The sequence below is a fragment of the Trachurus trachurus genome, assembly GCF_905171665.1.
Source record: "Trachurus trachurus genome assembly, chromosome: 2".
Taxonomy (NCBI): Eukaryota; Metazoa; Chordata; class Actinopteri; order Carangiformes; family Carangidae; genus Trachurus; species Trachurus trachurus.
The window spans coordinates 10000934-10250280 of NC_139914.1; the positions used below are offsets into that span (position 1 = coordinate 10000934).

The window sequence follows — 249347 nt, forward strand, 5'->3', positions numbered from 1 at the left end:
TTGTTTACTTATCGCCGAACAAAGTGCTCCGGCAACCAGGCTTTTCCACTTCCTGCAGTTGTAGATGGTCGCAGATCTTGGAGCAGCAGCTTGGAGAGAAACAGGAACGACTTGGAAGTGAGTCACAGTTGTAGTTCAAGATCAAAATAACAGAGGGTGTGAGAAATATCAAAAACCAACAGAGTGCATTCCTGTTGATGCTTCCAGACTTTGCAATCTCTGGGATAAAGAGCATTTCTTGCTTCATATGCATTGTTCATGGCAATTTTTGGATTCTCTACCTATCAATCAAGTCACGCTTTTCCCTTGCAACCTGTTGGGCCTCAGGCTTTGAAAGTGCTCCATTGTTTTACAGCTGTTAACAGTCTGAGGCAGATCTGAAAATCCAGGCACATGCTTAATTTCTATTTTGAGAAGATCTAAAACTCCTTTGTCATACAAAAGAAAATCCCGGGGATATTATTGCTGCGAGCGGACCGAGATGGTCTCCTTTAATCTCTAGTGGCCCCAAATCCCTGTCTGTCAGCCGGAGCTCACTTTTTACTTACATAACACAAACACAGATGTGAAAGAGACAGCTAAGCATTTTGGAGACAGAGAGGAAGCGTTGTCAGGACGATCGGGCCTGCACCTGTAACAGCATACTGCTTTTACTCGGCCTTAAAGCTATAGTTTGTTTGTCTCTGAGTCCATTCATGCACATTCCAAACTCCGCTAAGCCGGACGGCCCCTCGTGTGGTCCAGTATTTCAAGGTCAAGTGTTTGTAGGTTTAGGTTTTAATCCTGGCGTCCTAACATTTTAATCCACTGCCTAACATCTGTGGATGTGTGAAAACTGGAAGAAGCCTTTAATTAGACCTTAGGCAAATGACATGCTCTATAAAATGCAACCTAGAAGTTCTTTAATGTTACAAGCGGCACGGGTGCAACCCCATTTTATCACATACTGTAAAACTTAGACTATTTATGTAACTCTGTCTAACGTGATCAGTACGTGCAATTTTAGTTGCCAAATTTACTTTTTCCTGACCAGGCTTTTTTTTTTTTTTAAACGGTGTTGTAGAGGTCTTTTTTTTCCTTCTAAGGTTCTACTTTTTGTCTGCTTTATCTTCCAAAAGGAGAAAGTGCATGGAGCAAAACCAAAAACACAGCAAGACGTGCTTAGAAGCAGGGGATGAGGAGCGTTCAAGAATGTTGGCATGGAAAAGAAAGGAGCCATCCAAACATGAAAGTGAGAAAGATAGAGCAAGAGGTAGAGGGAGAGAGAAAATGATGGGACACACACACACACATACACACACAGGGAGAGCCAAGCCTCCTCATTCCTCAGCAGCCCTTCACAGAGGCAAGTCTGTTTCCCCGACGCAAACACGTCACATCAAAGAGCCGTCACAGCGTGTCTCCATAGCGACGCCCTTCAGCGGTATAGATGCGGCGCGGGAGACGGGAGAGATAGCGCCGGCAGACAAACTAAACTATACAGACGACCTAATAACCGGGTGCTAGCAGATGACTGATGGCCCAATTTACCCCCGGTAGCTGGTCTGGAGGTCAAGAGCTAAGTTCACCCCCGAGTTCCCAAAACTCAACAGGAGGCTTGCAAATATAGTATAGGGGGTTATGCATTGGGTTTTAACAACATACGGCAGTGCAACAAGGAAGTAAAGTCATCATTAGGATTCATCACTGACAAAATGTAAGCAGGAGATTCTTTGCAATGCCAAAACAAGAACAGCAACTCTCTCTTCTCTCTCAGTTTCCCTCTCCCTCTCTCTGTCAAGCATGTGTCAACAGCTACAGAGAAGTCTGAGGAAAAGGAGGCAGAGGGAAGAGAGAGAGAGAGAGAGGGAGAGAGCAGAGGGAGGGATACAGAGGGATACAGTTACTGTCTGCCCCCGGATGGCTTTTGCTCTCTCGTTTTGGGTACCGGAATCGTAAGGAGCCCCAAGCCACTTTCTTGGCCTTATATAGCGTGTTTCAAAAACTTCTTGGCAGTTGACGGAGGGAAGCGAAGCCAGCGAGCAGAGAAAAGACTTTTGCATCCCATCCACCGGTCCCACCGTCCGTGAGGCTGCACGCTCGCTCACTCACAGACATCCACACACACACACACACACGCGCACACATTCACACAGAATCGAGTTCAGTAGCTCTCTGGCACGCGTTCGGGATTACTGCTGTTGTTTTGGAGTGAGAGGGGTGGAGGTGGAGGAGGAGGAGGAGGAAGAGGAGGAGGAGAGAGTCTGTATTTGGTATAGGCCTACTCCCTCTCTTGCCCTGCTTCTCTCCCGGAGGGGGGTCTGACTGAGGGCTGGGAGAATGAAGAGGTAGAAACAAGGCAGAGGGGGAAGAGAGTGTGAGAAAAAAGTGGCACCGGTGTGCAGGTAAGAGTAGATTTTCAGATTCCTAGTGTTTTATTGAAGGGGGTTGGAGTGTGTAACTGGAAATGTTGGATCAGTTTTTATTTATTTATTTTGATTTCCAATTCTTTGCATTCTTGCATGGCTTCAAAAGTTGAATTGTAGTGTTTGTAGCTTGTAAAAATGCAGTGTAAGCACGAGTTGTTCAGCGACATAAAAGCATGTTTTTGGACCAGCTGCAAATACTTCTCCCTGCATGTTTTGGATGTAAGCTTCGCCACCACGCACTCATGGGAGCGTTTGCTTCCCGTGGGAGCGAGACAGACAAGAGTTCATCTGAGTTGCCGTTTGAGGCCCCCGGGAGCCTTTTCATGACCCGACGAGTCGTGATTTGTGGCGGCAGAGTCAGAGAGAGAGAGAGAGAGGGAGAGAGATGCAGGGCAACTGGGCAAACACGTGTTTTCTCTCTCAGCGTAACCTGCATCTGTTTTGGCATCAGTGCAGCAGTTGACGAGGAAGAGCGTTTCCTTTTTTCTCACCTTTCCTTTGCGCTGTTCATGCCACTTTTCTCACACTTTTCCTTTCTGACACCTTTTGAGAGAGGATGCAGACTGACTGATGATGGCAATGATTCACCTCTGACCTTGGGCTAACACAAGGATGGCAGTCAAACATGAATGGTCAAGAGGTCACAAGGCTTCTCCCTCCAAACAGCCAAAACAACAGAAAGGAATGCAGTTTCATTACCGACCCCCAAAATTAAACACTTTTTTCACCTCACCACGGCACTTTCTGAATTTCATTAGAAGACATTACATAACTTTGAACCTGGTGCTCTGGTTCTGGCATCACACTTTTCAAAACTGGTCATGAATCTCAAGGGAAAATGCTCAACCACTTTCTCTACCTTGTCCAAGAAGTCTCTCTAACTGCCAGAGGAGCCCTAACTCATTCCTCCCTCGTGTCTCATAACATGAAGATGTTCTCAAAGAGTGATGCCTTTGAGCGGCTGCTTTCCCTCTAGATCTATCCCTCTTGAACTATTTGTCTCTTCCATCTGTCCTTCCCGTTCCTTAATAACATACCAAGTCTCCCTCTGGGCACTTTATCTTTTGACACATCAGAGAAGTGAAACCTTGGCAGCCTGAAGAGAGATGTTGAGGGAAAAGAAATACTATAAATCGCACAAAATCGTCTTGAAATCTTTCAATAGAATAGAAATTCCTCTCACAAGTTTGTGCAGATAAGATGTTTGTTTTCCTATGTCTCTTTTGTCCTTTCAGATTTAGATGGTTTACCACAGAGCTCACAAACAGGGACTGGTAAACTGTGAAAAGTGCAACATCTCCCAGCTGCATCAGCCCTAAAGTGTGTAGCTACCAGGAAGTGTCATAAAAGCAGTAGTAACCAGGGAGGATGGCATTTAACTTGCAACCACACAAGAATCAGTAGAGACTGGGCCTACATGCTAACTCATTTCTATCAATAAGTGACTGGCTGTCGCTGACGAGGAAAAATAAAGAGCAAGTTTAGATTGCAAGATTAAGAGAATTCCAATTCAAGCCAAGGCAAATACTCTTGTTTCCAGATTCACACTTGTAAGAAAAATGCAGACAAAAGCAAAAATTGAGGCGTTTAGGGAAGTAATTGCAGCAAAGGAACGTGCGCAAATCCTTTTGAACATCGAGTAAACCTATATTTTATTGCACTTTTTGGTGTGTATACCATTGATTTTGGCTTGGCGTTGTTTCTTTATTCTCACTTAACTGTGTTATTAGTGGTCAAATGAGAGTAAGCATCCTGCAGCCACCCCTAATTAAACAGGAACTGATCTGCAAACGCAGCCCGGAACAGACCCATCAGCACCGTCCACTGTCGACTCCATCCAGTAATGATGAAAACATGCTTGTTTTTAACTTCCATAGAGGCCAGGCCCTTTGAAGTGTTACAAAATTGCTCACTCTTTTTGTGTGTGTATAAATGCAACTATTTCCCACAAGTGGAAACCGAAGACCTTGCAAATCAGGTGAGCTTTGGTTTTTAAACCCGTGCCAAATGTTCGACTTCTTCCACAACTAAAACCACAGTTAAATGACCTAACATTTATGATATGTAGTCATGCCCTTCTCGCATAAAACTCCGAGGCAGCCTTCCAGATTTGGAGGTTTTCAACCTGTGTCCAGAGCGAGCCACAATTGCACATCTGATATTCATCATTTCTTTGTTTAATGGGGTATTTTGTCGTCTGTAGCTCGCAGCGATTTGGTTGTAACCAAAGCAGCCAAGCCAGAGCCCACTTACCACTCAATGTGGCTTGACCATGATCAAATAGCTGCTTCCTCAGTGATCCATGGTCTTTGGGCTCTTGCACCTCCACTCAATGAAGCTCCTTTGGGCCTCAAACCCCAACATCGGCATGTCGGTTTTCGAGGTGAAACAACGTCAGTGCCTTTGTTGGACGCGAATCTCAACTCGCTGCCAATCAGAACTGTTAAAATAAGAAGGCCCGTCCACGATGATGAATCTCACTGTAAATACCCTCCTGTATGTTGTGGTGTATTTTGTCTGAACCATTTATGGCAGAAGCAAACACTGCCAGTTTTTTATGCTTCTTTATGGCGTGTTAACCATGTGGAAGCAATTTTGCTCTCGTGTGAAAAATATACCCCCGTCTTTTGTGATTCCACAACATTTAAATGGTGAATTCCTCGCGAAGGGGACGAGGAACGCGTTGCTTGGTAGAAAACCATGTCACTGGAAAAGCATCCTGAAGAGCTTCAAGGAGAGTTTTTCTGCCCAGTAGCAGTCTAATCATTTGTCCAACCATCACAGGATGGTTTCATGCTGTGGGGAAGCTCTTGTTTGTGTTGCGATAGCCGGTGTTGATGGATGCCAGTGGAAACAGCTGGCGGGCAGCGTGTTCTACTTTACGAAAACAATTATTTAGACTTTTTGTGTATACACCAGCCCTTTTCCATCCTGTTTGGGTCCAACAGAATCTAAAAAAGGGTTTGGTTCTAGAAATCCACCAAGTAGCTGAGAGACCCTTGACAGAATAAGATGTTTATAAAGCATAATCTTTTGAATAACTGACTCTTTTATAAGTGATAGATCACATTTTAGCGGTAAAACCTTCCCACGCAGTTTTTTATTGTTGGCAGCATCGAGCAGGGGCCATTTATTTTGCAGTTATCTTACGACTTCTTGATTTAACCCTCCTTATAAATTTGTCAGATATTATTTAACAACTGACAGCATCAGTCAACGTTGCGCTCCTGCCAGCGACACAATGCCACCCAGTCGAACATGGCGCGCTACATACTTGACATTATGTCAAAATGTCAAAGCGGGAAAAGGAACACACTCCTCGCCATCGCAGCGCTGAGCGGATTTATTAGCCCTCCAAGTAAAACAGAAACCCAGCCGATGTATGAGTCCCTCCAAAGGGGCTGTTTGAGCTTCAGTCCTTATTTGGCCCCCGTTTGGAAAGTGAAGAATTTACTTTCTCAGGCAGACTGCCATCAGCGCGGCAGTGGCTCTTGTGTGGGCAGGAGGAGTGCTTGAGGAATTTTGAGTGTGGTTGGACCAATGGCAGGCTTATTTATTGGAGCCAGGGAGATGATTTATGCACAGTGGCAAACAGGCTTTCTCCCATCAGTTAGGCTGAAGTAGACGAATCAAGATCAGAGTGATTACTGCTACGTTAAAGGGGCAAAAGGGCAGAAATCTTCTCAAATGGAAGAAAAAATAAACTTTAATGGGTACGCCGTGCTGGATTTCCAACATAATGCTTATCTGCGAAAATATTAAATTTCATAGCTTTTTATGTTTCAAATGGTGCAGAACTAAAACAATAAAGGCACTGAAAATGCCCTCATTGTCTGAAAGAATGCAAACCGAGCGTAGAGAGATTGCTGAACAAGCCAGTCATACTCCTCCTTGCTTATCAGAAGGATGCTTGTTGGAGCCTGTTTGAAGTGCAAGAGTGAAGAGAAAATGGTTCATCACTGCCCTGGTTGAACTGCAGCGCGTTAACTCATTATACACATGATTCAACTCAATGGACCAGGCCCCCCCCCCAAGAACCGTGCTTTGATATTCTGCGCTCTCCATCTCCATATAAACCCACTTGAGCAGCACAGAAAAGACGAGGGGCAGCTCGGTGAAACTGTTCGGACTCACCTGACACATTTGACCCTAATTCAACCTCCGTTTGCCCCCCTAATGAGGCCTCTCGGCTGGGTTGAGATTGCGGAGGGGGCCCCCCCCTGGTGACTCGCTTGACTTCTTGTTCTAGTTCAGTGGGCTCCCAGACGCCCCTCGTGACTGGATGAGATTATAAGCTGTCTGTTTTAAAAGCTTAAATCCACTATGACTCTGTTTCTGTCGCTGGAGAGTTTTCTTGGTGGTTTGGCTGGTCACTTTGCTGGGATGTGATTAAGGGAGAATCATGCAGAGCAGAGGTCAAAGAAAAGGTCCACAGACCCTTAATATTTGGGATTAAATCATTCCTAAGCATCGGATGATACACGTAGTCCCAATTTAAGGGCTTTCGTGCAGATTTTGAGATGGCACAGACTGAAATGCGCAATTACACTGAAGGATGAAGTTCAGGTGTTAGTCTGTGGCCGGGCCTCTTGCAGATTCCTGCATTTTTATCCGTCTGAGCGGGTAAAAAGCATGTGAAGCCTGTGTTAGTCTGGCTTTCAGCTGCACCATATATGGATGAAGTCGGGGTAGCTGTTTTTCTCTTGCTTTGTTGCACAGTGATGTGATGAGGATTTATGTCACACGACTGAGACACAGTGTTTGAAGGAATGTGAGATTGCAGGAGCCGGCGTGATTTCTCTCCTGCCTCGACAACAACAACAACTGTATTTGCGTAAAATATTCATGCACAAACAGTGTATGTTCTTAAAGGAATATGTTGTGATTCTGGTTTCTGAGGATGGAAGTGTACAGTAGCCACTCAGTGAGACTCAAAGTCATCACCGTACCCCTCTGACCTTTAGATCAATACTAGAGGGAGTCATCATCAGGACATTTGCAGGCGTATGCTCCACTACAGTGCACGGAACAGCACTTCCTGTCAGCTGTGATAATAAAGGCAGATGCTCCGGCTACGAGGCCCCGGGGGCCAACAGGGACCCGCAACACTGATATATGAATGTCAGTGTCGGCCCCCAGGTATAGTGCAGGAACAGTAAAGAGCAAGCATGAGCTAACTCGCTCCTGGCTCCATGTACTGTCGGCCTCTCAAGCTCCGGTTCAGTCGTTGGGTTTTAGCCGCGTTGCCAAAGGGCACTCCAGCTGCAGCAGCTGAGGAAGATGTTTCATTCATGAAAATAAAGTAAAAATCATAATAGGTTTGTGGTATTTTTTTGTTTTTGTGTCTTTTTCCATGATGGAGATGGAACTAAATTGATACTGCCAAACAAAGACTGTCTTGTTGATGGTGTGAGTGATAGAAAATGAAAGCAAAAATAGAAATGGAAAACTAAAATAACAAAATAATTCTAAACAGCAACATTCATTAAAGTAGGATTTCCTGCAGGACATTAGTTTATGATTGGTATAACCAATAAATTGCGAACATGCATCATCAACACTGCATTTTCTCCTCCTGACTCCATCTCCCTGCAGCACCTGCAGCCGCAGCAACAGTGTAACTCAGTTGCATTCATGCATTCTCCTGCATCTGTATATGCACTCAACAAGAATAAGGTTGGACTGGCCTTTTATTGAATACTGGCCACTGGAGGTTTGAGCCACATAAATTTGGTCTGTAAAATTTCAAGTGGCTGTTTTTTTTGTTTTTTTCTGCACGCTGCCTCGAGGGCGATTTCTGACTGTAAATTTTTAGCTTATACAGTCTGATTTTATGGGATAAAAAATGGCACTTAATATCAACTACTGGATGATTTTACGATCCAGTATTCATATGCATTCAGAACACAGACATTTGCACAACTTGTATAGGCTGTCTTAAAATATCTCACTGTGCACTTCTGGTTCTGGTTCCTTGTATTTTTCATGGTAGAATAAAACCGTATCAGCAGTGAACCGATGCCATCACATTGCATATCATCGTGCACCAGGTGGGATCTGTTCTGCTGCTGCTGTATTCTGATACACTTGATGATAGCATTACAAAGTCAATGAGTCTTTTGTTTTCCCAGAGCAAACTAATTACAGCGGCTTCCTTCCTCGCCCTCGTCTGTTGCATGCTGATAGCGCCACGCTCTCATCCCACCGCTCGTAAACATCCATCAGCTGACAACTCGCTGCTTACTGGCCGCTGCACACACACATACTCCTTTAACCTCCACACGTATGAATGCATGTTTGTGTGTACACACTAAAATAAATACAGTCAAATGGAAGTCGCTCGGATTTGCCGGAGTGACTGTTTATGCATGGTAATGAGTGATTTGTTTTGCAGAGGGCACTGCAGACTATTAGGAGCCACTCTTTGCCTGCAATGGATACTATGAGCAAACTGTTTTGAAAGCTAAATCGTCCTGTGACACTCTAACTGCTATTTAAAGATGCTACATGCAGGACTGAAACATCAGGAAATCCATACCACTCTAATTTTGAGGTGATATTATAATTAGGGGACAAGTGATACTGTTGCTGGGAGGTCTGGCAACAGGTACCGCATTTCATAGAACTGCTGTGCCACCCAGCTGCATGTGGAAACCTAACTGTTGTTTTACTGAACAACTGATTGTTGCTGTAATGCACATAGTGGGGGGGGGGGGGGGGGGGGGGCAGACAAGCTGTGATTGGCTTCTGTCCAATCTGTCATGTCTATTTATTATTTATTCATTGGTTTATTTAACAGGGACAATGTAACACTAATCATCAGTATTTATAAGAAACTGTGATAACACTTTATTTGATGCCTATCTCTATAACTCATTATACCAATACGTATTATGAGTTATAACAGCAGTTATAGCACTGTATAGTTATAAACACTCATAAATTATCATAATTCAGTTCAGTTCAGTTCAAGTTTATTTATAAAGCACGTTTCAAAACAACCATTGTTGACCAAAGTGCTGATAATAATAATGCTTTATAACAATTATCATAACACACTATAAACCATTTTATCATGACTTATAAGGTCAGGCATTATAATAGAGTTATAATGCTCTATAATGTGTTATGTTATGTTATGCTTAATTGTTATAAAGCCTTATGCTAATTTGTGAGTGTTTATAAGGATAGTTATACACGTTCATAAGCCAATTATAACACATTATAACTATATTCATAATGCATTATGGATGTGGGCATTGTCAGCGAGTTACTAACAATTATAACGTATTATAATACCTGACCTTATAAGTCATAATAAAATGCTTTATAGTGTTTTTGATTATTGTTATATTATGATCATTTATGAGTGTTTGTAACTACAGTTATACAGTGCTATAACTGCATTATAACTCATTATAAGTATGGTTATATATATATATATATATATATATATATATATATATATATATATATATATATATATATATATATATATATATATATATATATATATATATATATATATATATATAAAATGGCATGATGACAGCTCATGATGGCAGGTGACACATAGCAGCACTGGCATGCAGAGATAACATTCAGACAAAAACAATTGCAGCTAAAAACACCTGCACTGTAAATAGCACATAAAGCTGTGACATTAGCACAAACAATAGCAAGCATTGAAAAAAACCAGCACAAACAATTGAACTGATGACTCAATGAGCACCTCAAAGCATCTCAAAGGGCTGCATACATTTATGGGTCTGATATCACAGCGTGGTCCCAGTTCCCCTCTTGTGCAAAAAACAAAACCCCATGAATGGGAGTGTTAGATGCGGCGCTGTTTGTCGTGTTTTGCCTGGATTCTCTCACACAGACTGATTTGCAAAAACCATCATGAGTTACAGTCACAGTCTGATGCTTCAACCCATGAGTGAACCAATACTATGAACTGTGGTGAATTGTTTCTGACTTTTACAGGAACTATTGTGTTTCAGTATGAATCCGCTGCCAAATGTGATTTTGCCTGAAATGGCCCTGACATGTTTCCCACACAGAGGAACTGTCCAAAGAGCCTCTGTGTTTTTGAGGCAGTTATTTCTGTACTGCTGAGGGTGATTTTGGGAATACTCAGGCATTCAGGAGGAACGATTCAGAGTCTCTCCCTCCCTTTTAAAACGCAGCATCAACTGAGAATATACTGGAGTTTTACATCTCTCTGCGCCTCTTTTATTTCAATGTAACAGTCGCTTTAATGTGTTTCTTCTCCTTTTCCTCCCTCCACAGGTCACCACGTCATGTCAAACAACTACCAACTATGAGGTGGTGAGTACGCCGAGTGCATGTCCACGTGTTTGTGTCGTATGTGTGCGACTTTGTGGCGCGAATGAGACCATAAAGGAAACTCTTAAAGACCCCGGTTGACCTCTGAAATCCCCGTCGTAACGCTGCGAGCCTTCCCGTCGCTGTGGCAGAAACAACACGCTCAGGGAGCTTTTTGAGGTTGTCGCTGGAGGTCAGAGGTCAGAGGCTATAACCACAAGAGCTTCCTCCATTTTTCTCCAAGGGAAAATCCAGTCAGTGCAGCTCAAACACACGACTCTCTGGGTGCCGTTTCCAGCCAGAGGGGACAAGAAGTTGATGATGATGATGATGGAGATGTTGCGCGGGAGGTCATTTCAGGTCAAGATTTTGCTGACTGCGAGTCAGAATATAGGAATCCACTATGTGAAGTTTCCACGGAAACAAAGATGAATTTGTTATTTACATCCACGTTTGCTCTCTAGTCTCCTTCTTTACTGCCACTGTCACATTCTTGGCGTGTTACGGCTTCCTGTAGATCAATGGAGAGGCAACCAGTCATAAAAACGCTGCGACCTTTAGGTGCCTTTACTCTGTAATATTTAGGTCCATAGTTACATACATTTCCCTTTTTCATCACTAGTTTGACTTCTTTTATAAACATTTGAGGTGGGAACGCTGCAATTAAGTGACACGACTCCCTCTCACCCCCATGCTGTAAAGTGTGCATTTGGTAGAAACTAAAAGTGTTCTGTCTTTAATGTATACAGTTGATGCATTTACAGTAAATGGTAGAGGAGGATAATCAAAGCCTTTCCTCTAGAGGACAGAATGTGATTCATCAGTCTTGACTCGTTTTCACTTTATTGAGCTTTTAAATAGGAGTTTTCTTTCACTTCTGTAAATCCTGCACAATCAGCAGAAGGTGGGCTAGGGTGGGGAGCGCGTGTTTAAGAAATCAGCCAGTGACAGTTTGATCAATCTCTTGATTTCAAGTCAATATCCAATAATATCAAATAAAAGGCAGTGCAGCTGGTGCTGTTTCACATTTGAAGGATAAAACAGCAATGATATGACCAAGTTAGGAACATTCCATGCTACTTTTCACTTATTTACTTTGGATGCCGGCCTTTTTTTAAAATGACGGCTGCAGCTTGTTAAACAGCCCCCGGTTTTGTTTATAGAGCTCACATCAGGCTAAGACGCTGCACTTAACTCAGTTAAGAGATTTTCCTTAACACATGGATCCCTGTCAGTCTATGCATGAATGTGTGTGTGTGTGTGTGTGTGGATGCATTTCTGTCTTACTCACATACTTTCTTACATACTGTCTGAAAAGGATTTACAGTGCAGTACATATGCGCATATAAATAAAACGTGATGTTAATGAAGAATAATATATAATAATGTATTTTTGTGTATGTGTGAGAAAGGCAGGGAGAATCAGACGTTGTGTTTTCCTCAAGGTTAACAGAGTGACACCGAGCAGGCAGACGGAGAGCAAGAAAGAGACAGAGAGAGAGAGGTCTATAAAACAAATAGGCTGTCCCTCCCCCTCCCTCTCTCTTTCTCTCCTTCTCTCCTTCTCTCATCCTTTCACTCACCATGTTGTTTCTTCCGCGGTGTGAGAGAAACAATGACTAACCCACTGACTGTCTGGCTTCTCTCTCTGCAGCCTCCCACTCCTCAGCTGCCGTTAAAGCATGTAGAAACACCGGTAAGTAACGCCTCTTCCTTCTAAGTGTTAACGCCAAACACACATGCTTTAAAAACTCTTTTCATTCATAAACACCGTCATTGTTATTGCAACACAGAGCTGGAATAACAATACTTATATATACTGTCTGACATGGCTAAATGGACACTCTTCACATACATTTGCAGACTTTGGGTCGATAATTCACCTTTGCACAAAGCTGGGTCCCATCCGACACCTTTGGGGAACACTGGCCATAAAACTTATACATCTTATCCCCAAATGTCACAGATCCATTCCTGCGGCTGTGTGTACAGCAGCAGATTAGTATAATGTTGAGTGTCCACATACTTCAGTGCAGTGGTTCCCAACCTTTATTGGCTCGTGACCCCATTTTGACATCACAAATTTCTGGTGACCCGGTGATCACGGTCGTCAATCAAGATGCGCCAGCTCAGATATTTTTATTATGCTGCATTTTATTTGAACTCAATTTATAGTGTAAGTGAAAGTGAAAAGTGAAAGTATAGAATACAGTTGTTTAAGATTGTGTGTGGTGTTTTTAATCATGATATTTTTATTTTTATTTTTATTTTTTTTCAATTGCTAGACATTTCAGGCGACCCCATTTGAATTCCAGGCGACCCCACATGGGGTCCCGACCCCAAGGTTGAAAACCACTGCTTTAGTGAAATTAGCTCCCTTAGAACAACTGGTCCCCTCTCTTTTGATACCTGTCCAAGGAAATGATTGGTATTAAATTATCCAGCAACTGGCAATAGAGCCACAAAACAGAGCAGCCACTGTATTTTCTTCTTGTGATGAAAACAGTGCAGTTTTGTTTAAACAAAAAAATCAAAACTGTACCGACAAATTACCACCATCCTGTGATACATATTTATTTCCTTCATGAGAAATTAGTGTCTGTTTATCTCTGACCCTCAAACAAGTACCAGGCTCATGCCTGTTCCTGCAAACTGCAGAAGGTGGCAGCACCACGCAAAACATGACATGCTGCTTGTAAGCTGACCAATCAGAGCTGCTGCTGCTGCTCTGTGCTGTGATATGCATTTGTCAAATTATCCAATTTATCTAATTCATCACCCCATTAATTGATTCTGAATTAAACAATGAACAATGATCTTATTATTCTAGTGGCAAACTCCAGAGTCGGTACAACCAGGTGGCCTGAGCGAACCGATTTAACCCTCTCTGTCCTGTGCCAGTCGAAAGAAATATTTGGTACATACCTAACAAAATGAGAAAAGCTGCCCCGACATCTGTTTTTGTTAGCTCGTTGCAAATTACGCCTCGTCTGTGCCAGGAGTCGCTGCCAAGGCCTGGCCTGAAAACGAAGCATGCATGTTTAGCTTGACATTGCTAAACCATGAAGGGTGCAGGCAGGGTGGGTTTCCAAAAAGGCACGATTCCAAAAAAATAAGAGAGGAGAGAACCACCGCTAATGCAAAAAGAAAACAGTTTATTCAAGCCAGCAGTCACAAAGGGAAAATTTGTTCGCTTGTTTATCATGTTTTAAGGATGCAAGGCTCCCATCTCTTTATTTTCTTTTCCAAGAGACTAGAAGCTACATATTTTCAAAAGATGAAAGCAGCACTGATGTCTTGAATCCCTGTTTGTTCTCCTGTGTCTTTCAAGAGCCTCAACAATGAGAAATGAGTGTGCGCTTCACTCGTTGTCTGAATGTTTACTTCCGCGATGACTCAGAGTCAGATTATAAACACAGATCGGTCTGTGTACACCAGCTTGTTTGGAGATTAATTCACGTTCGGTGGGTTCGCACAGAGAAAAAATAAAACAGAGGATGGAATATGGAGGGCTACATGATGAGTTAGAGGAGAGTGGGACAGGGATGATGTCTTCATTAATACAGAAGAGAGGGGGTTAAATAAGACTAAATTATGCTGCATATGCATGTGCAAGCAACAGGGTTTGTGGGAAACACTAGCTCTAAATATAGCAAGAAAGAGGCTACTAATTGTCTCAACCACAGCTTTAATTTTCAAAAGTTGTCACAAACTTGTGTGTGGGAGTAAATACACATACATGTGATCCCTCAGTTGAGGTTGTGGTCCTCATCTTTCATCCAAATGCTTTGTTTAACCAAAGAAGCTTTGTTGTGTGGCTGTTACCTTTTATCAAAGCATTCCTTGCACTATCCCATCATATGTTGTGGCTTTGATTTCACATGTAATGGAGATCTTGTCTTCTTAAGCTCTGTACATTTTGGCTGGATTTAAAGGAAGTCATTTGTCTTCTTATTGTCTTATCCTGCCATCCTCTGCTTTCATGCTTAAACTGAAGAATCATCATCACATGAAGTTTCTCATACATGTGGCTGTGTGTATGAGGGGGGAAAGTTTAGTGGATTAGACCATATAGGATTCATCCATGATGATTTTACATGGAAACATCCAGCTGAGTCGGTGCAGTCAGTCATCCAAGTGCACTATGGGGATTTTGGGGAATCAGTTCATCACTCAAGGGAGGATAGAGAGTGACTGTATGTGTAATTTCACATGACTAACATGATATTGCTTAAGCCAATAGGGAGACATTAAAACAGTGTTTTTGTTCTTATTTTATTTCACTTCTGTCACGCTTCAGGAAAACTGAAGTGCACAGCAAACAAGAACACATACTGTATCTGTATATCCACATAGGAACCACACAGCAAACAAACACATGGCTTGGGAAAAAAGAAAAAGCAGGAGGGGAGTCAGAAATAATGAGAGATAATGAGACCGAGGGAGGAGTAGTTCCAGAAAGAACAAAGTGGGTGGGAGGGAGAGGACAAGAGAAAGAAGGGAGAAGGCAGAAGGGAAGCGAGAGAGGGAAGATGCATCATGATAAATTACATAATGAAGCATCTTTTCTGTCACGATGGTGCAGGAAAAGTTCTGGCTGTAGCGTTTATAGGCGATGAAGGTCGTGATTACCTGGATGATGATGATGCCCCGTCATTTAAAAACATGAAATTGGTTTAATTGGAGTGATTGTGCTAAAACATGCCCCTGGGCAGCTCCATCCGAAGGCGTTTTGCCCACCTGCGTTCATCATGGAGGTGGAGCACTGGCTACCTGTTCAACAAGGTAGGATACTGCTGCACAGGAAGTCCAAGATACAACAGTCTTTTTCTCTGCGTAAGTCTTTAACATCGGAACTGTTATTGACATCTGCTTCTTTAAATTTGTAATTTTTTTAGTTGAAACCCATTCACAAGGTCCATTAGTAGTCGTTGTTGTGGAGCCTTCTCTCTTATTACATGATCTTTGTGATTTAATGCTAAGATTTGCACCAAATTCCAATTCCAATTTCAATTTTATGCGATGTTTTCAGTCTAATTAACCTTCACTGTGGCACCAGAGCCATGCTCATGTCATACTTGATTAATGGTAGAGAAAGCTGTCAAAATATATTGTATGTCATTAGATCATTTAAGCTGGTTTAATTGCAGATCTGTTCATGTGAGGGATAAATATTTGACAATATAGCTCTATAACTATTCAATTTGGATTGAATTGTCATCAAAAAACTTGATTTTCTTTTTATAAATGTAATTAAACTACAATTCACAATTTGGGAACTGTTGATTTCAGCTTATTAGCTCCAAGTCTATTTATTCATAATGAGGATGAAAATCGTGAAGAACAGCGTGGCAGTGTGGTTTATAGCAAATTAAAGTAAATACCAAATTTGTCAGGGACTTTTTTTTTTCAGCCTCTTATCGATGCACTCGTGAGTTGTTTCATGATGTGGAGTGTGTGTGATTGACTTAAAACAACTGCAGTGCCCATGTCCATGGTAATAAAGGAACATGTCACTCAGTGCAATGATGTGGTTCAGTGATGTGACTTTAATAGTTCTTGGACAACAATGGAGCCTGTGGCACAAAGGAATAAACTGCATCATGCTTTGGCAGGAAACATGTCAGAAGGGTACATTTATTGTTGGTTTTGGCCTTTTTTTTTCATTTGGATTTCTTTTTCCTGACAATGAGAACCAGCCTTTCATTGTGAAATCCAGCAAAACAAGTACATTTAAATGTGTAGACACTGTGGCTATACTCCGCATTACATGCTGCATTGATTTTCACGAGGCGTTCATGCACCCATGTCGCTACAAGACAGCAGATTGTCCCCGCGATGTGAAACGTAGCAGCATAACACCCCCTCCCCAAAACCAACCCCCCCCCCCACGCGAACAGGCTGTTTCATTTTGCAAACACCAACGTCCGCGGTCCGCCTGGCATCTGGTTCCTGTCAAATCACAGAGAATTATGCTTCCCATTTTGGCTCTTGGGGGTGGGATTAGCCTCATCTGGGAGAAGCCGTTCGGCAGCAATAAGGAGAGAGAGCTCTGGGCTGTGTGTTTAACCTTCTGCCATGATTAGAGACCCCTCTTGCCAACGTCTCTGTTTAACCACTTGACCGGTAAAACTCGCCCCTTTTATGACGTTGTGGGGGGAAAAAAAGTCTAAAATGTCACAGATGATGCCTGTGGAGATAAATTCTATCTTCTCTGAGGCCTTCATCTGACTTCATACAGGCGCGTTTCCCCCCGGGGATGCAAACAGTCAGACGAAGAGCCAGCTCGACTATCTATTATGCAGCGATTCCTCGACAGTACATATTTAGTAACGTTTTCCCTCCACAGGCCTGTCACAGTAAAACAACCTGACTTCACCTCTTTCCCCAGTAAATAACTAGATTCACGACAAGATAATTAAAGTGTGCTGAAGTCCTGACAAGACCTGTGTCAGGATCTCCCGGAACACCCTGATGTATTGTGATTTTTTTTTTAACCTTCTTCCCCTCCTTTTTCTTCTTAACTCCTTTTCTTCTCTTCCTTTTCTTCATTTCTCCCTTTCCTCTCTAACTCCTTCCCTCCTCTTTGTTTTATCTTGCGCTTCCTCTGTCTTTCTCCCTCTCCAAAACACTTCCTTAACAGGTTATGTCAGACTGCAATTCTGTAAAATCATCATCATAACCAGATGGGGTCTGCTTATGAATCATTTTCTGCTCCCTCTCTCTTCCTCCCTCCCTCACCCTTTCTCTTTCTGTGTGTATGTGTGTGTGTTCTCCAGGGATCTGCGAGGTCCTGCAAGAGTGTGGAGATAAGGCGAAAGCAGTCACGGTAAGACTTGTGTTCTATGCAGGTGCACAGATGTCGACACTTGCGCACCAGAAACATGTCGATAGAATAGAAGTTAAGAATAGATTATTTTCCCTCCTGCATAACCATCATGGATGTTTAAAAGTCCTTTGAAATCAATTCTGCGACACACGATCCCAGCTCAACTTTATTTTGTGATTAACATCAAATAACAGTTATTTGGCCTCTTTTTTAGGAATGTAAATTCTGGTCTGTTATTCTTCAAGCATGCTTATTCCTCATGCGGGGCTTTACTGTATGCTCACCGGCCAATAAACCCGATCGCTGGTTGGCCGCTGTAAGAGATTGCATAATGTCAGCAGAGGTCATGTCAACAGTCAGTGAAGGATTGTAAACCTTTTTCTCTCCAAGAAATATAAGTGAGTGAGCTGCAGGAGTTTACATTTGATCAAGTGGGTGTTTGTGGTGAACTGAGTTTTAGAAGTGTTCTCACAGCTGCTGTAAAAATGTACTTTGCGAAGATGATAATATTTGAAAATTGGAAAGCAGTGTGAAGCAGACAAATCCAATCATCGCAACCTTTATGCGGGAAGACCGTCGTGTGTTTAGAAGGTCAAAAGGTCAAAGCCCTCCTCTCTCTGCTTGACCAGGAGTCAGAGTGTGGTTCAGGCCATGGAGGAGAGCTATGAGGTGGACCTGGTCTACATCACGGAGAGGATCATCTCTGTCTCCTTCCCCGGTGGCGCCGAGGAGCACAGCTACACCACCCACCTCAAGGAGGTGGCCACCATGCTGCGGTCCAAACACGGCGAACACTACCTGGTGAGATACCCCCCCCCCAAACCGCTGGATCCAACACTGTCCACTCATATCAGTTCATTTGTTTCCTGTTTATGCATCTTTGATTTGTGTTATTTTCTGTTTCCAGATGCTCAACCTGAGCGAGCAGAGGAACGACATATCAAAGCTAAACCACAAGGTACACACACACACAGGCATCTATCAGCAGGGCCGTTGTATAGGGGAGAAAGGTGATGATAATTCTAGGGGCCCAGCGCCCAGTAGGGCCCATAAAAAACCCCAGTAGTCTAATCTTTGTATGACTGCTTTATTCTGCATAAGACCCTGACTAATACACTGTAAAAACTCAACATCCTTCCAAGAATATTTGTCTTAAATCTTGTCCAAATGTCTCATTTCTAGTCAAAACTAATCTCTTTCCACTTAAAATAAGACTCATTACCTAAAAATTAACTTGTTTTTAGATCATTTTCACTTAAATTCACAATAAATAGAAACATCTGCCAGTGAAAGTAAGTTTTTTGTGCTTGTAATAAGGAAGAAAAACTTGCTCCACTATCAGATTTTTTCTACTTATTCCAAGTGAGAATATGCTTGAAAGAAGTAAAAAGTGTCTAAAAACAAGCTACTTTTAATATGATGTGTCTTATTTTAAGTAGAATGAGATTTGTTTTGACTAGAAATTACATTTTGACTAGAAATAAGACAAATATTCTTGCTAAGATAATTGAGTTTTTGCAGTGTAATGCTGCATTAGCATCAAAACAAAGAAGGCTAAATAAAAAACGATAATACAAACGTAGTCTAAGAAAAAAAAAGGAAAAGTTAGGGGGAGGGGCCCACTTTAGTATTTTTTAAGGGGGCCCAGAATTCCTAGCAACGGCCCTGTCTATCAGATAAACCTAATGTTTGAGAAGGAGTAAAAGAGCAAAGCTGAAAAATGAACCCCCACCTCCCCCTCCTCCTCCTCCAGGTCTTGGAGTTTGGCTGGCCGGACCATCATGCACCAGCTCTGGACAAAATCTGCAGCATGTGCAAGGCCATCGACACGTGGCTCAACGGAGACCCACGCAACGTTGTTGTACTGCACAACAAGGTAACACCACAACTGATGTTTATGTTCTCATGAACTCAACATGTTGTTCGATTCTTATTGTGATACAATCAACTCTCCTTTGTTAAATGTACATAAATATACAGTGTTTGCAGATGCTATCCAGATGAAGCAGAAGTGAAAACCTTCTCCCAGCTCTCCTGCTTGTCTCTGCAATAGATTTGTTTCTTTTAAGAGCCTGACCAGTCACTCCAAACACGCGGAATGATCAAACATTATTCCATGTGATTTATGTTTCTTCCAGCTTTTGGGGTTTTCAAATATAAATCAAGCAGCTTACTGACCAGTCCATTTCCTTTTGTTTCTTTATATTTATGTCAAAAAATCTTTGATCTTTCCCGTGTCAAATAAACCATTTAATCAACCACAGTCCGGTTGCTGACAAGGTTTTCCCTCCGCTCTGTTTCTGTGTCACAGGGGAACCGAGGTCGGACGGGGGTGGTGGTGGCTGCGTACATGCACTACAGCAACATATCCGCAAGGTATCATCACACATGTCACGTTAAGTAGACACGGCGAAGATTTGCAGCTGTCAATTTTTTTTGAAAAAGTGGAATTTAAACTCACTTTAAATCTCCTCCTCGCGAGGTTTTGTGAGGACAGGAGTTCCAATCCATCACCTCAAGGTCTGGGGGCTTGAGCCGTCTTGAAAATTAAATACTGATGTGATTATTATGACAAAACACAGAGTCCTGGTCAGCTTATTTTTCTGGCTCTGTTAGACGAAGCGCTCCAACAATGTCATCATTCTTTAATGCAACCAGATGTTAATGCTGGGAGGATTTAAAGCTGCTTTATTGATGAAGGTCGAGGAGGTTATTTCCAGATTTCCAGTGTGCAAAGAGTTGTTGATATGTTTTAATCTATCTTATCTGACTTTGTGCCATGCAGCGCTGACCAGGCGTTGGACCGGTTTGCCATGAGGCGCTTTTACGAGGACAAAGCACTTCCCGTGGGTCAGCCATCGCAGAAAAGGTGAGCCATTCCCTCACGCCTCCATCGTTTCCTTATATTTGTGCTCTTGTAAAGAAAGACAGAAAACGACAAACTGTTTATGTGTAGAGTATCGCTCTGACTGCCACGGTCAGCTCGAACAATCACAATCACAAACACAACAAACTGATGGATCAGTGTCGTGGCCCGACTCCATCTTTCTCCTTCTAGCTTTAGAAACATTTCGCAGAGGAAATACTTTCCCTTCTTTTTTTTTCTTTCTGTTTATCTCCAATTTAGTTTTAATTGGGATAATTGTGAGTAAATGTCACGGCATGGAGAGGACTAATCTGTCTTGTCTGTCTGAAGGATTCCTCTGGTGTCTCTGGGGAGACTGCGGGGCTTAGTGGCACTTCATTCCTCTCTCTTTTAAGCATATCAGAGCATATTTCCCTCCAGTTCTTGTCCACATTTCTCAGTGACTGTTTGGAGATAATGTCCTTTCCATGAATAGAGGGCAGAACAGCAGAGTAAATTCCAAACCAGAGCAAGTCGGACCAATGAAGAGCGGTTTAAAGCTATTTAAAAGACTGCATATTATTCCAAATGCTGCTCACTCGTGGGAGACGGCCTGTGCTATATTATTAACCCCTTGGCGTCGGCTTCTTAGATTTGATCCCTCACATCTACCTTGTTCACCTGTGATGAGGGGGCTCTGGAGCTGAGCTTCTCAGAAAGGATGAGTGAGGAAAAAGGTGAGGGAACATTAACAAAGAAACACATAGGAAACACCACGGGGACGTAACACCACTTCATTTCAACGAGTGAATTAGGCAGCCAGCCATTCTCTAACAGGTCTATAGGCTCGCCCTCTGCCCAGCTGCTATTTCCTGCTTCGGATATAATTATCTGTGCCCCAAGAGTCTGCCAGTATTATGGTCTGGAATGTGTGACATTAACATCAGGAGTAAAAGATGAGTTCAGTGTTCTGCTGTAAAGGCTGTAATGGTTTGGATTGAAGGTGTTAGGTGTTAGGTGTTAGGTGTAGTATTTAAAGGGAGTTCAACATTATGGCAAATTGGCCCATTGCCATAATCCCTTTAGTTTTAGGAGTAGGTTCGTTAGCTTTAATTGTCGGTGCAAGCTATTTTAGAACGTCAGAGCAGAGCCGCAAGCTGCTCGGAACTACGCATATTGGTTTCCCTCATCAAACTCATCAAATACACAATCCAACAACTCCAAAACGCTCTGGTGGACAAGTTGTGACCTGCACATTCACCACGCTATGAGATAATAACAGAATGTTACGAGACAGAGTTGTTTTCGAGGTAAATTCATGCAAAACCGGTTATGCGCATTCCCGTCGGGGGCAGTTTTCAGCAAGCAGTCTCTGCATTTGCCTCTAAAACAACTCTGTCTCATAATGTTCCATTATTATCTCGTAGCGTGGTGAATGTGCAGGTCACAACTTGTCCACCAGAGCGTTTTGGAGTTTGATTAGTTTGATGAGGGAAACCAAGAAATCCCATTTGTCTCCATAGCGTAGCTCTGAGCAGCTCGCGGCTCTGCTCTGCCGTTCTAAAAATAGCTTGCACCGACTAGTTTACTCCTAAAACTATAGGGATTATGGCAATGGGCCAATTTGCCAAAATGTTGAACTATCCCTTTAAATATCATTAAATCATTACTATCATTGTTATACATTCACATGCATGTTCCTCCTCCGATTACACACAAACAGCTCCTCAGCGCGGCTCCTCCTCTCCTCTCTGCCTCGGCGGCGTCCCCGGCTCGCTCTAATTGAATTTCAGAAAGGCTAAACCATCTGGCCACTGACAGCAGAGCAAGGGGAGAGTCTGCATGCGGCAACCCCACGGTCAAGGTCACGTTCGGTACCATCATCATTATCATCATTTACAACCAGACCACACTAACTCAACAGACCCCCAACTGGCCTCTGCACACACCAGTTCACTCTGACGCTTCCCGTGGTGTGGATAAAGCCTGTTTTACAGTCAGCGTGGGATTCGGTTGTGGCTGTGCTGTCGGAGCTGCAAAGGTGAACCACACAGGAAAGGGTTTATTTACAGTAGCGTGGATGTGGTGTGTAATCTTGCCAGAAGAACCTGACACGCTAATAACAGTTTAGAGATTCTGTAACACTGTAAGGATTCAACTTAAATTTGGTGTCGGTGATCCTCTGACCTTTATCCTGACATTCATCACTATCAGCAGGCAGAAATCATGCTTGAAGAAAGGTAATAAAGAGTTATAATGTCCAGTTTGCTTTGAAATTTACTGGGCACAATCTATCCCTAAATGCACCACTTTCAATTTTGCATCTGAGTTATCTCATAAATTATTTGGCAAAGTGACCTGAAATTTCTGGCACAAGCGATGCATCCAAGGGGACAAAGTCCTGAAAGTAAAAGAGGATTCGACATCTTAGAGTCTCTGCTTCCCGTCCTTTGTCTGCAGGTATGTGCGGTACTTCAACGGCCTTCTGTCTGGACACATCAAAATCAACAACAAGCCTCTGTTCCTGCATCACGTTATCATGCACGGCATACCCAACTTTGAGTCTAAAGGAGGTGAGCGTTGTCCTCTGCCGAACTCTGCAGAAAGAGGTTTTGCTGGTTTGCCGGAAAATGTTTCAAGCGATGTTGTTTGTTTCCCCCTCGCAGGCTGCCGCCCTTTCCTGAAGATCTACCAGGCAATGCAACCAGTCTATACATCAGGAATATAGTATGAAAACTCTTATTCCAGTTCAATATGGCAAAGATAACCATGTGAAAGGGAGATTGCATTTTAACAGATTGTCTTTTTTACCACAGCAATGTGCAAGGAGACAGCAACACCAGTATTTGCATCACTATCGAACCGGGCCTGCTTCTGAAGGGAGACATCTTGGTAAGACTTAAAAAAAACAGCTTTATTTCACCTCATTTATAGATATATTGATCTTTCACAACCTTTCTCTATCTCTCACAGCTGAAGTGTTACCACAAGAGGTACAGAAACCCGACCAGAGATGTGATTTTCAGGGTGCAGTTCCACACCTGCGCCATCCACGACCTCGGGGTGGTTTTTGGAAAGAACGAGTTGGACGAGTCCTTCAAAGGTAACGGCTCTCCGGGTGGGTGTGTTTTTACAGTATTCTGTTTATGTCTGCGTTTGTGTGTTTGACAATGCTTCGTTATCATTCTGTAAACTGAAGGAAAAAAATACAGTAATTGTGTATGTGAGCTAAGCGTTAGGGAACGTGACAAGTTTATTAACAGTCGTGACAAATGGAGATAACTGTGTGAGACAACAGGCAGAGATATTTAACAGCACCGGTCCGCCGTACGCACTCACACTGCTGTCGGCCAAGTGTGCATTTTTAACTCCTTCAAGTAACACTAGGATTGTTTCATTGTTATTGTTTCAGCTGTTGCCCAAATTTGTCTGAAAGATATGGTCTGGTATTTGTTTATTTCTTGCTTCAACATTCTTGAGCTGTGCTGCATGGGAACACCGGTCCTCACTTTCCTAGTAAACAGGGTCCTCTGGTGGCGGAGGAGGCTCAGTATTTATTTATTTATTTTATTCAGTATCAGTCAAAGAAAATGAAGGAAACAATGGCAGAAAATGCACAACAGCAGCAAATTGTAATAAAGATGTTATGGGATGTATAGGATTTAGAGCTCTCAGCTTTTTAACTTTCAAAGTGAACACAAATATTGTCTTATACTCATAGATTGTCTATGATTTTTTGATACTGTTGTATATTTCACTATAATGCTCATTTTACATTTAAATAAAATCATATTTGTGCATGTATTGTGATTATAGTGTGTGTGTGTGTCCATCCTGTAATTATCTACATTGTCTCTGTCTATACAGATGAGAGGTTTCCAGAGTATGGGAAAGTGGAGTTCGTCTTCTCATATGGACCAGAAAAAATCCGGGGTAATTTCCCCATTGAAAATGATAAAATGTCTTTATGAATAATAGAAAATAAGATTTTAAAATTTTAGCAAAGATACTTTATCAGGTTTAATGTGTTAGTGAAAAGGAATTTGCAGGCATAAATTGCCTTGCTCTGTGTGAGCACCCATCATGCCTTGTGTTCCTCAGGTCTGGGGCACCTGGAGAACGGGCCGAGCGTCTCCGTGGACTACAACACCGGGGACCCTCTGATCCGCTGGGATTCATATGATAACTTCACCCATCGCTGTGAGGAGAACCCAGATGGAGAGCACGGTATGTCCATACACACACACACACAGATTGATGCACTGCACAGTTACCAATCGAGACTTTCAGACTGAGGTTTCTGCTCAGTGGCTTTCATGGTGAGGACACAGTAAGACGTCGTAGTGCTGATTGAACTACACTTGCCAATTTCAAATAAACAAAAACACACTCACTCTCCTCAGTTCAGATGCCAAACAGTCAAATTCCTCCGTCACCAGGGATCAACATTTTTGGCTTTCAGCTCCTCACCCACTTTTACTGCTTTCTCTGAGCTCCCCATGCAGCCCCCTCCTCCTCCTCCTCCTCCCCCAACCTGTCAATTAGGCCTTTAAATAGCTGCTGCAGAAATAGGGGGGCGTCAGTCGCCCTGCTACTGGCGCTGCCCCCTCCCTCTCTGGGGACGGGGGGGGGGTGTAACCTGAAACACCCACCGACCATCGAGTCTCACAACTGCCCAAACCCACCTCATTCCACTGGTTGGCTTTAACCTCTGTGCCAGAAGTTTGTCCATTTGAAATTAAATTTGAAGAAGTGAGATTTCTTCCAATTACACACTCAGAGGCAGAAATGCTTCGTTTTCACCATCGATGACATCACAAACTGAACAAACTGGTAAAGCTCAATGAGATTTGCAGCCCATGGCAACAGCAGCCTGTTTGTAATATATCTTTCTCATCATCACAGTGTACACATCATTTTTTATGTAGTCTTTTTTTAATTTGACAGTCATGGCACACTGCAGCACATTCTGACTTTCTTAATGCTCTGCCATTATTATTATTATTATTATTATCATTATACTTCTATTACCTCCGTGCATGTAGTTTGTCCCAAGTACATGAATGAGTAATGGAAAGTGTCTCGGTGGGATCAGCGAACAGCAGACTGTAACACATCATTACAAGATCATTTCTGGCGTAAACCGAACATCGCGCATTGATAACATCATAAAATATCCTGTCTTGGCGTTTTTAAGACAGAGTGCGGCCACTGAAGCCAACCGACAGTCTTGAAGAGTCCCTTGGATCCTCTCGGCGATGATGAGATCCATCATTACCGCTGTTAATCTGTGAAGTTTGCACAAACAGGAGGATGCACTTGCCCTCGGTTGAGTCAGGACTTGGCAGCCATTGTGGTACTGCGTTCACTTTTATATATGGGATTTTTTTTTTTTCCTTTTTTCTTTTTTATGGCTTTGCAAAGACCCATTTCATTTTTATGAACATCACCAGAGAGCCGTTGCGGTAATTGCTGTGTTGCAAGAAGGTCAGTGAGAATCGCCAGGATTGCAAGTTTGATCCTAATTGAATGGGCAGCGGTGTTCTGAGCACTCAGCAGAAAAACCTCTCGGCCAGTTTATTCATTCCTCTAATTGCAGCCTTCGCTCTTCCACTTGGACGTGACGATCTGACTGTGCACAAGCAGCTGATGCGTGAACGCGGCGTCTGTTCACACACACGGGGGGATGAAGCAGGTCTTTTCTTGTTTTGGAGGATGCAACAATGAGATGATGGGCATTTCAGGAGACATTTTTGGAGAGGTTCAGTTTGTAGCATTTAAATTATGACAAATAAGTGCTTGCGTTTCTATTTTGGTGTCATAAAAAGTCACTGGGGGGGAAAAGGGATTATTAATAGGTGGTGAGGGAATGTTAATCAGGTGTAAAATACATATTTGAGGTGGTAAATCCAGGTGACCTCATGCACTGATAGGCTCCATGACAGAACGGCCTATTTTTACAACAGTGGGCACTGATCACTCATCAGGTATCATTAAAGGAATCCAGACTTGTTTATTCGCCCGGGTGTTAAACGAATGTTTCATCCTCACTCGTTGACGTCTGAATGCGTCCGGGGCTCGTCTGACTCTTTCTGACGCCATTTTTAACACAGCGCCAGCGACCTTGGAAATCCAGTTGAGAGGACTCAACGAGAGACGGGCGTCTTAAATGGGTCCGTGGGATTAGGCAGCTTTAGAGTTGTGTGTGTGTGTGTGTTTCATACTGACAGCCTCGCTGGGGGGGCGAACGTGAGGAGAGGAGTCTTCAGCTTTCTTTAACAGAAGGAATTTGCGATGTGTGTTACACCTAAGCACTTATGTGAAGTGTGTATGGTGTGTGTTTTAATAGTTCGTTATACAATTAATTAAAGGGATAGTTCAACATTTTGGCAAATCGGCCCATTGCCATAATCCCTATAGTTTTAGGAGGATTGCAGTTTTTCGGCAAGCAGTTTCTGCATTTGCCTCGAAAACAACTCTGTCTCGTAACGTTCTGTTATTATCTCATAGCGTGGTGAATGTGCAGGTCACAACTTGTCCACCAGAGCATTTTGGAGTTGTTGGATTGTGTATTTGATGAGTTTGATGAGAGAAACCAAGAAATCCCATGAGCCTCCGTAGCGTAGCCCTGAGCAGCTCATGGCTCTGCTCCGCCGTTCTAAAAGGCTTGCACCAACAATTAAAGGTAACGAACCTACTCCTAAAACTATAGAGATTATGGCAATGGGCCAATTTGCCAAAATGTTGAACTATCCCTTTAAGTTATAGACAGTATTTTTGCGCTATATGGGGATGCATACCTGTCTATGTCAATGTCTGTACATTTTTGTACATTCCTATTGGTCTCTTTACACGTTGTGCATGTGTGTGTGTCTGTGTGAGGTGCACCTTGTGTTTGTCGGCTTGCCTTTGCTCCACTAATAGCCCCGGGGTTCGGTGGCAGCTGTTGACCCGGGGGTCAGACCAGTCAAAAGGCCACAGTTTGGACCAGTGAGTAGGCATACAGCTACAGTACAGCAACTCGGCTTTACAAACATGACACATTTACCGTTACAGTGTCAGGAAATTATTGAATTCCAGTTGTTAGTGTGATCACAAGGTCTGAATTTGCAGGATATCAGACAGTGCTGTTGCTCCAGTGCAGAAACTACATTACAGTGGGAAATAGTGTGCAAGGATGATAGATAATATCCCTTCCATAACGGTTTATAGAAAGATGAGATGCAAGGAAATAATGTGTAATCTGAACAGTGGCTCTTAAGACTTTAAATGAGCATTTAAACCTAGATAATGTATATATAATACACTTTTATTATTAAACCGTTAAGTAGGTAAGATTTAAAGTTACTGACTTGACTGTTCTGACAGTGGATGCAGTTTGTGTTGTGGGAATAAAAATGATCCCTTGAGTTCTGAAAAATGAGAATAACCACTGAACATAATGTCTTGCCACAGGAGAATAAGTGTATGTGTGTGTGTGTGTGTGTGTGTGTGTGTGGTGTACAGTAGGGCAGCGGGCCCAGCGACAGCGGAGGCCGTCTTCCTTGTTTACCGCACTCCTCCCATATTTGGCTGGGGCCGAGCCCTGAAACATGTCTGGAATAGCTGGATAGAGACAGACAGAGAGACAGAGACGGTGAGACAGGCACAGAGAGGCTCAGAGGAACAGGCTTCTGCAAAGATTTAACCAAACTCTAAGCGAGGGAGGGGCTTTTTTTTGTTTTTGTTTTTTTTTGGTTGGTTTGTTTTTCTGAATAAAGACGAACGGAGAAAAAAGGAGAGAGTAAGAAATGAAGAGAGGAGCGCAGATGAACAGCTCTGACTGGTGAGTAGCTCTGTGAGGCCTTGGGGATTGTAGTAATCAAAGATTAGAAACTTCTGTTGACTTCAAATGACTCAAAAAAAAACAGTGAATCCAAATTTGATCAAATTTGTGAATGTGCAAAAATATAAACTGTGTTTTTTGCAACCAAACTGTTGCGCATGTTCCCTCTGAAGCACCAGCTCCTGGCGGTTTCAGCCAGATGAACATGACAAGAACACAACCTCTGGTCTGCAGACATGAAGCGTCTGTTTGTCTGTTTGTTTGCGTTTCCATGCCGACATGGTTGCATCCTGTGTGTTTGGCACCTACAGAGTATGGTATAAAAAAAATGAGTCATGGAGCGAGCAATTTGTGTGTGGAACATTTTATGAGCAGGCTGCAATTTGGGTTCACCAAAACTATGAGGGACTTTGGTTGGTAGCTTCATGTGATTTCCAGAGAGCTTGGACGGGGGGATGCAGTGCGTGTGGAGGATTTTGTTTTACAATCTGTCGTTTCGTTGCTTTTGCCAGTGGTTCAGGCACAAATGACCAATGTTCAGTGGAGCGTGGAGTCGAAAATGAAGGACTCTTTATGGTTTTTGTTCATTTGTTGCTGTGTATTTAAACGGTGCAAGTGCAAAGTGGGTGATACAAAGTGCAAAGTAAAGACGGGATTTGTTTTAATCAAAATTTTATTTGCAACCAGCCCTCTTTGCAGAAAAGACATAAACACAAATACAACTTTTATCATATATGGCATCAGACTTTATAAAGTGTAGTGTTTTAAGTAGAGCAGTATGCATGGATGTAACCAAAAGAAAGTGTAACCTTCAGCAATGGATTTCAGGTATTTCCAAAGCCGCCTGTGTGTGTCTTGCACGAGCAGATAATGCCTCTAGTTAGGCCTCTTGCTGACAGCACGGTGAGCTGTAGCAGCAGGTTCAAATCCCAGCCCTGGAAACCCAGCTGAGCCAGCCCTCATCTCTTAATGCCTCTTTTCTCCTACTGTCTGTCTAGATGTCTCCATACGGCTTTCTCACTGTCCCACTCTGATTTTGCCTTTTTCTATTTGCATATCATTACCTTAACTCAGCTCAGCTTTACTTTTAATTTCTAAAAGTCAAGTCTGCTTTTGTCAAATCACTTTAGAAGAAAATATAGAGTTATTCTGAGGTTTTGTGATAAAAAAAAAACAGTTTTGCTTGATAAATGTATTCATAAAAAACCCATATTTAGTATTACAGTAGTAACACAAACCCTAATGCTTTAATTTGTTGCAGTGCAGCAGAAATAAACTTTTCTCTCTGAAAGTTAAACATGCCATTCCAAAGCCAAAGCCCTCAAAGAGCCAGAGATGACAGACCAACATCTAGGTTGACAGCAGGCGCTTTTACGACGGCTACTGATCCTCGTAAGTGAAAGACAGATGGACGGACAGATGCACAGAAAACCAACCCACCGACCCGCCGAGGCAGACATGCAGAACCGACGTCTCGACTGAGGCAACGTCTCGACACACTGGCGGTTTTAATTTTGCTCTCGTTCATATGCGAGGATGCGAAGCCGACCTCTCTGGTTTTGAAACCGATGTCAAAGTAATATTTCGGGGCTGAATATTTCCTCGGCGGTAATAATTTGAGTTTGTTGTTTCTGGTGTGGCCCAACCAAAGAAATCTCCTTCCAAACTCAGCCCCAATAAAAATCCCAATCTGCAACTTGAGCTGACGTTTCCTCTCCCACAAAGAGAAGACATGACGGAGGAGCTGGGCTCAGATACACAGATGGACATACAGTAGAGACAGTCAGACAGGTAGCTTTTTGTGACAGCAGACAGGCGGCTGGATGACATCACCCTGAGAGTAATCTTGGAGACAGACACTGATACAGTCACGTTACCTTAAACTGTGACAGCTGGACACTGAGTGATAGATGGGCCGAGAGGCAGACATGGCAAATATAAAACTGCGACAGTTTTCCTTGTGCCAGTCACTGATACACCAACCATGACACCTTTTTCACCGATGGACTGTCACATCATCCCTTATGACTCTGTCTCTGTTTCTCTCTCAGTCGATGCAGCAAGAAAATTACAGCCGGAACTTGTTTTCTTACAGTATACAACATGTAAAATAGTTCTTTTTTTATGTTTACTAGAAACTAATTTCCTTTTAGTTAAAAAAAAAATCCAAAAAGTAAATGAATATATGACAAAAACTATGTTTTAAAAGAATTTAAGATCAAACGTCTACCTAAACACACACACACAGAGGTCTTTAAGACAAGCCAGTTGTCAGTCAAACTCTGTCACCCACCGTTGGCATGCAGACTGGCCGTCGTCACGGTGATATGAAAGCTGTGAAAGTGAATGTCACATCCTGCTGTGAGATACCCGATGGCTCAATGACATCACCGTGTGTGTGTGTGTGTGTGTGTGTGTGTGTGTGGATGTTTGTGCATGTACATAGCTGCCCCTGCATATGTAAGGGAGTCACAGTTGATACACTAAACTATCAGAAAACTAATCCAATAATCTGACTAAGTTAATTAAAACAGTTTCCACAGTAGTTTGGAAGATTAAATCAAATTTTTTAATGAGTTTTGGAAAACAAGTGGCTCAGCCTGATTGTTCCACTTTCCCCAACCTCCCAGTTTTACTGCTCCCACACATGCACACCCAGTTTCCTTCTGACCTATACACCACCAAAGCTCTTACTGTCAATGCATGTGAGTTCATATTATGCATAGGTATATATAAACCTACATGAAATCATACACCATATCTAATAAAACTATTACTACAGACGTCCTTCCTGACAGACACACCTCAGGGCCCTTTAATCAACCGTGTAACCGTTAGGTGCGTTTCTATATTTATAAGCGGCAGCATTTTGTAAAATTGGGTTTGGCCCTTTTTATGAGGTCATCATGTCCCATATAAGAGTGTCAAGCCCATCTTTAACTTTCCTCCACCCCTGGAAACTTCAGGAGTGGGCGATAAGAGAATCTGAAGGAAAATATCCGCCTGAAAACACATTTAAAAGATATTTGTGTCTGTGATTTATTGTACTATATAACGCACATGATTTTCATTGCATCTCAAGTGCCAGGATGAGTTACAATATATATTAAGCTAAGAAAAAAAAAGCTTAGAATATTTTAATGGTGAGAAATATTAATAGGGAAATGAGGTGGTCCTAGAACAGAGCCCAGAGGAACTCCAGCCCTTTGACTAATATTTTAAAAACAGTATTCATGTTTTATCCACATGGGGGTGATTATTTTTGACCTCTCAACATGAAGAGTCATTTCTGAGCTATTAGTACAACATTCAGAAATAGTGTCCAGTACTAAAGTGATATATAGCAGCCATGTTCTCATCCCTGCTGACAAATTGGCCTCCTCAATCACTGTTTATTCATCTCAAACATACTAACTACAGGATGTATAATAATCCACATCTCAGCCGGTCCATGTGATACAGCAGTGGCAGTGGTTGTGTAGCACATTGTCTATTTATAATAAACCATTGGCCACAGGTGTTTAAATGGCTTTTTAATGGTCTCCAAGGCCGCGATGTGAGACACTCAAGCAAACACTTAAAAGAATACAGCCAAGAAGCAGGTGCTGTGTGTTTGTGTGTGTGTGTATGAGCAATAACTTTGGTACTTTCACAAGAGACGCAAACACCTGTCACATGACAGAATACAGAGACTAGACAGGTGTGGGTTTGTGAGTGAGTGTATGTGTGTGGCTGTAAAAGAGGCCGACATTAGTGCTAAATTCATCAGAGGGACAGTTTATTTAGATGCATAAATATATTTTCTATAGTTTGGATGTTGAAAGATGTTTTTTCTTTGCACAAATTCTTCCCGAAGCTCATTTGTATTTTATTGAATACATAAATGAGCAGCAGTAAACGTGGGTTTTGTCCTTTGAAGCAGGGAGAATGGCGTGTTTCACTGGTTTACCGCAGTAGGACACAAGTTGTTAGCTATTTGTGGTAGCCGAGCCTCGGTGACTCAACTGATCTAATTTGAGGTCTGCTGCAGCTACAGTATTTATTGACACCAGAAGAAAGCTATTTGTTCCGTTTAGACGTCGAGCTGCTTGTTGGGGCCATATGGTCACTGTTCACATCCCAAGCTCCTGGAATTGATGCTCGTGTGCAGGAGCAGACAAGCAGAGATACTTTCTGAGTGTCATCATAGCTGGATGATCAATGTTTAAATGCAAAACGAATGAATCTTATCTTTTACTTATCTTTTTATATGGAATAACTGGTAATTCAACTTTCCACTTCAGCTATGAGATGCATTGGGTTACAGTTGAGTGAATGAGTTGGCTCCTAGAGTAACACACCAGTCTGATCTTTCTTTTTTCTAAAAGCCATAACTTGTTGGGCTGACTTCCTCCTTCCCGGCAGTAATTACACCATTATACCATTATACCATAACAGCCTTATAATATTACACTGTTGCTAAGACCGGTATGATGATGATTGTTGCTGAAGGAGGTTCTTTTGACATCCAGGACTTGAGAGCACAAAACTGAAGTTTAAAACCTGCTGTAGGTCTGTTTGAGATATTTATAGTAAATGTGATGAAAAGAGCAGACAAGACCAGACAAGACGAGGTGTTATGGAGAAGTGTCTGGCTCAAGGGCACATCAGCAGCTCCGATCGTAGCAGACAAGTTCCTCATGTCAAGGTCAGCCGGGTTTCAACACCGGTGGCCTCTGTTGCCTTCGTCCATGCACGGACTACTGTATATGTATATGTAGCTGCGACGATGTGTGTTTGTTTCCCAGCTTACGCACATACCGGGGTGTGTGGCAAATGTAGAGGTTGTGACCTCGCGACACTAGTTCAGTGAGTTCCTCTCGTGCCCGGCGTTGTTTGTCACTTCCGTACAGACCAGCTCTTCTTCAACTCCCTGAGAGAAAATAGCAGAAGGTGTGCTTCACTGTGGAAAGAGTCATACTCCAGCTGTGAGTCAGTCGCCCCTGTGACTTCTGCATCTCAGCTAGTAAACATCACACAGAGCCATTTTCGGATAATTAGCCAATCTTAAATAGAGTGATTGTTTGAGTTTTGGTAAATTTACAATCACTTTATTCAAGATATACCAACTGACTTTGATTTAGAAGAGCATCTAAATTTGGTTTTTGTGGGTCTGTGGTGATGGAAACTTTTAAGGCAGCATCCACAGAAACAAGCACCAAATTGAGAAACTAAAAATCAAAAATAAATCAGCCCCAAAAGTTATTGCTCCTTGCTCCTTCCATGTGTGCAGCTTGCCTATACTTTTCTTTCCTCAATGAGCTGCGACATGTCAAACGGCACTGTCTGCTCTCCCCATTTAACCTCAGGATGGAGTTTAACCAGCAGCTGGAAAAAGTGTCACCCTGGCAATGTCGAGGCGGTTTTGCCACACAGCAGTGAAAAATCATCTTTGTAAACTAGATAGAACAAGGGAATTCCCTGTTCTGTTAAAGGTCAGCGAGGGAACTCAGTGGGTGGAAACTGTTGACCACTGTTCCCTGAAAAGTTTTGACATTAAAGCTTTAAAAACTAATGAAATCAAGTTATTATGGATTCATGTTGTGCAGTGCAAGATGTCTCTGCAAACTATATTGAACTTGGCTTTGTAAGACCTTCAGGTACTCAGGGTGAGGGTGACCCTGAGTGAGGGGATCCCCTCTAATGATGTCACCAGACAGGGGTGCTGCAGTGGCGGGCAGACAGATGGCGTGGGAGCTGGAGTTTATTTGAAATGACATCTCTTCCCCAGGCAGCAGGGTGGGGGTTGGGGGTGGAGGTGGTGGCAGCGGTGGGAGTCCCTCCCCCGCTGCCGGGAACAGTCCAGAGAATCGTCCCAGAGTGCCAGCTCACCCCTTTCGGCAGCTTCAGTGGTACGGCCCCGCCTCGCTCCACTAGAGCACATGTTGGATGATAGGAGGACATGAATCAGAGAGGGAAGAAAGAGTGAGAGAAGAAGCCCAGAGGCAGAAAGTTCAGTCTCACTGAAGGACTCCGATGTATGGACTGAAATGCGGCTTTTTGATTTAACTGGTTAAAGAAGAGGAAATATTTCATCTTCTCTGGATTTTTTTTTCATTTTTAAGAAGACAAACTAAAAGAAAAAAAGGGGTAGACCGACAGGTAAGGAGGATGCTTTCACTCAGCTGTGAGAATATAAAGTGCGACATATGTATATAAAAAAGTTTATTATTATATAGGATGGTTTTTAAACATAACTAATTTTATATTCAAGTATAAACAACAAAATATTCTGAAAAACTGAAAATCTGGTGCTTACTGCTTTCATCAGAGTTTGAACCGTTCTCTTTAAATAGCCCTACCATTATACTCCTATTATGTTAATTTTGTATGTCATCATTTAACACAACCACAGGACCAAACTGTGTTTACAGCTTCCTCGCCTGCCCGCTCGCTCTTGTTCCTACTGTGGCCAGTGAGTTGTTGTTGACATGGGTTTTGAAATAGCTGCGGTCCGAGTGATCCACCATCTGTCCCCGGGGGTCGCTCAATTTGGAACACCCCCACGTATGCTGCCATGTATATGTTTGAATGTGTGTCGCTGTGCAAAAAAAGTATCGGTGTATTACTTTCTTCCTGTAAGCGTACGTGTGACCACAAGAATGAGCTGGTGCACGTGTGATTGTTGTGTTTCACTGGAAGCCAGTATAGTGTTTGAAAAGTTGCCCAGGCCTCTAATTGTAGCACATTATTTCTCAACTGTGTGAATTACACAACTGCACACACCCATGATTATGTGCTCACAAGCCACAAATGAGTTGTTGTGTATTTTCTTTCTCTCGTGTCTTAAGAATAGCTCATTATATGACATAAAATGTTGATCCTAAATCAAATGTGATGACATGAGGTGGGCTATGAGAGTCCCAAGAATTGTCAAATGAGTTTCCTACACACTTCTGATGATGATTTATTATAAACAGAAGAGTTTTAACTGAGGAAAAAATAGCTTTTGTGTAAAGGTTTTGTAACTTCTCTCTTTCGCAGACATGGCTGCACGACAGTCAGTCGGTGTTTTTGTGGAAGTCTAAAGACTGTTTTCGAAGTTTTCACAGCTAAAGTTACATTCAGTTCCTTCATCTGAAGTGTAGCCAGGCCAAAGGAATTTGGTTCAGTTGATCGGTTCCTGACCTGCCCAATTTGCTACAAGCTACGCGCAACAGAGAACAGATAACACAAATTCCGCCGCACTTATTGTCATATTCAGATTCTTGTGAAAAAATATTTTTAGATTCATGAGATTGTGGGACATGTTTGCAGTGAGTGACTCAGGCTTCATAGACAGACTCATGATTCAGCAGCCAGAAATCAATTTATTTGACTTCTCCAAGTCTCCCAGTCCAGATCTGAGCCTGGCACTGCTGCTCCTCTCTTTGGCTCACTCAGACCAGCTGTTTCCGTGTGTTGGGCAGGACCCGCCCCCGGTTCACGTCAGACCATGTGGGCCTGCACTGACGCAACGTGACAGGGGCTTTGGCCCTGCAAATTGGCTATTAATAGAGCCCGAGGGGCTGTGTTGCTGGTGGCCACGCTACGCGCTCAACCTCAGGTCAGATTGAATGGGTGCAGAGGGGGGTCACTGTGCTTGCGGTGGGAGTGATCTTGTCCCATTCACAAATGACTTGATGATTGGAGCCAGTGGCATGGAATGAAACCAGATGATTTAAATCCCCTAAAGCAGCTTTTGTACTTTGAACCCATCCACAGAAAGAAAAAAGGCAAATATGTGTCTCACTTTGTTCTGTCTTTTGATTCTGCACATGGATGTAGTTGAATAATTTCCATATACATCTCTTTATGTCTCTTCCAGATGTGGTTCATACCCAAGGTCCACTTGATGGAAGCCTTTATGCCCGGGTCCGCAAGAAAGACTCCCTGGAGGGAGTTGTCACCATCAACGGCCTCCCAGTCCATGAAAACCCCTTGACCAGCGCCAAGAACCCTCTGCAGCACGCCACCCACCCCCTCCAAACCGCCGACCAGACACTTCCCGTGACAGGCCACGCCTCCCTCCCCGCCGTCGACCACACCCTCTCGGTGAGCAGCGACTCGGGGAACTCCACCGCGTCCATCAAGACCGATCGCACCGACGAGCACAGCCAGTCGGTGCTGAACGCCGCCAACCACAACAACCCGGCTGCGACCCACCCGCCGCTCAGCCCCCAGGAGAAGAGAGAGCTCGATCAGCTCCTGAGCGGCCTCGAGGCGCCGACCCATCAGCGGCAAGCCTACCTGTCCACCTCCACCAGTCCGGGTGGGGGAGTACGGCACCTGGTCCCGGCGCAGGTGCATGTGAACGGCGGCCACACCAGACTCGTCGCCGCCCCTTCGGCAGAGGAACGGGAGACGGATATCCTTGACGACGAACTGCCCCACAGCCAAGAGGGCAACAGCGTGGACAGCTTAGGGACAATTTCTTCCCTAGACGGCCAGGCCACACCGGGCGACCTCTACTACCCATCGCAGACGCCCGTCAGCGGACAGAACGACGGGCCGTACCTGGAGAAGTTGACCGAGATGCCGGTGCATGGAGTACGAACTCCCACGGCGATGCAAGAGAGATCCGCGGACTCGGCATCGCCACAGGGATACAGCAACTACCAGAACGGAGGGGGGATGTACCGCTCGCAGTCATTCGGGAATCCACCGCCCAGCAGCCCCGAGACCAACCCTAAGCTGATGCCCAGGGCCCCCGAGAGGAGCACCAGCAGCCGGGAGGCGGTTCAAAGAGGTCTCAACACTTGGCACCAGTACAGCCTCCCGGATGACCCATTCGGCCCGCCCCTGCAGTCGACCCACAGTTTGCCCCACTTCCCCACCCCGGCCTCGCAGCGGGACATCGAGCAGTCCATCGAGGCCCTCAACATGCTCATGCTGGACCTGGACCCGATCAACTCCCACATGTCCAAGTCCCACAGCGCACCCCCCGGGGAGAACAACCTGAATTCGTCACAAGCGCCCTTCTCCCAGACCCTGGCCCGGCCCTCGTACCAAGCGGACTCTGCCATCCACGGCTACAACAACTCCGGGCCGGCCCCCAACGCCTACCATCAGCCCGCCGCGCGACCCGCCGGGAGGGTGCCCAACCAGAGCCCAGTCATGGAGTCGTACGCTCCCCAAAGGCCCAACGCCAACTACCAACACCAGAACACCACCCCGACACACACCCCCGAGCCCTACCTCCACTCGCGCCAACAGCCCCACCACTACCCCGCCGACCCGTCCTCCAATTTGAACCAGCAGGCCGCCGTGAAGCCTGTGAACTCGTACCCGGTTTCCCACTCCCCCGACCTGCAGGGTTCGTCCCCTTACCCAGGCTACAGCGCCTCCTCTTCCCCGCTGCCCGCTCTCACCCCCCAGCCCAAGGACACCTCCTCTACCTCCTTGGCCCGGGAACAAGACGCAGAGGAGGAGACGCTAAACTTGGAAGGCCTGGTGGCTCACCGCATCGCTGGTAAGACGTTCCCCCCTACATCCGAGCTTGAATATTACATGATATAACATTATAAACAATAACTCTTAAAGGAGAGAATTAAAGAAAACGTTTTGAAACCCTTTCAAAATAATCTGACATTAGAGGCATCATATGTGAATCTAAAATACTGACAAGGCTTACTGGAACAAACACAGGCTTAATTTAGAGCTTTACTTAATAATATTACAACTTCAGCAAGAATCATCTTTAGTCTTCCTCACCAAACTGCACGTGAGCAGCAGCTTTCGGCAGTTCCTGTTACAGAGTCATCATGGGGTGCCGTACCGCAGGAGTGACCTGTGCTCATAAAATTAGCTCTGCAGCATGAAATACAGCAGAGCTGCCGAGAGGGGAGATAGGATGAGAGTAAGAATAGCCGAGCGTTCAGAGGCTTCTGCTTCCAGGCATTGTCTGCATTCATGTTTACCTCCATGTGAAACCATGTGGAAGCTCTCCAGCGCCTCCCTGTGGAGCAAAGTTGTATATTCTTCATCTTTAGGTTTGTTAGAGAGCCTGATCATGCAGATGTTTCCTCTGTGTAAGAATTTTGTTTCACATAATTTAACTATGAAAAAGATATTATCTCATTTGATAGATTTCATTTCATATTTTTATTTAATTTTCATTAGATTCATTTCTGTTTTGATTTATCTTTTCCTTTTCTGCACAATCCATCTTTTCCACTCTATGGACAACCCTCCCCACTATTTCCTTCCTGTTCTGCACCTTTCTCCTCTCACCCTCCTCCTCCTCCACCTCCTGCCTCCCATCCACCTCCCTCCCCTGGGCACAGAGTACAACGCTCGCATCCGGGGCATCAATGCAAGCATTACACCTCAATCTGACCGCCATCGCTCCTATTCCTTCTCTGGTTTGTCCACTTTCCCTCGCTTTTTAATTTCCTGCATTTGTTGAATCATTCTCTGATTCCTGGCATTTTTTCAAAAACGTTTGAATGATTATTTGCTTCATCACTTCCTATTTGTGCTCTACTTTCCCTCTCCACTGCTGTTTTACTCCCTCTTCATCACTTCTTTACACTTTGAGCCTCTTCTGTGGGGAATTTGTGTGATGCAATGACTTGAGTGAGTTGTCACTTCCGCACAGTGAATATTTTGGGGTGTTGCAGGAGTTCGTTCCAGAGGGATGACACCTGAAGTGACGCAAGAGACGGGCCGGCGTCGGACCACCAGTGAGGGACAGTATCAGAGCGGCCTTGACAACCCACCGGCGGCTCCTTCACCAGATTTTGCCAACAACCTGGCCCTCAACCCTGGAGGAAGACCCAGAGAGGTGCGGTATCTGGTCGAGTCTTATGCTCGGGCCCTGTGTTTTGCTGATTTATTAGAATCAACACGTTTTCTTTTTTTCTCCATCCTCCCAGGGCCCCATGCATAGCTACCGGGAGGCGTTCGAGGACAACAAGGCAGACGCGTTTGGCAACAGTCCCACGTTCGGAGGCGGTGGTGAGAATTCTCCACTGACTCCCAGCTTCCCCGTGTCGCCACAGACTCCTTACTTCAACATGTGTAGGTGGACTCTGCCTGCAGACAGGGGGCGCTCTCTAAATCCTCTGAGCACTGACTCTTTCCTCTCTTTTCTCTGTCTTTACTTGTTAAAAAAGGCTTACTCCAGGCAAGAAAATCAAGACAGCAGGTTTTATTTCTTTATCAGAGTTTATTATTCACTTTTAATTTATGAGAATTTTTAGTTATCTTTATTCTAATGACAGTTTGTCACATTGCAAATAGGAATAGAAATAATTGGATTATACATATACACCTGTTCACACCTAAATTAGCATAAAAGTCCTAAAGATTAATAACTGTCAGTGACTGTGGCAGCAAACTACTTCACAAAAACTATTGAACTATGACAAATGATCTTAGTAGAATACATTTTTGCAAGGTGAACTCTCAGTAGCAGATGAAATGGAGTCTCTCCTCACAGTCACGAGCCTCCCATGCATGATTTACACCTGCAGCTGCCACACTCCCTCCAGCAATATTCAGTCCATCATCACAGTTTTTTGCAGAGTCCAGAGTTCCTTCATCACAGGCGTTAGGCGTCCGTCCCCTCACCTGTAAGGCAGCACATGCCCGTTTAATGTGAGGGCACGCAGGCTTCTCCTCTTGAGCCCAGGCTTCATAACGCAGAGGCTGCTTGTCCACCCACAGCCATTCTCCGGAGAAGAAGCGCAGACCGATCCAGACGCGCTCGGTGCTGACATTTTTGTTCAGCTCTCTCTGGATCAGCAGCATCTCTGCCTCCGAGCCCACGCTGGCCAGGTCGCTGTGATGCGTCCTGCAGTAATCCAAAGCTCCCTCCCACGTCTTCCTCTCTCTCACCACAAACACGCTGTAGCAAAAGGCAGGGTCTTCAAAGTCTGCGGTTGAGTCGTGCACCATGTAGTTGTGAATCACGCCGTAGTCTTCATTCCGTCGGTTGTTGGGCTGCGTCGGGGCCCAGAAAAACATGGACACCTCTCCACCACCAGCCCACATCCATTTCTCAGGGTCTGTGGAGTGTCTTTTCATCCCGATCCAGATGAACTTCTGGCTGTCACCGACAAGCCTCTGAAGCAGGGTGATGTCATATGTGTTGCTGACAGGAGCCAGGTCTGTATAAAACATCTGACAGTGGTTTCGAGCTTCATGCCAGTTCTTTTTCTCCTCGATGTAAACGTACTTGCCGAAGGCTGCGGAGAAGCTCAGCAGGAGCAGGGCGCACGTGAAGCTCTGATCCATCACTGTCTTCAGAGTCCTGCAGGACACTGAGTATGCAAACAGATTGTGGAACAGTACATCCTGTAGGTTTGTGAGGATTTGCATAGGGTGGGCCTTCTTGTCCACTGCCCCTCAACCTATTAAAGGTCCCCCTTTAGGTTTCAGTTGAATATTACAATCTTCCTTCCTTGAGTTTATTTTTTTGTTTTGTTTTTTTAAATAGATGCAGTGGATTTGATTAGATCAATTCAAATTACCATTAACCGCGAGTGCCCTAATTAACTCCTAAGTCCAAGTGAGTGATGTCTGGGAGAAACCTCATCACTGTGGTTCAATCTTTGTGCCTTTAATCTGCATCTCGGTCAAATCAGTTTTATTTTTCAGTCCAAAACCACCAATTAAATCAAATCAAATCAAATCACTGAGACAAAAGACTGAAAGGAAACAGAAAAATAGGAGGATTCTCTGTTCCAGGACAGAACAAAAACTAAACAAATTGTGAATTTGCCTCAGGCCAAACAAAAGTCTTGCATGACATGGCAGCAAAGAACAGCGCAGATCAGGTGTGTGCAAATCATGTTTTTGAATGGGAGGAGGAAATAGTTTGTCCAAGTGTCATGTTTTTCTTTGGGAAACAAATTTAGAAAAAAAAAAATGCAAATGAGAAAGACAATCAGGAATTCACAGTTTTGCTTTCTCTCCTTTTCTCGTTTTCATCCTCTTTTTCTCCTGTTTTATTCATTGCTTCAGCCTGAGAGACATACTGTATGCTCTTTTTTTCCATGATTATTTGAAAGAAAGGAAGGAGAGGACACACACACACATATACATATTCAAATCAAATGTATGCAGTAGTTCCACCGACCCCCCTCCTGCAGTCAGTCCTGAACTCACAGCTGTTGCGGTAACGATCTGCTATGTTTACCATCCTCACCCTCTCCACACCGCCTTCACTGGAACCTCACTGTTAGAATAAAGTGTTTAGATCCATGCTGCATTTTCAGTTTTGGAAATGACTCTTCAGTTTTCATGCGTCTCCTTCACTGCACTTTACTGTTGTGCTCATCCATCTGTGAGAACAACTAGAAGTCATCACTTGGAATAAAAATACAAAAGTCCACCTCCAACATCGTAAAACCCACCATCTCATACATTTCCATGTGTCCTCTCATCTCTCTCTTCATCCTCATGTTATGTAATTATGCGGCACATGTTGTGTTTTATATTTCACACGTTTCGTTTTGCTTGTGTCTGCCTGTAGCGCGCTCCCCAGCAGGTTTGGCCAAGACTCCTCTGTCGACGCTGGGACTGAAGCCACATCAGCACGGCGGCTCAGGTCAGTTCACACACATCAGATGTGGTTTTCCTTTTCTCACCTTTGTTAGAAGTTGAAACATCGGATTTCAGGAGTAAATGGGCTGTTTGTTTTCTGCTGAGTGTGAGAACAAGCAGTTTTTTTCTCGTGTTGGAGATCCCAGAGCTTCTAAAGACATTGTGATTTGAACATAATGATCTAAATTAGATCGTTTTAACGACCTCAGAGGAAAAGCAGTCAGCTGCTGCCAGTGCAGTGCAGCAACACTGCATTATGTCATACTGGAGCTGTGGAGCTGAGTGAGCAGAAAGTGGCTCTAACTGTGAGTCTCTGCTGCCCCCTGCTGCTCTCATCTGCTCTTACTCCTACACGCAGTGCTTTAAGCTGACACACACACTCGCTTTCCCTTCTCCACTCAAGTTTATCTTCCCTGTCTTCTCCTCTTCCACACATTTCCTCTCCTCCCTCCTCTTCTTCCCTCGCTTTCTGTCTCTTCTCGATGTTAGACTCTGATTCTAATGATGGAGAACAAGGTAAGGGCTTTTCTGTGGAATTCCGCCATAAGCCCCTCTGCACCCAAAGCCAGCACAGTCTCCTGACCGCCACACACATTTTTGTTTTTTTTTATGTCTATTTGTGTGTTTCACTGCAACCAAGTGTTTTCCTTTTCAGTTCTGCATCAGATTTCCACAGAATGTTTGTTTTATTAAGACTGACCCTTGGATCATTTTCTATTTCTGTTTCTACGTCTCTGACGCCTGATAACTGCATCCCATTAAAAACCTTTCAGGTTGTATGAAGTTGAGACTGATTTTATTTGTGTTTCGATGCTTTCTGACCCTCAGATAATCGGGGTTTCGTGGACTCCAGAGCACAAGCGTTCAATGCTCCTCTCTCCTCCTGCAGTCCAGTTCACAGCACTGATGGGTGAGAGCGTTTGTCCCTTTTTTCAGTTTCCATTAGTTTTTATTTTTATTTAGTTTTCCAGTTTGCTTTTTTTATTTCAGTGTAGTTTTAGTTAGTTCAACAAGCTTTTCTTTAGTTTTAGTTTTTCAGGTTTTAGGAGAAAGCCTCCGTGAGACCTCCTAAGATGAACTTCCAAATTTGTGGGATATTTCCCTTTTAGTTACATCCCATACATGTTTCCATCAGTCCTCATCACATTACATTCACTCTAATCTACCTGGGGGTTGTACTCGAAGTCGTTCCATATTGAGCTTCCTGCAACTTTAGCATCTCTAAGAAAACTTAGAAAACTAAGCTGATGTTATCTGCCATTCAGTTTAGTTTTAGTTTTGCAGTGTTCACTGTAGTTTTTATTCAGTTCTCATTTTTGGAAAAACAGAGATTTTTATTTTTGTTTCAGTTTATTAAATTTTTTTTTTTTTTTATTCACTGCCAGTTTTTTTATAACCCTGCTGCAAATCACATTTGTTTTATTTGGTAGGATCCCCATTACTGTAGCTGCACTCTAGTCTTCCTGGGGTCCACATTTAAAACCAGTAATTAACATACATACATTTACAATCACAACACGAAAAAGAGAAGACAAGTAACTTATATTAAATCTGTTCAATCGGATTGTCATCTACATCAAAGAACGTATTTAAGATACACCAATGCACAGTGGTTATAAAATAAAAGGTTTATAGGACGGATGAATAAACACAGCCAGGGAACAGATGTAAAATGATACTGTCTGCTTTTCTTTCTCCGTAGAAGGAGGATGGGATCTTCAGACGGCCCCTGTCACAGCCCCGTCCTCTCCCACCCTCTCAGACCCGCGTCCCCCGAGGGCTCCCAGGTCAACATCATGGGCGTCCACACCGTCCCCGGCAGCCCCAACACCCTGCACCGCACGGTGGCCACCAACACGCCCCCGAGCCCCGCCCTGCAGAGACGCCTGGGCCAGGCCAGCAGCCCCTCGCTGGGCCGACACGCTCCTCCGTCCGCCGTCCCCTCCAGTCCCCTGATCGGCCGAAGCGCTAAAATCGCGTCGGCCGGCGTGCCCCCCAGCCCCCTGATGGGCCGGCGCGTGGCGGCCAGCGGCCACAGCACGCCCGACGAGCTGGGCGCCGCCTCCCGCCAGGGGAGCGCCCAGCCGCCCTCCACGCCCGCCTTCCCCGTCTCCCCGCAGCTGCCGGAGAAGAGACACATGTCCAGCGGGGACGCGGAGAGGATGGACAACAACAACCTGACACCGACTCCAGCCGGCGGAGGCAGCACGCCAAACCTGACTGGCACTCACATGCTCCCGGACATCTCCAAGTCCATATATGGTGAGGAAGACACGGAGAGGAGGACGCGGCTTTTTTTTCCAGCCTGCAGAAGGTTTGTGTCCTCTCCTGTAACCACTGTCTCCTCTCATCCAAACAGATGGTTATCCAGACATTAAGATGAATGTCAAGTTTGTCCAGGACACCTCCAAGTACTGGTACAAACCAGACATCTCCAGAGAGCAAGGTGAGGTGTCTTCTTTTCATCTTCCTTCTCCCTTTTGTCTATTCTCTTTTGTTTCTTCTTCTCCTCATCTACATCTGTGCTCTCTCCCTCTCTCCACCTCTCAGCCATCAACCTGTTAAAGGACAGGGAGCCTGGGGCCTTCATCATCAGGGACAGCCATTCCTTCCGCGGGGCCTATGGTCTGGCCATGAAGGTGGCCTGTCCTCCACCGACTGTCCAGCAGAACAAAAAAGGTTAAAAGAAAAACTCTTTTGGCTTTATTACAACAAAATATCAGAATTTGCCCCAACTGGACAAATTTAACATTGATCCAAATGGTTTTTTTTCCAGTCGGTGACTTGACTAACGAGCTGGTGAGGCACTTCCTGATTGAGACGAGCCCTAAAGGCGTCCGTCTGAAGGGTTGCCCCAACGAGCCCTACTTTGGTGAGTGTCGCACGCATGAGCGTTTCACCTGCCGCCAAAGCGACGCAGTCTAACGGAGAGATCACTTTGTGTGCGCAGGTTGTCTCTCTGCCCTGGTGTACCAACACTCTATGACTCCTCTGGCTCTGCCCTGTAAGCTGATGATCCCCGCCAAAGGTCAGTGCAGCCCTGCTCCTCACAACCACTCACATATTCCCTTTAAACATCCATCTGTGGTCTAGTTTATTATTTTGCACGAACATATCATTTAAAATTGTATGAACAATTATTATGATTGGGATGTGCAAAGGGGAGAAAAAGGGCTTACAGTATATGAAAAACCTCACCCATGAAGAATAATAATCAAAAACCAAATTTGTTACAAGTAAAGACAAGAAAATACAGAACAATTAAATGATAACAAAAAGTAAGTAGAAAAAAGTAACAATCAACTTTCTAAACCCACAGACCCAAATGAAGAGGCGCTGGAACTGGCCACGCCCACTGATCCAGTCGTTGAACTCCTCAAGCAGGGAGCAGGTGAGCATGGAAAGCTTTCTCACATTATCGGCCGTCCACCAGCCGGCAGGCGGCATCGCTGAACCCTTAGATGCACAAGTGGGTCAAAAATGACCCGCTGAGGTCGTTTTTGTGCAGTATCTTCATAATGAAAAGTTGTTATCGTTTCATATTCCAGGTATTCCTCAAAAAAACATGGTATTGATATTATACCATTTAAATATTTATCTTACCTTTTATACATTTTAAGAAATTTTAGTTTTTATATTACTACACCATTCTTCCAGAAGTGGGTCAAAAATGACCTGCATTCATTTCCTATGGAATATCACAGAAACCTTTGATTCTTATCAACTGTGACTGTCAAGAATATAGTTAGCTTGCCATTTAAAAAAGTTTTTTAAAAATATTCAGTATTTCAAACATTAAATATTTCTTGTGTGGACCAAAATATAATGCAAGATATAATACAGATGATTCTTTTTAACCAAAATGACAAATGCAGCATAAAAACATATTGATTAATTTTTGACCCATTCATGGAAGAGTGTAGGGTCCAGTCACTCATGCATCTAAGGGTTAATATTCTTTCTATAGGAAAAAATAAACAATAGATAGAAGATTACATTTACACATTTAACAAGAGAATTATAATTCAAAACACAATGATATCAAATCTCTCATAAACCAGTTCCCTTGCTCACACACTGTCGCCCTTACCTTACAGTCCAGAAGGTCCCTGAGGAAGCCCATGGTAAATAACAACTGCTCTGCCCTCTCATGCACTCTGACCGAATGAGAATGTGGTGACGCCTGATCTCACAGAAACCTGCAACCAACTTAGAGTTTGTCTGAAAGGAAAAAGCCCATACACAAGTGTAACATACATATGTGCATATATTTAATTTACATATATGGGTAACACTTTATAATAAATACACACTATTGAGCATTAGTTAAGCATTAGATACTGAATTCATCATTTATAACACATGAATACTCAGAATTCAGTATTTATTAATGCTTAACTAATGCTTAAAGTGTGTACTTTTTATAAAGTGTTACCCATGTATGAAATACATGTACACATGGGTATGCGAGCAACATATAAAAATTCATCATATTCTTAGGATTTCATTCTTATATCTGGAGAGAATGAGTTCATGTGACAACAATAATCTCCTTACAGGTGAGATATATGGCCACATCATTCCTAATATAGGGCCATATATGGGATATGTTACATTTCTGTATGGGATGACTTGTTATTTGTAGGAGAGCATGTGTATATTGCAGTGGGAGGATCTTAGTGTATTGGCTCCCAGCTGTTCAGAGCATGAGAACCACTGTAACCTCACTGCAGCCTCCATCGTCTCACTCACGCCTGCATGCGCGCGTCTCCCTCCCCCCGCATCTGTTTTTTTCCGTTAAACAGCGACTCTGTGTCACTTGTAGCCTGCAACGTCCTCTACATCAACTCGGTCGACATGGAGTCCCTCACGGGGCCTCAGGCCGTCGCCAAGGCCATCAGCCAGACGCTGGCGACCAACCCGCTGCCGGCCGCCACCACCGTCCACTTCAAGGCGTCCACGCAGGGCATCACGCTCACCGACAGTCAGAGGAAGTGAGTCGACTATAGTGATACTCAGAACCTGTCTCTGTCAGTTATTTTATTGGATTTTAATTGATTTTAATATGATTTCTCCTGCTGCAGACTTTTCTTCAGGCGACATTATCCCATCAACACAATAACCTACTGTGACATCGACCCCCAGGACAGAAAGTAAGAACCTTCAAGGCCCTTTTTTTAACAGGAATATATATTTTTTTGTTATTTATTGATCATATTTATTGTGTTTTCTTTCCATAGATGGGGCAAAGAAGGAGGTGGCTCAGTGAAGTAAGTTCAAATGCTCCTGTGTTGACATGTTTTACCACTGTGGTGCAAAAAAACAAAAGAATAATACAGATTTGAATTGTCTTTCTTTTTTTTCTTTTTTTTAAATGGGAACAGGCATATACAATGTATAAACCGACAATACACTGACCAATAAACAAACAGACAGAAGACAAAAGACCGAGCAGACTCAACAACACAACAAAGACATGACCAAAACAGGACAGAAAAATTAAAAAAATAAAAATAAAAACATGCACAAGAAAATAAAACTAAACTAAAAAACAAAACTACAACAAAAAAAAGGATGTGAAACTACTCAAATTAAATTAACAGTAACTACTTAGTATACCTTCACTCAAAAGTACGTTTTCCCCATTTTTTGTTATGCATTTCTATCTTGTCTTGATTGGATGCGATAATTTTTTCCAAAAGAAATTGGCGTCGCACTTTATTTCTAAAAAAAACCAAAACAAAACAAAATATTTAATGGTGTAAATTCGAAGTGAATATTTTTGGGTCTTAGTCACTTTTGAATGTCTAACCAAAATCTGACTACATGTGTACAATAAAAGAATAAATGTATCTGATCCTCCACAATTGTCTTTATTTGATTCCAGGCTTTTTGGATTCGTGGCAAGGAAACAAGGAAGCACAACAGACAATGTGAGCCACCTGTTCGCTGAGCTGGACATAGACCAGCCCGCCTCCGCCATCGTCAACTTCGTCTCCAAGATGATGAAGCGGTGAAACCCCACCCCAACCCCCCCCCCTCTCTCGGCGTTTGAAGGGCAGTGGCCGTTTCAGAAAACCTGAGTCTGCGTCTTTTTGGCCAGGACACGGATGACGTCCTTATTTTCCGTTTCCTGTCGGTTTGTTTCTGTTTCCCTCCTCTCTTGTTTTTTCTCTCTGCCTTGCCTGGTTTGTCTTGACTTTGGTCTTTTTCGGGAAGAGTCTCTTTGAAGGATTTGGTGTGTGGATCCAAAGTGGCGCTAGAGGATGTGCGGTGTGGAGCTGTGAACGTGACAAAACACGGAGGCCATTGAAGGGAGAACATTTCTCCCTGTGCTAAAAGAAAAAAGCTAGCTAAAGACTAAAAAGGAACAATGCTAAGTTTAGTCGGGGAACACGTAAGGACTCGTATGTTTCAGGGGTTTTTTGTTGTCGTTTTGATTGATTTGATTTACCAAAGGTAGTTGCAATACAAGTGCAAGAATGATGTAGCTATTAAGCCATTATTATTTCCTCTTTTCAAAAGATGAAGTGTTAAACAAAACAAAGCAGAAAAAAAAGAAAAGAAACATGGTTTCTTCTTGAACTTGTCTTCAGGAAAAAAGTTGGCCTTGATGGCTTTTAGCAAAACATTGTCTGAAGACCTTATGCATGTTAGCTTGATCTTTAAGCTTGGTTCTTCTACCTTCCACAAAAGTCATTGTGAAATCCTTAGAGTGGTCTTTTCCAGGTCTGTTGTGTGTTGGAAAGGGCTCTGCAGTGAAACAATGACTGATCTAAACTGCGCATAGCAGACCAGACTCAAAGAAAAAAAAAAAACGGGAAAAAAAAACAAAAACTTCCACACTAAGGTCACCGCACTTTGTGTCAGTGCAGCCACACTTGCATCACCTCGGCCTCCGGTCCAAGCCCCATCGCTCTCTCTTTCTCTTTCTCTTTCTCTTTCTCTCTCTTCAAACCTGCTTATTGGATTACTCTCGAAATCAGCAACCTCCTGATAGCATGGCAGACGGAGAGAGGAGGACTGTTTTAGTCCACAAGATGGCGCCCCTCATTCAGGCTTGGACCCTGCCCACACTCTCCCTCCCTCCCTCCCTCCCACCCCCCTCCTCCAACACCACCCCCCACCCTCCCTCAGCGTCACATAGACTTGCCCCCTCACCAAACTGCTTGCAGTAGTGGATCTGTTGATAGACGCTGCCACTGAAACACACTGGAAATCACCAGGGACCGGCCCAATGACCTGGACCTATGCACTGTTCTTTATGCATGTTGTTGTCCCACAATATACCCTCCCTCATAGCTACATTCAACATCACTGAAAACATTCTATGCTGTGTGCTAAAAACGACTTAAAAACCTTTAGACAAGTAACACTGAGGTTGTATGACTTGTCAAAGACTGCATGAAATAGACAACATTTTTGTACTCTCCTCAGAGTCCTGAAAAGAAGTAGACAACCCATTGTTGAAGTAGTCATGATGGTGAGATGTTCTATTTTTACTTTTGTTTTTTGATTCTCTGTTTTTTTGTTTCTTTCTTTCTTTAATTTTGGTCCATTTGAGCCAGGATTATTACCTTTCACTGTCCGGAACAATCCGGTCCTTGTTCTTCTTTTTTTTTCCACAATGTCGTCAAAATTTACATTTAGATACGATTTAGGGCAAAAGGAAAAGAAAAAAGGAAAACAAAAAAAAGGAAAAAACAAAACAAAACAAAAGAACACATGGAGTTTCCACACTGTGTTTAAATGCCTGCTTGTTGAACACACGCTCAACCATTCACAATAAGCTAAGGAAAATTGATATTGATATAATGTACATAGATATAATACTTTGAAAGGTGACATAGCGAAAAAGTATTTATTTTTGTTGCTTTGGTCCCTCATGATTACTCATATATACATATATTGTACAGTCTAGATAAAGAAGATTACCTAATGGGTTGAGAAAAAAATATATACTTATTTTGGCTAATGATTTCAAAGTCTGACGATTTTGAAATGTGTTTGAATATATGGTGTACATTACTTTGTACATGTATATTTGTTTGTTTTCGGCTCATCGTGTTTTTTTTTTTTCATTTTTGCGTTCTCTCAGAACGAGGTAGGGCATGAATGAGGTAGAAGCCAAGAGTCTGAATTGCATGGACAGAAGCATCAGAGTGTTTCTCCGCAGCCGAGACACACTCATAGGAGTCAATGCGTTGTAGCTGGTAGATATTAAGGTAAAGACATGCCCATTTTAGAAAAAAAAAGGGAAGCACGACAATACAAAAAAAGAAAAAAAAACGAAAAAACAAAGTTGAGAAGCCAACCTCAAATGCAATATGAAAACAGCTGTATGCACCCATGACAGTTACGGTTATGATTTTTGCCAAAGATTCAAACACTTTTACATCTATCCTGACGGGATACATGTTGCTTTTTTTTTATGTTCAGCTGCTACTTGAGTTCCCATTCTTGTGTTTCACACTTAAACACTGCAACACCTCGCTCAGCTTTTTAGCAGCAAGTGTAAGAAAGCTGAACCAGCCAGGACACGCAGGGATGGGTGTTATAAGCTCATGTATGTAACACACAAGGGGCCCTTGCATTTATATAGGGAGACATTCAGCTGCACATGACTAAAGCGTTACATTTCTTTTTTTTTTTTTTACTTGTTTTTACTGGCGTCTCAATGCTAGAAAAATGTGTCCACCTCCGTCGCCTGTTCAAGAGAGAACAGGTCTGCTGTGCCCCAATTCGAAGTGTGTAAACAAAGCACTTATATTCACTATACCAAAAGAGGAGTGACATAAATTCCATATGGGTGCCAGCGCTGGAGGTAAATAAAGTTCGACGTGTCTCACACCGTGATGCTAAAGCTCAACAGCTGCAGCTTTGTCAGACTGCCAAAGGTGTCTTCTCCGGCCCTCTCGAAAGTCAACGATTTATTTATTCTTATTTATTCTTTACATTTTTTTTTCTCTTCCTGACATTGTTTTAAAAAAAGAAAAAGAGAAAAAATCTTGTTTCATTGTCGCATTATCACCACATTATCGCAGTTTTAACGTTCAGTGTTAAAGAACGGGGGAATGTATGGTGGCGCTTCATTGAAAGCTAAGAGGTACAGTGCACTTAATTGAATCGACTTGGAACAAGCTGAATTTCATTTTTAGTCATTTGGAGAGAAAAAAACTAAAAAATAGATGTTGCCTAAATGAGAAATTTTGAAAAAAAAATCTAAACTTGCATTGTACCTGTTGGCTTTGAGTCAAGAGTTACCCTGTTTCAGTGAAAAAGAAGAGGTTTCTGTGACCCCTATGTACAGATGGGCTTATATGAATGTGCTACTATGGATGTACACAAGGGTCTCAGATTTTGTTTGCGCTTATCATTTACATTATATTGTCATGGCTTACCTGTTCCTAAGGAGAAAAAAAAACATTAAAGCAATACAAATCAGTTACATTAAAGCTATGTGGGTGTTCATTTGGTTTTTGTGACTCCATAAATGACTTTAGAAGAATCTGGATTCATAATTTTACTGCCCAAAGCTTTTTCTTTTTTATCATTTCTTTGGTTCACAGTGTTCAGACATCCAACATCACCTTCAGTCTCTCATCACTCAGCTTCTCTGTCAGCTGTGCGGCTCTGATTGCCTCGTTGGCTTCGATGTGCAGCACCTTGGGGAAGTTTATTTAACTCGGCATCAAGGAGGGGGATGAGCACCGAGATAAAAGCGAGGTGCTGCTGGACACAGTTAAATTGAGAATGAATAAAAATCTCTGAAAATCAAAACAACCTCCTCCTCATATGAAACAGATTTGCATAAGAGTTGAAGGCGCATGTGACCGTTGGTTCACCCGCTGCCCTCCTCACCTTTACTTCCCCGACACGTCATTTTACTGTCAAACTACTGCCTGTTTTTAGTCGCTGCCTCCGCCGGCGTGATCCTCTTGTGACAGAGAAGCTGATTTACCTCTTTTAATTCTCTTGATTATCTGCATTTCACCACATATCGGTCATTACGCTGAGCCGCAGCAGGGTGAGCAGGTCAGAGAGGCCGCCATGGCGCTTTGACATGTCACAGGAGGGGAAAAGCACTGCAATGAAAGATGGCTGACTTGGGTTTCACAGCCGCAGTGTCAGGTCTCCCCTACATAAATGGTGCAGCTGAGATGCAAAGTGATGAGGAACTCCAGAGAGTGACACCTCTGTTTGCTCCATGTATTTCATGATCTTTAAGTCTGTTTCCATTTGTTGCCTTTTTTTGTTTTTACAGAATCAGTGCACAAACTTCTCTACCTCAGACAAGTGTGAAAAAAACAAACTTTTGGCACATATTTCTCCTTGTCACAGTTTAAGGCACAAATAAAAATGGAGACACACTTAATCCCATGGCTTGCTGGGACGCTCATGCGGCGCAGAGCCGACGCTAATGTGGTGAAAGTTATAAAAACATTGGTTTTGTGCAATTAAGCCACGACATCAATCATCAGTAATTGAACAGAGCTTCAAAAGGCAAAAACACGCAACAGTTTGAGCCTAGGGTCTGATCTTTTTTTTTTTTTTGGCTTTTTGCCTCCAATAAATCAACTTGTTTATCAGACGAGGTGCAAGATCTCAAGGTCAAAGTGTGAAACTCACATGTGTTTCCCTTGATTAAAACACATATCAGTATATTTGTTTCTACTTCGCCATCTAAAACCTGCTCGTTTGGAAGTATAGGTTTGCAATATGAGCTACAACCACAACCAGAAAATAAAATACTGCAGAGCTACTCTGTCGTACACTACACGGGCAAATAAATTGATAACAGGTGTGTGCGGTTGAGTGGCTGGGGGAGTTCCAGTCCTGCAGAGTCAACAAGGCAGTTCTCCAAGCAGTAGCCCGGCGTGTTTGTTTGCTCTGTGTTTGTTTCTAAGTTTCAGACCCAACGCCCCACCTTCGCTCCGGCACGAACGACAAGTCAAGAGGCAGTAAAAAGGAACATAATCAAAACTTGTGTGAGGTTCTCACGGCTGCAGACAGTGTTCAAACGCACAAAAATGCATGACACACTTCCCCTCTGACAAATTACGCACGCTGTCGCTCTCCCTGCTTCGGCGGCAGCCACATTATGAGCTGTGAGGGAGGCACGCGCGCTCCCACCAAGTGCATCATGGGTCACGCGGCTGAGTTACATGTGTGTGTGTTCGCCCTCAGATTGGGCAGATGTAAAGGTAACAGGCTGTGGACACATTACACGTTCTCGGTCTTGTCTGTAATCTCTGTGATGTGATTTTGATTTGATTTGGCACCTTTTATTTGAGGAAGGAAATCCCTTCGACGCCGAAGTTTTTGCTCGACAAGAGATCCTCTGTGCGAGGAATACGTTTTGCGTTTCAATAACACGAGACACAGAGAAAACAAAGCGAAACTTAAAAACACAGAATCTGTCAAGGCAATAAAAACACAGCCACAGTTCAAACATCAGATCAGCGGCATGGCGGTTAGCATCCACCCTGATACTGGCTGGTTTGGGGTTTGATCCGCGGCCAAGCCATTGAATTAAAAATCAGTACCATATGCCTCTTCGCTTTTGAAATGTGCTTTGATGGAGGGTGAGCTGCTGTGATGGAACGTCCAGTCTGACAGTCTTGTGTGTCGAGTCCAACGCCAGAGAACAAGAAGAAGCAGGAGTTCGTCTTGTAACCTGCGACCCACCGAGGTTCAAATCCACCTGACGGAGCGGTTTTTACCCAACTCTCTTTGTCAAGTAAAACAAGGTTTTCTCCAGCTTGTCTTCAGGTCAGATCTTAGCAATAAAACTTTGAATTTCAAGGAATTAAACTGCGGATTTACAGAACCACAATGAGATCTGCCAAAAGTGGATGCTTTGGGAGCTGGTCTTAAATACATAGATGACATTTAATACACAATTACAGAGGAGATTCTTCTTTAAATTGACTGTATTTACTAAATGAGAATGTCACACACAGATGCCAATAAGCAATTTGCAGACCCTAACCCTTCACCTAACCCTAAACCTTAAATATTATATTGAACAATGTTTTTTATGTGTCAGCAAACTCTGGGGTTGAGCTCATCTCGGTCTCCTTGTCCCTTCAGTCCTCTGGGAATGATCGGGAAGGCACCGCTCTGACGTGGCTGGTCCTGGTGGTTCCCAGAGGGGGAACCATCCAGGTGCAGTGGGAAGATGAGACCAGAACTTCACGGCCCTGCTCAGCTGAACCACAGATACCTTTCGGTGCTAACATAGTGGTTCATGCTGGTCAGGGGGTAAGTATGCAGCCCCCTGTGTCCCGACTCTAGAGCAGCACTAGGGGAGTGGTGGTTCAGAGTGTCAGAACCTTAAACGTTACCCAGTCCATTTTGCACCACATACGTTTAAATCTGAATCTCCCACTTTCTAAATTCCATTTGGGCGTCCTTCAAATTGTCACTTTCCACCAAAAAGTCACGTCCCTCAGTCTGTTTAGAGGCTGGGCCGACGGCCGTGGACCCATAGGACTTGTACTTCATCATTACTTCCATCCTACTCTTGAGAGTGTATTGTGATAAGTGGTCAAAACACTCATAATCATAATAATCAATGATGATAAAACTCAAACAATACAATAACAAAATAACTTACAAATTACATTTTACAGTTTAACAATTTAGTATCCTTTGGGTTTGGTCTGCCATTGCAAAAGAACAACAATGGAGAGTTCCATTACCCATCCCCCTCCCCCTCTTCTGATCTTTCTTCCTTCTTCTTTTCGCTTCTAAATATGACTCATGAGAAAAAGTGGGAGATGGTATGGGGACTAACCTGCACTGGCCAGACTCTGAGTAGATCTCTACTTCACCTAACCCCCACTAGTCTCTTAACTTTTAACATTTCTGAGAGATATCTGACAAAAAGTGAAAACCTGTGCCTGTGCATGTTATGTGCAAACACAACTATTCCATCCCCAAAACCTAACCCTAAACACAATGGTGCTTGAGCCAGAATGGGGTCAAATAGGTGGTGCTACAGCTGGATGAAAATACATAAATAAATAAATATCTCTACTGTTCTGTCATTTAAAGGCAAAAAGCCCCAAAAAATAATTGAAAAAAAAAAGAAGAAAAAATGTCCTGCAGGACGCAGCCAGAACATGAACATGAACCTCTCGGTGTTTAACTGAGTGTGCAGTGGAAATGTGCACAGTGTGTGAGAGGCATCTCACCCAGGTATGACCTTCCCACACAGAGACTCCGTCATTTTGGAAAAACCTGACCCCTACACATGCAGATGCCACTGGACTGTAAATATTCAAACAGGGGAAAATTCCCACTCTGCTCTTATCAAGTGGAAAAATCAACCTGCTTGTTTTGGTTTGCACTCCACCTCCTACTTGTTCTACTTGATTCTTTTTTTTCTTTTCTTTTCTTTTCTCCCCAAAGAAAACTTGGTCTTTTTATTTTCTTAGACACAAAACAGATTAAATGAGAGTGATAGGTTTAATCTTCTGTAGCCACGGAGCAGCAGGTGCTTATTACAAGTGACGTGTAATTGCCTTTTTGCCACCTCCAAACATCCATGACACGATGATGCTGTCAGCACGCAGGCTGGCGACGAAGAAGAGGAAATTATTAGGAAATTATTAAAAGCTCATCAGCGGTGTTGGTGAGCTGTTCCTGCCAGTGATAATCTTCCCAGGAGAAGTCTTGATTTAGCCCATTTGCTGCAGAAAAACGCTCCGACCTCCTGTCACATCCGCTGTTTGACCGATTCACAGCTCCTGAGGGTTTCCTTAACATAACAGCGCCGAGTTCAGGCTAATTAGGGGTGGAAACGGTACACTGGGCTTCTCCTCACATCCACATGTTGTTGGTCAGGAAGAAGGCCGGGGCGAGCGCTGGGCTCTGAAGCGGGCCAGCTGTTCTCGCGCCAAAGCTGCATGAACAGGCCCCTGTGAAGACTCCTCGCCGTGTCCCCGCAACAGCTCACTGACTCCCTTTTTAGCGTCACGCTCGTGTGAAATCTCTCCGGATCAACGACTGTGCATCAGAGGGCTCATCAGCGCTCGTATCTACCCACACCAGTCGAGTGAAGAAGATTCAAATCCAGGTCCCAGAGGGTCTGACTGGAGACTATGAGACATCTCGGTCAAGCGTGGATTCAGATTTGGAAGGGACGAAGCAGGTTCCTTCTCGCCAGGATCAGGATGATCAAGTCATTCTCATCTGACTCCACGTTAACGTTTCAAACTATTTCATTTAACATCAGAAACTTCACATACAACTAATGATGTGACGTGTTTTTAGCAAAGGCTCTTAAGCTAGGCTAAGACATTACAAAGAGAAGGTGCACCACTTCGGAGCTTGCCAGCTTGTGGCAACCGTACACTCACCCACCTGTTCTTCAAAGCAGCAGGGACTTAAAGGAATAGTTCAACATTTTGGCAAATTGGCCCATTGCCATAATCCCTATAGTTTTAGGAGTAGGTTTGTTTCCTTTAATTGTTGGTGCAAGCTATTTTCAGATCGGCGGAGCTGCTCAGAGCTACACTACGGAGGTTCATGGGATTTTGCATGAATTTACCAAGAAAACAACTCCGTCACAACTTGTCCACGAGAGCGTTTTGGAGTTGTTGGATTGTGTATTTGATGAGTTTGATGAGGGAAACCAAGAAATCCCATTAGCCTCTGTAGCATAACTCTGAGCAGCTCGCGGCTCTGCTCCGCCATTCTAAAAATAGCTTGCACTGACAATTAAAGGTAACAAACCTACTCCTAAAACTATATGGCAATGGGCCAATTTGCCAAAATGTTGAACTATCCCTTTAATAATGCAGAATTTTAATTCTATATACTGAAATGTGGAAACATGTTTGGGGTGCCTCTGAATCGACTGAGCCAGTGTCCAGTGGCCATTCAAAGAAGTGCAGGTTGCTGCTCATGTTTTTAGGCTGTTTAACGGCCGTGTAAAGTCTGCATGATTTGCTGTGATTTGAGTGAAACCCCTTGTGATCATGAAATGAAACCCACAATCTTGCAGGGGACCGTAAAACAAAGCAATAAAGCAGCGTGCAGGTTAGGTTAAACAAGTCAAAGAATTCAAACCCGCCGCCCCAGAGACGAGGTCAAAGGGAGTTAGGGGGGTCACCTGCTTCAAACACAGCACAGAGCATTATAGTTGCGAGAAAACACAAACTGTCATAAATGTGAATACTCCCAAACTTGAGTCATGGCGGGGCGTAAGTGTTTCTTTTTACGACGTGGCCCTCGAGGAGCCTCTGGGCTTTGGGAAGGGCCTGTCCTCGGGCCAGCTCAGAGGAGCCAGGATCTCCCAAAGAATCCACAACAGTGCGGCGTCGTACCAGCGTTACTTGTTTCATATGCCTTCATTAAAAAAAAAAGTGGTATTATACATATGACATGTATATACAAGGCGCCTTCTAGTCTTCACATCGTCTTCTGAGATCTTATTTCGAAAAAATCTTTCCCAAGCTCAGAAGGAACAGAAACCTTTTAACTTGAAGATTCATCTGGCCGGGATCGGCCCTCTGAGGCGAACACATGCTCCCAGAGCAGCAGCGATTTCTCCTCAGTGGTTGCCCAGTATCAAGATGTGGAGTGTACCAGACAGACACACACAAGCGGTTTTAAAAATTTTGGATCAATACACCCCAGTCAGGGTCTTTCCAAAGTTAATAATTTCTTTGCTTTGAGGGGGTTTTGCCTTTTTTCTCCTTTTTTTTTTTTTTAAAGGCAGTGATAATTACCAGCATGAATGAACATGACCACCACCATTTATTTCCTGTGTTTTAGGCTGCACCGATTCCATTGCACAACCATTATTTAGTCTATGAATTCTGCCAACGGCAATAAAAATCGAGACAATCTCCTCCATGGTGGAACTTATACCCCTCGACGCACTCATTCAGAGATGAAGCTGCCAGATAGCTGCAGAAAGTGTCCATCTTAACACGCCTTTTTTTTCTTCTAAATTACCACTTTAGTCTTTAAACATCACATTTCTTTTTCTCGGGCTCGCACGACTGTTCTGCTCTTTTTCCATCTCGAATCAAATCTATCTGAGGAGTCGCACACACACCCTGCACACTGTATATGCTGTAAATTCCTTGATCTGTAAACTGCGAACGTCCACCGGCTTGTAAATCTGTCAGACTCCAACATAGCAAGAATTCTTTGAGGGCAGCAGGAGTTCTGCATTAAGGGGATATCTTATACACTGTGTAGCATCAGCACGGTATCACGATGGAGTCTTAACATTTTTATTTCTTGCTTTTTCTTTTCCTTTTAACAGACAATACCATTTATACATAAGGGGTGTTGTTGGGAAGGACGATTCCTGCCGTGTATTGAGTCATTATGACATCGCTGCACATGTGAAAGGTGGAGCCTGCGATTGCTGTGAACTGTGAGGCCCATTGTAGCTTTGTGTAATAGAGAAACGTTGCCCAGCGTTTGGTTACTTTACAAGTGAAACATGGCTGTAACGCAGAGCTCCAACGTGCTGACACCAGCGTAGGCTATGATACTGGCCATTGCCGTGATCGGTTTACTCTTTCTTATACATGCGCCTTTCCAACGCTCTTGTCTCACCTGCGCCTTAAGCTACAAAAAACCTGTAACTGATGCCAATGACATTAAGGACGCACGAGGTAACGATATATCGCCACACGTAGCTCTGTGATCACGTTACTACATCATCGCTTGCTGTTTTGACTCGAGATTTATAGCCAACACAACAATTTGTCTCTCGAAATGTCAGAGTAGGTGAAACACGGTGGATTCGGTTCCTAAGAGACGCGCTGAACAATATTGCATTGTTGTCTCGACTTGCGTGACGTGTAAAGAGGTGATCGGGCATGAAGAACCAGAGACAGACTCACAGGCTCAGGAATGTCAGCAGCTGTGAAGTGTGAAGTGTGAGGAGGGACTGGTAAACAGACAGAACCAGTTGTCCTCTAGCAGGACATGTTTTTATTTCTGGGCCCGATGCTTATTTTCATTTCTGAGGCCAAGAAAAAATCAACTCATTTATACAAATATAAGAAGCACAATATGGATCGTGTAACTTGTTGGAACAGTGTTCGTTGTTGATACAGATCTGGTTTGCAAGGCATATTTAGCTGTGTAGTGTAATCCTGCAGCGTCAGATGAAGATACCGTATTTCTTGATGCAAACTTAATTTACTTGGGAGGGGAGCAGTCGTATCTCTTCCAAAAACAAAGCATTAGAGAGAGATTTTGCAAGCCAGCAATCTCAGCACCTGGCAAAGTGATCGATGAAGAGCTGGCATTGGTCATCCGTCCTGTCACTCCCCCTAAAGATACATGATACAAACTCCCACTGTAGCCTGGAAACACACACACGCACACACGAGTTCAACCACTTTAAATTCCCGGTCTGCCAGGAAAACTCTGGGTAGAGGAAGTCAAAAAGCATAATTCACCCCTCTCTCAGCAGCGACTGTCAGAAGTACCCTTGAGCAAAATACTCAGTCCACCGCTGCGCCAGCGGAGCGGCTCAGCACTCAACAGTCGAAGAATGCGGTTTTTACAGAGCGGCTCCCAGGTGTGATGCCATGAAACTTTATGAGCAGGTTAACGCAGTGAGGAGAGCGTGCCTAGCTCAGCAGAAACTCCGCTGGATGAATGGTGGTGAAAAGAAGAAACATGTGAGTCACCGGGCAGAAGAAGGAGAAGAAGATCCCAGAGCGTCTGGTCGAACACCGCCGCCGGACCCGGGGCTGAACTCGCTGAACCGAGCACGTCTGCCTGGAGGGAGCTTTAAGTGTGGTGCTGGCAAAACCCACCTTTTCTCACCTTACCTGACAAGGAAAGCCGAGAACCTCTCAGTGGCACCTGGAGATCAAGGTTGACGGTGATGTCCGTGAACTCAGGGGGGTCACTAGTTCAACACAAGCAACAGCCAATGTGTCAATCAGCGGCCGTTTGAACTCTGTCTTTGTCAGCCCGAGGCGATGTTATGGTCTGAATTGAGTTTGGATAAAGGCGTCAACATAACTGGCTAAAAGGGTTCAGCCAGTATCATCTTTCTGAGGTGCACCTCGTGAGGAAATCAAGCAAGTGTGAAGCAAAGAGTGAAGTTCAGGAGGTTCAGTTGCTGTTTGACTTCACGGTGGAGGATGTGCAGCTTAAATCGGCGGTTCCCCAAACCCTTTCCAATCCAATTTGAATGTCCTCTTCGCCAAAATGTAATTTTTCCCTCTTCAATCCACTTATTTGAAAGATTTTCAAAGGCCCAAGATTTTTAAAAAACCCATCCAGGAATTTACAAAATAAGAAAGATGAGAATGTTGATGGCTACAAAACCAAAATAGTTGGCTGAAAGGTGCTAAAAATGCTAGCTCAAAGTCTTGCGATAACTCTCTCTGGGGTCGTCAATGGTCGTTTATATCTTAAAAATATCGATTACTGCATTCATCTGCCTTCACCGTGATTAAAGACACTTGTAGCTTTTACACAGGAGAGATTCTGAGCTTGTTTTTGTCCATTTTTTTGTCAATGTTGGTTTAGCTGTGAAGGCCGTGCCCCCGAGCTCGGTTTTGGGAGTTGTTTACGACCACATCTGCTACATGACTTAACGCATGCAGGTTGTTTGGAGTGTAAACAAAGGGAGTTCCGGTGTAAATGCATGAATCAGATATGGAGTCACATGAAAAACAAGTTGGTCAGACAGAAGATCAACAAAATTATTGGACTAATTCGCATTATTTGCAGCAGCGTCGTTGTCACCACCACATCAGAAGAAGTTGGAGGAATGTTTGAAAGTCTCTTAACGTCCAACCAACGTTGTGTGCGGCAGAAAATCACAGGCCTCGGTGCGGCGGCTCCCCGACGATGTGAGCATGCGGCGGCTGTTTTGTCTTCCCCTGAGCCTCTTGTGGACAGAAACCGATGATGGAGTGTTTGATGACAGTGCTGCAGTCCACACACACACACACACACACACACACACACACATCTTGGGAGGCCTGTCTTTTAGAGAGGATGGAAACAAAGTAAATTCAAGTCTGGGCTGGATTCTTAATCAAATTATGTTGGATTTAATCACCGTTTTGGAACTCAGGGTCCTTGGTATTAACATATTGTCTGGATCTGCGTGCATTACCTACGTAAATATATCCAATCGCAGACATGAGTCCACCTGGTGTTCATATCATGTCCGCTAAGGCCAGATCTCAACATGCAAATTGGTTTGGACTTGTCATCAAACGCGACATTTGAAGCTGAGGAGAGGCCGAACTTGATGTCCTTTCAACTCTCTGAGATCTGGCCCAGGTTTTTTTTTTTAAGTTGCTGTTATTTCCAAAGAAGAAATTCCTTGACAAAGATGCTGAAATATTAATACCTCAAAGAATCTGACAGCGATCCATCTGGACACGAGGAAATGTTCAGTTACTCTGCTGGAGTTTATTCTCATTACTTCTTGACTTGCGCGCTTCAGATTTACGCCTGTTTTGTTTTCTTGCTTTTTATGAATTTATGAAATGGACTTGCACCAGTTGAACACCATCTCCACTTTCACGTTCTACTATTACTCAGTCCTTTCCAGGAAAATTCCTGAAAATTAATATTTTCTCTTGTTTTTTTGGTTTCGTTTTTGTTTTTTAAGAAATTGCGAGAAAGCTGCGGCACAAGTGTTACCAAACATGTGCTTAATGAATTACATCAGTTCAGTTGTACTTCATGTCTTCACCGAGCCTCTGAGTTTTGAACTGTCACCAAATCCAACAAGTTGAGCGATGTTTGTTGAGCAAAGCAGCAAAAGCCACTAAAGTCTGAGAGTGTGCTGTCACTCACACAGCCCACTGGGCATCATCCCCCCACCCTCCGTCTCTCTCTCTTACACACACACACACACACACACACACACACACTGATCTCCCTGCACATCTTTTCCATCAAAACAACCTGGTCTGGCCTCATCCATCATCCTGACATTCGGGTGTTCTCCCTCTGCCTGCACAGGATGTCTTCTCCTCACAGTTTGCAGATAGCGTCAAAGGAATAATGGCTATTTACTGTGTGTAAATAGAGGGGCGTCGTCGAGGGCCCCCCAGCTTCACGCATTCATACCGTAAAATGACAGTTTTCAAGAGCTCCAGTGACTTAATCATTTTCCAGCTAAACAAAGGTGACTTCTTTTGATTGATGTGCCTGCAGCCCAAGGACCACCTGAAAAGCTTTATCATCGCATCTCAACGGCTCTTGACCTTGGAAAGGCTTCTCTCTTTTTCTTTTTTTTTCATACAACAAAATGTAACATCTTGAGTGTAATGAATGCAATTTTCCAACTTCCCCCCGTGCTGTTCTGCAGGGCTGATATGGTGTTATGCATGTTTAAAAACTCACAACCCTCCCACACAACCACCTGCCATCACGCTGCATGTAGGAAAGTATTTATCATGCAATCGCATTCCTTTGATCCCGGAGAAGTTTCGCTCATTGCACAACTTGTCTCGCTCGCAGCAGATATTGTGGAAGTTACAATTAGGGGAAAAAAAACTCAATGAAATCCCTTCTGCATACTGCTGTCCTCTCACTTTTGAAGTCAAGGCGTGAGGATGAAGTGGGAATTATGATGCTGCAGCGTGCATGATAACAAACCTCCCCTCCTCCCTGTCTCTGATCTGCTGTAAGAGGATCTGTGGGCCTGGATTTGGCATGGCAGCCGTACAAGGCACCAAGCTTCCAAGCACACCGTATCTGTTTGCTTTGGATACTGGTGTTGTTGCGAACCTCCTGCAAGAGGATAATATTTCTTTGTAATTAATAGCAGCCCGCTCTGCCTTTTGGCCGGTGGAAGGAAGCTGGTTTGCAAACACAGACGGACGGAAACTTTGCTTCCTTGCCGGCCGTGGTTGAGTTGGATCAGCTGGATGGAAGTGGCAGTGGAGAGCGGAGCATCCCTTGACCGCAAAAACTCAGGATCAGGTCCCTGCGGTGGAGAAGATTTGCTCTTGTGTAACAGACTGAACCTCAGCCATCTCGTTTACCTGTGGAAAGAGAAAAACTATGAAATTTCCCAAACTCTTCCCGTCACTAGATTGACTTTTAGACTTCTCGTAGCTACTCGTGGCCTTTTAGACTGGATTTGCAGAATGAAAGTCTCAATATGAAACCTGAAAACCTATATAGTCGGATAAATAAATGTGAAAATGGCCTAAAAGGTGTGAGATGAAGTCACCATTTGCATTCGTGTCTGCAGCCTTATCTAATGTCAGCGGGTTCATTAATTTGCCTTGAGCCCTTGACGAATTGGCAAGAAGAGTACAAGCAGTACATGCATCATAATCCCTGAGAAATGCCACTGTCTAAAACCATAATCCTGGAGAGCTTTAAGACTCTCGCTTTGCAAATACACCACAACAAAAAGCTCCCTTAAGATATTAGTTTAGCTCTGAACGCAGACGTCTCACGCACTGTGGTGGAGGAGGATCCGGCTGGAGATGTGAAGCCACTCTGCACCAGTGCAAGCTCTATAACAACCAAGACGAGCAAGTTAGACGTTTTAAACCTCGGAGAAAGTTACACAATGGCCAAAATATCAACATGCACGTGACAGACATCCGGCTCTGGCCAAAAAAACAAGAGCGTCTCTGTGTGCGCACTTGTGAGGAAAGAGGTGCATCCCTCTGACAGATTTCCATCAACCCCCCGAGTGTGATTGTAAGAGCGCTCGCGTCTGCCAAGAAGAGTGACTCAGGGCCGCACTTCTGACATGTCATTAAATCAAGACTGTAGTGGGTATTAAGACGTGTCAGTGACAGCTTAGTGAAAGGTTTGTTTTGCTGTGTTTTTCTTTGCTGGGGAGTGCAGCCTGCAGACAGATGGAGGCAGAGACGGAGGCGAGGTCACAAATTAGGCCTCAAGAGCTGCAGGTGTGGAAGAATTACTCTAAACATGAAAAATGAAATTGGATTAATGGTTTTGCAGATGGAAGCGGTTTTTACAGGCTTTTATGTTGTAAACTCAGGCACCATACACAGCAAAAACTCAAAATCTTTCCAAGAATATTGGTCTTATTTCTTGTCAAAATGTCTCATTTCTATTCAAACTAATCTCTTTCCACTTAAAACAAGACTCGTCACCTAAAAATTAACTTGTTTTTAGATCATTTTCACTTGTTTCAAACAAATTTTCACTTGAAATAAGTAGAAAAATCTGCCAGTGAAAGCAGGTTTTTTGTGCTTATAATAAGAAAGAAAACCTTGCTCCACTGTCAGATTTTTCTACTTATTTCAAGTGAAAATATGTTTGAAAAAAGTAAAAAAATGTCTTAAAAACAAGCTACTTTTTAATGTGATGAGTCTTATTTTAGGTATAATGAGATTTGTTTTGACTAGAAATGACATTTTGACTAGAAATAAGACAAATATACTTGGTAAGACATTTGAGTTTTTGCAGTGTATACCAAAGTAGGCCACAGTAATGATTCCCGATTCCCATAGAGTTTATTCTTTAACGTCGCCTTTGTTTTGTCTGCATTACTCATCATTTTCTATCTGCAGCGCCATGCAACACTCCATCCATCCATCCATCCACCCTGAATCTTGAATCTACAACATGTTGCCAGGTGAAAGTGTCTCTATCTCTTCAAATCAGTAAAAAAAAAAAAAAAAAGAACCACACGTCTCTTGAATATGCGTCCTCACTCGCTCGCTCATCTCTTGCTGAGTTTCTGTCTGCGTTAACACAACACCTTCTGACTCATTCCAGCCCTGACAAAGCCCTCATGTTACGGTGTTGCATGTCCTGCAAAGAGACACGTCTCTGGCAGCGGCTCACAGATCAGCGAACATGAGAACGAGAGCTCCAATCCAGCTGATTTTTGGAAGCGGTGGCGCTGCATGAATCCGATACTTGACAGATTTCAAGGAGGGGTGGAGTGGAAGGTGGGGGTTGGTAGTGCAAAACCAGAGTGAGACCAGACAGGAAGGTCTTTTTTGTTTTGTTTTTGTTTGCAGGAGACAGTGTATGCACATTTCCATGATTCTCATCAGTGTACAAACCCGGAATGCGGAACTGACAAGCTCAGCACCTCTGATAGGAATCTGCAACGCTCACGGAAAACCGTTTTTTTTTTCTCTTTCTCTCCCTCTTGTCTCCTTATCATGCTGGTCTCCTTGGCTTCTCACATTGCCATGATATACAAGATCCCCAAGGACACTGACGAAAGCAGGATTTCTTGAATTATTGCGATGACTTACCTGACGCAAGCCGTGCCAGCCTCGTAAAACAAACCCCCGGATTGTACTCTTCACCGCAGATTCACCACACACTGACACCTTATTATGCGCGAGGCATAATTGTCGAAGATCGTTTTCCTCTGAGGGTGTAAAACCACAGTGTTGCAGTGTTTATACAAGCCCACACACACAAGGGGGTTGATTTCACATCAGAGTTCAGAACGTGGAGGGGGAAAAAAACAGTCATTGTTAAAAATGTCTTAAAATTAGTGAAAAATCTATCAAATCTGACTGTAACTTTTTAGGAATATGTCTCTTAGAACCCAAAGAAATCAGAAAGGTTGATCTTTCACACTTTCTTCAGGGTTAACCTCACCTTTGCATCTACCCCACAGCGTGCTTTTCATTTCCAAGCACATTCTTCTCTTTGATTCAAGTTGAAGGATAGTCCCCCCCTCCATAATACCATACCATTGTGAAACAAGACTAAATTAGGGGTGTTGCTTTATGAGCGTTCAGACCTGACATATTTACTGCTTGATTGAAGGGTTGCAGTGAGAGTGTGCGAGCTTTTACTTTGTCAGCAGATTTCGGCGAATGATTCGGCCATTTCGGGGGGGGGGAAGAATTAATCGAGACAGGAACCAACCTGATTAACCTGATTATAGATCTGCTTTATGGTTTTGGATGGAGGGCACAAAGTGTTGCTTTGTGAAGACAGCCTGGAGGCTTATTGTTTTACCTTTTACTGATTTCTGATACTGAGACTTATTTTAAAACAAAAACAAATACTGAGTTGAATCAATTTTAATCAAATAACCATTTGGGGAACATTTATTTCAATTGTTTAATGCCTAATGCCATTGTTTTCACCTCTTTAAGTGTTAATTGTATGCTATTCATGGCAAGTTGGTGCATCCCAGACACACCTACTTAATCACTATCAAAGAAGACACGTGAGGCTGCTTTATTGACACAAGATGTGAAGTGACAGGTCACAGCTTTATTTTTCAGCCATTATTAATGATGGAAAAATGAAAATAAAGAGTCCAGAATTGGTTGTAGGCACGATCAGAGGCCGAGCCCATGGGAGAGCGAAGGTTGAACATGAGCCAGATCCCTGCCGAGCCTTTTGTTATGCTTGTTGTAACCCAGTCACCTATATTCTGTGTCACCCTGTTTGTGTGTCTATGAATACTTTATTTCTGTAAGCAAGATATCCTAAAAATGAATGCAAGAAATGCGTCTCTGGCACGTGATGTGTAGCCACGCTGACACGAATGATGTACGAGAAATGCGAGCGAGGCCAGATGAAGTTAGTTTAGCATCGCCAAGTCACAGTGACCCCGAAAACCACAGCAGGACTTATTCTGGGAAAGATCCTTTTACAAAAACTTAACCATCACTCATAGCGTTGCGCATCGACGCCAGTGGGAAAGCAACAAAGCAGAGGACAGCGTGACCGCAGCCTCAGACAGTTCAGGCCCACAACAAGGGCTGAAGCCTCAGAGCAGTAAATCAAAGCGATTCCTCGGAGAGCCTCCTCTTGCCAAATTTGTCCGTAGTTTCTTGGGAGATCTTCCTCATAACACACTGCAGACGAGTAGCAACCGCAAATTCTGAGAAAGCATTTTCATGTAAGTGATGGTGGTAAAAGGCGATGCCAAATTCCTGTTTTCCAAGAAATGTTTTGTAAGATTCTAACTTTGCGCTCTGCAGGTGCTACTGCGGCGTCGTACTGCGCCGCAGCTCGACTCTGAATCTGGTTATTAAAGAGCCAGTGTACACGCTTGTACTTTTAGCAAAAACATGTTAGATTTAAGACTGTGTTTTTGTATGTGGGATGTTGGAAAACCAGGAATTTGAAAGGAGAGTTAAAGGTCGGTGTAAATCCCCCCTCGCCACGTGTCAGCGTGCTTGTTATGGATCAAATTGGAGCTGTCTCCCCTCTGAGCGAACGACCACCTGACACAATTTGTCTTCACTAAAAGCCGTTTGCGTACAGCTCACTTTACAAAAGACTAACGATTTGCCAACGGGGGTTTCAATGTCCAGGTTTCATGAATTCGTAGAAAAGGAGCAGAGAATCGGAAAGGCCCGGGCGCGCCAAAGCTTTTCCAACATCTGGATCCAATGAGCCGCCTTTGTCCAATCCACAGTTGCCAGGGCCACACAGATGTGCTGACAGGGTTTCAGCCAATCTGCCATCTCACGTACTGCTTCCTATAATCCTCCTCCTTCACCAAACCCTGCAGCCTGCCGAGCTCCTCTGCCTGTTTTTTCCCCCTCCTCTTACCTTGCGCTATAGTTTTTTTGCGTCCTGCTGATTTTGCGGTCTAGATTTTCCCAAACACGCGCTGCCTGATGTGTAATTTGGTGTCGGCGACTCCAGCTGCTGTGCTCATGGGAATAAAAGTGCACGGTCATCTCAACACGTTTTGTGAGTCAGAGTCGACCGCAGCCACACGGTTTACCGTAAAAAAGGCAAATTTTTTGGCTGAAGAAGTATTGATTGACGTTTTGTTTTCAGCCTCTCCTGTGGCCTGTAAACAGCACATTACAATGTTTTTCTTCTCTGTTTGTTCTGATTCAGATACCATCACTGATGTGGTGCTCACGTCCCACTCATGAAACGGAAATCTGTTAGCGTGGCCACAACAACCCCAGACGTCTGATTTCCCGGGATTTTCCCTTGGTGACACATGAGTTTCTGTAGATGGCGCTGTGCATGTTTACCGCCCTGCTCTCCGTTTATTTATTCCAAGCAAACACTGCTGCAGACGCCAGAAACATGAAATACACCACTTCCTGTGCAACAGCGGATAATTCTCCATAAAATCTTGGCAGGAGAGTTAAAAAATGGACGATTATTCTTATGAAAATGTCACTTTGTTGCTCTTAAAGGGACATTAACATGCTAATAATGCAAAAAAATCTGATTCATGGGGGTTTTCTTGTTGTGGGAAAGTCACCATCTGTGAGCTCCACCTGTTTTTCTCTCACAAACACACTCTCTTTAATTCTTTCAGAAAATCGAGTGCTTACTGTATTCTGGGAATCGACTCTCTATCTCTGTGTGAGACTGTGTGTGGGGGAGGGTGATGCATGCTGCCTCAGCACATTTCCAGCGGTTTGCTCGGCTTTGTCACTTACAGTAAGCTCTGACTGTATCATATGGCGCACACCAGTCACATAAACCAGTCATCTGCTGATCTGCACTGGGCCCAATCCAGTCAAGAGTCAGAACTAGCGGCAGCTAGTTGGAAAAAATTCGGCTACGTTGCATTTCGCGTTGGGTTTCAGCCCATTTTTCCTGCAAGTAGCCGTGTTTCTTTCAGGCCGTTGACATCATCCATCCCCTAAGAGATTAGCGTATTGTGGTTTAATCTGAGCTTTACATGTCCAGGATACCGCCACCTCCAGGAGGCATCCTGATCACGTGCTGAACCCCATCAACTGGCTCACACCAACATCAAACACTCTCATTGCTGCACCTGTCGGTTTCAGGCTCATTTGTTCTCCCTCATTCACAGTCTTTTAATTTAGAGCCACGATGCGGCCTGACACCACATATATGCAGATTTGTTGTTACAGGAGCAACAGTGGAAGCCTGAAGCTCCAGGCTGTTGAAGATCTTCATCAGTCATGGGTTTTTTAAAGCACCAAATAGCAAACACATGGCGAAGAAGGACAATAGAAATCAGCTGACAAGCTAAGCTCCAGTACTTTGAAACACGAGAATGGGAGGCAGTGATACAGCACAGGAGGTTATCATACAAGATGATAAATCTTCAGATTAAGCTGACTGAAAAAGAGATGCATCCAACGCGAGGTGCAGCACAGGCTTTCAAGGTATCACTTTCACAAGGATTACTTCATTGTGTGTCAGGCTTTTCCTCCCCCTGACTCTGTCCTGTAATGCAGCACGTTGGCCCGGGGTCCCGGGGCTGGAGGGAAACACGACACTGAATCGGCTCGGAGCCACTTTTTTTTTTTTTTTGCTGAGGTTGCTTCTTTTTCGCCTCTTTTGATAAAGCTCTCAGTTGAGACGTTGCTCTGATCGGCTCCATTATCTCCTCCAGAAACAAGTGCAGCAGCAGCTTCGCACAAAGTAGGTCATGGATATGAAAGGCAGCGAGCTGCAGCAGAGGAGCAGCGGTGGAGAGAGAGGAGGGAATCACAGATGAACTTGAAGGAAAATACCTCTCAAGATAGTCAGTTTATTGATTACAACATGTTTCACAATGTTTAAATTGAGGATTGACCTGCACTTTGGGCTGCAGCTTAAAAAGAAGAGAGACAAAGGTTAAGAGATCAGGAGAGAGAGGGAGGAGATGAGTGTTGATAAGGTCTGTGTGTCTATACTGTTCCTCTTTAGCCCGAGGGCCCTGCTGAGGCCCCCAAGACCCAGGTTGTAGTGGGTGGTATTCTGTCACGAGCCTCTTGACACAAACAGGTAGGCTATGAAATGCATACATCTCTTTTTCTACCACACACAAACACTTTTTTTTTTCCCTTTTTTTCAATTTTCCTATACTGCTGCTATATAGGAGTTGGAGACGAACCAGCGCTGCAGGGTCGGGAGTGTCCAAGTATGAGCAGCATGACATCATTTGGCTGGTGGATGGATGTTTTAATTCACACTACCTTTCTGTTCCTGGCTGAGAGTCAAGCAGCCGTCTCCTCCGTCCGTGGCACGTTTTCTCCGCTGTACAGTAATGGACCAAAATTATAATCAAACAAAATACATGAAAAGGCTCCAGTAAGTCATGGTGCATTCAGGTGCTCCTAGCAACTCCGTGAGTCAAAACATCGCCAGATTTATCACCTGACGAATAAATAAGTGTTGAATGATAGAGAACTTTTTTCTTTTTTTAATGTTTAAAGGGACTATGAGGAGTTTCAGAAAGCCTGTGTTTTTACACTACATTTCCCATGAGCCTCCGCACGCACGGTGAAATTCTTGGATCGGTGCAAGACGGACAAAAGCAAAAGCATTTGCCAAGAATGTTTTCATTAATCAAGAACGAAAGTCGGAGGTTAGAAGACGATCAGATACCATAAATGATGCCAACTAGCAATCTGACGGCGTTATTCCCATGAGCCATCGGGCAGCATCCGGGAAACCAGGAAACCAGGAAATGCTGCGAGTCCACCATAATACTATCAAATTAACTATAAAGACAAAACTATTATATTTAGCGAAAATTGACCCATTAACAAGTGTGGGTAACGTACAGTAGATTCATCCACATTAATATGAGACTCTTTTATAACCAAAAGCAAACACCTCAAGGTCTCTTTAATATGTACATTTAAATAAAATATATGCTGCGTTTAAAGACAGAAAGACATTTCAGTCTTAGCCTATTACTGGAAGCAGCAGTGTCAATTTAGCAGCTGTTCTGGAGCTTTTTAATTATTTTCCATTATGAAATTAATAGCAGCTGGACACATCATGGATGCAAACGGGGAATGTGATCGAAAAGCTCCAGAGCAGCTAACTAAATGGAGCGTGCACTGGGACTGTTTTTTCAAGTGGACCTTCATGCCTGGTCGCCAGGCTTGTTGGGGTGATACTGTATATTCAGCAGTGATCATTAAAAGTCTAAATGGGACATTAACCCAAACTGAATTGTGGACTTCTTTTTTTTTGGTGAAGTATTTCACATGAACCAAGACAAATGAGGTAAACGTGTTAAAATCAGCTCGATGTGCAAGAGTCACACAGGTGTTTCCAGTTAAACTGGCTAATTAGCCCTCCCCTCAGGTTTACTGAGGATAAACGAGATGCACCTGGACGTGTTGGGCCAATAAGAACGCGGAAGGTGTAATTAGACCCATTACAACAGGTGAGGAAGTGGAGAAAACGCAGTCTTTAGCAGGAAGGAAGCTTTTTTCACTGGGTCAGCTGAACGTTATTCATTAGTTTCGCACCCGGTTTACAGTTGGTTTAGGACTTTTCTAGCATCACAGTAAAGTTACATAACACTGGATTAAGAATGGTGGATGGGATAATGTGCTTGCAGCCAAAGTCGGATGTACCAAACCGTGCAGCCAAAGGCCCAGTGTATTCCCACCATCACTCGTCACTCCCCTCCGTTAGTGTGTCACTAATACAGACACCGGTGGAAACCTCTGCACATGGCTCGATTCCATAGGAAATCCCACACTTTGCATCTCAATCCAGAGAAGCTCCCATCCGCCATCTGTGCATCATATGGCCCATATAGACCAACTGACTCAGGCCCAAACCATACAGGAAGCTCAGCGTTAACAGACCTAACGCCGGCGTTTATGAACCCTAGCAGCACTTGGACCACAGTTCCTTTGTGTCTCACATCTGGATAAAGCAAAACAAGTGTAGATATATTAGCATTGCAAATATGCCTCTGGGTCATAAATCATCAATTTATGAATCATAAATGTGCAGGAGAGTCTCAGAATGATTTTTTCCCCCCTTTGTTGGAACCTGTGAAAGACAGATGTGTCGTGCAGGTTTCAATCTGAATGGTTCCCTTTCTTCCACTCCAGGCAGGTATAGGCCAGGGGAATGAAAGGGTTGAGTGGGCGACACGGAGCTGACCTTTCTTCCGCCACGTGTGACGTCGCGCGACACCTGATACGGCGCAAAGGTCAACGGCAAAGGCAAACGGGGGTCAGATGATCTCGCCGGCAAAGTTTCACAAAGTGGGGAAGGGAGAAAAAGGAAGTGAAACTCAATAGAGCGAAGGAACAAAACGCTTTGATCAGCGTGGGTTTTTAAAGGTCAGTTTCAGCACTGACTGACTTTCCAGGCGTCTGAAGTTGGAGTTGCGCACTTTTTGGACACTTAAACTTCATTTAAACAGCAAAATCAACATGACGAATGGCAGGAAGGGAGCAAATAATCAAATAAAACTAAATAATCAAGGAATTATACACAGAAGCAACAACCTACTCCAACGTGACCAGGGTCAAAAGCATTAAATTAGCTTCTCTCGGCCTCCACTGGGACTCTGTTTACTAAAAACAAAAACATGCTGATCATCTACAGTCCTCAAAACAAAACATTAAGTGAGTTATGAGCGTTTTGTCCTCAGCTCCTCTGGCCATTAATCTCACTGGACACTGACCTCGCCGAGCTGTAAACTCAGGTCATTCTGAGTGCAGTTTGCCCTGATCTAGACCTTTTTTTTTTTTTTTTTTTTTTTTTTGGTTCTGACAGCGAGTCACTGTGTCTTTGGAGAGCACATTTGTTATGGTTAAGACAGCATCGCACAAATATTTAAAGCTACAGTACTTTGGCAAAACAAGAGAAATCCACAGATATCTGAGGGGAATTATGAAGCTTTCTTGTCTCACATGCATGAACCCACCCTGGACTTTGGAAGAGTCGACGCACATTTGGTGAAACTTGACTGTATAATGACACCAAGTAATTTCTGACAAAGAACAGATAACACACATTAGGGTTTTGAGGTATGGCGAGGTCCATCCCATCTGGAAGCTCCACAGAGGAACAATGAAAGCCATGTTTGTGGTCACCATAGTATCTCAGTGCTCTAATTGCATCTGTACAAGTATTTAGATTTTGGTTGGAGATTAAGAGCTGAGCTGTCGACTTTCTCCAGAGAACACATTATCTCTGGAGTCAAGGAATCAAACTGGGAATTGGAGCATTGTGTGCAGAAATATGGGGAGTCAGCAGATCTGCCTGTGTCTTGCGACAGATATGACGATAAAAGATCATTAATGCTGAGTTAAGCCACACAAAGAACTCATCAAGTGTGTGGACCAGGACTGTAAAAACGTCAATCTGAGCACGAGCAGGAAGTAAATGGACTCTTTATTTTGTTTTTATGGTCTCTGTGACCAGGGGAACAGGCAGAAATCACCACAAATTTATTTAGAAGCTGTTTTGAAAGAGAGAAAATCACATTTAGGGGCCAGTAATAAACTGGTCGTAATCTCACCACTGAAATTTGGTCCATAAAAGTAACTTTTGAAAAACTTAACAATAAATCTTAACACTCTTGCTGACCCTAATATTTTTTCTTCATATAACCACATTTTCCACATGATGATCAGCATGTGACATTCAGTTGGGTCTAATTTTCTTTTTCTGCCAAATTTTTCTTGTATCAATGGCACCAACTTACTTTTCTCTTTCTTTAAAAATCACTTGCAACATGATATGGATTCACTGGCTCTCAAAAATTTCAAATTAAGTTTTTAGATCATCCAGCTTAAAGCCTGATCTTTGGAATGAGTGATGTGCTTTGTCTTGAGCACAAACAAGCAGAGTATAGAAGCGTTTATAAGGCTGGGAGCACTCAATGGCCACTCTGCAACGAGAGAGAAAAGGTCTTATTCAGTCGCCTTCAGGAGCATCGTCTCGTATCTGGCAGATCTGGAGACATGCCAGCACCCGCCCTGTGAAATCAGCATCTCAGCGCACGGAGTTGACAAGTGCGCCTCCCCCTCCAAACGTTGTTTGACATACCCATCGTTATAGGCTTCGCCTCTGGCAGTTTCTTTTTTAAAAGGCAAGCTCAAAGCCACAGATTATACATTCTGCTCACAAACCGTGCGGGTAAAATAACCTACACACAGAGAGAGAGAGACAGAGAGAGCAACACGGGGAATCTCTTTCTCATTTGGAGACGAGCGGCTTGCGCGTAAACGGCACCGGGCATCACTGAAGGGACAGATACGTGGTGTCTGGATATTTTATTGCCTTTTTTTTAATAAATTGGTGACCGCAAGGTTGAAGCACAGCGCAGAGTGGGGGGTGAGCAGTGTGTGACTCTCTTCGTGGATTGCGAGCATCGGATGCGGTGACATTTGGGACCTTAGTGCGCAAGGCACCTGTGGATGCAGCGGACACCCTACTGATGTTCGGACTCAAACCTATTGCCAAGAAAGGATTCGTCACCAGATTTAGTTGATAATCGCTGCGGTTTCGCTCAGACACCCCTGCATTTTGCTTTTTTTTTTCTTTTTTTTTAGACGAGAAGCGCACCATGCTGCTGAGTGTTTCCTTCCTGGTGCTTCCCCTGCTGAGCATTACCGGCTGCGGCTCGTCGTACGTGCCGTGCGAGCCGTGCGATCAGAAGGCCCTGTCCATGTGTCCGCCGGTGCCGGTGGGCTGTCAGCTGGTGAAGGAGCCCGGCTGCGGCTGCTGCCTGACGTGCGCGCTCGAAGAGGGCCAGCCGTGCGGCGTGTACACCGGGCCGTGCACGCGCGGACTCCGCTGCCTGCCCAAGAACGGCGAGGAGAAGCCGCTGCACGCGCTCCTGCACGGACGGGGGGTTTGCAGGAACGAGAAGTTGTATAAACTGCTGCACCCGTCAAAAGGTAGGCCTGGTGCACGGAGATGACTGATTCAGAACACTGACTGCGATGACTTAAACAGGTCATTGCATTTATATGGACATTAATTAACTGAATTAATCGAGTCATCAATTGGCTGCATTGAAATCTGCAGTGCTCAACCAGAAATGCCAGTATCATGTCACCTCTGATTGCACAAATCATGTTTCAGCTGAGGCTTTAAATGGCTCTGATGCAAAGAAATAACAAACAGCTGGGCAGATATTACTCCTCCCTTGTCAATGCAGGAATTTTAATGAAGCCCACAACTGACTCAGCCAGTGATGCAGTTGGAAAAAAAGAGATCTCTAGACTATAATCACTAATCCAAAAATCAATCTCACACCCAGCCATGATGCTTGACTCTGTCAGGAAGCCTGCAGCCCTGCACCAGGCAGGAATGTAGTTTATGTTTAGAGAAGCTGAGGGATGAAGCACAAAGAGAGAGGGTGGATGCCCTTCCTCTTGTCTTTAGGAGCCAGTGAGGCTGATATGGGTCAACTCCCCAGCCCTCCTTAAGACGAGTCGACACCTGTCATTACCCAGGCACACGACTTAAAGGGCCCCCATGCGTCTTGACCCTGTGAACTCTGTCAACAATTGGTGCCGAGTGCCGATCAACCTGTCATCTTGGGGTTTTTTGAAAAAGGCCCTTGTGTGGCTGCGAGCTGTAAATCAGTGGGTTACGTGTGAGCCGGCCCGTCGCCCCCGGGGGCCCTCACCAGCCAGCTGACATAAAACAAGAGGGAAGATTACAGGTGGTGCTCTGTGAGGCTCCTCGTTTGGCTCCTTTTGAATGGCAGTTCAGGGACAGTCACTGTGTCTGCTTTGGGAAGCACTGAGGGGAGCTTTGTGACAAATCTTGGCTTGTGGCCCTCGCACTCACTCCCTCCAAGGTGTGAAATCATATTTAACCATCTTCCCTCCGTCTTCAGTTTCTTGTCTTTTCTTCCTTTTTTCTCTCTTTCAGTCTCTCTTTTGTCAGCTGCACTGCACACCTCTACTCTCCCTCATCTACCACCTGTACAGTTTTCCCACACCTAACCCACCTTTTTGTCCCCGTCTCTTTATTCTCTCCCACCACACTGCTTCTTCTCCTCTTTCCCTGCCTGGCTACTGTCCCTCCTCATCTTTTCCACCCTATTCTTCTTCTCCGGGTTTCACCCTTTCCAGTCTCTCTTGTGCTTTATTTTCCTACAGATTGGAGTTTTAGTGTTGAAGCAAAGCTACTCTGGAAACATAAATAATCTTACTGGCTGAGTTAAACCTCAGTGGGCTGAGCCAAAGAGCCGCAGTTTTTCTGGCTAAGTAACATTAGCATTAAGTCCAGAAACAAACGGCAGAAGATAAGAGAGGGAAGCATTGAGACGTTGCCAGATAAATGTATCAATGTCACATTCAATTTAGCTCTATCAAAGATAAGCATGTTCGCCGGCTATCGGTCCCACATTAACAGTCCATTTTTTAGTTGTTCTTGTCATCGGCTTTCGTTTTAGTCACTTTGCAGTCAAAAAGATTTTTTTGGCTTCACTCGTTTAACCAGAGGAAGATCATTTCAACCTCGAGAGCAGATCCTCATCAGAGGAATCACTGTAGAACTATTCATCTCTCCTTCCCCCCTTTCCTCCCTTTCCCACACTATCATCTGCTCCCTCCCACCACACTTTGTTAGTCCCACCCTGGTCCCTTCATCAGGCTCTCCCCCGCTCTCTTACCTCCCCCTTTCCCTCCCTCCCTCCCTCCCTCCCTCCCTCTCTCTCTGTGTCTCAGCACTGCAGGCAGGCTTGTGCAGTGATTCAGCAGAATACAGGCTGAGCGTGGGTTACTGAGCCCCCCTCCCCTCCCCTCCCCTCCCCTCCCCTCCCCCTCCCCACCCTCCTGCCTGTCTGCCCGTCAGCTAGCTCCTCCATTAACACCGCATCTCCTGCTGGGCGCTCGCTTGGCACATAAATTAAACAAAACCCATATGCACGCTGATAAACACATGTAAGGATGACAGTTGAGAGGATTTATTAAACCTTACACCCGCGATGTGCAGCAGCAGTTGCTGTTTAGACATGGAGTGTAGGATTTTTTGCACAGCTACTTTACTGTAATGCACCACGATGGAGGAGTGTGCATTTTGAGCATTTTGTGCACAGAAGTCAGAGCTCAGGAAATAATAGCATAAGCTGTCATCAAAGTCGAGGTAAAGGCTAAAAAAGTGGAGTATTTTCATCATGCTCACAAGTGCATGTGACGAAGGAAGGGAGGGAGGAAGGAGAGAAGTGTTCCTGCAGAGCCCCAGCTCTCCGTATCACTGCCTCTCAACATGAGGAAAAGAGAGAGGAGGAAAAAAAAAGAAAAAAGAAAGACGTGATCACTCAGCACAGGTCAGATTAGACAAGCTGGAGGATTACCAAGTGAAGACTTGATTGGACTTAAGAGTGGCTGCTGATCTGCCTCAGTTTTCTCTGGAGGAAAGGGGGGAAAAAAACAGTGTCAGCAGGAAACTGGAGGGAATCTCTCCTGGTTTTTCCAAGAACCTGTCATTATGGGCACCGATGACATCATCGCCATCACCATCATCATCATCACTGGTGGGAGAGGGGGGGCTCGGGAGGTTTTAAGCATCATTTGCAACAAGGCGGTGACCTTGTTTCACCGCCCAGTTAGCTTAGTAGCTTAGTGATCACGTCAGTGCAGAAACGGAGGGGTTTATGTGCAGAGTTTGCAATCTGCCAAAATGCAGCGGAAACAAGTGCGTGACACAGCAGTGGAAATGGGCCAAATGTGGCTTAGGACTCGTACAAGGATAATGCATGTTTAAAGCTATAAATGAAGTCAAATATCAGTTTAAAGCTTTTGGGGAAAGAAAGATCCGGCCTCAACACAGCCGTTGTGGTCGAATGAATAGAGGGGTGGGATGGAGGGAGAGGGGCGAGGGCTGTGGTTTGTAGCCTATACGACTGTGTGCGACTCCCCAGAGTTTCGCAAAAAGAGCTGTATTTTTGCACAGATGAAAGGTGCATGTACATGAGGGCTTCTGTGGGGGGTTGGGACCCAAACTGGGCTGCGGCTGTTTGTGGTGGGTTGCCACATGACAAGTGTAATAGCATGTTTTCATGGGCATGGGTGCCAGGGTGAGACTAAATGTCTCATTTAGGTCACTGGCTATAAAAGTTTTAAAACCCCTGGTCTACATATACCCCAAACTGGCAACCCGACTTGCCATAAATGTAGGCTATGTTGTCCAGTATGTCAACACATCCAGTCTGAAACTGGCCGGTAGCCACGAACTGTACTAAATAAGCATTTAGCTGGTGCAGTGAAATCATCACGTTGTGTTGTGACGTTTCCAAATTGGACGCTCCTGTCCTGTGCCCTCCTGAGTTTAACTTTGCTTTTTAATTTTAGCCGCTCAAATATTTCCAGGTGGGAGCCATCATAGTGTTTTTGATTTTGACCCATCTTCAAACTGTCTTCTTGAAAGCAAGGAGAAAAAAATGCTTTGAAGCCTTGTTCCCACAGGACTAATATTACCTGTGGACATTCAGTTGTTGGTAATAATTGGTATCATTGGTTATTTTAATCCTGCCATGTCTGTAATTTGTAAAGTTCCGGTGTAAATTACCGACCATAGCTTGTCTGATAACAGTAATCCTGCGTGAATCAAGCTTCAGATAACTGCAGCTGCACATTCTTCTCCTTGCTTTTGTAATTGTGTTTTCATTCTGTAAATCCCATGCCTGTAATAATTTAAGAAAGGGTCAATTGTGAACAGATGAGTTTGAGACCAATTTGAAATGTGAATTTAATATGAGCAATAACAAGAATTATTTTGGAAGGAGTTTTGAATGACTGTTTCGGGTTTTGTCTTTTTTTAATTATGGGATTTTTAAAGAAATGAAAGCACATGTTTGGCAGAGACTGTTCAGTTCTGGTGCACTCAGAGTCAGAGTGGAGTTTGTGATGACTAGTAGCACTAAGGGGGGCATGTTTTGATTTATTTTTATCTGCACAAGCATGCATGTGATGCATACAGTACACATTCCTGCCAGATGCAGAAGGCTGCATGTAAACTACACAAGACTTACATACCAGGAGGAGAATATAAAAAAATGCACTAACCCCTGTCATTATGGGTATCAAACCTCATGTCTTTGTCCTCTCCATAAGATGAATCCAACGATGACACCCTGCTGCCCGTCCCCGAGTCCATGCTGCCCCAAACCAAGGTGCCCTTATATGGAAGAGACCACATCAGCAGTCGGAAGGTCCAGGCCATGAAGCAGGCCAAGGACCGCAAGAAGCAGCTGGCCAGGGTGGGACATGCCAGCAACTTGGACTTCTCACCGCTAAGCCTGGATAAAATGGACCCCGAGTTCGTAAGTGAAGTAGAGATTACAAAGATGCATTCCAGAGAGAAAAACTGACTCAGCTCAGAGAGACGTTTTTTTGCTCCTTTGACTGAGATTTGGAGCAATTTTCTCCAGCGTGGATATTGACAAATGCAGCTCAATTGTAAATCAGAGAAAGCTCAGATACTGAATCCCAGTGCTTCAGGCTTTATTTGTTTTGCACACAAGAAGGAAACCAGTTCTGACACATCAGCCAAGATGCCCCACAGGGCAACTTTCACACGTGACAAGGTGGTGTGAACACGTGTGAAATGACAAATCACTAAAGTTCTCATTAGTGGAGTTGATTTCTAGGGATTTTTTCTTTTTCTTTTCTTTTTTTTTTTTTTACAAACTTTCAAGGGCATTTAAAGTCATAATTTTAACATGATCACCAAAGTTCACACCTGTTGTCTGTGTGTGTAGGGGCCCTGCAGGAGAAGATTGGATAATCTCATCCAGAGCATGAAAGACACCTCTCGGGTCTTGGCTCTCTCACTGTACATCCCCAACTGTGACAAGAAGGGCTTCTTCAAACGCAAACAGGTGTGGAAACCATCATTGTGCTGCTTCATCATCTGTTTTTTTTTGTTCTGTCAGACCAATATGAAACCTTTTAATCCAACTTTAGCGTCTAATCCTTTTCTCATCACCCGCTCCTTGCAGTGTAAGCCGTCTCGCGGTCGAAAAAGGGGGATCTGCTGGTGCGTCGACCGGTTCGGCGTGAAAATCCCCGGCATCAACTACGCCGGAGGAGACCTGCAATGCAAGGATCTGGACAGCAGCAGCAACAGCAACAGCAACGAATGAGGTTGTCGAGTCACCCAAAGCTCCGTTCCTCTGAGAACCTGCCAATCAAGCTAGCTCACGTAATGACTGCCAGTCAGGAGAATATGGCACAAATGCTTATATATGGTCAGGTGTGATGGACTGCATTATTGTTTTGTTTTGTTTTTTTTTTCCAAAGGGGAGCCAAACTGAAAAGCTTTGCTTAGATGAAAAGTCTGCACATGTGGGTCTTACTCTGGCTCCCCACCGACTGTGTACTATGTCTGAGTTTAGCTAACGCCTCCTCTCTTTATATCCATAGATAATAGAGCATTATATATATTTGTATGATACTGATAACATTTTGTGTACCGAGTCTGAGTAGCAACTTATATACTCCTAAATTTATGAGACAAAGTCAGATTTCATCTAAATTAGCAACGTTTTACTAATTGTGATTTGTGTGAACAATACAGCCCTCCACCTACTGTCACTGAACACTAGTCTACGTGCAGGAGACCAAGCAGCAAGGGCTCTGCAGGAGGCAGATCAGCTGATGGCCTTCTCTTGGCTCATTTGGCATGATGGCTTTGATTGTTTTTGCAACGTAGATCAAAGTCCTCCTGTCAGCAGATTAAATCTCATATGATTTAAACAGTGTAAAAATGCCATAGTTGTAGGCTACATTACATTGTTTCTTAGCAGGGGAGCAGTAACCGTCCTTGAGCCAAGAAACCAAGAAGAAATCCATGCTCAGATTTCAGCATTCAATTGTGGGAGATCACATCATGAATTAATAACAGTATGCTTATGAGTTATGGAAATGATTTCAGTCAGCTTCTGCTCTGAGGCTTTGTCCTCTCAGTGCACTTAGCCGTAACTGTAGCTCATTATTTTTTTTGCCACTGTCAGATGAGCCTCGTTTGCTTCTGCTTGTCAAACCCGGCGCTCGCTCGTGAAGCAGGTTTTTGTTTTAAAACCAGCAAACCTGTCTCATTGCCAAATTAACGGATTTAAATATAAATAAAAAACATCAGTTTTCAACATAGGTGCTTGCTAAATTCTCCTGCTCTAAGGCCCAAAGTGCTTTCATGAACAGAAAAGAAAACAAAGCCTCGCTCATACACAAATACTGTACTGTAATCGGTTCCATATCTGACTTTTGAAAAGCCGTTTTCATAGTCCTGACAACTGTGTCCACTGTTTGTTAATGTAATTCATGTGTATGCATGTGTGTGCATGCTCCTGGATTTGTGTATGTGTGTGTGAGAGATAGAGTGTGGGTGTGTGTGTGTGTGTGCTGTATGTGCCATGCCACTAATAGTTCTCAACTTCCAAATCTCTTGTTTAAATTCTCATAAGCCCGGTCTACCCAAGCTACTGGCCAGCAATCGCTGTGCTTTTCCCTCCAGAGCTCGTACCCAAATCATATGCAAAGGCCCCACATTGTTTATTTTTCCATGTGTAGGGTCCTCACTGCCACCACACAGGCAAATCCGTCGGCCGATGGTGACCTGCTCCCAGGGCCCATCGGGTCCATTATCCAGCGAAGAGCAAGGTCGCTGAGTTTGTATGTAAATTCAAGTGCCTTCTGCCCCACACCGCTTTGAATTTTGATTTGCATGTGGATCCATTGGGTTGTTGAATGCGGGATACTCCGGCACAAAAGAGGAAAACAACTTCAGGTGTGGATGTGGTTTGGAGGAATTGTAGTTTTTATGGTTTTTCAGTTGGTGGCTGACATAGATCATCATGATCTTCCGCTCATGCGCTGCTGAACATGTGACGACGGACAGAGGACAAAATATCTTTGTTCTACAATTCAGAATTTGATCTGTTTTGTTGTTTTTCTTGTTGTAATAATCTTAATGTTCAGCTAATGACTTATAATTGTAGACATTCCTAATGTCAAGTCACTCCTTTGTGATGTTAGGAGAGCTTTGACGGGGGCTCATCGGCCTATTCTTCCCAATACAACACCTCTATTGTGCTGTTGATTCTAGCGCACATTGAAACACAAGCAGTGACACTTTGAACATTTCAGAATCTCAATTAAAAAAAAAAAAAGATTAATGTGAACATTATGGTGAAATATTTATCAGGCGTGTAATTTGTGTACTCATTGTTTTTTTTAAATGACAAATCACTATTTAAATAAAGTTCCTGTACTCACAAAGATGCATATCTGCACTTGTGTCTCTCTGTATAGACTGATGAGTCAGCTGGTGAGTTTTCATGTGATAAGTCATCTCTGTGACCTTGACGCTGTCACTCAGGTGACCCCCCGTGCAGGCGGCGCTGTCAACCCTCCCGTTACATCACCGACAGGGATGTTTCCACCCATAGCGCTCGCTGTCTCGCTGGAGTTATAGGAGAAGACACAGAAAGCAGCAAAGCAGCACAGAGGGGAGCTTCAAAGCCTGGTGATAATTATCTGTCAGTTCATCACTACTATCACATTACACCCAGTCATTTGACCCACTGGAGCAGTTTTGAGTCAAATCCAACAAGACAATGTGGGTTAAAACACAACGTTTATCACAATGGTTCCAATTTTTAAAACAAAAAGCATTTAAAGCATCACTTTAGACATAGTATGTGAGGTAAAACTGGCCTTGACCTTTGACCTTAAGCCATCAAAATCTTATCTGTAAGTGCAAAAATAAAAACAAAGGCGCAAGTTGAATTTATTAACATTTTAATAGCGTTTTCTGCTTATGACTAGGCAGTCTAAAGTCATGTCCCCCCTAGTGCTGAACATTTAATGCACGCTACTGCCAACACGCACTACGTTTCATCTTAAACGGTGTATTAAAAGCCAGGTGTACTCGAAGCCTACAGTATAGCATGAGGCGGAACAGTAGTCTGCAAGCTAGGACACGAACACACACCTAAAAACATCAAATATGTTGAAGGCTTTTTTCATATTTCAACACATACAGTACAAAACACTGATAACAGAGCAAATCTGAGCACAGTCACAATTAGTAAAGCAAAGACACTGACGCTCCAGCTGACGCCTACTGAATATCTATGAGGAAGAGGACTCTTTATCTTTACTGCCCCCACCCCCTCCTCCTCTAAAAGTAATCTGCACTCACATCCTACGCAGCAAGCTGGACTCTATCTTTTCATCGTTTTTGGTGGTTAAGATTTCAAATGTCACTGTCATCAAATGAACTAGAGAAACATACACACAGAAAGATAATATATAGCTTACTCAGATGTTTGGTTTTTTTTTGTTCCCAAGTACTTTACAGTTTTTTAGTTTCTTGTTTTGTTTTGTTTTTTCGTCTCATGCCGTTCTATATCTGGGCCATGTCAGGGTGCTCAGGCTCCAGCTCTCTGAGGTACTGGCTGCAGTTGGGGTCGCCCCTCACGGTGGGGGCTGATGGGATGGGTCGGCCAGTGTGAGGGTTGACACACCAGCACTCGCCCCTCTGACCATGGAGAGACATCTTGCACTGAAAAAGAATGATTTTATTGGAGGTTATCATGATTTTACAGAGTTGTGACAAGCCTTAGTGCTGTTTGTGCAACAAAATGACTATGCTGCTGTGAAAACATAACAATTTCAATTGATTCCTGTGAAGCTTTATTCATCTTTTAGCCTCTAAACAATTACATTCAGGTGGCTACACTGCAAAAACAGAGAATATTTGTCTTCTTTCTTGTCAAAATGTCTCATTTCTAGTCAAAACTAACCTCTTTCCACTTAAAATAAGACTCGTCACCTAGAAATGTACTTGTTTTTCGATCATCTTCACTTCTGCCAGTGATAGCAAGTTGTTTTTGCTTGTAATAAGGAAGAAAAACTTGCTCCACAGATTTTTCTACTTATTTCAAGTGAAAATATGCTTGAAAGAAGTAAAAAGTGTCTAAAAATAATCTACCTTTTAATAAGATGAGTCTTATTTTAAGTATAATGAGATTTGTTTTGACTAGAAATGACATTTTGACTAGAAATAAGACAAATATTCTTGGTAAGATATTTGAGTTTTTGCAGTGTACACCCTCTCCTAACCACCCTCCTTCCCAGAATGCCTGGAGTCACCTGTTTGAGGTTATACTGCCCCCTCTTGTCACAGTTGGGGATGTGCAGGGCATACAGGTCTTCCAGGGGCCCTCGGTTATCTCTGAAGGGCATCTTGGATATCCGCTCCAGGACCTGGTCGAGCTCCTGCTGACACTGAGTCTTGAAAGCAGCAGAAACAACAACAACAGTCATGTTTACGGGCCCCGTATGGTCACATCTGGGCGTGTCAGAGCCACAAGGTCTCGTTGACACATGTGGGCGACGGCAAAAAGTGTTTTTTAACATACAGAAAAAAAGAAAAGAAAAGAAATCACATCTCTTATATAACTTTCATCTGTTTTTACATTTTAAATAATGAAAATCTAATTTATAAAATATCCAAAAGCTTGGTAAAAGCCATTTACACAGCAGAGAACTATTCCAAGATACATCAACACTAAGATGTGCTTGCATGGCAATCGGCACATTCTTTTGGACACAACACATAAAATCTAATAAAATGCACATAAACACACACACACAAACACACACAGTAAACCTAGAAAGCTGAAGGGCTTTCTGGTAATGAGCATATGAATCACGATTCTTGCCAGTAATGAATAATAACTCTTGCCAGTGACCTCAGGTTTACCCCACAATTCAGTGAAGCCAAATGTCTTGTTGGGACACATGAGAAATAAAGTTTCTGGAAGAGCAATAACCTTTAAATGATTTTTATGGCGGGTGGAAAATACCACGATGCTGGTTAGAAATGCCCGGGGTTCACCCACGAGTCCCGGCTCTGGGATGCAGAGCAGTTCAGGTGTATTTAAGGTCAGTGAAAATCTGCCTGTTGATTAAAGGGCAGCGTTTGGTGTGAGAGCTGAATGGAAGGAAAACATAGTGGGGGGAAAAAAGACTTTTCTTTGTGTCATGACAGTTTTAATCCCCTCAGAAATTACGATTTGGTATTTCCCTGTGAGCCTTGAAATGAAATCAAAGTGCACTACTCAAATTTATTGACAGTTTTAGGCGTTAAAAAGCACTTTGACTCATCTTCAAATGCAGCAATAAAACACTTGTCAGGGAAACATCCAAACATTAAGACGTGCTGCACCAGAGGGAGGCGCTGCTTTGTTGACTGAGCGTGACTACAGAAGATTTACACCTGCACTCCTGAGTTAGTGGGACCGACTGCCATCATGATGTCACACATTGCACAAAGGGAAAGCTTTAACACCATGTTGCCTGGATAAAATGATTTATTCATTCATTTACCGACCAAAAAAACAAGTCATTGCAGTTCCTCAGACTTCTGCTGAGAGGCCTCACCTGTTTAGGCCGAGTAGGTTTGACCTCCTCCACCTTGTTGGTCTTCATCTTGGTCTTCATCTCCTGTCTATGCTGGCGTACGGCGCTCTCTTTGGGGCCCAGCCACGGGGTCTCTTTACTGGGCTTCCTGACCACTGGGATGTCGCTGACTCCCTGCTCAGCCAGCGGCTCCACAGCTTCACCTGCAGAAAGAAAAAAAGCCATAAAATCAAACTGCCAGCGGGCTCTGACAATTTCTCCTCTATGAAAAAAATGAATTATCACATTGTGAACAAAGTCAAAAGGAATGAACAACAGGGTAGAAATTAAATGTTCCAAGGACATTTTGATGGACACGTTTGCCGCTGAAAGCACTTAACCTGCGACTCCTCTGGACCGTCTCCCCCGTGCACTCAGCCACCCCGCTGCCCTCCTGCCATCATTTTGGTAATGGATTGGGGCTTTTTAGAGGCTGGGGAGTGGGGGCGAGATAAGCTCTGAATTGCACAGATCATTTTTCAGAGTGACAAAAGAGTGTGGGCTGCCCTGCTAAAAAGGTTTGGGGGGAAATGGATAGACGGACTCTGTGCAGCTGCAGAGGTGACGGTGACCCTGCAGCCTGAGCCCCTTGAGGGGAATAAAAGGACATGTTCTGCTTCTTTCTGGAAGAGTAGACAGACTACAGCCTGCTCTTTTTATGCTCAGTTGTATTCGTCATGAAATTGGCAGCAGAATGAGCTTGTTTTATTGAACATTTACAGTTTATTCTTGTAGGAAACATCAAGTCTTAGGGGGGAGACAGATGACAAAACTCTACAGTATGTTATCCCCCACGATGTTAAATGATTGGATAAGTGATTGATTATTAGCTGATCTAGTGCACCTGGGCCTTCCAGGGAACAAAAGCTGACTGCATCTTTCTTTTCAGTTTGGCCTCCAGAGCACAAACCTCTCAGCTGTGCGTTGCTTTCCCTGCCAACATTTACACCCCCAGTTGTTCACGTTTAGCATTTCTTTTGCATTTGTGACAATTTTCCACATTGTCACAACTGAGATTTTAACTAATAGCGATAATACGGTGCGGTCTGTGTGTCCAAAACTACTGTTAAAATGCTCTGAAATGCACCAGAATCCTTTTCCTTTCTCATACAGCGGAGGAACCACATGCAGCTCCATTAACAAGCTTGTGGGCTGAGAAATGTTGGCCACCGCTGAACTTCAGTCACAGTCAGGTTTCCATGGCTGCTTTTTTTCCCCCCCGAGTTATGTGATTCAGCTTCACAGTCAGATGTTGAAAGTGGCGATAAACGAACACAACGGAGGTTATCATCAGAGATGTAAGGTTTTACACTTGTATTTGGAAGACTGTATGATTAGTCTGAATCATATTTGTCCTAATAGGGTCTGGGTAGCATCTGTGTATCATTATCTCTAATCCCCGATCATGTGGTGCATCACATCCAAAAGCTGCTATCCCTGCACAACAATCAAAAAGAAAGAAAGTTGTCTTCTGATTTACAGCCATTAGAAAAAGACATACGACTTCCAACTGCTCCACAAAACCACAAAAAGTAAACTATCACTGAAACATCCCTCCAGCCACTTTTCATTGACTTTGACCATCTTGTCTCTCCTTGAAGTCTTATTAAACATAAATCTAAAAAAAGACAAGAATGCTCTCTTCAAACAGATGGAGCGAGCAATGTGAGAGGCCATCAGGTCCAAGCCAACTTGTTGTTTCTGACAACAGAGCATACTTCGCAGTTGGGTTGGGGTTTAGGGTTGATGGGGAGGGAGTGTCACTCCCAACCAGCTGACTTTAAGCGAAATAAGTCAAATTCCTCAGAAAGCAACATGATCACATCTCAGCTCCGTTTAGCCACTCAAACGGTGACTATATGCGCGAAGGAGACTGTTTATTTTCTCTTTTTCTTTCGCAGGACGGCCTTTATTTCACGTATGCAAGACTACACTTGACACCTGAAGGAAAGAAGGGAAATAAGCACAGACAGTGGAGAAGGTCAAATAGTCGGCCAGAACGTGGAAGAGTTCACAGTTATGCAAGGGCCAAGCTGTAACGTGCAGACTTGTGGAAAGGCATTTGTAGGACAGAGAATGAAAGCGAGTGTGTGTTACTGTTGGTGGTGGTGGTGGTGGACTGGAGAGGCATTCTCTGCAAGAGGTAAATTTGACGTCCGGTTGTAGAATATGATTACAAAAGGCCTAAGAGAGAACGGGAGAAAGGAAATTCCAAACGAAGCAATAACAAGGTGCTGGCGCCTTCTGCCATCAGATAGATGTGGTGTTGTTGGACTTCAGCTCCCCCTATGACGCTCCACCATGTTCTCTCGGGCTTGTCTTTGAAGACCGGGTTTCTTCGCAAAAAGGGGCAAAAGTCAACTGAAATCAGGTGTGTCCTCACATGTGTGTGTGTGTGTGTGTGTGCGCGCAAGTTGTGCAGATAAACACACAACACGCTCAGGAATATTGGCAGCTGGGGTGACTTTTGTTTTGCTGTCTTACATAATCCCCACAGTATCCAAGCGCAATACCATCACTCCCTCTCTTCTGAGGAAACCTGAGCCGCTCGCTCAAATACACCGTGTGGGCGCACACACACACACACACACACACACACACACACACACACACAGACACACACACAGACAGGAATGGACGGTTTATAAGCAAGAAAACAGCAATCTCCCACTTGAATGTACTCACACACATACACACACACAAACACAGAGGGTCAGGACCCCACTTTTAGGGGGCACTAGGCCTCTGCAGTACAAGCCGTCCCACAGCGGTGGGCTGGGGATCAGCAGTATCAACAGAGCAGCAGGCCTACTGTCCAGTCTACTGCTTGAATTAATCCTCACACAATGGCCCGGGAGGCTTCCTTTCTATATCTGATCCATGTTGAATTCCCAGATGGCACGTAAGCCAGAAGTGTCATGTCTGATTGTCCAGATTCTGGTCAACTGAGCAAATGGCAGACTTGGCCGTGGTGGTGGAGAAACGGACGGGGTTATAAAAGGAAAGATCCAAGCGCATGCACCAGCGTTCTGCCGCGCCATTGTGTTTCCATGGACACACATGGACTGTTTTTTTCGTGGGTGTGTGTGTTGTGAAGTGAAGGGATGGAGAGGGGTTAGCTTTTAAAAGTTCATGGATTTGGGCTACTTTGATTATTGTTTATATCCTCATATAGCCTCTGACTTTCCTTTTCTTACTTCAATTACTTCATTTAACAATGTCATGTGCTGTAAGCCCATTTTGTATGTAGGTTGTTTCTATTTTTTGTCTTAAAAAAAGTTTAAAAAGTGAAAATAAAAGTTCAAACATTTAGGTAACTGTTTAAACACTGTGTTAATATTTATTTATAAGATATTTCAATTCTACAGCTGCATCACCGAGCTTCTCCTGTGCTTCAGGAGCCTGAGTGATGATGAGGTGAAGTTGGAATGGTTCTTCAGAAAAGAAGTCTTTACTATCTTCTTTCATAAAAAGTGCCTGGACACTAAGAAAAAGTGAATTCCATGTGGTTTTTGTTTTGTTTTGTTTTGTTTTGTCCCTTACAGGCTGGGCGCCTTAATTGGTGCATGACACTTAAATAAATATCAATTCAATTCATTCAGCAGGTGGACCTCTGCCCTGACACGATCCTGAAAAGAGACCTCGATAAACTTGAGAATTTATTCCCTCCTGGATGATATCGAGCTGTCCGGGCCCAAAGCCCCAAATCATGATGTTTTCAAGTTGGTATGCGGAGCCCTTTTTACAGCATGCATACTGCTGCTGCGTGTTCTTCCCAAACAATTCAACCTTATCTCATCAGTCTATAAAACAATTCCCTGTGGTGCTGTGGAGAGTCAGGCAAGGCTGAAAGCTGCTTTTTTAGAGAGCAGTGGCTTGCGGTTGTCCGTGGCAGGACATCGTGCACACTGCACCAAGATCTGAGCACGGTTTGACTGGTGTGTGTTGAAATAGATTGCTCATAATCGTAACTTTTGATGAAGATCTGACATTTTAAGGACATAATTTGAGGTAAATCCAAAGGGATCAATTACTTTTGCTTCCCACTACATCTAATCTAACCTCAGACCACCGATCAACATACCTCAAAACTGCACACACAGAGATGAGAGAGGCTCTTAAGTAGCGAAAGAGCCGAAATTGAGCCATCCCTTTAAACGTAGGAATGTAGAAATGGGTAGAAAATGAAAAGAGTAATGCATATCTCTCCAGTAAACCTCTTAACACGCCTCTGAAGTGTGAAATAGGTCATGTGCCACTTAAGGCGTTCATGAAAGGCACTGCGAAGAGTAGCCGCAGTCCATCATCCATTACAAGGCCTGGTGGGACTGTTTTCCTAGAAATACAAACTCAGCAGAGTGCAGATGTGTTTACCTTCCAGGCTTTCTGGCCCGCAACAGTCATCTACAAGCAGGTTTTGGACAGGCTCGGGCACGTACGTACACAGCGCGGCATCCAAAAGACCAGGCAGCTATAGCTCCACTACAATCTGTGGGGGCCGATTTGTACAGGGACGTGAACGAGCGTCCTGCGGTGTCACCGGCGAGTTAAGACATCCATCATTCAGGTTAATGACTGAGGCGTCATCCTCTGGTTCCACTCAACGCCCAAAACAGTGGGTGAGAAGGTTTAGATGGTTGTTTGTCTGCAGCTCCCTCTGTTATCAGGGCGAGAACAAAGCAAATCATTGATTACATAAATGTGCATTTCATATACATTTGACATAAGCTATTAGATGCGCAATATATCTTTTCTTTCACTATCTTCAAAAGTTAGATAATCACAATATAGATAGGACACGATGTACACGATGTCTTCCCATTCCTTTGTCCCGCTCCCCTGCAGCACCCCGTGTCCCCTTCCCCTCCAGTGTCAGTAGCATTTCAGACAGTGTTTGTATTGTCTTAAATCACCCTTGACCAAAAAGGAGGGTGGGAAGTTATTCTGGATCTCAATAGGCACGAGGAGATTCTTGGCACGGGTACACGTGAAGTTGACGCCCGGGGGGGAGATGGCACAAATGCCCCTGTTTTTGGAGAAGCCTGGGGATTATCTCGGAGCTATTTCAGTCCTGTGGGCTCCGTCTGGACGCCCCCGCAGGTACACATGGAATGCCCCTTGTTAGCTAACAATGTTATTTCAGCGACCAGATGGCACAGGAGGTTTTTTCCCCATTTTTCTTTCCACCTCATTTTTTCCTCTCCATAACGACTTTTATAACAGTGCTGAGTAGAACAAAGGGTTTGTATCAGGTTTTCCCTTTCTCATTGTCTGAATAGTTTTGGGTGGAATTAACACGGAAAGAAATGGCGGTTTAAGGAATTAACAATCAATTATCGTGATCTCGTAATGAAGACTGGCTGCTGTTGCTTTCTGTATCCATTTTTTTTTTACACATTCAGGTGACACTCAAGCAGCCAAATATGCGCTCTGTGTGGGCTTCGTTGAGCAACTTGCTCCCCTTCAGGGTCATATATGGTACGATCCCAGTCAAAACATCTAAACGCCCATCCAATCTGATTAGAGGAACCTTTATTTGGGTCCAGGTTTCTGTGGGAACTGAATATCAAGTGATACTGTGCATAAACAGAGGGGGTGGTGGGAAACTTGTGCGTGTTAGTTTTGAATGGGGAGAGATTTCAAATAAGGGCATTTCAGCTGAAAAATTAATAAAACATTGAATCTTTTTGTTATCAGTAAAAGTCTGAAATTGATATCACTTGGAATTAACCACTGTAATCAGTTCTTGGGTTTACATGCGACCTGGGAGCCTCTCATTTCATCCATCCATCCCTTTTTTTTTTTTTTTTTTTAAACTAATTGGTCTCAAATTGCCAACAGCCACCCCTGGTTCATCATCATCATCACATCTCATCTTACTAAATCCATCCCAGGATACTCTATACTCCGTGAATACTTGTAAATTTCCGATAGAGATACCGAAACCAAAACTAAAGAGGGCTCAGTGGGACAGATGTACCAACATGTTGGCTTCAGGTAGTCTGATGTTGTGACACATCTTTGGTGGCTTAAATGCTCTCTTTATTTTGAGATAAGGTCATGATTTGAGATAGCTCTGGCACCAAACTAAAGCTTTACTTGAAGTGGTAGGGCCGCACATGCCAAAATAATTCCTCCGGGTTATATTAATGAAAGCAGACTTGCCTGCAGTGTAACACATGCAGACAATCACTCATGCAGCACACACAAACAAACAGATCAGGGATGCTAAGGGCACAAGGGGAGGAAATAAGAGCGCACAGGATTTGGTTTCTTTCTGCTTAACTGAGTGCAATGCATGTTTTCAATTCAGATGATCAGCTGAAATCAGCGGATCCACATGTCTTCGTGGCCCCATGCATGATGATGTGATGGAGTTTCGGCCCGGCACCACAGAAACAACACGGGCGGTTCGCTGAATTCACATCACAGCGGCATCTCCTCTAACTCTGTCTCTGTCGATTCTTATATAGTTGATATTTACAACCAGAGATATGACCCTCACCATGCAACCAGAGCTGGTCTGAGCCTCATGCATGTGAGGATTTCATGCTTTAATTTTGTACTTTTACACTGTAGGTTGAACAAAACATTATTTGACTGAATCCAGGTTATGTTTTTTATTTTTTAATCAATGGAAAAAAGCAATTAGTTGCAGCCTTTCTTATCATCCACTATTCAGAAAAACCTCACACTTTTACACTTTCTGTCAAACACCTTACTCACTCATTTCCAGTTTATTGCAAATTAATTTCCAGTGTGGCCTGGGCCTAAAAACCTGCTGCTGATCTGAACGTGACATTTTGAAACACTCGTGCTCCCTGTGGAGGTCATTTTTTATGAAGCAATAGCTGCTGATTAATTTGTGAATTACTAATAAGTTAGAAATTCCCTGTGGTCCTGACCAGAGCAGAAAAGCCATGTGCCATCATTAATTAGAACAAACAAGAGGCTAAATGAATTCATTGCTCCACTTTATTTCCTCCCTGTGTTTTATAGGTGTTGGCGTATTTCTATCTAAACAAGAAAGGGACTGAAGCACTTTCATCTCTCTTTCCTCCACTGATTGATTAGTTTCCACCAAAACAATCGTCTCCTCCTCTCTTTAATATCTGTGAATGCTCACTCTAAGGTCAAATGATGGCTCTGACTCTTGACCTCTTTGCTGTTCAGCTGTTCGGCTGTTCCAGGACACATCAGACCAGGATCGGGGATCAGACCGTTGTTGTCAGTGCAGCTGTGGATAATCCACATCAGATCAATTCCTGCTCCTTTGTGTGAATGTCACATCTGATGAGATATAGTGACATTTCCTTGGTGTTCCTTGTTAAGAGGTTTACAGGTTAAATTGAGGGAGTGGAATAAAAATAAGCCTGAAAAACAGGATGTTGAAGGCTGTAAACATCCAAATAAAGCAGCTGCAGCATTTCATCCTTTGATTCTTTGCCCAGGGTGTCAAATCAGCTTAAGAGTCACCGCTCCCCCTGCTCAGCTAAATACAACCACCTCATTATTGTATTATAATCAGCCCCTTTCTCTAATTTACAGATTAATTCCTGGAACAAAGGAGATGCAGTGATAGTGCCCAGAACATTAAAGTTTGCTCTCAATCTTCCAAAAGAGCCTGTGAGCTGATTTCTATCAGGGATTTCATTACTTCCTCTTTTTTGCTGTGTATCTGAGAAGAATTTATTACAGGAAATCAAGTCAGTTGAGTCTCAAACTGGGCCAAATGAAAGCATGAGACTGACAGTAACCATCTGTAACAAGAACAGTAAATTTATCAAGCCTTGTTACAGAAACCGAGGGGTGTATAGAACAGGATTTAACGGGCGGCCTGACAAGTTATTGTGCAGCTGAAAATCTTTGGGAGTGAATCTGCAGTTTTGACGAAAGAGGGAGAAAATTTCGAGGCACATTCAGCCTCACTTCTGATGAGAAAAATCCTCTTTCATTGTGCGACCTTGAGAGGGCTGCACACTTCACTCAGACCGCTCACCATAACACTCTTTACCTCTGTCTTTGTCAGAAATCACTCTTCCATCTGCAGCAGCAAAGGCTTTTATCCAAAACAACTCCGCATTCAGCCTTTGGAGCCAATTTCTGAGCTTTTACTGTTTTCTTTTTCTTTTTTTTTCCTTCCTCTTTTGAACACATCTCACCACATCTCAGAGCTTTCAACTTGCAAGCTGTAGCACAGCCTAACCCAAATGAGGAAAAAAAAAATCTGATATCTTACAAATTGCCTCCATGCAAGCAAGCCTTTACATGATGAGTTCATGTATTTTGTTCCCGTGTTTTGCTCTTATGTAACTCCGCACTCCATGCCTGTTTTATTACTTGTCTATTATTGCTTGAGAAGGGACCACAGAAATAAACTTTACCGCATAGGTAACATAAATGTGGCATTAAGTCATTATGTTGGATGATTATGAAATCATAAATGTGTCATGAAGCAGTTCTGGCCTTTTGTCAGCACGCCGGAGAGTCCTGCAGAGAACAGGGTTACTCTGAATGCCATCTCCGGTAGTTTCTCTACGTTCCAGGAGTGCAGTGCCAAAATAAACACGTGTCAGTCTGGAGGTAAACTCTGACAAAGCATGGATTTGGAAATGAGTAGAAATCACACCCTGGCTGGCTCCACTGGACCCTCATTGACTGTGTGCGTTTGCAGCCTTTAAAATCAGCCAATTAATGAGGCTGTTTACTTTTCTTCTTCACTGTGACCTGTCTTTGTTTAAACACAAACCACATGAGCCTCGCTGGCTCCTGGCCACACGCAGCTTTCATTGTGACCCTTCTTGCACATACATCCAACTCATTTTCCAGCTAGACAATCCAGTTAATGCAGTCACTGTCAACAGCAGTTTACAGTTACATCTGGTCAAAGCTTGAAGTCCACTTTTCCAATCAATGCAGCATTCCTCTTGCTGTTTCTCTCCGTTCCTTTCTCTCCACTCCCCTGTGGAAATGTCAACATCAATACTATGATGTTTTCTGTGTCCATCCCACTGAGTACAACTTCTGGGAATTTTTGCAGGCCACTACCTCTCTTCTCTGTTACACGGTTTTTAAGGGCAGGTTTTTTGATATTGGGAAAGACTGCATGGCCAGCTGTTTGGAGCATAACTGCGGCTAACTTGTTCCTTTCTGATTCTCTCACCTCATGCACACCAGGATGATTCACAACACTTAAAACAGGTCTATGCAGCAACAGGGATTAAAAGGAGTGTAAGAATACCTCATGCAACGCGCATTAAATAGGTCATTACTCTACTTGAAGTTGAGGAATTGCACATCTCACAAAGTGCTGGCAGTGCAAACTTGTAGATTATTTCAAGTTTGCAGGCAAAGGGCTCCAAATGGGCTTATAAATGAACGCTGTGAGGCTGCAGACATCAAAGTAAATCTAAATGTAGGCTATGTAACATCATAAAAAAATATCAGGAAGGAATATCATCCACCAGAACTTCACTGTTGAGTAACAGTCCCTATTTTCCACAGATTTGGGCTCAGCCTTCATGACAATGCAATATTTCTACACTATTCCTCAGGCTGCAGTCTAGACAGTGTCATTAAAAATTGATAGAAGAAAAGCAGGTTTCCAGTAAACTGACTGACCGCTGGTTTGCTCCCGGTGCTCCTGGCTGAAAGTGGTCGTCTCGGTGTCCACTTTGCGCCGGCACTGCCCCTGGCCCTGCACCAGTTGCTCCAGGGGAAGCTCCGAATCGGGCGTCGGGTAGCATCGGAGACCGGTGGAACATCTCGGGGTGTACACGCCGCACATCTCGCCCTCTTGCCGGGCGCACACGGGGCAGCACCCGCAGCCCGGTTCGCGCACTATCTCCGCGCAAGTCTCGGTGAGCTTTGGGCACAGCGCCTGGCGCTCCGCGGTGCAGCCCGGGCAGCGGAACACCATCTCGGCCAGGGAGGCACCGGCGAAAGACGCGGAGAGGATCAGCAAGCAGCAGCCCACGTACGACAGCATCGTTATAGGCATGAGGTTTTTGGTCATTATCATGGGGCGATGGAAGGCAATCCCAAGTGAAAAAAAAAGGGGAAGAAATGTGCATGCGAACAGGTGAAGCCGGGGGCTGGGAGGTCTGCTGGGTCCTACAAATTCCCAGGTTTGCTCTCGGGGCCACATAAGGGTGTGAATTTGGGGGGGAAAGAAGACAGAGGATTTAGTTCGAATTTCATCTTTTAGCTCTCAAAATGTTGACAGAGCACCCCCAGGAAAGATTAAACTGTTCCCATCTCCTTATTTTTTAGGTTGAGGTTTTATATCACCCAGGATGTAAAAAATGGGTTTTAAAACTTTGACTTTATGCATTTGAAGTTGTGAGAATACTTACCTACAACTGATTACCAGCCCCTATAGTGATTTTGGATGATATGGCAATGACTTTACATTTTCTCGACTGCCTCAATGAGAACAGACTGCAGATTTAAATACATTTAAACAAAAAAGAAAAGGAAAGGGGGAAAAATGAATTTCTCATAATATAACAAGCATAGTTTTATATTTCACAAGAATTCTCACTTTTGATTAAATCCATCACCCCAATAAGTCAATATTGATAATAAACACATAATACCCTCTATACAACAGTGGTTGATAGAAAAATGTGAAATTACATTAACAGGCATGCACCTGAAAATATTCATGCTATTTTCTCTGTGCCTGTTACTGAACTGATGAGCCCCACCTGGATGTCTTAAAATAAAATAAAATAAAATAACATCTTTGTCATCATCATCAAGAAAATAACATGTAGTACTGTATCATCTTTGCCATTTTCCTACTCCCCAGTTGACCCCTGACCACTTCATAAAATTGTTTTCCCAAATGTAAAACAGCATCCATTGAAAAAAAAAAGAGAGAGAGAAGATGTGAAATTCAGTAACAGCACAGTGAATCATAACTCCCTGCCTGCAAGACTCTGTATTACTATACATACTGTGGCCTGTTTGTTTCAATCAGCACAGCCTGCCCCAACTCCCAGAATGCATAAATAAACAAACAAACAAACAAAAGGACTATGTGCAGAGCATTCCTTACATGGAAAGACCTCCCCACTGTGGCTGACATGTCCATTGACACTCAATTAAAAGTCACCAGCTGCTACCAACTTATATGCCTGTGCACAGTAATGCTACTGTGCACGTATACAGCAATGTTTCCTATCGATCGGCGAGGCCAAGCCTTGAGGTGTCGTGCTTGCCCACCAAACAAGCTCCTATTAACCCCGTCCAGTGTGGTAGACTAATCGGTGTTTATCCAAGGGCCCAGAAATAGAAATGGCATGTGTAACCTTACTCCGCAGATATAAATGCAGATTATTTTGTTTTGTGGGTGCCCCCTGATTTAATACTATTTGGCCCCATTCACGATCGGCATCCTAGCTCACCCTACGAGCGGAGGGAGGGAGAAAGGGGACATTTGAAGCTGTCTTGTATCTCAGGGGTGTGAGTCAGGAGGATGCCCAGAGGGCTGTTTGCACATAGAACCTCATATGTCATTTTATGAAACCGTGGATGGAAAAGCAGCAGGAGAGAAGGCCTGGCATTTTATAAATATGAGCCTGGGGGTGAGGATTTGTGTCTGGGATGGCCACTAGCTAATAGGCCTAACAGGCCGCAGTATCTGCCCATGTGTGCAAAGTAATCCCCACCAAGGTCAGTTACTTAAATTCCTCCCCATGGAATTGTTAAGCAAACACAAACTCTGGATAAACTCTACATTGATAGAAGAAGGTATGGGATCACTGATGGGCTGAGGACACATACAGTCCATGTGCCTCAGTGAGTATACAGAGAGAGTTTTGTATGCAAGTGGTCATCTCCTTAATTACAGTACAGTATGTCCCCAAAATTCTGCACGTCCTTTCAACCGTATCATAACACTTTATTTTATTCCGTATTTAGCATTTAGGCCATAAACACATATAAATACAAAACATATAAATAAGACACTAAAATGTCATTTTTATGTGCATATGAATGTTTATTCATACAATTACTGTATAGACCTTCACTCCTCTTTTAGAGCATCCATCACTTTCAGATTTAATTAAACAACACACATGAACAAAATCTTAATAAAATATCTATTTACTGTTAATGTATAGGAAGGTTGGTCTGAAACATGCCCTTGACTTCATTTAGCAAAGTGGAATATGTCGTGTAATTTATAAAGGCAAATCCTGCCAATCCTGCCAACAATAAACAAATGACTAAAGACAAAAAAAACAACTAAATATCGACATGGAAACTCTTTTCTAGATTACACTTTCCGAGAAAGGCAGAGTCAAAAATAACTTCTCGGAGCGAGCCAAATATATTAGTCCTAATCGATGCAGCAGTGATATAAACCACTAACTAGGCAATTAGTGTTTGTAACGCTACACTTCATCCAACTAATTTTGAGCTGCTAAGCCTCACAGCAGGCCGTCTGGAAGACTGCTGCAACAATGGCAGTAGCCTGAAAGTCAGAAAGAGTGATGTGTCCTTAAAGAATATCGTATCTTGTGTTGTAAGACCTAAGTCATAATTTCACATCTGGCTCTGAGGCCATAATGCATATCCCCAACACAAACAAAGTGTAATATTACTGTACTGTTGGCTCTGTGCTGTAGCTACTTATCAACTAAACCGGGTCCCTGAAGACATGCTCATGTTCATTTTTCAGACTTTGATAATGAATGTGTGCACTGTTTAGTGTTTGGTTTTGATTATACTTGATTAAGGCTCTCTTTGCTTTGACTACTGATTGGATAAGTAGAGCTAATGGGTAGGAGGGTTGGAAAAGTCATTTATCACCTGATTACTGGGCCCGTATAAAATGGGGTTATGCAAGTGACACTTACAGCAACTAAACAGCTTGATTATATGTTTATTCCATAACTAAAATGTTAGAAATTTGGACATATTTGAGGAATTTGAGTATTTCATGACCCTGCAGCAAAAGGGTAACTTTAAAAGTTTTTTATTTGAATGTAATACTGATTGAGAAGGATGTCCCGAGACTAAGAGAGCTGTCAAAACTACTTTTCGTGCATGTACAGTTAACCAACTGTGCATGCAGATTCCCTTTAGCTGGTGCGATGTGCAACATCTCTCTGAATGGAAATGTTTACCAAATTACACTACATAAATCCTTACATGGAAATGTTTGCATCACAATTCCCAAATGGAAACATGCTTAGCATGTGTGTTCTTTTTTATAATGTGTGCATGTGCATGTGCATGTGTGTCTGTGTGTGTGTCTATGTGTGTGTATGTGTGTCTGTGTGTGACTGTGTTTGTTTGCTGCCTAGCAACCAGTGATGCATGTGCAAATTAGGAACGTTCTTGCTTTATTTGCTCATGCAAATCTTTGTGAAGTATCTGTTATGGAGAAACAGTGTTATGTATTCCCCAGTGAAACAAAATAAAGACCTACTGAAAGGTCTCCTGGTGTGTTGAGTAGATGTGTGGGTTTACAGTTTTAAAGCCCAGAAGTTGAAGCTCTCTCCCTGGTTATATGCTGATGTCATCATTACACCATACACTGACACTGTAAACCTACTGTTCTTCTGGTAACAATGTTGAGATCATCACCGTCTTGTATGGCCTTCTTTTAAAATCCTCTTATACCATAGCTAATCTGTTTGTCACAACATCAAGTTAACAGAAGGTCAACTGTTTTTGATTTTTTAAAACAATCTGGCTATGTTGCATGATAGTTTTCATAACAAGCAACCCAAATCAAAATCAGGCTTGATGTGATTTGATTCAGTCAGAAATCAGAGCCTTTTCTGCATCTAAAATAAGCACAAATAACACTCATTCTCCCTGGCCAACTAGCCACCAAGCTCTGTTTTTTATTGGTGCCATGACTCGGATATGGTTTGACCAGTGTCTGCCAACAGGCAGATGTGGTGTGAGTCTCAGGTTGGTAAATTTGACAGCTGGCATTTATTAAAACCTCAGCCACCACGAACTCTGTGCCGCTTGGGTCTTAAAAACTGGGAAGCACAAAAGGTCTAGTATTGACCTTTAAAGGGTCCATACATGAAAGATTTGTAATACTGTGTCTGGTTTTATGGATGAAACTTGGATCTTACATTTGCTTTTGCCTCAAACTTACATATGTAAACAGACTAATGCCCTGTGCAGCTGTTTGCATTTCTAAGATATGAATAGGCTTAACTGGATGGATTAAGTGTCTTTTTTGCTTGTAGTAATTCGACATTTTTATTTGCACTCATGTTATGATGTATGCATGCGTTGTGAGGTCCAGACTTCTTGCTGAAGATCTCCACCCAGTGGCCATCTGCAGTCACTTCAATCTGCAGTGAAGAAGGAGGACATGAATATACACATTTATAGTGATTGTAGGGTTAAAGTAAAGTTATTTTTAAATAGAAATATTAAATACGTTATAATCACGCATATACTAACCTTTTAATTATAGTGAATCTTGATTGGAGTAGATAGTGTGTGAAGTGAAGGCAAGACGCTGCGCCTTATTTTGCGGAATATCCCGTTTGGTCTCTTCGAGCCACCGTAGAAGCTTTTGGCACGTCGTCATGTGACACTCAGAAAAAAAAATGTCAACATCACTGTGCAGTGTGATATTATGCCGAGAAATTATAACTTAAATGTTGTTTTTCCTTCACGTAGACAACTAAAATGCTTTAGCGTATAACTTTTCGGCGTGAGAACTTGATGTTAGCCATCCGTTTATCGGCTGTCACTGCAGAGGTAGGTAGTTTTAGCTTACAGTAGCTACCAGGAAATAGATTTGCTGATTTAATGCTACATTAGCCAAAGGCTCGTTTGCTGCAGCAGGTCAAATGCAGAGTTTTGGATGTTTAATAAGACTCACTGGAGCAACTTGAGGCTAGAAGCTGCTATACAACAAGGGAACATGTGTTTAATTACCTCTGTTATTATGGAGTCGTGCTAACATTACGCCTTTTTTCTGAAACGTTACAGGATGGCTGTATCTCACTCTGCCCAGTCCTCCCTTGTGCACAGCTTGGCCACTCTCCTCCGAAATGACGGTAATGATTTACTGCACTGTGTCGCATGTGTGTAGTTATATAGCGTGAAGTGTGTCGTGTGCAAGTCACCAGGCGTGATTCAAGCTAAAACAATAGCAGCTATGTGCTATGGGGCTGCAAGACACAGTGGACAATGTCAGCACAAGTGTCTCTTTGTTACTGTGAAAATCTAATGTTGCTGTGTGAATACTGCACAGAGATATTTGATCAAATAAAGATTCATCCAATAAAGTGTTGACATACGCTTCATTCAGTTTTATACAACAAGTGACACTGGCTGTAGTATCTCTTATAAGTGAGAATTGCCTGTGAGATTCCTCGGGCTTAAAGGTCCAGTGTGTAAAATAAGGGGAAAACAGTGACATCTAGCATTCCTATTCTATTATTTATCTATTAAATAATCCTATTGTTTATTTATGAACGTGAAACGCTTGAAACAGGCTCTCTGGTTGGCTGGATTTTCCATTCTGTACAAACATGGCGGGGCAAGATGGGTGACACTCTCAGCGAGACTTAAGAATTATAAGGCTATGAAAACCAAACAGATTTTATATTATAGCGATTATACACTTATATATTCATTGGTAGTTTATTCAGATTTTTCCAATAAACCTTGACAAATATTACACATTGGATCTTTAACTGAATTGTCTCTTTTCTTCCCTCCAGGTGACTTGGTTCTGGATGGCAGCAGCACACTGACCTTGCCGGCCGCCAGCTTGCAGCACCTCACCAAGCTGTTTGAGCAGCACCTGCTGTCCAGGAGCCAGCAGCATGGCTTCCTGGCGCTGCCCTCCCACCCCGCCGACACCGTTTCCCTGCTGCAGCTGCAGTTCCTGTTCGACATCCTACAGAAGACCGTCTCACTCAAGGTATTTCTCAACTTTTTGCATCACGAAAGGAGTGATTTTAATGAGACTGAGCCCCCGAAATAGAGTCAGATGTTCTCCAGGAGTCTGTTGCCCCCATGTTATAGTTTGTAATTATGACATGTTGTCTGTCTTTAAAGCTCATCAACCCACCAGAGCTGAAACTTCAATCTGTGGTGAAAATCTTCCCGTTCAAGTCGCTGAAGAGTTTGGAGGTATGAGTCCTGAGCGCTTTCATTTCTTCATTTTCCTCTCTTTCAATTCCCATCACGAAACCTGTCCCACTTCTGTCTGACCTGACCTGACATTACCTGCTTTTTTCCTCCTTAACAGCTAAAGCGAATCCCACCGCACTGTCTGGAGGGACTGAGGGGAGTTTATTCCCAGTTGGAGGTTTTCATCTGCTCAAAGAGCCTCAGCTCCCTGGAGGTACTGCAGTATACTGTCACTGAGCGTATATACGTAACATCTGGCATTAAAAACCCAAAGATAGGTAATGTGTGTGTCTGGTTTGTTTCCTAGGAGCTGCTTTCTCTGTGTGGAGGCGACCTGAGCTCTGCACTGCCTTGGCTGGAACTACACACGCTGAACTTCAGCTACAACTCCATTGTCTGCCTTGACCAGTCACTGGTGAGACAAACACACAGAGAGATGCATTTTTATTGAACATATTTGGCCATTTTATCATATGAATTCATCTGTTTCCTCCATAGAGTTTACTGAACGTCCTGAAATCTCTGGATCTAAGCCATAACAAGATTCAGGAGTGTGCTGAATTTCTAAAGGTGAGACAAATGTTAAAATAATTTTAAATATATGTTCACTTTGTGCTTTTGGTCTTTTTTTAATTTCCCCTTTGCTTCCTCTCAGCCCTTGAGTGAACTGGAACACTTGAACCTGGGCTACAACTGCCTGCAGAGGGCGCCAACGCTGGGCCTGAGTGCCCGGGCCAAACTCCTCACACTCATCCTCAGGAACAATGAACTCGAGACAATAAACGGTACACTGAACTGATATAGACCATCAGATTTTCTTGTAGTTTTCTTTAGATGCAGACAAACAGCCCCACACAGCCAGAGCTGACAGCCGGCCAATCGGTTCACACAGACCACAGAGGAGGAGTGAGCCAGTGAAACTTGAAAACCACTGGAAAAACAGGAAGCTGATCGCGGTGCAGATACACAAACTTACGACTTGATCTGTTATGAGTTAGCAGACTTTCTCAGACGGTGACCCCTGCCTCCCTGTGTTTTGAAAGTCCTTCTGTTTGTCTTGGAAACTTGTTTATCACCACAGAGTCGAGCATTAAGCAACATTATACCTGCCTGTTTATTTAGAAAAGCATTAGAAACAAATCAGACATTTGAGCTGCAGGTTGCATTTTATTCTTTGTACATACATGCGTGTGCACATGTTGTTTATATGTTCTTGATATCATGTTCCTGATGAAACAGGTGTGGAGCAGTTGTCCTCACTCCAGCACTTAGACCTGGCCTACAACCTCCTGCTGGAGCACTCCCAGCTGGCTCCTCTCTCCTTACTGCACTGCCTCAAAACAGTAAGGACACACATGCACTCGGAGGCTCCTGTATGGGATTTAGCGGATACGAGCATTCGCTTCACATACCGTGCATAAGACCGGAGCGCTTGTAAAATCTAATATCTCTTTGTAGCTTAATCTGGAGGGCAACCCGCTGTTCTTCCAGAAGACTCACCGCACCTGCACCGTTCGACATCTCTCCCCAAAGGCGGCCAACGCCAGAGTGAGTAATAACATCGCCTGACATGCCGTTTTTTAAACTTGAAAGCTGAAGCATTAAAGAAAAATCAAAAATAACAATAAAGGAGTTCAAGCTGGACATTTGTCTTGGCAGTAGCAGCAATGGAACAATAAGAGTTACAGTACAAAACAGCAGCTGAAAACTGGAGCGCATCGCAAATGTCCTGCTGTAAAACACATAAAATTGAAATGGAAGCTGGTAAATTTCCAAATCTTAAAATATATAGTTACATTTACAGCAGCTGGATCATATGCTCTGAATCTGAATCATGATTTATCTGCAGCCTCTCTGCACAAACAGCTGCTTATGCCTCCCACTGGTTTGTGGTCGTTAGTCATATTCAGTTGAAAACCATCAACGAGCCAAAGAGGGTTTACTTGACCGAGAAAAATGACACTTGATGTTTTGTTTTTCCGTAACTGATGTTCCTATTTTTGTTTCTCTGCAGCTCAAACTTGATGGTTGCCCTCTTTCCTCATCTGAGCTATCAGTAAGTTTCTCAATATAATCAATAAATGATCAACCCAGTAAATCGTATATTAGATAATAATGTTAACAATGCATCTCTCAAATTTTTACCACTCTATTGTCCAGGTTCTTCCTAAACCAGGCCAGCTGATCGTCCACGCCCAGACCTCGCCTCCAGTTGCCATGGCACCAGAACGAAGTAACCAAGAAGTGTCCAGTGGTGCCGGGGAGCTCAGTGACAGCATGTCCGTCGGAGATGTGGGGGTCTCACACGTTCGCAAGAAGAAAACCAGGGTAACGGAGCTGCTCCTAACTGTATTAGTTGATGAAATGTAAATGTAAATACCGACAAACTCAGTCATGACATCATTTTCTATTTCCGAACCATTTTGTGTTTCAGAGTAAAGTCAAAGTGCGGAGGGCCAGCATATCCGAGCCCAGTGACACAGACTACGAGACCAGACGGCTTTCCTCCTCACAGAGTGGGTTTTTAAAGCATGTCATGTGCTGCTTTATGTTGTTAAAGGGATAGTTCAACATTTTGGCAAACTGGCCCATTTCCATAATCCCTATAGTTTTAGGAGTAGGTTCGTTACCTTTAATTGTCAGTCCAAGCTGTTTTTAGAACAGCGGAGCAGAGCCGCGAGCTGCTCAGAGCTACGCTACGGAGGTTCATGGGATTTCTTGGTTTCCCTCATCAAACTCATTAAATACACAATCCAAGTTGTGTCCTGCACATTCACCACGCTTTGAGATAATAACGGAACGTTACGAGACGGAGTTGTTTTCAAGGTAAATTAATGCAAAACTGCTCATTCTCGGCAAGCAAGCAGTCTCTGCATTTGCCTCGAAAACAACTGTCTATTTGATGAGTTTGATGAGGGAAACCAAGAAATCCCATTAGCCTCCGTAGCGTAGCTCTGAGCAGCTTGCAGCTCTGCTCCGCCGTTCTAAAAATCGCTTGCACTGACAATTAAAGGTAACGAACCTACTGCTATGACTACAGGGATTATGGTGATGGGCCAAAATGTTGAACTATCCCTTTAACCAAGATAAAATTAAAAGTTGTTTCTTGAATGCAACTGTTTATATGTTATTCCTCCTCCAGGCATTGTCCTCCCCCACCAGCAGGAGATTGAGCGCATGTCCAGCTTCAGAGAGCAGCTGGGGGAGGACTGGCTGAGGTACCAGCACCATTTAGATGATGCTCCCACCTCCGTCAGCACCATCCAGCCGACCCCTCCCCGCCAGGCCCTCCCCAACGGCCTCACCACCACCACCCCATGCCCATCCGCCAGCCCTGGGCAGCACCCGTCTCCTCCATCCCTGGAAGTCCAGGAGGTCCTCCCCCCTCCTCTCCTCTCATCCGAGCCCAGGCTGGACACGTCGGATGTGGACGGAGACCTGGAGCAAGAGTCCACCCTGCAGTGGCCTGGTCAGAGCACCCGCAACACAGAGTCCACCTTGGAGGACAGCATGGTGGACGGTCAGCTGGCGAGTCGGGGAGTTGTGAGCTCTCCTGGGCCGAGTCCAGAGTCCCAAAGATCGGTCAGAGCAGAGAGCGGAGACACAAAAGAGGAAGAAGAGGTGGAGGACCTGGGAGGTAGGGTATCATTTGTTGCCTGAATAAGCACCAATAAAATGACTGTTAGCATTCCTATGGGAATTAATTATCACACTCCTTTTTCTTGCTAGTGGATCTGTGTCACCCTCTACTTGTGGGTGTCCTATCTGACAAAGAGGAGGAGGAGGATGGCGGCCAGCAGGGGAAACAGAAGAGCAGGGAGGTGTTTCTGTGTGTAAAACAAGGCCTGGTGCTGGAGGTGGACATGCAGCGCGGTCAGGAGAGATGCCGCCTGGAGCTGGACAGCCTGGCTCGGGTGGAGACCACAGAGGCTGCGTGGACCCGTGAGGTATTCAACCAGATGTTCTAATGTTAAAAAACTAAATTTTTAGAGTTTGAAGAAGATCACAGTCGAGGTTTCTCTCTCCTCTTTGTCTTTGTCTCAGGGCACAGAGGAGATGCTTCCAGCCGTGGAGCTTCAGTTCGACTACATCAGCAGGGATAAGAAGAAGAGACGCTACGTGGTGCTGGACGACGACCCACAGCAAGCTCTCCAGGTTGATAAAACACACACACAGACACACACAGACACACACAGACAGACACTGAGTCCCGTGGGCAGGGAAAATACTTGATTACCATCAGGAGATCACAAAGCTCACGCACTTGTTAAAGAGAGACTTCAACGAGCCTGGTCTCGCTCACAGGCTGCCCCCACCCCGACCCCCGTTACCTTAGTGTTCAAGTGTGATGTCAACATCTCGCAGTACACGATGTACCATGTTTACGCCTGCACCTTCCTCATGGTTTTGGTCTCTTTGTTATTATGCAACGTTCCTCTCCGTGCCAGAGTAGATACAAAGCCAACACCAATTCCGGTATGTGAGATTTTTTTTCCTGATTTTGTTGTAAGAAGCCGGGGAATTATGAATCATGGTTTTTAAACAGGCAGACACAGAACTGAGGTGACAAGGATCACAGCCCAGCAAACACCCATTCTTCCATGAACATGAAAATGCATTCCCGTGAAGTTTTGAACATGCCAAATGAAACTCAGCAGAGGAAACAGAAACCCCTGCATGGCTCATGAGCTGTTTCATTGGACTTTTGTTCACAGAAAAACTTGTTTTCCGTCTGGAACTTGGTTTTTGCTCACACTATAAATACACTGTGTAAAAGCAAAAAAATGTTCCTCTCCTCTGACCAGGCTCTGACCGATGTGCTGTGTCATGTGGCCGAGGAAAACCAGCGGCGTGACTCAGAGCTCCGTCCGAGCTGCGTCCACCTGCAGTGCCTGCGCTGCAGGTCAGAGTTTGTGCTTCAAGGAGGGGTCGGCGAAGAGGAGGCGGGAGGGAGGAGGAGGAGGAGGAGGAGGAGGAGGGGGGCGCCCATGTTACCAGAGGGGGAGGAAGAGCAGGAAGGGGAGCAGCTGTCGGAGGCCGAGTGTGATGGAGACGGCAAAGGTGAGAGAGAAGAGACATTTATGCAAAATGAGACTCGGAGAATCAAATGTTGTATCAGACATTTAATATTAAAAAAAAAAAAACTCTCCAGATGTTAAAGGGATAGTTCAACATTTTGGCAAATTGGCCCATTGCCATAATCCCCTATAGTTTTAGGAGTAGGTTTGTTACTTTTAATTGTCGGTGCAAGCTTATTTTAGAACGGCGGAGCAGAGCCATGAGCTGCTCAGAGCTAAGCTACAGATGCTCATGGGATTTTTTGGTTTCCCTCATCAAACTCATCAAATACACAATACAGCAACTCCAAAACGCTCTGGTGGACAAGTTGTGACCTGCACATTCACAACGCTATGAGATAATAACAGAACGTTACCAGACAGAGTTGTTTTCGGGTTAAATTAATGCAAAACCGCTGGTGCATGTTCCCTTCACAGGCAGTTTTTCAGCAAGCAGTCTCTGCATTTGCCTCGAAAACAACTCGTCTCTAACATTCTGTTATTGTCTCATGGCGTGGTGAATGTGCAGGTCACAACTTGTCCACCAGAGCGTTTTGGAGTTGTTGGATTGTGTATTTGATGAGTTTGATGAGGGAAACCAAGAAATCCCTTGAGCCTCCGTAGCGTAGCTCTGAGCAGCTCACAGCTCGGCTCCGCCGTTCTAAAAATAGCTTGCACCGACAATTAAAGGGAACAAACCTACTGCTAAAACTATTGGGATTATGGCAATGGGCCAATTTGCCAAAATGTTGAACTATCCCTTTAAGGAGCATCATAGAAACAGAATAACATCTGTCGACCATGAGCTGGTCAGCGGGAAAACATAACTACTGTGATGTTTGGCTCAAGTTTATATCTGAATCTGTCATCGTCCAATGTCAAAAAATAAAGAAATAAAGAAATCCCACACACATACACATGCCACAGGCTTGAGTCTGAATCATCCTTCAAACTGAGTCACGCACAGTCTCAGATGAGTCACGCCCAAGCCTCGCTCACTCTAGACCATCCTGAAAAATGAGGCAGTGGATGTAAACCGCTTTCCTTCAAAAACAATCAGTTTCCATCCCTCGTCTTATCATTGACAGCTGGTGTTGCGTGTTTGAAAAAAAAAAAAGGACGATAAGAGAAAAGACAGAACACAGTCACATGGAGAGCTCATGCAAACGATGTTTATCAACTGACGTCAAAGCGCTGCTCGGCTATCAGCCTCCCATTGGTGGTCTGCGTTTTTTCCCAAAACAAAATGCTGGTCTCAGATGGACGCGAGCGAAGCGTCCCGGGACTTATCTCCTCTCTTTTCTTGCCAAGCGACCCATTCTGCTGAGTTCCCACCTCTATAATCAGCAGGAGACAGATAATACCCTTCGCTCCAGCAGCCACCTCCCAGCAATTGCACCAAACCTGACATTAGGACCTGCCCCAGCACGCACAGGCAGCACGCAGACTTTGTTCGACAGATGTTTTGGGGATTTCTTGGATCCGCGCTCCCTTTGTTCGTGCGCTTAGTTTGGTGCTCTGCTGAAATTTCATGCAACAAATACCTTTTTTCATTCGCACGTGTCTGAACTTAGACATTGTTTTTCTGTGGGTTACAGAAATACATGCCCTACAGACAGAAAAGAAAAAAAGCCCTGCTTCATGTGAAACTTGTTATGAGTGAAAGCAGGCGTGTTTTCTGTCCATTTTCCTGCATCATTTGGTTGTCACAATCAATCAGCTGTCCTCGTGCTCTTGAACAGATGTGATATTCGGTAGAAAATATACTTTTGAAATACAAGTCTCACTCACAGTGGGTTTGTTTTTACATATAGTGAGAAGTTATTGACATTTATTAGAACTGTCAACCAATAATCCTCTGGCTTAAAATCAATGACAATGCAAATTCTGCACCACCGCCATTGTGTAGCTCTTTGGAAATCATGTTTCTGTCGTTTTTTCTTTCTTTTTTCAGGGATCAGTAATATTTGTCCAGAATGTGGCAGTGATCATGTGGTCCAGCTCGTTGTCCAGCCAACTCCCTACAGCAGTACGCCCATCCAGCGTCCATCCAGACCCGACAGCGAGGACGATCACCTCGACATAACCCAGAGCACTCACAGTGCCACCAAGGTCACTGGCTTTTCTCATTCTTTTTGCCTCTAAAATAGTTTTGACACAGTCCAAACTTTCCATGTTTTCTTTCTTTCTTTCTTTTTCTTTTTTATAGAACATTTAATCACACATTACAAGACAGTTTGACATGAACAGAACCATATGGGACAAGGGCCAATTACAAGACAAACAAAGACAGAACAAAACAAAGCGGGGTGGAATTGTGCAGAGGGTTATTGAGCAGGCATATTGAATTTGTTGGAAAAATATTTCATTTCATTTTATTTTTCGATTTATTCCATTCGTGGTTTACATACTTCACATGATTGCACATATACATGATGTACACATAATCACCATAAACGAAAAGGAGCAGGATGAAGAAAAACTTCCTTTCTAAAGTTATAATTGCATTGGCTTAGTGTCAACATCAATATTATACTGTACACTATTTCACAAAGTTAAAGATGATGAACAATGAACACGGCTCGTCTATCTATCTTTTCTTTTTTTTCCCCCTTCTTTTTCTCTTTTTCTTTTTTGTAGGCACTTAAACTTAAACTGAGATACACTTGTACAATTTTTCAGTTCCTTGCTTTGTGAATACCATAGTTTTACACCTGCAACAGAAATATACATTTGTTTTAATCTTAGCCCTTGCAAATGTATGTTTAAAATCAAGCTTTAATCTGTTATCATCTTCTTCCATAAAGAAAGAAAGAAAAGGGATGAACAGTGTGAAGTAGTGTTTGTTATTCCTGTGTTTTCTCTGAATCACCTCAGGACGACTACACAGATGCCAGTATCAGCAGCAGCCCCATCCTGGAGACAGCCGTCACCACGGGAGACCCCACCTTCATCACCGCCCAGGGGAGCTCCTTCTTCATCGGGGACGGCCCTGGTGAAACCTCCGGCCTGTCCTACAGCACCGAGTGCCAGAGTAAGGAGGAACTGGCCGGGAGCTACCACTACACCATCACCGGTGAAACACCACCTGATGTACAAGCCCCGCCTGCAGGAAGATCAACCCCCAACGGTGGGTCAACAGTTTATTTATTTGGCTGTCCCAAACCAGGACCTCCTTATTATTGAGGAGACAATAGGAGGTTCTGTGCTCCCCCTTCGGTTTTAACTCAGTGGCATTAGAGCATGACGACGCAATCAGGGCTTAAAATCAACATGAAAAGCCATGAACAATTAATGCTATTCCAACAATTTTCAACCATAACATATAAATAGGTCTGATAAAAAAAACACCAGAGAAACACAGCTGCTGTAGTGCAGAAAGTGATGAAGTCGGTTTTGATGTTTTGTTTGCTCATCACCCACACAAAATGGACCCAGGCCTGACTTTTGGACCGCATCGGCTGGAAACCACAGCTTCAGAATAAAACAGCAGGAACGGGAAAAAGAGTAAAACAGCTCCTCAGAGCCGAAGACAATTATTTTCAAGATCGAGCATCAGTCAAACGCTGAGGGATTTTAATTTATAGTGATACAAAAGAAACATTTTAGAAGCTGGAGGCCTCATCTGACAACACAAACAGTTAAGATATCATTTTGATGTTGGCAGGACTGTCTGCTGGAGGTTTGCCCAAACGGCAGTAAAATATAAATGGTATTTTATTACCTGATTCCCATTCTGCAGCTCACATAGTGATTGTAAAACCCATCAGATGTGGTATAAACTGTTTACGTCGGCCTCGCTGCCTCTCCTGAAGATAAATCTAAGTCTTAATTGAAGCTGAGCAGAGATGGGGATTATTTGGATCTTGTGGATGTTGTGTGGCAGAGAATTCCTGTGTATCTCTGCAACAGCGTCCGATTTCCGCCACATCTGTCTGCCATTTTTAGATGAACCACATGGTAACAGCGCAACAAGACAGATTGGAGTCATTACTGGAAGTGATGGGAGAGGAATGAAAGCCGAAGAGAGGGAGGGCTGAGTCGTAATAATAGCTTTCTGTATCTTTTCTCTCTCTTTTTTTTGTTGTAATACCGTAGTTGTATTGCCAATACCACATAATCTGCCCTGAAACCACAGTCTCACACTGGAGACAACTTATACTCATCCTGAAGCGCTGACTGACACTGAATATAGTGTGTTTCTGGGTGACACAGAGCTGCTATTGTTGTGGAGCTGGAGTTTCTGATTCTCCTCTCTCTGAAGAACTTCTTTGTCTCCAAGCACAGGTCAACCTGTGTTTATAAATGTGTGTGCGTACGTGCACCTTTCACCTTTTTTTTTCTTCACGAACGAGCGTTGTCTGAGGGTTCAAAGGCTTTTTTTAATCTCATCTGTTTGTGCTCTCTTCAAATGAAAGACGGTGGGTTTGTTTTGGCCTTCGCAGGTCCAGGCCCTGTCACTTTTGATTAGCCCAAACCATTCATCACTGTTCAAATGACCTCCATTGCTGTTCATTGGTGGATTTATTGCTCTTAAATGCCTTTCTTTGTGAGAGCTGCTGGCTAATGCTAAGGTCTGCTGCAGTAAAATCTGGGTAACGTTTCATAGAAGCCAAGAAATATTTAAGTCTTCATCCTTCTGCCAGGAAACTATGGCTTCAGTATCAATGCAAGGTATCATTTGAGGGGATTAATAAAGGGGCCAAACAAAGATTCATTCATTTTTTTAGTTTTCCAGCCTCCAGCTATGAAGATTTGTGTCTTGTTTTTTGTTTTTTTCGCTTGTTGCTTGCGTCGAACCAGCAATTTGAATGCTTATTACTGTGTCTGCAGATGATGTGGACCTGCTGTCTGAGGACTACGAGGCGGTGGACCATCGGCTGCAGCTTTTCCTGGACGTGGAGGTCTTTGAGGAGGAAGAGGAGCTTCACTCTTTCCTCAAGGTGCGTAAGAGAAGGTCACAAACCAGTAAGATGGTGTAGATCTCCTAAAATGTCAAACTATTCCTTAATAAAAGATTTTTATGAAGAGGTTCAGATTCAAAACTCATCACATTTTGGTTAATTGTGGCTCAACTCTGATTGGTCCATGCATACATATGATATCACACTTTTTCCAGCTGTGTACTGCAAGAACAACAAAAAAGAAAAGGCAAAAACAGAACTGCAGAAATCTCTCGCGTCAAATAACCGCAACTGTTCTGACTTTGGCAGAAAATAATTAATTCATGTTGAACCCCCGTCACTCATAATAAAAAAAAGCTGCCTTATGAAATAGATTCTCAGGCTTTCATAATGTTTACTGGCGCTAATATTAAAGCAGGAAGCAGCATTAAGTTCCAGACTCGAGCTCGTCGTCGCTGCTGCCCGTGACTGATCCCTCAAATTTAGCTGTACAGCGTTTTTTTATGTCGCAGTTATTGTTTCTTTTGTGATTGCGGTTTTTAAAAGTCCCTGCTGGCCAAAAGATTCCAGCTTAATGGGTGGTGACAACTTTAAGACCGACAACACTTGAGCTGCGGTTTCATCTCAGTCAGCCAAGATGAACGCAGCAGTCAGCAGTAAATCTCCCGGGAGCCCCGTTCAGCCTCGCTCCTCTTCCACTTTCTTCTGTAGCTTCCCTCCACTCGTTGTGTGTGTGTGTGTGTGTGTGTCCCCACCCCTGCTGTCAATCAACATTCCCAGATACTTCTTTTAATATGCACTGCATCCTGGGAGCTCCTTCGAATCAGCAGGTTATTGCTTCTTTCCTGTCAGACACCTGGACGGAGAGCAGAGAGCCGATCGGGACGGAGCAGCTGGAAACAGGAGGTCCAGCTCCATTCGTTTTGGTTGTGTTTATTTATCCAGTGACAGGGGGCTGCTCTCTGTTTCCCACGTGTTTTCACTTCTGTTGTTTAAGAGGAAATGAAGAAAGATGTCCATCCACAGGTTCTGAGCTGAAACCCCCTACAGAGCTTGTGAATGTCAGACAACCTGGGAATACGGTTGTTTAGAGTAAAAAGCTTGGCTTTTATTGCTTTACGCCGCACATTATCGCACTCTAATAGCTATTATTAAGAGGCTGTACTGTACATCATGTCGTGTCTGTTTTTTTTTCTCTCTCTGTGCTCTTAGATGTCAGCTGTCAAATACGGGGAGCCAGGCGAGGTTCCCTCTCTGTTGGTGGTGTCAAACCAGCAAATCTATTTCCTGGAAGCGACGTCAGAGATGCAGTAAGTGGAGCGACGTCACAGGAAGATAACAACCTTTGCTTTTATTTGCCACAATTCATTTCTCAATTACTTATGCTTCATTGATGCAACGTTATGTATCTTCTGCAGTGTTGCATATGTTTTCCATGTATTCTGTCCATGTGCTATTAAAGATAATTTAAATTAAGATATGCTAACAGACTAACAGAAAAAAAAATGCTTAAGTTTAAGTGGGATTTGTAAAGGTAACCTGTGTGCATGGTGAAGCTCAAGTCAGAGACACACTGACAACACACATTCCTTGTTATCAGAGGTTTAATCAAATCCTGCTGGTGTGGACAGCGATTCAAAAGAGGGCGCCACACTGCAGTTAACAATTATGACTTTTGATGTCGGTGTGTGTGTGCAGCCCCACACCCTCTCTGTTTAGGATGTGGATAATATTGCATAACCTGTCCAGGTTTCTGGGTCACATCTTGAGAACACATTGACCTCAAAGTGTCTGTTGACTGTGGAGTCTTTTCTGCTCCCGCTGCCTTTTTAGCCCCTTTTTCTTTTTCTTCATGTTATTATTATTGTTCGTCTCCTCCGTCACACAGATGAAGAGATTTTCTCCTCCCATCAAAACAAACTATATTTCCCCCACAGGTCCGGAGCCCACGCTGTGCTGGCTCTTACAGAATTACTGCAGAGTCACAAGTTACTACAATGAAACCTCGAGAACATAAAAACTCGACTCTGCAAGAAACCAAACTATTATATTGGATTTGACCTTTTATCTTAATCCCTGAAAAATTGGGTCTTACATAAGTGATTACCATGGTTGCACTGAATAAACAGTGGTTTTAACAAACACATTTTAAAGTGTTGTTCTGGCAGTCACACCTCGGAGTGTCAGAGATCAAGTAAACCGTTTAATCCATCTCACTGTGACAGTATATTTTCTGCAGCTTTCTAATGCCTCATGTCTTTTTTCCTCCCAGCAGAGGCCAGCTCTCCGATTGGCTGCAGAAGAGGGACAGCCACCCAATCATGGAGCTCAGCTACCTGGAGGTGGGGCTGGGATCCCAGAGCATCCACATGGAATTTGGAGACGGGGGCGTGGCCTATACCCTCCTCGTGAGGGACAGTTTACGTTGCAAGCGCTTCTTTGGCTTGTTGACAGGTAAAAAAAAACACACACACACACAGCTAAATGCAGGAAAATTGGGGAAAAATGGTTTCTGTTTAGTGTATGGAAAATCACATAAAAGGAAGTTTTTTGTGACTTCCATCAGGGGGGAGAAACTCACTGACCTTATTCTCTGTGCACATACTGGTTACACTGGTTTCACTTTCCTCAAGGCACAAAGAGGGAAGATGCCACCAAATAGACCGTTGGCTAATTTAGATTAAAAACAAGAAAAAAGAGAGTCGCAGAGCTCTGTTGGATCCCCGAGGCAGGTACTGGAACAACGTGTTCCACTCATAGGCATTGTGCCACAGACTGCGAAACCCAAGCTACTCCCCTCTCCGACTAATACTACACCACATGTGACGCAGATCTCTTGCCCCGTCCCTCTCTGTATTGGGTTCACGCAGACTGAGCACATCCTGCCCAGACCAACTTGTCTGAAAGAGAGCACCAGAGGCTGAGAGGAAAAACCTTTTTATTAGAGTGGGGGGTGGGGGGGGGGGGGGGGGGGCTCCTGCTTGGCTTTGGAATGTCTGGAAAAATATGGAAAATTAATTTGGCAATTGTCGAGCCCCGCAAAACAGGAACTTGGCGCACATGGAAAAGTATTGATGCTCGGTTTTTTTAAATTCATACTTAGAGAATGTGACGTATGAAAGTATTTTCCCATCATTCCTGTGTCTTTTTTTTTTTGCCATACCAATGTCACAGCTCAAGTTACTGATTAGTGCTGATTTAGTGACCAGAAGAGGAGCACTGCACATTTTTCCACAACTCTCTGCCTCCAGCTGTTGTTTCTGTCCAGCTTTCACTCACACACAGCCACAGAGGTTACACGCTGAAGTCGCTGCTAACGTTCGCAGCGTTGCATATATGAATTTAACGCAGTTATTTAAGAGAACATTGCTGCAGCAGTAAATACGAACGCCAGGCTCACAGCTGCCACACATTACAGAGGAGGATAGACAGGATTTAACCTAGGTAAAGGAGGAAAATGAATAGCTTAAATGAAAATGCTACGTCGCAAAGCAAATGAATGAAGCTCAGGCATCAAGAAACATTTTAAGATGCATTTCTCACTTTTTCTATCACATACTCTGCTTCCCGTTGTTTTCATCGGTCTCCCTCGATCAGTAGGCCTGCAGTGCACCCCAACCTCCTCCCTCCTCCTCCCCCACCCTTGTGTGTCCTCCGAGAGCTTTTTCTTTCTGTCCAGATTCATAAACAGCTCATTTACTGTGTTGAATTCTTCGCGGCTGGAAATGATTCCAGATTTCTTTCAGCAGGACCACAGAGTTTGTCCAAAAAACGGAGCAGACAAAGTGGAAAACATGATAATAGTTTATCGGAACCTTTCAGGTGCATCCTCAAAACGAAAATGCATGAGAATCTGTGTTAAACGCGCCAAATACCTACACACAGAGTGCATCATGGTTAAATTCCCTTTGATCCGTGAAGATAAAGACATCCTCTGTTTTTTTTTCCTAATACCAAATTAACCCCAAAACAGCTGTTGTAATATTTTATGGAAAAGCTTAACCATAACAAACCCCGTCCGTCGTCCAACCTGGCTCCCATCGTATGGACAAAGATGAAAACCACAACTGGAATGACGAAGGACTCGCTGGCCGGGAGACAGAGAGAGGATGTGGTTATAAGTGGGACAGTTTTCTGGAGCCCAAAACCTCTTTCTCTAACCAAGTCTGACACAGCTTTATTGAAACATGAGCGATAACACGAGACCTCTGGAGCCTGCAGCCAAAAAGTCGGGAATTGGTCTCAATCATCATCTGCTCTTGTCGCTCGGTTTCTTGTTTTCTTCCTTCTCTCAGAGGGAATTTGTCGCTTTATCATAAGAGATGAGGTAAAGTAAGATTTGAAATGGTGAAATGCACCTTTAGCTGCAGCTTTTGGGAAACTGAACTGGCAATTGAAAATATGATTTTCTACCAAGCTGTTTGATATCATGTGAAAACCATCAGGAGTTCTGGTTGGTGTTGGTGTCGGTCATGGAGGCGGCCAACAGGAAGTAGCAATATTGACACAAAGCAGAGTCGGTCCACCGCGCTCGGCCCCGCCGGCCTTCACTCGCTGGTGATTGAAATCTTGGATGGCACCTCGCTAAATCTGTCCATGTTAACAGGTCATTTAATCTCACAGCTAGTCTGACGCCCACTGCTTCCCCTCAAACATGTGAAAATGTTCTGCCAGCAGTGTGGGAGACTTTGACTCCGGCCCAACGCTGATTTCGTGACAGCGATCGAGCCATCAGCCATTTTTCTTTTTTTTTCTTCCCTCTTTTTTTTTTTTTTTTTAGTCCAAAATATTTTCAGGCAAAGCGAAACTCATCGCTGGCTTTTTACTGAAGATTTTACTTAATTTAAAAAAATATATAAAAGATTACAAGATTAAAAACAGAAATGAAACTGATCAAAACTGACATTTTTTTTTCGGTTGTTGTGCAGAGTATTTAAAAACATCAGAGACGTTACGCAGAACGGGACAAGAATGTGAAGTTCTTTGTCCAACAGCAACATGTTTTGATGAATTCCAGGATCCACAACAGTTTAACAATTCAACAGTTAAAGATTTAACAACCAAATATGATTTATTTTTTCTTCGTAGACGGAAAATGGCTCCGGAGCAGAGATGGTTTATTAGTGAGAACTTTGCATTTGGCTGCTGGTGGATGGTACGCGGCCTGTGTGGACCGCTCCCCCTGTCCAAATTGGCGAAAACAAAAAAAGTTTAATTGACAAATAATTTAAACCACTGACTGAATCAGTCAATCAGAAACTGAACGCTCGGTCAGGTTCCCAGCCCTGTTTACTTTAGTCCCTGTTCAAAATCAGAACCTCTCTAATTCAAACAGCGTTTTAATGAGGCTGTGTCGTATTAAGATAAAATTGAAGATCATTGTATTAAAAAGACAAAATGTTCAAGTGGACAAACCTTTGATCAGATAGTTGTTGTTTAAGCCGTATTATTCTTTGCAGACCACAGATCCTTCATGACAAAAACAACTCAACACTGAAAAACACGTCTATATTTAATCTGTGGGAATCAACCAGTCAAGACGCAGCGGATTCTTCTCCTTCTGCACGACTAAAGACGTTCTTCTGGGAATACGGGAGTGTCATTTATTCTGACCTTGTGGAAAACTGATATCAATGAGCCTCCCTCTTCCATTTCTCACGCCTTCCTCATAAGGAGAGCATTGATGAGGCCGAGTCCATCCGCTGTCAGCCCAGCAGGGTCGTCTTTCTCCGCCGTCCCTTTAAATCCCCCTTTGAAGTGCCGTCCATTCACACTCGACTGTGAAGCCACACTGCAGATATCCTCTCTGCCCTGTATTGTTGTCACACCCAATGACACGCTACGATTCGCGAAATGCGAGCGTGACCCCGGCGCATTGTGTTCCCTAACATTTTCTCACCCAGCGATTCTATGGAGATGAAATGTTACACTTGCAACCGGAGACCTTCTGGCTTTCTTATCGCAGTTTAGTGGAAGGAGAAGAAGTTTCAGATCCCGTTTTGCTTTTGTGTGCTGACGTCCTTCCATCGAGGTGTGGGCGTGACATTTTTAGGCTACTGTGTCCTTTTTTTATGAGCGGTGGCGGCGGCGGGTGTTGGCTTTCAGACGGGGCGTGGTCACGTGGTTCACCTGATTGCTCGAAACGTGTGTCAACACTGTGGTGGCCATGCCGAGGCAAAGAGAAGGAGAGAGAGGGGTTTCTGAGGTTTCTGCCCGAGTGAGCATGATAACAGATTAATTGTAAAACGTGCCCATGATTCTGTTATTGTATAAGTCTCCTTCATGACAGCGGAAATAATCGTGGTCCTGTGGTGAATGAGTTCATACAGTGGTGTGATGAGTTTTCTTACAACTGAATGTTGCCAAAACAAAGCCCACACCACCATCATAAAGGAGCAGGTGGTAGAGTCTGTGGAGAGGTACATGTACCTGCTGACTGTCTGTATTTCAATGACAGTACTGACAGGTAGTGTTGTGGTATTGGAGACCGGTCATTCAAAAATCTTGGTCTTGTCTCGGAAACAACATTTTTACTTGGTTTTGGTCAAGCTGGACTCATCAAGATCACAGTTGCTATGAAATCTCTGTCATTCGTTCACTAATTAAATAACTTTAAAGGGACAACGAGGAGTTTCTATTTGGTTATGAAAAAGTCTCACGTTAATGTGGATGAATCTCCGCTACCCACACTTGGTAATGGGCCCATTTTCGATAAATATATCGTTTTGTTTCTATCGTTATTTTGTTATTTCGGTTTCGTGGCGAGTCATGAGAATAACGCAGCCGAATCGCCGTTTATGGTCGGAACTACGACGGTATGTGATCGTCTTTGAACCTCTGACTTTAATTATTGATGAATGAAAACATGAGTCCGTCTTGCGCCGGTCAAAGAATTTTACGGTGCGCGCGGAGGCTCATAAATGTAGTGTGAAAACGCTTCGCTTTTCCAAAACTCCTCGTTGTCCCTTTAAGATAATTAAAATTGTCCTATAAAGGAGTTTCCTTGTGTAACCATCTGAAAACTTGGTTGCATCAGTGTCAAAAGTGAGAGACTTCAGCAAGTTCTGTGCTTCTGTTCAATCCAAACTTTGTTTCCATTAAATAAGGTTTAGATTTTATATAATATTATCTTTTCTTTTTCGCTGAGGACTAATGTAAATATCAAGCAACATGATAATTATGAGTAGTGGTAGTCTATACAGTAATGGTCTTGAAAATGGTCTCGCATTGGTTTGGTCCCAGACTTGGACTTGGTCTTGCCCCCCTCAAAGTCTTGGACTTGACCACAACACTACTGACAGGCTATGTAAGAAGGGTCAGCAATACTTGGACAGGTTCCCCATGAGCCTATTTTATAAATCCTGCATCCAGTCTGTTCTGACCGTCTCATTGATGTGCTGGGATGGGAACCTCAACATTTAGTAAAAAAAAAAAATCCACTTATAAAATAGTAAAGTTGGGGAGCAACATACTGGGAGCACAGCAGAGCACACTCATTGTGTTCATTGCATTCACTGTTAAAGTATTTATCATCCTTGTTGTTGATTGGAGTGTGTGTTATACACTGCCCGTCTGAAAAAAAAGAGTCACCACTTGGATTTAACTAAGCTAATATGTAGGTAAGAGCCTCCCATTGGATAATTACTGCATGGATGATTATGTTTCAGCTGGCAACAACTTATTTAACCCTAAATGATGCAGCCTCATTTCTTAAACAACCATGTCAGAAGATGCATCTTGTGTTCATGGAAAAGATGTTAATCTGTTTCAGAAGGGTCAAATTATTGGAATCAAGCAAATAAAACATCTAAGGAGATTTCTGAGATTAAAATTGGGTTAAGAACTGTCCAACGCATTATTACAAACTGGAAGGACAGTGGTGAACCATCATCTTCAAGGAAGAAATGTGGTCCAATGTGACCATAGAGTCCAGACCTTAACCTTAGTGAGAATCTTTGAAGAATTAGTACAACTGAAATAAATGTTTTGACATTGCAGAAGCTTATTGAAACGATGCCACAGCGAATGCATTCCATAATCAAAGCTAAAGGCGGTCCAACGAAATATTAGAGTGTGTGACTTTTCTTTTTTGGGATGGGCAGTGTATTTGTGTCTGTCTCTTCTTGTCTTCTTGGACACAAATAAAGTTGAAGTTGATGATGATCAAAGCTCCACACATCTGTTCCAGCTGTTTGGACGCAGCTGAACTGAAGTGCTCTGCATTTGAGTGGCAGGAAACATCAATTTAATAATGAAATTAGCAGTGATAAATGAGTCTGCATAACCAACTAATTGCTCTGGTATGTCTTTGCTTTCTTTATTGTCTTCTCAAACCTGTTTTCTTGCCATTATCTCCTCAGGAATCGTGCGTGAGAAGGCCCACAAGTCGGACAGCAAGCTGCGGTCCATCTCCACCACCAGGCTGAACCCTCAGCACCACCTCTGGTACGCTGCGCTCTACAGCAGAGAGAGGGGAAAAACATTTATGGACGCGGCGCGAGAAAATGGCAGACGTTTTGGGGCGGATGCTTAAAGATGTGGTGCTTAAAGAGTGTTGTGTGCATTTATATGTGGTCGGGAGGTGTAAGTTAAAGGGAGGCTATGGCTGCTGGAGCTCCAACACTTCACATTTCTGACACATCTTTAGTCCATTATAATCAGCTTTTTTTAGACTTCATTTTGTAAAACGGCCCCGCTAAATTAGCTGGTAAACCACATCTTAATTTGTAACACATGTCGCGCTCCTGAAGCATGCGTATCATGTGGTGTGTTTCGTTATCACCTTGTGTAGCTTTTTATTTTACACCTTTGTTTGTATGTTTTTAAACAGAAGGCGGCGGCGGTGGCTTTCTTTAGGCGGTCGCGGGAAAAACAATGCGGTTATCTTAATGAAAGTATAATTTCGGAGAGAGAGAGAGAGAAAAAAAAGGATAAAATTTCTCCCAGGCAAGTGTTAAAAAAAACACGCTGTGAATAATCAAACATTTCAGTTACACAAACAGCAGTCTGGACGACCTGGCAAACACACGCCATCCAACTAGTAGAAGTCAAATAAATAACAACTTTTTTTTTAAAAAAAACGCATTTTCTGTGACATATTCCAAGACCACCCTTTATCGTGAAGAATAGATAATAGCGATTTGTTCTCTGACCCCACAGCTCAGCAACAAAAACAAATCAAAGTGACTCCTTGGTGTGTTGCGAGGCTGCGAACCACAGTCTCAATACTCTGTCCAGTGTTTGTGCAATCCAGCTCCTGTCAGCTATTATTATGTCAATTATCCCCTTTGCTTCACAGTTGCTGTGAAATTCACCCCGAGATGTTGAAGTGATTCCACCTGCCAGCCGCAAACCACCGTCTGTGTGTGTCTGTGTGTCTGTGTCTGTGTGTGCAGCCGCTTTACAGTACAAACGATGGGATTCTCTCTTGTGCATGTTTACATATTTACATCCAGTGTCATGTCTTTGTCCGTTGTTCCCTAGGCCTCTGGTGTGTGAAGACATCCAGGCAGATGTGGAGGACGGCCAGCTGCAGTTTTTCTACATCCTGGCTTTCGTCCTGCAAGGTGACATCGCCGATCGGGGCAGAGACGGATCTGCTTTCACCTCGCATTCCTCCGTCTCAACCTAGTTTTCTACATATTCACGTGTTTTTCGAGAAAGATTACACCTCAAGACACAACATGTCATGACTGATGACCTGTGGAGATGCAAAGATTAGTCTTGTTAGCGCTAATTATCTTACATGTCAACACCGCCTCTGTCTTTGCCTCTTGTATTTGCGCTGGTGTGGCCTGCGTGGGTGCTGATTCTGCTGAAGTTATGCACAGGAGAAAAAAAAAAAAAAAAAAGTCAAATAAGCCAGATCATAACCCGGCTTCCAGGAATAGATACAAAATGGAAGAAATAAGAAAGAAAAAGATTTGATTTCCTTTGAGATAAAAGCAGATTACAGGCAGGACGAGGAAAATATGGAAGAGAGGATGTGATTTGTGGGCAGCGGCTGACGTCAGGCGCCTGACGACGGGCCAGCTAAACAACCGTTGCCATAAAATGAGACACAAATCTTTGTGTTTTGATTGTGTTGGCATGCACGCGGTCTGTACATGTGTAGCGGTGCTGCAGGATGCCTCCCCCGTCTGTGTGTGTGTGTTTGAACAGACGCGTTTTAAAGCCAAGGTAGCTGCAGGCTACACACAGCTGTGTGCACGTCGGAGGAATTTCAAGTGCCGTAATTTTCAGCAAGCCCAGATCTGCCCCTTTCCCTCCGCTCGCTCCTCTGAAGCTGCACTTTTCTTGATGTGAAATCCTATACTCAGAGTTATCTTTGATTGTAGCAGAGAGGCACTTTGTCAAGCAGTGACCCACGACCATCTCTGCTACTACGAACTAGATCACAGGATAAGAGCCTGGCCTGACAAAGCTGTGTTTAGTCTGCTTGGATGCTCATGTTGTAACAGTTTAAAAAGCTCTTATGTATACCTACACTATAAGGAAGTGGAAGTATAAGAAACACAGGAAGTGACGACATATTTGACCATTTTAAATCTTCTCTCTCTCTCTCACAGATGACATCTGGACGCCGCTGACGGTCCTGGCGACCCGGGAAACCCTGTACCTGCTCAGAGAGGACCACCAGTGGAGGAAAAGCTCCGGCGTCCCGGCGGAGGATGAAAACAAGGAGCCGAGCAGCGGCGGCGTGGAGGTGTTGGAGACGCTGCCCATCAGCTGCGTGAGCTCCATCCACCTGTGGCCTTCGGATCAGTGCAGATTAGATATTAAGCTGTACGACGAGGTCAGTGTTGTGTTTTGACCCACTTTTATCCCACTTTTAATGGGATAGTTCAACATTTTGGCAAATTGGCCCATTGCCATAATCCCTATAGTTTTAGCAGTAGGTTCATTACCTTTAATTGTCGGTGCAAGTTATTTTTAGAACGGCGGAGCAGAGCCGCAAGTTGCTCAGAGCTACGCTACGGAGGCTAATGGGATTTCTTGGTTTCCCTCATCAAACTCATCAAATACACAATCCAACAACTCCACAACGCTCTGGTGGACAAGTTGTGACCTGCACATTCACCACGCTATGAGATAATAAAGGAACATTACGAGACAGAGTTGTTTTTGAGGCAAATGCAGAGACTGCTTGCCGAAAAACTGCCCCCAACAGCAGGGATCAGCGGTTTTGCATGAATTTACCTAGAAAACAACTCCAAGAAATCCCATTAGCCTCCGTAGTGTAGCTCTGAGCAGCTCGTGGCTCTGCTCCTCAAATCGAAAAATAGCTTGCACCGACAATTAAAGGTAACAAACCTACTCTAAAACTATAGGGATTATAAAAGTAAAGTAAAAATAAATGTTGAACTATTCCTTTAAGTATTTTATTGAATTCTCTGCAATCAGCATTGAAGTTAATGAGATTTAGAAATATAGGATGGCCAAATAAATAGAAAATGATAATAATGAAGACATCGTGTTGGCCCCTACCCTCTCTCTCTTGGGGAAGAGTAAAAGCCAAATGTGCAGCATCCGAACCCAGACAACAGGAGCAGAGACAGACAGTTTAAATGTAAAGCCACACCGAAAATCAATCTCCTCTTCTGCAGAACGTCCATCTCCGTGTTTGTGTTTGGAGACGGCACCAGACAGATCCGTCATGAGCAGCGAGATAATGATAAAGCAACAGAACCAACACGAGTTTGTTGACTTGGAAAAGCATCAGACGTCGTCCGACTATTTAAAATGTGATTCTCCACAACGGTTAACCAAGATGCAGCAGAAATGAGTATTTCCATATGAAATCTGGTATCTGGGCTGCGCTCGGCCGGGCTGTTTTCGTTTAAATACAGGCCAGGATGTTTGTATCATCCCATCGCTGCTTTTCCCTGATGCCTTTTTGTCTCAGCTGTGAGCTCCTGAATGAAACCCAAACTGTAAAAACATGTATTTATCAAGCCAGGTTCTCTTATTGATTCGTCCCACATGTGAGCAACTCCTCTAATTGTCCGACTCTTCACCGGGATCTAGTGCAAGCACGGCCGCTTCATTTATTTACTTGTCGCTACGAGGAAGAATTTCACTGTAATCGAACACAATCAAGTTGTGTTTGATGTCGGAGCATAATTCAGGGTGAGATCACTGTGTTGTTAACTGCAGCATGTGTGCGGGGGGAAATCAGGCCGCGCCGTGTTGTGACCAAAGTGCATCTCGTGTTGTGTTTGATGATCCTAACAACTGTGATATCAGTTCGGATACATGCAAACACTCACACACAAGCTGCAGTGTCATCAGGTCGTATTTCCTCGTGATGAACTGCTTTAATTAGACTTTCTTTTTTTCTCTTCCTCTCTTGCAGACGGTGAAACAGGAGAAGACGTGGTGTGTGCGCTCAGAGAGCACTGAGCTGCTCCAGGGTCTGCTGGCCTGGGTCAGAGCACAGTGGGAGGCCATGTTCGGAGTTAAACTGCACACAAGCCTGCAAGACGAGGCAGCGTGATGGGGGAGGGCATGAAAAAAAAGACAAAAGATACAGACTCTGTGCCCGTGTGTGTGTGTGTGTGTGTGTGTGTGTGTCTAGCAAGCATGAGCGAGTGCGTCTTTATTTTCTCTTTTTACACAATCTGCACTCAGTCTGGTCCCATTACGCCCGGCGCTTTCATCGTCTTTTAAGCCAAGAACTTGGAAGTGATTGCACTCATTCATGTGGCGCACAAGCCTGTAAAAGCACCGGTTGCATCATTTTTCCTCCAGATACCATCCCGCCGAACTTTTCCACAAGTGAAAACGGAGCGTGCCTTGAAATGCACCTTAATGCATCTCGTATTTGTTCTCCGTTCACTGTAGCGTCGAGCAGATTTGGGGATTTTGGGAGCATTAAGTTGGGAACAAAAGTTTTGTCTGAGGATTTTTTTTTTTTTTTTTTTTTGGGGGGGGGGGGATAATCCACAGAGCCGAGCCTTAACTTCTGTCCACCCCTCCTCGTGGCTTTCCTCGCCATCCTAGGGCGCAGCGAGTCTTGCCATCACGCGCTCAACACGAGGTCGGGGTTTGCTTTGTAAGGCCGGGGCTCAAGTCTGTCACGGAGGGTCACTTCACACCCTCTCCCCCCAGTTAGGGTCTTGTGATGCTTCTCTGCACCGTGTTATGTGGAAAGATGAAAAGTAGCAGTTCTTCTTGTGTCTGTTTAGTTTACAGTGTATATATATATTTATATATAGTGTAAAACAGTAAGTGCTGCTCCTGTGCATTGAGCATGTATCCACTGTGATGTGAACTTGTACATATGAAACTATGTACAAATGCAGGAAAAAGTCAAATAATCCCAGCACTGTTTCAGTTTAGTTAAATCAGTAAAATTTAATTTATTTCTTCTTTTTTTCCAGTGAGAAAAGTGTCTTTTATTTTTGTATCAATATGAGGAACAACAGCTGATGTATGATGTGTATAATTCAGTATAAAAGTCGTGTATTCATCTGTGTTTTGTGAATTCTTTTTGTTGTTTTTTGTTTCCAGGCGTAGAAGAGAGAAACAGCTGCGGCGCTGCAAAGTCCCCAGATGTTTGTTTCGCCTAGTGACATCACAAACGGTCGCCCGTGTCAACACAAAGTTCGTGTGGTCCTGTGTTGAGGACGACCGCACAAAAAAGTTTAGCTTCGGCCAAGAAGAAAAACTACTAAAAGCTGAAAAGCTGCGACGACTCTGACCCTCCGCACCTGCTCGCGTTTGAGCTCCAGTGACCTGAAGATGTCGAAAACATCACTTGAATTCCTCGCGTTTGACTTCAATGACATGTAGATTAGAACAATTCGTCAATATTGGCTTTTCTGGCCAGCGTTGAATCAGCGCCGGGGCTCCGAGGACAGGTGGTTTCTGTTCTGTCGGGGACGGCTAAACTAAACGTTCAAAGAAAATGGCTTCAAATACAAACCCGATGAGACTCGTGAACTGTGTAATCGTAACTGTTCCCATAGTTTACTAACTGTTTTATTTCTTTTAAAAAACCTGCCGTCTCCACAAGGCAGCTCGGCTTTATTGGGTCAGCTTAATCATGACCTTATTTCTGGCCCCGGTTTAAAGCGGCGGCGGTGAAGGAATGCGAAAAAGCCGCTGTAGAAGTCAAACCTGTGGCCTTCTCAACACTCTGTTCTCTTTGGCCTCTCAACACCAAACTGCCAGTCACTCACAACCCCCCTCCCCTCCTCTCAAAGTGAAGTGCGATTTGAGTCTGTGCTCAGCTGTGTGAAAGGTATGTTAACCAATTTCACAGAGTAAATATTTCCTCAGCCACCGGTGCATGTACATGTGCAGTGCACATGCCGGTTGGGAGACGTGGATCTCCTTCAGCTGCGCCCACATGGGCCGACCAACTCCTGATCCTCCCGGCGCACAAATGACTGGCGACTACTCACCCGCATCCTGGTCGTAAAAGTTCCTCACATAAATCTGATTCACGCGATAAACAAAGGCACGTTTTTTTATGCCCCGTTTCTCACTTTCCGTTTTCTTTTAGCTACAAAAACAAGAGGGTCAAAGGTCAGACGCAGGTGCAGAACATCTGTCTCAGAGCTGATAGAGATGACTGATAACTGGCTTCCTCTCTGAGAGGTTTCAACCTTTTAAAACCTCCACACAAAAGAAGAGGGGAGCTCATTCACAGCTCACAAATCCACGAGAATTAAAGGCTATGTGTGGAAATACTTGACAAAGCTTTCATAATAACAACTTGTGTGTAACAGCTGCAGCTCCCCGGGTTTGGATTTTCAGATCCATGTCAACGGTGAATATATTAAGTGTTTGAACTGGATTTAAAAAGTATAGAGATCATCGCCATGATAGAGAGTGTGGATTGCTTGTCTGAAAACAGATGCACAAAACATTTTTTCACAACTTGAGAAGTTTATGATGTGATATCTGAGACCGCTTTCCGCACTTTCACATGCCCATGTCTGATTTTTATATCCATGTGTTATTTATTCTTTGTTTTCTGTTGGTTTTTTATGGAAATGTTAATTGTTTTGTCGTTCGTCCTCCATCCTGCCAGGATTTAACGTCTTGCGTTTCCATCCCCAATCCTTTTTTTTGTGTGTTTTTGCCTGCAATATGGTAAAATTAATGAGCCCAGAAACTCAGCCTTAAAAAACTTATGAGTCATACTGATTGCACGCTATGAATTTATGCTTTTGGTTTGCGTTATGTGAGGAAATGAGCAATGGTAGGATGTAACCACAACATGTGTACGATCAGTTTAGTGTGAAGTGGTGATGAAACATGCAGGTGGGCAAAAATCAAAAGTGCTGCATACCGCTGAGTATTCAAGCCTTTGGGATTTGCACTGCAGGGGGTTAGGAAGGAATTTTGAGCCCCACGAGGCACTCGCCCCACCCCCATTCTGATTTTGGCTATTGCATAACCTTTGTGACCCCCAGATCAGACACCTTTCACTTCTCATCAGCAGAACAATTCAGTGGTTTTTAGTTTGTTGGCCGGATACCAAAATGTCATGTAAATATTATAACATAAAAAGCACTTATTCATTATTTTTCTGTTTAATATGCAGTGGTGAAAAGGTGGAGATGAATAAGTTCATGCCTCACTTGGACCACATGTGAGAAGTGGAGGAAAGCAGGGTGGATAGTTAGTATGAGAGGAAGCTGGGATGCAGCCATGGCGATTTGGCTGGGCGCAGACATCTGGCCTGATTTGACTTCCCACCGTCTCCTCCAAACATTTCAGGTCCTCTGGTAAATCAGGAGCATTACAGCTGCACTGTGCATGACAGCAAGAAATTTGTTGTTTTGCTGAACGCTCAAGTCAAACTAAATTCTTGGATGGTGGGCCTCTTCTTCTAAAGGCTGCAGTCACGCAGTGCTCCGTCAGGCCGGTGGGCTGCCAAACTGTAGGCCAGGGGATAAGGGTCCTCAGCAAAAAGAGGAAAGACTATAGTTGTAATGTTGTTGCACTCATTTAACTTTTTGGCATAAAAAAGCATGTCTAATGGCAGTGACAATCATGTTGTCTTGTGCTCAATGTATAATTTTTTTGGAGCCAGATATTTATATTTCTAATCCATCCCTTACTCTGTGGAATGGTGAAACATAAAAGTGCTGCAGAACCTTCTAAATGTGTATTTGATGCAGTTTCACAGCTGTAGCACCTCTGTGTGTTCAACAGTGAACTTTTCATTTTATGCTAAATAGGATGTGCGGCCCCCAAGCTATGATTGGCTGCACCTGCTGGGGCGTGACTCTGTGTTCGTTAGCTGCGTTCTGATTGGAGCAGCACCGACCTGACGTAATTTAGAACCGAGTGAAAAACCTGGCGAAGCAACGGCCGCGGTAGCTAATTAGCCTCATGAGCTAGCCGTGAGCTAATTGGTTGAACCTTGTGGAGTAATATGGAGGCGCTACTACCGATAAAATAAAAATAAAAAGTAAACTAAAATGGAGCGACGTGTGGCGCAGTGGGTAGAGCAGGCGCCCCATGTAGGCCTACAGAGGCTACAGTCTTACGTGTAATCAGCTCCAGTTCAAATCCCGTCATTCCCATGCATAAACTGACCCACCAATCAACTGGCAGCAATTATGACCGAAATGCTATTGGAATTTATACTAGCTCGACTGGTAATATGCAAATTAGCTGCGCGGTTGCCTTAACGTGATTGGCCTGGCACTTAGTCCGACCCACCAATCAACTGGAAGCAATTTGGGGCCGAAGTTGGGCAGTTGGTATTTATACCAACTGTAATATGCAAATTAGCTGCGCGGTTGCCTTAACGTGATTGGCGCGGCACCTAGTCCGACCCACCAATCAACTGGAAGCAATTTAGGGCCGACTTTGGGCAGTTGGTATTTATACCTTAGCTACCGACTGGTAATATGCAAATTAGGTGTGTGGCCCCCAAACTATGATTGGCTACAATCGCTGGGGGTGTTACTACCCATTAATTGAATGCTGATTGGTGCAGCACCTGGCCCGACCTGTCAATCAACCGACCGCCGTTTGTGCAGTTGTTTGTGGACCGGACTGGCCTAGAAACGACTCAAAGTGAGCCCACACACTCGTTATGGTTGTTTTCTTCCGACTATTATAGTAATCATTATTACAGAGGAGTCAGGTTTTATATTCATTCTTGTTTTAGGAAGCCAGTAACTCGTTTTTGCCCCATTTCTACCCCAGTTCACTTCGTTTATTGTGTATCAGTTTCCTCCAGTTCCTTACCAATAAATAGCTTGACTCAACCAACTAGGCCTACATGTTTTTTTTTTTGTTTTTTTTTATGTTGTCCTCATTTTTCCGAAACAACATCTTAGTTATTTCTCTCTTGGTCCAGTTTTAAGCTGTATTTTGTGGATATATTGCGCAGCCCATTAAGATCAGAGGGTGAACTGCGTTTCAGAAACATGTCTCAGTATAATAGCAACCAATTTCAACAACAACACAAACCACAGGCTCCAAGATGACCATTATACTGAATCCACACCTCTCATAAACTGGACAATAAACTTAAAATGAAGTGACAGCTGTATAAAAATGTCTATTTGTGTTTTATTTTGATTTTATTCCTGTTTTATTAAAAATATATATAATTATGATGAAATATAGGCTATAGCTACACATCCACACAGGATAGGAAGCCAGATCAGTTTTTGATTATAGACTATTGTGATCCTAGATTATGAAATTCCTATAAAGTGTCCACGGAGACCTGGAGGTTTAACTGTGACACTCAAACTGCATCATCATATTATCAGACGAATAATAGGATCCCCACAGTCCTTTGTCGTGAGGGCCGAACGGTAGTCAGCGTCGTGGATCTCAGGTTTCAGGCGAGAGCTAGGGCCTCCTCTGAATGGGGCCGAGCGGTGGAGGAGGTGCGGGAGGAGGAGGAGGAGGAGGAGAAGGGGGGAGGAGGGAGGAGGGGAGCCGCCAGGAGCCTGCGGGAATCAGCAGAGCTTTCTTTTGTCCTCTTGTTCGGCACCCCGACACATGGGGTCAACACGGGCCGGATGGGTTCAGACTGACGGCTGGCTGCCTCGGACGCGGACGCACGCAGACGCGAGACGAGAGGAGCGCGCGCTTAATTAGGAAAACCTGGTCGAGCAATTAAGCACGAGGAGCGAACACGGCACGCGCGCGGATCGGAGCGCAGAAGGTGGGTGTTTGGCACCGAGAAAAGTTCGTTACGTTACGACAGATTTACTCCCTTTTCTTTTACAGCTTCATTAGTTTAGCAGAGAAAGTTTTTTTTTTTACGAGCTGCAGGGTTTAGGTCTAAATTTACCAAGTGGGTTCCGCGTTACGAGACTTGGATCTAGCTGCAAACCGGAGAGCGGTGAGTCGACTGGTGAGGAGAGGAGAGGAAACTTAACCAGAGAGTTGGTAAAAGTTGTTGTTAGTGCGATTTTAAAGTGTTAAAAGAGAATCTGGTTGGATTGAAGTGTCCAAAACGAGTGTTTAATGTGAAAAAGTTTCCAATCAGAGTCTGTAAAAGCTCCTACACGGATTTCCTCTGTTTTTTTTTAATGAGTAATTCTCTTACCAACAATCATTTTGGCTATTTGGTCTGTGACTCTTTGAAATGATGGCTTCATCCTCTGATTCACCGGATTTTCGTTTTCACCCACTAAAGCTTTATATTGGCACGAGTTTGTTTTCCTCCAGAAATGCCACAATTTCCAAAACAGTTGAGTCTGACTCAGCAGAGCGTGTTCACAAGCCTGCAGCAGCTCTGCACACAAACCTCCTCTCAACTGCTTTTTTCAAACTCAGAAAGGAAATGTGTGATGTGGATGAAGTGTTTGCATGTTTTATTTTTCCCTGCAGATTCAGGAGTGGAGTTTCTTTTTTTCTTTTTCTTTCTTTCCTTTTTCCCCTCATGGTGACAGCATCTACAAAATGTCAATCACTCCTCTTCTTTACTGTCTTCTCCTCTGGCTGCTCAGGCTTCATGGGGATTTCATGTGCCCTCTGTCTGCTCCCTGAACCCTAAAATCCAGCTCTCTGCTTTTGGTTAGGCAGGAATGTTAACTCGCCTTCGCTTTGTCCAGATCCTTTGCCCAAAAAACTCTCCATCCCCCTCCTCCTTCTCCTCCTCCTCCTCCTCCTCCTTCTTCTCCTTCTTCTCCTTCTCCTCCTGCAGACGAGTGGCTCCTGAAGCAGAAAAGCCATTAAATCAGTTGAGCCTGGTTTAGCTGCTTCTGTTTAAAAGCTGTCGGGGATGGTGGCACTGCGCTGCAAGGAAAATGTTTGCGTTTGCTGGAGCCAGGAATCCAGTTTGTCCAAGTCAAACACAACCAGTGGGAGATGAGCTACCTATCTATTTGTGTCTTTATTTAGAGAGCAGCATTTACAGTGTGTTAACAAGGCCTGTTATAAAGGGTTTCATCAGGGTAAATTTAGTCTGCTGCTGTGGTTGGAGGGGGAAAAACTCCTGAGAAGAGCCTTTACTCTTCCTCCACTCTTGGAAACTTTTAAATGGAGGATCTAAACTCCTCTTTGGAGCCGTAACACCTGCTCTACGAAGTTTATATCACAATAAACAGGCTAAAAAACCCTTAAAGTAGAGTTTGACCCACTGGTGGCGCACGGCCAGCGTCTAAAATTACAGTTACTTTCTCTCGCAAGAGTCACAGACTGAAATAATTTAGCAGACAGGAATAGCTCGGTCCATTCAGTGACATTTTTATGTGTCAGGCATCGTGTATCGACTTGTGTAGTGGATTCAGCCTTTTTTGAGAACACTGCTTTAACATTTAAAGCATAAATCTATAGGGTAATTGTATACAATGTATGGATGGAAAGAGTTTGCAGGCTGCAGTGGCTCTGTTTGTGCAGGCCAAACTCTGCATCTGTGCATCAGCTGACCTCAGAGCAGCGATAAGTTTGTTTAAAGTGGCACAGGCAGGCGTGAAGCTTTTTTTTTGTTTGTTTTTTGGAGGTGACATTCAATCACAAATCACAGGCTGTTCTCTCTCCTCTCTTCTGGCAGCTCAGCACGGCTGGAATTGCCTTCTGTATTATTCTGATATTAGATGACCATTAGTGGTCGGGGGCTTGCGGATTCATGACCATAATGCCTCATTTTCTCCCAAGATGCTTTTGGTCGCTGTTTTGCATTTCAGGGTTCGTGTCCTCAGAGCAGTTTGAGGGCTGGAATATCAGATCTCAGCGTTTCAGCGGAGGAAACCGAACACGTTGGTAAAAAAAAAAAAAAAAGGGGTCAGATCGGTGATGTTTAAAGGGAGCATCCACCTCATTGGATGATAGATAAGACTCTGTAGCTGTGAGAAACCAGATGAATGGAGGTTGGGTGGGTGGGCGGGGGTTGTAATTGTATGGTAGGGGTAAAACAGATGTCACCTTGCAGCTGTATGCTGGTCTCAGGGTCACAGAGTTGTCTGTTTTGTCGAACACTTCACCCATTCCCACGACCGAACCTACATTTTAGCACACACAGGATGCTTTTTATACAGATGACGGTACGAATACTCTGTAATAGATGAGTCTTTCCTCTTTTAAAAGTGTGATTTAGCTCCACATTTAGTGCATAAAACCCTTTAAATACTCTGGATCTGAGTGTTTCAAGGTCCATAATTTTGACTGTCTGGATCTAACCAAGACGAGCCAACTTCTAACATGTGTTTACAGCTTTGGTGTGGCTAGTGAGTCCCTGGACGTCGACATGAAGGCGTGTGTCTCTCGGTGGAATATTTTTTCTGGTCAGGCCGGGGCAAGTCCGACTCAACATTTCTCAGCGTCTGAAGGTGCCAGTTTTAGGAGGAATTGATGAGTAACCTGGGCGAGCGGGCGCCTCGCTATCGCGCCCGACGTGTCTATAGATGCCGGTGATGGCCAAAGACTTGTCTTGTGGCAGTGAGTCTGAAATTAGGAATGTGGAGACGGTCTTCCAATATGGCATTAATATCAGAGGCTGTTTTCTTGTGTCCTGTCTGGGATGTTAAACCAAAACCAAACTATTTGATGCAGTAATAGCTGGGAGGGATTTTCTGAAGTCTTTGAGTTTTGTTCCTAAAACAAGCTTTTCTCTAAAACACTGAGATCCAACTCCGTCCTGTTCTTCATGTCTTCAGGTTAAAGGGATAGTTCAACATCAAATTGGCAAATGGGCAAATTGGCCCATTGTCATAATCCCTATAGTTATTGTCGGTGCAAGCTATTTTCAGAACGGCCGAGCAGAGCCGCGAGCTGCTCAGAGCTACGCTACGGAGGCTAATGGGATTTCTTGGTTTCCTTCATCAAACTCATCAAATACACAATCCAACAACTCCAAAATGTGCATCAGCTGTTTTGCATGAATTCACCCTGAAAACAACTCTGTCTCGTAACATTCTGTTATTATCTCATAGCGTGGTGAATGTGCAGGTCACAACTTGTCCACCAGAGTGTTTTGGAGTTGTTGGATTGTGTATTTGATAATTTTGATGAGGGAAACCAAGAAATCCCATTAGCCTCCGTAGCGTAGCTCTGAGCAGCTCACGGCTCTGCTCCACCGTTCTAAAAATAGCTTGCACCGACAGTTAAAGGTAACAAGCCTACTCCTAAAACTATAGGGATTATGGCAATGGGCCAATTTGCCAAAATGTTGAACTATCCCTTTAAGGTGTGAGCTTGTGTTTTTTTTTCTTTTCTTTTTGTTTTTTTTAAAGGATTTAAAGGGATAACTTCTGGCAGTTTGACAGGAAATAAATTCCTTGCCTCATTCACTGCTTTAGTATCATAATACCTGGAGTGCAAAGCCACAGCAGGCCTCCTCATGGCTAGCAGCGACTTGCCAGCCGACACTTGTTTGATGTTTGATTAAGCAGCTCGAGCTTTGGCACAGCAGCGAGCTGCAGGAATGTGGGTTTACCAAACTGCTACCAAGACGAGTGCGTTCTGACCAGCGGGGACTGATTCAGTGTTTTTTTGTGAAGTTGACGCATGGATACCTGCATGTCTGAGAGGCCTGTGTCTGATTAAAACCAAGCATGGGGCATGTGTTTACTGCTCCAACCCTCCAGTTGAGGTTTCGCCCGGATACTTGCATGCTGTATTTACACATGCACGTTCGTTTTAATCACTCACTGTGGAAGTGTAAACCAGGTAGTGTGGTTCATTTTCACACTTTGTTGGTCCATTGAGGAGAATTTGAAGTCAAGCCAGCAACAAATGTGTTTTCATTAATAATGTCTCCACAGATTTTTAGTTTAAGTTTCCAAATGGCTTGTTTTGTCCAACCAAAATGATAAAACCTGAACATTTTCAGATTAATTATGTTCATTTTGTCTTCTCAAATATATTAGTTATATATTTCTTGTGTTCAGACAATTGAAATCAAGAGTGATGTTACCTGCTTGACAGTTTCGACTGTGACTCCAGTCTTCCTGAACATTTTCAGTTCAGAATCATAAATGATGAAGAAAAACAGCCAATATTCACATGTCAGATACTAGAAATGGTCTTTTCTCTCCCCCATCCAGAGCTGATTTAGCTCCACAGTCACCTTGGCACCATGAGTTGGAGCTTCCTTACTCGTCTCCTGGATGAGATCTCCAACCACTCCACCTTCGTGGGGAAGATCTGGCTGACGGTGCTCATCATCTTCCGCATCGTGCTGACGGCCGTCGGCGGGGAAACCATCTACTACGATGAGCAGAGCAAATTTGTCTGCAACACGCAACAGCCCGGGTGCGAGAACGTGTGCTACGACGCGTTTGCGCCGCTCTCACACGTCCGATTCTGGATCTTCCAGGTGAGCTGCTTTTCACTCTCGATCAGAAACTCCAAAGTGTCCCCCGATTTATTGACTTTGCTAAATTTCAACGACCTGTGCATATGTTTTGTCTATAGGTTATCATGATCACTACTCCAACCATCATGTACCTGGGCTTCGCCATGCACAAGATCGCCCGCATGGACGACAGCGAGTACCGGACCATCGGGAACAGGAAGAAGAAGATGCCCATCGTCAGCCGCGGGGCGGTCCGGGACTACGAGGAGGCCGAGGACAACGGAGAGGAAGACCCCATGATTGCGGAAGAGATCGAACCAGACAAGCCTGACAAAGCAGATAAAAGTAGGGCAGCGGAATGTCACTGGAACATGTTGATGATCCGTGGAACAGGTTTCTAATCGGAGCTTTTCTTTTCCAGCCTCAGAGAAAAAGCATGACGGTCGTCGCCGGATCCTGCGCGACGGCCTGATGAAAGTCTACGTGTGCCAGCTGCTGTGGCGCTCGTCCTTCGAGGTGGCCTTCCTGTTCGGCCAGTACGTCCTCTACGGCTTCGAGGTGATCCCCTCCTACGTGTGCACGCGCTCGCCCTGCCCGCACACGGTGGACTGCTTCGTGTCGCGCCCCACGGAGAAGACCATCTTCCTGCTGGTGATGTACGTGGTGTCGTTCCTCTGCCTGCTCCTCACCGCCCTGGAGATCATCCACCTGGGCATCGGCGGCATCCGCGACACCTTCCGCAGGCGGGCGGCGCTCAACTCGCGAGGCCCCCTGGCCCCGCCGTCGGCGCGCTCCATACCGACCGCTCCGCCGGGATACCACGCCACCATGAAGAAGGAGAAACTAAAAAGAGATCTGAGGGATTCCCCGATGGCCGACTCTGGGAGGGAGAGCTTCGGGGACGAGGCGCCCTCGTCCAGGGAGCTGGAGCGGCTGAGGAGGCACCTGAAGCTGGCCCAGCAGCACCTGGACCTGGCCTACCAGGCGGACGAGGGAAGCCCGTCACGGAGCAGCAGCCCCGAGGTCAACACAGCCGCTCAGACGGCCGCCGAGCAAAACCGCCTCAACTTTGCTCAGGAAAAGCAGGGAGAGGCGAGTGAGAAAGGTCAGAGGCAAATTCAAACGTTTAAACTTCCAAACCCCTCCAGCACCGTGGCAATTAGCCCATCACGCTGTTGGCTGATCAACATTTGCTGACTTAGAGAATACTTTTCTCATTCATCTTGTTTTCTCTCTTCTCCTAGGAATACATGCCTGAACGTGCTTCCTGCCACAAACGTCTGTCCTTCCATTCCTACTGGCCTTAAACACATTGGGGAAGCACATATGGGAATGCAGTCAGACCACTGAGGGAGACCAAAGCGTGAATGTGTGTGTTTGTTTGTGTGTGCCTGCGTGTGTGTGTGTGTGTGTGTAAGTGTTTGTATGCATGCGTGGATGAGAGAAATGAGCCTTTCAGTATTAGGGGTCAGTCGAAAAAGAAAGAAAAAAACGCTGACCAAGCTGTGTTGTGACAAATGGTTCATCTCCACGACTCTAAACTTGAAAGCCTGCCACATATCGAGTTTCTGCTTGCCGACCTACGTCCAAAACCTCGACTGTGCCTTCAGCTAAATCCTTGTCTACACCCTGTTCTTTCACCCACTCAGTGTTTTTGTGGCCGTACAATAATCCTCATCCATTTCAGACATTGCAAGGATTGCCCTTAAGCTTAAAACTCCTGGCTGAGTGAATTTTTTTTTGCTTTGTTTTGTTCTTTTTTTTTTAATAGAATGTCTCCAATTATTAATGTCTCAGTTTGTTGAGGCTTGTTGGCCTCCGAGAGAAGCTCAAACAACACAGCCTTTGGTTATGTCATTTCTGGAGCGTGTGCAGCAGGCTTAACCTGTGCAAGATGACTCATGTTTAATTTAAACAGATTGGTTGTTAGGGGGATTATTGTTTATTAGAAAGGGCCCACACCATTTCTGGAAAATGACGGATATCCGAATCCTGCATATTTACTTACAAATCATCCAAAAACGTTTTACCTGGAAAATGCTTGAATTCTTTATCGACAAGAAAATGTTCCAAGGTCCAAATGTTCCCATTCAATTTATTTTACCAGCTCCTTTCTTTCTTTCTTTTTATTACGACTTGACCAAAGCTTTAGATGACTATCTTTTTGTCAGAAGGAAGTATGGGCATCATGAATATGAATGCCACCTGTTTCACATGACTGCTGAGAAGTAGGCAAACCTTTCTTCCCTAAATTATGTAATATAAAAAATGATTTACTAAAGTATGTTATTGCATAAAGTTGAGGATGTAATTTCACTTTTTGGGGATTTTTTTTTGTTTTTGTTTAGTTTTTTTTTTTGCTAACCAGCTGGAAACATCTGTCTTCTAGGCTACTGTCAACAATGAAACTCCATCCTTGTCTTTTGAAATTTACATTCTTCTTTGGTGAGACATATTTTCCATCCTTGACATGGGCCACTACTCCTCCTCTGTGCTAAAACATGGATGCTTTCGTGCATCATGGAAAAGAGAAAACACACACAGTGAGGAAATGATGACAGTTGGCTGCTGACGTACAGCCCGGTGCCATGTAAACACATAACCTTTCAGTTCATCGTGCGACTTTTGATCAATAGCTTTCTGTGTTCATGCAGAGTTCATACTTACTCATAGCCTGTCGGTTGGTTTTATGATCTATTGCTGGAAAAAAAGAAAAAAAAAAAGAAACTAGAGATTTGCCAAAGGAGCTGTTCGATGCTGTATTCTTGTAATCATCTCACTTCCAGTTTTGCCACTTATTGCAAGGTACGACATTCCAAACAGTTTATACTTCTCTTGTTTTTTCTATTGCAAGTTTTGTAGTTTTTGTAACTGTAGAGATTATTTGTCTTCAGAGTAAATAAATAAATATATTTGAACAAGATGTTTTGTCTTTTGGACTCGACTCTTTTCAGCAACAGAATTCCAACTTGTAGAAAGATTTGTCTGTTGAAACCCTGTGGTTTCAGCAGATAAATTGGTGAACATATCAGAATTTACGAATTGATTCCTCATCAACCAGGGACCTGTGGCATAAGAAAGTGTAAAATATTCTCAGCATTTATGGCATTTACAAAGAAAAACAAGAGTTTCATGTTTTAATCTGTGATTTAATCTACAATACACCAAATCAGTTCACACCAAAAGTACTGATGTTTAAAAGTGGGCCTGCACTGCCCCCTAAAGGTCAAAATCAAACAATGGACAAATGATACAGTCATGGCCTTAATTTCTACTTGCAGATTGTTACTAAAGTAACATGACATGCAAAAAGCTGGAACAAAAATGTTGATTCTTTAGCATTTTAACTGCAAAAACGTATTGAACAGTATTATTGTATACATCCAATCAGACCAAAGTGCTTTACAATTATGTGCAAAACAAGAACAACAATGACAATAGAATAATAGAACAGTTTAAAACAGTGGGTAAAATAATGGCGTATTAGTAGGCTACTATGCTGAATCAAATACTAAGGAAAAGAGATGGGTTTTTAGGCGTGTTTTGAAGAGGGAAATTATTCCACAGTTTTGGGCCAGCAACTGAAAATGCTCTGTCACCTCTGGTTTTTAATTTTGTATGTGGGATGGAAAGCAGAGATTTATCTGAGGATCTAAGGGGACGAGAAGTGGAGTAGGGAGTGAGGAGTTAGCTAGTGGAGTGAGGCCAATGCAGGGGAAATATGTCACTTCTCCTGGTACCAGTAATAATTCTAGCTGCTGCATTCTGGACCAGCTGGAGATGTGACAGGGATGCTTGACTAATTCCAGTGTAAAGAGAGTTGCAATAGTCTAAATGGGAGGAAATTAACTTTTCTAGGTCTGTGATGGACAGGAGTGATTTGAGTTTGGCAATAGATCTTAGATGGAAGAAACTTGTACTGTTTACAGTGCAATTCAGATACAAGCACACTCTTCAGGTATGATGTTTGGCAGGGTCTCATACTTGAATGAGTATCCACCATCAGATGTGGTAGTGATCCTCAGGGATCTCATGCTCCCCGGGACCGGAGCGCAGCACTGAGTCATCCCCAGCGTCGTAGTGGTCCGATCCAAGGCCGAGCAGTTGCCATGGCAATAGAAGAAAGTCAGCATCTTAGGGTGGACGATCCAGTTTTCCCAGCCCAGCTCCTCGAAGCTGATCTGGATGGCTTCCCGGCGGCAGTCGCTGTGCTGCGGCCTCTCCTGGGAGGGCCGCTGCAGCAGGTCGATAGCAGAGGGAGACCAGGGGATGGGGACCGGGGCGTGGCGGGGTGAGCGGACCGGACCGCGAGGCTGAGCGTGGAGGTGAAGAAAGGGCGTCTTGTCTGGTTCAGTGGCGTGGCACCCACAGGTCAGACAGCGGACCTGGAGTAGAAAAGCACCTCGGGCCACAGAGACCAGCAGGCTGTGGTCCAGGTGGTAGGTGGTCCATCCGTCTGAGCTCACGCCGGATGGAGCCTCTGCTGCCTGGAGAAGCTGCTGCTCCGAGGTGACGATGAACAGCCGAGCAGAAGAGTTGGCTGCAGCTTCCTCGCCAGCATAGAACCAGAAATGTGCAGACGTGACCCGGGTCTCCTGGTTGTTCATGGAGGGCTGGAAGTAATAGGTGAAGTGGCTTTCAGGGGTTGACTTGGATCTGGCACAAGAAGAGTCTGCCAAAGTAAGATTAGATCAGATTAGAGCTGCACTTACTTGTAAATAATGTGCATGTTCTACATTTGCATTAAACCATCAGAAAAACAAAGCTTCTCACCAGAGCTGGGGAAGAGAATAATTTGAGATATTTCCTGGTTTGGATTCGTTTGGTGGCTGACCCAAGACGTCCTGCTGGTCCTGCTGGTCCTGGGAACCCTCCGATGCATGTGCCTGGCTTCGGGCTGTGCCGTGTCCACACCAGGGCTCCGCAGCGTGGCCGCAGGTGGCCCCTCCAGCGCCAGGCCCTCCAGGACCCGCTCCCTGAACCAGGACAACAGTGCCTCCCTGGGCAGCTCCTGTCCCGTACAGGCGTGAAGCAAACACAGGCTGAGAAGAGCACAAAACTCCATGACTGCAGTGCAGACGAGCAGAGTTTCTTTGAGGATGCTTTTCCAATCTGCTCCAAAAAACAGTGTCTCTCTCTGCTATGGCTTTCCTTATTCTCACATGTATTTGGTTGGCGCTGCAGCTATCTGGGTCTGTGTGAAGTCTGCAAACAAAAGCATTTTGTTGCCAACACACAAAAGATAGCTAGGAATGGCCTTGACGGTTGGGATATTGCATTATCTCTTTTAGTAGCTGTTTCACACAGCTTCAAGGGAATGTGTCTGCATGTTTTATTCCCTTCTTTTGTTTTTCTGTTGTCTATCTTGTAGCTTTTTGCACAAAAGCCCAGATATCAGCCACTGGGACATACTGTGCATGTGTTTTTTGATGCAAAGCACAGGAAATGGAAAAGAATATATTGTCTTAGATGTAAAAGTCTGACATGTGTGGGACAATTAAGATACATTCTGCAATTTTCAGATGCTCCTTCACAAAACGGATGTTATAATATGTCATGTACGAATATCATTGGCTCCTTATGAAAATTTTGAATGATCTGAAGCTGAAAGCATAGGCTACCACAACCATACACACACCTGTTTTCCCACTACACAAAACGACTTTGTCTTCTGTAAGGGAGACCTTTGTGTGGCTTCTTTATCTGACTGGCCTTGAATCCTTCAAGTGTGTCTCTGTAAAAAAAGAAAAAGAAAAAGAAAAAAAAATCCTGATGTGTGTGTTTCTCTACAAGGACATTTTTATCAGAGGCCTATTTTTAAGAGACCAAAAGACCAGTTGTTAATGCAAGTTTTGTATTTTTGATTTCATTTTTAAATGAAATGCTTCACAAAATGCAGCTTCACTTGAAAAACACTTTTTAAGTAAATAATGATAATCACAGATCCTCATACATGTGAGGGGGAAAAATGTAAAATATAGCAAGAGGAAAAACAAAAGGCCAAGCTGATGTAGAATTTCAGAATAAAAGCCCTCTGAACTTTCATATTTCGCTGTATTATGTACAGTAGGATTAATATTTCTTTAAAAAAAACACCCGTTATTACCAGTGATGGGAAGTCTCTGTAGCTCATCAGCTGGAACTCTTCCAGCAGCTACAGCAGTGTGACCTCAACCATGGTTGGTGAGAGCAGAAATGTTGTTGTTGTTGTAGTGAAAATGGGCGGGCTCGTGAAGACGCGAATTTACACAAAGTCAAAACGAGCGATAAATCGCATTTCTCGCGTATCTCGCGTTTGGTCGCGCGTATAAACTCGAGCGAAAAAAAAGCGTTCCTCGTGTTTGGTGGGAAGCCCCTCGTGGGTCTTCCCACCAAACACGATGAAAAGGACGAAGACGCGAAGGTCCCGTCGCCATAAAAGAATCGGGTGTATTGCGTCGCAAAAAAAAAAAGTCGCGTCTACCGCGTCTCGCGCCTAATCGCGTCTCGCGCCTAATCGCGTCTTTGCGTCACGGCCTTTTACACCGCGGACGTAACGAATAAACGGTGACGGTGTGAACGAACAACATAGAACAGGACCAGACGTGGCGTTGTTTCCTCTTTTCACCTACAGCTCCACTCTCCCTTACTTACACTAACTACTGTTATTGTTGAGGCCAGATAATTGTGGGATTTGTAGTTTTTGACCAATCGTGTGCTCTTTCTTTTTGTGATTTTTCCGGTTCACACATGTTTGTTTTTTTGGGGGGGTATTAGATGTGTAAATGATCAATAATCAGTTTTATTGACAGTAATAGAAGCTTGCATCGGCCCTGTCTGGCTTTTTCAGTGTTCTTATAGGCCTACTGTATCTTAGAAATCAGTAGCAGCCGGTCCACATCCTCCTCCTCCTCTTCTTCACCTCCAGGTGTCGCTGTCAAAGCTGCAGCAGCTTCCGCTTCACTTCCTGTCTCAGGTGTGTGACGTCAACAGACAACCTGAAGATCACCTAAAAAAATAAAAAAATAAATAAAAAGGACAAGCGGATCCGATGGAGTCTTCAGGACCTGGACGGAGCTGCAGGGAAAAGAGGAGAGGTGAGGACCAGACCAGACTTTGTGCTCTAACAGTGGAGATGTAGCCTATGTTAGTGTGTTCATGCAGACAGGTTGGATTGGTCAATGCTTTGTGCTTTTGTCGTCGTCTTAGTGGCCACAGAAGTGGATCATGTGTTTACAGTTTATTTCACTTTGTAGTAAAAAAAAGTAAAAACTATATGTAAAATTCTTTATTTTGAACATAACAATATTTGCATCAATACTTTTTCTCCAGCTAATAGTCTTTAATATGTTTTAATCTGCATAGTGTCAATGTGAGAGTTAGAATAAGAAAGTGTTTGTCAACTTTTATTCATATTTTCAGTGTAAACAGCAGGTTTTCTGTCATTTAAAACTAACCTGGTGTAATTCTATACTTTGACCAGCAGATGGCGCCAAATCAGCATCTGGAGCCAGGAGTGAGCCACCTGGGTAATTTAGGGGCAGCGCCCGGCATTTTTAAATTGCACTCAGTAGCTTTTTGTGTTTTGATGGAGCGTAGACTAACTAATTTTAATGTTTTATTTTTTGTTTCTTTTGTAGCACTATGTCTCATAATTATTTTGACACCCTCCTTGAAACCGACCGTTGCCGCCGCTGAGTGCTCTGGGGCGGGGGCGGCCGGGGTCACAGCGCCCGCTGCACGGTGAAAACAGCAGAGATAACGGGCTTTCAGGTCCGAGTCTCCAAACCAGAAACGTCTGTAACAGCACCGGAAAAAGTCGCCAGGTTTGTCGCCAGTCGCTTTTGTCAAAAAAAAAAAAAAAAGTGCTAAGAGGGTTTGGAAAGTCGCCAGATTTAGCGAGAGAGTCGCAACAACTGTCCCCAGAGCAGCATTCAAGGAGACCGATTACTCAAACAAAACCAAGATCACACAGTTTATAAAAACATTATGTTTTGATTGTAGTTTAAAACAGTTTTTACATATCAGAGGACTACCATATTCACACACAGGGTACCTCAGAGTGTCTATTATCATAATCTGAAGAAAAAAAAACAAAAAAAAAACGGTTTTGATGAGTTAACTCGTCAATGTTCGCAAAAGAGTTAAGAATTCAAATTAGGAAAATAGATCATCACAAGTGCACTTTATTTGTTTTTCCTGGTCTACCTCCATCCATGGAGGGAGGTTATCAACCATCACCTCTCTGGTTGAGATGTTTTGTTTTTTCCTTGTCTTTGAAGGCAGGAGGATCATCACTGCCAGTCTACGCTCTCCACCTGACCAGTGGCTCCAGATGTGCAGCTGTAGGTGGGGACATTGTTTAGGGCGTGATCTCTGGGTGTTCTTTATGGAGCTGTTGGCTGCAGAGAAACCACTGATTGGCCTGGTTGAACCTCACCAGGCCCTGATCAGGTAGGCTACTCGACAGTAATGAATTCAGTGTTAGATTTCATGTCATAAATTTCCTATCTGGCATATAAAATAACAAGTTTAGAGCTGATTTTCATATGTCTGTGTATATGTCTAAGATTACTGATGTGACAGTTACAAAAAGAATAGACAAACTCAAAAATTAGTTGCACTGCTTTAATTAAATGTATTATTCCAAATCACTCTATTTTTCATGTACGATCTGTGAAAGCCACAGAATGGGATGAAACCCGTGATGAAGAGTGACAGCTCCTCTCTGGGACGTTGAGGCAGATTCTCCTATAAAGGACAAGAACACATCCTTATAGGCTCAGCGGCATGACGTGTGCACAGCTCCCTGTACCTTCAAGTAGCCTACACTTACCGATCACATGCAAACATAATCCACAGAAAGGTACAAAGGATTATCATCACAGTTCACCGGTTCTCCAAACTGCTCAGTGGTGGCTGTGAGGGTGCACTCTGTCTGACCCCGGCACCTGGGAGCACAAAACAGGAAGATTGTTATCACTTATGGGTAAATAAAACAGAAGGAAAAATAATCCCATTTGTGAGAACATAATCAAGAAAAACAAGAATTCAGAGCGAGTAAAAAAATTTTTTTGTCTTTTGGACCAATACCCACAGTTCTCTCACTGCAGGTTGAGCCTTATCACTGGTGCAGAAGATGTATTTCGAAGGGGTGTCGGTGCAGGTGTTTCTTTCATTACGTCCAAAGTTGGCAGACACAACACGAATTGTTCCTTTTTCTGTGTGACATGTATACACAATAAATGAACCAAGTCCAAAAGAAAAATTGTATCATTTAAGATGAGTATGAATGGAAACATATCTGATCTTTTTTAAATATATAAAAAGGATTAGAAATATGTATAGACACAATCTTACCACAATGAATAGTTTTACTTTCTCCTTCACATACAACAGCAGTTTCCGTGTCTGTCAAAACATTCAGAGATAAAAGTGAGATTTTAATATGTAATGTTAAAGTGATTTCACCATATTTCCACAGGTACATGCAGAGTTCAGCAAGACCTCTAACTGTGCTCTGAGATACTGACCAGGCATCTGGATGCACCGGTAGCTGACTTGATAGAAGGTATCTGGTGAGTATTCGCACTGAAACATTTTTGGATTGGGCCTGGGCAGTTTGCAGTACTGCTTAGTGTTACAGCTGCAGAAATATTAGAATGTTCAAGATTATAATACACACAAGAGATTACTGTAGGTTGTTGCCTATTTTAACGTTTTCATGCTCTGTGACAGTGCACCATTCTTCTGAGCAGAGCAAAGCTTTGCAAAACAAATTACAGTCCAAAAAGATATTCTTATAATAAACTGAATAGTCTTCCACTTCAGCTGCATTATGCTTGTGTCCTTAGTTCCCACTCTGACTACAAACTGAACAACTATAATATAATAAAATAAAACAAAATATAAATCTTACAGTTTCTTAGCCCATGCGAGGATCATTGGATGAACGCAGTTGTCATCTGAGACCTGGGCAGGCTGGTCTCTGGTTTCACAGTCGGCATCGCTTTGCACACCTTGACTCATTTCCTCCACCCAAATCCCGTGTTTTTCAGCTGCACACACACAAACAAGGGAGCATACAACAAATCAGTCTCAACAGGTGGCAAAAGGAGAGGGGAGATGTGTTTTCATATGAGGTTAAAATGGTGAAAATGCTTGTACTACATACGGCATAGCAGTTCTCCGTGTACACCAGGACATGCCACATCGTAGAAGAGTTTTTGAGCTGAACAAAATCAATGTTATTATAAAACAAATCAAATTGAACCCACAACAAGATACAGTGACTAAAGGAAGGAAATGAGACAATGATGAAAGAGACGATGATAATTTACCCTCAGATGTACAACACCAAGCTGTAGCCAGAACTGGAGGAACAGTGAAAAGTGTCATTAAAAATACAATAGATTTTGAAAAAGAACATTTAACATAAGTTTTAAACTGAAAAGGCTGCATATAATAATAATATAATACTCACAGGCAACAATTTTCACTGTAGTAGAGAGCATCTTGTCAGGAGACTGAAGACTCAGATGTACTAAACAACAGACAGCATGCTTTTTATACAATTTCTGTCTTTTTTTTTTTTCTTCAAATGCACACACCCCCAAGTGTGAAGTTGTTGGTACCCAGACATATAGCCAGGATAGACGTAACCAAACCTAAACGTTGGCATGAAATTAATATTTGAAATCCAAATATTGTCCGTTGCTTGAGGAGTTTCAGTGTTTGCTCAGTGAATTATACAGATGAATTAAGACACGTTCAGTTTTCCAGTTTTTATTCTTTATTTTCATAATCTGTTAAAACAAGTGTGTGATAACGTCTCTTTTATCACATTTAAAATGTAATTTTGATTTCTATATATAGTAGTGAGTGGCTGGTGATGCACAGTTGGATGTGGTTCACTGATGTGTTTTTTATTACAGTTTTTCTCGATTGTTTACACACATTTTCTGAAAGTATGCCCCATACTCTCAGAACTTTACACACAAATCCAAAAAAACACACACAATGGGCAAAACCCCTAACTTCTCCTGCAAAATGAAACTTTACATTCAAAACAATGAATTTGAATCCTTCCATCAATATGCAATTTTGGAGATCAATGCATTTTATTTTCTCATCATCATTATGATCACTGCTATATCGGTGTGTGTGTTACAGTATGTGTGGCCTCTTTCTGTTTGGTTCCAGTCCATCACTGCCTGTTGCCCTTTTTTGCTAAAGCTCTGATTGCTAATTGTAAAACTGTGTGACAGGTGTTTACCCATGTGATGGGTCAGTGTGCATAGTAGGGAAACTAACTTAAGAATTTTGAATAACAGTGTGTTATTTGTGAAAACAAGAGATTTTCTTCATGAAAATTGTGCCAAATGCAGAGAATTGTGTGTAGTGTTTTGAAAAAAAGTGTGTTATAGAACTGCAAATTGAGTGTAAAGCAGGAATTGTGCTTGTAGTTTAGCAGACTTGGTTCAGGGGGTTGGTGCATGAGTTAGATGTTGAGGCCATTGTGCCTCAAGAACCAGATATTTTGTGTAAACAATCGAGAAAAACTGTAAGCTTTATTGCACATGGGGATGAGATACACTATATTGTGTATTCACTTTGAGTGAATGTACTTTTTTCCCCTTGAATATCCCCATGTTATTTCTGATAATTATTTACCTATATTCTGTAGTAGATTTTAAGAATCTTTTCATATTGTAGTACTATTACTACAGGTGGCTCTGAGAACTAATTGTTCCACTGAACCACCTTCAGCCCATTATCTCTCTGTGCCGTTTTTCCAACCATAAGATCAACATCTCCTCATCTCCTGCAGGTATGTACTGTACCTGTGTTAGTTTCCAAGTTCTTTTACACTGAACGGTTGGTCCCGTGAGTTCTGACACCTCTGTGTGTTTGAGTAAGAGGTACATCTAGAGATAATTTGATATTGATGAGCTGTTTGAGTTTATGAGCTCAACCCTTAGGCTAAAACTAAACCATCTGCAGAGTTGCATAAAAGTGGAAACATTTAGTATTGTAGGCTACACAAGTTTTTTTTTCTTGTGGAAAAAAAAAGGTCAAAACACCTTGACACAAACACAATAATCGGACAAGGAACACACAAGACTAAATACAACAGAACTAATCAAAGCAACAAGCAACAGGTGAGGAGACAGGAGGGCAAAGAGCTGATAGGTGGAGACACACAAGGAGCAGGGCAGGGCTGACGAGGTGAAACACAGGACAGGTGTGCAAGGAGAGTGTGGAGGGAAATAACAGGAAGTAACACAAGAACAAAATGCACAAGAACTGAACTACAGAATAAAACAGGAACTGAAGAAAACAAGAGTCCAAAACAACAGAAAACCGAGCCACTGAATGGCGGCAGGCTCAGGGCCGTGACAGTTTCCCCCTGTAACCTTGGCTGTGAAAGAGGAAACATTCTCATATTCACCAAGGTTATTTAAAATGGTCTGAGTAATACACAGAATAAATGATTTGATTGATTTTACCGGGGACTGAGTCCAGGTGTTTCGTTCCTGTGTGGAGTTTAACATGAGAACTTTCTATCCAATTAATAATTTCCAACATGATAAAAGGATATGATAATATTCATGTTTATAGTGCCTGATGAACAGTATCAGTCTTATTGTTCCCATTAAGAATACAATATCAATATTAATACATAACTCTTTGTGGATGCTCTAAGCCATAATGTTTAAACGTGGAGGCCAGAGCCTTCAGAGAAACCTATAAACCCATCACCACAGGGTACTAGGCCAGCTGATGATTGACATCTCCTGCAGGTATGAGACATGACAGAATTAAAAGGAAAGAAACCAGGAAGAAAGTAATTTTAAAACTACTCTCATACCATCATGATTTTCTTCCCTATCCCTAATAATCATAGCCTCATTGTAGCCTGATAGTGCTGTGAATGAGAGTTGCTGATACCTGCCATTTTTTCCCCCTGTCGCCATCTGCCAACCTCCTCAGGGTATTGACTGATGGCAATGGAAAAGTTGCTCCGTCCTGGCAAAGTCTAGTATCGATTGACATTTTTAAGGGACCCCGCAGTTGCCTATCCAGCATTTCAAACCCGCCTCGCTCGAGATGGAGAAAATTACTGGTAGTCATGACTTTTGCAGTTAGTGGGTTCTGACTCAGTACTTTACCGGTGCGTTGGGTTGTTTCTGTTATTTTGTCCACTAAAAGTCACTGAGTGCACAGGACTCTGTGTTCAGTGAGTTCCTGCATGTGAAATGTATTTAGATAGAAGACAATCTTTGTTTAATGTTAATACACCTCAGGGTTAAGCAATCAGATTATTGTGAGAGAACAGTTAACACTCAAGTCTAATGTAACATAGTCTAACTCTTAATCCTGGATGTCCCTAGTAAATGGACTACAAGTGAGGAAATAAAATATCCTCATCCTCATGCAATTTACCATTGCATTCCCAATTATTTGAATGCCAGTAACACAATCTCATGAAGAAGTAATACAAACACCTTACAGGGACATTCAAAAAATCTACAAAAACAAAGAGACAGATCATTTGCATGTATAACCAGCAAAAAAAAAAGATTACATGATAAACTTACAAGAAAAAGTCTATTAGGTGCAGATTCTTACACAACCAATGGCATTCAGCTGCAATAACAATAAAATATTGAGGAAAATATTAGGCTATATTCAAGCTCTTGTAGAAACTTGACAATAGCTATGTTTACATGGACACAAATGGTGGTTCAGAGGTGTCGTGCCCTCATTAGCCAACAGAGGGAGACAGGAGCAGATTCCACCAAGGCACCGCAGGGAAAGAAAGATTTTGTGGACATCATACTGCAGTCAAAGGTAAGACAGAAGTCGAATGACAGAGGGATAAAGGCGGATGCAGTGGACATTCCTGTGTGTGTGTGTGTCGCTGCAGGATGAGGATGGACAAGGCCTAACAGATGAGGAGATACAGGCAGAAGCCGACACCTTCATGTTTGCTGGTAAAAAGCAAGGCAATGTAACCTTGTTCAAAATACTGAAAAAACTAAAACTCACAACTTCATTTGATGTCTTTAAAATTTTAAATAAGGATTACATCCTCTTGCCTTTTTCACAGGTCACGACACAACAGCCAGTGCTCTTTCCTGGACACTGTATAATCTAGCAGGCCACGCCAACCATCAGCAAAAATGCAGATAGGAAGTGATGGATCTAATGCAAGGACGAGACAGACAGGAGATAGAGTGGTGAGACAACACACATGCATACAGAATGTAAACTTCATTTCCCGTTTAACAGACTGACGTAATTAAGTCCTTTGGCCTTTTCTATATGTACTTAACCACATCCTCTGAAGGGAGGATCGGGCCCACACTGCAAAAACTCAAAATCTTTCCAAGAGTATTTGTCTCATTTCTAGTCAAAACGAATCTCTTTCTACTTAAAACAAGACTCATCACCTAAAACTTTACTTGTTTTTAGATCATTTTCACTTGTTTCAAACAAATTTTCACTTGAAATAAGTAGAAAAATCTGCCAGTGAAAGCAAGTTTTTTGTGCTTGTAATAAGAAAGAAAAACTTGCTCCACTATCAGATTTTTCTACTTATTTCAAGTAAAAAATATGCTTGAAAGAAGTAAAAAGTGTCTAAAAACAAGCTACTTTTTAATGTGATGAGTCTTATTTTAGGTATAATGAGATTTGTTTTGACTAAAAATGACATTTTGACTAGAAATAAGACAAATATTCTTGGTAAGATTTTGAGTTTTTGCAGTGCAACTCACCTTCACCACCATGTGAGAAAGCCTCAGACTGCACTCTCCTGTGCTGGCTGTCACAAGGAAGTACACCCAGGACATGGCGCTGCCAGGCGATCGGACAGTACCAGAGGGTGAGAGTATGAGAAGGAGAAACTCTTGTCTTGGCTGTGTTAAAAAAAAAACTGGGGATTGAGAGAATGTCTTTTGGGTGGATTCCCAGTTTGTTGACCTCAAAAGGGAAGTGAAATTCCTAGTTTGTTAGTCAGTTTTCAGAGTCATGTAGCTATTGACCTCAAAATACTTCTCTGTTCCTGCTCAGGTGTTGACAGTAGACTGGAAACACATCTGAATCATTTCACACTAACTCAACAAACCCGATAAACCCGCAGCATCATGCCTACACCAGAAACGTCACAGTACAGGCTGACCATTAGTTAGCATTAGCATTAGCAATAGCACGATGCCATTTTCTTCACAATCTGGCCCCTGAGCTCCGCCTCTCACGTGACATCAACATACTCAATATGCTGACGTATAGCCAACGTAACCAGATGTAAATATTTATATATTTTGGACCCGTCAAAAATTATAAAACAGTTATTTATATAACTATAAAAAAATACTTTTATTCTGCACCCCTCTAGACGTTCTGTGGGTTTTTTTTTTTTTTTTTAATTTAGCGTTTTGATGAAAAAGTTGTATATATAACCTTTAACCTGTGGAGTTTTTAGCTTTTAAATAACATGACTTGACACGTTTCTGTAGCTTCAACTGAAACATCAGTCACACAGGGGAGAACTAATGGTTTGACAGCTGAGGAAAAAACAAGCAAATTAGGATTCATAAAGAAATAAGAAGGGAAAAAAAGAACATGTGTGAAATTCTGTTGTGTCTATTGTGTTTGTTCAGACCAGTTACATGACGTTGTGTTGTTATATCACTGCCCTACAATTGTATGAATCACTAAGTCCTGTCTTTATTCTTAGACTTTCTTTTTATAGCAGCTCCAACTGTCACACGCACGCTGTCTCTGCCTGTCTCACATAAATACACACACACACACTTTGGTTGATAACGTTATCTAGAGGGCTTTGAGTGTGGGAGCTTTGGTGTGTGTGTGTGTGTAGGTCATACATGGCAGCCCAAGAAATGTGACCTATCTGTGGTGGTGCAGCTGTCGTTTTGCAACCTGAGGGACTTGGGGGTGAAGCAGCGAGGCAGGGGAGACTGGAGAGAGAGGGGAGACCAACAACATGAGCTGCTTTAAATGCTTAGGAGACTAAAAAGTTTAAAAGTGTGTGTTTTTGTGAATAGCACTCCAAGGTAGTTAATGAAAACACACTAGAGCAGGAGGCCTGAGTGGTTTGACATTTAGGTAAATCCCTGTCTCCCTGTCTCTCCGCTCCTCAGCAGGGTTAAAGCTGTTGAAAGGGACCATGGCGGTGGCTGCTAATGCTACATGATCTCTGCTGGACTTACACCTACAGTCCGCGCTCACCAAAGGACACAGAGAGACACGGGCTTTAGCAAATGATTTGAGATGAAATATTCTGCTCCATGGATCTTGTTACCTTAACTTGGACTTTGCGGGGATGTCCAAAGGGATTCCTTTCGGCTTTAATGGCAAAAGTGAGGTAAGGTGCATTTCGTTCCATTATCGGGTAAAGTCTATTTCGGGGCAACTCTTTGGATCAGCAAATTAGTGGAATGTCCTGAATTAGCACAGGAAGCAAAACCAAAATACTGATGTACGTACACGCCTTCATTCGGCCTACTATTCCTTGACTTGTATTTATTTATTCTATTTTTGAATGGTTATTTGATTAACTTTCTAAAAATGGTGTGAAATTAAATATTGAAATGGCAGGACATCCTGTAAATCAAACAAATGCAACCCAGGGTCCCGATCTGGCAACCCCCCTCAGTAAACAAACACACAAAAACAGTCAGACTTTTTATAAAGTTGAGCCAGCAATAACCACCAGGTTACTATAAAGGAAACGCTCCCAGTGTTAAATAGGGCGGGGGGACAGGAGGGGGGGTGTCAGAGTCCTTCCTACCAACCTCCTTCTGAAGACTTTTATGACATTATATACTTCATAACATCTCTGGCTGTCATTTGAGTGTAAAACTACTACTATAATGGGTGGAAGCAAATACATTTTGGGGAACTTGAAAGAAAAAAAAAGAGGCATCGATGTCTTCCTCAGTTTGTAACTAAAGATTTGTCGGGAAAAATGTGCCACAGAGGCCAAAGCTGTGTGGTACTGTACCTGTACCGTCACTTGAGTGGTGTTTCTCAGAGTTAACAACGCTCCTCATGAGCAGCAGAGCACATTATGCAACTGTTTTACAGGCTGAGTAGCACTTCAGTCGACTTTGACATGCAAAGTAGATGGAGTACCTCTGACTGCATGCCTTCTTTTTACACCGCTGCTGTCATTTTTTATGGAGAGGAAGACATCATTCACATAACTGCAACAGGGGCTGCTTGTCATAAAAATGTAAAAATGGACTTGTGAACCCCTTTCCACAAAGGAACAATGTTTTGTCAACCAATTAGACTATGGTGTTAAAAGTGTCTATAGATAACTGTGATGCCAATCTGATTGATGTACTCTAATTGTTCCAGTCCCCAGTGCAACAGTCCAGGGCTAACAGCCTCCACACTCCCTGTGAGCCCAGAGATATCTGAACTGATGGAGCCTTTCAGAAGAGGCCTTCAATGACTTGACACCCCGATCAATTACCAGATAAAAAAAAAAAAGAAGTCCATAAAGAAGTGTGAAAGAAATCAAGATGGCAGGCGTCCCTGGATCCAGTCCCAGGCTCGACATCCCATCCAAGAGGCCCAAAGTCACCAAGGGCCGCGTTGTTCCAGATGTTCCAGGGGCCCAGGCGCAGGAACCCACGCCGCCGGTGTTCACCCGTAAACTCCGCAAGGCAGCGGTGGGGACAGGCTGCGATATCCGACTCAGGGTGTCGCTGGCAGGATTTCCTAAACCTTGGCTGGCCTGGTACCACAACGAGGAGCTCCTTCCTCCGTCGGAAGCCCAGGACTCGGCGGGACTGTGGATACGGGACTGCCACACAAGCGACGCCGGCTTGTACACCTGCGTGGCGACCAATGAGCTGGGAGAGGCGAGCTGCAGCGCCGTGTTGGCCATCATGGACCTTGGCGAAGGTAACACCCAACTTACTAAAACTTTCTTTAACAGGAAGTCCTACAGTAAGTCGGAGCATTGGATTTTCAAACTTTTGTCGTATAAACAGGTTGTGATTTGGTCCTCTTCAAACACACCAGTGGCTCACTTACCGTAAAAACACATTTCCTCTTTGCATTTCTCATTACTTTCCTTCCTAATTAATATTTAATCTCATTATCTCAAAAGTCCACCAACATCAAAGACTAGTGTGTTTTGATGATCAGACAGTAACCCTGTCCTCCACGTCCACAGAGCAGCACTGGGAGATACTTAAAATTAGCCTGTGGATTTAAATAGAGACTCAGATTTGCGGCAGATGAGGAGTGGCACCTGTCGTTACTTTCTATCTGCTGCACAGCTGAACCTTTTGGCTGTTGTTTGTTGTTGTCACCTCACCTGGTGATTATGTTCTTTCTCTGAGGATGTGTTGGCATAATTCCCATGAGAGGAGTTGTGTTTAAAGGGATAGTTCAACATTTTGGCAAATTGGCCCATTGCCATAATCCGTATAATCATAGCAGTAGGTTCGTTACCTATAATTGTCGGTGCAAGCTATTTCTAGAACGGCAGAGCAGAGCCGCGAGCTGCTCAGAGCTACGCTACAAAGGCTAATGGGTTTTCAAGGTAAATTCATGTAAAACCGCTGATGCGCGTTCCTGTTGGGGGCAGTTTTTCGGCAAGCAGTCTCTGCATTTGCCTCAAAAACAACTCTGTCTCGTGACGTTACATTATTATCTCATAGCGTGGTGAATGTGCAGGTCACAACTTGTCCACCAGAGCGTTTTGGAGTTGTTGGATTGTGTATTTGATGAGTTTGATGAAGGAAACCAAGAAATCCCATTAGCCTCCGTAGCGTAGCTCTGAGCAGCTCGCGGCTCTGCTCCGCCGTTCTAAAAATAGCTTGCACGGACAATTAAAGGTTAAGAACCTATTCCTAAAACGATAGGGATTATGGCAATGGGCCAATTTGCCAAATTGTTGAACTATTCCTTTAAGACAGAGCTACTGTATATTGAGTGTGAAACTCTGACAGTCTGACTACAAGCTTTGTCTCATGAATATTGTGATTTTGATTTGAATCAATATTATGCAGATCTCTAAGTTACCATGTTGTGCCTTGAGTCTGTTTGCGTTGGTGTTGCACCGGAAGAAACTTTGAACTTTGCAACAGTAAACTTTTCGAGGCTTGAACTGAAGAAACAGGGGAACAATGAGGCCACAGTGAAACTGCACGGATTATATTTGTTTGAAAAAATCAGTCCTTTTCTGTTTTTGTGTCTCTGTAACGCCGTAGCGGGACAGCGTCGCTCAGGGTGGTCGTTCCTGTCGGCATAAATCCACACAGCAAAGTACGTGAGACATAAATTATCTTTACGAGCAGTCCCACCTCCCACCTCCTCTTTATCATTTCATACTCTTAGCATATCACTTCCTCTCTGCGGAATGCAAATGAGATACCGTTAGGGACAGAGTCAGTCCACCAGTTCCCGCAGCTGAAGTAGCAGTGTGAAAGTGCATGTCTTAACATGTAAGGATGTGCTTTCAGTGTCTTGTGTGCTGATGGATTTGACTGGCTTGTCTATCATTTCCCAGTTTATCTTGTCACCTCTGTCTGGAGGAGATAAGGATTTGTCAGTGTGGCGTCTCAGCTCTCCTCCGCGCCTCAGTGACCGACTGCAGCAGCGTTTACCAGACCCCTGTGTGTCTCACAAAGCCTTTTTTCCATATGTCATACAAAAAAAATCAATCAACTTTGACTTTTTACATTTAGAAAATCATTTAGAAAACTGAACTCTTGTATTGAGACAGGTTCTTTTGATTTGGCAGAAACTGAGCTCATTGTGTGAAACTGGACATGGGCCGGTATAAATAAATACTCCCGAGCAGTTTGCATCATCCACTCGAGTCCTTGGCGTAGAATGGCTCGCGGTGAGATCATTGTGCCGCCGTCCATGTCCGTGGCCTGTGAAGAAAGTTGACAGTTGAGCTCACATGTCAGCGGCTCTAACACTATGAGCTGGCGCGTATGGTCCAGCTGACATATCACTCAGCACCTCTCTGTCCTCTCAGATCAGTCCAGCACTGGGCTGCTACCTTTTGACCTCTGTTCCCCATTACGTATTTCTACTCTTTGTTTCCTTCTTTTCATCTGTCTCTTCTCATTTCAGCCTGATTGAGGTGATGATTTTCCTTGTCACAAATGTAATTGAATCGGTTTTTATCCAATTTCTTTGTCATAACCCATCTCTGTTTCTTTCTTGCTTTTGATCAGTGACCAGAACTGTCAATTGGGATTTCATTTAGAAATGAGACTTGGACTTCACTGCCATAGAACATGACTTATTATTGTGAGACTTGAACCTCAAAAGACTTGGCAATCGTCTGAATTCTGACCTGGAACAAGAAAACAAACACTGCCTCAGGACAGATCTTAAATATTTAACTCTCCGCCCAGCGCATTGACAGAATTTATATTATGTTAAGACTTATTTGAAAGGAAATATTGAAATGATGTGACTTCCTCTTGCTTCAACAGACTTGGACTTACTTAGTTTCATGACAAGCTTTGGCTGATTCATGTTACTATTTGTATAAATAGCAGATAAAAGCTGCACGGCATCAAAAGAGTTTTTTTTTTTTTTTTGTCCTTGATTTTACCTGTTTTCTTGGGCCAGGCTGCTGAACTTATCTCTCTGACCTCTGCCTCTCTCCTCCATCTCCCCTGCTTTCTCTCCCCCCCCGGTGGTTATTTATGGCCCCGGTATGTGTCGTGCCGTCCACAGGGCTCGTGCTCTAGTGGATGCCGCCGGCCCCCTTCTCCGATTGCACCAGCAGACATCACAGATAATTATAGCATCACCACGGTCAAGACGCGGCGCTGTCACACTCAATCACGGTCAGCGTGATGAAAGAGAGACGAGGAGGGTGTACTAAGACGAGAGGGGGGGAGGAGGGGGCTGCGACTGTGTATATTTGTGGTGGTGTGTGTTAGTGTGTATCGGTGCACATGTGTGCGGTTAATTATAATGACTGTTCTGGCTGCTTTGGAGCATCTCTCAGTGAGTCAGACAGTCGGGTCTGTCACTTTATGATATCACAACCAGGAACCAGGAGTGTCACAAGTCCAGACAACTTTATTGATATCGCTGCCTGACATACAGCTTTTGATTAACATACTGTCAGACATCCAAAAAGGCTGAGCTGGTTTGATTGAAGCTGTGGGAAAGCAGCGCGTCGGTCACCTGTGGTATTTTAAGCTACGTTTACAGTCGTCAGGAGATCGCTGTCGTATCGTGACGCAGGAGCACAAACCTCCCCAGGCGTGACTGGCAGTTACTCACAAGATAACATTTAAAAAAGGTCTTTGTCGCACCTTTTAACCCTCGGCTCCCCGAGGCTCCGGACACCCTGAGGGCTTGCAAGATAAATCGGTGGGGTTGCAGAGTGAACACATACTTCTGCTGCAGCTTTTCAGCTTTCAAAAACCTATAATACTATTAACTTATGCATCCTGCAAGTAGGGAATATTTAAGGAGTGAAATAGAAAATAACACTATGATGCTTACAGTTTACATCACACCAGAGCAGTATATGATTAAAGCTGTACAATAACAAGCTATTTTGATAAATAGACAGCTTGTATGACTATATTACAGTTATGATATCTGAAACTCGACTCTAGCTTGTATCCTGATCCGATGTGTTTAGAAGAACTTACAAGATGATCAGTCAGGTGATAAATCATAGGTCAGTTAGTTACAGATCTGAAATCAGTCGTTCCTGGTGGAGGCAGCTGTTTAGATGCGGTCATTTGTCAGAGATGTGGTATTCAGCAGCATCAACCCCCCCCCAATATGAATGCCAGAGGGTCTGTTACATCACCTGAGGGACATCTATAAAGTAGAGTGACAGGCTGACAGAGACGTCCATGCTACTGTACAGCTCCAGTAACACTTTGACTTTTACATTACATACTTTTACATAGAATTTCACGCAAGTAAAGCATCAGATACATGAATGAAATTAAGTCTCGTAGTCTGAACATTATTTTTTAACCCATGCACAGCTACAGTGTTATTTGTCTCGCCAGCTCTGACGTGTATCAGCTCGTAGCTGTTTGAAATAGACCTACAGTAGGCTATATGTGTGATTGTCTCATTGTCCCTTAGTAGTGTGTGCAGATGTAACTTATCAATATGACTAGGGATGTCACGATTATAGATTTTCTTTGTACGATTATTGTCAAAGAAATAATCACGGTATTACGATTATTATGCGTTGATTAATTTCTACTATTAATATATAACCAATAGGGGTGGGAGAAAAAATCGATTCACATAAATATCGCGATATCTTTTTTTGACGATTTTTAAATAGATTTTTTTTTTTGAAAAATCGATTTTTATTTATTTTTTTTATTTATTTTTTTTTTAATTTTTAAAAAAAATATTGTGCAATGTGCATTTGTTACAGAGAGTACAGGTTTTGAAAAGGGTTTAAGTTCACTTTATAATGGAGTATGTTAATTTATAGGCTCCTACAGTATTTGTGTGCAGACAAATGTTAAAGCAGAAGTAAGTGATATATTTGTGTTAATATAAGTCTTAAATAGTTATATCTTCCGACAGCAATCACTTACATAGAGTGTTTGGTCTGAAACACGGGTCTCTCAGTCACTCTGCTCTGCTCTGAGTCGAGGAGAAAACATTTATCGTATCCTACAGTTTTTATCCAATGAGGAGAGAGAACGGCATGCAGGGCTGTGTGTGCAGCCAAGGGACGCCGTGAATGTGGTGACGTAGGGACGAGGACTGTTATGGTGCGTTCAAGGAAACTCGTATTTTTCCGACCTGTGAAGTCGTACCAGTTCGATCTGGTACATAGACTGTACAAAAAGACGTACTGGTACGAGTTCACCGGTCGGAAGTTACGAGTGGCCGTTATAGTGACTTTCACCGGTAAAACAGGTCGGAAAAACACGAGTGGGTTGCCTGGAACGCTACAAAGTCGTAAGTTGTGACTTGAAGCTGTAATTTATGATTTCAAAAGCCTGCCTGGAACGCAGCATTAGCGAAAACGACCGGATCACTCACTTCTGCTTTAAAAATGCAGACTAAAATCGAGAGAATCTGCAATATCGTAGAATCGCAATTTAAATCAAATCTGTAGTAACCTGAGTGGTTGCTCTCTTAGCAATAATACACGCAGACGCCGGTTACCGTGTTTGCTTTGTTTACTCACACTCCGAGCAGCATACATACATCGGCCAGTAGGCGGAACATTACATGTGCAACACAACAGGTGTGCCTACTTTTTCTTCGACTCATACGGTAACTTTACCTACTCGGCATAAATCCTCGGCTTGACTTGCGTTTTTAATCCTCGTCGCCAGTGTAGTAACCTGAGTGGTTGCTCTCTTAGCAATAATACACGCAGACGCCGGTTACCGTGTTTGCTTTGTTTACTCACACTCCGAGCAGCATACATACATCGGCCAGTAGGCGGAACATTACATGTGCAACACAACAGGTGTGCCTACTTTTTCTTCGACTCATACGGTAACTTTACCTACTCGGCATAAATCCTCGGCTTGACTTGCGTTTTTAATCCTCGTCGCCAGTGTAGTAACCTGAGTGGTTGCTCTCTTAGCAATAATACACGCAGACGCCGGTTACCGTGTTTGCTTTGTTTACTCACACTCCGAGCAGCATACATACATCGGCCAGTAGGCGGAACATTACATGTGCAACACAACAGGTGTGCCTACTTTTACAGGGCGGGGTTACACGAGCCCGCTGACAAAGGTTCCGGGGCGCAGCCCTCTAATGCAGCAGTGATATGCATTCACTCTGCAACAGAATCGCCATCCAAAAAATCATAGAAGAATCGAATCGGCAGAAAAGCATATCGTCCCAGCCCTAATAACCAATTATTAATCCTCCAGGGGAAGTGTTTTAAATATTCAAATCATTAATTGTCATCTATACCAAATGTTTAAGTTTATTTTAATTGTTTGTTTTTTTAATCACAAATGACACGCTAACATTTAAATCCCTACCAATACGTTACGTTAGGTATATGGATTTCTTATATTTACCTATCTGCTTCCGTGTTTCCAACATACTCTTTTTTTTTTGTATTTATTTAATCTTTACAATTGTTTAATACCGTGATTAATTGTGAAAACAAGTAATGGTGACATCCCTATACATGACAACATGTTGGTGTTGTACTGGACTTTCGAAAGCTCCCTTTGGACCGAGCAGAGGACGACAGAGGTCGTTCAGTTTCTCTGTCGCGCTGTGTTTAATCTCCTGCCTATAACTGGGGGAGTGTAAGGGGGAGCAGGCGCTCTGAAAGGGGGGTGCAACGGGAAAGTACAGTACGACTGCAGGGGTTGTACTATGCAGGACTCGAAATAGACCGCTGAAGTTGGCAAAGTAAGGGAGGACTGGGGGAAGACAGGGAGAGGGCAAGAAGGAGAGACATGGCCTGAGGAAGATAAAGTTTAAAGTCTTAAGACGGCACAGCGTTGCTCGACCAGTGTGTGATTAATGTGGCAGAGGAAAGCTTTTTAAAGATATCAGAAAATATGAAACTGGGAGAAATTGGCCAGTTGGAGCCATTTTAAGGAGGTTCCCTTGTTTTTCGATGGAAAAGACTTGAGCAGGACTCAGGGACCTTCTCCAGGGCACAGGTAGCCATCCAGTTGTTCAGCATACGAAGGAAAGACAGCGAGCCATGTTGCGGAGGGAGCTGCTCGATGCACGCAAAGCTCTGAGGAGCACTCGGGAAGGTGTGAGTGGGCCGAAAAGCAAGAAGCAGAGAGGTGAGTGGGAGCTGGTATCGAGACAAAATATATCCTGTGATAACACAAAACGGTTTTGTTGGGGATCCTTTTTAATACTGTAGGGAATCACGAAATGCAAAGTCAACCAAGTGGAACAGCTGTAATGGAAATGAAAACAAGGTTATACACTGGAGGCCGCTCCTGCTGCTGCTTAATTAGATTTAGCCTGTCTCTCTCTTGTATGCCCTCAGATTATGCTTTTTACTGTAGGCTTTACTTTTAAGGTACAACAGTCCTGTCTGCAGTGAAAATTTGAACTCAATAGCCCATAATGGATAACATTTTAAACTACTAAAAGAAAAGGATAAAGGTAACCATGTCTGCCCCATACGGAAGAGGATTAGGGCCATTTTTGTGGGGGAAAAAATCTTTAAAATTCTGAATGCTGAGTTTAAAGTCAGAATTCTGAGATTAAAGGTCCAATGTGTAAAATGAGGGGAAACGGTGACATCTAGCATTCCGATTCTATTGTTTATCTATTAAATAATTATATTGTTTATGAACGTGAAACTCTTGAAACCTGCTCTCTGGTTGGCTGGATTTTCCATTCAGTACAAACATGGCGGCGCAAGATGGCGACACTCTCTAAGCAAGACCCTTGCTATATGTATATATAAAAGAAGAATTCTAAGGCTATGAAAACCAAACAGATTTTATTTTATAGCAGTTTTACACTAATACAAATATATTCATTGGTAGTATATTCAGATTTTGCCAATAAACCTTGACAAATATTACACACTGTCCCTTTAAAGTCAGAATTCAGAAGCTGTGTTTTTCCAAAGGTATTGTCAAATCTTGTCCAACCAGTCATCATGTAATGATGAAAGTATTTACAGATATTCTCTTAGCAGCCCAAATGATTACCAGAGTTGGAAAAAAAAAAGGGTCATCCCATCCTCAAAGTCCGAAAAAGCTCTTCTAATTATAAACATAAGATATGCAAACTCTCTGAAACTTTTAATGATAAGACCAGAAATGAAAGAACTGGAGTTGGAAAAAAAAGAAAGAAGGTTTTGATCCTCTTATTAGTCGTATTATTTTCACGGGTAAATGTGCTGCAGTTGAACTTCTGCTCAGCCGGTGTCTGTTTCAGACAACACACAGCATGGCATCCCTGCTCTCACCATCTTCTCATCGACCCAGTCCTGGTCTGGTCTGGTCTGGTCTGGCCTGCCACCAGCTCACGTTGGCACACCGGAGCCGCAGATAATCTATAGCTGCTTGATGATTTCACATTCTCGAAATATTATCTCCGAGTGGATTAAGGATACAGTACAATTAATTAGCCTCTCCGTTCTCACGAGGCAGCTGAAGCAATATGTGGCGGGCTGAAGCCAAAACGCTGTTTCTGTGCTGTTTGGTCTGGCAGAGGACGTGTTTGTGTTCCATCCCCGCTGGTACACAGTCATTCACAGGAACCCACAGGGATTTGGTCCGGATTAGGTGGTAGGATCAGGTTGCAGCGTGACTGTCAACATTGGCCACCGTCGTTTGGGATTTCCAGAACTCGCCGTATGAACTGAATCGACTCGAGCACCTCTCACATTCGCTTCTGAAGGGAATTCGGTGGCATTATATCAAGAAGTATCGGCTTTAGTTGTGGTTGTTTTCTTCTCCGTTGTGCAGCTGCAAACTGTGGTTGTGAACTTAGTTTATTCTTTAGCCAAACACTAGAAATCAGACGAATTACTCTTTGTCTTTATGCAACTTGACATTGATATATTTTTGTTTCTTTTTAAAAAAGAAAAATCATTCAGAGATGGCATGAACTCATTATTTCTCTGAGGTTATTTTTGCTCGTGGAGTTTCGGACCACTGGAGCATGCATGTGCTGCTTTCCCAAATGTTGTCCTTACCCGTATTTCCTTCAGGAAATGCATTCTCTTATAGTTCCTCTTAAAACTTTTCTCTTTGCCAACAATGTGCATGAACAATGGCGAAAAGTGCACCATCATTAGATTAACAGGTGGCCATAGGTTATCTCCAGGAAATCACACAGTCCAGGCAGAGCTTCTATATTAAAAAAACAAAGTTACATCTGGTTTGATGTGACCAGATTTGATGCAGAAGCAGCGTGATCTGATCACAGCAGCAGAAGCAGTTTTTTTCCTTTGTGGGGAGATGATGGCAGACTTGCTGCTGATAAAGCTGTATGCCTTGGAGGCATTCATCAACGCTGCTCGGCAGAAAGCAGCCTCTGTCACAAAATCAATGGGTTTCCGTGAAGTCTGCTTACTCTCTCGACGTTGTTTTTAAGATAATTAAACTATAGCGTGGTCCAATTTGCATCTGTCCAAAGTCTTTCTAATGTTCATTAGGTGTCTATGATTCCTCCATCTGTGCTGAGATTGAAAGATGCCTGGTTTTGTAGCTGTGGATGAGGAAACACTAATACTGAAGTCTGAAGCAGCACCGAGGACCGTGTGGCCTCCTGATTCTGAACCATCACGCGATCCAAACTCAGAGTAAGATAAATGACATGCACCAGCAGAATCTAATTATCTTTTCTTAATGGCTGATATTGTTTGATATCCCAGGCAGATGCTCGGTTGAAGTCGAGTCGCCGTGGCTTTTAGCAGGCGAAAAAAAAAAAACCCTCATGAGAGATCTTTCCATGCAGCATGAAATGGAAGCTGTGCCACCGTATCTGGCCTCTCAGCGGATGATGGTCATGGAATCTTGTGTTATGATGGGCTTATTGATCCGGCGGGGAGGAGAGGAGAGGAGAGGAAGGGGAGTGGGAGGGGGGGGGCGTTTGAACTGTTACTTGGGGGTGTATCCCGTATCACGCATAAAGCATCGGTATTGATTGCTGCACTCTGTGCCGGACCGAATGCCTCTCACCGGTGACGGATGGAGGAGGAGTGCGAGGCGGGCTGAGGGTGAAGAGAGGGAGGTTTGTTAAAATAACAAGTGCAAATCGAGATCCGCCGCTTCTGGGTTCATCTCCAGTCAGGAGAGGGTGAGCGTTAGTGATTGTCAGATGAATGACAACAAAAAAAAAGAAAAAAGCGTATGATCCAGAATCAAAATCAAAATCCACATTCACCAAACAAGTTCCACGGCAGGCGTAAATCTTCCATATTGATTCTATAGGCCATAAACAGTCACATGCCTCACTTAACGATGCTAAAGGGCACCTCCGTACACCGTGCTGATATGTAGATGAGGATTCTGGGTTATTAGTTGGAGAGTGAGATCTGGGTCTGCCTCTTAATTATTTTTAGATCTGTTTGATGGAGGAGGTGTGTGTGTGTCTGTGTGTCGGTGTGTGTGGAGGGGGCACAGATGTGTCTGAAAGAACAATTATGGTGTGTCAGAGTGCGAATTAGAGCCAGACAGAGGCGTTTGAAGCAGCAGCAGCGACGGGGTGGGAAGCTGTTTGCCCAACAAATCAGACATTTGGAGCAGAGTGCTCGGTTTTATTCCCTTTGTCTGATTTACACAGGCCTGTCTATGGAGGTAGATGGCATCAATACTGGTTCAGTGAGATGAGGATGAGACAGGATGGGATGGAGGAGTGAAGGAGATATCTAAGCAACACTTTGCTGTTTCCTTTCATGCTGTTTGTGGTATCAACTTTTCAAAGTGAAAATATGCTAATGTTGTGTTTTTGGCTTTTTTTCCCCCATCGCTCTCACTCCTGTTGTCTTTCTGGGTCAAATTGACCCTATCTGTTCCCTTCCTCCATCCTCCCCTCCTTCCTTCCTTCCCTTCGTCCTTACTTCTTCTTCCTTCCTCTTTAGATCCAATTGACCTGATCTGTTCCCTCTCTCCATTTTTCTTCCCTTCCTTTTTCCCCTTCCTTCTTTCCCTTCTTCTTCCTTCCTTGAACGAATCTGTTCCCTCCCTCCATCTTTCTTTCCACAATCCTTTTTCCCTCCCTTGCTTCCTTCCTTCTTCCTTCCTTTTTGACCCAATTGACCCAATTTGTTCATTCCCTCCTTCCTTCTAGTCTATCTTATCTTCCTTTTCCCCTTCATTCTTACCTCCCATCTTTCCCTTTGTCCTTCCTTCCTTTCCTCCTTCCTTCCTTGACCCAGGAGGACAACAGTTAAACAACCACAACATGAGGAGCCAGTCAGTTATTTAACATTCGCTTGTTCCAATTTCCTGTTCTTCTCTGCGGTGTATTATCATAAATGTCATCTTTTTTATTATTATTATTATTATTGCTTAGAGGGGGGTGGGGAAGCAATTTGAAGACGTTGTTGCTTTGGGAAATTGCAACAAACCTCTTTGCTGTATATTTAGGTCATTTGACAGACAAACCGACGGAGCTTGATTTGCACCGAGCTGAAATCCACAGGGGAGAGATGTGTATGTTTGCCGTTCCCGTCCAAACAGCCGGTGGCAGGTGGAGGCATGACCCTATCACTGGTTAAAGCTCACAGACATGGAATCTAGATAAATAATTGATTGGTTCTGGGTTGTGCTGGAGGCTGCGTCCTGATGCAGAGAGGAAAACAAAGAGAGGAGAATAGACTGAGAAGCTGAGAAGGGTTTCTGTTCATATTCAGGGGACCTGTATTCATATTATTTATTTAAAAAAAACAGATATATTTCACCTCTTCTTCTTTTATGTCCAGCCATTTCATCCCCTCTGTCTCTCTTGCTTCGCCTCCTCCCCCGTGACTCTTTCCCCCCTCCATGCTGCTTGTGTCTTGCTCTCGCCTCCGCGCTCTTGTCTCTTCTCTTTGTCTCCCCCCTCTCTGATTCCTTTCATTGCCTCCCTCTCTTTCTCTCTTTCTCTCTCTCTTCTTTCGTTCCTGCTGCTCAGGGGGGGAAAAAAAAGAAAAAGTCAACACACTCTGCTGAAGCCAGTTGTTTTCTTCCTAATTTTCTTTCCACCTCCTCTTATTCTCCACTCTCATCACTGCAATCAAGACCAACACACCCCCTTTTCTGCTCAGACTTCCAACCCCCACCTCCTCTCGTTCCGAGTGTGCGCTCTCGTCGAGGCAGAACCGGCAAAGCAGGAGGAGGAGGAGGTGGGGAGGAGGAGGAGGAGGGGGGGAGTCGGACAAACCAGCTGAGAATTGCCCCTCTAACGGCAGCCTCTACGTCAGAGAGGGACGCTGTTCACATCAGCGGATACACACTCCGACACAAAGACACCTGGCTTCGGTTTATGTGCATCCTCCTCTCTCTTTCTTTCTTTCACTCTCTCATTTTCCCCTCCGTCTCTCTCTCTATCTCTCTATCTATCTGCCAGACCGGAGAATAAACACACCCACGCAACAAAAGGCAGCTGAATCCTGTTTTGAATCTTTTTTCTTTTTTTTTTTTGCATATTTTTTCATTAATGCCACACCCTGGGCTTTTTTGGGTTGTAGGGATTTTTCGGTGAGCCCATGCCACAGGTAATCGTTCACGTTTCACATTGACCCACTTCTTTAAGATGAAGAAAATCTGGTCCAAGAAGAGATTTCAGGTGAGTTTGCTCCTTAATGGAGGATAAAGTGCATTTAATGATGATGTTGTTTTGCTGTATCTGGCTTGTTCTTCATAGAATAGTATCTTTTTACATATTGAGATGTCATACCACACCCTTTACTTGATTACGAGATGCAAATCTGTTACTTTGTAATCGATAAATTAACATTTTAGGAAGTGTATTATCAATAACGACAGCATTTACTGTAATTCTCTTGGGTAAATGCTAATGGAGCGAATGCATGTGATGTGAGGATAACCTAACAAAGAAATTCAACTCTTACCAGATAGGAAAAAAAATGTTTTGATGCCCAGTCTGAAAAACTGAAAATCTTTTTTTAAAAAGCAAAACTGAAGCGGCACAGTGATCCACTTTCATATGACATCAAACGGTCCAAATTCCTGCTCCGCTTCCCTCTGTGTCTCTGGGTCCGTGTGGTGAAATATGCATCCTGCCTTGGCATCTGTGACAGCTTTGTTGTTTAATAAGTAATTCATATAAACAGGTCCCCCCCTCCCTGTAAAATTCAGAGCATATTGAAAAGTGTGTCAGTAGGCTACACTCCGTGGAGAAACCAGAATCAGGGCAGACGGTCACAGTGGCTCAGAAGTAAGCAAAGCTGGTTTCTGATGGCCGCTTTGCCTCCTCTGAATTCTGCATCAATATCAAACCCTGGAGATGTGTCCTTTTGCTTCCAGCAGCAGATTTGTTGGAATAATACTGCCAGGATTTGGATTATACCCATAGAATCATTTTTATTTGAAGTATTTGCCAAATTCAGCCCCCTTTTCTAAAAGGATGATGTTCATAGCTGGGCTCTGCTGATACGATTGCCTCGAGGCCGTAACAATGGAGATCACGACAACGATGGAAGCTTCTAGCCGAGTCTGTCAAAGAACAGTTACCACCAGGCAACAGTTAATCAAATTGCCTGACACGAAAAAGGCATTAACCAATGGGGAGTGCGCAGCGAACGTAGGGGGAAATGAGTGTGAAATGAGTCATTTCAGTTTGCACTTTCTGCTCCTTTTCCATTCGCTGCAAAGCAGTGAGTCATTCTGAGGAGCTCTCCTTGGTGCTGATTGACAGGCTGTCCAAGAAGCAGCTTCGCCATCTGCTTCCTCAGCACCGACACTCACTTTAAACCACGCGTGGAGAGTTTGTCAGATTTTGTATTTTCATTTAAGATATTTATGTTATCACAGATCGAAGTTGTCATCACCGGAGTGGCAGTGCAGTCTTATCACGATTATGCTGATAAAAGTCTATTCACATTTTTTCCAGTGAGTTTTTGTCAGTATTAACATGTGCTGACTTATTTTTAAGATTGATTAAATGTAAAAGTGGATGAGAGATGATCCAGAGTGCAAACTATGAGATAATTTCAAAGAAAAAGAAAAAGAAAAGCATGCCCTCCACCAGTAGAAACAGTATTTACATGCCACTCGTGTGATTTTTTTTTTTCTTTTATTATGAATCTAAACTTGGAACACAAAAGCCCATTTACTAACTTTCATGGAGCTTTATCAGTCTCCCAGCAAATTGAGAAACTTGACCTTTTGAGATGGCTTTATTTTCTCACACAGGCTGTTCCCACGGTCATGAACGCACCACCACATGTCGTTATGATAGTGCAGCCAATAAAGTCTATATAAGTTGTATTGTATCAGGCTGCGAGTCCTGCATTGTACTGCTTAGAGTTAAGGATGTGACAACAGCAGGACTTCTGGGTAAAAACGACCTTTTTTTACTGTTTTGTGTGAAGCTGAATCTTTTGGCTGAGTTCACTGTTGAATAATGCATTGTACTTTTGTATCTTGTTTCAGAGAACTGGGCATTCCACACGGACATTTGGCAGATTTACCCATGGTGTGTTGTCAGTATGAGCTTTACACCAATTCTCTTGTACTCTATTGTCTATTCTTTTTTCTTTCTCTGTTGAAAACCCAAAGTAAAGTAGCTTTATGCCTCTTTTTTTTGTCCTCAGGCCTTTTCCTTTGTGTTTTTATCCAGCATGTGCTTCACTTTGATTTATTCCTCTAATAACTCTCTTATATATGGAAGTTGCTGTTGTAGAACATCTATATTACTTCAGCGAATTCATGTTTTTACTGCCTGACTGCTTGCAACGACAGTGGGTTTTATTATTGTACATCCACCCCCACAAAGCAATATTTTAGTAATAACGCTCTTGCCTCTCTGCATAAAATCTCTGAGTGAATAATGTCTGGCCTGGGTGTTTTATGGTGGAATATTTGTCAATATTTAAACAGACTGTGATCCAAGCCAAAACAGAGGCTAGCTGTACTGCACTCCACTCCACAAACCATATTTACACTCAAATCCAGGCTGAACAGTGAGAAATAAAGTATATCTCCTCATAATTACCTGGCTGAATTGATTCCCCGAGCTATTTAACTTCATTTGACACAAATGGGTGGATCTACATTACCCACAACCATGAAAACAACACACACACATACGGTGATTGTTCATGTTACACTGGCTTTCTTACTTTCTGGAATGATCTAATCAGGATGTGACTTGATGTGAGACGCGAGGAGGTGCAACCTGCTTTTTGTGGTTGTTGTCGCTCCTCCTCCTCCTCCTCCTCCTCCTCCTACTCCTCCTCCTCCTCCTCTTCCAACGAGCTCTCTAACCAGTAAACATATCTGTCAGCCACCCAGCAGTTTGGCTGGTGATTTTTTAGACTCTAATGGGTACGAAGAGGATTGGTCGTGTGGGTGAGAGAGATGGTGGTTTCCATAGTAACGGTGCTCTCCCGTCTGCCCTCTCTTGCTGCCACTATGGAAGCGAAGTTTTCCGCTCCTGCCGAAAGCAAAGCTATGGTAAACCTGCCTGTCTTTATTCATCCCCTGCCTGTGTTTTTGTTTTTCAGTAGTTTTTTTCTCTTCCTCTCTCTTCCCATCCATCTCTCGCTGACTTCATCTGTCCATCCTGCTGATGTAATGTGATTTCAGCCACAGAGATGTGGTTTCAGGCAGTTTATTATGACCCTGTCTGTGGCTTCTTCCTTTTATTGTTTCTTTCCCCTCTTCTTCATATATAAAGTCAGTTTTTATGATATTTGATGTTTGTTTTAGTGTTTTTCTTCCTCTCCATAGTCGAATGAATATTGCACTTCTCTTTCTTTGTGCATACACATAAGATTTTTGTGGTTTCGTTTTCTTTTCTATCTTCTAAATGGTTGCCATATCTATTCATGTTGAAGTACTTCCACTGATCAATGTGCATCCCATAGTTCATTTTGCTTCTTTTGCTACAGTATGAGTGCATCATTTTACTGTAAGGCTCAGCCTCAGTGCAGGCCGTGAGCATCTCTCTGTGGACTGAGCACTTTGACACTTTGACAGTCTTAGACTTCGGCCTTTTTACTATAGGGGACCTTTAAATTTGCTGTGGTGAAGAGGTGATGTGTTTCAGATGCGATAATGGATAATAAATAAGTGAAATTAGATGTTATTACATTTTTTTCCCTTTAATCGATTAAGGTAAAAAAGAAAAAAGAAAAGAAACAAATGGGGCTCAGTATTTTCACTTCACCCTGCTGTTTTATTACCAAAGTCAAATGGATTCAGACCTGAGGGAAGAGCGTTTATACATACCGCTCTCCTCCATGTATCAGCTGTGTATTTTTATAAGCCACAGCTGGCTTCATGTCACGCTCGAGCTTCAACCCATTTATTTCACTCTGGGGGCTCTCTGCGGCTCTTTTCAAGGACCCATCAAAGTGTGCGCTGCTAAGCAAATCTGAAGTGTCATTTTCACCCGGACTCTGTTGTTGCTTTCAGCCTCCTCTTCCCCCCCCTTCTACCTCAGTTTCCTTTAATTCACACCTTCCACCTTCACCCATATGTGCGTCTCACTGCTCTTTATTCCAGACTCTGAGACCACGGAGGATGAGACCACTGAACCTCAGATGGAAACCAAAGGAGGGCCCGGGAGGCACCAAGACAAGACAGGAGGGAGAGGACCTTCAGGTAATCCATCTAAAATCTTTATTCTAATTAATTTATATTATTAGAAGTGAAACGGGATCCTTCCAGGGGATGATACAGTAAATTAAAAAAAGGGGTCTGTGAGTTCAGTCTGCACATGTTCAGCAGCTCTGAATCCTTATTTATGTGCTGATCGTCAATATGATTTAGTGCAGCAACAACATCACTGCCAAAAACACACTTCTACAAAATTATGATTCAGCGTGGATTGATAGATTTAATGGACGGTCGTTATCGTCTTGGCCCGAGACGTGCGTTGGATGAAATCCGATATGGCAGAATGCATTAATCGCTCATGGTGTGATGCAACATTGTGACACACTGCCCTAGTTTCCAGCAGGGAACCTGTCTCAGGTCTGGATCTCACTGTGTGTGTCTCCCCACAGGGAACCAACAGCCCAGAAAACTGAAGCTGAAATGAGGCTGAGGCTCATATCAGTGTTTTTTTTTTTTTTTTTTTTTAGTATTTCGTGATTTGCCAGTTTAATTTATCTGGGATGCAAATGTAGAGCAATATTTTCTTTTCTTTTTTTTCTCCCATCTTCTCCAGTTTGAGGCTTAACTCCACTTTTTTTTGGTTTTACGTCTTTCGATCTCTGGGATTCAGACACAAAACAAACAAAATTCCTCTCAGAGAGCGACTAATAATTATTGTATAGATTAACTTGTTTTTAATCAATCTGTTAATAATGAAGGCTGTTAAATTCCAATTAAAACAATGAGTACATTTGATTACTTGCCCAACAAAACACCGTAAAACAAAATATATGACTCAATCATCACAAACAGCTTAAATGAATCAGTTATGAAACAAAGTCAATTAATTTCCCTTTGGTGCTGTTATCCTGCCAGGACAGTCCCACCAACAATGTGTTTAATCTCCCTGAGTCTCTTTCTTTGTTAAATATATTTAAAGAATGGAGGCAAATAATCGTCGATTGACTCACTCTTGTTCTCTTAAAATTCAAATGCAGAAAGGATTTGATCAGCAGCAGCAGGCATTAGCCAATTAGGATCTAATTAGGCTTTTCCTGTTAGTGTTGCATAGATGAAACGGATTCCCAAAAGAACATTTACTCATTTGCTAAAGTGGCGTCGGTGCATTGGCGTCACAGGACCTGCATGGCCTCAGCACCCGCTCCCAACCAGGCAACAGGATGTCTGAATATAGATCAGAAATATTGACACCCTTCTCCTCTAGCTAGCACAAAGACGTTTTATATTCTTCCCTCGCCCGTACACGGTGTTTGCACTTTCTAAGCTTTCGTGTTGGCGGGCTGACTACACCCTCATCACGTCCCTCTAGACATAAGCAACTAAAAAAAAAAGAAAAAAAAAAGAGGCAGAAAGAGAATATCAGATGAGGGAGGGATGAGGTGATACATCATTTGTTCAAACAGATTCTGTTTTCCCTGCCGTTGCATACAGAAGCTGGAGAGGCTTGTTGGAGACAAACAAGATGCGATTTCTTCCCACATGATGTATTACTCATTTTAGTGTCACTCCAGATGGACCTTGTTCAGATCTGGAGGACACGTATGAGACATGGCTGTCTGTGAGAATTACACTATCCATTAGCTTCACACCACTCGCACTAAAAGCCTGATCTGCCTCTTCTGCCGTGGAGTAAAATGAAAGGTGGTGTCCAACCTCGCAGGGAAACAAAGCTCAGTATTTCAAGGCCTTGAAGTGGTGCGCCATGTTTTCCCTCTTTTGTTCCTTCTCATGAAGAACCCATGTAGTTGGTTTTTACGACGGCGTTTGCTGAGTCAGTCTCACTTGTGATTGTCGTTTTACATCCTCGGCTCCGTCGCTGCGTGCTGTTTCAAGGTTTCCGTGGTGAATGAAAGATGCTGACTGTTCTTTTCCTTTTTCGCTGCCAAAGCATTCCTGTCTCCGTCGCTCATCACTAAAACGTCAATCACTACCTGATTTGTGATGGGGGGGAGGAGGATCAGTTTAAGTGGTGCACGTTCCGCAACGTAGCCCATGCATTTGTTTCATTTCCTGTTTGCAGCCGATCAATAGACTCTTTATCCATCTTTCCCCTTTTGATCTTTAATGAGTTTCCTGCACTCGTCTCTACCTCTTTTTCTGCCAACTCAGGATTCTTGCTCTTTGTATTGCTTCAACTCTCACTTAATTAATTCATCTTTTTATTTAAAAGTGTTTCTTTTTTTGTTATTATATTACACATTTTTCTTCTTTAAAGGGATACTTCACCCAAAATCGATAATTCACCAATTTTCTACTCACCGTCATGCCGAGGAAGGAGTCATCAAAATGCTTTTGGAGTTCCATGGGGGGTCCGGCTGGCTACGGATTTTCATATAATGGCGACGGATTGTGCTCACTTTTGAATCGTCCGAAACACACACTATGAAACATCCAATGGTTTACAGTACAATGACGAACCAACATCTCGCAGCAAATCTCTTGCATGCGCACAAACATCAACAGCCACTGGGAGCTACTGCTACAACAAGGATAAAAACAGAGAACAAATTATTTTTTTCCAAACAACTTTTTCATGTGGCGGCTTCAGGACACTTGGGTCAGTACAGATGAGCAGTATGGAGGTATCTGGATGTTTCATAGTGTGTGTTTTGGACGATTCAAAAGTGAACTCCATCCACCGCCATTATATGGAAATCCGTTGCCAGCCGGACCCCCCGGAACAAAAGCGTTTTGATGACTCTGAAAGTTCTCCAAACCCTTCCTTGGCATGACGGTGAGTAGAACATTGGTGAATTGTTGATTTTGGGTGAAGTATCCCTTTAAAGCACTTTGTGTTGTTAGTGTTGTGATAACTAGACTGTGGTCCGTCATCTCTCTGCAGGTGAGGGAGGACGGCTGATGGACTATAACCCCGATGCTTCAGACCGCAGGGCCACCCTCCCTGGCGCCTATGACCCAGTTGTGGAGCGAGAGCTCCGCGCTTTGGGCTCCCGCCCCCCGGGGCCCCATTTGGACCCCACAAATCCAGCCAGGCAAGCTCTGGGCGGGGGTCCCGCCGAGGGGGCCCCCCCTGTCCGGCACCTGGGTGTGGAACCGCTGATCCGGGCGTCTCACGCTAACCTGGCCCGGCCTGTTCAGGGGTCAGAGGAAAGTGTTTCTGTGGGCAGCGACTACTACGGGAGCATGTTCAGCCTCTACAGAGGGAGAACATTTTCTATGCCGTTATAGCACATGGCTTTTTAATTTGAGGATTCCACAATACAACAAAGACTGGCCACAAACCCCAAATTGCAAAGAAAACTGACACATAATACAAGACATTATATCCTCCATAGACCCAACATACAGTAATTGTAATATATATGTTGTAAGTTATAGAAGTTTTTCATTTATTTATTCTTATTTCATTTGTTCAAGCCTTTTTCAACCAGTGTTGTTATTGCCCATTTTTATTTAGATATCACACTTTCCTTTGACTCAGTGTTTCTGTTGGTGTGAGTGTGGTTTGGTTTCAACCTAACAAGTCTCACAAAATATCATTGCTGATATTTATTCTAGGCATTAGAGAGGACAACCTGCAGACATATTATTCAGCACTTCTTGAAAAAAGTGATTACTCTTTTTACCCACTGCATGTTTTCCAGAGCAGCCCCTCACGTTTGGATTAACACCACATCTTTATAGGTTTGCTGTGGCATGCATGGGTCGCTGGCTTTGGTCCAAGCTAATATTAGCATGAATATTCTCAGAAATTAACGATCATGGTTCTTTTTTTGGCATGATGTTTTTTGAATTTGAAGTTAAAGCAGGGGGGGGGGGGCACCTTTTATACAAGTCCATGTCTCTTGTGAGTCTGCAGTTCTGATTTCCAGTTTAGTATCTTTGAGGTTTTTCCACTTCATCACAGTTGAAATAAGTTTGTTGAAAGTTGTAGAGAAATCTCATATGTGGGAACATTATTTCTGTTATTTCTTATTCCTTTCTCTGCCATTGCATTTTGCATTGTTTTTTGTGTTGTTCTCTGTAAATGAGACACAAAAGAGCACAGATGACACACAAGGGACTCACTGATAAATATGAAAACATAACAAGACAACAATGACACAAAGGGACGTTCATCAGCTTTTTTATGACTCCTCCGAAATCTATGGCAACTGCACCAGAGCTCTAACTTCACACCTCCATTTCCCCTGAATCCTCACCCCTCCAGGACTCAAACTGCTGATGAATCACAGGGGCTCTCCTCCCGCGTCCCCCTGTCTTCTCCCCAGCCACCTCCCACCACACACAAAAACAGCATCAGTGTCCCAAATCATGACCTGGATAAAGCCAAACCCTCAGATCCCTGCTCTTCTAAAGCAGACCAGTCAGCCGGTGTTAACAGCGTTACAATGACGCCCAAGCTGGCTCGCACTGCGCCCAAGATCTTCGACAGGGTCCGCGCTTTCGAGGAGCGAAGGTCAAGCGTGGATCTGCCAGGAGGAGCCGGCAGGGCGGCTTCCTTCGACTCGGATGACAACGGCGGCGGAAAGAAGACAGGAGGCCCCGGGAAAGAGGAGGGCCGGGCGTCGCAGGGCGCAGCATCCCAGAAACGAGCGGCGTTCAAGCAGCGGGCCTCGTCTTTAGAGGACAAGACCAGCTACTCCCAGAGGGTCCAGAACTACCAGAGCAAGTTTGCGGAGGAGCTCCAGAGGATCAAGAAACTGGTGGGGAAACCCAGCTTGAAGAAGGCGTATTCCACCGAGCAGCTGTCACAGAAAGAGAGGCTGACCACCACCGCCAAACTAGAGCCCATCCCTCCGCAAGTGGTGAAAAAGTTGGAGGCGAGGGAGCGAGCGCTGGAGGAGAGGAAAGTTGTAGGGAGGGAGGGGGACGGCAGAGTGCAGCTCTCACCCGGGGCCCGAGGCGCCGCAGACCTGGGGAATCAAAGTAACAACCCTGGAAAGGAGAAGATGACACAGCCGGATTCGCAGGGGAAGGCTGCGGACAGCTCATCACAGGGAAGCACAGGGAAAATCTCTGTTACCATGGAGACGGCACCAGTTCACCAGTTACCAGGGCAACCATTGCCAACAGCCACAAGGACAAGCCTCGCAAGGTTTGAGGATGATCTTTACTCATGAATTTGTGTCTTTTTTAGAGAATTACTTTTGCTTATTGTCCTTTTAAGTTCAGTAGTTTCCTCACACAATTGAAAAACTTTATTAAAAATCATTAACGTGACATGTTGTCAGTATTACATAACAGCTTTTTTGTCTTTGCACACAGGGAAAAAACACAAAGCTCTTCAGCAGATGACAAAGACACACTTGTTGCCTCGTCCCACAAATCCACGTCCTCCTCCTCCTACCGGAGAGACAACAGGATGGACAACAAAACAGACCACAGATCAGCCAGCCCAAGTGGGAAGAGAGCGTCCCCAATCACAGCGAAGGAACCGTGGTCCAATTATCCACCCAAGCCCCCCCGGCTCACCCCGTCGCCCACTCCCTCCATCAGCCCTCTGCTGAAGAGGAGGAAGGCGGAGGCGGGACGGACGTCTCCGGCCCTGAAGGTCAACATCCCAACCATCCTGCTGGAGGACGAACCCATGGAGACAGAATGCGACGCGGACAGGGGCGACGAGGGGAGCAGGACGAGGAGGAAAGAGGGGAGAGCGCGCAGGAGCAAAAGAGGTCGATCCGCTCAGCCCCGGTCTCCGGAGGAAGGTAGGACATGTTTTCACCATGTTTGTTGATGAGCGTCTGGGTGAAAGTCTTAAATTAAACACGCAGCAGCCAGGGATGATGAATAATGAAGGCAGAGCTGAGGTGCGTAAAGACGTAGCTGCTGGCTCTGAGAAGGAGGGAAAGTAAAACTGCACCAGAGTTGATGAGAAGATGAAAAGATGTATCTGTTTCATTGTCCACAGTGGAAAATTAATCACATGCAGTGTCGCTGCAGGGTCTAGACTTAATGAATGAACTCATTTCATGCGAGGAACCCAAAAAAAAAGGAAAGAAAGGAAGCAGCCAGACTGATTTTGGAGCCTGACCTATTTAGAAAAGCAGGTGACAGAGCAGAGAGTGAACAAACGGTGACCTGTGGTCTCCAGGGGGCTCCTCCGATGACTCCTACCTGTCTGCCGACGACGAGCCAGCTGAGGGCCCGGCGTTTGAGAGGCCGATCGAGGACACGGCGGCACGCAGCGGCTCAGAGGTCACACTGAAATGTATCATCACTGGGAGCCCACCCCCTACAGGTACAACTCACATCACCCCGTCGTAGTTTGTCTATGTTTTGTGGTTGCTTTTTGAATGCGGCGGGAATAGTACGATACAAAATCTGAATCTGAGGAACATCTTTGTTCCAGTTTTTCTCGATTGTTTACACATTTTCTGAAAACGTGCCTCATACTCTCAGAACTCTACACACAAACCAAAACACACACATACACACAATGGGCAAAACCACACAATTCTCTCCTGCAGAATGAAACTTTACTTCTGTTATTTCTTCTCAAAATGGTATTTTGTTTTCAAATGACACACACAAACCAGCATAATAGACATTTATGTAATGTAAAACACTATGATGAATGGAAAACACTTCTTCTCCATTCATCATATTGACTTAGGCCTTTTTTTTTGGTCAGTGTTAGACTTACTACAGACATTACATGCATAAGTGTGTTGTAAAATATTTTTTGTATTTTGTATTTTTTATATTATATAATATTGTTTTTATACTCAGAACACACAAATACACTGTAAAAGAAATATATTTTACTGTATTTTACCCTCAAAAACAAAATACACAGTGTACATCCCACCCAACACAAAGTTGCACATACAGTGGTCTACATACAAAACAGAAGAATTTACTCTATACAGTTACAGTTACAGTTAAAGGGTTAGTGCATGAGTTACATGTCGTGGTCATTGTGTCTCAAGTACCAGGATAGAAAAACTGTAAGATGTGTGGTAGAAAACAACATTTTTTTATGTGGGCACATCAAATTCTGTTTTATAATCTGTGTAAAAATTAAAAAAAAAAAATGTAATAAGAAGAAAAACAAAAAGCTCTATTCATTCCACATCTCTGAAAAAGGTGGATTGTGCTATATTTGTTGTTTTCTGTGGGAGGGTTTTACTGGCCGTTTGTCATCTCTGCTGCCTGTTTCCTCAGTGACATGGAGGAAGAATAATGTGGAGCTGCGGAGCGACGCCTTCCACGCGGTGAAGGCCGAGGGTGAGAGGCACAGTCTGTTGATAAAGCAGATGAGGCCGAGCAGCGCCGGCTCGTACTGCGTCGCGGCCGTCAACGCGGCGGGCCGAGCGTCCTGCAGCGCCAAAATCCACCACATCCAGTCAGGTGAGATGCCGGGGAAGCGAAAAGCGTCCCATAATTTGCTGTAAAAGCATCGCACGACGTACTGTAACGCAGATTTAAATGAAGACAAAGGCTGAGGCTGAGGCACATGAACATGTTGACTCACACACACGAACCTCCGCTTTAATCCACTGCCAGCCCTCCTCCGCCTGACATTCTGTCTTAATGACTACAAAGGCCTGCTGGAGCTCAGCATCCCGACCGCGGCTCCTCGCAGCGATAGTTTCCATAGCAACCCATTAATTCTTAAAAGCATCCAGCTCCCCTTCGGTGCGAATTCAAAAAAATACAACAACAAAAAAAAAAAAAAAACGCAGAGCTGCCCCCGTCACACAGAGGTCTCATGAGTCTCAAAGGCAGCTGTGGCATTCAGAATCAGGGAGGAACAGAATAAATATTCCCCCTGGAGACGGTTCAGGTTAGAAATGCGCCCCGCGGTTGATGAGTTGTTTATATTGTGTGCAAAAGTTTGTAACTCTTCCCTGAGTGTTGATTCAACTTGCTCTTCCCCCGGTTTTTGTCAACAAAATGTGTGCGTACGCTCCGGTGCCGTCTCAACCAGCAGCAGCAGCAGCAGCAGCACGGGGGCCTGCGTTGCCATATTAGGCCTGTGGAGTCTAAGGAGTATTTTTAGCCGCCCCTCTTGTTCTCTCTGGTAATTGCAGTCTGCTTTATGCCCCTGTGAGAGATTACTGCTGCAAGTTCTTTTTATCTCGCTACATTTCATGCCTTGAGTCGGAGTTGTCAAAGTGTGGTGGGAGATTATGAGTCATTTTCGCTGGTTTAATCGGACAAATAGCGGAAGAGAGTGGTTTACAGACTAGAAAACATGTCCGATTATATCAAGGAGGAGATTGATAGTGTTTTATTTTTTTTTAAATATCAAAAAAGCTTCACAATTCCCAGATTTTTATTTATCTCACACTCCCATTGCCTTCATCCACCCGATATTGAACTTTCCAGCAGCTCCTGTGGGAGCTTCAGGATGGACATGACAGTGACGGAAGGCAGAGAGGAGAGTAGAGGACAGGGCTGAGAGGAGAGGGAAGGTTAGCGGGCTCAGACTGTGCAGCGGTTGTGTAAGAGTTGGCAGGTTTACGTAAATACTCCCGGGAGTTATCCCCCCGGTGCACAGACGCTGCTCAGAGATGTGACTCTCGGTAGGTTATTCTGTTATTTTGTCCTTTTTTAGTCGAACACACCGGATGATGCTTAATATAATCACTCGATGGAAGTTAAGTTGTGTCTTTTGGTTAGAAGTGATTGTTTTGTCGCCATAGCTCAGTTGTTGGATGTGTACAGTTTTTTTAGCATCTATTTATTCCAGCAGATGACCTTGTTTCCCTTCCTTTCAGCCTGTTGAGTTAGTTTAATAAGTAATTTGTACACACTTCCATTCACTCTGCTGTTTTTGTTCTCTCAAAGCAGGACACGTCTTAATTCGGTTCCACTGATGGGTTTTTATTCATTTCCACTGTGTTATCTGCTCATGCCAGAAGTCAAGTCTGAAAGAGAAGCAGGGTGGTGGTGTTTTTTTTTTTTATATTTCTCCACCCAGCTGTGAATTCATTCTGACTTGTGTAGAAACTGCCAGGAGTCCAGAGACACTGTGACTGTGACTGGAATAAGCGAATGATTGGGCCAGGGATTAAGGGATTAATTCATTATCTGTTCGGTTACGGTCACTTCTATGCGTATGTGTGTGTTGAAGTGGGTGCACGTGGTTGCCAGCAAGTTGTCCATCTTGGCAGAAAATCGTTGTCATCTCAAGAGCGAGCGAAGACTGTAAACATCAGAGCTCTGACAGACTGTTCCCATCCAAAGGTTTAAGCGAGTCCACCCCCGGCGCCGGCACTAAACCATATTTCAGAGAGATTTTGCACTTAATTACTGGAGTTACGGAGTGTGCAAATCAGAGTTGACATTTTCATGAACCCGAGGAAAAGTCAATTAGACGTAGCAGCAGAGGGGTTGAAAGTCTGTGGCTTCACCTGTTCCCCCCAGAGCCCACGCGCACGCATTATGGAAAAGCAGCGGATTCCCTGGAGGTCAGCAGTCCGGGCCAGTCAGATGAGGAGTACCTGAGCCCTCAGGAGGAGGCCATGGAGGTCGGGGACCTGCCAGCTCCGAGCAAAAGTGTCCACTTTAAAGAGCTTCCATCGTTTCAGGTAGAAATATGGGTTCACTTTTTAGATCTGAGCTTCACACTGCAAAAACTCAAATGTCTTACCAAGTATATTTGTCTTATTTTTAGTCAAAATGTCATTTCTAGTCAAAACAAATCTCATTATACCTAAAATAAGACTCATCACATTAAAAAGTAGCTTATTTTTAAGACATTTTTTACTTTTTTCAAACATATTTTCACTTGAAATAAGTAGAAAAATCTGACAGTGGAGCAAGTTTTTCTTTCTTATTACAAGCACAAAAACTTGCTTTCACTGGCAGATTTTTCTACTTATTTCAAGTGAAAATTTGTTTAAAACAAGTGAAAATGATCTAAAAACAAGTTAATTTTTAGGTGACGAGTCTTGTTTTAAGTGGAAAGAGATTAGTTTGAATAGAACTGAGACATTTTGACAAGAAATAAGACAAATATTCTTGGAAAGATTTTGAGTTTTTGCTGTGCACTTTCTATTCTAATATCGACCCCAAACAGCAGGTTACAGGCCTGATCAAGATTTTTTTTTGTATTTTTCTGCACTCTAAACTAAAGAGACACTGTATTGTGTCTTTTAAAGGTGGCACCATGTGACCAATGGATAATTGAGGGTCAAGATGTCGTCATCTCGGCGAAGATCAGAGGGCAGCCCAAACCCATGGTTTACTGGTGAGTCTCCTTCCCTGAAAGCTTTATTGCAAACAGACATCTTAAGTAGACACCTGAAGCCATTACCTCAGCCAAGGTCACCCACACACACACACACACACATACACATACACATACACACTCTGTTAAACACCTGAGTATAAACGACTGTGACAGCCACTTTGTATTGACCCAGGTTGAAGGACAGAGTCACCATAAAGACGGCGGGGCGCTTCGCCACGCAGGAGACGGATGACGGCACCAGCGAATTGAGAATCAGCTCGGCTCAGAGGTCGGACGCCGGGCCGTACGTCTGCAAGATCATCAACGAGTATGGCAGCGAGCAGGCCGAGTGCAGAGTGGAGGTCACGTGTGAGTAACCAAAGACCAAAAACGCGTGTCGTTTCATCCCGCTGGAATAAAACACCCTGTAATGTTTTCCCCCCCCTCTTGTGTTTTGATCCGCAGCTGCAGCACAAACGCTGAAAATCATAAAGGACGTAAAAGACGTGGCGGTGCGGGCCGGAGAGTCGGCCATGTTCGAGTGTCTCGTCGCGGGGCCGCCAAACGTGGACGTGGACTGGCTGTCCAACGGGAAGCTGATCCAGCCGGCACTGCTCAACTGTAAGATGCACTTTGATGGAAAGAGGTGGGTTCATTACTGATTAAAGCTCCTTTGCTGATGTCCCTGTGTTCTTAATTGTAGATATTGTTTTATTATGTAAGAGCCTGAAAAATGGATACAGGAAAGTGGGTTATTGTCCCAGATAAATCTGGATGCTTTTTTTTAAGGCGACTGTGTTCTTTCAGGTGCCGGCTGCTGCTAAATTCAGTTCATGAGGATGATAGTGGGACATACACTTGCAAGCTAAGCACTGCCAAAGGTAAAACCACAAACACTGTTGCCTCTGTGTTTTTTTTTTTTGAGAAACAATGGAGTTCATATCTGTCCCTCCCAGCTCTGCCATGTAGGTTGTGGTTGTTTATATGATGATGATGGAAAAAAACAGAGTATAGGCTGCATCATTTCAAATTTCACACCTTGCATCAGATTTTTATTCCAAATTTGATTAGATTTGATATATTTGACGTCACCCTTTAAAGGGATAGTTCTACATTTTGGCAAATTGGCCCATTGCCACAATCCCTATAGTCTTAGGAGTAGGTTTGTTACCTTTAATTGTCGGTGCAAGCTATTTTAAGGTAAATTCATGCAAAACCACTGATGCATGTTCTTGTCGGGGGCGGTTTTTCAGCAAGCAGTCTCTGCATTTGCCTCAAAAACAACTCTGCCTCGTAACGTTCCGTTATTATCTCATAACGTGGTGAATGTGCAGGTCACAACTTGTCCACAAGAGTGTTTTGGAGTTGTTGGATTGTGTATTTGATGAGTTTAATGAGGGAAACCAAGAAATCCCATTAGCCTCCGTAGCGTAGCTCTGAGCAGCTCGCGGCTCTGCTCCGCCGTTCTAAAAAACAGCTTGCACCTACAATTAAAGATAACGTACCTACTCCTAAGACTATAGGGAAAATGTTGAACTATCCCTTTAAAATGTGCATAATTGCTTTCGCAGAGGAGTTGACCTCAAGCGCAAACCTGAGGGTCACTCCATCCAAGGAGCCTCTGTTCACCCGTAAACTGGACATCCTGGAGGTCATCGAAGGTCGCACCGCCAGGTTTGACTGCAAGGTGAGCGGGTCACCTGCTCCCCGAGTCACGTGGATGCATTTTGGTAAGAATCTCAACCGCACGGCACGGCGCTTTAGCGATGACCCGAAGGAGATGCCACGTCCGTTGTGTCACGTTGTCGTTTCTTTCAGAGACGCGAGTGGAGGAGAGCGATAACGTCCGCATCCTTCAAGAGGGGGGTCGCCACTCGCTCGTCATCGCCCACGTCAGCAGCAGCACCGAGGGCTTCTACACGGCCGTCGCTCAGAACGTACACGGGAAGTCTGAATGTACCGCTGAGCTCTACATGCAGGAGCCCAGAGCTGCCATCTCATCTCACATGTAAGTCAAGTCATTCAGATGGAAAACATCTCTACGAGCCAGCGTGATGCTTTAAACCAGGGGTTCTCAACTAGTCTCACTCTGGGACCCACATTTTCCCATGGTCATTAAGTCACGACCCACTTTTATAGAATTCAAACCAAGATTTTTTTTTTAAAGCCTTTAAAATCTCATTTTGCTCTTTATTGAGCAAAGTGCATTTCAGGGCACATGAATGAAACTGAGGACCATGACAACTGCATGTACGGAAGTGAATTAAAAAATATCAAACTGCACAAAATGGAGACAAACAAAACGATATATTTGACATCCTATGTATCTCTGCATTCAGAGCATGTTCACAAAAGTGAATAAATATCAAATTGCACAAAATAAAGACCCACAAAACAAAACAAGATTCACTGCATTCAGGCCACATTAATAAGAAACTGATATCTTTGCATTCAGAGCAAATGGAGCAAATAATAAGAAACTGAGGAGGACCATTACAACTGCATGTGTTCACGTGTCTCGTGTGCCTTTCAAAATAAGTTATTTTTTAAAATAAAAGACATGTAAATATTATTTACTTTTTTGACCAGCTGTCCGCGACCCATCCAGAACGGGTCCGCGACCCACTTTTGGGTCCCAACCCACCAGTTGAGAACCACTGCTTTAAAGGCTTTGAGAAATAAAACTAGGCTGTCAGTATAAAAGTCAGAGCACCTGTTTGTGTTTTCAAGGGCGAGGAAAAAATGCTTTAAGGAAGGAAATCCCATTAAAGAGTGAAATGCGTGAGCAATGTTAAATAGACTCGTCAATCACCGCTCCTTCTTTCCTCCAGGGCCAAGCTGGAGAAGATGCCGTCCATCCCAGAGGAGCCTGAACAGCTGGAGAGCGAGGTGGAGAAGCGGACCATGCCGGACTTCGTCAAACCTCTGGCTGACGTGGAGGTCGTCGAAGGGAAAGAGACGGCGCTGAAGTGCAAGGTGGCGGGCCTGCCCTACCCGACCATCGCGTGGCACCACAACGGCAAACTCATCGAAAGCAGCGAGGAACGCAAAATGACCCAGTGTAAGCAAAGAGCCCGCTAACGAGAAACGCTGTCAGTTTGTATTTTGTGCTTGCGATAGTGAATAAGAAACGTGCGCGTGTGTTCTTCAGACAGGGATGTCCACAGTCTGGTCATTCGCAGCACTTGTCACGCTCACGGAGGCGTCTACAAGGCCGTCATCTCCAACAAAGTGGGCAAAGCAGCCTGCTATGCACATCTATATGTCACAGGTGGGGAGTTATTGTACATACCGGTGCTTGAATTGCACACACACTATATGTTTATTAATCTATCTATTAATTTTCAAACAGACATAGTCCCTGACCCGCCTGATGGTCCTCCAGTGATAGAAGCTATCACAGGGAAAACCATCAGCCTGAGCTGGAAGAGACCAAAGAGGCTCGACAGTTCATTTGGTAAGTTCACTGAGCTTCTCTGATCGCAGTGTGACACTCAGCCTGGATATCGCACATTTAACTAAGCGACAGAACTCCGTGTGTGTCCGCAGAAACCGGCTCCTTGGTCTACGTGGTGCAGCAGCAGCCGCTGGGTTCTATCCAGTGGTCTGTCGTGGCCTCTAACCTGAGGGAGACCAGCTACACCGTCACATCCCTGTCCAAGGGCGCACGCTACGCTTTCAGAGTCCTGACGTCCACCGGCAAGACGCTGAGCAAGCCGTCCCCCTCCACTGACCTGGTGCAGCTGCTGGACAGAGGTATGGAGCCTGCAGGAGGCTTCCATTTTGGCAAATTGGCCCATTACCATAATCCCTATAGTTTTAGGAGTAGGTTTGTTACCTTTAATTGTCGGTGCAAGCTATTTTTAGAACGGCAGAGCAGAGCCGCGAGCTGCTCAGAGCTACGCTACGGAAGCCAAAAAAAAATCCCATTAGCCTCAGCTCGCAGCTCTGCTCCGCCGTTCTAAAAATAGCTTGCACCGACAATTAAGGGTAACAAACCTACTGCTAAAACTATAGGGATTATGGCAATGGGCCAATTTGCCAAAATGTTGAACTATCCCTTTAAGTAGATAATGAATGTCTTCTTCTGGTTTGTCCTCCGTAGGACCCTATTTGAGGAAGGCACCAATCATTCTGGACAAACCTGACATCATGTATGTCGTTGAGAACCAACCTGCGAGCATCACCATCACGCTAAACCACGTGCACGCAGTTATCACCTGGAAGAGGTAAGTTCTTCTGTCCCTGGAGAATAATAACAGTCTGATTAAAGACAACGCCAGTGCAGAGTGTTTCTTTTTTTTATATATTTTGCAAAATAACAAGGGATAAAACCCTCGGGACTGAGTTGTGCAGATATGATGAATTTTAAATCTTTGTTTAAATACCGGAACGTCTGATTTTTTTGACAGTAAGTGCTCATTTCAAACAAAGAAACCCCTGCAGTAGAAGTCTCTCAGGGGCCCCGGCTCAGCTGGAGCTCAGTTCTCAGCAGGAACTGTTTTATAAATTTGGATAGACCATGCAAACTTGCTTCAACCTTTAAAAAAAAAAAAAAAGGGGGGGGGGGGGGGGGGGTTGTAGATGCAGAGGAGTAGAACTGAGGAGCTGCGGTTCACATTGCTTTGATTGAATTTAGCATTTGATGTTGGGGCACATTCTCAGTGGAGTTCTGTGGTTTTTTAGAGGAAAGCTTTGTTCATTTTTTAGTATCCTCGAGTCAAAAAATGGGCTATTAATTCTCAGTAAAAATACATTTACATTCCGTTTATTAATATCTGTGATTATGTCCATATCAATGCTTATTTGTAGGCTTCATTTGACAGCATCTTAAGGCAAAATAGGACAAAAATGCTCTTTGGAAAAATGGGTTCAGGTTTTTCTTTGAAGTCTGTAACTGTGATATACCGTCTCTGTGTTCCTCAGGAGGGGGGTCGCGCTGATCCACAAACCGGGGACGTGTGAGATGAGCATGCCAGACGACGATCAACACACACTGAAGCTCCAGCGAATCAGAGGCACGGACATCGGCCAGCTGGTGGTCACGGCCAGCAACCAGTTTGGCAGTGACCTCTGCACGCTCCAGCTGGCTCTGGCAGGTCAGTTCATTTAGCATTGAATTTATTTCAGATTTCATTTACAACTTACTACTCATTCCTGGCAACAATAAACAACAGTGATTTGTAATTCAAGTTGCGCTGGAGCTATTTTTTGAAGTGCATTAATTTTAAATAACCTCTCTAAAATGATTTTAATGTTTTGTTTTTTTCCTGTCCTTGTTTCTGCAGTGCCTCCCAAGTTTGAAACCATCATGGAGGACGTGGACGTGCACATCTCGGAGACATGTCGCCTGGCTGTCGTGGTTGAAGGGAAACCAGACCCGGATATTCTGTGGTATAAGGTACGGTATTAAAAACGGTGTTAAAAAAAAAGAGGGAACATTATCTTTCCCTTACAGAAAAAACACATGAATTTGATCTATAATTTAAATTTCATGAATGTAACTGCCAGTATTTAACAACATTTGAATTAGCAGCACTATTAGTGTCTAAAACCCGCTTTAATAATAGATGCTGATCTCTTTGCAGGATGATGTGCTTCTCTCTGAGAGCAGTCACTTCACATTCGTGTACGACGACCCGGAATATTCGCTCGTCGTCCTCAACGCTCGCCCCGAACACTCGGGCGTGTACACCTGCACCGCGAAGAACCTGGCCGGCTCCAACTCGTGCAAGGCCGAGCTCACGGTTCACACAGGTCTGTGGTCCAATAACATCGACTTTTAGCTTTTGGCCTTCGCTGTACAGTAGAGGGGATTATAACTCTGTGAGAATAAGAACAGAGATCATTCAGTGGGAAATAAAAAGCCTGATTCAAAATTGGTTTCCACCATTTCCTGATTTAGCTGAGATTACATCCAGTTGCTGACGCGGTGCACGCCTCTAAAAGCTAGCTGTGGCTGTTGCTGTTGGTGAAAATTGCACCTCTAAATCTGCACCATATGGGCAGGACAACATGAGTGAACAAAATGAAACCATCTGTCATGATGCTGGCACACACATACACACACACACACATGGAATTAAAAGTGCCTGTCTGTGCTTTCTGCAGAGCGAAAGGAAGCTCCAGAGCCAATGGAGGACGAGGGAACCATCCTGAGGAAGATGAGGCGTTTGACGGATTACTATGATATCCACAAGGAGATAGGGAGGTGAGTGCGTATACGTGTAGCAACACACTCATGTCGTCTCACATCCCTTCACATTAGTGGCTGTTGGGTGGGGATCACACCTGCTTAACAACACCAGACAGTAGCGACAGATGAGTCACCAGCCTGAGTGGAGTGAATACATTAGCCGACGGATGATTTGTTCTACCGTGACTTGGTGGAGACAGACGTTCACTGTGAATTGTGGATCAGCAGCACAGACAGACAGGGAAATGTGTTTTCCATCAGAAAATGGATGACAGCTATTAAACAGAACAGTGGACTCTGAAAGAGAGATTCAGATTCAGATTCAGATCCTCGCCTCCCTTGCAGTGAAAGAAATACAATGACCTTTGCTTCCCCTTAGTCGCACTTGTTCTTTTGCAATAGTGCTGCCACATGCAAAGAAGAATTCACTCTGAAATTGGAACAAAAGGTCAAAACAGTCAGGAATCCATTGCTTTAAACACCTACAGGAGCATTTTGTTCACTGCCTATGCACCTGCAGTCTTTCTTCAACCAGCCACTGTAGAGAGAAGGTAATTGGGGACACAGAGAGGGGAATGACATGCAGTTAAGTGGTATGATCTGATCATGAAGACAGAGACATGCTGCTAATGCCTTTGCTCATTTTTTCTACACTGCTAAACGGAATAAAAAACCATGTTGCCATCGCTGTGTGACTGTGCAGGGGCGCCTTCTCTTATGTGAAGAGGGTGAAGGAGAAGAAGGGCAAGGCCGAGTTCGCCGCCAAGTTCACCTCGGCGAGGGGGAAGAGGAAAGCCCTGGCCCTCAGAGAGATGGAGCTGCTGTCCGAGCTGGACAACGAGAGGCTTCTCTACTTCCATGACGCCTTTGAGAAGAAGGACGTGGTGGTGCTCATCACAGAGCTGTATCCTTTTCAGTGCAGTGATAAGAGCCGCTGTTGTACTTTAAAGGGATAGTTCAGCATTTTTGAAAATTGGCCCATTGCCATAATCATAGTTTTAGGAGTAGGTTCGTTACCTTTAATTGTCGGTGCAAGCTATTTTTAGAACGGCAGAGCAGAGCCGTGAGCTGCTCAGAGCTAAGCTAAGGAGGCTAATGGGATTTCTTGGTTTCCCTCATCAAACTCATCAAATACACAATCCAACAACTCTAAAATGCTCTGGTGGACAAGTTATGACCTGCGCATTCACCACGCTATGAGATGATAATGGAACTTTATGAGATGGAGTCGTTTCTGAGGTAAATTCATGCATGAGAGCGTTTTGGAGTTGTTGGATTATGTATTTGATGAGTTTGATGAGGGAAACTAAGAAATCCCATGAGCCTCCATAGCGTAGCTCTGAGCAGCTTGCGGCTCTGCTCCGCCGTTCTAAAAATAGCTTGCGCCGACAATTAAAGGTAACGAACCTGCTCCTAAAACTATAGGGATTATGGCTATGAGCCAGTTTGGGGCCCTTTAATGTGCTGAATCATCCTTTGATGTGGAATTGAAAGCAAACAACACACATTTTTAGGGAGGGCAAATATGTCTGTATCTTTATATCAAACAGACACTGCCTCTCCTGCAGCACTGTTTCAAATTGAATCGGCTTCATTGTTTAAAAGTGCACTTAAATGTATCTCAAGGACACTACAGCTCCTCTGCATTAATCCTAATGTCTTCTCCAGTCCCCTGGAGGCATGAATGAAGCGCAGCACAGCTCTTTCTCTCCGACTCATCGCCGATGAGTGGAATTAGCCAGAGATGGGATGTGTGGGAGTTTTGCTCATTTATAATTCATTTCTCATGCACCTACTGTTTGAACTGTGCAGGCAAGTCGCTGCCTTTTTCTTCTTCTTTTTTTCCTCAACTCTTGTGTGAAGATGTCACGAGGAGTTTCTGGAAAGAATGGCCAAAAAAACAACCGCCATGGAGCTGGAGGTTTGCTTCTGCTTCTGCTTCCTCTCACTGCACTGCGCCATCATTATGTAACATGACTTTTAACTTCATCCCCTGATGTTTCTCCACAGATCCGCTGTAGCATTCAGCAGGTTCTGGAGGGCCTTCGTTACCTTCACCAAAAAAACATCGCTCACCTCGATATAAAGGTATCCGCTGCTGCTGCGTCCAGTTTATTTGATCGAGCTTGATTACTCTTTCTTCCATTGCTTAACATTCCTATAGGTAACTACCGGTAATACTCTTGTTTCTGGGTCAACCCTCTTCTAGCCAGAAAATATCCTCATGGCGAGGCCTGGGAGCGACCAGATCCGCATTTGTGACTTTGGAAACGCAGTGAGACTGGAGACTTCGGAGGGCTACTACTGCAAATACGGCACGCCAGAATATGTTGCACCAGAGATTGTTAATCAAACTCCCGTCTCCACGGCAACAGACATATGGTGAGCCACCTGTTCTCTAGCGTTTAGATGTGACTACTCGCTGCAGGCACTGCCTTGTTATCTGCAGCTGAATAAAATCCCACTGAATCTGAAATTCACTTGTTTTTTTTTTTTGTTTTTTTTATCTGTGCCCTGCTCACAGGCCTGTTGGTGTCATCACTTACCTCTGGTATGTCACATAGACTGTTTATTGCACTATTTTCTCACATTGTGTGTATTTTTTTATATTCTAGTATCAGAAATCTTAATGTTATTTATTTGTTTGTTTTAGTCTGACTGGCGTGTCTCCTTTTGCTGGTGAGAACGACAGAGCCACCGCTTTAAACATCAGGAACTATAACGTGGCGTTTGAAGAGAGCATGTTTGCCGACCTCTGCAAAGAAGCAAAAGGATTTGTCATCAAACTTTTGGTGGTGGACAGACTGTAAGCAACATCATGATGACTCTCCCATTGGTTTATCAGTCATAATTTACCGTGCATTCCTTCTTCATTTGCATATTTCTCCCTCTCCTAGGAGGCCCAGTGCCGTCGAGTGCCTGCGTCATCCTTGGTTCAAGGTGAGCTGTCAGTTACTTAGCCTCAGTCTTTTTTTATTGTGTCATGGGGTTTGTATTTATACAGGGTTCCTACGCAAGTATGGGAAGTATGGAAAAGTCTGGACTTTGATTTTATACATTTCCAGATCTGGAAAAGAATGGAAAATGGAAACTATTGTATTAATCTTAATACTTATCTGGGTTTGGTTTTATCTGGGATTATTCCTGCAAATTATTTGGTGACATAATGGCATACAAATTCAGAATAATAAAAACAAACAATTAATTGCATAATTTATCTACATAATACACATCTTTTTACACCAATGTCAAAAAATATTAGAATTAGAAGAAGTCTGGAAATTAGAAAAAGTATGGAATTTTGAAATTTCCAATGTGTAGGAACCCTGTTTATGTCTCCGCTGAGATGGTGACGCTCGTCTCTTTTTGTTTCACAGTCACCGATGAACAAGAGCATCAGCACAGCCATGCTAAAGCAAGTGTTGTCTCGAAGGCGATGGCAGGTAAGGCCAAATGAATAGACATGAGTGAATATTAATTTTTCAACTCATATGAAGCAAGTTTGCTAGTCAGATAACCCATATTCATCATTTCACAATGACAGAAAACTCTTCAGTATGAGGCGGGTACAGGGAAATGGTATAAAGAATTAAACAGATAATAGCGTCCTCTCTTGTCTTTTTCTTTCTTTCCAGCGTTCCCTTATCAGCTACAAAGCCAAGATGATTATGCGGTCCATCCCAGAGCTCCTCAATGACTCATCCAGCCATGTTTCCATCGCTGTGGCCCGGCATTTAAAAGAAGGCTCCCCGCAGCTTTCCTCCTCCTCTGACTCAGATGCAGATGTGGATGAGCTTCCCTTCATTCCCATGCCGCTGTCTATGGTCTTTTCTGGTTCCAGGGTCTCGCTAAACGAGATCCCAGGGGACGAAGACGGACCTGGATGGCCCGTCGTTCTTGCTGACGGGACGAGGAAAAATACGGAGGTAGCAGGTACAGGAGAAGGAGAAGGGGATGGTAAAAGGTCGGAAAATGAAGAGGAGACTCCAAGTGGAGAGAAAGCGGAGAAGACCAAACGCGTTCCCCTCAAAAAAGGATCCAGCGTGGAGGCGGACGAATCGGAAACGAAAGCAAGGAGGGCGACCATGAGGAGAGGGAGCTCTGCTGATTCAGCACTGCTGCTCCACATTGACCCAGAGGAGGGGAAAGGCGGTGAGGCTTCAGAGACAAGTAGCAAGAGCCTGAAAAAAGCTGTTTCTATGGAACTACCCAACCGCAGCCCGAGCCCCGGGGCGGCCAAGTTAAGCCAGGAGGACTACGCTTTAAAGCTGGAGCTGATGAGACAGCGGCTGCTCAGAGGGGGAAGCATGGACAAAAAGATGAGCGGCCTCAGAGGGCCACTGTTTGAAACACTGGGCATGGAAGACGAGAGGCAAACGGGATCTCTGGACCGGAATTTGAGACGATCCAGAGCGGGGCCGCCGACGATGACCAGGGCAGCGTCCTCCGACAGCCCCGGAGAGGACACGCCGAAGACCAAAGTATTTCGAAAGAGCGCCTCCTTCACTCAGGGCGACTCTGAGCCCATGCCGCTGCACCGCAGGTTCGGAGCGCCTTTAGAGATCCCGTCCGTCGGCAACGAGAGCACGGAAGGGAAAAAGCTGCAGGAGGCGACCTCGATGTCAGCACTGACGGAACAAACAACAATGGAGTCGACATCTACCTCCCCGACAAAGAGGACTTCCTTTGTACTCCCAACACCAGGCGTGGACCAACAGCAGAAACAGAACAATGTGAAAGTACACGAGGACAAAGAGAAAAGGACCAAAACCCAGGCAGATACAGTAGAATCTGAGTCACGATCCCCATCTGTAATTACTCCCATAATTGTGATAGAGGAGGATGATGAAGAGGAGGAGAGGAAAGAGCATCAGCAGCTGCATATTAATGAAAAAGATGTGAAGAGAGAGGCAGCACAGACATCCAGAGTCATTCAAGCTGCTTCTGGACCAGTTAAATCATCTGACAAGGCCCAAAACAAAGGCACGGATTCCCCGACGCTGCCCCAACATCCAGCCGTGTTCGCCAAAGTGGCGACCGCCGACCGATCTCCCGCTTCTGTTTCCACATCATCGAATCCCGACCTTCCCGCCGCGCCCCGCCAGCCTGTGCTCAGAACAGATATCAAAGACATCGACTCAGAGGAGGTCTTTGAAGCCAGGTTTAAGAAACGGGAGTCGTCTTTGACCCGCGGACTGCGAAAACTGACCAGAAATAAATCGGAAGAGAAATCCCCGGTGCTGAGCCGGAAAGCGGGCGAAGGGAGCGAAGAGGTTTACAGGCCGGGTGCGAGGGGGGCTCCGCTGGAAGTGGTGTCCAAAGGGCTGCAGGAGAAATCCAAATCTGTTCAGGATTTAAGAGGAGAAGATAAGGAAACGGGGTTCGGAATAATCGGGAGGCTGTCGCTGCGGAACAAGAGGTCGACATCTGTTGATAAGAAGGGTGAGAAAGGAAAGGAGGAAAAGCAGCAGGAACCGGCCGCAAGCAAGAGGGTTTCATGGGCCATCGGTCGCAGCAAGTCCCTGGACACGGCGACGCCGAAGCAGCCGGAGGAGAGAGAACAAAGAAAAGCAGATGAGTCGTCCGTTTCTGCCATGAGGCGCAAGTTTGAGTCCAAAGTGGCGGGAATCTCCGCCAAGATCAGGACCCAGTCGGAGGAGAGAAAAGAGAAAGATGTCGGGGGAAGTCAGAAAGAGCTGGTGCAGACGGAATTAAAGAAAGTTGCCGACTCCCCGGTCCTGGCCATGCGGCACAAGTTCGAGAACAAAGTGGCGGAAATATCCACAAAAATCCGCAGTCAGTCCGAGGAAAGAAAAGAAGACGCCGAGGGAAAGAGGACGCCCCTGTTCACCCGCCATCGTCACTCCCAGTCCGAGGGGCGTGGCCTCAAAGGAATGGGCATCCCGGAGAATCAGCTGGCGAAACAGACGGGCGCCGCCGCGTCGAAGGAGTCGATCGAATCCGCGTCGAGCGTCCATTCGGAGAAGGCCTCGGAGGGCGACAGGCGGTCGCGGTGGGACAGGTGGGGTCTGAGCAGGGGCAAGAAGGACAAGACGCCCTCCCAGCCTGACCTGCCGTCGTCCGTCCCCAAAGAGGAGGAGGAGGAGGGGCTGTCGAAGAGCCAGCAGTTCATCCGCTCCGCCTCGGATTTCGCTCCGGTGTTCCACATCAAACTCAGAGACCACATCCTGTCGGAGGGGGAGAATGTCACTCTCAGCTGCCTCCCGGCCGGAAGTCCACATCCAGAGATATCATGGATGAAAGGTGTCATACTTAGAAAATAAAACAACACAGCTGCTTCTGTATGCAACCACAAAAACACCTAATAGCCTAGATAGATAGATAGATAGATAGATAGATAGATAGATAGATAGATAGATAGATAGATAGATAGATAGATAGATAGATAGATAGATAGATAGATAGATAGATAGATAGATAGATAGATAGATAGATAGATAGATAGATAGATAGATAGATAGATAGACTTTATTGATCCCAAGCTGTGAAATTACAGTGCAGCAGCAGCATTACACAGACACAGTGACGATAACAACATATAGTATAAGAATATAAAGAATAAGAATATAAAGAACAAACTAACTATACATAATAAAATAGTAAAATATAAAGAACAAACTATACATAATAAAATAGAAATAGCTAATAAAATAAAATGTGATGTAAAAAAGTATATACAACAACAAATTGGCAGCGTTGACTTTAGTGCAAAGTAGAAAATGTGCAATGTGTGTAACTGTGTGTGGAAAAATAAAGTGCGTAGTGACTGTAAGTTATGACCAGAGTGTTTGTGTTTGTGTTATGTGTGTGTTTCAGATCGGAAACCACTGGAGCTGGACAACAGACTCAGCCTGGCGTCCCACCCTGACGGCCGGCAGCTCCTCATGATCATGAAGTCCAGTCGGAGGGACGCCGGGATTTATGAATGTGTGGCCACCAACCCCATCGCTACCATCACCACCTCCTGTACACTCTCTGTAGCCTGTAAGTCGCTGCTTTAGCCTGTAGTTAGTTCAGCAGTTAATTAGTTATTCTATAAAATGATAACGGGAGACAGGAAATTGTATTCATTATTGTTAAAGATGTCTTCCCTTACTAGAGGTACAACGGCTCCTTTGTCTTTCATGGGCATACAGTAATTATCCTCATAATGTGATGTATTTAACGTAATTGAATTTTAATTGGAGAGAGAATGGTATGAATATTAATACAACTGAAATGAATATTAATGGCAGTAGATTCATTTTACAGTAGATTAACTTAATGGATTTTCTCTCTCTCTGTGTCTTTTTTTTTTTTTTGCTTTTCTCATATTCATCACGCAATGGGAACAAATGATGCTTCCTGCAAATTGTTAGATGTTGCGCTTCTTGAATTGGCTGTGTCAGGTCATATTCAACACTCCGGTCATGCTTTAGCGTGTAATGAGAACAACGGAGCTGAGACAATGTCGATGTCGCTGCTCACAGTGCAAGACAAATTGTGAGACTTTTTGCAGCTTCAGTGGGAAAATACATTTCTTAGATGTCAGGTGCGGTGGATTGCATTTGAGCTTCATTGTCTCACAGCTTTGGACGTGGAGTATTGCCACTGATGCTATTTGTCATCCCTTGATAATGTGTAAGCACTGTGAACAATATTTCAGACAGAAGCTGTGGCTCAATCGTCCGCGCCGCTGCACAGACTTAATAGGAAATACAATGTGAAATCAAGGAACAACACCCGTTACGTCACATTTGGTTTGGTTTAACAAAACATTTTTAAACACAGTCAGGCGCCTTTTTAGTCTGAGTTTGTGAGAAGGAACATCTGGTTGTTTTATTTCCATCATTTTCATGAAGACTAGAATTTTTATAGTCGCCAATATCTGGCAGAAAACGATGAGGCAGTCCAATGGATGACAGAAAATCAAACATCAGCTCAATATTAAAAACCAAGTAAAAAGAAATGCATTTTTTCTTTTTCATCTTTTTCACTCTCCTCCTTTTCCAACATCTTTTATAAAGGTGTCCCAAAACGACCAGGGACCCCTGAAGTTGCCCAGACCTATAACAACACAGCCCTGGTGCTCTGGAAGCCAGCAGACACCCAGTCCCCATGCACCTACTCACTGGAAAGAAAAACGGAAGGTGAGTGATTGACAGCTCAGTTTTTATCTTTTCGCAGCATTAATCTTTTTCAAATGAGTTGTTAAAGGTTTTATTTTAATCTGGTCTGAAGGTCATCTGGGTGGTTTTAAAACCACATCCCTTGGTGTCGTAGTCAGTGGGATGTGGTACAGCCACAGGAGGAAAAAAAAAGAAATTAAACTAAAGGATTCAACCTCCAAGGAGGAAGCAGTGTTTGAGAAGCTGAGACAATATTGACTTTGTACCGTGTGTGGAGATGAGAACGCTCAGGAAAATACGTTTCCAAATCCACAGGCGCTGCTTAGAGAGAGAGAAAATGAGTGGATCAGGAGGGAGCAGCGACTGTACCGGTGCTGCTGTCGGAACTTTTTGTCATTATGCACGATGAATCATCATTATCTCATAATGTGGTGGATGGAAATATAAAGCCACACAAAACACAACACTCAACCTGGGAGCAGCAGACTCGGGGTTCATGAATATTTATTGAACTTTTCAGTCTGACAGATTTATTCTGGCATGTATTGCCTTGTTGCCGCTTTCACAATCTGATCTCTTCCAGGCAACACCGATGTAGGTGCTCCGAGAATCACGCGTTTATTACCTGATTTACATTTTAATTCAGCTCTGTTTCATGGCACCTGCATAAGAAATAAGATGCTGTGACAAATTATTCTCCAGCAGGCAAACCGAGCATTAACTTCTCTGTATGTACAGAACATTTTGACATTTTTTTTTCCATCTGTATTTCCAGATGATCAGTCTTTATAAGACAGACAGCACTGCCATCTAGTGGTATAAAGATGAATTACAAGTCGAGAAACCAAATTACACACGTTTATTTAAAAGCCTCCAAACACTATTTCCTTTTTATTCCACAGAGCATATGCATAATATTATTTCTATGAGTATAAATGTCATATTTGTACCTAAATATAAAAGAAATGTCCGCACAACATCATGTAAAGATTGTTTTTTCTTTCCCCTCTGTTCTGCAGGAGAGTCCAACTGGCAGACTGTTGTGACTGGAGTCGTGGACTGCTACTACAATGTCACAAACCTGCCACCAGGCGGCACCTTTAGGTTCCGTGTCTCCTGTGTGAATAAGGCCGGACAGGGACCACACAGCAACAGCTCCCCTGCCGTCCGTCTGGACTCTACAGGTAATTACAACACTGTGGGAGTAGATTTAAATGAGCATCTTTTTAAAATTGATTGTTATTTTTCTTCCTTAACAGAAAAAGTCGAAAGAAGTGGTAGAAAATCCACATTAAAGTTATTATTTTACTTCATTCTGTCTCTTTCGTCGGTAGCTTCCTCCTAAATTCACCAAAAGTTAACATGCTACTGTGTCATACTGTGCTGTGCCTGTTGTCTGACCCATGTCATGTAAAGCTCTCTCTCTCCTGAACAATTATGTAAGTCAAACAATTGTCATTTCCTCTGTATCAGCAACCAATCGTAAAAGTACGATTTACATTAACAATCATGGCATTTTACAGTACAAGTCTTTAAAGGCTGTTTTCTCAAATTGAGTTTTTCCTCAGACTCTGCGGCACTTACACACACCAAACCTTCTAGTTTTATTCCTGTCTATATTCTGAAGGTTTTTACAGAGGGGATTGTTGATATATCATTTAAAGCCTGATTTATACAACATTTTATTCCTAAAAACATGGCGAAATTTGATTTTTTTTTAAACAGTATTTTCTCATTTACCGAGTGATAAAAAGAGATATCCAAAATCCCCACTGTAAAAACTTCCGACTCTAATATGTCAACAAAATAAAACAAGAATTTTGAAAGGGGCTTTATCCATTATTATTACACGGCTCTATTGAATGCTGCTCTCTGATTGGTCCAGCGCTGCGTTCTGCGGTCTGTTATTTCTGTATAACGGACCGTCGTCATGTATAACAGACCGTTGCTAGGGACGCCGCTCTGATCAGCGCAGCACAGAAAAGAGAAACTATGCAGGATATTTACATTGTGTTTCATTTTTACCGTCATTAAACAGCGTCGGACTAATAGTGATGTTAGAGATAAATGATTTGTAACCTGTTACAAGGAGAGTGGAGGCTCCTTCCACATCGTGACTGGAAACCAAACCTGCTGATCAGAGCCTCTGACCCTGTGTCACAGCTCTCCTCCTTACAGTCTATGCTCTCCTCTCGTCTCGGTGCAGCTGGCACCGCGGCTCCGCGACACAAACGCCCCCGTAAACAGTAAAGTTAATCTCTTGTTTATGGCAGATACGACTACACACAATACACACATTTTAACACGTGTATGGTAATCCATCGATCCACTGATTGATTATCAAAGGCTTCAAATGCACGAACGGGAGGAGGCTCGGCAAAACAGCGGAAGTGACCGGTCTTGCAGATTCGCTAAATGCAATTTTAAATCGATGAAAGTCGTATTTTGGTCAACATTATGTTTCAAATTAATTATTTCACTCGTAAACCGTGTAATAAGCTCGTAAACCCCTTCATGTTGAATGAAACCCCTCCGCTTCGCGTCGGGGTTCCATACAACCTGTCGGGGTTTATTTCTCCATAACAACCTCCGAACTATACATTATCCCTTACTTATTTACATATTGAAACTTTGACAAAACTTGTACCGGTAATACAACAAATATTTGTCTTTAATTGTCTTAAATTGTTTTTACCCTATTCACCTTAATTTATCACAGTCTCAGCTGAAGGTGCATCCCCCACTGTTGCCGTGGTGAAGACCATCCCCAGCCCCCCTGAACCAGCGGTCACCTCTTCTTCAGTCACTGTGTCTCCGTTCAGACCGGCTCAGAGCAGCTCTCTCAGGACCTCCGCCTCTCCCAAGGATTCGGCCGCCGCCCCCGCCGCACACCGGCTTCCCATTACATCCCTGACTAGGGTGGTCACACCCAGCCGCCCCTCCTCTCTGCCTTCCTGCCCCACCGCAAACCCTTCATCCCCACCTGCGGGGGCAACGCCCGAGGAGGCGCAAAGACCCACCTACAACCTTCCCTCTTCATCCGCGGTCAAAGCGCCTCCTCCCTTCGTCCTCCCCAAACCCCAGAGTCCGGTAAACGTGGTCTCCCCTATGACCCAGACCCCGGCCATATCGCCCCCACCTCCTCTTGTAACCCCGCCTTCCATCCCCACAAAACCAGCAGTGGCGTCCGTGCCCATGTACGTCCCCACCACCACCGTCACCGCCCGCGTGGCCCCCACTCCTGTCTCCTTCACCCCTCAGGTGCTCCAGGCGTCCAGCCTGAGCCCCATCGGGGAAGGGGCCGGTACCCCCAACAGAGGCACGCCATCGGGACACACTACGCCCTCTACTGTTCTACGACAGGGGGTGCCACAGAAGCCCTACACCTTCCTGGATGAGAAAGCCAGGTGAGATGAGCTTTGACAGCATTTATCATCAGAAAATATGCGGTCGAGCTCTGGTTCATGTTATATACAGCTCTGGAAAAAATTAAGAGACCACTTTCACAAGTGTTTCTTAAAAGCATCTCTACATGTATGACAGTCTTTTCTTTTCTTTTTTAAATACCAACACAAACACAAACTCATTCTACTTAATGAGACACTGATGAGGTCATCACCTGAACCACATCTGGTTTTATAGGAAGATTATAAAAACCACTGCTGGGATTAAACATTGACATTATCCCACAAAAACTGATTTATAAACTCTTCCTGAGTTAAAATATTACTGCTGTGTTGTTTAGGAATAAATATAAACTTGTTTTCTTTGCATTATTATTATTATTCAAGGTCTGAAAAGACTTGATATTTTTGTTATTTAGACTAGTTTAGTCATTAGCCAATAAAAGCTCTAAATGACAATTTTCTTTTTTCAATTTTTCGGAGAAATGTTGTTGGTAGTTGATAGAATAAAACAAAACTAAAACTAAAAATTTTATTTTACTCAAACACATACCTATATAAATAGTAAAACTAGAGACACTGATCATTTTGGGAGAGATCTCTTAAATTTTTCCAGAGCTGTGTATATATATATATATTTTATGTTTTTCTCAGGGGTCGTTTTGGCGTGATCAGGGAGTGCAGAGAAAACGCCACAGGCAAAATCTACATGGCCAAGATCATTCCCTACAGCCAGGAGAACAAGCAGGACATCCTGAAGGAGTACGAGATCCTGAAATCCCTCCACAGCGAAAAAGTCATGGGTCTGCACGAAGCCTACGTCACCCCACGGTACCTGGTGCTGGTGGCGGAGTACTGCACCGGCAAAGAGCTGCTGTACAGCCTGGTAGACAGGTAGGACGGCCAGATCAGTCGCCTCACGCTGGCAAAAAACACACTCTGGATTCAATGTTACGTATATTTTCCTCCACCTTTAGGTTCCGTTACTCTGAGGACGACGTGGTGGGTTACCTGGTCCAGATCCTTCAGGGGGTCGAGTACCTCCACAACCGCCGTGTCCTCCACCTCGACCTGAAGCCGGACAACATCATGGTGACCAACCTCAACGCCATCAAGATAGTGGACTTTGGGAGCGCCCAGAGCTTCAACCCCCTCAACCTCAGGCAAGGGGACTCAGGGGCAGGAACACTGGACTACATGGGTGAGGACCAGCTCTTGATGTTTAGTAGTGGTGGGAGAAAAAATCGATTCACATATATATCGCGATATCTTTTTAGACGATTTTTAAATCGATTTTTTTTTTTTTGAAAAAAAAAAGATTTTGGAATTTTTTTTTTTTTTTTTTTAACATTTTTTGAAATATTGTGCAATGTGCATTTGTTAGCCTTTTTTACATACAGAGAGACCAGGTTTTGAAAAGGGGTTTAAGTTCACTTTATAATGGAGTATGTTAATTTATAGGCTCCTACAGTATTTGTGTGCAGATAAATGTTAAAAATGCAGACTAAAAATCGAGAGAATCTGCAATATCGTAGACTCGCAATTTAAATCGAATCGCCATCCAAAAAATCGAGAAGAATTGAATCGGGAGAAAAGCGTATCGTCCCAGCCCTAATGTTTAGTTGCTGTTTCTTTTCATCCATCTGAGTTTGATTCATACTTTTCCGACTTTCTTTTATTCTCTTTGTGCACAAGCTCCTGAGATGGTGAAAGGTGACGTGCTGGGTCCTCCTGCAGATATTTGGACTGTTGGAGTTGTCGTCTATGTCATGTACGTGGACCATTGAAACAATCTGTTTTTAAAATATGTTCAATTTAAAAAAAGAAAATCATATTTATGAGTTAAAGCAGAAGTAAGCGATATTTTTGTGTTAATATAAGTCTTAAATAGTTCTATCTTCCGACAGCAATCACTTACATAGAGTGTTTGGACCGAAACACGGGTCTGTCAGTCCCTCTGCTCTGCTCTGAGCCGAGGAGAAAACTTTTCTCGTATCCTACAAGTTTTATCCAATGAGGAGAGAGAACGGCATGAAGGGCTGTGTGTGCAGCCAAGGGTTGCGCCTGAATGTGGTGACGTAGGGACGAGGGCGGGGACTACTAACTCCATCGGCTGACAAGACGTTATGGTGACGTTATAGGCAACTCGTGTTTTTCCGACCTGTGAAGTCGTACCAGTTCGATCTGGAACGAGTTCACGGGTCGGAAGTTACGAGTGGCCGTTATAGTGACTTTCACAGGTAAAACAGGTCGGAAAAACACGAGTGGGTTGCCTGGAACGCTACAAAGTCGTAAGTCGTGACTTGAAGCTGTAATTTACGGTTTCAAAAGCCTGCCTGGAACGCAGCATTAGCCAAAATGACCGGATCGCTTACTTCTGCTTTAACTTTTCAAGAAGTTATATATCAATATTTTGTAAAAGTAGGTGACACATTTCAAGAATCAAGTGGATTTTTAATGTGGTTTTATCTGTGTTTACAACCAGGCTTAGTGGTCATCTGCCTTTTGAAGATAAAGACCCTCTAAAAGTCGAATCTAAAATCCTGATGGCAAAGTTTGACCCAGCAAAACTGTACCCAAATGTGTCCCAAAGTGCCTCTGCCTTCCTCAAGAAGATGTTGAGCAGTTACCCATGGTGAGTGCCAACAAAAGCTGATCTTCACGCTCCATTAAAGAAAGCAGAAACAATACAGCGCTGTGTATTTGCATGTGTGTTTTCAGGGCCCGTCCAACGACACGAGACTGCTTCACACACGCCTGGATGCAGGATTCCTACCTGATGAAGCTGAGGAGACAGACTCTCACCTTCACCTCCACCCGACTCAAAGAGTTCCTGGTGGAACAACAAAGCTGTCGCACAGAGGGTGCGACAAAGCACAAAGTGCTGCTGCGCACCTACCAGAGCTCACCCCAGTCCCCGGCATCTGGGACCCCACCTCATGTCCCCAGCCCAAAGTGAAATGACGGTGGAAAAACGCTGCACCAGACGTGACTTTGCAGAGTCTGATCTGCCCACAGTGAAGCAAAATAACAACTCAACTCCACTGTGAATTTACCGCTGCGTGAAAAATGTCAGCCTGCCGAGTGAGGCACAGGTAAACACACAGAGGACAGGCAGACAGCTGGATATGACTAAAGTATCCAAAAGAAAAGACAGTCCGCGTGTTATTTTGGGAGGATTGAATATTCAACACTAATGGGATTCAGAGATGAAAAAATACAAAGAGGAACAGGAAAGAGAAGCGGACTGCCTGACGTCTGAATTGTTGAGATTCAGAACTGCTCGTGAAGTTTTAATCCACTAAAAGGACACGGGATGTTCTTTGTTTTTTTTTTTGTTTTTGTTTTTTTTGATTGATTGCACAATTTTCTCAGTCATTTTGTGAATTCTGAAATTGCACATTAATATTTGGTTTAGATGAACACTGGTCTCCATTCTGCACGATCAGCCACTGCGCAACCTTGTTTATGTCACTGAATTTAGTAGTAGACAACTCATGTGAATGTACCATGATTTAAGCTGCTAATTTTTTTTTTTTTTTTTTTTCTTGCATTTACTTACACATTTTAAAACTCAAAACCAAAAATATTCTTTTTTTTTTCGTTGAAATTGTTTACTTTTTCATGTTAATTTATTTGCATGTGTGTGTGCGCGCAAGCATTTTTTGATTCACTTCTCGAATTGGCGGCGAGGCGAAACTAACAAACATAAAGAGTGTCTTTGTGATTGGTGTTAGGATTCACACAGTAAAAAACGAGCTGTTTTAGGGTGAGCTAGGAATTTGTGGTACAACTTCTTGTCCTGTGGTTAATACTGATCTCTAACTGTAACACGACTATGAAAAGCAGTCTGTAATGTAGAATCTCTTTTAGTTTGAAAAGTCATGCACACTGGTTAATTACTGTGGTCTCAGTATTGCCCATTGGTTGGTCTGGTTGCTTCAATCATGATCACCCAGTCAGTGCCTGAATCGGAGTAACATCCAAAACGTGTATCTTGTTAATGTCTCCATTGGTTCGAATTCACAATTGAATTATTTGAACAAAGCAAGAATTTGACTACGATATTTGGACTTTACTAGAGCAGACAGATGCGTATAGATTCTTACATACATGCACACATTTATACATGCATACATACAGTACATGCAGTCCTTGTAATAATAGAACGTCTTGTGTATTGCTCTATCACAGTGTTCTTTTTTTTGTATGAATTTGGACGGTTGAAGATTTGTAAATGTACCAATTTGCGGTGTTTATATGTGGAAAAATTGAAAATGTTTTTATGAGATAGTATGTAATAAACTATTGATACAACTGGGAAATTTATTTGTTTCTTCTTCAGAGTAGGATGCCGTCTTGAACCTCAGATTACCATGGGAATTATTGAGTTTGTCCATATGTTTGCTATTAAAAGAAGCACATTTTGCATAATTGTCTGCTTGGCAATTGAATCCAGCTGTGAATTTTAAAACTCAAGGGTTGTTGATGGTGTCTGATGACCAGTTAGGGAACCTCTTTACACTCAAACATACTTTAAAATGCCATCATTTGTTCAACAACAATTTTTATTTATTCCATTTGGGTGTGTCTGCTCCATGAAGCTGCACACTGACTTCAAAGTGTTGGCATTAGTTATGTTTTACCCCATGTTTTACTGAAGGAGGTGGTCACAGCTGGACAAAGACAAATTAAAAACATGTGTGATGTCTTGCATAATAAAAGGTAAGTTACAAGTGAAACACAACATGTAGCTTTTTACATAATGCATATGAGGTGGATCCTAATTCCAGTTAAAATGTGTCATGCTTTTGTTGTGTGAAAAATGTAGCCTACTAAATTAGTCATGTAAATGTAATCAAAATACTTACTTAGCTAACACAATATTGCAACAGAAAGGAATGCAATACCAGAATGATGCAGAAAAACACATAACAATATATTTCTGATTTAAAACATGATTTATTTTAATTTATTTTTTTATAATTGTTGGTTTGGTTTATTCCAGCGAAGTGAGGGAGAAGTAAAGCGGTGTGTCCAGCTGACAGAGGCTGCACTTGTGAGACGGTCCCTGGCGGCAGGCAGTTTCAAGGGGACCCACATTGGGCGTTTCTTTGCAGCTACTCCTACGGAGGGTTTTGCTCTTGAGCAAGTTTTTTACTGAACAGCGGTCATTACATAACGGCCACAGTGCATTAATACAAGTAAACCTGCGGGTCAAAGAGTAAAGACAAATCATTTCCACCTCCTGTTGAGCAGCAGTTGGCGAACATTAGTGAGTTTAACTTGCTCTGTGTAACTTATAGCCTGTGGACAAATGTCGTATCGTTTATTTGATGTTTAATTATATAAATCCACGGTAAAGTTTTGATGTACAAATCGTTCGCAGTGTAAATTGAGACATATGTCGCCAGGTAGTGTTTTTTTTTTCTCCAAAGTAAAGTGCGGTGTAGTTAGCCTCCTAGCTTAGCTAACTTTTGACTAACTTTATTTCAGGCTGCCTTGAGGGACCGTCGTCAAATTAGTAGACGTGAGCAGAGGGAGCGGTGCACACGGCCTGTTGCCTTACTGCGCCACTTTAAGTGAAATGGGACGCCTTGAAACCTCCATGTTTGTATCTTGAAATTGCGAGCGGAGTTGAGCACCATATTGAATCAAAGTTGCCAACTCCTTGTCAAATGCTTTGAAACTTTTTCAGACTTTCAGCTTCCAAAGGCGAGGTGGCGGTGGTAGTGGGGGACCGAGCCGGACAAACACACACACCCGGAGTGTAAATGGACGCGCTGTAGGCGAAACTTGTTGCCGTGTTTTCCCCACCGGAGCGCTCCAGTTTTGTTTTCGTTCTTGGTGAAGTTGTTTTAATGCAGCACCGAGTCAGCGAACTAGTATCTCCAACTTTGAAGTGTGAGGTCAGCACTCTGGACCAGACCTGGATGTGATGGACCATCCGTCCTCAGTAATCACCCAAGTCAGCCGGGATGAAGAGGGAAGCAAAGCCGCAGGAGAGAGGGGTAAGTCGGGGGCTTTTATTGTCGTCCCGCTTTCTGCTTCTGCACGTATGTCAGGAGGAGAGAGACAGAGAGGGGAAGAAGGGGGGAAAGAAAAAGTTTTGCAGCTCCGCGGTCACAACTGAGTCAAAGTTCACGATCCTCAACTCGGGAACCGCACAGTAATCTGCTTACAGTACCGACACATTACAGCAGCAGGCATATAAACACCACTGTTAGGGAAGTGGACTGAAAACATGTTGAAGCACTAAAGCTGTCAGTTCTCTGTTTCTGCATAGATTATGGCTGCGGCCCTTCAGTCTCTGATGATGAAAGTAAAGGAAATGACGTACCAGTGCTTGATTAAAACAGCTGTAATAGTTTAATAACAGTAAAATAATCTTGCTTTAAATCCAATATAAATTTGTCATGTGATGACTTTGGGAAAACAAATGCACAATTTGCAGTAGAGCTGTTTTTTTTCCTGCAAACATTAGCCTATATTTAAAAAACATGCATCATGAATCAAATATATTTCACTACAAAGACATTTCCATACTGAGAATGTAAAATCTAACTTTTAATCTCCTCATATCTCCAGCTCTGTGTTCTTACAATGCCTCTCTGTTTCCCGCTTAACCAAACAACCGGCCTGTGAAATTCTGATTTCCGCAATGTAACACTAACTTTATCAGCCCTGTGTGTGTACTAGCAGTGGATCCCTGGCAGCAGCGCCGCCGCTGTACACAAACCAATGACAAACCACCCGAGTGTAAACGCAGGTTACTGAGTAAGCCGGAGAGCTGTCAGTCATCATCCCTGACCCTGAGAAAAGAAACTGCTGCCAGCCATCTTCCTGAAAAGGCCGTAATCTGACTTCTCTCAGGTTTAGTGTCACTCCTGTCACTTTTGATGAAAGGACACTGATACTTGAACTGTGGCTGAAGTTTAAGCCTCAGGCAAACTGTACACACACACATGGTGCACGGATGATCTGCAGCTGATATGTCAAGCAGCAGCCTTCTTGTAAATGTGTAGTAGTAGGATATTACATAACCTCGTCCCCGCATTTTGAGAACATGTTTATGCACTGTAACACACGGCCACGGTCTAAAACCACTTGTTTACGCCTGTCCTGACTAAAGAGACTGTAGATATATTGTCTTCTTTTAGTTTTCTTCCAGTTTTCCACTTTAATGCACTCTTACTTTCTTCATTTGCTTAGTTTCCCACTCTACTTTTAGAATCACTTCACTCATGTCTTAATTTACCACACAGTTTTACTGAGATGCTGATTCTTGCTGTACTGCTTGGCCAGTCCATCTCCTATAGGATTTATGACGCTGGTTTGTGATTTGTCCTGTGGTTTCTGTGCATATTTTTTGTCAATTGTTGTGTTTTTGAAGGTGCCACATAAATAAAATTACTCTAGACATGAAAAACATAGTTTGTTAGCTTCATTAAATGAAACCAGAGCTTTTAGTTTTGGTTTCATTGCCATGTCAGGTTTCATTTTACTTTTGTCGCAGCCACTCAATTCAAACATGTGCCCTATGTTTGAACAGTAAGAACCTTAAAATATACTTTCTTATGGATTAAATGGCTGTAAAAGGACGGAAGAAAACTTTCTGATGAGCAATAATTCTCTTACTGTATTTGTGCACCTATAGGATGGACCTAAAAATGGGGTCAAAGGTGGAGGAACCCTCTTTCTACAGCTCTTTATTTACTCTGATCCACCTGAACTCTGTGTGCAGAACAGTTGCCTATAGATTAGGGTCAGAGTGTATGTGTTTTTTACATCTCTGTATTATTTTACATTTCTTTTTTTGGTGTCATTTTCTATTTCTACTAACAGCATGTCTATAATCTATATATATGTGATCTATAGTAATTGCTTCTGTAACCAGATCCCTCAGCATGTCGGTGCAGTTTCGTATACGGCTTTGTCAGTCAAGCCGGCGGCTGTCGACTCGTCGTCCTCTGAAGTATCAGATGTGGCGTGCGCGCTCATGATCTGTCAAGTTGCATAAAACCGTGGCTCGCCCGCACATTTTAATGTAGTGTTTGCTTTTTAACTGGAGCAGGTCAGGTTCACCCCCGACGTCACAAACCGATTTGAAAAGCTTCATTAGTCTGTGTTTTATTTGAAGGTTTTATTGTCACATGAAAGTGTCAGAGCTTTTTTTTAAAGGCTGTTTATTTCAAATTAAACCCTTTTAAAGACGGTGAAACCTTGTCTCTGATTAAGGCGAATTTAAAATTATTGGCACCAGCATCAGGACACCAGGGTGTCGTCGTAAAACGGTGACTTTCGAGACATTTGGAGTAAATCTGCCTGGCTGGGATCTTTGTAGAGGCTCCTTTTTTGTTATGGGTTGGCGTCCTTATGTTTTGAATGATAGCAGCTGCAGGAATCTGCCAAATCTAGAGCCTGACTAACGCTCAGGAGTTTGGGAGACATAAATTACCTGGAAGAGGAGTGGAAGCGTCGGTTACAGGAAACCATCAACACCATCAGACTTAAAAATGGATCTAGGCTGATAAAATACCTGATAAGGCAGAGCGAGCATGCTCATCCATATGATAAGACGCTCTGAAATGTTAATTTTCTGTAAAGTTATGAGGCAGGAGATGACATGTTGAGAGTAGGCGTTCGCATCTGATGTTTCTGATGCCGTTTGTCTTCATTAGAATTTGACAAATTGCACTTTGTCTCTTCATCTCTGACTTCTGTCGGTGATATGACAGCCGGCGGTGTGGTTGCATCTGGCCTCTAGGCCGGGCAACACACCGGTGGTATTTCTCACTCGCGGTGGGTGCTTGCCTGTCTATTTGTGTTTTAGCTTCGGTGTTAACGTTGGCACAGTCGGAGTGAATAGCGGCCGTTGAATATGTTTTCACCCCGAGCCAGCGAGGAGATCTGAAGACTTTCCAGAGACAGCGACACACATGAAACGATTGTTTCGTCCGAGTTTGAAGCCACGTGTGTTGATGGGTTTTTTTTTTTAGCTCGATGTTAAAAACAACACCTGCAGTATTGAATGGTACTTTATAAAAGTGATCTCTATTAGTTTTCAACAGTACTTCTTTGTAGAATTTGTTCTTTTTTTAAATGTCAGTATGTTTCTTTGGAGATGAGGATGGTAAGGATCTATTTGAGCATAATGTGATAGAAATGCGGATTAATCATCATGAATCCAGTTATTACATAAAATGTCATGTGGTTCTGATGGAAAATTGACAAATAAATGAATAACCAGTGAATAATTGATTAATCAGCTCTTTACATCCTCATTTCATTGATAGTATAAACAGTTATAAAACACACGGACAAACCCTCCTCATAGCTTTGAGTGGGTAAAATGTGGATGTCTGTTTTTCTCTGTGGCACTCTCAACTGTGTGTGTCATCTGCATTAGAAACCTATTTTAAGAAGAGTGACATAATAGTCTGAACATTGTTTTAGCTGCAGCAGGGGAACGAGACACGTGGAAAGTACCCGCTGGACGCTGGCAGTGTAAACACCACACACACGTTTTGAAGAGACAATCCAAACAGTTTGTTATGAAGACATCCAGACCTGTCAGGTTTAAGGATCAGTCAGACGGTGGATATTCTTTTACAGCCCTGAGCCCAGAGTATGTTCCTCCCTCCTCATCCTCATAAAGCCCCCTTTTTTTTAATATAATTGAATGCACGCTCTGTGTTGCACGGACACTGAAAGGCGTGAATATTGGTCAACGTGAGTAGACACTGAGAGATTGGAGAGGGACAAGTAAGGGGAGTCAGGAAATTATTAAAGGGATAGTTCAACATTTTGGCAAATTGGCCCATTGCCATAATCCCTATAGTTTTAGGAGTAGGTTCATTACCTTTAAGTGTCGGTGCAAGCTGTTTTTAGAACGGAGGAGCAGAGCCATGAGCTTCTCAGAGCTACGCTACGGAGGCTAATGGGATTTCACCACACTATGAGATAGAGATGAGATTGTTTTCAAGGTAAATTCATGCAAAACCGCTGATGTGCGTTCCCGTTGGGGGCAGTTTTTCATCAAGCAGTTTCTGGTGTGGTGAATGTGCAGGTCACAACTTGTCCACCAGAGCGTTTTAGAGTTGTTGGATTGTGTATTTGATGAGTTTGATGAGGGAAATCCCATTAGCCTCCGTAGCGTAGCTCTGAGCAGCTCGCGGCTCTGCTCCGCCGTTCTAAAAATAGCCTGCACCGACAATTAAAGGTAACGAACCTACACCTAAAACTATAGGGATTATGGCAATGGGCCAATTTGCCAAAATGTTGAACTACCAAAAAACCCAAAGGACATGCGTCACAGGACACTTAGTAAGATCCCATCAACTTTGGGTTTTTTTTAATTTCACATCTGTATTTGTGGTAGGGGTGTGTGTGTGATCCAGCACAGGTTGGGATTATTTATCGGAAATTAGGATTTGTAATCATTCACTTATCTGTCACAGTGACCCAAAAGAAGACAAGTCTCAAATACAGTAAAAATGTCAACCTGTCTCGACATGAATCCAGCTCAGCACACACAAGTAGCAGCTTAACAGTATCACAGTCTTAACTCCCGCTACGCTGCAGCACGATGGCAAGTAGCTTCCTCCGCTGATACCCGTCTGTTTCCTCTTCCTGTTTTGGCCTGAGCGCGGCAGAGGCCAGCGGAGGGTCAGACGGGGTTTGAATCCACAAATGGGAGTAGGAGGGAACAGGCAGAAGGGGGGGGGGGGGATGAAAGAGGCGTGAGAGATGGACAACAGAGGTTTGTGTGTTGGTAAAGCAGTCACGTCCGGACGGACAGAGGCCGAATAAAGAGGCCAAAACAAAGTCCAGTGAGGGACAGAAAAGTGCGGAGGAGGAGTGTTGATGAGAGGTTTTGTGGGACGTGGAGAGGAGCCGACTGCTGATTTGATTTTGACAAAGCAGAAAAAGAGCAGCAAGCAGGTTTATCTTTGATTTATCTTGAACAGAGCTGCATTTATTATTCCCTTCAGAGGTCAGCCATTAATCCTGCTGACCTTTCAGGATGACATCATCAGGGCAAAGCTATGAATGAATGACAAAAATAAAACTATGATGTGATCATTGACTATTAATAGTCTTGCAATTGACAAATCGTTGCAGCTGGATTACAGCAGCGTCGTGTATTTTTGTTTTTTTTCCCCCCGATCATGCATGTTTAGCCCACACAGTGAGGTATGAAGTTTACGTTGCCAAACCTGTACAGGTGCACTGCACACACCTCCTCTGTCACACCGCAGTGACTGACACACACAAAAACCTTCATTCACAGTTTGCCAAGTATGCTGCTGTTTTGAAAACAACTTTTAAAAAAAAATGTAACAATGGCGGTTTGAGAAGAAAGTATTTCAAACTCCACTTGAGCTGCTTGATGTGAAAAAGTCATAGCAAACCGACCTGTGCACTGATGTATAAATCCACAGCAAGCAAATACTGGACATTTTGACAACTAGACACAACTCTTTTATATTGTTTTAAAAAAAAGGACACAAACAACAAAAAAGTAAAGCAAAGTAAAATATAAAAGCCTCAAATCCATCAGTAAGAGGATAAAAGGACCAAAGCATACTGGATTACACTTTCTGTATTACACTTTCTATACTTTCCTGACCACACAGGAAAGTGTGTGTATTTATGAATGAATACGTGACTGTTTATGAATGGTCATATGACATCTGCCCACGTCTGAGTGGCGCAGTACATTCCATAATAAACTGATGATGTGCTCAAGTTGCTTTTTTTTTTCTTTTTTCTTTTTTATGGGGCCCGCTCGGCCTGCACTGAGCGGAGCCGGAGCGTCGTGTTAAAGTGCTGAATATTCATTGGTGGCGCTTCAGGCTGTTTGCTGCTGACATCAGAGGTGATTGTGCAAGAGCTCCTGGCAGGCACGTGTGTCTCCAGGATGGTCTGCGCACATGCACAAAGTATGAGGAAAGCTGCTGGTTGTTCTTTCGCCTGTGTTTAGACACTCATTGACAAGCTGAAGTCCTCAGTTATGCAGCACTAAAACATATTGTTATAGGGGCTTTTTACTGTTTGTTTTCTGTTTTTAAAGTTGAAGTTTATAGCTGAGTGTGGCAAACTTTTATAGTTTAGTTTTTCCTTTATTAAAGTTTAATTCTGCAGGGTGTAACTGACGCTGAAAAAACAACAAACCTTGCATTTTATTAAAATAATTTGGTTAATTAGATTATTCTAATGATGTGAGTGAGAGAATTAACCTTGTCCATCTTGTGTGCAGGTTCCTCTCCCTCCCTGTCCTCCAAGAAGCCCCGGAGCAGAGGCCTGTTCTCCAGCCTGCTGTGCTGCCTGTGTCGGGACCAGCCCGAGCCCCCGCCCGTCAACAACAACGCCCCTCTGCTGGTCGAGGAGAACGGGACGGTCTCCAAGGTGCGTGTTGGCAGTGGAAATGTTAAATGTGTGCTATTTCTTTTGAAAATGTCAACGTGCGTGTTGGGGTTAATATCATTTTGTGGTGTTTTTAGATCCAGGTGAAGCCGCTGCTCCCTCCAGCGAAGTCAAAAGACTCTGGAAAGATCTGCGTGGTTATAGATCTGGACGAGACGTTAGTCCACAGCTCTTTTAAGGTAAGACGGGTTAAGGCAACAATATTAATTTGCGTTAATTACGCGCAGCTGTGTCCACATCCAGGATCGTAAAGTGTGTTCTTTTAATTTCTCCTCCGCTGACGTAGGGACTTAAAAACATGATTTTGGCTCTTTTCAAAACAAAAAAAGGCTTTACAGTGCATATTTTCTCCATGTGATCACCATCCATCATGAGATAGTTATGTTCAATCATAAGAAACTCTCTGGTAGGTCTATATTTTACTCTGCCTTGTTGTTGTTGGCCCTGGCGGTGACATTTCAGTCATTGCTAAATCTAAACAAGCAGGTTCTTAATCCCAAATAAACACAGCCTCACCTCTGTGCACACACACACACACTGGAAATACACTTTCTCTGTCTGCATATGTCCTGCACTGATCGCACAATGACTGCTTTTTAAATAGTCAAAGAGAAACTTGTGTCTAGAAATGAAAATATCCAGATCTTGTTTGTCAAAATCATCTTTTTTATTTTATTTTTTTTGTATTTTATTTCACAAAATACAAATCCATAATTGTGAACAAATAAATATGATGAAACATGCAAAATTCAAAATCATCTTTGTGTGTGCTTCTGACAGCCTGTGAACAACGCAGATTTCATCATTCCTGTGGAAATAGATGGAACAGTACACCAGGTAATATCACCGTCATGCTCCCTTGTGATAAACGCTGTCATGTGTCGGCGTTTAAGGGATTCGAAGATACGGCTCCTTGGAGATGGATGACATACAGTACAGTGGGTCTGGGCCTGATTCAAGTAATCCAGGATAGGTTTGTTCAGACAAGCACAGCCTATTCCGGATGACTTGGTTCAGGAACACTGCCCTCAGCCGCCGACGCCGCAGAAAGGAAAACAAAAAACACGGAGGAACTTCAAGAAAACAAGTTTTGTGTTTTTTACTTTTAGAGCCAAATGTTTGTGTGTCTTTATGTCACATGCCTGAGATTGTAATGCATGTCATTTTGTCTAAACCATCAGATTTTTCAGTCAACCATGTCCATAATGTTACAGTGAATACCGAAAGATAACATCGCGGCTCCTTGGGCTGTTAAGATTCGTAGAAACTTGTTTTATTTTAAACTGCACGCTGCATTAAAGACCGGTTTGAAGAATGCCCTGTTTTCCAGGTGTATGTCCTGAAGCGGCCCCACGTGGATGAGTTTCTGAAGAGGATGGGGGAGCTGTTTGAGTGCGTCCTGTTCACCGCCAGTTTAGCCAAGGTAGGGCACTTCCTGCAAGCACATTATGCACAGTTGCATATTTTGAATTGCTGAAAATTTACACATTTTCCCCCGCAGTACGCAGACCCAGTCTCTGATCTGCTGGACAAGTGGGGCGCTTTCCGCTGCCGCCTCTTCCGGGAATCCTGCGTCTTCCACCGAGGGAATTACGTCAAGGACCTGAGTCGTCTGGGGCGCGACCTCAACAAGGTCATCATCGTGGACAACTCCCCGGCCTCCTACATCTTCCACCCTGACAACGCAGTGAGTGTCACTTGTTAACGGCACGCACAACACCTGAGTCATGATGGTGACAGTTATACAATATCTCTGGGTGGGACAACAAGTTCATCACCTGCTGGATAAAAAGTTAACATGACCTTTTACCTCATGTAAAGTTACATTTAAAGTGTGTGTCAGTGTTGGATCATTCTGATGCATCAATGTTTCTTAGATAAAGACTTGTTATGTTGTTTTTATTTCTTACTCACTTGTTATTGTGTGTGTGAGAAACACAGTGTGTTGCAATATGTAGTTGTGAAAGGGTCAGAGTGAGTCTCAACAGATGATGATGAAAGTGAACTTATAACAATAATAAAGCAGCGTTTCCACTTTCATTTCAGTGATAACAGCAAAACTGTTCATCACAATCTGCATGAATTGAAACTGATGGTTTCTGTTTCCGTCCAGGTGCCTGTGGCCTCGTGGTTCGACGACATGTCCGACACCGAGCTCCTGGACCTCATCCCGTTCTTCGAGAGGCTGAGTAAAGTGGACAACGTCTACTCCGTCCTCAAGCACCAGGGGGACGCGAGCTAACAGCGTTCGACGTCTTTCATCTCAGCTTCCGAACAAGACGGCGTCCAGAACAGAAATAAAAAACCCACCAGCGAGGCTCCATCACCAGCTCCAGCGATCACTGGCCACCAGACAGAGCACAGACTTGCTTCACAGCTGACAGAGCCTCCAAACCTTCCCAGTATCAAACCATGATCATGTTTTGGGAGCGTTTCAGTGACTTTGATGGCGTCATCACTGCCACCTTCTGGTCAAACAGAAAACTGCCTGAAAAAATTACCTTGCAATTCTCCCCCCCCCCCCATGATCCAGCTCATGTGAGTGAACGAACGAACGAAAGGATGAATGAATGTTTGAGGACATTTCTGCTGTGTCCCCGAACTTGTAGTAGAGTTAATAGAGCAGAGGTCTGCAGCCATGAATCCAATGGACACAGACTGGGTACCGGACGTAGGCTTCTCTCGTGGACTCGGCAGTCTGATCCTGCGATCTGAAGCAGGTTTGCTAAGCAGGAAATCAAGTAGAAAGAAAATCACGGAAAGGTTTACGTGTGAATAAACTTGATCGGTCTCGTCAGCGAAAGAGCAGATAGTCTCTACGTACTGTAGATGTCTTTTTAAAATATTTTTGGAATAGCATTATCTTCATCACATGCCTTAATCTTGTCAGCTATCACACTATTTGTCTGCAGTCAAAAGCATGTGATCCTCGGGTGTGATTTTTAGAGGTTTTAGAACAAAGTGATCAGGTATTTTTGAATAATTGTGACAGTGTTACGGATGAATCTGATGAGAAAAAAAAAATCACAAAGACCCACCTTGGATTGTAATGTCAAACATGATCAGAGTTGTTAAATATATTGACAAAATGATTGGACAGCACTTTAATCTTTAGCACATCCTCCCTTTCACTGCAGTTTAGATATTGGTTTTTGGTTTAGCACAATTTTACTACTAAACCAAGTAAAAAAAAAAAAAAAACTGAATGATAATTAGAGATTATTATTTGGGATTTAGGATATTTGGGATATATGTACTAGTATTAAATAAAACAGGTGGGAAAAAAACAGTAATGTGTAAATAAAAATGTTCATTTGCAGCAGAAAGCAGCACAAAATTTTGTTGCATTGGATTACTATTGCATTACTCAGTTATTCTAAAACTAAATGTTTCATGACTGCAGTATTCTTCTTTCTATCTTCCGAAATCCTGACACTAATATGAATGCACATGACGGTGAAAGAGCAGCTTGTGCTTGTGAAATGCAGTTGTGGATTTCCAAAGGCGGTGTGAAGGTTTGACGGACAGCCAGATTACATCGTCTCCCGCCTGTGTGTTGATTGCCGTCATGACCAGTTGATGCCGGAGACGAGAGGACCAGGATCGACTTCTAAAACCATCACAACAGAGGCTCCGTTGGTGCATGATTGGTCTTGTTACTTGTTCTAAAGCCACACTCAAAACTTGAATTCCTCACAGCATTTACAGACTGTATTTGAATGGGTAAAGAAAGTTGCAGTAAAGTTAGTTTGGCTTGTCAGTTTTGGTCTCATAAGCTTCAAAGTACTTTTTTTCTTTTCAATTAAGCGGTACACATACGCTGGAAACGATTTCAGGACTTGTGTGTCGAGGGGGGCACACCTGCGAAGAAAAAGTGGTTTAATTCAGTCCAGATTTAAAGGAAAAATCCACCCTGAAACACTTCTGGGTCTTCTGTTTTTTGGTTAGTGGTCATATTCTGTTGAATAGACATGACGTAATGTTAATGGACTACTATGATGATGTGTTGTAGTGTGATGTGAGGGTGGAGTTTTCCTTTAAAAAATCTCTCAATTGTAACAGATGTGGAGTTCTACATGGAGTCTGTGCTGCTTTTCTTTTCTTTTCTTTCTTTTTTTTCTTTTTTTTTTTAAAGCTCTTTGTGGCAATGTTAGTTGGTCAGTTTCTTGAGCTGGTCAGTTTTAAGGAGCAGCCTAGTCTCTAGCGAGAGTCTCTTGTCTCTTGTTAATGTCCTTCATATGCGTTGACAATACCATGTGTTGACACTGATGAATGAAAACGGTGGATTTGACTTGATGGCAGCCTTGATGCTCGATGTGACTTTACCCAGATGGAACAAGGATGACAATTAAGTACACCATGTTGAGAGCTATTGCATTATTTTTCTATGTTTAACAAATTCTTGTCAATCAAGTTAGCCTGTTTCTTTTCTAAATAATTATTACTTATTTTAATTTTTCTCTTTGCCCACGAGTGGTCCTCTGATACAATATTTGCAGGTGGTTTTCCCAAGGGGAAAACACTGTTGTTGCTGTTTTCTTGCAAGACCTGGTTGGTTACCTCATATATTAATAGGTATATGGATCAGAAACACCAGCAACTGACTAAAAAACATAGTATATTACTGTTGTAGGCACATAACAGGGTAATTTGTGTGTTTCATGTAAGCCATCATCACATGTCTCAACTAGATTTAATGCTGATTCTGTTGTTTTGTTTGGAATTCATTGGCAAAGAGGAGTATTTATAATACAGAACAAGTGTTGTGTCACCACGGGGCCCATTCGCTGATACTGTACTTCTTACACATTCAGTAGATATGTATATTTTGTTTTGCACAGTAATAAAAGCAAACAAATTTCATTAATATATGGAATATTCATGTTACTGTATTCATGATTCAATAGATGTAACCTAATTTTTGACCTTTGTTGTTTTATCATACCAAATTATATATGGTCTGTATGTAATAATAATGCCATTTTTTTTTCCATAAATGCTAAATGAAAGATGGTCCATGGACTGTTTTGTTGAGCGTTTCCTGTTTTTGCAAAACACCCATAATTGGTGTAGCAATCAAACAATTAGCTAGCTAGCGCCTAGCACACATAACAACATGCGCATTTATTTTAAGTCGTGTTTGTCGCCGGGCGAATGTAAGTTTTGGTTTCCACCATCAGCTTGGACAAAGAACTGTCTCTGGACAAGAGTTTTGTAACGTTTTGTGTTTTATGGAAATGGAAATAGTTATTTAACTGTGACGGCCGCAAACCGCGGCTAGCTTATTGCTAGCTAGTAGCTAACACCAAGGCCAGGGCTTCAGACTGCCTCTAACGGGACATTTTGCCCCTAAAATATGTGACAGTGCAAGTACATTTTTCATTTACTTGCGCATGTGCAACCAGTAGAGTAAATTTGCTGTTTTTAGTTTGTTTTTAACACTGGTGATAGTGTCGTGGACCGGGCAACTCAAAGTATCTGTCATTTGTCATTACATGAGGAGTAGCGCTGCACGTCCTGCACTGGACTGGTTTGGGGTCAATAGGTCACATGACCTGGAAGCTTTTGCGAAAATAATGCTATTTTTCCCATAAAAGTATTGGTATAAGATAGAGGGAGCAGTAAAATGCCATACAAGGTGTGTCTGATTCATCTAGAGTAGATAAACTAAATAGTATTTTGCCTATACTGTAATCATCTTTAATTCCAGAACTTCAGAAATAACACTGGTTGGATGTTATGTCAATGAATCTCGCTCGGCAGACCCTCCTCCAGAGAAGAAAGCAAAGGCCAGCTCTGGTGTCAGTATAATTATTATGCAAAAGTTCCAATTTATTCAGCATTACAGATGAATATTGTAAAGTTTTACCTCCTTGATCGGGGTTTTCCTGTGCATGTTAGTGCTTCCATTTTTAAAAAGTGTTAGCCTAATCTATGACAGTGACAGCTTTATATTTGAATGTAGTGGGTTTCCATCAGAATACAAGAATGTAAGGCAAATAAATACAATCTACACTGTAAAAAAAAAAGGAACAACTGGACCGAATACATCCCTTGTGTTTAAAATGCTTAGTCCAGCTTCACTAAATAGCCTCAATTTGAAAAAAGAAAAAAAAAACAGAAAAGAAAAGAAAGGTGCAGGCCATCAGATCACAATATATGGAGTTTTAAGGGGCAGGAGTAAATCCAACATCTGCTGTCAATTTTCTTCACTTTCTCTCTTTCTTTTCAGTCACTTGCTTTTCTCTCTCTTCTTCCTCTACTCTGCCGTAACGCTGAGCGAGGCGCTGCTCTTGGCTTTGCCCATGGTAAACTTGACCGTGCCACTCATGTCCTCACTGGTGTCCCTCAGGGTGAGTTTGTGAACCGTCCCGTGGTTCTCCAGGCGGACCGATGGGCCCGACTGAAGGGTCTCTCCATTCAAAGTCCAAACAGGAGGCTTGCCGATGTCGACGGACACCTCGCACTGGAAGCATGCTGACTCTGACTCCATCACCTCCACGTCCTCAAGCTCCTTGACCATCATGAGAGCCTGGGCTGCAACACAGAGAATATAAGTATGAGAACACAGTAGTCTTTCATACACATATAAAACTCAATCCCCACTAACTATGTTACCTTCGACCAACAGTTTGGCTTTGGATGTGTGCTCCCCAACCTCGATGGAGTAGGTGCCCTCGTCTTCCACACAAGTCTGCTGGATCACCAGTTTGTGGGAACAGCCATCGACCGAAATGTCCAGTCGGTCAGAGGAAACCAGCTCCTCCCTGCCCTTGTACCAGGTGGCGCTGCAGCGAGGCGACGAAACGGTGCACTCCAGGATCACCCGATGTTTCTCCAGGGCCGTCCGGTCTCGCAGGGGTTTAACGATGGACACTGGAAGCTCTGGAGTGAAGGGTAAAATATTTTTAAGTTGGTGATGAACATTTTGTAAGATGTTAATATGTCAATATATATATTTTAGAAGGGAAAAAAAAACCAAAACGTACCTTCTACCTCAAGATAAGCAGTAGATTCAACGTCTCTCGCTACAAAGCGGATTTCTCCAGCATCTTCAGCTTTGACGCCACACATGAGCAGGAAGTGTTTGGTCACTGAAGGAAAACAACAACATGTTTATTCAGGGCACATAGAAGCTGTTTATGTGGTGGCTCAGCACTTTACAAAACCACTTAACACTCTTGGTCCAATTTGTCTCGCTTCCTCTTAGGCCCTACAATTCCTTTTCTGTCCACCAGATGTCCTGCTACACACTAGTATCACTAGTTTGACTCATAGACAGTATATATAAGAGGTTAGACTGCAGCTTTCTACTAACTTCATTCAAATGTTTGTATTTAAATTAAGATATTTTTTAATGTTGCCTTGCTCGAGAGAAATTTAGACTCTACCATTTATAATTTCACCATCTGCCATCACTGGTTGTTGTGCTACAGTCCTGGCATCACACACGCACTCAAATGCTCTGTGTGCAAATGTATTGTGGGTAGTTGTTGTTGTCTTATCAGAATCATTCAGTCTCATCAATAATTAACCCATTCCTTTCCTGACCTTCAGTGCGGATCTTGATGGTGCTCGTGGGCCGGATCTTGTGGCCGTCCTTGTACCACTCTGCTGTCACATCCTCCAGGGAAACCTCACACATGAAGACAGCGTTCTGATCCTCCTGGATGTAAAGATCCTCCAGTTGCTGCACTATCTCCAACTTATGCTCTGTGAGGTGAGTAAAGAGATTTAGAAAGATATTAATAGTGTTTTTTTTTTTTTTGGAGAAATGTTGATGCATGGTGCTTCTCTTAAAAAAACACAAGATGGAGCCATTGTACAGCTCAACTTCAGCTGCTGCAGAATTCAGTAGCTTTGACATATAAATGTAACTTTTTATATACCGTATTGCCAATGTCAGGTGTGTTATAGCAGTATCTGTGCAAACAATTACCGTAAACCTCCAGGGAACAAGAAGTGTTAACTTCCCCTGCGTCACATGTGTAGGCGCCAGAGTCAGCCGGGGAGCACTGCAGGATCTGACAGAACCGCTTACGACCCATGGAGTAGATCCGACAATTCTTCCCCGGCTTCATCTCTGACCCATTCTGATTCACAGAAAAAAAAAGGTATTATTCATGAAATAAAAACATATAATATATTTTTGTTCAGTGAGCAACAACATATACAAACAGAATGAGGATTTATATAATCTTGTCTTACCTTAAACCATTTGACTTCAACATTTTGCCTGGAGAACTCACACTCCAGAGTGGCAGGAAGTTCCTCCTCCACACGCACATCAGCCAGCGCTTTCATTATAGACACTGGTGTCTCTGTCAATTCAGTTTAACTCAGTCAGTCAGTGAATCAACAGATCAAAATTAATCAGTAGTTTCTCTGACTTTTCATTCATCACTTTTATCACTCTATCTCTCTTATATAGACATATACATTCATTAGTTTTGGAGTACAAACTCTGAGTCTGTACATCAGGTTCTACAGATGGTTGTTACCTTTGATCGTGAGCCTGGCAGTGGTGCGCACTCCCTCAGCGGAGAAGACGATGGTGCCCGTGTCCTCCATGGTGAGGTTGGACAGGGTGAGGCTGTGGACTCGCCCGTTGGTGCTCACCCGCCACTGGTTGTTCGGTTTCACCCGGATGCCGTCCTTCTGCCACGATCCCTCCACATCCGTGTGGGAAAGCTCCACCTCGAAGGAGGCCGTCTCTCGCTCAAAGGTTTCCTGGTCAGTGAGGCCTTTACGGAAGGTGATTTTACGGGCTGGATCGGGAGACACGAGGGAGAGCGGCTTAGCGAGATGAAAGATATACTTCTTAGAAATGGTATCTGGATTAAATGATGCCAAGCAGATATTCAGATACTCAGCTGCTTTCACGCAGAGCTATCACTTCATTGTAGACTCAAATAACACTATGTTTCAAGGACAGTAGGTGGTTCAAATATAGACCCAGCTCAGTTTATCACGTTACAAAAACAGCACCTACAGTGGCTCCATGATCCATTGTCACAGTGTCATTCTGTGCACTGTTATGTAACAGCGTGGCTGTGTTTCAAAAATCTTTTCACACGTACAGGTCTAGCTCTGCTCTTCTCAGTATCTTCTTTCATGTGACATACTGTGCAAATCAGCTACAATATGTCCTGTTGTTCAGCTGCACAGAACTCATCTGGGTCAGACGAGATGCCAGTCACTACGTGGCACACTGCACTGGCTTTTGAATAATTCCTGCTAATTAAAAGTCGAGTACTAACATTAGAAATGAATTTGTAATTGTAGACTGCACAGTCATTTCAGTCCCACTTACGTTCCACATTCAGCTTGACCTGCGTTCTGTCGTGCAGGGTCTCGCAGCGGTACGTCCCCCGGTCGGACAGCGTGAGGTTTTGGATGGTCAGACTACGTTTGCGGCCGTTCTGGCCCAGCGTGTGCCGGGGGCCGGGCTGAATGACCACACCCTGCCTCATCCACTGGACCTCTCCCGTCTCCAGGCTGATCTCAGTCTCCATGGTAGCCTCGCCTAACTCTTCTGCCATGACAGCTTCCATTTTGGTAGTAAACATGACCTGAGCCTCTGAATATAATAAAGAGAGACAGAGATAAAGTTGACAATTCATTTTAGTCATTTTAGTTTAGTATGACGCCATTTCCTCTCATTTTACTAAATGTCCTACCCTGGACTTTGAGGCTGGCTTTGCTCAGTTTTCCCTCCGCCTCCGCTGTAATCCTCGAAGAGTCCAAAATCTGACACTTCTTGATCACCAAGGTTTGGCATAGGCCGTTCTGGGTTGCCTGGAAACGATCCCCCAGAGCGATGGGCTCGTTGTCCATGAGCCAGACCAACTGGAGATCCTCAGGGGAAACCACGCACTTGAAAGTCGCATCTTCTCCTTCAAGCACGGTGGTGTTGTGCAGCTCGGTGAGGAACTCCACCACTCTGGGCACTGAAAAGACAAATGTAAGTGAACGAAGCCGCCTTACGCCTCACGTGAGAAAAGACTGAGCCCAGACATACTTACTCTCCACTCTCAGCGATGCCACGGTGCGGTCGTCTCTGGACTCACAGGCGTACTCCCCAGCATCCTCTCTGGTTAAGCGGTGGATGGTCAAGCTTCGCTCCACTCCATCCGCACGGATGGAGAACCTCCTGCTCGGTACCACCTCTGCGCCGTTCTTCAGCCACTGCACGTCTGCTTTTGGTTTGCACACTTCACAGCGAAGGGTCACCATCCCGTCAGCATGGGCCACAGTGTCCCGCAGCGGCAGCACAAACTTGATCCTCATTTCTGTGATGGGGGGAAAAAAAAGTTGACATGTCTTCAGGCCACACTGATGTGTTTTATAGCATTATAGGCGAAAAGAAATTGACATTCTGACCTTTAACCAGCAGGCTGAAGTGGATCTGGTCTGTGTTGACATCGCAGGTGTACTCGCCGGCATCAGACCGCCTCAAAGGGTCGATGGTGAGGGTGCGCTTATGGCCCTCCACGAGAGCCCGGAAGCGTTCGCCTTCGACCGGCGTCCAGTCTTTCATCCAGCGCACCTGAGCACTTTCCTTGGACACGTAACTCATCAAGGTCACGCTCTCCGCCTCATAACCCGTCACAACAATGTCGTCCTCCTTGTTCACAAATGTAACTGCAGGTTCTTTGGTATAAAAGAAAAGAGAAGCAAATGTTAGCTATGCTTTCTTTTTTCTTGACTCTTCGGACCTACACTCTGGGTCGGTACCTTGAATCCGTACAACGCTGATCATCTTGTCATCCACAGCATCGCAGACGTATTTCCCAGAATCTGAGGGCTGGATATTAGAGATGATGATTTTCCTCAGAGTCCCGTAGCTTTCGATGTAGGTACGGGAGTCACTGGCGAGCAGCTTCTCATTGCAGTACCACTGGACAGGGGCGTTGGCGCGGGACACCTCACAGGCCAGGATCAGGTCATCACCCACCACCATCTCCTGGTAGTCAGGGTCCAGGGAGTTTCCTACGATGGTCACTGGGGGCTCTGAGGTCAAAAGAGCAGCAAAGTGTGTGAGAATTTATGCTGAACAAAATTCCTTTTAAAGGGATAATTCAACATTTTGGCAACTTTTACCTTCCACTGTAACCTGAAAGTTGATAGTGTCATCTCCGACATCCAGGAAGTACTCTCCTGAGTCTTCGAGTTCAGCATTGAGGATGACCAGAGAGCGGAAAGCGCCCTCTTCCTCTTCACAAAACCTTTCATTGTCCTGAATACGACTGTTGTCCTTGTACCACTTGGCAACCGCGTTGGCTCTGGAGAGTTCACACTCCAACACAATGTCATCAGAAAGCTTGGATTTAAGGTTTGTCTTCACCTCTGACTTCCTTAAGATCTTCACTGGAGGCTCTGAGAATGCAGAATGACACGTCGATGCTCAATATGATATTACTGTGGGCTTCAAACTTTCTTTATGAGCTGAAAAATAATCACCAAAGCTAATCTGTGCCTCTTACCTGAAACTTTGACCTGGAAATCTATTTTATCATCAACAGCATCGCAGGTGTATTTCCCAGAATCCTTTGGCGTAGGAACGTGGATGGTCAGACGCCGGATGAGCCCCTCCTCTGTGATGGCGACGTTGCTGCTCTCCTCAATTTCTCTGCCATCCAGGCACCACTTGACCTCTGCGCTTGGCCGAGACACAGTAATCTCCATGACAACTGGTTCGCCGGCAAAACTCTCCAGTTTGTCAGGCGTGTTTTTGGGACGAGTAAGCATCACCGGTGGCTCTGAAAGAAAAAGGATTAAAGTCATAAAGAAGAGTTATTGATTCATATAATAATACAGAATATAATAATTACCATTGTTTCCTCAGTCTTACCTGTAACAGTCACCAGGAATGCCACAGAGTCATCTTCAGTGTCACATATATACTCAGCTGTGTCATCCACACTAGTCACAGGTATAACTAAGCGGCGGTGAGCCCCATCCACCTCAAGCATCAGGTTGGATCCCTCATCTACTTCAAGGCTGTCCCTGAACCAGCGGACAGGAGCATCTGGCTTGGAGACCTCACAGCTGAGCACCAGCCTCTCGGGGGCCAGATGGGTCAGTTCCACGTCTGATTCACTGGGAGAAACAATTCGTACTGGTGGCTCTGGAGTAGGAAGAAAAAAAACATAGCTTTATTTAAAATAAAAACCTTTCTAATAGGAATATAGCAAAACCAGAAGTGTGCACAAACCTGTGACATCAAGCTGGAAGAAGACAGAGTCTCCATCTGTTTTGCAGACGTACTCTCCCTCATCCTCCACAGATCCGCACAAGATGGTCAGCCTCCTGTAAGGACCCTCAGATATCAGCTGGATGTTGTCGCTCTCCTCCACCTCCTGTCCGTCCTTGAACCACTGCACCTTCCCACTGGAGCGGGACAGTTCACACTGCAGGTTGATTTCCTCTGAGATGTAGCTTTTTATCACTACATCATCCTTAGGGTCCACAATCATCACTGGAGGCTCTGTGTTTGTAGATGATTGAAGTAGATAGAGGTAAATAGAATTAATGTTTGTATTAATGACACCTTTATTTTTATTACTGCTCAGACCAGCAGGGGTCTTTACTGTCTCTGTACCTTTGACATTGACGGTGAAATCCATACTGTTGTTTCCTGCCTGGCAGGTGTAACATCCAGCGTCTGAGGTTTCTGCTGAGCGGATTATCAACCTCCTCACAGTTCCCTCTGCCTGCAGAGTGATGTTGTCACTGGGATGGATCTCACAGCCGTCCTTATACCTAGGACACAGGTAAGAATACACGGTGTCCAACTACAGACTGAGCTACAGCTTCAAAAGAACCAAAACACAAAAGATTGAACTCCTTACCAAATGACTTCAGCATCCTCACTGGAGACGTTGCAGAGCAGAACCACAGGATCCAACTCCATGCTGCTCTTATGGAGCTCCTCCTCTGGGACCGCACTGAACTCCACAGGAGGACCTGAACAAACAGGATGTGATGGATGTGAACAACTGGAACACAAGCTACGAGAGGATGAACTTGGAACTCAAATCTTTTACCTGCAACATCCACGTTGAATTGTATGACATCCCCTGAAGTTTCACATGTATAAACGCCAGAGTGAGCTGCATCAGCCGAGTGGATCACAATCCTCCTCATGTTTCCATCTGATTGGATGTTGAGGCCGTCGGCCACCTGGAGCTCCTCGCCATCTTTGAACCAGGATACTTTTGCAATCGGGTGGGAGACTTCACAGTAGAGAACAATAGCATCACCCGTCTCCACCTTCTTATTGCTGTCTGATTCCGGCAGAGGGGTGAATTTCACCACAGCAGCTGCAAAGAAATTAACATAAAAATACATTAAACAAAAGATTCTTCTATCACATACTACAAGGAGAAAGATTAGGAGATCTTAAGACCTACGGTTGACTTTGAGCACAGCTGAATCACGGACTCCGTTGGCTATAAATGTGATCTCCGCTGTGTCCTCTGCCATTTGAATGTCACGGATAACTAATGAGTGCTGTGTTTGGGACTGTTGTATCAAGTATCGTCTGCCATTCTGCAGTTGGGCACTGTTCAAAAACCAGGTTCCAACCATTGATGCAGACAGTTCGATGGAGAACTGAGCATCTTCTCCCTCCACAACCTCACAGCCTTGGAGGCGGCTGCGAATCTTGGGCCCAGGAACTAAGAAAAAATGCAAAAAAACACATTCATTTGACAAGTACTGTGTGTTTTGTCATTTTTGTGGCCTGTGGTGATGTTGACGTTTTAGTTTGCACTGTCATCTCCTCACCCAGATGGACAATTTTGGGAAACTCCACATGACCACTCCGTCCGTACTTGTTGATGCAACACACTCGGAAGCGGTAGTCGCCTTCGCATGGCACGCTGTCACTGGTGACCTCGGCTGAGGTGCCGGTCTCTGTGGTGAAACACTTCTGCCACTCCTGGGAGCCCACTTCTTTTCTCTCCAGCACAAAGATGGAGCGGGTGGACGCCGGGCTGTTGGGGGCAGGAACCCAGCTGAGAAGGGCGCTGTTGGGCCGATCTACGTCCATCTTGACACCCACAGGGCAGATGGGGGGAGAGTGTCTGGCAGCTAAAGGGCAGAGTGGAGAATGGGATGGAGAATGTAGGCGTGAGACTTCATAGTTAGATAGTTCAACATTTTGGCAAATTGGCCCATTGCCAAAATCCCTATAGTTTTAGGAGTAGGTTGTTACCTTTAATTGTCGGTGCAAGCTATTCTTAGAACGGCAGAGCAGAGCCGCGAGCTGCGAGACGGAGTTGTTTCGAGGTAAATTCAAAACCGATGATGCACGTTCCCATTGGGGGCAGTTTTTCATAGCGTGGTGAATGTGCAGGTCACAACTTGTCCACCAGAGCGTTTTGGAGTTGTTGGATTGTGTATTTGATGAGTTTGATGAGGGAAACCAAGAAATCCCGTTAGCCTCCGTAGCATAGCTCTGAGCAGCTCACGGCTCTGCTCCGCCGTTCTAAAAATAGCTCGGCCCGACAATTAAAGGTAACGAACCTACTCCTAAAACTATATGGATTATGGCAATGGGCCAATTTGCCAGAATGTTGAACTATCCCTTTAAATCTGTACTACCAATTTTCAAGCTCAGAAATTACCTTTGACCTTGAGGCGTGACGAGGTCTTGGATCTCCCTGCGACAAAGGTCACGACCCCTGAATCTTGATAGGCCACGTTGACAAACACCAGAATGTGAGTTTTGCCAAAAGACTTGAGGATGGTCTGGTGTGTCTCGAGTAGCTTCAGGCCATCTTTGAACCAGTGGACCTCCATGTCGTCGTCCTCCACCTCCACGCAGAACGCTGCATTCTCACCTTCCAGGACCTCCAGCTTCCGAGGGAGTTTACGAATAATAGTACCTGCGAAAAGAGTCATTTATTTGAATTTGTGTTTTATATCGTAGTAGATTTGATGTCTAACTTAATGTTCCACTTTAATTACCTTTAACCGACAGCTCTGCAATGCTCTTTGCCCCATCAGGCATCTCACAGAGATACACTCCGTCGTCATCCGTCCCGACATCATGGATGGTGAGTCTCCGTCTGGTTCCCTTCTGCTCCATCCCATACTTGTTGCTCGGCATCAGCCTCTGGTCCTCAAGGTACCAGGCGGCTGGGACGGACTCATCGGGGACCTCGCACTCCAGGACAGCGACGTCCCTCTCCCTCACCTCCACGTCTTTTAACGGACGCCTGAACCGCACAGCTGAGCCTGAGGAACAAAGGGAACAGGTATGTGGTGCAGAGGAGAAAAATGACTGAATGAGTTAAAGTTACAGTTATTTTTTTAAAGCAAATAATAATACAGTTTAAATCTGGCATAAATTAACATAATATTTGAAATATGTCAGCTGCTGTAATGCCACTCCATATTATCTGTATATTACAGACTCATATGTTGACCCCAAGACTAAGCTGACTTATTATAGAGGCAGCTGTCCAGGAAAATGCTTATGAAAAGTTATGTGACCTGAGAATTATCTTCCCATTATGAAGGGATTAGGACAAAATGATTAGCTACTCTAAGAGGTGATGCCATACATTTCAACAGTGCACATAAAGCAATTAGCCTCAACAAGTGCAGCTTCTGATCTAATGTTTTATCCATGTGGATAGAGATGTGCATCAAAAACACAATGATTGTTTCACTATGATACTGTTTCTTTAAAAGTTTAATATTTAGCAGTGAAAGAAAATAGTTTGCAAGCCAGTAAGCGAAGTTATCACCTACCTTTGACGGACAGGTGAACAGCACTGAGGGTGTTTCCAAGAGCGTTTGATGCAGCACAAACGTAGAGCCCAGTATCCTGCTCTTTACAGTACAGAACCTTTAGCGTGTAGTAACCCTCCCTGTCCTCAAATATCAGATGTCGCCTCCCGGGATCGAGGGGAGCCCCGTTCTTCTTCCAGATGATTTCGGGTTTAGGCTTCCCTGTCACGAGGCAGCGGAACTTGGCGTGTTTCCCCTCCGCCACGGCAAACTTCTTGACTGCAGACGCGTTGACAGGCTGCTCCTCCACGAGCCTCGACAGGCCGAGTCGCCCGCCTCTGTGCTTCGGTGACCACTGGCTGTTGGTGTGACCGCCGGGGGACATTTTACTCTCCTCTCTCTCTGGTACGCGCTCCACCAGAAGGACAGCGCCGGCCAAAGCGCCACCGTTGCAGTTGACGGCCTTACAGGTGTAGACACCTTTGTCCGGTATGCGCGTCCTGTAGATCTTCAGCTGGAACCAGCCGCCGTCTTGGTTGCTCACGCTGAAGTGTGAACTTTCAAAGATTTCATTCAGCTTCTTACCATCTTTCTCCCATGTCACCTCTGGTAAAGGGGTGCCCCAGATTTTGCAGGAGAAGGCAGCATCTTCTCCCCTGTCCACGCGCAGAGAGAGCGGCTTGATGAGGAACCGTGGTTTATCATCAGATGTTAAATCAAGCTCTTCTCTTTTCTCTGGCATGTTTCCGTTCCATTTGTGCTCTCCGTTTATCTCTGCTCCGTTTTCTCTCCTGTGTTCACCATTTTGCACTTTGTTGTAGCCATTCAAGTGTCCTTCAAGTTCCCCGTTTTCTTTCGTACCATTGACCACTAATTGCCTCTGCCCCTCCTCCTGTGGTTGGGCCTCTCCTTCCACTTTGAGGGAAGCTGCTGCATATGTTTCACCTACGCTATTTCTAGCCTTGCATATGTACTGGCCAGCATCCTCTGGGGTCACTCCTGCGATGGTCAGCAGGTAGGCTTTTCCCTCCTCTGAGAGCTGGTAGCGTCCCTCAGACGATATCTGGACATTTTTACGCTCCCAGATCACATCGGGACGAGGGTCCCCGCCGATTTGGCACCTCAGCGTGGCATCTGTGCCACTCGGTGCCACCACAGGGCGTGGGTAGCCCAGGACACGAGGAGCACCCCCGAAAATATCCATGATGATGTCGCCCTCTCTCTGGTTTGAGTGAAGAAGTTTCTTTTGTCGTGAGATTATCTGGAAATGATCCTCTTATCTTTGATGATGGAGCTGTCAGACAGAGATATACAGTAGTTTCAGAAATCAACTTCAGTAGAAAGACAGAGTGAAGTGACATTAGTTTTCCTGCTTTGGCTGTTTCAACATTGTACGGTTTCTATTTACAGCTGACCCAAGCCGGACGATTGCAAATTAAATGTGAGATACTTTTTAAAGCAGGATCTTGTGGCATAAATATCTGGAACCAAGAAAGAACTGGACTCGAAACGGACTTAGATGATTGAAATCAAAAGAAACTGTACAGAAATGTACTCCGACTTTGTTGGTTAAAGCTGAACCGGGGTGTTTACCAGATGAGATGATCAGAGGTTTAGTTAAGGTTCTGAACAAACGTAAACCACTCGGTTCTCTCACAGCTGGTGCTGTAACTCATTGAAGAGTGTATTTATAAAGTAGTCTGTCCAAAAAAAGACACCGGAGACCATGTGTCACATAGCACGCAAACTGTGCACTGACACACCTGCAGCCACGAACTAAGACCAAACTGACCCATAATCCCCTGCATGTGTGTCAGCTGTATCCTCCCTCATGCATTTTCTTTGTCTCTGGATTGTTGCGTTGTTGTCATGTTTGTCTTCGTCTTTGAGGTTTAGCAGCAGCCTCAGCTGTTGTTAACTAGATCTCATATTCTCCTAGTTTTTGGTTTGATCTTGTATCAGCCAGTGGAAAATGTGACTCTCTCGTGTGTCTCATTTGCTTCCCTCATGGTGTCATCATCTTTCTTTTGGCGTTGACAATCACAACTGTCTCTGCTGTGTGACGCACCACATCTCATGTACATCCTCTAAACAGCATGGATCTTATATATTAGACACAGATTAACACCCTGTCTGGAAAGTAGCTATATGTATAGCGTGTTGGATATTTGTTAACTCTTATAATCAATAAATACATGAAGCAGTTTTATCTTTAAGGCACATAAATGGGAATCATTCCTCTCAGAAGAAACAATATCTACAAAAGAACAGAACAGAATAAACTTACCACTCTCTTTAAATCATTCTGCCACTGTTGTGATGTTTCATTAAAAAAGATGTCCTCAAAACATGAACATAAACTCTTTGACTCATAGAAATGGCCTATATTGTTGCGATGCAGCTCTCTGAGACGTTTGTTCCCTGTCTCTCTGGTTCAGTTTGTTGCTTGTAGATTCTGCCTCACGATTGGCCCACCTCCTGGTCACTGAGAGTCAAAGCAGGTTAGAAAAAGTAGAGCTTCCATTCACAGTTAGTGGCCCAATTACAGGTGTCATGTCTTGGTAGCGTGGCGTGCGGCCGTTTGGCGTTAGGTTGCAGATGGCGGAGAGGAAAATGACCACAGACACAGAGTCAAGTGGTCGGTTTATGCGTCAGCTCTGACACTGTCATTGTCCAACAGTGAGAGAGTGAGAGGGAGAGGGAGAGTTGGAATTGGGGGGGTGGGTGGGAAGCATTAAATGCTTTCACAGCTGCTGCCACTGCAAGCCACCACCTAAAAATACCAGCAGCTTCGATGACGGTGGGCCAGATAAAGTTAGGCTCCCCATTCACAGACCGTGGCTCACTAAAGATAGAGGGGAGGCAGGGGTCTGCGATGGATCACACAGCTCAGTAGATATCCTGAGTTAAACCTCGGAGGAGAAAGGACAGCCCTACCTGCTGGAGCTCCTGAAGTCATGAGTCACGTTGGCCTGTAGATGAGGTCACATTAGTGTCGCATCATGTCAGCTACTCATATTTAATCCAATAAGCTACTTCGGCTTTCTGTAGATCCACAAACAATGTCATTGCAAGGACTGATCTTGAAGAAGACGTCTAACACAGGATAGCAAATAGATTTTTTTTTTCATTTAAGGACTTTAGGAAAGTCCATTTAGCTGTGTGTGTGGCATTAGTAGTGTGTTCACCATACAATGGTGTATCAGTGTCTGTTTCAGTCTAAGCAGACACTCAGTGATGTATGGGACATTGATAAGGAAAAGATTACCCAAGTGCTGGAAGCATTTAGACTCAGCATGGTCTGTGAAATCTTCATTGTCAGAGTCTTAAAAAAAAATTTTTCTTTGTGATATCAATCAATCAATCAATCAATCAGTTGATCAATTTTATTGAACATGTCAAGAATTAAAACAAAATAACAACAATAATACAAATAGAGCATATTATTAATAATCATCTCAAAAGAAGATACCTGTCTAGTTAAATAGGAGTAAGAAGAAGTTGAGAGCTTTTCTAGTCCTACCCCCTTGTACTATTCATATAATACTAATAGAAAATAAAAGTTCAATTTACGGCCATCTATTCATGTTATCTCAGTCGATACAAACAAACAAATGAACTTATTTGGTCAGAACAAGAACAACGTAGTCAAAATAAACACACCAGACACTTCATACAGTCCACAAAAACAAGAACACTAGTCCATCTCCTAAGCACTCAGTATTTTGTTTCTGAATAACCTTTTTTAATTTAGCTAAGGTGCCACATGTTTTCAGCTCATCACTGAAGTTGTTCCACAGACTAACTCCTTTTGTTGTGACACACTGACGTTTTGTGTCTGTCCTTGCTGGTGGGTTTTTTAATCTCAAGTTGTGCTTACTTTCTCTCAGTTGAAACAACCCTCGGATACTGCTGGGTAATTGTTGATTTATTACTCTATACATGATTTGAATATTTTTTGAAGTCAACCAGATCATGAAATGTTAGAGTTTTTAATTTGATGAATTTAAAAAATGTGTTACATAGACAACTGGAGACGCACTGTTCATTTATATTTATTTATCATCTCTACAAGCTGCCACTTCAGCAGAACTTACCGGTATCTTTCTTGCATTGACACATACCAATCTTTTTTAACCATTCCCTCCCACATTGACAGATCTGAATCCGGCGCTGACACTTGTTGCCCGCATTCTCCGACAGTGGCTCTCTAAGTTATCTCTTCAAGTGGAGTGTTTTGGAGAGCCAAAGCCACTGACTCATGCTGCAGAACTGTCGTCATAGATATTTTAACCTTCAGTGCGGGCCACATAGTTCTGACCCCTTTGTGACGGTTGCTGCACTCAGCATACCATCTAAAACCTAGATGGCCTCTAAAACTTCCTGATAGTCTAATGAGGAGAAATGATCATTGGGTTGTGATGTTTTTCGAGTTAAAAGCAACAGATGATGTCTGCACAGAAGGATGTTGTCAGTAAACAATTTGCCAGAGTCATTTGTAGGACTCACACCACAGTAGTGGCTCCATTTAAGGCCGCCGGTACCTCTGACATTCTCCTCCACGCAGTAATCCCTGCAGCTGTTAGGTACGATGACTGCACCAGGAATCACTGCTGCTCTTTGTCCTGAGATTGGGTTTCAATATCAAAAGCTGAAGAGGATTGTCAGAGAGCACAGGGTCCTTAATTGCCCGTCAGTCAATGTAGGTTTCAAACGAAGGAAGGTCTTATATGTTAAGTCGAGCTCTCTTGGCTCCTCGTGACCAAACCACTTTGTTTTGGAGGTTTGGTAGATAAACTGGAAAGGCCAAAGGCAGTCACATATTAACATCCTGAATGGATCAATGATCAATAACTGCCTCTGGATCCATGATTATTGGGTCTTACACGCTTGCTGATTGACAAGCAGCTTTGAAATGTTTCACATGTTTGTGTAAAGCTGAGGCAGATTAACCTCATGCAGCTTTAAAGACGTCCCGGTGCTGACTGACTCAGGGCAGGGCGGCCTATTGTCTCTCAGGTCAAGGCCGTGATTTTTAAATAAGCTGGATCAGGGTCAAGTTTGTGAAAACTGACATTCCCCTGTGGGTTCACATGGACAGTGTTTATTTCAGCTGTAGTTCGGAGAAAAATGGGATATGTTTGGAAGTGTGAACAGCCGAGACAGTGGTGGTGCACAGGAAGAGTCAGTCACTGAAGCACACATAGATCTTCAGTGCAGGGCTTAAGTGTCCTACACATTACTGTTCAATAGATGGCGCTACAGGTACATAGATCTCTTTTAACATTAACAACAACTAGAACACAGAATAAGAAATAATTGGACCAAAAAGATTTACTCCTAAAGCCAATTACTCTGACCTCTGACCTCCCTGAGGAGAATTTGGATTAGTAAATGTGTGTATCATGTTCAAGTTTTCATATTATATATCATCCAGATGTGGATTGATTAAACTATAGATGATCTGTATAATTGAAAAGTATAACTTTCATTGTCGTCGTTAGAGACGAAGTATCACTGAATTTAATTTAATTGATGTCTCATTGTCGACCTGAAATCATCAATCGCATTTGTCATTGTGATCTAATTAAGAGGGAAATGCTGCCATCTTTATTGGAAATCTTTTAAAGCGTCGTGGTCCCAGGATGAAACATTTTGACCCAAGAGACTAGAAGAAGCGTGTCGGAGCGCACGTACACACTGGAGGCCAGAGGGCCGTCCCTTCGCCTTCGTCATCTTAAATCTAGATCCCTGCACCGGGAGACAGGAGTGACTTGTGCAGAGAGGAAAAAGTAAGATCAAACATATTTGTCAGGTGACCTTTGACATCGTAGTTCCTCCCCTTTCTCCCTGCAACCTGCAAGCATGCTGGGAGCAACAACAAGGGATTCTGAGAAAGACAGGAGGAGGGCTTTTTTTTTTTTTTTTTTTTTAAATATAAACAACATCTGTGTGTATGTGTGTGATAGAGGAGTACATGTGTTCAATCACTGGTTGTTGGTTTTTAAAATCGTATTATTAGACTTTTATTTTTTTTTCTCCTGAGAATAATCTGAGCTCTGATTCAACTTTTGTCCCAGATTTAGTTGCAGCACAAGTTAAAGCAGCTTTTTTAACATGATGCTTGGAAATTTTCTGTCCTTGTTTGGCCTGTGTGTGGGAAACAGACATTTTCCAGCTGTAGAGAGACAGGGATCCATGGAATATATTAGTTACCCTTGGCAGACTAACAGAGAGCTAAATAAAATCAAAGAATCCAAAACATAAAGAGTGAATCCAAGAGAGTAACATCCAGATATTTAACTCCAAACTTTATTCCAAAAGTCTTCATTTAAGGCCGACCTTTTCCTCCCAGTCAGAGCAGCCATTATTTTCTCCCCTTGGATGCTTTGACAGGACGTGTACCTGTCATGGGGATCAAACATGTGACATTCAGGTCACAGGACAGTTCTATCTCCAGCTAGCTTATCATATTCTGATCTCAGAGTGCAACAAGTTCAGCTTGTTTGCAAAAAATCCTCCGTCTCTTCTCATCTTGAATCCTTGTGCATGTATAAAAAGACTTTTATTTCAATTACAGATTTATTCTCTCGCTCACATTTAATCAAAAGTTGCTCATGATCACTGAGCTCACCAGATCCCCGAGCTGCACCAGCATTTACTCATGTTTGTGTTGTGTGTAAACTTAGACCTGCATTTTGAGTCCTGGATTTGGCCTTTAGAGTCAGCTCCATATTGTATGCCGTTTTAATAATGAGAATCAGATGCTGTATTGGAATAAAAGTTGCATTACTTTACCTGATCAGAAACAGATGTGGAACGAGGTGGAAAAAAAAAAAAAAAAAAAAAGGCTGTGATGAGAAAACAGACACTGGGATGACAGAGGGCAGAGCGGCGCCTTGGCAGACTCTGTGGATCAGCCAGTTTTGGAGTGTGCGTAACATCCTGGAGGTTTTGTTTGTTGTTCCATCTTGTGTGTTGTGGATAATCAATGGTAATGACGTGCAGTTACAAGAGACTGACGCTAATTGTTTAGCCTGGCTGTGTTTGTTGGTAGATTCTCTGCAAAATATAGTTAAAAATTAAACACTTGACATCTTAAAGACCTAAGTGCATTGGTGCTACCTTGTCGTTTATCAGTGCATTTATACATTACGTACTTGAACTGTATTTAGCCTGGACGTAGAGGATTACATCACTAATCTAAATTTGATTAAAACTAATCTATACATCCTGCTGCATCCAGATGTATTTAATCTTTCCTTTCTCATCGCTATAAATATTCACGGTGCGACTGATGATGACAATATATTGGCAGTTGATGCTCGTTCTGTGAATAATGTAAAGTGTTAGTGGAAGTTGGCCGGCTCCAACGCAGCGGCCTGACCCTGAGAGCGCTTTGCCACAAGCAGAATCACACAAAGGGGCCGTAGCGGCAGATGTAGATGTAAATTACATAGGATTGCACTGCACACACATACACTCAGATTGATGTTCCGACAGATGTGAGCAGTAGATGCCGTCACATCGCCGTGGCCGTGTCGCTACTGGCAACCATCTGCCGCACACTCTGACCCTTTCCACACTGCAAAAACTCTACATCTTTCCAAGAATATTTGTCTTATTTCTTGTCAAAATGTCTCATTTCTAGTCAAAACTAATCTCTTTCCACTTAAAATAAGACTCATCACCTAAAAATTAACTTGTTTTTAGATCATTTCCACTTGTTTCAAACAAATTTTCACTTGAAATAAGTAGCAAAATCTGCCAGTGAAAGCAAGTTTTTTGTGCTTGTAATAAGAAAGAAAAACTTGCTCCACTGTCAGATTTTTCTACTTATTTCAAGTGAAAATCTGCTTGAAAGAAGTAAAACGTGTCTAAAAACAAGCTACTTTTAATGTGATGAGTCTTATTTTAAGTAGAATGAGATTTATTTTGACTAGAAATAAGACAAATATTCTTGGTAAGATTTAGAATTTTTGCAGTGCATGAGCCGATCCGTCTCCTTTGACGTCCTCTGTCCTCTCTTTGTCTCCAATCACCAGCGAACACTTTATTTTGAAGACTCCAAAAACGAACTTAAAGGACACTTGTGTATGTGTGTGTGTGTGTGTGTGTGTGTGTGTGTGTGCGCCCCTGGGCCGCATGTGCTCGTGTGCACATGTCAATCTTGTGCTCGCAAACACACATGCTCACACACAGCTGCTCATTGTGAAGCCCATGCAGTTAATTGGCCTTAATTAACTGTTGTCTCTAATTAGTGGCAGGTTATCTAAAGACTGTGTGTGTGTGTATGTGTGAAAAAGACCAACTCGTTCACTGCCATGTGTAGAATAAAACATATCTTTTTTTTTTCTGGGACGTCTCCATCTATCTAACTTTAGAAATGCTTTGTAGTCTGAAACAGTGCTGGTGTTTGCTCACTAAATGGGATTGGTGGGATTATCTATTCATTTTTGATATTCACCGTGGTGGACAAACGTTGTGTAATTATACGACATTCTGTCAGTTAATCACATGAGGTGACAAAGTTTCAGTGCAGACATAACTTGTCTTTGGATGGGCAAAGGTATGTAGATGAGGGTTATTTCAGGCACACATCCTGACACTAGAGATGTTGTTACTGTGGCAACCAATGTTTGTGAATGTGTGTGTGTGTGTGCAGTGCACCTCCTCCTCTGAAAGAGCACAGTGGAACTCCTTCACACTTTATTGCAGATGAACGTGTTGCAGTTGTTCTGCCTTCCTCAGTAATTACAGAGAGGTCGTGTCCGCTCTGTAATAATTTTGTTGTCTTGCTTCTGCCCTTTTTGTTTTCCACTCAAGTCGTCGTGTGGCCTCCCATATGGTTATTAATTGTTGGAGCTGAACAGTAATCATGGAAAAAAAAGCACCTTTTATTCCTCAGCTAATTTATAGATTGATAAACCCAGAGAGTAAAAGAATAAAGACTTGTTTAACGTCAGTGCTGCTGCATTATTCATCAACGGGCAGTCAAAACATTTACTGAAGCTGCCCTTGCTTTATTGTTTATAGTTTTTAATTAAAATGTGAATTATTGATAAGATGTAGGCTATACACTGCACATCAATATCAATCCCACTTTGTATTGTTATAACTAGATGTATTGAATAATTTAGGGCCTCCAGTGTGGTTCTTGTTTATAGTTTTGCTCCAACCACAGCTGAGGTGGTTCTTGTGAGTAATATTCAGACTCTGTTGCTCTATTAACAAAATCCACAAGTGGTTTACAGAAAGAATGGGAATTAAAAAACAATTAGAAGCCAACACATTATCTGACAGCAAAGGCTTTCAAATAACTGACAGAGCTCCCTCCATTGATCTAATAGACACCTCTTAAGTCTCTAAAACCTGCCAAGAAACAATTGATTAGCTGGTGAGAGGAGTTTTATCCATCATAAACCTCCTGCTTCTATACTTGCAGAGTCAGGAAAACAGTCGGTTTAAAAGATGAATTACGTCTGTGGGTGTAATATCAGAGCCAACAATTTACCTTCTGGTCCATTCAGTTCCACACAGCAACCGTTTAGCTGGAACGTAGTGTGTTGGAGAAAAGAGGCAGAGAGATTTCTACAGAGCAGGACACTGATGTGCTAATGTCTAAATGTTTTTTTTTAATTCCCAGATACAACACACAGAGCTGCAGCTGAACGCTACCAGTGATTGCGAGCAAGTCGTTTTTGTAGTTTGTGGAGCAGAATCTCATTAAAGTAGAGACACATTTTTATACTTTATCTCACACATTCGTCACATTTTCTGCTCCGCTCGGATCCGTTTCATTTCACATCGTCTCTCTCTCTCTCTCTGCGTTCACTTTGTTTCCTCTCCCACTGTTTCATTAAAGATTGAGTTGGCCCACTTCTCCGCTCCGACGAGGGGAGATAATGATGGCGTGAAACCGTCACACACACACACACACACACACACACATAGACAAATATATCTATTGTGTGTCGATAGAACACACGGCAATGCCATCAACGTATACACACACTGATGCAGTCAAACAGAAAGTGCCGACTCAGCAGAAAGAAACAGCGGAGAGAGAGAGAGAAAGTCCAAAGAGGAACAGCAGACAGACAGACAATAATAATCATTTTCTTCTTTCTTTTCCCCACTCCTGAAAACTGATTGCCATGGTTACCTGAGCACCAGTCACCTGCGGACATAAACTCAGTCTAAAATTAGGAACTTAACAACATGATCATTTCTTCTCTGAATGATAAATCCACAGTTTTGGAAATCACACGCAGAAAAGTTTGTTGCAGCGACACACACACACAGAGGCGCTCTTATATAACAACATGCGTGAGAACTTCTTGTCCTTTGAACTCAATCCCATTGCAACACTACAAAACACAGCTGTTGGTGATGCGTCTTACGCTTGTCGCTCTCAGGTCAAACTGTCGTTGATCCACTAATGTTTATAGCTTTGTTTTGATTTATTGTAGTGGTAGAAGTCGAACTGAAGTGGGCATGAGTTGTAGCGGGTCATCATTATTTCTCTTTGAGTGACAGGTTAGGTAGCTGTGGTTTTATTTGAATTGTGTGACATGAAACATGAAGTTTCAGTTTTTCTTGGATTTAAAGGGATGAATGGAGAACAGCAGAGAGAGGTGTGGCTGCAAGGAGTGATGAATGAAGGCATGGAGGAGAGTGAATGAAGTGCTTCTCCTGATTGAACTTCTCTAAGCTCCATTAAATATCTTAAGCCCACATTACAGGCAGAAGTAGATTAAATAATGACAAGCGCAAAATCCCGCTTTGACAATAAAGATAAAGCGTATGGGATTACATGTGTGTTGTAGTTTCTGCTCATTCATGTGTGCTCCTCATATCCGCCACATGACTTTAAAGCAGCAGAGAGGGTTAATGGGTTTCAGCAAGCAAGAAAAACAACGACTGATGTCATACTTCACCTCGTTTAGGAGAACATGACATCACAGTGTTATTGGATGCAAGAAATAATTCTGGGAAATGTAGAAAGTTAAAGGTCCAGTGTGTAAAATGAGGAGAAAACAGTGACATCTAGCATTCTGATTCTATTATTTATCTATTAAATAACGGATTTTATTTTATAGCGATTATACACTTATACAAATATATTCATTGGTAGTATATTCAGAGACAAGTTTTACACACTGAAGAATTCTGGGAAATGTAGAAAGTTAAAGGTCCAGTGTGTAAAATGAGGGGAAAACAGTGACATCTAGCATTCTGATTCTATTATTTATCTATTAAATAACGGATTTTATTTTATAGCATAATAGAGAGTTTACACACTGGTCCTTTAAGGCTTTGGATTAGGGCAGATTCTAGGTTAATAAGCCAATATTTCTTTGAGGTCATGAAGATAAACACATACAGTAGCTGCTGTTGTGTTTTATTCCAACGGTGTGTTTATCATGCATGTATGAGTGAGTTGATGCTTCAGACATCACCACTCTATTTCTGTGCCAGGTTTACGAGTGTACCGTTGTCATCTTTTTGGCTGCCGGTTTCATGAAGCTCCCTGCGCACGCAGGAAACAACAACAACAGCTATTAATTACACGATGATTGGATCATTATGTAACATGTTGCACGTGTGTGTGCTATATTAAACTGAGGCAGCTTGGTGATTCATTGCACTCATGGATAACTAAATGGCAGAAAGTCAGAGCAGGGTATGAAGTGTTATATAATGTGAATCCAGTACACATGTGTGTGTAAACCAGGCTAAAGGAGAAAAAAAAATCCCTTTCTGATAACATACATGTATGAGTGTGCGTATGAGTCTGTGTATTAGAGTGCGTGTTGGTGAGTGCATCCAACTCTGACTGACAGATTGCTTGCAGTGAAATGTCAGCTGCCCACACCGTGCAAAATGCTGCGCTGCTGCTATGTATGTCCGCATCTCTGAATGTGCCTGTGTTTGTGTGTGTGTTGAAGTGTGTGTTTCATTCACAGGAGTGTGTTGAAGAGTGACAGGCAGACAAACAGATGGGGGGAGCTGGAGATCAGCAGGGAGGTGAAGAATCAATACATAATGTTCTAAGACGTTCATTTTTAATCATATTTGACTGATACTTTGACACAGCATAAACGATGCCAGGCTGATTTACTTATGGTCATCAGTAATTTATAGAAGGAAGCAGTGACAGCTGATGTGATACGTGTGTGTGTGAATATATACAAACACACTGACACTCACAGTTGCATTCATTTGCTAAAAGCCTCTACAAAGGCCTCTTCTAAATGTCGAGGGCGGATAAGCGATAAGCGCTGCTCCGACTGTTGATGAAGTAGCAGGAAACTTATTCAGCAGATATAGATAATAATAATAGCTAATAATAATAACTCATTGTATTTGTAAGCGCTTTTACAAATGCTCAAAGACACTTTCCACTTTAAAAATCATAAAATAGAGCAAGTCAGAGTGTAATTTAATTAAAAACAGCAATAAAACTGCATAAAACACACGAAAATTAGATATTAAAAGCTAGTTTAAAAAGGTGAGTTTTGAGCATGGATAAGTGTAAAGAGATAGAGAGCAGCAGCAGCGGGTGATTGACACTTTGCTCTGTTGTTGCCTCTCATCCTACGTACATGAACTTGTTCACACCGTCTGGCTTCTCTCCTTCGACTGCAGCATTCAGCATTCGTCTGGCACGCTGCTTTATGCCCGTGTTTGTGCGCGCGCGTATGGTTATCTCGGTAGATGAGGGTGTGGATTGTTGCCATGGCAACTAAGTAATGGGGTTAAGATGACGACGAGCGTGCGTTTGCGTTCGTGTCTGTTTGTTTTGTTTTGTTTTTGGCGCGCTCTTTGGCCGTGTCTCTTTCGGGGTGTGTTACAGTATCATCCAGTATCATCGTGAAAAGCAGAGAACCAGAGGGAGGGTGAAAAGTAGAGACCAGGACTCTCTGTGCCTTTAGTGAGACTGGTATTGATTTTTTTTTTTTTTTTTTTTTAACGATCCAACCCTGCTGACCATGTATTTGCCCATCTGTGTGTTTTTAGTGAAAGTGTCCATCAGGGCTGCCCTTTCTCATCCCGCCCCACCACAGTAAATCCATCTCTGAGCTTATCGGTAAGAGGCTAAGATCAGTCCCTCAGGTCCCAGTGAGAAATCCATGCTCCTCTCTCTGTGTGTGTGTGTTTGTGTCAATGCATCACGTGGATTTCTGCTTTTTTTTTTTTTCCTTATGTCCTCATTCAAATCCACGCTCATGTTGTTTCATCTGTGTGGCCGGTGAGATGATCCAGCGGGGCTTTAAGAGCAGGCTGAATCTAAATTCAGGCTCAGAGAAATATTTTAGTTTGCATCCAACGTCATATTGGCCCCCGGAGGCCTCCAGCGCAAATCCATTTCCATGTCCGTGTGTGTGTGCGTGCGTGCATGTGTGTGCTCGAAGAATCCATCTGCTCTTCCCTTGTTAAGATTAGCCCCTGAGGGCCCCTTAAGCACAAATCCTCTCCTTGCTCTCCTTCTTTTTTTTTTTTACCAGATACCAGGGAAAGGAGAAACAGCTGCCTCGGTGTGTGAGCGTGGCCCACCTCTTTGTTTACATTTACATTCATTAGATTAAAATGACATCTTTGATATTAAGTGTGCTAGTATTTTACAGTAAGATAATGGTCTGGTTGCAGAGTCACCTGGTGCCAGTTGAGGCAGGAAATCTGTGGAGTAAATGTGCAGCCGGCCGGGAGTCGGACCAGGGCTCTGCTGCTCAGGGATCATTATATCCATATGCTATGTGCCCTAACCACTCAGCCATCGCCATGTCCCATGAGCAAGAATTTAAATTGGTAAATCTTCCATTGCCATCCCTGCACTCTGCATGTGTGCTGCTGTGTGAGGCTGGATGCTTTAACAGGCGCCACAGCGGTGAATAAGGAGGATGGGTAAATGGTCGATGTTTATGTGGCCTCGCGCTGCATTCATAATGAGCAGAACATGATCTATGACGCCCGGGAGTCAGACTGACCCAGAGACAGTTGTAGTCTCAGTTGCTCTGTCGAAGTTTGATTTCACAAGTTGATTGTGAGAACAAGAAACTTCAGACTTTCAGAGGTCGGAGCAGCAAAGTGCGACACGCCAAGCTCTGCTTTGCCGTTTGCAGACACAATGTGAATCTCTCCCGGGTCTGATTTGATTCGGGTCATTCAGAGTTCAGAGATGCAACAAGCACAGAGCAATATATGATCACTACTTCTTCTTTCTTTATCTCACACGCCGACATGCTGCCACTGCGGACAGTCACTCAGTCGTTCATGAGACCTTGTTGCTAGGCAACACTGGCCCTATGTCAAAATGCCCCTGCACCAGAGATCAGGCTTTGGAAAAACAGTGTATGTGTTGGTCTCATAATACTGTGTAAAACCTGTGTGGACTAGTTTGATAGCTGATCATCAGAAGAGTGTGTGTTTGTGTGTATATATATTATATTACATTACATTATATTATATTATATTATATTATATTATATTATATTATATTATATTATATTATATTATATTATATTATATTATATTATATTATATTATATTATATTATATCAGTTACAGGGATCAGTTATTAATATTATTTTGACAAAAAAACATTTTTAGTTCAGTGCAGCACAAGATTCTAAGTGACATCACAAGGTAAGATCATGACATCACAACATTCCAGTACTGCTTGACCAATATATTTACAATTTCACTTGTGGAAAGTTGAGACAGATCTTTTTTTTACGAACAAACACATGGGATTCAGTGCAGAGGACTAAAACAAGAAAGAAGCAGATGGAGAGCAGGATGGACCAAAAGGCCACGAAATCCGCCCTGCACTCGTTGAAACCAAAGGGCAGGAAACTCAGTGGTGCTGAGATTCTGGAGAATATGGAGTGGCATCCGTACCCAACCGCCTACTACATTCAAGAGCAGTGCAGGACCTACAACAACACCAGCGACGAAGTCCAGGAGATGTTCTGGGAGCCATACGCTGCCGGGAACCTGGTCAGATCCTGGTGGATCAGGCTCCACAAGGCCAAACGATGGCTCCTCTCCCAGAACCTGCAACCAACAGCTCCCTCAAAGAACACCACAGGACACGTCCCAAACGGCCTTCCTAGCTGCAGCCACAACCCTGGAGCTGCTGATCAGAAGGATAAGATGGATATGGACTGGCAGTGATGAGAGGGAGAAACAAAACTTAAGATCTATGAATTAAAGATGTATGAATTTGAAGCAAAATGGAGACAGGACACTTACAGTCTATTGTATATGTGTATTATCTGTTACTTCTATAACTTTTTACAACTTTTTAACCAACAGCTGTTTGCGTGAGGTGTCTCTTTCTCCCTTTTGCCCTCTGTGCTCTTCCTCCCTGCGTCAATCTCACTCATTCTTCTAATTGCAGGCGTAATCCTCAACCAGATTAGAGGAATGTGCAGAGTTGCTGTTTGCGCGTGTGTGTGCGAATCTGAATGAACGATGCCTAGATCTGGGAGAGATTACTCGATCCATGTCATCCTCACACGGGTTGAAACTGAAAGAATCCAAATCCAATTTGCTTTCTCTCCATGTTTATTCAAAGCGGTAATGTGATCCAGCGGCTTGTGGAGTAACTGAACAAAACCACAGGGCGTTTTCCTCCTCGACAGAGAAGCTGTGACGCTCTAGTTTGATAGAATTTGATTTTATCATATCTCTTGGCTGATTTGGATGTCGCTGAGGCCTCATCCAGCCGTGTGGAGTACACTGAGTTCTGATACAGTTTTATTGGATTGTTTGTACATCTCATGACATTGGAGCAAGTACAGTACAGCACATGAGCTTCAGGGCCAGGTCGGTGACAGTGACAGCTGCTCCTTTTCTTCTCGGGGAGCTTTTTACAAGGCCTCCAGGATGATATCATCATCTCATGAGCAACCGTGAGACAAAAATGCCACAACCTCTGTGTCCTGCAGCGACGTCTTAATGGCATTATCAAGACAGTCATGGCAGCGTTTGCTCTAAATTCAGGAAATGTCTTGCACGCACTCTCCAGTCCACTCTAATTTCTTGAGGCAACATGAGGGATGATTTCATCCAGAGTTAAAGGGCAAGAGCTTTTCAGATCTGCCCAGTCACCCCTTCATCTGGCTCGTCATTTAACATCATGCTTTACAGTGAGACACGATCAGATCATGAGTAACAAGTGAGCAACAGTTTGTCTGCAGAAAAAATGAGCATACTTCTAATTAAATACAGATTTCAAATGCATTTTTAAAACTTGAATCAATCGATCTGCTTCATCTGCATTAGATTGTATCATCTGTGTGTGTGCGTGCGTGCGTGTGTGTCCATTATCTCAAGAGTGGGTCTGCCACAGTGGTGTTTTGCGACGGGTTGTTCTGATGAAGAGGCCCTCAGTGAAAATTAACTGAGACCACTCTAGTGCTATCTATCTGGTGTTTACCCTGGTCATTGTGATTGCACCCTTCTCCCTCACAACCACTTTAGAAACGTGTGTGTGCACAGTGTCTCATCATACCAGACTGGTCCCAGATGTGCAGCTTCACACACACACACACACACACTTGGAAATCACTGGAGCTATAAAGGAGATTAATAGTAGCTAGATAAAATGCTGTGTGTGATAATTCTGCCCTGCAAAGGCAAAGCGCAGTATCTGCATTTTTTCTTTTTTTTTTGACCAATCAAAACTGTGGCATATTCTCTTCAATCTGGTAGAATTTGATATTCGTACTGCTAAAATTTCCAGTGTTATTTGGCTTTTTATTTTGCTGTCCATCCAAAAAAGCACAGTGAAACCAAGGCAAAGTGCAGCATCTGCAAAGAGTACTCTACTCCCTACATTCTATAAGTTACTCTATAATTCCATTGGAGTAAAACCAAGGCAAAGTGCCGTATCTGCACCAAAACCAAGGCAAAGTGCAGTATATGCACCAAAACCAAGGCAAAGTGCCATATCTGCACCAAAACCAAGGCAAAGTGCAGTATATGCACCAAAACCAAGGCGAAGTGCCATATCTGCACCAAAACCAAGGCAAAAGTGCAGTAAAACGGTCAAAATTGGTCAGAAAGACAAACTACAAAATACATTTACTTCAGTCCACCTTTATCTAATCAATTATAGACTTGGTAGTTATTCATAATTCATAATTTGATGCTTAAACCTGACAATGAAAAACACAAAAAGCTTTTTTTTTCTCAGTTTGGCATTTTTATAGATACTGCACTTTGCCTTTGTAGGGCAGAATTAGTCTCCATGCTGAATGAATGCATGATGGGAATTGAAGTGTTTATAGTAAAGCACCTGCCAGCCACAGTCCAGTCAGGTCAGTGGAGGTTTAGTCCATTGGGAGGTGGTGTTGCTTTGGAGGGGACAGGCCCTCTCTCTCTCTCTCTCTCTCTCTCTGCAGCTCCAACAGTGACAGAGGAGACTGTGTGTTCACTTAACCGTCACTCAGCCTTTCAGGGCTGTTGAGTGTAAATATTGGTGTTGTTGTGTGTGTGTTTGTGTGGGTGGGAGTGTGAGGAAAACCTAAAGTTGAGTTAGTTCTCATCAGATTTGATAGATAATCACAACAACTCCCTCTCTCTCTGTTCCTCTCTCTGTCTTTTATTATTCTCATATCTCACAATGAGATACACACACATGCTGTTTCTCTGTTCCCATGCTTGTGCTGTCCACTGCTACCACAGATCTTGTTGTGTGTGTGTGTGTATGTGTGTGTGTGTCTTTGTATGTGTGCACTAGTAGTTTTCCATGAGGGAAGGCTGTGAGGGCCCCAGGGGAAAGTCTTCACACTCGGAGGGGGGGAGGAGTCAGCAGAGAAATTCTGCGTGGTGTCCGGCATGCGTAGGTGTCTGTCACCATGATTATGATAATGAGGAGGAAGGGGGGAAGTTGGGGGAGGGTACAGGTGTGTGTGTGTGTGTGTGTGTGTGTGTGTGTGTGAATGAACTCATATTGAGCAACAGCTGTAAAGCGGAAAACTCCAAAGTACAACCAGGGTGTAAGTGTGCGTGGTATTGCGCAATAGTCGCTCAACACAGAAAAAGAGAAGAAGCTCTGTCACACTGGTCGATCAGGAGTTGAAGAGAAAGTTTTGAAGTGAAAAGAGAGAGACAGAAGGACGGCAGGAGAGATTACAGGACACAGGAAGGAGAGAGCGAGGGAGGTGCAGACAGACAGAAAGACAAAGAAATCGTTTGTTTTGAGATGCCGGTGTCCTTTCCAAGGACAAGCAGACATGCCACTACTGTCATGTGAGGAGACTCCTCCCCCCTCCCCCCTCCTCTTTGTGAAACTCCTCCCTCTCCAACTTCCACTTGTCTCTGGTCTGACAGTCTCCTCTGCTCCCAACATGTCACCCTCTGCTTATCCAGAGGTGAACGGCAAGGTGAAAGGTTTTCAAACCACATATAAAAATCTGTTTTTATTAAGATTAAACAAACTTCCTTCTCCTGCTCCCATACACTTCTTCTCTTTGTCCTGCAGACTCTTGCAGAGGTCGCAGACTTTCAAAGAACAATGTGGCGCCATTTTCAAGACAAGACAACTTGACAAATGTCGGTCAACTGTCAGCGCGCCCTCTTATCTTTCCCTTGATCTGCCTTTGTCCTCGCCCCTCAGCTAGTTAACACCACTTCAGTGACCTTTGACCCAGTTAATGAGCACAAGTCCTGCTGCTGCTGCTTTTAGGGAAGTGAGGAAAAAAAAAATGCTTTGGTTTGCACAGGCATTTACCAGCAGGGCGTTTCTTCTTCTCAAATCCTCCCTCCATCCATGCAGTGCACCACAGCTCTGACTCAAAGCAGCACTGCACGGCCATTGAGGGAGGGCTGGCAGGGATGAAGTGACGCATTGATAAATCATGTCATATATTTCTTCACATTGCCTGTACATCCCCTTTTTTCCACAAAATGTACTCCTTCCAGTCAAAACATGTTGATTTCATATTTTGTTCATCTCCAATTAGTTGAAATCTTCTCTTTCTTTCCCATTTGTGGCCATTTTCAGCCCTTCAGCCAAAATACCATTTTCATAACGCAGCTGGCATAAACATAACCGTGTTGTTTTTGTTTTGGTAGGTGCAACCAGAAAGTGAATGAGCAGCAGCACGTTTATAATTATGGGAAGTCATAATGACAAGTTACGGTATAAAGTAGTCAGTGCGCCGCTACGGCTGAAAGCCTGAGCCGTGTGTTGATTTTTTGATAGCAGGAGAAAGACAATGAAGCAACACCTTTGCTTTATCAGAAAAGCTGAGTTCATGACCCCTCAGGACTTTGCAATATTTGATGGTCATTTCAACACGTATTCTAACACGGACATCTCAATTGACTCAATTGACTCCCTCCCAAACAGACGGAGGAGTGTGTTATTTATTTAAGCATGAGGAACATAACAGCCACACCACCTTTAAAGAGATAGTGACAGGGATAGTTCAACATAGTCTCATAACTCAACAACATTCTGTTATTATCTCATAGTGTGGTGAATGTGCAGGTCATAACTTGTCCACCAGAGTGTTTTGGAGTTGTTGGATTGTGTATTTGATGAGTTTGATGAGGGAAACCAAGAAATCCCATTAGCCTCTGTAGCGTAGCTCTGAGCAGCTTGCGGCTCTGCTCCGCCGTTCTAAAAATAGCTTGCACCGACAATTAAAGGTAACGTACCTACTGCTATGACTATAGGGATTATGGCAATGGGCCAATTTGCCAAAATGTTTAACTATCCCTTTAAGATGTATTTTATTCCATTCTTACACTACATTATATTATTTTGATTGGAATATATGGAAAGCATCCAAAATCTAACTTTATTCAACACAATATGAAAAAACATACATTGCCAGCTGGTTGCTATGGCTACTTCCCTTACCTGTAGATTAGCAGAGAATTAGAGCAACAGGTGCTAATGTGACTGATTTACTGATTTTTGTATCATTACAGTCAAACATTTGATAACCAGTAGGCTAGAAGAAGAAGAAGGTCACACACACACTCACTCGCATACACCCACACACACACAGTATTCACTTCTGGTGGTCATTCTGGTGTGTGTCTGTCAGCAGACTAATTCGCGTCCACGCTCGGGTTTACACAGCAGAGTCTGCGTGCATGAGTGAGACAGAGACAGTGGCTCTTTGTTGCTGTTGCCAGGGTTTTGGATCAGCCAGGCTGGACGGGCCTACAGTGACTCTTTCTTTCTTTGTTTCTTTATCCTCTCATTCACGCTTTCACCAGTTTTCTGTGTCGCCGTGCTGCTCCACTGCAGAAATTTGCCGAATATGAAACTATGAAGTTACATATCTTACTCTGAAAACCTTCTTGCTGTTTATATTTGTATAATGAATACATTTTTAGGGTTACTGTACTGTGTTATATCCAGGGTTTCGGCTACTGGTATTTCTTTCAGGGCAGTCTCTCTGTGAGGGTGTATGTATCAAACCTCTGCTGTGGCTAAGAAAGAAACAGATATGCTGCAGTTATAATTAGTACTGTCAGACAAACCTGTTTGTTTCCACAACAGGCTGAGCTCCTATATCAGGATGAAGATCAGCACAGGAATTAAAAAAGTATAAATGTGGTGAAGCTGTGACGTACAGGTATGGGCTTGTGTTGTGAATGCTGCACATGCAAGAATCCATCTGTCTGTGAGATTTTTTAGCATTTGACCAAACAGAAGACAATGGAGGTTGCTTCCTGCAGCCACCAGTATGTGATCATCAATCGAGTGCAGTCTGATTGCAATAAGTACATGTGATTGACAGCAACACTGACAATCAGAATAATTAAAATGTCAAAACAACATCTCTCACCTTGTCTTTCTCTTGTTCTCATTGCTCTAATTGTAGCTGTAATCCAAGGCCAGATTAGAGGGATGTGCTGTCCCTGTCACTGTCAGTGTTTGTGTGTGTGGTCTGAGCGAACGCTGCACAGATCTCTGGGAGATTACTTGATCCTTGTCATTATCACACGGGCTGAAACTGAAGCCGCACAAGCCAAATCCACTTTCTGCTGTTATTATGTTATATACTTTCTCATGTCTGTTTATTTGTCAGCTATTAGAGCACAAAAACAAAAAATTGGGCATTTGCCAGACAGATCCGGTTGGTCTGCTATGAATTTGAATTTTTAAAGTCTTGATGCGTGTGGCTTTATGAAACCTGCACGCTCTAGTTTTAGTCCTTAAACAAGGAATGTGAACCAGCAGCTTGTGGAGCAGCTCAACCCAACAGCAGTTCCACTTTGACAGAGATGCTGTGACGTTCGTATTTGTAGGTTTCAGGCAAATGTGTTGCCCTATAAATAGCAGCACTTTCTGTTTCTCTTGTGTGTGTGTGTGTGTCTCCTTTGCCTTTTTACTGCAGAGTTGGACCTGGTTTTCATACACCTTAATTACCAGCCACTTCTTAGTGTGTGTGAGTGTTTGGCAGGTGTTTATGTGCATGTCACAACCTGAAATACGCCACAGGTTTGAGGTTGAATCCAAAATGAAGGCAGAGATCAAAGATAGCCTCAGTTTTAATACCCATGCAATTAGGTTTTAATGTCTACTGAGAGCTCATTTAGTAATGGGTGTGCACGGTTTTGCTGCTGGTGCCGGTTTCATTTGTTAACATGTTTATTCAGTGGCAGTTGCTCCTTAATGATATTGCAGCGCTGCACTCTGTCTGTGTTCTCGTTGCCTTTTCAATTGTCATGTTTTGCAGGAGTAAAGCTGTTCCACAGAGACATGAGACGCTGCCAGATTCAATCTCAAACTTTAAAGGGACAGAACATTTTGTGGCCGTGTGGTTGAGATGTGTAATATACACTAGATGACCAGATCCCCGTGAGTCTCTCTGTCTCGCCTTCGCTGAGTTTTCAGTCGGGTCGTCCTGTGGGTTCAACAAATTTGTGTCACATGGCTTTTGCTAATCTGCATAATTACATGTAACCAGTGTAGCTGTGGAAATTGTCATTAGTCTCTGATAATATCAGTTAAAGTGACCATGTGGGGGTGAGCAGGTCATGGGACCCCGTCACTTCCCCCCTGACTGATGGTTGTAATTTTATCATGTAATAAAACCCTAATTCCTGTTATTTTGCAGTGGATGCTGGTCTCTAATACCTGGTCATGAGCAGTAACTAGGGAGTTGTTAGTGATTTAAATGTTTTCATTTGAGCACTTCTTTTTGTTTTTCTTTCTGACGTAGATGGCAGTATTTGACCTACGTAATATCACATCCAGTTCCTTTATCTGACCTCAGCTTGTAGTAGATAGAAGAAGAAAGGCAGCTCAAGATGTGGGAGCAAACTTGTCTTTATCAGTGGCAGCCTTGCACTGTTTTCTCTGTCTGTCTTCACTTTTATCTGTGTTTTTCGCTCTGGGAGGAAGACGTTGGACCTTGACACGATTATCCCCTGTAGTACAGACAGAGCGATGCTGCGTTCCTCCTCCTTCAGTATCTGAGTTTACAGAGAATTGCCTGTACATCTTTATTCTTTTCTGCTTAAAAAGCCATCTACATCCAAAGCAAACCAAAAACATTAAGATACAAGTCTAAATTTGAACTATTCATGTCAAGTTGGGCTGGATCTAGTCAGTAGTAAAAAATCCAGCTCTTGTCCTTTTTTTCCACGCTGGAGACAAACACCTGTGTTGGGAATTTCAAGACAGTGTGTGAAGTTTTCACCTCTCAGCTCTTATTGAGAGAGAATGTCCAGGCCCAGTCAGTGACCATAATGTTCATGGATAAGCATCAACCTCAAAGGAGCAATCCACCATTTCCTGGTAGAGAAACTCAAAGCTGATTTGAATTTAACACTTATTGGCCTATTTCCCATGACCCCTTTTTCTTCACATGATGTGCTGTGGTGTATGAACCCCAGCAGGAGGACAGCAAAGTAGAATAGAAAACAACAACAACAACAAGGTGTATAAGATGTTTCTTTAGCAACTGGTGTCAGAGGTTGGGTAGTTGAGATCTTGTGATGGCAGCTGCTGGAGACAATAGTTCTTTGTCTGTACAGAGGAGGAGGAATGACTTAACAAGGCAAATGTTCTCCCCACGTGAACTCAAGATTTCACCGTCCTCTGCCACGCCGAAGTGGACATGGAAAGCAGCTCGGCCGGCTAAAGGCACACTGGTGTTTGGTGTTAAATCAGCAGCACATGCAGCGTATGGATGTATGGCAGATCCATCAACATGGAAAGTATATATGATATATTCCCACAGACTCACCGCTGACAGGATCTTTTCAGACTTAAGTCCGAGTGGCCACACAAACATTTGGTACCACTCATTTTTAAAAGGCCGGTGTCAGCTTTGTCATTGCAATTGGACTTGTTAAAGCAGAAGTAAGCGATATTTTTGTGTTAATATAAGTCTTAAATAGTTCTATCTTCCGACAGCAATCACTTACATAGAGTGTTTGGACCGAAACACGGGTCTGTCAGTCACTCTGCTCTGCTCTGAGCCGAGGAGAAAACTTTTCTCATATCCTACAAGTTTTATCCAATGAGGAGAGAGAACGGCATGCAGGGCTGTGTGTGCAGCCAAGGGATGCGCGTGAATGTGGTGACGTAGGGACGAGGACCAATAGATCCATGACGAGGGCGGGGGCTGCTAACTCCGTCGGTTGACAAGACGTTATGGTGCGTTCAAGGCAGCCCGTAACTCGTGTTTTTCCGACCTGTGAAGTCGTACCAGTTCGATCTGGTACGAGTTCACGGGTCGGAAGTTACAAGTGGCCGTTATAGTGACTTTCACAGGTAAAACAGGTCGGAAAAACACGAGTGGGTTGCCTGGAACGCTACAAAGTCGTAAGTCGTGACTTGAAGCTGTAATTTACGGTTTCAAAAGCCTGCCTGGAACGCAGCATTAGCCAAAACGACCGGATCGCTTACTTCTGCTTTAACACTTAAATCCCCAGACTTAGGCTCTGTTTAAGGACCGTGTGTTACTCTGATGTGTTCATACTTGACTGTGATACTTGACGTTCAGTGAAGCTCTTCAGCAACACAATGACTCAAATCTTTCATATAAATGTTTGTTTTAATCACACTTGAATGGCACAAAGCATGCAGGTTCAGTAAATACACACTGCCAGACAGCACATAGATGTAATCTCAGCTTGTGGTTTTTGAATAAATAGAAATTGCGTTATTAGTGTATTTACCTTCTTTCGCTTCCCTATCTGTCTCCCTCCTCCTCCGTCAATCAATGCTGGACTTCCGTCAAGTAGGGGCGGTTACAAAACACAGGCACTTTGGGTTTGATTATTAAACATTTTTTTTAAATGCCCATGCGTCACACTCGGTCCAAAGTTCATGACAGTGGGAGTACTACGAGGGCCACCTGCAGTGGAGCGAAACATTGACACTGCACCTTTATATAGATGTATTTGCTCTGGTCAAAGGAAATTTAGAAGTAGATTCAACAGGGCAGGAAGGGTTGGTTTAACTAAATTACAATATTCACACTATCTCTTAGCTCTAATGGGGTTTTATCATGCACAGATTTTATCTTTCTCAAGTGCTGAGGTTCTTTAATGGATTTATTTCAAAACCTCAATACACAAAACTCAAACTTTGTATCTCTATACCCTTTTGTAATTTACATAAGCACTTGTATGGCTGTTAAATCACTTGCTACTAATGTGTTTCCCCTGATAACATTACTTTTACTCCTTGTACTCACTACTACAGTGTCACTCCAAAGGCCATGTTTTATTTCTGCAGGTCATACACTGTTTATGTGCGACAGAGCATTGTTTGGTGTTAAACAAAAACCTATACTACATCGATCCCAGAGCCGAAACCCCCATCAGCCATGTGAAAGACTCGGAGGGGGCCACTCAAAGCTCAACCACAGTTTGCTGTTTTGGGTTTATTGATGCAAGAGTGAGACAACCGCTGCGTGGGAGGTCGATTTCCCAAAGACTCAAACATGCTCAAGTAGAAATCCTGCAAATTATAGTGTAAATACAACTTTTCAAAGCGTGTTTGAACAGAAGACGTGTTTGTATGATAGCGTAAAGCCACAGAGACATATAGCAAGATATGCACAAATACAGATCTGAGATGGTGTGTGTGGGCAAAGCACATGTTGTTAGTTAGCAACCCAACGAGTTTCATCAGATTATCGTGAGTAACTGCACCGCAAACCAATTTTCTTTGGGTTCTGTTACATTGTGGTGCAGCTATAACTATTATCTCGGCGCATATAAAGCAGTCTGGGTAAGAAGAAAAATAGGTTTTATGTTCTTTTGGCTCCAGCTCGGCCTGAGGCATTTTCTCAACCGTTCTCAGCTTCTTTGTGTCACACATCGCCGTCTTCTTTCTGCCGGACTCATTTCATTTCCCTGAAT

General features: G+C 43.6%; 9 protein-coding genes across 14 annotated transcripts; 6 read left to right on the top strand and 3 right to left on the bottom strand.

Annotated features, from left to right (window-relative positions):
* The first annotated feature begins 2011 nt into the window (after positions 1 to 2011).
* Positions 2012 to 48873, top strand: tns1a (tensin 1a). Of its 5 annotated transcripts, none has more exons than XM_083991139.1 (33): positions 2012 to 2065; positions 10701 to 10739; positions 12391 to 12432; positions 17516 to 17565; positions 18195 to 18366; positions 18473 to 18523; positions 19319 to 19441; positions 19877 to 19941; positions 20351 to 20434; positions 22871 to 22983; positions 23077 to 23137; positions 23227 to 23302; positions 23384 to 23513; positions 24278 to 24343; positions 24512 to 24637; positions 36082 to 37725; positions 38540 to 38617; positions 38876 to 39039; positions 39131 to 39275; positions 41734 to 41808; positions 42294 to 42320; positions 42633 to 42714; positions 43507 to 44066; positions 44164 to 44250; positions 44355 to 44483; positions 44581 to 44676; positions 44755 to 44832; positions 45124 to 45195; positions 45902 to 45928; positions 46630 to 46798; positions 46889 to 46957; positions 47045 to 47074; positions 47692 to 48873. In XM_083991139.1, the coding sequence occupies exons 5-33, from the start codon at positions 18217 to 18219 to the stop codon at positions 47819 to 47821; spliced, it is 4707 nt and encodes a 1568-aa protein (XP_083847265.1). In that variant the 5' UTR covers positions 2012 to 2065; positions 10701 to 10739; positions 12391 to 12432; positions 17516 to 17565; positions 18195 to 18216; the 3' UTR covers positions 47822 to 48873. The 5 variants fall into 5 exon arrangements, with proteins under 5 accessions (XP_083847265.1, XP_083847263.1, XP_083847261.1 ...); XM_083991137.1 differs by lacking the exon at positions 2012 to 2065 and adding an exon at positions 2285 to 2384; XM_083991135.1 differs by lacking the exon at positions 2012 to 2065 and adding an exon at positions 2285 to 2384 and having other exon boundaries at positions 22871 to 23137.
* Positions 48874 to 74010: 25137 nt separating this feature from the next.
* Positions 74011 to 79548, top strand: igfbp5a (insulin-like growth factor binding protein 5a; the record flags this gene model as incomplete). The annotated part of the gene is made up of 4 exons (XM_083985182.1): positions 74011 to 74344; positions 78518 to 78726; positions 79165 to 79284; positions 79405 to 79548. 4 exons carry the CDS (start codon positions 74011 to 74013, stop codon positions 79546 to 79548), a joined length of 807 nt encoding a protein of 268 aa, XP_083841308.1.
* Positions 79549 to 82242: 2694 nt separating this feature from the next.
* Positions 82243 to 94892, bottom strand: igfbp2a (insulin-like growth factor binding protein 2a; the record flags this gene model as incomplete). Its single annotated transcript, XM_083986349.1, has 4 exons — positions 82243 to 82970; positions 83561 to 83701; positions 84854 to 85035; positions 94493 to 94892. The coding sequence occupies 4 exons, from the start codon at positions 94890 to 94892 to the stop codon at positions 82812 to 82814; spliced, it is 882 nt and encodes a 293-aa protein (XP_083842475.1). The 3' UTR covers positions 82243 to 82811.
* A 4575-nt stretch (positions 94893 to 99467) lies between these two features.
* Positions 99468 to 124334, top strand: stk11ip (serine/threonine kinase 11 interacting protein). Of its 2 annotated transcripts, none has more exons than XM_083984813.1 (26): positions 99468 to 99619; positions 99854 to 99921; positions 100591 to 100793; positions 100931 to 101005; positions 101124 to 101219; positions 101313 to 101420; positions 101504 to 101575; positions 101661 to 101790; positions 102245 to 102348; positions 102464 to 102553; positions 103020 to 103061; positions 103166 to 103333; positions 103440 to 103521; positions 104148 to 104642; positions 104735 to 104952; positions 105050 to 105160; positions 105811 to 106066; positions 108017 to 108174; positions 108940 to 109192; positions 110896 to 111005; positions 112179 to 112276; positions 113242 to 113420; positions 119327 to 119411; positions 120450 to 120532; positions 121535 to 121761; positions 123322 to 124334. In XM_083984813.1, exons 2-26 carry the CDS (start codon positions 99855 to 99857, stop codon positions 123460 to 123462), a joined length of 3651 nt encoding a protein of 1216 aa, XP_083840939.1. In that variant the 5' UTR covers positions 99468 to 99619; position 99854; the 3' UTR covers positions 123463 to 124334. The 2 variants fall into 2 exon arrangements, with proteins under 2 accessions (XP_083840939.1, XP_083840938.1); XM_083984812.1 differs by having other exon boundaries at positions 113239 to 113420; positions 123322 to 124333.
* Positions 124335 to 133476: 9142 nt separating this feature from the next.
* LOC310996033 (gap junction gamma-1 protein-like) lies at positions 133477 to 136393 on the top strand (the record flags this gene model as incomplete). The annotated part of the gene is made up of 4 exons (XM_083985302.1): positions 133477 to 133716; positions 133815 to 134040; positions 134117 to 134800; positions 134940 to 136393. 4 exons carry the CDS (start codon positions 133477 to 133479, stop codon positions 134951 to 134953), a joined length of 1164 nt encoding a protein of 387 aa, XP_083841428.1. The 3' UTR covers positions 134954 to 136393.
* Positions 136394 to 137630: 1237 nt separating this feature from the next.
* Positions 137631 to 138760, bottom strand: inha (inhibin subunit alpha; the record flags this gene model as incomplete). Its single annotated transcript, XM_083988030.1, has 2 exons — positions 137631 to 138367; positions 138469 to 138760. 2 exons carry the CDS (start codon positions 138758 to 138760, stop codon positions 137631 to 137633), a joined length of 1029 nt encoding a protein of 342 aa, XP_083844156.1.
* Positions 138761 to 149623: 10863 nt separating this feature from the next.
* Positions 149624 to 200097, top strand: spega (striated muscle enriched protein kinase a). The gene is made up of 42 exons (XM_083990714.1): positions 149624 to 150064; positions 151063 to 151614; positions 167829 to 167927; positions 170785 to 170935; positions 172114 to 173001; positions 173172 to 173611; positions 173998 to 174144; positions 175071 to 175256; positions 177279 to 177442; positions 178016 to 178104; positions 178280 to 178455; positions 178552 to 178732; positions 178894 to 178967; positions 179658 to 179816; positions 179905 to 180094; positions 180918 to 181147; positions 181238 to 181357; positions 181439 to 181543; positions 181636 to 181842; positions 182192 to 182315; positions 183013 to 183185; positions 183375 to 183487; positions 183675 to 183843; positions 184198 to 184297; positions 184986 to 185186; positions 186146 to 186203; positions 186293 to 186370; positions 186492 to 186664; positions 186807 to 186833; positions 186936 to 187088; positions 187180 to 187222; positions 187660 to 187725; positions 187918 to 190546; positions 191120 to 191287; positions 192310 to 192432; positions 193431 to 193595; positions 195131 to 195818; positions 196470 to 196709; positions 196793 to 197016; positions 197511 to 197586; positions 198301 to 198450; positions 198537 to 200097. Exons 2-42 carry the CDS (start codon positions 151230 to 151232, stop codon positions 198772 to 198774), a joined length of 10170 nt encoding a protein of 3389 aa, XP_083846840.1. The 5' UTR covers positions 149624 to 150064; positions 151063 to 151229; the 3' UTR covers positions 198775 to 200097.
* A 983-nt stretch (positions 200098 to 201080) lies between these two features.
* Positions 201081 to 212887, top strand: LOC310997203 (carboxy-terminal domain RNA polymerase II polypeptide A small phosphatase 1-like). Its single transcript, XM_083986880.1, has 7 exons — positions 201081 to 201826; positions 208078 to 208226; positions 208322 to 208423; positions 209025 to 209081; positions 209575 to 209667; positions 209746 to 209931; positions 210358 to 212887. Exons 1-7 carry the CDS (start codon positions 201754 to 201756, stop codon positions 210484 to 210486), a joined length of 789 nt encoding a protein of 262 aa, XP_083843006.1. The 5' UTR covers positions 201081 to 201753; the 3' UTR covers positions 210487 to 212887.
* A 1328-nt stretch (positions 212888 to 214215) lies between these two features.
* obsl1a (obscurin like cytoskeletal adaptor 1a) lies at positions 214216 to 226654 on the bottom strand. Its single transcript, XM_083991202.1, has 25 exons — positions 226276 to 226654; positions 224010 to 225282; positions 223221 to 223490; positions 222878 to 223138; positions 222036 to 222341; positions 221660 to 221926; positions 221294 to 221569; positions 221099 to 221213; positions 220849 to 221009; positions 220462 to 220734; positions 220099 to 220374; positions 219731 to 220006; positions 219348 to 219623; positions 218982 to 219257; positions 218628 to 218897; positions 218270 to 218536; positions 217925 to 218194; positions 217558 to 217824; positions 216746 to 217012; positions 216453 to 216565; positions 216184 to 216337; positions 215796 to 215957; positions 215234 to 215338; positions 214863 to 215129; positions 214216 to 214781 (listed from the first exon to the last, which is right to left on the bottom strand). Exons 2-25 carry the CDS (start codon positions 225190 to 225192, stop codon positions 214504 to 214506), a joined length of 6636 nt encoding a protein of 2211 aa, XP_083847328.1. The 5' UTR covers positions 225193 to 225282; positions 226276 to 226654; the 3' UTR covers positions 214216 to 214503.
* Positions 226655 to 249347: the final 22693 nt, after the last annotated feature.

Coding starts and splice junctions, on each gene's coding strand:
- tns1a (XM_083991135.1), top strand. CDS start 18,217: ATGGAGGAGAGCTATGAGGTGGACCTGGTCTACATCACGGAGAGGATC. Junction 39,276..41,733: donor GACTCCTTACTTCAACATGT/GTAGGTGGACTC, acceptor GTCTGCCTGTAG/CGCGCTCCCCAGCAGGTTTG. Junction 42,715..43,506: donor CCAGTTCACAGCACTGATGG/GTGAGAGCGTTT, acceptor CTTTCTCCGTAG/AAGGAGGATGGGATCTTCAG.
- stk11ip (XM_083984812.1), top strand. CDS start 99,855: ATGGCTGTATCTCACTCTGCCCAGTCCTCCCTTGTGCACAGCTTGGCC. Junction 100,794..100,930: donor AGAAGACCGTCTCACTCAAG/GTATTTCTCAAC, acceptor CTGTCTTTAAAG/CTCATCAACCCACCAGAGCT. Junction 105,161..105,810: donor ACCCACAGCAAGCTCTCCAG/GTTGATAAAACA, acceptor TCCTCTGACCAG/GCTCTGACCGATGTGCTGTG.
- spega (XM_083990714.1), top strand. CDS start 151,230: ATGGCAGGCGTCCCTGGATCCAGTCCCAGGCTCGACATCCCATCCAAG. Junction 178,105..178,279: donor CCCAAACCCATGGTTTACTG/GTGAGTCTCCTT, acceptor GTATTGACCCAG/GTTGAAGGACAGAGTCACCA. Junction 183,844..184,197: donor CGAGCTCACGGTTCACACAG/GTCTGTGGTCCA, acceptor TGCTTTCTGCAG/AGCGAAAGGAAGCTCCAGAG.
- LOC310997203 (XM_083986880.1), top strand. CDS start 201,754: ATGGACCATCCGTCCTCAGTAATCACCCAAGTCAGCCGGGATGAAGAG. Junction 201,827..208,077: donor CAAAGCCGCAGGAGAGAGGG/GTAAGTCGGGGG, acceptor TCTTGTGTGCAG/GTTCCTCTCCCTCCCTGTCC. Junction 208,227..208,321: donor AGAACGGGACGGTCTCCAAG/GTGCGTGTTGGC, acceptor TGGTGTTTTTAG/ATCCAGGTGAAGCCGCTGCT.
- obsl1a (XM_083991202.1), bottom strand. CDS start 225,192: ATGGATATTTTCGGGGGTGCTCCTCGTGTCCTGGGCTACCCACGCCCT. Junction 218,195..218,269: donor GGCATCGCTGAGAGTGGAGA/GTAAGTATGTCT, acceptor TTGTCTTTTCAG/TGCCCAGAGTGGTGGAGTTC. Junction 216,338..216,452: donor TTGAAGTCAAATGGTTTAAG/GTAAGACAAGAT, acceptor TCTGTGAATCAG/AATGGGTCAGAGATGAAGCC.